We start from the raw sequence: 288,358 nt of genomic DNA, 5'->3' as shown, positions 1-288,358 counted from the left end.
GTAATTTTGAAAATGTTGAATTAGAGATAAAGTTCTGCCTATCAAGCACCATATCATGTTGCTATAAGTTATGATGTGAACCAAGAACCTACATATCCCTTTGCAATTCAATCTTGCATAAATATTATAAATCAAGCCACCTTTTGAAATTTTGTCATGTAGATCTTGTCAACCTGACGTATTCGAAAAAATTCAATTTCACAAACATACAAAATTCCCTTAGTATAGACTCAAGGAGGAAAGCATTAGGAAAAATATGAACCCTCTAGGGGCCCTTTGGGATTAAGGTTAATTAGAGGCCAGCCAATAGAAAGAGGATGCACTCTATACCCTCAAAAAAGTAGGGGAACAAGATAACCTTACACCTCTTAATGGCCTCTTACCTAGTGAAAAGGTAAGGGAGGTGGCTAAGGGAAAGGGATGGGGGGGGGGACCACTTTGACCTCTTTTCCCCCACTTTTTTGCCCGGATTTAAAAATACATTAAAATTTTTGAACTTTTAAAAATTTTCAAATTTCAAGTTTTCCCTCTTTAAAAGGTCCCCTAACCTATTTCATGGTCAAAAAAGTATTTTTGACCTCCAAAAGTAAAATACATGCACTAAAAAGTTTCAAAAAAATAATTTTTTTCAAAAAAATTCAAAACATCATTTTCCACCCTTCAAAGTCTTTCCAAACCTATTCTATAGCTAAAAAGTGATTAACCCTTTTTCAAGCTCTCCATGGCTGCAACAACCACATGCACCGGCCCCTATAGTCCAGCATTATCTCTCTGCTAGCTTTCTCCCATCTCCATTGTAGCACCAAGCAAGCTTCTCCCCCATCTCTTCCCCTTACCCACCACATAGTTTCACACCAAGCTAGCTCCTCTCCCTTCTCTCACCTCTATTACAGCATGAAACAAGATTCTGCTCCTTCTACTTTCATTCACTCGCACTACATGGAAACCTCTACTCCCGCAGGTGGAAAAAGCATGAGCTCACATGACTTGCATACCACAAAAACAGGAGGTGTGAATAGTGTGTAGGCTTGGCCATACATTAAAACAAAGCCCCTATTTGTCATTTTAAAGCCCTAGGGACCCTCAACAAGAGGGACCACAAGGGCGCGCAGAATGGCCATCCAGGGACAAATAGGGACCAAGATATTTCCAAGAACAAGGGATGGACACAAGGAAGTAAAAAATGGTTGATAATCATGATACAAGGTTTAGGTATTTGCCATTGGGGGTGGGGAGGAGTTTGCTATGAACACATTAAACTGCCCAGTTCTATCTCATGGCCATGCTTTAAAAAAAGCCTATACTTGCCATTTTAAGGCCCCAGGGACCCTCAACAAGAGGGGCCACAAGGGCACGCAAATTGGCCATCCAAATTTTTGGATGGCCAATTTGTTACCATATACATGTGGTAGTGATGTGTGTGAACACACTAGGACCGCCGGAGCATCTTTTCCCTCTTCAGGAGGTTTTCGTTTTCCAAGCATTGTATATACGCCCATCACTCTAGGGCTATCTATCTTTCCATTGCACACTCTCTGGTGTGTGCCTTGAGCTTCGTTTGTCTTCTCCAAGCTGTGTGCGTTTCTGTGCAACCCTAATTCCAACAATAAGTATCAGAGCAGGTTACGTCCTCCCGGGCTTAGTCGCCAACTGCTCCAGCATACGCCTGCTCACTTTCTCCAATTACAATGAGGTTTGGCGAGCGTTCGCAAGTCGATAAATATTTCGAGAGAACTGGTAAAGCTCAGTCTACTCAAATTTCTGATTTGGGCTCGTTTCGGCCTCCGTTTCCACTACAGGCAAGTCTGCACAGGCAATTTTTTCATTTTGTGCAAAATTTTTGTCAGTGTCGTTTTCTACATAACAAGTGCCTTACAGTCTTCTACGGTTTGTGCTATATAGCACGTGTTGTTCTCGCTCCGTTTCTCCTATTTTTGGGTAGTTTTCACATCAGGTGCAACATTTACCATGGTTGACAACAACACAGATGTCTTCAAGATGTTTGTTGCTGAGGACAGATTGGATGGGGACAATTACCCTATGTGGGCTTATATGATGCAACACGTTCTTGTGTCAAAGGGCATCTAGAATATTGTGCAGGGCATTGATGTACGTCCTGGCTCTAAGGATGTAGGCGATGTTGAGGATGTTGCAGGTCTTGCTGCAAGGATTGCTGCTATTAGAGTTGTTTTACCTACGGCAGAACAAGCTCGTTGGGATGTAAAGGGTGCGCAGGCTTATGCATTGATTGTGTTGTTTGTGAAGCGCACTATTGTTCCTCACATCCGTTCAGCAAAATCTGCAAAACAAGCTTGGGATATTCTAGCAGGTCTTTATGCAAGCCGCAATGAGACTAAAATTGCTTTGCTACGTAAAGAGCTGGAGTCGAAGATTATACATGAGGAAGATGAGATGGACACTTTTCTTGCTAGTGTCAAGGACATCAATGAGCAACTTATTTCTGCAGGTGAAGTCATTTCAGACAGTTCCCTTGTGCAGACTGTTCTTGATGCCTTACCAGATTCTTACCAGACTTTTGCTAGTACTTGGAGACTTATGACCCAAGGAAATCTAGAAGTTGTCAAGTTTGATGCATTATGCACATTGCTATTGAAAGAGTCACTTTCCAAAAAAAACAAGACTAGACCGCATGCAGTTGAACAAGCTTTTATTGCTTCTCAAAGACAGGGTGGTAATAGTGATGCAGCCACTTCTTATGGTTTTGCTATGAGTGGCAAAACTTCTGTTACTAATGCTTCTGGCAGCAATTTGTCTAGACATTCTGGTGATAAGGGAAAGCCATTATTTTAAAGCTAATGATCACTTGATCAAGCAGTTTCCTAAGTTGAAGGCCAAAGAGGCTAAGAATAAAGAGGGTGGTTCCACTGCAAATGCTAGTTCCACTACAAATGCATCCATTGTTTAGTCTTCTGTGAAAGGAGACTGTAATGCTGACGTTGATGCAGAATGGGCTTTTAGCGCAGAGTGCACTTACAATCCTGTTGTCCATGATGTATGCTTGTCAGTTGCTGCAGATTCACATGTGTGGTATTTCGACAGTGGTGCTACAAAACACATTACCGCACATCGTAAATTGTTCACCTCTCTCGAGTCTGTCCCTCATGGGAATTTAGTCACTTGTGCCAACAATGCCTCTTATCCGGTTCAAGGAGTTGGAAAGATTGTGCTTACTACTGCGAATGGCAGTTCCTTCACACTTGTTGATGCACTTTATGTACATGGGATCAAGAAGAATCTCTTATCTGTATCGGCACTTGCTAGACTTGGACTTGTAGTCAAATTTGTGGATGACAGATGTACAGTTCATGATCTCAGTTTTGGTGATGAAATTGTTGCATCTGGCCTTTTGTGTCGTGGGCTGTATACGCTCACTTTGTATGACAAGTGTGGACAAAATTTTACAAATTTTGTTGCAGATTCAAGGGATATTTCAGATGCAAAACTTTGGCATGCACGTTTTGGTCATCTGAATTTTTCCAGTTTGCTGCGTCTGTAGAAATTTGATATGGTTGCTTCTTTGCCGCCTCTTGGAGCATCTGTCAAACATGTTTGTGAAGGCTATATTTTGGGTAAGATATAGCATTCTAAGTTTCCAAAGGATGGTTCAGTTCGGGCCACATGCAGGTTGCAGCTTTTGTATAGTGATGTTTGTGGCCCCACACAAACTCCGTCCTTGGGAAAATACCTTTACTTTGTGACTTTCATTGATGATTACTCCATGCATGCATGGGTATTTCTGCTTAAAGCGAAGTCCGAAGTTTTTATGTGCTTCAAACAATTTATGGCTATGGCTGAAAATTTCTCAAAATGTACTATGGGTACCCTCCGTTCCGATCGAGGGGGGAGTATATGTCTCATGAATTCAATGCATTTTTGGCTAGTCGTGGGATAAAACACCAATGTACAGTGTCTTATACACCTCAGCAAAATGGTGTTGCTGAGAGGAAAAACAGGCCACTTACGAAAATGGCATGATGTATGGTCAAAAGCAAGGATTTAAAATTCACGTGATCACGTGCAATTTCTTGTGATCACAATAATTATTATCACATTTGCATAATTACAATTTACATGATCACAAAAAAGTTGATAAAGATTCTATGATGCGAATGGTCACCCATCTTGAACAATTATTTGCCATCAAGTTTCCAACCAAAAGTTCCCTACAGTCTTTTCTTATGAAGCAAAGGTTATTCATGATCAACTATCGGCTATGAAAAGTGCATTGATTAGTACTCAATTAGCTTCTTTGGTACTCAAGAAATTGCATGAGGAGTACAAACCAGTGTCTAGGACACTTTGGCTTTAAACCACAAAGGAAAAGCTAGAATTTGATGATCTCAGCTCTTTTCTCATTGAGGAGGAAGCCATGTTAATAAATCAAGGAAAATCAAAATTTTTGACAAAGGTAATGAAGCACTTTCTGCTTTGGATTCCCAGAAGAAGACCAATACCCATTGTTAAAACTATGGGAAGCATGGTCGAGATTGAAGATCCAAAGGCAAAGATAGAAGCTCTACAAAGGAAAAAGGAAAAGGCAAGCGTAATGAGGAAAGAAATGCTACTGACTTAGGGAAGAAAAATAAGGAGACTATTGGTATAGTACAGACTACATTGCAGACTTCTAGTCAAGATAGTGTTGCCGTCACTAGCTTCAAGCCAAACAGAGGCTTGTGAGTGGTAGAGAGGTGCAAAAGGAAACTTGCTATAAAAAAGTTGGACCCATATGTTGGAGTTCAAGTTATCAGTGTTTGAACCTGTGGGTCCAATTTCAATGCACATGCATCTGGCAAGGAGCCAATCAAATATATCTAAAACACTATGGACGTGCACGCCAATTCATTGTTGTTGTTTGTCTTATAGATAGGTTGTGTTTCAAATTTCATTGTCTAGGAGTGTTTGGACATGATGTGTTTGCACAGTGACTTCACAAATGGGGATTCTTGGATGTAGTGTGGTCTACAATTCAACTTACTACGAGGCAACAGGTGCTCAAGATAACACTCTTTTCAGGTGACATGTTGATACTAGCAAATCCAAGGGGCTTTGGACAGCTTACCATATAGTAAAAAATATAGGATTTCTAGATGATTCACTAGTTTCAATACACACATCTAGTAAGAGTGCAAACTAGTAAAAAAGAGACAACTCCTAGATGCTACATATAGTAATTTTGTTACTATATGGAGAGTTCAATAGCCATATGGCAATTCAAGTCTCAATATGGTAAAAAGATCACTAGTTCAATGTAGGAGTTGACTCAATTACTAGTTTGACCTTACATATCAGTGTTTTCAAACCAGTGAGTCAACTAGCAATTTTTGTTTATGACCTAGCAAGTCATCTAGTGATATATAAGGACGGTTTCTTGGAAACTAGTAGTTCATCTAGTAACTTTTCTATAAACAACCTAGTAGTTGTTGGGGTATAAAGCCCAATGTGGTCGCCCAGGTAAGTGGGCGGGCCGCCAGGTATGTACACATATTCTTTTGTAAAAACCTAATAAGAACTCACTATGCTCTACACATTACAGTAGAGCGAGTTCACCATATCATCGTGCTCTTCTTCTCGCACTCTCTCTCGCGTCGCACTTCCGCTCGTACTCCTTCAACTGGTATCAAAGCTCAGATCGAGGCTCCGGGCAGCACTGCAGGAGGCTGAGTCACCAGCTCAGATTGGAGTGAAATTCGACAGGCGAAGACACGGCCCCAAATCCTGAGGGTGAGCCCGAAGGACCTCGTGTTCTCATAATTTCATTCTGAGGTCATCTCGGCCACCGTTCGGCTTTGACAAAGGTCTGCGCAGGCCATTTTCGAGTACGTGGTCTCGGCGGGTGCAGATCCGACTCTGCAAATTTGGGGTTTTCGGCCTACGACTGCAGGTGCTGAGGATATCGACACTCCCAGAGTGTTGATTTGTGGTTGTCTACACATCGAAGGACGGATCACAATTCTTGGAGGCGTGTCACATACGACACGGGCGCATCTACACACAGACTGTAGGCGACATCCACTAGTTCATCAGGTAGCTTGTGTTTGCTGCTTGATATTCCAGATTTCATCCTGACATTGTAGGTACTTCCACATGGGATGTATTGTCAGAGATGATGTATGTCTGTTGAGGGTTTGCTGGCTGTGAGTCACGCAGCAAACAACCGCCGCAGCGGTTACAGCATACAGTGCGAAATTTGTGGATGTATGACTTTGTGGGAAGTATATGTACTGTCAGATTTACTGCAGCCTTTGTTGAGGGTCGAGTGAGGTTTTATTGAGCTGGGGGGTTCTCGAATGTTGAGATCCTTTCGGTGATACAGGTCTTGGAGCGATCCCTCGAGCACCCTTAGATAGGCAGCTAGGATGTATTGACTGTGAGTTAGACAGTTGGGATTGCATCTTTGCTTTATTGCCGTTGAGGCATTGTCGCAGTCTATGCTTACAAGACAGTGACAGGACAGTCAGAGACAGTATAGGTGCAGGACAGGTTTACCCACAGCTTACAGTGTTAGAGAGATAGTGGTTTTTTGAGCTGTTTTTGGTCTGTTTTTAGTACACCAGAGTCATTTTACAAAGGAGACTCTGCCAAAATTTCTGCAGAATCTGAAGCTTTCTTGGTTCATTTGACAGGTTCATATTGGTTCAGAGGTCAGTTTACAGGAGAAACTCTGCCGAATTTTTCCCAGGAAATTAAACTAATGTGAAGCGTAGCTATGGCTGGATCACAGGACACTGCTCTTTACAATATCAAGAAGTTGGATGGAACCAATTTCCCATTGTGGAAGAATCAAATTTGGCACGTGTTGGTACAAAAGAAGCAGATAAAACCTATAAAGCTCAAGGGGATAAAACCAGAAGATATGAACGAAGATGAATGGAGCGAAATGGATGAATTAGCACTTTCTACCATTATGCTGACTTTGGCAGAAAGCATTTACTTCAATGTAGCAGACGAGATGTCGGCTTATCAAGCATGGTTAAAGCTGAGTGATCTTTATGAGAAGCAGAGTGCAGCTTCACAGGTATATTGGCTTAAGAAGCTTGTTGACTTGAAGATGAAAGAAGGGACACCTATGTCCAATCATCTGAATGAATTCAACACAATCTATAGTCAATTGTCAGCTCAAGGTGTCAAGTTTGATGAACCTGTTAGAGCTATGTTCTTGTTGATCACATTGCCGGAAAGTTGGGACACTTTTCACACAGCTTTGAGTAATTCTGCACCTCCAGATGGTTTGAACATAGCATGTGTAGAAGGAAGTCTGCTTACTGAAGAAACCAATAGAAAGACAATGGACAAAGGCAAAGGAACAGCCTTAGTTGTCAGGGGAAGGACCAAAGAAAAGTACAAAGGTGGAAAGAGGAATCAGTCTCGTAGCAAGTCCTGCAGTGCTAAAGGCACGAGTGACATAGAATGCTACCATTGTGGCAAGAAGGGTCACATGAAAAGAGACTGCAGAGAATGGAAAGCAGAAAAAGGCAAAGAGAAAGTTGAAGACCATGGTGAGAAGAACAAGTCCTTCAATGAAGATTCAAGAAATAAATGTGACAAACACTGTTGCAGAGGATGACAGTCTAGTGTCAGGATACATCTACTTCTTGAAGAATACAATGGACTCAGCTCTTCTTACAGCATCTGATGGAAATGCACTGAGTGAGTGGATTATAGACTCAGGGGCATCACTTCATGTGTCTCCAAACAAGGAGTGGTTTACCTCTTATGTGACCACTAAAGATCATGTTCGGCTAGGCAATGGGCAGACATGTGAGATCTTAGGTGTTGGAGATGTTCAATTGAAGTTTCAAAATGGCTCTTCTTTCACGCTGAAGAATGTGAGACATGTTCCCGCAATTACAAAGAGCTTGATCAGCACAGGTTTACTTGATGATGCTGGCTACGTCACCACTTTTGGACAGAACATGTGGAAGATATCCAAGGGTTCTATGTCAGTAGCACATGGAGTAAAGTCTGGAGGACTTTACATGATTTATGTATCAAATGTCTCTAAAAATGTAATCAATGTAACCGAGCAGCCGAACGTTTCTTTGTGGCATAGCCGGTTAGGACATATGTCCAAGAAGGGAATGGAAATCTTGTCTCGTTCTGGTTATTTTCCTGGCTTTTCATTTAATGATTTTAAATTCTGTGAACATTGTCTGTATGGTAAGCAAACACAGCAACCACATAAGCATAGAAGCAGTAGAAGAGATACACAGTTGGCACTTGTTCATAGTGATTTGTGTGGACCTATGCCTAACCTATCTCTAGGGGGAGCTTCTTACTTTATGACATTTATAGATATTTACTCGAGGAAAGTATGGGTTTACTTTCTCAAGCACAAGGATGAAGCGTTTAGTGTTTTCAAAACGTTTGTGACACTTGTGGAGAACCAGAGTGGCAAGAAGCTTAAATGCTTACGCACTGACAATGGTGGAGAGTATGTTTCAAAGGCCTTTCGGGACTTTTGTGAGTCAAAAGGTATAAAAAGTTAACTTACTGCTCCTTACAATCCTCCTCAAAATGGTGTTGCTGAGAGGATGAATAGGACCATACAAGAGAAGGTCAGAAGTATGTTGTCTAATGCACAGCTGCCAAATGGGTTTTGGGCTGAAGCTGTATCAACAGCTGTTCATCTTGTAAATAGATCTCCTAGCAAGGTTTTGCAGAAGGATTCAGTGCCAGAGATGGTGTGGTCAGGCAAAATGCCCTCATACAAGCATCTCAGAGTCTTTGGCTGTGAGGCATATACTCACGTTCCAAAGGAATTTAGGAACAAACTTGAGCCAAAGAATAGAAAGTGCATCTTTCTAGGCTATGGTAATTCTGGTGCGATGGGGTACAGACTTTGGGATCCCGAATCCAGAAAGGTTGTCCGCAGCAATGATGTTCACTTTAATGAATCCAAATATCATTCTAAACCAGAGAGGGTTGAGGAGATTAGAAGAGTTTTCTTCCAAGAAGACGGACCTGCACGTGCAAGACAAAATGTCAGGGCTCAAGAGGAGCAAGGACAGGATAGAGTGGAACCACAGGTTGTGGCTGAGCCTGAGCCACCTATTGTGCGTAGATCTGGACGTGTCACGCGACCTCTTGATAGGTTTGTTCCATCTATGAACTATGTCATGTTGACTGATTGCAATGAGCCTTCATGTTACAAGGAAGCAGTGAAAATGAAGGACTCCGGGAATTGGGAATTGGCCATGCAGTCAGAGAAGACAGCTCTGCATAAAAACAAGACATGGAAGCTAGTTAAATTACCACAGGGCAAAAAGGCTCTACCTTGTAAATGGGTTTACAGGTATAAGATCACCGCTCATGATAGTCAGCCAAAGTACAAAGCAAGGCTTGTTGCCAAGGGCTTTAAGCAAGAACAAGGCATTGACTTTGAGGAAGTCTTCTCTCCGGTGGTCAAGATGACTACATTGAGATGCTTTCTTGCATTGGTTGCCATATTAGATTTGGTGTTGCACCAAATGGATGTCAAGACAGCGTTCTTGCATGGTGATTTAGATGTGGAAATTTACATGCAGCAGCCAGAAGGGTTTGTTAAGAAAGGCAAGGAAGATTGGGTATGCCAATTTTTAAAGAGTCTTTATGGCTTAAAACAATCACCGAGAACATGGTACCATAAATTCCACAAGTTTATGCTTTCTCAAGGCTACAAACGTAGTGAGTTCGATCACTGTCTATATACAAAGAAGGCTAAGGATGGTAGTTGGTTGATCCTTATTTTGTATGTGGATGACATGTTGATTGCTGGCAAGCACTTGGAAGAAATTTCAGCTTTGAAGTCAAAGATGGCAAAATCATTTGACATGAAAGACATGGGTGAGGCAAGTCATATACTTGGTATGCGCATTGAGAGAGACAGATCAAAGAAGTTGATTTGGTTATCTCAAACAGAGTATATTGACAAGGTTTTGCAACATTTCAATATGGAGAAGGGAAAGGCATTGAGTGTTCCATTTCCACCATATGTGAAACTTAGCAAACAAGATTGTCCTGTGTCTGAGGAAGAACAGGCTAAAATGGATAAGATTCCATATGCATCTGCAGTGGGTAGTTTGATGTATGCAATGATTGCTACTCGCCCAGACATCGCATTTGCAGTGGGAGTAGTAAGTCGATACATGTCAAACCCAGGCAAGAAACATTGGGAGGCAGTTAAAGGAATATTGAGATACCTGAAAGCTACAAAGAGTATGCGTATATTCTATGGGAGTCAGGAGCTAAGTGTATGTCTTTACATTGGCTGGTGGAGCAGTATCATGGCGTTCTAGATTACAACATTGTGTTACTCAGTCTACTGCAGAGGCTGAATATGTTGCAGCATCAGAGGCATGCAAAGAATCAATTTGGCTTAATCGACTAGTAACATATTTGGGAATCAAAGAAGAGATGCATGTGTTATATGGTGATAGTCAAAGTGCTATACAATTGGCTCGCAATCCAGTTTATCACTCAAAGACAAAGCATGTGGATGTGAAGTATCATTTCATCAAGGAAATGCTCCAGGATAAGCAACTTCAGCTTGTCAAAGTTCACACCACAGAAAATCCTGCTGATCTACTTACAAAAGGACTTCCCTCAGAGAGCTTTGCGCATTTTCGCAAGCAATTAGGTGTAGGGTAGTACATCACTTCTCTACATCTCTTGTATATTAGCTTGTATAGTAGCTTCTCTCACACTTAAAGTACCACATTGGACTTTAAGTGGGAGGTTGTTGGGGTATAAAGCCCAATGTGGTCGCCCAGGTAAGTGGGCGGGCCGCCAGGTATGTACACATATTCTTTTGTAAAAACCTAATAAGAACTCACTATGCTCTACACATTACAGTAGAGCGAGTTCACCATATAGTCGTGCTCTTCTTCTCGCACTCTCTCTCGCGTCGCACTTCCGCTCGTACTCCTTCAGTAGTTCACCTAATAATTTATTAAGGAACATGTAGACACAAAATAGAAATTAATCTAAAATTTTTCCACGAGCAAACAATTTAGGAGAGATTACTTCAACATTAGGAGACTAAAGTAGGCTTAATTCATAAAGATAGCTATGAGTATAACAAATGAAAGCTTACATAATGTGTGTTACATGCTACAGTTCTTAAATCATGTGGTTGGATTATAAAACTACTTGTCATTTGTTACAATGATATCCTTCATGGATAAAGAGCCAACTTTATCAAAATCAAAAATTATCAGGCCTTCTAACAAAAGCCATGTAACTAAATGTTCACACATAGTGGATTTATTAGTATCCTCATTTGCTCTCTTCTTGAGGAAACTATTCGATTTTTGCATAGCAAAATACGTTGGCTTGATCAAGTGGTACAAGTCTTGTACTTTCTTGAGATTTAGCCACTTCATTAATATAGTTTCTTTGTCATCCCTGGACAAATTTTGTGCCTACATAATTGTCATAACAAAATAACATGGTTTAAAAAGTGACGTATTATTTTTGTGAACATAAGTAAGGCAATGTTTTTAGCTCTTATTGCATACCTGAAATTCCAACACACATTGATTTTGATTCATTGAACATCCCCCATCAGATTTCTGCTCCTAAAACAATTAAAGTCCACTCTTTTATTTTGTAGCCACATGCAAAAATATTTAAAGAATCTTATTCTTGTGAAGAAAAAAACCTTTTTCTTTTTAAGCTTCAAAAACTTTGAAGCTTGATCTTTCTCCTTTAGTAGCTCTTCAATCTTAGAAGTAGCCTATAGAAGTGGGAAAACATGGCTTTTTTATAACATTAAAATTAAGTAGGGTAAGTATTTCATTAAATAAATATTCCATGTGAAGCATCTTTAAATAGTACCTTGCGCTTTCGTGTGCTTTTTCTTTTCTGTTCTTGGTTTGTACCACTTATAATTTGTGTCCTTCCATTGATTTTTTCCTTCACAAATTATTCAAGAAAAGAGTGCAATCAACAAAAAGTTTTAGAGTGAAAAAAATACATGAATTAGAATTGTACCAGTTTTGTGATATGGTCTTCACACTCATCTAATTCATTGTTTACCTTTTCTTGATAGCATTGGACAAACTCTTCATCTTGCATGTAGTTTCTATATGCCTGCGCATTAAGCAATTGAATTTGGATATCTCACACACACATACACACATGCACACAAAACTAGCTAAATTTACCTCAATTATTTCAATTGATATCTTTGTGTGTGTGTGTGTGTGCGCGCACATGCTTGTGTGTGTGTGTGTGTGACACACACACACACACACACACACACACAGAGAGAGAGAGAGAGAGAGAGAGAGAGAGAGAGAAGTAAACCACACATATCTCATAAGCATCACTTTGTAAATCATGATTTTCCCATGGCATCTTAGGAATGTATGCTTCCGTCTCTCTCTAAACACATAATAAAAAATTTTATCATGATAGGTCATACATTATTGTTATTTTAAGATAGAAGTGCTTACATGAGTAGCTTGTGGTTGCTGTTCTTCTTCTTCAATAGATATACAAGTGGTTTCTTGTGCACAAGCATCCTTTAGCTATTCAATAACAACAAAAGCATTACTTTCTTCATCATTAGTTTTCATATAAATTTCCAATATCTTAGAGATTTACTCACAAGTTTTGTGAGTGAACCATATTCTCCTAGCTCACTTTCTCCTCCATCATTCTCATGAAATTCTTGGTTATCATCATCATCATCTTTTTATTTTTCTATCTAATCTCATGAAAACATTTGGATTATACTTTGACATAATAGAAGTTCATTACTTAGAGAAAATCCTACAAAATGACACATACCATTGGGGTGCTAGAAGATAATTCGTTGTATGGTTTCTTTTTTCTCCATTTTCGTTTTGCCGCAAGAGACTTGATGGCCCATGTATAAACGTCCTCCTTCTTTCTAATGATAATTTTGTCCAGCTACTATTACAGGCTTAAGCTCACCTTTATTTTTTCTTATTACATCCAACACGGTATTCTTTCTCTCCATGTTATTTCTAAGGTCTCCAAATGGCTTGTGTTTGGAAAACCATCCTCTAACAAACCCATAGTTTGAATAAAGAACTCTATGTTGGTTATTGCCCTCTTCTAAGAGGAAATCCCTACCATAGAGTTTATTGGGTTCTCTAAGCTTAGGAGGTGGAGGCCTAAACACGTGTTCATATATGATTGGGTCATATTTCTCGTTGCTAGTAGTGTCAACACCTATAGAGATGCTAGATGGAGAAGAAACAACTCTCTTATTTCCAAGATGACTGGCCCTCCAAGAATCTAAAAATTTGAGGGCCTCTTCATTAGAGAAAGACATTAGTTGCTCCACAAAGGACTGTGGATAACTCATATCTGAAAAGACAAAGCATTGAACACACACATGAGCAGCAAGACATTTAAGTAACAAATTTTATCTCAAAAATTATACACACACTTGTCATTACTTTATGAGTAATGTTTTAGAAAGACATGTAAAGAAAACTGTGACAATGAATACAACAATTGTCATGTATAAAATAATATGCATTTTAAATTACTTCTACAAGTATACTAGCCATGCTTGCATACTAACAATAAGTACAATAATCTCCATCCATAAAGCAGGTCTCCTAGAAGCTCTAGCATACTCTATGATGAGGTTCTAAGAAAGATATGCAAAGAACATCGAAACAATGAAGCTAGCAATTGTCATCCATAAAGCAATAGTCATTCTAAACTACTTCCATAGGTATACTACTTGCATAACAATGAATACAAAAATTGTCATCCATGAAATAATAGTCATTCTAAACTACTTCCACAAATGTACTAGCCATGCTTGCATACCATATGAGTGAAGTTATACAGAAGATATGTAAAGAACACCATAACAATGAATACAACAATTGTCATCCATGAAGCAATAGTCTTTCTAAAATATTTCCACAAGATTACTAGCAGTGATTGAATAAAAGGGGCTACCACAATTATATGTCTATGGAGAATGCCAAACAATAGGTATCCATCTAGCTGCATGTCCAGGCTTTATAACCTTTTTTTGTTTTGTGACTGTCCAATCTTTAATTTGAATGGAACATGTATCCCAACTTCTCCATTGATGCTCCTCTCTGCAAACTTTATAAGTGTTTTGTTGATATGCATCATGCTCCAATAAAGCAAGCTTTGCCCTTTTCCTTTTGTAATCAGTCTCTCTAACAACAGCATGTTGAATCTGTATTGCATTCTCGCTATTCAAGCACACTTGAACTATATCATGGACCTCCACCCATAATGGAACATTTCCATTATGGGTGGAGATCTGTATTGCATTCTCGCTATTCAAGCGCACTTGAACTATATCATGGACCTCCTTCCATTAACAAGCTATCACGCTGCCTCAAATCCTTCACCTCATAAGCAATGAGCCTCTGCCTCCTTGGTATTGGCAATGGAATAAATTTGTGAAGTATAGAGTAGATGGGCCGAACACAATCCCATGTGAAAGGCAAAGGGGCCTTCTCAAGCACACTCATTTAAGTAACTAGATCCATTAAAAATTGTTCTGAGTCCCCGTTTCCCACAATGCATTGCTTGTAATATTGTCCACCAAAGAAAAGCATACACTTTCCATCAAACTGTGTTGAGAACAAGGATGTTATACAAGCCTTCCACTGACCTCTGTGTTCCACCGTTGCATCATCGGTATCCACCTTCACTATGACATTGGCACCCACATTAATTGTCCCCTTTAAAGAGGACCTTTTGGTATGTCTTTACTTCCAAACATTGGAAGTACTGCTCTGGAATGTTCCAAAAATTCTTTAGATAAGTTTTCTCTTCACTAGTAGGATCTCTATAAGTGCATCTCTTCTTTGATATTCCAATCCCCTTGAGAAGAAGATTTCTAGTGCATGGTGAATTGCTTCCATATTTTAATAGATCACTCCACATAGATTTAGCCTTTTCAATTGAAGACACAACCAATAGCCCATCCATATGTGACGGAGAGCAATCATGTGATGGAGCATCTACTAATAGCGAGCTACTAATAGCGAGCTGCTTTGAGAAAGAATCAATGCAAAATGTAGGTCCTTCAAAAACCTTTTAGAAGTTAAGAGATTGTCACTATCACCACGGATAGCCTGAAAAGCTCTTGTGAAGAACCTTCTCAAATAGAACTTTGCAAATGAAGCTTCATCCTCCATGTTATTTGTTTTGATGGAGCTGTATGCCTTTACAAGACGCTCAAATATGTAACACCAAAACTGGTCATGCAACCCATGGCGCAAGAAATCATCAAGCATCTCACCATTACCTATAAACAAGTTATCAAGAGATTATTCTCCTGAACAAATATATCAAACTTATTGTTAACTAATCAAGATATACATACCAGCTACATGTTCTAGAGGTAATGAGTTCGCACCAAAGATTTCTTCATTTTGAACTCTCCATGATTGTAGCAATGTCTTCACAACTTCTATGTCTTTCACAGACCATCCATGATCTCTACTATGGTTGTAGAAGCTGTGTGCAATGTCAATCAACAAAAATCCCAAAACATGCATTTCAGGAGGAATGCCACTAACAACTCTCAAAACATACGGTAGACACCACTGGATGAACTTTTGGTTCTCCTCTGCCTTGAAGATTGCAAAGTAGATGCTTGGGGAGTTAGGCCAACTACCATATCGAATGGAGGTAGGTGCTACCTTTTTAACAACACACATAGCAATATTGATTTCTTTCTTCAAAGGAGCCTCAACACTTTCAAATAAATGTGAGATATAATACATTCAATGATAAGATATGCATTGGGTCGTAGACTAAATCTAGAGAGAGATCAAATCCATATAGATCATATAATCTCCAGAGTATGGACTCTCCTGAGAGACCATCTTCTTTCCATGATGCTTCCTTTTCTTTGTCTGTGCAACACCGTTTAGCCTCATCAAGAGCTTTTGTCATCTCCTCAATGGTCCTCTTTGAAGGTGGATATCTAGCTTGTCGGTGATTTTCATTATAGACGTATCGCCCCTCTTTTAATCCTATACTAGGTCGTACTAGAGTTGCTTGAGGTTTATCACACCTGCAAAACTCTTGTCCTCCATTCTTGAAGAGGCCTATTTTGCATTGTGCCGGATGGTCGCCTGTAATCATCATGACCATAGCGCGTAGCGTACATAGCTTTCAAAGACCTTGTTGATTGGCACCAAAGATCTTCTCTATGGGATAGTCATACAACACCTCCACACCATTTAGATATAGGCTTTCTAGCTCATCTAGCAAAGGTTCCAAAAATGCCCCAAAAACTTCACCAGAAACCTTCATAATTTTCTTGCAACTTTGATGGATAAATAAAACTGGCAAGATATCAATGGAAGACTTGATTCCTGGATTCAAAACCATGACCTCTACTACCCCACAACTCTTTTGGGTTGTCTGTGATGTCTGAAATCCATCCCAATGTAGCAACAATGCTACATTTCGAGGATCACCCTATTCACATGGCCACCCAAAAAATAAGTTTGGTTTGAAATCATGAGATCTTTTTTTTTAAAAACGATGTGATGCTTTTATGTACCTTTTGTAGGCTCCTTTTACACACAATCTCCTCTTTACACTCGATGCAGACAAAGTTGTACTCTTCTCCCACAACATTTTGAAGAGCTTTATAACGTCTACTGGTAGGAAAAGTAGTGTAAGACTTCTTGCAAAGAGGATTAGAGCAGACAACCGGTAGCTCATAAGATGTTGATGGATCCCCAAAGTTCTTGACTTCTTGGAATTTTTGTCCATCCCAAAAATCAACAATGCTTCTTTGGTTGCTAATTGCATCTCCATTGAGCCATTTTTCTTTGTGCCTCCATAAACATAGTAGCTCGTGGCAATAAGTGCTACTCTTTGTCAATAGCTTTAGTTGAGGCCCGATGGGAATGTAGTCAAAGAAAAGCATTGATTTCCTTGCTTTGGCACAAACTGGACACTTCTCGCAGCATTCCAAGCAATCACGTTTAAGCCTCGATGATAATGATCCACCTTCACATGTGCACTTAAGAACCTCTCCTGTAAAGTTGTCCTCATTGCTTGGTTGAAGAAGCTTGGGTGGATGCTTGGCTACATCACTATCTGTGCAGATGTGATAGCGCAAGGAAGAAACTATGCCAAGACCTTTAAGCATGGTTTGCAATTGATCCCAACAAGCAGGAATTTGAAACCCTCCAAGGCACCTTCCCATGTAGGAGGAAGTTTAACTAATAGCCTAGCCATGCTTCTCTTGGAAGCATTTTTAATCACTGTAGCCCCCCCCCCCCCCCCCCCCAAGTCTCCAAATAGGATGCGAAGCATTCTATCTTGCACACCTCTTGGTAGTTTATGTTCATCCCATAAATTTTGGAGCTCTAGTATCCTCTCAACTAGCTCCAAGTATAGAGGAGAAGATTGATTTTCTTCATTCTCACTAATAGACATTGGCTCATCAATGATGTCATTTCCATCACCATCAAACTCAGAGACTTGAGCCTGATGTTCATCATTCTCTTCCATGTTTCCTTTTGAATCTAGTGGAGAAGATAAACCAAAACTATTTTTGAAGCTTTCAAAGTTATGTGCCAAAGCTTGATGGCGATAATAGGTTGATGCATGAACTTGTCTACCACCTGCACAATACGTGTTACATGTGCACCATGTATTTCTTTGAGAATTGTTGGGCTTCTTGCCTTGTCCCATGGCTCAGGTAGGTGTTGCATTATGGGGTCCATCAATGTGTTCGGCTAGATGGTTAATTGCTCTACTATCACTCAGGTCATTGGCAAGATCTAGTCTTTGTTCTAAATCCATTTTTTGTTTTTTGCTAATGGAAGGATGGAGATTCCCTAGAACATCTTGTTGTTTGTGGTGATAAAAGGTACGCTTGGTTACAAGGCACCAACCATTGTTGGAATGCTTGCAAAGATAATTGCAATCACACTTCCAAAACTGTGTTCTCTCCATACCTGTCAAAGAAGAATAACTAGCCATGTTTGTAATATTCATTAAGCTACAACACAACATGCTCTAAGAGAAATAAACTATGGCTTTCCAAGAGGTACTAGCCCATTCATCAAACACAAATTCTCTCTCCATTACAAAGTTAAGCACTTCAATGCTCTGAGAAATAAACAAACATGAAAATACATAAATTACTTTAACTTCACAAGAAGTAAATGATCTCATAAAAGCATTCTTCTATGTAACTTATTTTGAATCTACCAAGGCTTTTCATAAGTACAAAGTCGTTTTGCAAGAATGAGACGGATTATCATACTCATTCTATAGTGCATCAATGACAAAGGCATGTTACCACCTCCATAGTGGGTCACTTTGTAATATTTGATTAGGCCTAACTTTTCTTTTGCCAACACTAAGTTTAAATCTCCATCCCAATCAACCAAATTGTCAAGAAAAATCTTTCGTATATTCCAAACTTTCTTCCCGTTATAAAATAAGTTATATCTTATTTCTGGCCATAACACTTTTATCTCCGAGCGTTGCAAAAGATCTTGGCAATATTGTGATGCTAGATCTTCTCGTAGCTCACGAGAAAATGTTCGTAAAAAGAAAGCTCGTTCTCCATCATTTTGAAGCCCAGTGGACAAGTGATTTTGAAGAGACATTTTGAACTAGCAACCAAAGAACAATGAAAAGAATAGTACGGATTTAGAATATTAGCATCTTTACAATCAAAACATTAGCATCTTTAACACAAAGCCATTAGCATCTTTAACAGATTTGATATGTCCCGACATGGGGAAGGAATTGTTCGTTTATGGAGACCAAAGTTTCTCTCTCTCTCTCTCTCTCTCTCTCTCTCTCTCTCTCTCTCTCTCTCTCTCTCTCTCTCACACACACACACACACACACACACACACACACATCAGCTTCTCAAAACCGAGTTTTGGTGAGCCCCTTCATGCAAAATGGTGTGCTTATTACAAGCAACCCACTCACCGTCCTAATAAATTAACAAACACTTGGGCTATGTCTTCTACGGTTCTTTTCAATCTACAGCAAATGCCTATAAGTCTTCCCCCCGCCCATTTAAATAGTGGATGGTTTATATGTGGTCTATGTCTTACAATTAACAGACGTTTGGTCTATGTCTTCCATGGTTCTTTTGCATCCATAGCAAATACCTATGTCTACCAACAATTGGGCTTTAGCCTGTCCTGTCATTTTAAAGGCCAACGTCCCCACACCCCCCCCCCCGCGGTCATGGGGGTGGTGTATGTCTTCCTTAGTTGTGGATTATCTCGATCATAGTTCAAAGCCCAAGGGGAAGGGTTTGGGCTATGGCCATTATCGTTACCTTTATGTGAGGTCCCACTTGGAGCATGTATGCATGTATACCTATTTTGAGTCATGTATGCCAAAGTGTAGGCCCTCATGTTATGTGCTAGAGTCAAAAGAATATCCCTAGAAATGGATGAGTGTTCGTTTATGGGGACCAAAGTTTATCTCTCTCTCTCTCTCTCTCTCTCTCTCTCTCTCTCTCTCTCTCTCTCTCTCACACACACACACACACACACACACACACACACACCAAAGTTCTCTCTCTCTCTCTCTCTCTCTCTCTCTCTCTCTCTCTCTCTCTCTCTCTCTCTCTCTCTCTCTCTCATGCCAACATAATTTAGTGTAGAAACCTTCAAAGTAATTCATGATTAAAAAAAGCCGTTTAGTGTAATCCCACTTACAAATTTTGAGATTTACCTCTACATTTTAAATTGCCAACCCTAAACCAGCTGACATTGTCATTGCCGAGCATCTTAATACAAAGCCAAGTAGTGTTCGAAAACATTATTTTTCCAAACATACACAATTCCTTTCCTTGAATTTGCCAAGAGGAAATTCAAACAAAAAACGGCACGATATTAAGCTAAGACGCATTTTTACCAAACAATGAGAGCTTTCAAAGAATGCTTAAAAGAAGTTTTATTTTTTATTTTTTTGGGGTGGGGGGACATGGGCTCAAATTAAGACACATTTTAATTTGCCGGAATGAGGAACTCTGGTTTTTTCTTTTTTTTGCACGAAGCAGTTTTCAAGAACTTTAGTAGTTCATCATATTTATGTGAGGGGGACGGGGGGGAGGGTTAACAGAATTAACACTAGGTTGGTAACCTAACAGGACATAAAAGTGTCCTTTCAGGGTTTTGTAAAAAACCTCCAAAACCATAGTAGATCCACTCATTTTGTAAAATCCTTTCATGAGGTTATAGTTCAAGGCCTACTACACATGTAAAAATTAAGAAACTTGTAAAATTTCTCATCTTTTGGTCACACCAAGCCTCCAAAGTTGATGGACCAGTACATTTTCATCAAAACAGTCATTTCTTACGTTTTGCTGCATAAAAATAAGATTAGGGATTTTTATAGGACCTGAGATAAATTCCCTAGTTAACTTCAATGGGTTGTTGATCAGAACATATGATTGCTTCTCACTCACTATTTTTTGTTTTGCCAAAAGAAATAGGTACAAAAAAGTTGAATTTTTACCATTATGCAAACCTATCATCAAAGTTTCTATAGCCACGCTCAATACAAATAATATATGCATGTTTTCTTAGTTTCCTATTGTCCTTTAGGTTCATAAGGAGCCATGGAGCATGTCAAAATAATAATACATCTCTAACCAAGGGGAATCTTGGGGACAAAGATGAAGTGCTAAATATAGCAAACATGAAAAAACTGGGTTCAACATTATGAGTTGTAGAATCCCATAGAAACTATTCAATATCTAGGCAAATTTGATCCTTATGACTAGATATGGTTACTACCTACAAAATGCATGTAGTTGTCACAAGAAACTAACAATATTGAAAAAGCTATACTTGATATACTAGAATGTTTCATTTTCTTCTATAATTGAAAAAATCAACCATGGTTGTCTACTATGCAAAATAGGGTATTAGGTGCCCCAAAACTCAAGGAATATTAGCTTTATGTTACAATATGAGACATAGAAAATCAAAACTGCATTTGGATATCATGAAAGCCACCAAAAAAATAATAGAAGAGCTAAAATTGGCTAAAAAACAGGATTTAACAATTTTTGTAATTTGGTTATAACTTACAACTTTAACATTTATTTCTCCCTAGAAGCATCAGGACATGTTGATGACTACTAAAGATAGTTCTCTAGCATTATAGACCTCACAAACATGAATTCTAGAGTGGTATAGTTGCAAAAAGTTGAAAAAAGCCAAAAATAGGACCCGTTTTTTCACACAGTTTAGGTTGTGAAATGTTGTGCAAGGACAAGGTTAAAGATGGAATTGATATTCCAAAACAATGTCGAGTTTTTTTCAGCTCATGAGACAACTTTCTAGACAGATAGCACCTCAAAATCCATTTTGAAACTCTTGACATAATTCAAGAAAAATGGTCACTTAACAGGACATAAAAATGTCCCAGGACATAAAAGTGTCCCATTACCAACCTAGTGTTAAAGATTTATTACAAGAAAGTTACCTGCTCACTGCTCAGTAGGCGCACTCGGGCAGAAAATTCGTTGGCGGGCGGGCAGCAGATGACGCGCGCAGCAGCAATTAGATGACGTTTCGTGTAGCTTTAGGCAGCATCTGACGCGCGCAACATCAAGAGAGAGCAGCAAGACGTCTGGTTCAGCTTCAGGCGGATATTGCACAACTCTCTCTCTCTCTCTCTCTCTCTCTCTCTCTCTCTCTCTCTCTCTCTCTCTCTCTCTCTCTCTCTCTCTCTTCGTGCAGAAATCAGAGACTGCTTGGAAGCGGCTCACGCAGCACCTAAGCACTCTCTCTCGTTTTGGGTGGCGGGAGGCTTAGATTGAATTTCTTGGCCTTTCCCGTTTCGCTCCAAGCCTTAGTTTCCAAATTCCCTAAAGAAAAGCAAGAAGTTTTCGTCTCCCCCCATCTCTCTCTCTCTCTCTCTCTCTCTCTCTCTCTCTCTCTCTCTCTCTCTCTCATAACAAGTCTTGAGTTCAACTCTCCTCGTCGAATAGATCTTTAAGATCTCTTGGAATAAATGTGTTTGGCCACTATCGCAAGCTCTAAGTTGAAGTTGAACTGTGTCCGGCCAATGTCCTCCTACGCTCTAGGTTGAAGTTCCATGGCCTAGGATTAGTGTAATCCCACTATAAATTGTGAGATTGACCTCTAAATTTGAATTTGAAGGTGAGAACACCTTCAAATTTAGTCAACTTACCTCTATTGTTTCCCACCTATAGGTTTCCCTACCCACAAATAAGTACAATAAATCCCTAAAAGCCAAAATAAATAATGGGTTTTTATCGGGCAATTTACTTGATATGACATACCTCTAACACCCTCTTTGCAACTCATAGTGTAGAAATAGTGAGACCAAGTCGATGAAGAAGCTACCATGGACACCCCAGTAGCAATCAACTATTGGGTATACCCTGATTTTGCTACGAACCTGACTTGACCAACAACAATGGATTGGTGCACTCATGCATATTGTTTTAGATACAACTGAAAACTTGACCATCTTCTATTAATCCTTGATTAGCTGGTAATAGATCGCTCATATTCCTACCTCGTCATAGCATTTGTATCATTAGCAAATTGCTGCACCAGGGATGTGGGATACCTTTTATCTTGCCTGGCTCCAATTCTGCCTGCCACCAGCCATCCCAATGCATCATAGCAGACAGCATACAATAAGGGGCAACATGGCAGCCCTGTCTAATGGATTTTATCAGAGGAAAGACATCAATAAGATTACCATCTCTTTCTCTCTCTCTCTCTCTCTCTCTCTCTCTATCTCTCTCTCTCTCTCTCTCTCTCTCTCTCTCTCTCTCTCTCTCTCTCTCTCTCTCTCTCTCTCTCTCTCTCTCTCTCTCTCTCTCTCTCTCTCTCCTTCCTTTGTAGACCGCAAGACAGGACGACGGCGCTCTCTCTCTCTCTCTCTCTAAGGATACCACCCATCAACAGCTGTTGAAATACGAGGAGCATGATTTGACAAATCTCCCAGCTAGACACCAAGAGGACATGGATACAGCCAGCACAGGAGCTGGGCACAAAGATGGCTTTGTACAGAGAGCATCTCCTCCAAGTTACGATTGATGGTTTTGTGAGGAGGCCCAGATACATGGACACCCACTTGTCTCATGGGATACGATGTGCTATCGGCCAGATACGCACATCTTCACACCAACTGCGGATCCAGACTCGGAGATACAGCGGAGTACCAGCAGAGGCCAGGACATGCCCCCTGTGTGACATCGAGCCTGAGACAGAGTTGCACTACACATGCCGTTGCCCCATCTACTACGAGATACGAGGCCTCTTCCATTGCTTGTTCAAAGAGGGCTTTGGACCATTCTCTAGAGTCATGCAGTACAAGGATCAAAGATGCTTGGGTTTGTTTTTACTCGAGCTACACAGACATAGAGAGAGCCTGATGAGAGGAGAGGCTAGCCAGTCTCTGAGACAGACCACAGATTTCTTTAGAGCTGCCCACTGGACACCCGGAGGAGTTACACTGGACACCCGGAGTAGTTACTACCACAGTAGAGCTCATCGTCTCACACCAGAGGCACAGTGTTCGATCGAGCAACTAAGCTGGGGAGATCGAGACGCCCACGACTGTGGAGGACTACACAGCATCGGCGGAGGCTGCATCGGAGGATTCGGATCACTTTGGCTTGACATGCACGACGCCCGGTCAGACTACTGACCATGGAGGAGATTGATGAGATCCGCCAGCGACCGATGCTGGATCTCTTGTGATCTAGCTATCCCAGCTAGCTGCTTAGTTCACACCTAGTAGTTTAGGATTCCATAGTATTTTATTGTGACATTTCTCATTTCATTTTTGTCATCTTGTTACTCTAACTTTGTATCAGATCCTCCACATTGTAACTTTATGGTCTCATAGGTCACTTTGGCCTTTTGAAGACGTTAATATAACATTTCATTTTCATTTCATTTCATTTCTCTCTCTCTCTCTCTCTCTCTCTCTCTCTCTCTCTCTCTCTCTCTCTCTCTCTCTCTCTCTCTCTCTCACACACACACACACACACACACACACACACACACACACATGTGAGCAATGATCATACACCACTCATTGCTCTCTCTCATGTATGTGACAATACTCATTATACATTGAAATCTACAGCCACAACATTAAGTTGCATAATTTAATTCAAACTTTGCAAATTGTGTGGGCTTTTAAGGGTGCATGACACATAAGCATGGTGACTGCCACTTAATGGTGAAGAACAATCAACATGTAAGTCCCATCATAGGATATTTTCATGAATAGAAAAAGTTAACCTAGGCATCATAAGCTTTTGACATACTGATTGCTTTTGATATACTTCATGCATCAGGTCCTAGAATTGAGCTTTTAAGTGTGAAACAGTTGAAGAGAGGAGATGGAATTTGAAGAAGTGAAAGAATAAAAAAATAGCAACCAACAAACAAAATACAAGTAAACTTACATAAGGATATATTCTCATTTTGGTCAAGATGTATGCAAATAGGTGATTTTGTTGCATAAGATGAGTGTAATTTCCTACCCTCAAAATGCACATATGTAAGTATATGGTGTGAGGAATCAGGACATCAACCACACTTAGCTAGATATGTGGTGTCTCTTCTAGAAGCTCACTATGTTGTGGTAAAGTCATTATGCATGACATGCCAAGGAATTTCGTTGAAAGCTTCTATAAGAGAGAACATGCTATTGGAGATCGAGGTAGTTGATTGAAAAAGCTAGAATATTTGGTTCAAGAAAATCTACATCATTGAGCTCTAGCTTGTGTGGAAAGAGTACTATGGTGGAGTTTGTAATATAGTGAAGGATTGAAACAGGTAACAAAGCTAGTCCATCAAAAGAAGACAATTGCTAGAAATTTGAAAATAGTGTAAAACTTGAAACCAAAAGGGTTTTTTTGTTGACAATCACTCATGCTATTACTTAGGCTTGGATGAAGTTTATGCAAGACTCAAAGAAGAAGAAGTTGGCCTTGAGCTCGTTATTATACTTGCCAAACTTTGGCAAGTAGCTTTAACCAAGCGGTGTTGCCCAAAGAGTGCTAATATTTCTTGTAGCATAATATGGCACATGCGATTATGTTGAGGGTGATGGCATGTAGAGCTAGGGAAGGCATGACAAGTTGTTATATTTTACTCTAGAGCTCAATCCCTCTATCAACACCTTGGTCCCGCAAAAGCAATACAGTGTAACACAAATAAACACAAAAGAAGATAAAAGTTGATGTCAAAAGTTGAATTAACTCTTCAAAAATAAAGCAGTAATTGCTTGTGTTAGATCCTAGTCCAAAAATAGTTAAAAAGTGCTTGCAATATCATGAACAATTTTGAGTACATGGCAAGTGTAATGTAAATTATGGCTTGCAAGCAACCTTGCATCACAACACATGCAAATGGATGCCTTAAAGCTTCATAACCCGCTCATTGCACGTACTTGCTTTCTTCAGTACATTAAGCCAGAGTTTCAAGACATGGAGCCATACACTATCAAGCCACATTTGAGTTGCCTTAATACACTACTCTAAACATGCTTGAAGGGCCTATCTTTCCCCTTTCTGCAACTTCACCTAACTAGATATTTGTGCATGTTCACTAGAAGCTCATGATGTTTAGCACTCTATCAAATACAATGAGAAAGAATATAATTTCCTACATGATAAAATGTACAAAATGTTGTGATTTTGTTAACAAACAGACCATCAGAAGAAATGTATAGAAAACCAATTCTAATCTTAGATTTTCATTGTAAATGCTTAGCAGTAGATAGTTACCATGTTCTAAGTGTGAACTTGTATACTTGCTATTCAGTAATTGTGTTGGACCTAGGATTTGCTGGCTCTAACTAGTAACCACATAGCTACTATAACAAAACTCTAGAGGCACCTTGAGATTTCTTGTCCCATCGAGCAATTCTTAACTTACTATATAGAAACTCATAATTTTGCTCTTTGTAGCTAGCAACTCTACAAACTTACTATATAGGAAACCCAACGGAGCTTATAAATTGCTAGTTTCATCTAGCAATTACTAACTTACCATATAAAAAAATTGGAATTTCCTACTTGGATCTAGCAACTCCACATACTTACCATTTAGAAAATCTAGAGGCACTTTGAATTTGTTAGTTCCATGTAGCAAACTACAACTCTTCATATAGGAAATTCTGTAAAAAAATAATTTTGCTAGATCCATCTAGAAAAAAGCTCTAAAGTATCTAGTTCTATCTAGGAAGTACACAAAACTCAATGGGTGTTGCTATATGGTAACATGTCCAAAGTTCCTTGTGTAGGCACAGACGACGATCTTAATACGAAGCCTCACAGAAGTGCTGAAGAAAGAAAAGGAGATGCAGTTGTTGTGAGAGTAGAGGGGAGCTTAGGATTTTATCTTATTTTTCTTTAGCGCTGCCTTCTCAAGTTTCCAATTGTAAATTTTGATTAATGAAGTTGGTTTTTCAAACTGCCTACTTGGTGGTGTGTATTTTGCTGAAGCTCAATGTGTATAAATGGGGCATGTTTTTGTTTCAATGGCAAATTACATGGCCGTTTCTCTCATCTGTGTGTTTTCTATTTGTTTAGCTTTGCTTCTTTATGCATTTCGTGCACGGATTCATTCATTCGGCTCTCAACTATTTGGGTTACTTGCTTATCTTTAATTTTTTATACTTTGAAGTATGTGAGGGTTGTATCTATAGTAAGGACTAATACGGACAGCCGCCTTCGGTGGCCTCTCTCTCTCCCCCTCTCTCCCTCTTTATCGTGTGTAAAGGGGCTTTTTTTAGCTTTGGACTTTAGTCTTCAGGTTGCAGATTGCCGCACGTGTAAAGGGCTCCCCCTTCCAGCATATTATGTTATTAGTAGATGTTGGATCAACCCCCACTATCTTCATGGGTGTATTATGTAATCATGTTAATGTATCACATGCATTCAACAAGATGGAATTTTGAAATTCAAATCTTTTAAGGAAATTAATAGAGATAAACAAATAAGGGCGATTTTTTTATCATTTGCAATTAGCTCTAACAACCTCACATTCTCTCGTCATGCTGGATCTTCGCACACCTCGGTCTAAAGGTTCATGGAGATCGGGACCACCGAATAATAATCTCAGCTTTATTGATCAATGTCTATATATTAGAGTTTGAGTGAAATTTGCTTTTGTTTTTGAAGTTTATGTGCGCTATTGAAGTTTGAATGCATTATTTTATTTCGTTTGTCGAAGCTCGTTTGCATTTTTGAAGTACACAAGTCATCTCTAAAGACTATTGCATTTTTTAAATCGTTTGCAATTTTTTTACTATTTGTTGCATGCTCTAACAATCTCACATTCTCTAGCCACGCCCGATCTCCGCACACCTCAGTCTAAAGGTGCACGAAGATCAGGACCACTGGGTAATAACTTCGTCTTTATTGGTCAACGTCTATATATTAAGGTTTGACATAAATCTGTGTTTGAAATCTGTTTGCGTTTTTGAAGTCTGTGTGCGCTATTGAAAGTTGATTACGTTATTTTATTTTGTTTGTCGAAGTTCGTTTGCGGCTAACACTCAGTGTCTAGTCCTAAGCGTGTAGCAAGGCTAAAATACGGAGTAGTCCGGTCTGAGCGGTTAGCAACTAAATACCTAAGCGGTTACCTTTAAGTGGCAAACCCTAATAAACCATTTGAATATCGATTAAACCTACACGACTAGTCTTAAGCCGCTAGGTGACTAAATAACGAAACTATCCAAGATGTGTGTAGGACTAAGTGGGCTCGGCTAAACGATTTCAATACGTAAGCAGCTAAATCTAATTAAGTAGCTAACCTGTAATAATTTAAATTTATTTATACAAAAATAACAAACTGATTATAAAATATATAAATAAAAATAAATATTTTTTTTAATGATAAAATATGGATATCTTTCTTTGTTAATGATGGTTTTTTATTAATATTATTTATAAAATAACAAAAGTTATTTTTTAAAGTTTTCTTTTGTTTGAATTGAAAAATGTATGCGTGCGTCATATATAATGTGTTTACATTGTTTAGTGTGCATTTTTGTTTACTTGCGTGCATGTTTATGTGAATGTGTGTATGTGTGTATGCAACAAAAAAAAAATGATAGAACACTGACATATGGCCTATTTGAGCAAGAAACAATTGATACAAAAAAATTTAAAACTTAAAAAAAGAAAACACACACAAACACTATGTTATGCACACACACAAAAAAAAGTGAACAAATCTACTAGGAAACTTGAGTAGAAGCTTACCTTGTTGATGGGGAGCAGCACATGAGTGAAAATCTCAACTCCGGTAAGTCATGAGACAGCAGATCTGCAGCAAGTGAGGAGGAGGAGGGCAAGAGAGGAAGAGAAGAAAGGAGCGAAATGCACAGGAGAGAATTGCGGGTTTTGTTTTTGCGGAATCCATCAGTACATGCATTGATATGTACGCCGATACAGACGCTATAATAAGCCTCGGTATGCACATTGATTTGTGTGTCAATATTTGTACAGGTATAGGCGTTGAAAATTTAAAAATTAAAATTTTTTTAAAACCTTAATTTTCCTCTAGCTTTACCTACATATATACTTATGCCCGCCATTGACGTCAGTAATCTGACGTCAAAATTTAAGCGATCTCTTGTAGTGATTTATCTTATGCGAGCTGAACTCTTGCCCTTTCAACATACGAAACTTTTTCTAAAGTGACATCATTGTAAGTTGAAAGACACACTCTTTGCAAACTCTAATTGTATTCTTTTAACACCTCAGCTATCATCTTTTTTTATAGGAGGGGCTTGTGAGAAATTACAAAGATACCCCTCAAATTTTTGGCAATTTCTCAAGTACTTCTCAAATTTCAATTTTGGATGGATTGCTCCGGTTGTTGAGTACTTTATAATGTTTGGCTTTCTTAAAAATGGCATATTGAAGAAGGAACTTAGGGTTACATTTGAATATTTAATCACTTTTTATACTACTTTGCATGTGAATCCTGGCAACATCTTGTGTTTCTTTGTTTGCAAGTTGTCTTGTGAATTTCTTAGTTTGGGAAGGACTAGGTCTTTCATTCGACTCTTTTTTGGCTTCAAAAGGCCATAGGAGAGTGGGTGGAGAATGGGTGCACGTTTTTTACCTATGATTACATGGATTGGCCACACATGTCAAGTGATCTTCCATCATTGTAACTTGGTCCCTGCTTTTAATGCTCAATTGACTTCCTTGTTTTATAAAGGTTATATTTTTTTTTATAATGTAAATGGGTCTTTTCATCATTGTAATCTGGTTCCTTTATTTAACGCTCACTGACTTTTTTAAAAAACATCTGTGTTTAGTTCATAAGTTTTATAAAGGTTAGATTTTTTTTTTATAATGCGAGTCTCTCTTTTCATCATTGTAATTTGATCCCTTTATTTAATACTCACTTGAATTTTAAAAAAAATCTTTGTTTAGTTTATAAATGAGTCTCTTGATTTAAGAATGGAATGACTTTCTTGTCAACTTTTTGTTTTAGAACATACTTTTTTCCAAAAAAAACAACCCAACTTTTAGTTTTGATATGAAAATGTCACCTTATTACTTTAGTACATGTATTAATATTAGGAATTACCTTTAGAATTTTTTCAAAACTAATGTTTTTTCCTCCAACTTTTTGTTTTGATATGTAAATGTCACCTTGTTATTTTAATGCATGTATTATTATTGGGGATAGGTTTAGACATTTTCGATATTCATTTCTATCAAAAAGACATTATGGATTTCTTTCATTTAATAGCATGCATCATTTAATTGTATAGTTTGTTTTATTGATATATTATTTATACAAGATTTAGATCAATTCTAAAAATCTCAATAATATTTTATATGCTTTATATTTTCATGAGGTTAATTAATATAGCACTTATATGTAAGGCCATAAAGAAAAGCGAAGATTTTTGGTGCAATTTCTTTACCATTGAATTGAATTGTTGGATATTCTCCATGTGGGATTTGAACGTTTTTGGATTTTAATGTGTGCATATGGGAGTGCCCCCTCACTCTCTCACTTCCTTGGAGTCAAGAATGCTCTCTCTCTCTCTCTCTCTCTCTCTCTCTCTCTCTCTCTCTCTCTCTCCCCTTAAGGCCGCCGTAAATCTTTACCTTGTTTGAATGTGGGTTCCAACTTCTATCATAGTTATAAAAATACCTTGCTAGCTATGAGGCATCCTGAAGAGACTCTCTACCTCAGACAGTGTTCGTGAAAACTTTTATTCCAAACACACAAATCTCTTTTAACCAATCCTCAACCAACATTAATGTTGCAAATTAAATTATATCTTAAGATATATTTATAATATTTTCTTGCAAAATCCAACTGAAAATTTTATTTTTCACTCTCCTCTCAACCAGCTCTCTTGAATTTCTAACGATGGCTCAAGGCTCAAGGATAAGCTGAGACACACATTTCCCAAAAAGTAGGACTCCCTTCCCTTATATCACCTCTTTTTCCTCATTTTTAATATTTTTTCAATAGGTTGTCATTTCGTAGCCTTATATGATTGTTTTAGAACACCACTTGACTTTTCAGCATTTTGGATTTCAACATACATTTGATGTGAAATATTCATTTATAATTTTTTAATATTTTAATTTATAAAAGGGTTCTTTCATTTAACACAATAGAGATCTATCTTTAACATAACACTAGTTGTTAAATTGGACAATCAAGTCTAACTATACCTTTTTTTTCCCCAAAACTCACAAATTCTGTGTTAAATAAATTAAACTAAAAGATTTACATAGATAGCCATGCTCACACCGAGCCATGGCATCAACCATTTGATTTAGTCCACACCGAGCCATGGCATCAACCATAGTTTTGATTAAGTCACTAGTATGTTAAGATAAAAATAGAATTTTGAGGGTTGGCTGTAAGGTCCTAATGATGATGTGAAAAAATGTGGGGTTGTTTAGTGAATTCATGAATCTTGTATTCAGAGATTCATTAAAAAAATTTGAAGTTCAAAATCTTACTAAAATATCTAGTAGCTTCTTAAAGAAATTGTATTTTTTATGTATAAAACTCAATTTAATCATCACATTTAAAGAAAACATATTCTTATAAGCCTAATTTTAATGTCCAATAATAAGAAAAAGATTATAATTTTGAAAATGTTGAGTTAGAGATAAAGTTCTGCCTATCAAGCACCATATCATGTTGCTATAAGTTATGATGTGAACCAAGAACCTTCATATCCCTTTGCAATTCAATCTTGCATAAATATTTAAATCAAGCCACCTTTTGAAATTTTGTCATGTAGATCTTGTCAGCCTGACGTATTCGAAAAAATTCAATTTCACAAACATACAAAATTCCCTTAGTATAGACTCAAAGAGGAAAGCATCAGGAAAAATATGAACCCTCTAGGGGCCCTTTGGGATTAAGGTTAATTAGAGGCCAGTCAATAGAAAGAGGGTGCACTCTATACGCTCAAAAAAGTAGGAGGACAAGATATCCTTACACCTCTTAATGGCCTCTTACTTAGTGAGAAGGTAAGGGAGGTGCCTAAGGGAAAGGGATGGGAGGGGGGGAGGGACCACTTTGACCTCTTTTCCTTCACTTCTTGTCCCGGATTTAAAAATACATTAAAAAATTCAAATTTCATGTTTTCCCTCTTTAAAAGGTCCCCTAACCTATTTCATGGTCAAAAAAGTATTTTTGAGCTCCAAAAGTAAACAACGTACTCTAAAAAGTTTCAAAAAAATAATTTTTTTCAAAAAAATTCGAAACATCATTTTCCACCCTTCAAAGTCTTTCCAAACCTATTCTATAGCTAAAAAGTGATTAACCCTTTTCCAAGCTCTCCATGGCTGCAACAACCACATGCACCCCCTATAGTCCAGCATTATCTCTCTGCTAGCTTTCTCCCATCTCCATTGTAGCACCAAGCAAGCTTCTCCCCCATCTCTTCCCCTTACCCACCACATAGTTTCACACCAAGCTAGCTCCTCTCCCTTCTCTGACCTCTATTACAGCATGAAACAAGATTCTAGTCCTTCTACTTTCATTCACTCGCACTACATGGAAACCTCTACTCCCGCAGGTGGAAAAAGCATGAGCTCACATGACTTGCATACCACAAAAACAGGAGGTTTGAATAGTGTGTAGGCTTGGCCATACATTAAAACAAAGCCCCTATTTGTCATTTTAAAGCCCTAGGGACCCTCAACAAGAGGGACCACAAGGGCGCGCAGAATGGCCATCTAGGGACAAATAGGGACCAAGATATTTCCAAGAACAGGGGATAGACACAAGGAAGTAAAAAATGGTTGATAAGCATGATACAAGGTTTAGGTATTTTCCATTGGGGGGGGGGGGGGGTGGAGTTTGCTATGAACACTACAAGAGGTTGTGTGCTCTTGTGACGTTGTTAGCGACGGAAATACACTGGGTTTTTATAACCCCTGGAGTTGCTAAAACTGTCGCTAATAGCGTCGCTACGAGAGCGTCGCTATATGCGACGCTATAGGCATCGCTATATGCGACGCTATATAGAGACGCTCATAGCGACGTTTACACAGAAGTCTATAGCGACGCTCATAGCGACGCTACAGAGCCATAAATAGCGACGGTTATAGCGACGCCCGAGAGAAAAAAAAATTGGTGACAGGGCATTGAATGCCCTGCCATCCATCAAGAATATTGTACTTGATTCACTTTTTAAAAAAAGTGCAAGGGTAGATAATAGACCCAAAATATTCACCCACAAGACGCATTGTTTGCAAAATTGACAAGCGTAAAATTGACAATTGTACACATCATAGGCAAAATGAATTGATTGGCAAATGTAATAATGACAATTGTACAACATCATAGGCATAAAGAATTGATTGGCAAAATGAACTGCGGTGACAAATGTAATAATATACATGGTTCAAAAAGACGTATAAAATCCGTCTCATGATACATAAGCTATGAGAAACCCTAAACTAATGCTATCTAGCTACGGCTAAACTGGCGTCGTCTAGTCAGACGTCTCATCGCGTCCAAGCGGCGTATCTGTCGGATTTTGCAAAAAAAGACAATAAGACAGCTTTCAGTAAGTATAAACATATAACGACATTTATAAAACAATACAAAAAATAGAAAAGAGTAAACCCTAATACTAACCATGTCGCCGCGAGAACTGAGAATGTCCATCAGGGCGTTTAAGCCCTTCTTGCCTGCGTACTCGCGCTCGTACGGTGTGGGATCACGTCCTGTCATCGACCACTGTCAAAACATACAAAGATTTCATTATATTAGAATTAAAAAACTCATAAACCCTAAACTATCGAACATAAAGAGCAATGCGAAAACACTTACAAAATCGGCCTCAAATGATGCCCATCCACCGCTCCCCAAGTGGTGCGAGCTCCCTGCCTCTACTCGTGCTCTGGCTGCATCCTTTTGTTGCTTCCACTTGTCGGGATTCTCGCGCGCTGCTTTCTTCGCATTCTTCCAATCTTCTTTGGCCAGCCAATCTGGCCTATTCCACCCATGCTTGATTGCTTTTTGCACTTTGGAACGCTTGTGTTTGCAGTATTCGCGCATTCGAATCTTCATCAGGTCTTCATTGAAGCGCTGATCCCGTGTTGGAGCGGGAAACTCATCATAAAGTATGCTGATGACTCTGTTTTTTAAATCACTTGGTACTTCACTCCATTTTTTTAGTATGTAGTGTCTAAACAGCTGAGAGCAAAGACCACGCATGCGCGAGATCACCTTCTTGCCGTCATCATCCATGATGATGCCGCCGCTGAAGTCGACGGAGTAAGGCAAGCCCTCTGGCCGGTGACGTGTGAACCTGGGTGTCCCGGTAGGGGTCTCTAGCGGCGTGTCGATGGGGGTACAGACGTCAGGTGTCTCCACCGGCGTCTGGGCCTCGAAGCGAGGAGTGTTGAGTGGGGTGGCTCCTGGCGGAGTAGGTAGAGGTGTGTAGCTGCTAGGAACAGTCAGCCACGCAAAACCTGGCGTAGATGGCGATGTTGTGGCTGGTGTGGGGGCGGGCAAAGAAGGGGAGGGTAAAGAGCATGCATGGTCCACATTAGAATGCCTCTGATCAAAGCATTCCGTCGTCTTGTGTGTCGGCTCATATCCACCACCTCTATGCCAATCCACAATTGTTGTAGCTCTTCCAATAGTGGACGAAGATACACATCCATATTCTCCACTTTATATCGCCCTGGCACAATCAAGCTTAGCCATAGGTGCCCCTTCTTCGTAGTCAACCACGGGGGAATGTTGTAGTTGACGATGACAACGGGCCATACACTGTAAGATGTTGATCTTTGACCAAATGGATTTACGCCATCCATATCCAGGCCTAAGCACAAATTTCGAGCTTCCCTAGCAAAATCCGACCATGTTCCATCTATATGTTTCCAGGCTGCGCAATCTGCAGGAATTCGTAGCACACCATCCGAAGATTTATTCTCCTCATGCCATGATGCTAGGGCGGCCATGGACTTACATTCGAAGAAATGCTTGATGCGAGGAAGCAGAGGAAAATGTCGCAAAACCTTTTGTGGAATTTTTATCCCGTGGAGATCTACTCGATATCTTTCGGAATCACATTTCGGACACTTCTCCATGTCTATGTATTCCCCTCTGAAAAGAATGCAGTCATTAGGACAAGCGTGGATAGAATTGTAATCCATCCCCAAGTTTTGCAAAATCTTTCTTGCTTCATCTCGGGAATCTGGCATCACATTGTCAGCTGGTAGTATGTGCTCTTTAAGCAATCTACACAACATAAAAATACGATATAGTCGTGTAAAAATCTATCAGATCATTATACATTTAGAGTTTTATTAAAGTAAACTAATTGTAATAGATCACCTGAAAAGCGTTGTGACGCTAGTGTCACTCCATCCAAACTTTGCCTGCATGTTGAGAAGAACCAGGAGTGCTTTCAATCTAGACATACGTGCTCCATTATACAATGGCGTATCGGCTTCACTTTTCATATCATCATAGATAAGCCTTTCTGAATCCATGATCGTCTCGATCATTTCATCAATCTCGGGCTCAAACATTGCCTCATTGGAAATATTCTCTGCATGATCATCCCCCGAGCTGTCAGAGGCTACATCTTGTGGCCTCACATATGCTGCTTGACCAAAGCGCCTGCGAACACGTCTATTGGGTTGCAAGATTGCTGCTTGTTGGCCAGCGTCAGAGTCCGACGAGTTATAATTGGCAACAACTCGATCTATAATAGATGGATCGAACTCGCCAAATTCGCGAACGTGCTGCAAAGAAACACGTCTTGTCCGTCGCACAGCATGCTTGCATTGATTACAAGGACATAAGACCCTCGTTGAGAGATAGGTGTTTTGGTTGGACGGTCCCACATCCTCGTCACTACTCATAATGAGGATAAAAATCTTATAACCTCGACAACAAATTTAATATTCTATTGGCATTCTTCGTCTTATCTCTCTCTCTCTCTCTCTCTCTCTCTCTCTCTCTCTCTCTCTCTCTCTCTCTCTCTACCTCACATTCTCTAGTCATGTCCAATCCCCGCACACCTCGGTCTAGAGGTGCACGGAGATCAGAACCACCGGGTTATAATCTCGTCTTTATTGGTCAATACCTATATTTGTGGGTACAAGAAATCTACAGACCCACGTCTACATGATACTGCATGTAGTGGACAAAACCCCTTTGCCTCTTCTCTAGCTGTAGCACTTCACAGCATCTTAACATCTTTTCACAGTAGATCTTTTCACTGTTCGTCTAACTCTAAACCCTAAACCGTAAGTAATTCTTGCGTGGACTCTATCTAACGTAAATAAGCGTAAATCTAAATAAACGTAAATCTAACTAAAAATAAACCTAAATCTAATTTAACGTAAGTCTTTATCTAACCTAATCTTTAACGTCTTTTGGGATAGTTTCCTACGACGTTAAAACTCTCTTCTTCTTGTGTGTGTGGGTAAACCTAAATAAACCTAAGTCTAATCTAATATAACATAAATCTAAATCTAAACGTAAATTATGTTATATAAAAAACAAAGAACTAAACTAATAGGGATTATAAGAACCTTAAAAATGATTTAACACATAATTTTTCACATAACTCGGCAAGAGTTGGCATTCTCATCACTAAAGATGTGAGAGTTAACTTCCGGCGGTGACGCTGCCTCATCTCCATCCACATCTAACGACAGCAATTGGACCTTTGGATCGTTCTTGCTCTTGTTACTAACTTTGAAGTTGCTGTTGAATGACTAGAGGTTGTCTAGATGGTCATTGTCGGGGATGTAGTGACTCTTGCCGCCCTGAAGATCCACCTTCTTCCCTATCTTCTGAAGACATTTCACCAGTACTTTTGGATCGACGGAGCCCACCATGAGTGAAGGCAGCAATACCCTATATTCCATTGAGGGCTTTCTTCACCCGCTTCATGCAGGCATCGCAGTCTATGGAGACCTAAATATAATCTAATATAACGTAAATCTAAATCTAGCGTAAATAAACATAAATCTAACTAAAAATAAACCTAAATCTAATCTAATTTAACTTAAATAAACCTAAATCTAATTTAACGTAAGTCTACATCTAACCTAATCTTTAACGTCTTTTAGGATAGTTTCCTACAACGTTATAACTCTCTTCTTCTTGTGTGTGTGCGCGTGTGTGGATGTGTGTGCCAATAAAAAGAGATAAATGGTATAACCTTTCTATCACCCATGCCAAGTATGATAGATTGGTTATGCCATTTCCCTCTTGAATAATAGGTCTTGAGTTCAACTCCTCGTTGGCTAGATCTTTAGGTCTTTTAATTTTAATTAGTTTCCTACGACCTTAAATTAGTTTCTCTCTCAATGTGTGTGCGTTTTTTTGTTTATGCATGTTTTCTCTCTCTTTTCCTCTCTCAATGTGTGCGTTTTTTGTTTATGCATGTTCTCTCTCTCTTTTCCTCTCTCAATGTGTGCGTTTTTTGTTTATGCATGCTCTCTCTCTCTTTTCCTCTCTCAATGTGTGTGTGCATTCTTTGTTTATGTATATGGGTGTGCGTTTTTGTTTATGTTTGTACTCTCTCTCTCTCTCTCTCTCTCTCTCTCTCTCTCTCTCTCTCTCTCTCTCTCTCTCTCTCTCTCTCTCAAAAACACTATGTGTGTGTGTGTGTGTGTGTGTGTGAGTGTGAGAGAGAGAGAGAGAGGGAGAGAGAAAGAGGGGAAGGGAACATGAGAGTGAGGAGAGGGTAGGAGCATACCTGGCTCTCATTCCTCTCCTCGTGTGTGTGTGTGTGTGTGTGTGTGTGTGTGTGTGTGTGTGTGTGTGTGTGTGTGTGTGTGTGTGTGTGGAGAAGAAAGAGAGAGAGAGAGAGAGAGAGAGAGAGAGGGAGAGCATTACCTGCTCCTTGCTTGAGGACGCCGAAAAACTCAGATCTGAGATCTGAGTTTTTGGGCGCTCTCTGTTATTTTTTTAGCCCAGCCGGCATCGCTATGAGCGTCGCAAATTTACAAGTAAATTTGCGACGCTCATAGCGACGCCGGCAATTTTTCTTTTGAGCGTCGCTGTGTGAGCGTCGCTAATATGAATAACCTCTTGTAGTGGAACACATTAAACTCCCCAGTTCTATCTCATGGCCATGCATTAGAAAAAGCCTATAGTTGCCATTTTAAGGCCCCAGGGACCCTCAACAAGAGGGGCCACAAGGGCACGCAAATTGGCCATCCAAATTTTTGGATGGCCAATTTGTTACCATATACATGTGGTAGTGATGTGTGTGAACACGCTAGGACCGCCAGGGCATTTTTTCCCTCTTTAGGAGGTTTTGTTTCCCTAGCATTGTATATACGCCCATCACTCTAGGGCTATCTATCTTTACATTGCACACTCTTTGGTGTGTGCCTTGAGCTTCGTTTTTCTTCTCCAAGCTGTGTGCGTTTCTGTGCAGCCCTAATTCCAACAATCAGCATCAAAGCAGGTTACGTCCTCCCGGGCTTAGTCGCCAACTGCTCCAGCACACGCCTGCTCACTTTCTCCAATTACAGTGATAAATATCACGAGCGTTCGCAAGTCGATAAATATTTCGAGAGAACTGGTAGAGCTCAGTCTCCTCAGATATCTGATTTGGGCTCATTTCGGCCTCCGTTTCCACTACAGGCATGTCTGCACAGGCAATTTTGTCATTTTGTGCAAAATTTCTGTCATGCCGTTTTCTGCATAATAGGTGCCTTACAGTCTTCTACGGTTTGTGCTATATAGCACGTGTTGTTCTCGCTCCATTTCTCCTATTTTCGGGCAGTTTTCACATCAGGTGCAGCATTTACCATGGTTGACAACAACACAGATGTCTTCAAGATGTTTGTTGCTGAGGACAGGTTGGATGGGGACAATTACCCTATGTGGGCTTATATGATGCAACACGTTCTTGTGTCAAAGGGCATCTAGAATATTGTGCAGGGCATTGATGTACGTCCTGGTTCTGAGGATGTAGGCGATGTTGAGGATGTTGCAGGTCTTGCTGCAAGGATTGCTGCCGTTAGAGTTGTTTTGCCGATGGCAGAACAAGCTCGTTGGGATGTAAAGGGTGCGCAGGCTTATGCATTGATTGTGTTGTCTATAAAGCGCACTATTGTTCCTTACATCCGTTCAGCAAAATCTGCAAAATGGGCTTGGGATATTCTAGCAGGTCTTTATGCAAGCCGCAATGAGGCTAAAATTGCTTTGTTACGTAAAGAGTTGGAGTCGAAGATTATGCATGAGGAAGATGATATGGACACTTTTCTTGCTAGTGTCAAGGACATCAATGAGAAACTTATTTCTGCAGGTGAAGTCATTTCAGACAGTTCCCTTGTGCAGACTGTTCTTGATGCCTTACCAGATTCTTACCAGACTTTTGCTAGTACTTGGAGACTTATGACCCAAGGAAATCTAGAAGTTGTCAAGTTTGATGCATTATGCACATTGCTATTGCAAGAGTCACTTTCCAAAAAAAACAAGACTAGACTGAATGCAGTTGAACAAGCTTTTATATTTGCTTCTCAAAGACAGGGTGGTAATACTAATGCAGCCACTTCTTATGGTTTTGTTGTGAGTGGCAAAACTTCAGTTCCTAATGCTTCTGCTGGCAGCAATTCGTCTAGACATTCTGGTGATAAGGGCAAAAAGAAGATGCGTTGCCATTATTGTAAAGCTAATGATCACTTGATCAAGCAGTGTCCTAAGTTGAAGGCCAAAGAGGCTAAGAAGAAAGAGGGTGGTTCCACTGCAAATGTTAGTTCCACTACAAATGCATCTATTGTTTAGTCTTCTGTGAAAGGATACTGTGTTGCTGATGTTGATGCAGAATGGGCTTTTAGCGCAGAGTGCACTTACAATCATGTTGTCCATGATGCATGCTTGTTAGTTGCTGCAGATTCACATGTGTGGTATTTCGACAGTGGTGCTACAAAGCACATTACCGCACATCGTAAATTGTTCACCTCTCTCGAGTCTGTCCCTCATGGGAATTTAGTCACTTGTGCCAACAATGCCTCTTATCCGGTTCAGGGAGTTGGAAAGATTGTGCTTAGTACTGCAAATGGCAGTTCCTTCACACTTGTTGATGCACTTTATGTACATGGGATCAAGAAGAATCTCTTATGTGTATTCGCACTTGCTAGACTTGGACTTGTAGTCAAATTTGTGGATGACAGATATACAGTTCATGATCTCAATTTTGGTGATGAAATTGTTGCATCTGGCCTTTTGTGTCGTGGGCTGTATAAGCTCACTTTGTATGACAAGTGTGGACAAAAGTTTACAAATGTTGTTGCAGTTTCAAGGGCTATTTCAGATGCAAAACTTTGGCATGCACCTTTTGGTCATCTGAATTTTGCCAGTTTGCTGCGTTTGCAAAAATTTGATATAGTTGCTTCTTCGCCGCCTCTTGGAGCACTTGTCAAACATGTTTTTAAAGGCTATATTTTGGGTAAGATATAGCATTCTAAGTTTCCAAAGGATGGTTCAGTTCGGGGCACAAGCAGGTTGCAGCTTCTACATAGTGATGTTTGTGGGCCCACGCAAACTCCGTCCTTGGGAAAACACCTTTACTTTGTGACTTTCATTGATGATTACTCCATGCATGCATGGGTATTTCTGCTTAAAGAGAAGTCCGAAGTTTTTATGTGCTTCAAACAATTTATGGCTATGGCTGAAAATTTCTCAAAATGTACTATGGGTACCCTTCGTTCCGATCGAGGGGGGAGTATATGTCTCATGAATTCAATGCATTTCTGTCTAGTCGTGGGATAAAACACCAATGTACAGTGCCTTATACACCTCAGCAAAATGGTGTTGCTGAGAGTAAAAACGTGCCACTTACGAAAATGGCACGATGTATGGTCAAAATCAAGGATTTAATATTCACGTGACCACGTGCAATTTCTTGTGATCACAATAATTATTATCACATTTGCATAATTACAATTTACATGATCACAAAAAAGTTGATAAAGATTCTATGATGCGAATGGTCACCCGTCTTGAACAATTATTTGCCATCAAGTTTCCAATGAAAGTTCCTGCAGTCTTTTCTTATGAAGCAAAGGTTATTCATGATCAACTATCGCATTGATTAGTACTCAATTAGCTTCTTTGGTACTCAAGAAATTGCATGAGGAGTACAAACCAGTGTCTAGGACACTTTGGCTATAAACCACAAAGGAAAAGCTATAATTTGATGATCTCGGCTCTTTTCTCATTGAGGAGGAATCCATGTTAATAAATCAAGGAAAATCTAAATTTTTGACAAAGGTAATGAAGCACTTTCTGCTTTGGATTCCCAGAAGAAGACCAATACCCATTGTTACAACTATGGGAAGCATGGTCGAGATTGAAGATCCAAAGGCAAAGATAGAAGCTCTACGAAGGACAAAGGAAAAGGCAAGCGTAATAAGAAAAGAAATGCTACTGACTTAGGGAAGGAAAATAAGGAGACTATTGGTGTAGTAGAGACTACATTGCAGACTTCTATTCAAGATAGTGTTGCCGCCACTAGCTTCAAGCCAAAGAGAGGCTTGTGAGTGGTAGAGAGGGGCAAAAGGAAACTTGCTATAAAAAAGTTGGACCCATATGTTGGAGTTCAAGTTATCAGTGTTTGAACCTGTGGGTCCGAGTTCAATGCACATGCATCTGGCAAGGAGCCAATCACATATATCTAAAACACTATGGACGTGCATGCCAATTCATTGTTGTTGTTTGTCTTATAGATAGGTTGTGTTTCAAATTTCATTGTCTAGGAGTGTTTGGACGTGATGTGTTCGCACAGTGACTTCACAAATGGGGATTCTTGGATGTAGTGTGGTCTACAATTCAACTTACTATGAGGCAACTGGTGCTCAAGATAACACTCTTTTCAGGTGACATGTTGATACTAGCAAATCCAAGGTGTATCTAGCATGATAGTTGTTGTTGGGGTGTCCATGGTAACTTCTTCATCGACTTGGTATCACCATTTATGTCCAATATGAGCTACAAAGAGGGTATTAAATTTATGGCATGTCAAGTGAATAGCCCAATGTGATCCCAATATTTATTATGGCTTTCGGTATTTATTCTACTTATTTGTCAAATCTTGGGTAGGGCATTTTGCCTAGGTGACTATATAAGCAACCCACTGCCCCCATTATATATCATCTAGTTCAATGCCTAGGTTGATTGGTTTAAAATTATCTCTCTCTCTCTCTCTCTCTCTCTCTCTCTCTCTCTCTCTCTCTCTCTCTCTCTCTCTCTCTCTCTCTCTCTCTCTCTCTGGTGCTTCTCTCCTTAGTTCAATCGTCGCTTCCGCATTGTCAACTTTGATAACCTTGTATATGAAAGGGGCCAATCTTATAAAGAGAAGGGTTCCATGGAAATAGGAAATTTATAGAATTTTAAAGGAGAATAATGAGGTTTATTTTGGTTTTCATGTTGCTTCAAAGATCACTTTGCATAAATTCTTTTAGGAGGGATATTTAAATCTTCATCATTGCTAAAATGTTCACTTTCTACATTGTCAGCATCCAAGGCCTCAAGAGTTAGATACTCCTGAGTCCAGTTTTTCAACATGTGCGGCAAGAATCACTTTCAATGCTGGGACATACAAAATATACAAGACACATGAGAGAAGTTTGCAACAGAGTGCACACTTGTCACTCTTGGAGTATCCATTGACACAATGTAGTGATTGTGAGACTTCAACGTGATTGCAATTCCACTTCTTCTCCCTTGGCACTTCATTTACCTGGACCTCCCAAAAAATATGATCCATCCCTATGTGACCACTTTTATCATGAAATTTATGTTTCAAGAAGCCAATAACATCCTTGGCATAGTTCATGTGCCATTCATCAAGCTTCAACTGCTCACGTGTTACATCCCTCTTAAAAACTACCCATGCCCCATTATTCTCTGCTTTGTTTCTAAGATTTTTCCATGTGGTCAAATCTTAAGATCATTTTGAAAGTGGGAATTCGGAAACTTCCAAATTCACTAATATGGTGTTATAGAGCTAGAGATAAAAATGGAGGAGAAAATGAAAATTATATGGTTCAAGTGAGGTTCAAGTGCTAAATTTGTAGCCAGCTTATAACTATAGGAGAAGTGTATACACGTGCAATTGGGGTATGTCTATCTCCAAAGTACCTAGAGAACCCCTTTACTATCATGGACTACCTTTGAAAGGAGCTCTATGAGTTTTTTCTACCTCCAATGTACCTAGAGAACCCATTAGAACTCTATAGGTAGAAAAAAGTCTTAGAATATCTTGCAAAGGTAGTCCATGACTACCTTGGAGAGGTACTCCTTGAATTTTTTCTTTCTGCAAAGTACCTAGAGAACCCATTTCAACTCTCATGGTACCCGTAAGACTACTTTTGCGATGTATTCTAGGAATTTTGCAAAGATCATCTTGGTTGACTAGTGGTTGACCCAAAGATCTTGGTACTCCATGAATTCCTTTGAGATGTACTCTATGACTTTTTTCATCTCTAGAGTACCTAAAGATCCACTTTATAGTCATGGTACTTCCATGAATACCTTTGACAAGAACTTAATGATTTCTCTATCTCTAGAGTACCTACAAAATCCATTTTAATTATCATGGTACTTCCAAGAATACCTTTGCAAGGTGTAGGACTTCTCCAAAGATCTTTCTTGATTAATGGTTAATTCAAAGATCTTGGTACTCCCATGACTTATGAGAGATCTTTGACCTTTTTCTATCTCTAGGGTACCTAAAGAGACCCTTTATTGTTGTGGTACTTCCATGACTACCGTTCAAAGGAATCTATGAATATTTTCTACCTTCAAAGTACCTAGAGAACCCATTTAAACTCTTTGATACTTGTAGGACTACCTTTTCATGGTATTCTAAGATTGTTTCTCTCTCCAAGTACCTAAAGGACCTCTTCACTCCCATGGTGCGTCCACTACTACCTATGTTAGGTACTCTTAAGGCTATTTCCTATCATCAAAGTAGCTATAGTCTCAAGATTGGTGCCATAAGGTTCCTAAATAGTTATCTCTAAGGTCCAAGTGCCTAAAGGACCTCTTCATTCCCATGGTGCTTCCATTACTTCCTATGTTAGGTACTCTTAAGGCTATTTTCTATCTCCAAAGTAGCTATAGTCTCAAGATTGGTGCCATAAGGTTCCTAAATAGTTATCTCTAAGGTACTTTTAGGGATAATGGAACCTATTTGTTTTCATGCAAGCTAAACAAAAAAGTACATGTATATAATAGCGATGATTTTATATTGGTGGTTCTAAAGCACCAATACCTTTAACATGATAATTTTGTATCGACCAATAGTTTATTTAGTAGATCTATAAGGTTAAATCTACCTTCAAGGTACACTTAGCTAGAACAATGTTTTGTTCTCATGCTAGCTTATATCCCAAAGTATAAGTACTTTGATCCTTGAACCTAGCTTAAGAGTAGCTTTGATTATACATTGGGATATGCTAGGCAACAATTTCTAGCACAATGTAGTACCTCCAATATTGCATATGTAAGATAAAAACATGATTTTGGAACTTTAGGAGCATACATGTGATTCATCGGGCAAATGTACTAGATGCTTTATGTACGATCTTCTACACAATCATATTTGGCACACATCTTTTTTGTTTGGCAACACTCTTGTCTCTATCTATACTGAAGGAAAAAACAAGGTCTTTTTTCGCTTGTGTGATGGTAGGATTTTGAGGTTGTTGACGACTACATAATTACAAAAAAAAAAGTGCTAGCCGCAACCTATTTTAATCACAAACTGGCTGCTACAAAGTTCTTCCAATGCAATCTAATAAATCTAGCCAAATCCGAGTTACTAATAGACCTTGATGGGTCACTATTCCCCAACATCATGTAGATAGCTCTTTCAAGCTTCAACTCCTCTTTAGACATGTGTATGCTTTGACTTTAGTAAATGATGCCTCAATTATTGGATAGTATTGACTTCTCAGATGCACAATGCTAACATCTAAAAGCTAGCTATCCTAGAAGACATTGAAAGGAGGTTTTCTTAGCATCACAATTTATGCCTTTTTTGCTTCTATATGCACTTTGAGACTTTCAATCAAACCTCATTCACATCTTCTATTGTGCTTGAACATGATGCATCGATTTCTCTTTCTCTCCTACGATTCTCTCATTTCATCACCAACCAATATTGTCACATCCAATGGGTACCTTCATGGCAAATTGTGATTGAGTCTTCCCTACAGTACTTGTGAGGCATGTCATCATGGAGCTAAGTTGCATTATATGTTATACAAGAAACATATAATATGTCATATACAAGCATATTTTACATGACCTCATATTATACGGGTCACAAAAGTAGAATCCCATCTTTTTTTTTTATACAACCTTCCATCCAGCAATTGATATAGGGCAGATTTCCCCATCAATGGTGGTGTGATGAGAAATAGTATCTAAGAATCTACTTGAGCTATGATCATTAGAGATACAAGGTCCTCCAACCATCTAGGAATCATTTCCATGAAGAACAGATAGGCATCTGGAAAATCATCATCTACCCCTTTTAGTGCTTCCCTCGAAGTGATCCTTTACTAATGATCTACTCTTTGATTTGTGGTGCCCTTCTTGACTACCATTGTGAAATTAAACTTGAGTAGGATAATAAACCATCTTACTATTATTCCAGTATTGCATGGCTTATTCACCAAATAGAGTAAGGCTTGATAGTCCATGAAAAAGACAAACTTGTTATCTAACAAGTAGTGTCAAAATTTATTAACCGCATATACCATTCCAAGGCCTTCCCTTTTAGTGGTCCATGAAAAAGACAAACTTGTTAGCTAACAAGTAGTGTCAAAATTTATTAACCACAAATATCATTCAAAGGCCTTCCCTTTTAGTGGTTATTTAGTTTTATTTTGCTAAGTTTAGTTGTCTGCTGGTATAGGAGATAGAAAAATCCGTTGTCACCTCTCCTGGCTGATCTAATATGCAACCAATAGCAAAATCTGAAGCATCAATATGCACATGGAAAACTTTGTTCCTATTTGGAGTCTTTAGTATTGGTGCTGATGTCAAGGCTTGTTCAAGATTTTGGATTGACTTATCACATGCATCCATCCATTCAAAATGAGTAATAAGGCCATAAATGGGCTTTGCAATGACTACATACATGTAAATGAATCTATGATAGTAGCCACAATTCTCCATAAATGTGTGAACTTCCTTGATATTTATCAATCTAGACATCTAGGTAATTGCTGCTATTTTTTCATATATGTGGTAATACCATTTTTTAATACAATGTATCTGAGAATTTTTCCCTATAATCTAACCATAATACTCATTTCTCCACATTTAAACAAATCCTATATAGACGACATTTCTTAAAGACACATCGTAAGTGTTTGAAATGGCTCACTCTTTTTGTAGAAATGCACACAAAGATTGTCCATGTGAACTACTAGAAAATTTTGTAGATATTCCTTAAATGCATGGCTCATTAGTCGCTGGCTTTGAGTATTCTCTTGGCTCTACAAGGTCAATTCTTTTGGCATTTCCAGGTCTCTCATAGGATTTTACTGGTTCTTTTGGCTAGCACAATTGTTGCTCTACTATGATTTGTTGATCTTGCAAAATGTGTTTTTTGTAGTGAAAAGGAATATTGATTGCCCTGATTTGTTGCTGTCTGGCTCCATTTTAGTAGTCCGTACCTCTTTTAAGATCCATTTCAACTCTTCATACTTTGATTTGTGCTCGGTTGTAGTTATTGGAGATTCCTTTCCCTTGGTCTTGTCAATCTTGCTCAATTTTTGTTTTGTTTTGGTCCAGTGATTCGTGTTTTTCATGGCTAGATATCTCCCCGTTATTTTGTCCTTGATAAAATCTGTTGCATCTATCATCATCAAGAATTGATTTTTTCTCTCTATCGCTTGTTTTGATTGCTTTCTTTTCATTTTATTTTCTTGTTTTCTATAATATCTTTGTTGGCATCTACGATGCTGATTTGAAAAAAAAACTTTTCTTCTCCTCCCTTGAGTAGTTTGACCCTTACATGTTCTTTTTCAGAGTCTGGTTCCTCCGTTGTGAGTGTCTCTAATTTGTCTGTGGCATCATAGTAATGATCAGAGAAAACATGCTACTTCTCGATCAGTTCAATAGATACCATCCAAATAGGAGCTATGTTGTAACCCTCCTCATCACAAAAGTGGGTGGGTATGGATTTGTTAACACATACATCCATAGTAGCCAGAATTTGAGTCCACTCAAATGTTTCAAACAGATGTTCAGGAAAGGGATCAAGTATGTATCTTGCATCGTTTATCTCTCACTCTAAGATGCAATCTTCTCTTTGCTAACTACCACACTATGAATCTCCACACATCCAAATTGGATGTCTTTATGTATCCATGATGGCAATTTAGTTTCCATTGAGGTTTCCAAATCGAACTCTGGGATTGGTGTCCTCAGAACATCCTTACAAAAATGATTCTTCAAGTTTACTTGAGTAATTAATCGAACTTGTTTCAGGTAAAGATAATCGTTTCCCCAATCTTGGATCCATTTGATTTGTCTCATGAAAGGTCTTTCTAGGATAGTCAATTCCACAGGAGATGACTATCACATTTTTCAATAAGCCCATTGGTTTCTCAATATGTTCATTTTTTAGTTGTAATTTTGTTCTTTTTTATCTAATTGTTGGTTTTTCCCAGTCTTCCTAGATAGCTTTTATTGCTATGGCAATGTCTGCCACACTGTCTAAAATAATTGTGGTCATTACATCATTGTACTGTACCAGAAGGGTCATGTTTCTTTTATTTTCCTCATAGTAATTCCCAACTTTTTTCATGGGTACGGACTTGACAATTTTAGCCCGCAATTCCTCTTCTTGCAATAAAGGCTTACCCCTTTTAAGCCCATCTATTCCATCTATTTTTAGTTGTAATTTTGTTCTTTTTTATCTAATTGTTGGTTTTTCCCAATCTTCCTAGATAGCTTTTATTGCTATGGAAATGTCTGCCACACTGTCTAAAATAATTGTGGTCATTACATCATTGTACTGTACCAGAAGGGTCGTGTTTCTTTTATTTTCCTCATAGTAATTCCCAACTTTGTTCATGGGTACGGACTTGACAATTTTAGCCCACAATTCCTCTTCTTGCAATAAAGGCTTACCCCTTTTAATCCCATCTATTCCATGGTAAGTTGCGGATCCCTCCATAGATGTGGTCTTATCTTAAAGAGCTCACGCAATGTGATTGTGAATTGGATAGGAGTCGACATATTTGACTGCAAATTCATCACATCCAAATTTTTCTTTAATCTATTCAATATTGTCTTTTTATAGATCAATGATTTTTCTTTGTTTTCACCTAGGTATGAAGCTAGTGTTTGCAGTGTTTGAACTTTTGATAAGCTTGACTGCTCTGATTCCCAATCTCCATACAAATATTCTTCATCTAGTTCCATGGGTGGTTGATCTAGCCACACTTCTTTGATTGGAGCCAATTTCAGAGTCAGGCTCCCGTCTTTTCTCAAAGGTGGTTTGGCTGATCTTCCTCGACTAAGGGAACTTCATCTAGCGGTGTATCAGTGACTGCTAGAGTTTTGCTCAACTCCTTATCATTGTGTGTCTTTCCTTTGTTCAATCTGGTCTTAATTTTTGATAATTTTCCTATGAATTCTAGCTGAGGCTTTTGTTTCTCCAACATAGATTGCATGATTTGCAGTAAGTTTTTGTAAGCTTCTAGTTTGACGGCTTCCATGTCAAGTGTTGGGTAGTTCTTTCATTTTGTTTCTAATGTCTGACCCGCTTTCAACCCCACTTGGAAATCTTCCAGGGCTATGTTGATTGGTTTGTATATTTTATCTACTAATACGGATCCTACCAATCTTGGTTTTGATTCTTTAAAGTCCGATGAAAATGTGCATCATTTCCTCTATCTTCTTCTGAACTTTCTCTTCAATCTCTCTTTTTTGCTTTTGTCTTCTAGGATCATATCATTTGTGTGGTTACTTTTTGGAGTCTTTTGAAGGTTTGTTTTGGGTGTGTCTGACCCGCTTGTAGTTTTTTGTATATTCCTTTTAGCTGAGCGCTAGTGACTACTGGGATTGGAATTGTGGGTTCCCCCTCTGAGGTGCTACTTGGCATGAATTGAAGTACATTTATGGTTTCCTTCCCTTTGTTAGTTGGATTCCTTGGCTGGAAAATGTCCACCCTTGTGACCACACTAGAAGCAATATGCCTCAATTGGTCTAGCGTTCTTATCACCTTAGGAATCATTTTTTCAATGGTCATTTGATGGTTTGGGCATTGGTTATGTCATGGGTGGTCTAGCCCCTTGGATTGCAATGAAGTAAACCAGTGCTACATTTGGAGGTGCCTCTGATAAACTTGTTCTACTATGACAAGAGTTGACTAAGTGTACCACTCGTCATCTATTCCAATAGTTGTAGAGCTCACCTCGTTATACAGTGTGATTGGTACTAGAGCCAGCTCATCCATTTGCCCTTCATGTAGCATGTACTTGATTGGTACAGCATTGTTTCTTGGTAGTGATCATGGTGCATCCAAATTTGTTCAATGCTAGAAAGAGTGCAAAGCAGGGTTGTACCAGCTCTCAAGGGCTTGCCAAAGTGATAAGACAGTTAGAAAGGTGAAGAGCAAGGAAGCAGCAGCAAATATGTATTCCTTATGTGGTTTTCAGGGCCAAAAATCCATGTTATGGTGCCTACTAGAGGTGCATGGTCAGAGTGTGTAAAGTGTAATGATGAGGGTGACAAAGGTGTCCCTTAGTATGGTCTACAAGTTGGTCTAGATGGCTCCTCAAACAGAGCTAAGCTGTGAAAGTTATGTCAGTTCAAAGTTGGAGCGATTTACAGATTCCCAACGGATAGGGCAGGTGGAGACAGGTAGTCAATGTTGGTATGAGTGCATGGGCCTAAAGTGCTCATCATATGGTGTACGTTGGTCTTATCAGATTGGCAATCAAGGTCCTGGTTGCCAAAATATCGCCAATTGCAGTTTCATTGGTAAGGGCGAGTTTTGTGTCATTTTAGTCGTCTCGATCAGTGTGCCATTTGAAGTTTTTTGAGCCTCTTTAGGGTTTGTATGCAAAGTATGTGGTATATGAAGCCCAAAAAATTTGACGGCATGTCAAACAAAATTCGAATTGCCAAGATACAAGCGGTTGAAGTCGGCGGTGATTGCCAGTCGAGCGATGCCAGATGAATTTTTCCCATTTTTACGGCCTTGATTAGTGGGCCCAAAATGGTCAAAATGCGATAATGTCCATAGAAATTCAATTTGGGGACCCATTTTGCAAGTGGGATTTTACGGTTTGATCACAGGATGACTGAGCATCAAGTTGCAGGGCCTTGAAGCAGGAGGAAAAAATTTTGAGGTTTTTCTTGTGAAGTTGGGAAGCCCCCAAGGGGTGAGGCAAGGTGTGAATTCCATGTGGTGGGGGTTTCATCCCACATGTGATGAGGCTGGCCGTAATCCCACAGTACATATAGCAAAACGTGAGCCATTTGGAGGTCACAAGCGTGGACAGAGGAGCTCCATGCTCCTTAGCTATGGCAAGGGGACACCGAGCATTGCTTGTGGTGGCACACGGCCTTGCCGGGTGCAGTAAGCGGTGGTTTTGGGTGGTTGGTGACATTCGGTAGCACTGTTAGACAATGCTAACGTGGCAAGCCAGCTAGGAGGCATGTTCATATGCCCGTGGGACCAAATATTTTTAAGGAGCACATGGGGGAGCACCAATGGCGTTGTTAGGGCTCCCATAGGGGTAACTCACATGGTGACTTAGTTCCAAGCAAAGCCGGAGAAAAAGGGGTAGTTTATGAAAAAAAAAAGGCAAAAATGCCAAAATAAGTTGACAAAAATAGAAAAGAAGCACCATGCCCATATAGGGCACGTTTTTGGCCATTTTAGGGAGTTCTCGACAGGCTTTTGGGGAGAAGGAGAGCTTCAATGAGGGAAGCTCTTGGTGTACTTATGCAATGAGGTGTGAAGAAGGAGGACTCCAAGATGGAGAGGCGCCAACAATGGCTGCAAATGTTGAGGCTCGTTCTGATCATGTAGCATGAGCCAAGTTGTACGCTTATTGTAGATGATTTTTTTGTCATAATTGGAGCAAACCATAGCCAAATCTTGTGCCGTTTCTTCTCCCTTTCCCCCTTCTCATCTTTGTTATGTTCCAAGTTATTGGTGCCAGTTGTGTAAGTGTGTGTGCCGCCTGAGCCATATGTGTGTGAGAGAGGAAAGATAGAGTGGTATGTGGTCTGTGACTACTGTAAACGGGAAAAATTGGTGTGGTATGCTATTAATTAATGGTGAGAAGCGTGCGTGCATAGGTATGCATGCAAATGGTGGTGTTCTTGCCAAGAGGTGCGGTTTTGATTGTGATTTCTAGTGCACGAGGATGTTGTGAGTACCATGGGCTATAAAGAGGCATCTGTGTTGTGTTTTTGAGTGTGTTCCCATTCCCCCTCTCCATCTCCTGGTGGCCCCACAAAGGAGCATCTGATTGATCCTGATTGAAGCTTAAAGCAGGGTTTTGGTGAAGTCAGATGTGCAATTTTTCAAGAGCAAGTGTTGTGCAAGATTGCATGATTGGGTTTTCCAGTTTTCACTAGGGTTGAAGATGCAAAAACATGGTGGCAGGTTTACAATCTATTTGTGCTAGAGAGAAAACTGTCAAGAGAAGAAGGTGTGATTCAAGTTTTTCCACTCTTGCTTTGTGGCCAAGAGAAAAGATGGTATGACGGATTGCAAGATGAAGAAAAGGTGGATTGAAAGACTTTGGAAGAGACTTTTTGATGCCAATATGTGCCGTATGTGCAGTTGCATGAAGTAAAGCGGAAGTTGGACGGTCTAAAGCAAAGTTTGGACAAAGATTTTCAAGCTTTTGTGTGGGAATTTGAAGCCCTTTGGAGATAGCTAATGGAGGTAGTTTATTTGAAATTGAGCAAGTTTATGGATTTCCTACATAAGGTGGTTAGAGACAAGTTTGAAGAATATGGGCCCGTGACATATGCAAAAGCGGTAAATTTGGCAAGAGGCTAAACCAAAAATATTTTCAAGAAGCGTGAAGCTAAGCAAGGTTGGTCAAATGTTGTGGTGCCTAAGTAGGTTGAAGTGAAGCCAAGGGTGATTCAAAGGAAGTGCTAGTGGGAGAGGAACCAGGGGTTCTATGGTTTCAAAAGGGATGGAGTGGTTTCCATGCCAAAGATGCTAGTTAGGGAAGATCAAGCTATGGAAAAAAGTGCAAGCGATTCCAAATAGGGTAGAAGATGCACCGGTTAACTCATGTATGATTGGTCAAGCTCCATTGGTGGGTGCTAGGGATCAAAAGGTGCGGTTTGCAAATGAAGTTGAAGCACAAAAGGTATAGGAAATCCTTGATCTTGAGACAAAAGAATAAGTGGAAGCAGATGATAGTAGTTCTATGGATGCTGATACTATATGGGAAATCGATGAGGAGTTTGACCTTCTACATGTGGATAAAGATGTGAAAGATGCATTAAAGGAGTAGGATAAAGTGTCAACCGGTGTTCTTGATGAAGTCCAAGCGGTGGAATCCTAGCCTATAGAAGTGGACATGTAGGTAAAGATGTTATGTCGTGCCATGCTTATGGAAATGAAGGTTGCTATGGAGTGTGCTAGAGTGATGCAGCAAGTACATAATCTCTCCATGAAAGAGAAGGCAAGCTAAGCTATGAAAGGAGACCAAGGCAGTGCAATTGAGGATGATTCTCTATCTCTCTTGGCTGAGGATGAAATGGTAGGACCTGTGTACGAAGAGCAGGTAGATGAAGTTGAAAAGGTGGATGTCTTGATTGATCTTGAAGGGCTGATGGCTGAACAAGAAATGATTATGCTAGCATTTAGTTCAGAGAGGAGGTGAAGGAGAGCATGGAGCCAATGGTGGAACCAATGAATCAAGTGTGTGGGAGATGAAGGAGATTCTCAGGGTGAGTCCAGGATTTTCAAAGAGGTATGCAATTCATGGTTGAAAAGTATTCTTGTAAGTGCAATAGTGCAGTATGTTAACCACCAAATATAGGGTTCCCTCTAGAGGAGATCTACTTTACATGGATGGGAGGGAGGGTTAGACGTGTTTTTTGGATCAAATGATGTGATGGTAGAGCCAGGTATGTTAAAGAGGCACGTTGATGCTCGAAGAGGTGCAAAGGTGCTATGGGCCTATTGTGTGCATGGATGGCTATGTGCATGGTAAAGCACTATTGGAGGTTGGTACAGATGGATGGAAGAGAACAAAGCTAGGTATTTGATCCAGGAGGTCAGACTATGCAGGGGGTGAACCAACCCACTTGAAGATTGGCAACAGGAATAAGACATTGTACATATGGTAGAAATGTTTTTTGGTTTGCTCATGGTGTTTGCGAGTTTTGCAATTTTTAGACAAATAAGACAGTATTTTGGTTAGATGTGACTGTTCAACAAGGGGGTTGGGCAATGACGGTGCAGCCAAAGTTGGGTGGTGCTACAAAGAGTGCAAAGCAAGGTTGTATGGGCTCTCAGGCGCTTGCCAAAGTGATGGAGCATCTAGAAAGGTCAAGAGCAAGCGAAGAGCAGTGGCGGATATGTATGCCTTATGTGGTTTTCAAGGTCAAAATTCCATGTTATGGTACTACCAGAGGTGCATTCTTAGAGGGTGTAAACTGTAGAGATGAGGATGCAAAAGATAGCCCTCAGTATGATCTACAAGCCAGTCCAGACGACTTCTCAAATGGAGCTATGGTGTGAAAGTTATGTTAGTTCAAAGTTGGAGCGGTTTGTAGATTCCCGACAGACAAGGCAGGTGGTTGAAGTTGGTATGAGTGCATGGACCTTAAGTTGGTATCATATGGTGCGTGTGGGTCTTCTCGAGCTGGCAATCAGAGTCCTGGTTGCCAAGATATTGCTAGTTGAATTTTCATTGGGGGGCTAGTTTTGTGCCAGTTTGGTTGTCTCCATTAGTGTGCCATCTAAGCTTTTTAGAGCCTTGCTAGGGTTTGTATGAAAATTATGTGGTATACGAAGGCCAAAGGATTGGATGGCATGTCAAAAGAACACTAATGTTTTCCCAAGTGGCCCCTTCTTCAATTTGATCTTTCCACTTTACTAAAGCTTCTCGATGTACATGATGATGCGTATGTAAATCATGGTAGTCTAAGATTTTCTCATGCTCATGTGGCTGGGTAGGACATTCAACAAAATTAACCAAAATCTATTGGTCAATGACATTGTCGTCCCCATGCAAGTGTTTATGTAAACGACTTACATGAAATACCGGATGAATACAAGAGTGTGCAGGTAACAAGAATTTGTAGTCTTGGTCACCAACTTGATTGAGTATCTTGAATGGACCACAATATCTCAGAGATAATTTGGGTGTTGGCCCAATCTTCAAACTTTCTGAATGCTCTTGCACATGCAAAAACACCTCGTCCCCTTCTGTGAAAGTAACTTGCCGACGATTCTTATCAATGTACTTTTTTTACTGATCTTGCCCTTATCAAACATTTTGACAAGCCAATTTCCGCATATCCATATGGTCTTGGATAAAATCCTTGTTGGAGCTTTTTAGTTGCTAACCCCACCATAACTATTGATCTAGGTTGAAAAATGTACATTAACATGAAAGGACTAAATCCAGTCGTTACATACTTACCATTGTTGTAAGAAAACTCAAGGATAGGTAGATAATATTCCCAATCTAATTTCTTCTTGCTAATGTACGCTTGTAGCATATCCTCTAGCACTTGATTGCCTCTTTTAGTCTAGCCATCCATTTCAGGATTATTTGATGTGCTTAGGTTGAGTTGTATACCCAATCGTTTAAACACAGTCCTCCAAAAATGGTTGTTAAACTTGTGAACACAATCTCACAATGTTACTTGGAAATACATACAACCTATACAGATGTTTTGCAAGTGAACTGTGGAGTCTTGATCATTGATTTGGTTGGAATAAACTTACATAGTTTAGTCAATCAGTCTACAATCATTCATATCGAGTCATTACCTCGTACAATGATTGGTAAACCCACAATGAAATCCACAAAGATACTTTGCTATTTACCATTAGGAATCTCTAATGGATGCAAAAGACCTCCTGCCTTCAAGCACTCTGCTTTATTAACTTGAAATTTTTGGAAATGTGCGACATAGGCTCGGACATAGCTATGTAAACATGGCCAATAAAACTGTTGTCTTATGAGAGCATAAGTCTTCTTAATTTCTAGGTGCCGTGCACTTGGACTATCGTGACATTCATAAAGAATTTTGTGAAAACTCTCCCCTTGTGGAGTAGGTATCCATTATTGATGGAAAAAATATTCTAACTTTGTATTTTGTCACTCAATAGAGAAGAACTATGTGTGGAGGTTAAAGACACACTACCAACATTGGAGTGAGAAGGATCCCTCATTTTCACATGGCTCCACACTTTGGAGTATGCATCATCATGCTCATATTTTCCCTTAAGATATTTCAAAAACCCACTTTGAATTTTTGTGAAAGAAGAGAGTTGACTCAGGCATACAACTAAGAGTGTCAGCTACCACATTGTATTGTCCTTTACAATACCGGATCTTTGCATCATACTCCTGAAGAATCTCAGTCCACCTGGCCGTTTAACCCTTCAAATCATTTTGTTGTGTAAATCATTTTATGCTTTCATTGCTCAAACACAATCTAGAACTGATCTCCTAATAATTCCACCATGTCTTCAAAGTAAACACTATTGCATAGAGTTCTCGTTCATAAACAGAGTAATTCTGCTATGTTGAATCTAGCTTCTTGCTTTCAAATTCAATTGGTCTTCCCTCCTCAAAAGGACTACTCCAATAGTACAATTACTGGTATCCATTTCTAAAATAAATAGCTTCAAAGGATCCACAATAGCTAGAATAGTAATTGTAGCTAATGCATCCTTGAGAGCATCAAAACTTTAATCTTGAGCGGCACCCCACTGAAAGTTTTTTCCCTTGTCTTTCAGTTGGTATGTCATCAGCATAGCAATGTGAGCATATTTTTTAACGAACCTTCAATAAAAACCTGTGAATCCCAAGAAAACATGCAACTCTTTCACATTTTTGGGAGAAGGACACTTTCAAATGGCATCCACTTTCGATAGATCCATGTGCAGCCCATCAGCTGAGATGACATGTCCTAGGTAGTGAATTTCCTCCTTGAGAAAATCACACTTTGACTCTTTGGCATATAGCTTATTTGCTCTTAGCAAGTCAAACACCTACTTTAGATGTTTCAAATGCTCTTCTTTAGAGGCACTATACATGAGAAAGTCATCAAGAAAGACGATAATGAAATTTCCCAAATACGATCTCAAGACATTATCCATGAGCATCATGAAAGTTGCGGGCGCATTGGTTAACCCAAAGGGCATAACCAAAAACCTGTAATGTCCAAACTTGTTTGAAATGAAGTTTTGGGCATATCAGCAAGTTGAATGCGTACTTGGTGATATCCTGAGATTGCAAGTCGATCTTAGTAAAATTACAAGCGCGGGTGAGCTTGTCAAACAACTCATCCACTCATGGTAATGGGTACTTGTTCTTAACAGTTACCACATTCAAACCACTCTAGTCAACACACATGTGCAAGCTACCATCCTTTTTCTTCACCAATAGGATGGGAGAAGCCCATAGTGAAGAACTAGGTTGAATAAACCCTGTACCGAGGTAGTCAACAAGCTATCATTGCACCTCAGTAGCCTCAAAATGGCTCATTCTATAGGGTGGTTTATCAACCCGTTTACTGTCTACAACTACATCTATGCCATGTTACACAACCCATGTCAGTGATAACCCTGGTGGTAATTCATTGGGGAATACATCTTTATATTCCATTAGCAAAAAATTTAATTGACTAGCAGCCTTTGCTTGTTGAGGAGAGAGAGTAGGAACCATTGTTGGGAGAGAAGAGACAAAAACAAGCAACGTTGAGGAATTTTCAATGGAAACATAATCAACATTCAAAAGAAAATGACACAAGGAGTAACACAAGAAAACTTCTTCTATTTCGTTATCAGAAGTGAGCTTCATAAGATCTGTTTTACATATGAGTGGTGAGGAAGGCACATCCTTCTCTCCTAACAACAATACATGTGTGCCATGGGATTCAAACATCAGACTCTTGTGCTTGTAGCTACATTTAAGTGATGATCCTAGGCTATGTAACCATTCTCAACCAAGGACCATATCCACCTGCTCCAAATTCATGACGTGGAAATCCAAGGATGTGTTATACCCTTGAATTTCCAATGATACATCTCTCACTTGAGTGTCCCACAACTCGACGTCATGGCCGTTCATTATCGCTACCTTGTAAAGGTGGGAGCTTGGAGTCTAGGGCACCGTGAGCCATTTCACTAACCCATATTAAATTGTGTGAGGCATTTTCATCTACCAAGATACACACCATGTGCCCTTGAATAGACACATGCATATGCACTACCTCATGTGGACCGAAGGTCTGCTAAAACATGGAAGCCGTTATACAACATTCATGCACCACCTTAGTGTCTATCATCTCTGTTACCATATACATGTGGTAGTGATGTGTGTGAACACACTAGGACCACCGAGGCATTTTTTCCCTCTTGAGGAGGTTTTTTCCCTCGTGCATTGTATATACGCCCATCACTCTAGGGCTATCTATCTTTCCATTGCACACTAAGTAATACACTCTCTATTGTGTGCCTTGAGCTTCCTTCGTCTTCTCCAAGCTGTGTGTGTTTCTCTGCAACCCTAATTCCAACAATTGGTATCAGAGCAGGTCACGTCCTCCCGGGCTTAGTTGCCAGCTGCTCCAGCACACGCCTGCTCACTTTCTCCGATTTCAGTGAGCTTTGGCGAGCGTTCGCAGGTCGACAAAAAATTTTCAGCGGTCTACTCAGAATTTCGATTTGGGCTTATTTCGGCCTCCGTTTCCACTACAGGCAGTACTGCACAGGCTATTTCGTCATTTTGTGCAACATTTTTGTCAGTGTCGTTTTCTGCATAACATGTGCCTTATAGTCTTCTACGGTTTGTGCTATATAGCACAAGTTGTTCCCGCTCCGTTTCTCCTATTTTTGGGCAGTTTTCACATCAGGTGCAGCATTTACCATGGCTGACAACAACAACACAGATGTGTTCAAGATGTTTGCTATTGAGGACATGTTGGATGGGGACAACTACACTATGTGGGCTTATATGATGCAACATGTTCTTGTGTCAAAGGGTGTCTGGAACATTGTGCAGGGCATTGATGTACGTCCTGGTTCTGAGGATGTCGGTGATATTGAGGATGTTGCAGGTCTTGCTGCAAGGATTGCAGCCGTTAGAGTTGTTTTGCCTACGGCAGAACAAGCTCGTTGGGATGTTAAGGATGTGCAGGCTCATTCATTGATTGCGTTGTCTGTAAAGCGCACCATTGTTCCTCACATCCGTTCAGCAAAATCTGCAAAATAGGCTTGGGATATTTTAGCAGGTCTTTATGCAAGCCGCAATGAGGCTAAAATTGCTTTGCCGCGTAAAGAGTTGGAGTCAAAGATTATGCATGAGGAAGATGATATGGACACTTTCCTTCCTAGTGTCAAGGATATCAATGAGCAGCTTATTTCTGCAGGTGAAGTCATTTCAGATAGTTCCCTTGTGCAGACTGTTCTTGATGCCTTACCAGATTCCTACCAGACTTTTGCTAGTACTTGGAGACTTATGACCCAAGGAAATCCTGAAGTTGTCAAGTTTGATGCATTATGCACATTGCTGTTGCAAGAGTCACTTTCCAGAAAAAATAGGACTAGGCAGCGTGCAGTTGAACAGGCTTTTATTGCTTCTCAAAGAAAGGGTGGTAACAGTAATGCAGCCACTTCTTATGGTTCTGCTGCGAGTGGCAAAAATTTTGTTCATAATGCTTCTACTGGCAGCACTTCGTCTGGCAATTCTGGTGATAAGGGCAAAAAGAAGATGCGTTGCCATTATTGTAAAGCCAATGATCACTTGATCAAGTCGTGTCCTAAGTTGAAGGCCAAAGAGGCTAAGAAGAAAGAGGGCGGTTCCACTGCAAATGCTGGTTCCACTACAAATGCAGCCATTGTTGAGTCTTCTGTGAAAGGAGACTGTAATGCTGATGTTGATGCAAAATGGGCTTTTAGCGCAGAGTACACTTACAATCCTGTTGTCCATGATGCATGCTTGTCAGTTGCTGCAGATTCACATGTGTGGTATTTCGACAGTGGTGCTACAAAGCACATTACCTCACATCGTGAATTGTTTACCTCTCTTGAGTCTGTCCCTCATGGAAATTCAGTCACTTGTGCCAACAACGCCTCTTATCCACTTCAAGGAGCTGTAAATATTGTGCTCACTGCTGCTAATGGCAGTTCCTTCACACTTGTTGATGCAATTTATGTACCTGGGATCAAGAAGAATCTCTTGTCTGTATCCGCACTTGCTAGTCTTGGACTTGTAGTCAAATTTGTGGATGACAAATGTACAGTTCATGATCTCAGTTTTGGTGATGAAATTGTTGCATCTGGCCTTTTGTGCCGTGGGCTGTATAAGCTCACTTTGTATGACAAGTGTGGACAAAATTTTGCAAATGCTGTTGCAGATTCAAGGGCTATTTCAGATGCAAAACTTTGGCATGCACGTTTTGGCCATCTGAATTTTGCCAGTTTGCTGCGTTTGCAGAAATCTGATATGGTTGCTTCTTTGCCGCCTCTTGAAGCACCTGTCAAACATGTTTGTGAAGGTTGTATTTTGGGTAAGATGCAGCGTTCTAAATTTCCAAAGGATGGTTCAGTTCGGGCCACATGCAGGTTGCAGCTTGTGCATAGTGATGTTTGTTTGTGGGCCCATGAAAACTCCGTCCTTGGGCAATTACCTGTACTTCGTGACTTTCATTGATGATTACTCCAGGCATGCATGGGTATTTCGGCTTAAAGCGAAGTCCGAAGTTTTTATGCGCTTCAAACAATTTCTGGCTATGGCTGAAAATGTCTCGAAATGTACTATGGGCACCCTCCGTTCCGATCGAGGGGGGAGTATATGTCTCATGAATTTAATGCATTTCTGGCTAGTCACTGGGATAAAACACCAATGTACAGTGCCTTATACACCTCAGCAAAATGGTGTTACTGAGAGGAAAAACAGGTCACTGACGGAAATGGCACGATGTATGGTCAAAAGTCAAGCTTTGCCGCATTCTTTTTGGCTTGAGGCCATTATGTGTGCCACTTATGTACTTAACAGGTGTCCTACGAAAGCTTTGCAGTCTATTACTCCATATGAAGCATGGCATGATAGAAAACCTTCTATTGAGCACATGCGTGTTTTAGGATGTTTGGCATATGCTTTGGTGCCACAAGTGCAGTGCAGAAAATTGGATGATAAGGATGTCAAATGAAGTTTTGTTGGTTATAGTGCTCAAAGCAAAAATTACAGGTTATATCATCCACAAACAAAGCGTATTTTGGTTTCACAGGATGTAGTGTTTGTGGAAGATTCTGTTCAACCCTTGATGTCATGTACTAGAGACAGTAATGTAAGCTCTCACGACATTTATGACACTTTGTTGCCTCTTTTCAGTGGTGGAAATACGAATGTAAGTTCCAATGAGGCAAATGTACAGCCTATGGGGGTTTCTGAAAATGTTCTAGATCAGCCTATTACTAATGCAGATGTACATGATGTACTTGATGAGGAAAGGGCTGAAAATGAGCAGGCTAGAGGTACTGCAAAATGGCTGGTGCACACTTTGTGTGACAGTAAATTGGATGCACCTTTGTCTAGTCGTACTCCTTCAGGCTCTCGCCATGCATCTTATGCATCAGATTGTTATGCTTTGGCTGTGTCTAGCTTACATCATGTTCAAGAGCCTCTGTCTTTTGATGAAGCACAGAATTCAGAAAATTGGATGGCTGCCATGCAATCAGAATATGATGCACTTATAGAAAATGACACATGGACTTTATGTGATTTTCCTCCTGGCAAAAAGGCCATTGGTACAAAGTGGGTTTACAAGTTGAAACGCAAGCCGGATGGTGAGATCGATCGCCATAAGGTTCGACTTGTTGCAAAGGGTTATGCACAGCAAAAAGGTATAGATTATGAAGAGACTTTTGCTCCCACTTGTCGTATGACTACTGTGCATTTTCTATGTGCATTGGCAGCTCATTTTGGTTGGGATGTACATCAATCAGACATTGTTACTGCTTTCTTGAATGGTGACATATTTGAGGAAGTTTATGTAACGCAGCCTCGCGGTTTTGTCATAAAAGGACAAGAGGACAAAGTGTGCAGATGTAAGAAGGCTTTGTATGGGTTGAAGCAATCTCCTCGTGCTTGGTATGAGAAAGCTGACACTCATTTGGTCAAACAAGGCTTTCGTAACAGTCCAACAGAAAGCACATTGTATGTAAAGCATGAGGGGATGTACTTCTCATTGTGGTTCTTTATGTTGATGATTTGCTGATCACTGGACCAAATGAGAGACACATTGCTGAATTTAAGGCTGATTTGAATGCTACTTTCAAGATGAAAGATTTGGGGCTGTTGCATCATTATTTGGGTATACAGTTTAAGCAGTGTGATGGTGGTATTGCCTTGTGTCAGAAAAGCTACATAGAGACATTGCTATGTAAGTTTGGACTTGAGGATTGCAAACCTATTGCCACTCCCATGGAAACAGGTTTGAAGTTGAGTCTACATGATGCTGGTGATCCTGCTGATGTCACTCTTTTCCAAACTGCTATTGGCTGCCTCATTTATGTATGCAACACGAGGCCGGATATTCAGTTTGCAATCTCACACGTTAGCAGATTTATGCATAACCCAAGGTCTAAGCATTGGCAGGCTGTCAAGAGGATTTTCCGCTACCTTAGTGGCACTTCACATCTTGGCTTGTTTTATCCCAAGGGGGGATCATTGCCGCCAGACTTACATGCTTTTTCGGACTCAGATTGGGCTGGTTGTTTTGACACGCGAGTGTCCACAAGTGGTTTTTGTTTCATGCTTGGCAGTTTATGTATATCATGGTTGAGCAAGAAGCAGCCTACTGTGGCCACTTCGAGTTGTGAGGCTGAGTACAAGGCAGACTTCACAGCGACAGTCAGAGCGCATTGGCAGTTGCGAGGAAGCCAGTTTTTCATGCTCGCACAAAGCACATTGAGGTGCATTACCACTATGTCAAGGAGAGGCTCTCAGCAGGAGAGATCAACTTGGCTTATGTGCCAACACAGGACAACCTTGCAGATCTTTTCACAAAGGCATTGTCTCGTGAGAAGCTTGAAGCTTTCCGCAAAGCTTTGGGCTTACTCCCCTTTGTGGACTGATCCTGTCCTCAGGGCATGGCACTTCCCTTTACTCATGTGCCAGCTCTTGTTCACCGCATCACTCCAGAGGGGATTTATTACCATATACATGTGGTAGTGATGTGTGTGAACACACTAGGACCGCCGGGGCATATTTTCCATCTTTAGGAGGTTTTTTCCCCCATGCATTTTCTACCACTCGAAAACACAACATAGATGCCTCTCTATAGCTTAGGGTACTCACAACACCATCGTTCGCTAGAAATCACAATCAAAATTGCATTTCTCAGCAAGAACATGTTAGGCCAAGGGCAACCTTGCGGGGTTATGGACGCGAGCCAAGAGACGACTGCCAAGCTGGGTAGGAACCCTAGAACGCCGAGGGCTATAGAAAGGGTGGTAGGGAGAAGGGTCCTCCAAGGCAGCTCCCGGGGTCCTTTCACTAGTATTTAGAGCCTTAGGCTATTCTTGGAAAAGGAGGGTGTGGTCTTTCATTGCATGCTCATGAAATTCATGCACAAGTTGTGAAGCCGAGAAAATAGAAGTCGTGCAAGATGGGTGTAGGGCCACGAGTGCCGTGGAGGCGAGCGGGATCAAGGTGCTCAAAAGAGGATCAGACCAAGCTTGCTGAGGTCATGTGGGGGAGAGGAGCAACCTGCATCATTGCAATGCAAGTCAAGGAGGACCGTAGCGGGCAAGAAATCCCTCTCTCTCTCTCTCCCTTTTACAGTGTTGTCTGCTCATCGCCATTACTCTTTGGAGCTTTCCTTTCATACCCGTGTTGAAGGCCTTGTGTCCTTAGGGAAACTCAAATCATCCCAAGGGAGGGTGCCCACAATCCCCCCCCCCCCCCTTTTTGGCGGCTTACTGGCATACCTCTTGTGGTCGGTTCCGAAGGAAAAAATTACATCCAAGCATTTTGAAACCTCAAAACATACCGGGATTTCAAAATTTTTTCTTTGGGTTCTAGAGCAAGCAACCTATTGAACAACGGATTTTTTCCTACTGTTTCATGCATCAATACTCACATGAATTAGACAAGTATACAATACTAGATTAGGCACTAATCAAAGTGATTGTTGCAGAATGTACGTGATCATCCTTTACCATCTATTCCTGTTGATTTCTTGGAGCCAATCTAGTAAAGTGTCCTGTGTTTTTTGACATTAGCAACAAGCTCAAAGGAAAGTTTGACGGCGGTGGAGTTATGCAAGATTTCTTGGGTTTAAATGCTCGAAATTGACACGGTATTTTCCGACAAGCATTTAAGAATCAACAAAGTAATTAGCAAGGCTAATTACTGGTGACTACACGGATTTTAGCGGATACAACCGGCTTTCATTGGGCATCTTTGAGCCAAGGTATTCTTTTTTTCTTGCTAGCACATCACATAGTTGCCATGTCCAAATGAGACGTCAATATGAATGACACCTTTGATTTTGAGCAGAACACATCTAACCCCCTTGACGATGCCCCTTGGCTAGATACTCTCATGGAAGGTACACGCGCGGCTACAAGAGTGGATGATGGTTATGAATTGCTTGATATTCAAGAATTTAGAGCACTTCAATCATGCATGTATAGCATAGAGAATAATTTTGCACAATTGAATGCCAAAGTCAACAAATTGTCTGACATGTTTTTCCAATTTATGAAACACTCGGCCAAGGGCCCAAACCATGGACATGCTAGGGTTATTGCCACCCCTGTTGGTGGAGGTAGACCTAGTCTGTTGAAGCAAGGCTCCAATCTGGAGAGGGTACCCCTTCTTTCCCAAAAAAATGATGGATGATTTGATGAAAAATACTAAGCCATAAATTTCAAGGGAAGAGGAGAGGAGCGCAATAAAGATGCAATGAATATATTCCTCAATAAGTGGGATGGGATTCATGATCTTAAGCACATACTAGATGCAATCAAGGCATTGCAAACGAGTTTGACACTAGAGGGAAAGGCCTACAAGTGGTGGATGTCACTCAAGGAGAAGGGCACCATACCACACTCATGGGCAGCCTTCCAAGATGTGCTCAAAAGGAGTTTTTTCCCACTAATGAAAAGGACAAAAATTGGTGTGTTTGGGATAAGTGTTCTATGCGCCCGCACACTATCGAGATGTCATCCTCAAGCTAGATGGTCTAAATGATTTTCAGCAAGTGCGTGGGTTTATTTGTGGGCTGACACCTAAGCTTAAGAAGCATGTCAAAACCAAGGATCCCAAGACACTTGAGGAAGCCATAGTGCAAGATCATATCCACGAGGATCCTGATGATAAAACACAACACAATACTCACATGCCTGACACTACACATGCTAATACACACACACAACATGGGCACAATATAACAACGTTTATGGTAGACAATTCAGAGGCATCCAAGAAACCTAAGGGCTCTATAGGGTCTCTCTCTACATAAGAGTTTGAGAAAGCAGAAAAAGAAAAATGATGTTTTCAATGTTAAGAAAGTGGCCATGGAAAAAGGAATTGTCCCAAGGAGACATTTGTTTCCCAAGACAAAGAGAGAGATGTGCACATGGTGCAGCTATTACCTCTTGAGTCTTCCTCTTGTTTCTCTAATGTGGAGGTTGTTGGAATTAGGGTTGCAGAGAAACACACACAGCTTGGAGAAGACGAAGGAAGCTCAAGGCACACAATAGAGAGTGTATTACTTAGTGTGCAATGGAAAGATAGATAGCCCTAGAGTGATAAGCGTAACTCAAGTATGATTCAATCTCCATTGGTGGGTACTAGGGATCAAAATGTGCATTTTGCAGGTAAAGTTAAAGTGGTAAAGATAGAGGAAATCTCTAATCTTGGGATAAAAGAAGAAGTGGAAGCAGATGATAGCAGTTCTATGGATGCTAATACTACATGTGAAATCGATGAGGAGTTTGATCTTCTACATGTGGATAAAGATGTGAAAGATGTGTTACAAGAGCAGGAGAAAGTGCCAAACATTCTGCTTGCTGAAGTCCAAGTGGAGGAATCCAGGCCTATAGAAGTGGACATGTAGGTAAAGATGTTATGCTGTGCCATGCTTATGGCCATGCTGGTGAAGGTTGCTATGAAGTGAGCTACAGTGCTGCAGCAGGTACAAAATTATGCCACATGAAAGAGAAGGAAAAATTTTATATGGAAGGAGATCAGGGAAATACAATTGAGGATGATTCTCTATCTCTTTTGGCAGAGGATGAAGTGGTAGGACCGGTGCATGAAGAGCAAGCAGGTGAAGTTGACAAGGCAAAGGTGTTGATTGATCTTGAAGGGCTGATGGATGAAGAAGGGCTTGATGATGCTAGCATTTAGTTCAAAGAGGAGGTGAAGGAGAGCATGAAGCCAATGGTGGAACCAATGTGGCAGGTGTGCTCTATGGCAGATGAAGGAAATTCTCACGGTGAGTCCAAGTTATCAAAAGAGGTATGCATTTCATGGTTGTAAGTGCAGCAGTGTAGTATGTTATCTACCAGATACAGGATTCCCTTGAGAGGAGCTCTACTTAGATGGTTGAGAGGGAGGGTCAAACGTGTTTGTTGGATCAGAGATGTGCTGGTAGAGCCAAAAAATGGCATATGAAGGAAATTCTCACGATGAGTCCGTGTTATCAAAAGAGGTATGCAATTCATGGTTGAAAAGTATGCTTGTAAGTGCAGCAGTGCAGTATGTTATCTGCCAAATACGAGATTCCCTTGAGAGGATTTCTACTTTACATGGTTGAGAGGGAGGGTCAAACGTGTTTGTTGGATCAGACAATGTGTTGGAAGTGCCAGGTATGTTAAAGAGGCAAGTTGATACTCGAAGAGGTGAAGAGATGCTATGGGTCTCTTGTGTACATGGATGGTTGTGTGCATGGGTAAAGCATTATTGGAGGTTGGTACAGATGGATGGAAGTGAACAAAGCCAGCTATTTGATCCAAGAGGTCAGACTATGCAGGGGGTGGGGAAACCAACTTGAAAATTGGCAGCAAGAATAATACATTGTACATATGGTAGAAGTTTGTTTTTGTTTGCTTATGGTGTTTCCTAGTTTTGCAGTTTTTAGGCGAATAAGGCAAGTTTTTGGTTAAACATGAATGTTCAACAAGGGAGGTTGGGTAATGATGGTGCAGCTAAATATGGTCATTGCTACAAAGAGTGCAAAGCAGGGTTGTACGGGCTCTCAAGGGCTTGCCAAAGTGATAGAGCAGCTAGAAAGATCAAGAGCAGGCAAGGAGCAGCAAATATGTCTGCCTTATGTGGTTTTCAAAGCTAGAATGCCATGTTATGGTGCCTACCAAAGGTGCATGGTCAAAGGGTGTAAAGTGCAAAGATGAGGCTGGTGCCAAAGGTGACCATCAACATGGTCTACAAGCCAATCTAGATGGCTCCTCAAACGAAGCTGCAATGTGAAAGTTATGTCGGTTCAAATTTAAAGCGGTTTGCAGATGCTCGACGGGCAAGGTAGGTGGAGATAGGTGGTCAAATTTGGCATGAGTGCATGGGCCTAAAATTCTCATCATATAATGCATGTCAATATTCTTGGATCGACAATCCAAGTCTTGGTTGCCAAGATATTGCCAGTTGAAGTTTTATCGACGGGGGCCAGTTTTGTGCCAGTTTGTGGTTGTTTTGGTCAATGTGCCATCTGAGGTTTTGGAGCCTCTCTAGGGTTTTTATGCAACATACGTGGTATATTAAGGTCAAAGGATTTGGCAGCACGTCAAATGGAGTTTGGTTCGACAAGATACCAGCGGTGGAAGTCAGCTGTGATTGCCAGCCGAGCAGTGCCACATGATTTTTTTATTTTGACGGCCTCGGTTAGTGGGCCTCGAATGGTCGGAATGAGGTAATCTCCACAAGCATTGAAGTCAAGGATCTATTTTGCAAGTGGGATTTTACCGTTCAATCACCAGATGATTGAGCATCAAGTTGCAGGGCCTTGAAGCAGGAGGAAAAAAAAAGATTTTTTTTATTTTTCTTGTGAAGCTAGCAGGCCCCCAAGGGGTGAGGCAAGGTGTGAATGCCACATGGTGGGGGTTTCATCCCACATTTAATGAGGCGGGTCATAAGCCCACACTACATATAGCAAACGTGAGCCATTTGGAGGTCACGAGCATGGAGAGAGGAGCTCCGTGCTCCGTAGCTATGGTGGGGCGATGCTGAGTGCTGTTTGTAGTGGCGCGCGGCGGAGCCAAGCATTTTTGGGTGCAGGAAGTGGCGGTTTTGGGTGGTTGGTGTCATTTGGTGGCATCATGAGACAATGTTGATGTGGCAAGCCTACTAGGAGGCTGGTTCACATGCCCACAGGGCCAAATCATTTTTGAGGAGCACATGGGGGAGTACTAATGATACCCTCGGGGCTCCCATGGGGGTGGCTCACATGGTGACTTGAGTGCCAAGAAAAGCCGGAGAAAAAGGGGCAGTTCATGCAAAAAAAGATAGCCAAATATAGCAAAAGAAGTCGACAAAAATAGAAAAGAAGCACCACGCCCATATAGGGCCATATTTTTGCCATTTTAGGGAGTTCTCAATAGGTTTTTGGGGAGAAGGAGAGCTCCAACAAGGAAAGATCTTGATGTGCTTCTGCAACGAGGCAGAAGAAGGAGGACTCCAAGATTGAGAGGGCGCCAACTAGGGCTTCCATTATCAATTTTTGGGATTGCCATGATTGTGCAGGCGAAGCCAAGTTGTATGGTAGTTGAAGATGATTTTTTGGTCATAATTGGAGCAAACCATAACCAAATCTTGTATTGTATCTTCCCCCTTTTCCCCCTTCTTTTCTTTGCTCTATTCCGAGTACTTGGTGCGGATTGTGTGAGTGTGTGTGCCCACCGGGCCATCTATGTGTGTGACAGAGAAAGAGAGAGTGGTGCGTGATGTGTGATGGCTATAAACGGGCAAAATTGGTGTGTTATGTTGTCAATTGACGGTGAGAAGCATGTCAGTGTGATGGTATGCATGAAAATGTTGGTGTTCTTGCCAAGGTGTGGTTTTGATTGTGATTTCTAGTGGACATGGGTGTTGTAAGTACTTTGGGCTATAGAAAGGCATATGAGTTGTGTCTTTGGGTGTATTTTTTGGTGTGTTCCCATTCCCCCTCCAATGGCTGCTAGCCTAATACGGGTTGTGGTTTTGCCATAGCCATATGTGGTTTCTGAACCGGTGCCATGTTTGGTAGATGTTGAGGTATAGGCGTCTGTGCCTTGCCCGGCCGCCCAGAGTCTGGGCGCCCACTGACTTGTATACCTTATACATAGCATAAGTGTATAGGGGGTTGCTCACTCTTTGGAGTCTCCCCACCCATATCTGTGTTGTGTGTCTCCTTCTCTCTCTCGCTCACTCTCCGTTTGTGGTGCTCCCCGATCCCCTTCAATTGGTATCAGAGTGTAGGTGCGGAGGGAGCGCGTATGTGCACAGTCACGACGACAGTGGAGAGCCAGTTTCATTCCCGAAATCGCGTCCGCAAGCGCGCACTTTCAAGAGTGCAAACAGGGTTTTGACTTCGGCATCGGCAAATTCAGCTTTTCGAGAGCGTTTCCAGCAGGTGTCCTTGCGTTTTACCCCCCTTTCGAAGCCATTCGAGCCATCAGAAACCTCATTCGAGCTACGGTTGAGGAGCTGCATTTTCAGCCCTCTTTTGGCAGTTTATGATGTGTTTTTAGGTCAAAACGGAGGTTTTTTGGCATAGCTTTCACACCCGGACTCGGATACATGTGATCCATGAGTCTACCTTGGGGTTTTGGCATGCTCCGAACGCGCTCGTCATATCAGAATTTTAAAATTCTGAACACTGAATTTTCTGCTGCAGCAGTTGTTTATTGTGTGTCGAGGATTCCACACATGGTTTGCTCTCAGATGTGAGAGTGATATTTGCTGCAAGTTTCCTCACAGGTGGGAGGATACGATGTATGCCTTATGTGGTTTGATGATCAGGGAGACTAATGTGATTGCATTTTGAGCTCGGCAATGTATGCCTCGAGCATGTTTTTTGGCAGTCACAGGTAGAGAAGATATTTGTGTACTAGATTTGCAAGTGTTTGCAATGATGTATGCAAAGTGTGGAGATTGGTGCATGCATTTGGAGTGCGGTTTGATGCGCTTTGGTTGCTCATGGTTTTGAGTGTACAGTCAGTTTGGTTACTGGTTTTGTGGCCGTTTTACTGACAAAACTCTGGCGAAATTTTCCCAGGAGTTTTATGTGTATCATTTATGCGATCTAGGTAGAGATTGCGGGTTGCACTCAACATTTGCATGCGGTGTTCTCTGCAGGTGGGAGATTTGTGCGTGTGTATGCATCGAAACCGCACAATGTGGGCTTGGTGATTAGCTCACAGATGTATGCTTTATGATGGCGTGTGTGCAGGTGATCTTCAAACCGAACAGGTCATAACTTCTTGGAGAAGTTTTGGACTGATTCTTTATGCGCTACGGTTGGTAGTGTGGGGCTGAATTACGGACTGTTTTTGGCCATGCAAGAGGGCTGAGAATTTTGTAATTTTGGGCTGAATTTCAGGGCTGATTCGGTGAAGATTATGCACAAGGTTATGGTCGTCATGAATGCGTCTTGTAAGTAGTGCGTTTGATTGCAGTGTGATGCTAGAGCAGGCGAGGCTTGTATTGACATTGCGGAAGCTCTATTTTGGAGTGTGTCTCACAGGTTTTACATTGTGTTTCTGGCCATATTGGTAGATAGTTTCCAGGTGTTGTTGGTGAGGTGGTTTTGCTATCTAGCTTTCTACTTGTGCTCATGGCAGAGACAGGTGATCGATCAGATTGTGACCTCTCACAAATGCGCGTGTTTGATGGGTCAGACTTTGCGGCATGGAGAGAGTGTATGCTTGATGCATTGACACAGCAAGGGTTGCATCGACCATTGAGTGGTGATGTAGGTAGACCTTCAAACATGTCTGATGATCAGTGGAAGGAGCTAGAGGAGATGGCACTATCTACACTCTCTTTGCACCTTGTGGAATCTGTATATGCTCTTGTTATGTATGAGGCTACTTCGAGAGCACTTTGGCACAGATTACATGATATGTATGATAGATCTGAGTCATCACAGACTCGTGTGAGACATGTACATTCACGAGCACGCCGACATGTGACATGTTGGTATTGTGGTCATTCTGGACACGTTAGACGGCGTTGTTTTTGTCGTATGCGACATCGTAGGAGACATGGCAGTCTCAGAGATGTATGTAGTGATGCCATGGACTCGGTTGCTTTGACAGTTGAGGCACATGTAGTGTCAGAGTATACTACTGACGGGGATGTCACTTTTACCTCGAGCTATGCACGAGATGCTATACATGTGGATAGTGCACTCCCTTCGCAGTGGTTGCTAGACGCAGATGCTATGTTTCATGTTACGCCGCATAGTGCATGGTTTTGTAGCTATTCTAGCGAGATGCTTGGCAGTGTACGTTTGACCGATGGATCGGTGCATGCGATAGCAGGTGCAGGAGATGTGAGACTGTCATTACCGAGTGGTGCATCTTACTTGTTACGACATGTGCACTATGTACCAGATTTGATAGTGAGTTTGATCTCGATTGGTCAGCTTAGAGATTGTGGATGTCAGATTTCTCTACGAGAGCGAGATTTTGTGATGCATTTGGGTTCGCTAGTGATTGCGAGAAGTGCCAGGAGTGGTACAGGTTACCCATTGCATGTGGATCACGGGAGAGAGGGTGTTGTCTCTGTGATCACGCAGCCAGGTAGAGAGCGAGAGAGCAGGCGAGTCTCTTTTGCTCATGGGTTGCAGGATGCTTTGCATGGAGTGCAGAGTAGTGAGCTCGTTGTGCACACAGTTGGAGCACAACTTGAGCAGTCACACAGAGAGGTGACAGAGTCAGACATGCATGCTTTGCTAGTGACTGAGCAAAGCAGAGAGTCAGTTGTGCGAGATACTTCTATGCAGGATAGACAGGTAGAGCGGTCTTGCTCTAGTGAGTCACGACAGGAGGACGTTGTGCAAGAGTCTATGCATACGGAGTTAGAGCATGAGAGCTCTAGTGAGTCACAACAGATTGAGTGGTCATGTTTACAGTGGATGATTGCAGAGGAGGCTGAGACGTCAGCGATTATGCAATCATTCTTTTCTATGCTCAATAGTGAGCATGGGGATATAGTTGTGTAGGATATGTCTTCCAGCAGACATCTAGAGCAGTTGGTTTGCTCTGAGGTTGCACGACAGGGTGATGCGTCTTTTGCGGACAGTCGGGAGATGCATGTGGCTGACATGCCTTGTCCGTCAGAGATGCCTATTGCCAGGGATATATATGTTGATGCATGCTCCGTAGAGCTAGCAGGGCCCGCTAGCATTGCATCGGCATTCGGTAGTCTCATGTATGAGATGCTGATCTTGAGACCAGATATCGCAGCTGCAGTGGGAGCATTTGCAGTTGGGGTTGTCAGTCGTTTGTTGACTGATGATGGCATAGTGCACGAGGGAGATATGCAGGTATTGCGTACATACTTGCAGTACGTGTGTGGTACGTCTGGTGGTCTATGGACTTACACGGGAGAAGGACAGCTGGATGCACACGATCACAGCCAGCCAGTGGGCATCGGTTGAGAGCGGTTTTCTCTCGCCTTTTGTAGTCTTTAGACTAGGTTCTCTTGCTTAAAGGCACAGTCGCCTTTAAGTGGGAGGTTGTTGGGGTATAGGTGTCTGTGCCTTGCCTGGCCGCCCAGAGTCTGGGCGCCCACTGACTTGTATACCTTATACATAGCATAAGTGTACAGGGGGTTGCTCACTCTTTGGAGTCTCCCCACCCATATCTGTGTTGTGTGTCTCCTTTTCTCTCTTGCTCACTCTCCGTTTGTGGTGCTCCCCGATCCCCTTCAGTAGATACCTATACATGGGTTGTCCTTGTTGTCTCATTGGTACCTTCTGGAAATTTTCATCATATTTAGGCTTATAATAGCACTGTCATTTCGTGGTTTGTCCCTTTCCTTTGATGGCACACCAATTTAATGGTCTATGTTGTCCCATAGGTTGTCTTTGTGGTGAACCCTATCTTGGTCCTCTCATAAGCACCCTTTGCATGTTGTTCATCATGTCATTCATGCGCTTAACCATTTCCTCCATAGCATTGACAAGAGCTCACAGTTGGTCTTACTTGTGTTGGCACGATATGTGTGTTTTGCTCGCTCTATGCATCCTTAACAATGCTCTCTTCATTTAAAATCTCACAATTGTCAACCAAGTCAATTGCATCCAGGCTACATGTTTCCCAACTTGTATGAATTTTACTATACAAAATGGCATGCAAATCCTTGTTAAGTAATCCTTCTAAGAACGATGAGACAAGCCTCTCCTCGGTTGGAATTTCCAACTCCAGGCATCAATCAATGTCTTGCCTCATCCGCCGACTCACACAATCTCTTACGATTTCTCTTTGTTTTTGTTTGAAGCTGTAGATTTATGCCACGATGCTATGCTTGATTCCCATTTTTGTGCAAACAAAAACAAATCCTATAGCCAAAGTCGGTAGATCGGTTGATGATCCAGGAGGCGTGGTCTGTAACCAAGTAAATCTTTTCCTTCTAGAGTCATCCCAAACCCCTCAAATTGCATGTGGAAGTTTTTTATACGTTCATGTCTCTTAGAACTTGTTTGAAGCTGGATAAATGGTCATACGGATCCCTTGAGACCCGCTATATTTTTTGACCCATTTTTTGGAATCAGATGGTCTGACTCTATGGTGACCTCTTCTTGTCCTGGTGTCACTCATTCTTCTCCGCATCTCTTCCCCCATTTCCATCATTGAGGTGAGTGCCTCGAGCTGTACTTCCCTGTTGATTGGCAATGCTACCATAGGCTCTCTCATTTGGCCCCAAGTTCTATTATGTTTCAGGTATTGTTTCCATAATGACTTCTCATATTGAGTATCCCTAGTATTATGTATGTTCAATCTCCTTTGGAGTCAACACAATAAAATTATTGTTATAACAATCCCTAAAGAGGTGGAGATGAAGGTATGCTAAGCCATTCTCCCTTATCTTGATAATATACATGATTTTCAAGGATGTCAATTGCCCAGGTTCCGTATGAGCAATCTAGATCAAGTTCGTAACACTATTGTCGTCCCAACAATAGACTCCAAGCCTTGGGTTGTCAGTAGGTATGCGCTTTAGAGGTTTGGTGTCTATTAAGTCATATCCTTCTAACTCCAACACTAGTGGTCCTTCCTTCACAGTCATATTTGGAATCAGAGTGTCAAATTCCAATCCTCGTCTATCTAAAGTGTCAGGATTTTGTATTCTAAGGTATTGCACCCCATTTTGGTCCATGTAGAAGGTATCTTTCTTGTTTGCGCAAACCTCCTCTTCAAATCGACAGTATGGTCATCTACCCTTATGACATATTCCTTGTTAGGATCCAGAGAAATCTGGGTCCCATGCTTATTACTCTTATAAAAGGTCAAATTTTGCTTGAACTTGAATGAGATTCTAGTCTTCAATTGGGTTGAAAACAAAGACATCTCAGAACTTGAGTCAGAGTAAGTGCCTGGCACTTCTTCCACTATAGTCTCTAACAGTCTCTCTTGGTTTACGCTCTCTTTGGTGGATGTCATACTCAAATTTCTCCCAAAGTGCCGAGATTACCTAACACCCTACCAGATCTCAAGTTCATAAATGGACACAAGCAATTTAAAGATACTTCAAACTTGGGAAGATGCTCTTTCGTTTAGACACAGTGAATTTGAGTTGTGCCTTGCCCTTTTCTGCCAAGATGTGATTTCTTGAACACCAGCACTTCAAGCCATTTGTGATTTCATAATTGTGAATTTGAATTCATAAATCATCTGAAAATTCCTACCACTAATCATTGGATTCACTCAATGAGCCATAATATAGTTAATGTGTGCAAGCTATCTTGGGTGTGCCAAAGATGGCTATACCATTTCTTAGAGATGGAATTTGACTTTGACCACTTGAATGGGGTTCCTATGATGAGACAAAGCTAACCCTAGTGTCAAGATCAAAAATCACCTTTCTGGTAGAATTTCTATCGTAGGTGCATCGAAGATAAAATTCCACTATTTCAAGTGATTTTTGTCCAATATGACTTTCCTAGGGTTTTACATGTAATTTCAAGTCTCTCAACTGAGTTTCACAAAGTCCGGATTGTAGGTGAGTGTTTTATCACCTTTAAAATCTATCTTTAGCGCGCCAAAGATAAAATTCTCCAAAATTTTAGCTTTTTGAAAATTTTAATTCACAGTCTAATTTTCCCCAATGTTTAAAGCTTACTCATGCTCTGGTTTTAATGTTTGGCCAAAAAGTGACTTTACTTTCTCCAATTTCTCACAAATGGAAGGCTAGGAACATCAAATAATTACAACTCTAGAAGCTCTTGGCCCCTTTTACACTCTTGGCGAATAAATGTGATACAAAAAGTTTGGACTTTACGGGGTTTCAAATTAATAAATGGGGTTTTGATACAGTAAGTGGCTAGCAAGATAAAAGAATGATAGTGATGATCCTGTTAGCTCTCTCTCTCTCTCTCTCTCTCTCTCTCTCTCTCTCTCTCTCTCTCTCTCTCTCTCTCTCTCTCTCTCTCTCTCTCTCTCAAATCAAAGAACGCTTGAGTAAGCTTGAGGACACAAAGGCAAAGGAGAGTGAACTTTTTCTTGCAAAAACACACAAAGTCAAAGCTTTTCTCACGAAGACTGTTAAGATTGCTCAGAAAGAAGCCCACAAGGCAGTACATAAGAAGATTGATAGCAAAATACAAGCAGCCTTATAAGAATTTCGGCTACAGGAAGCCTTCGGTCTTAAGATTCAAATTAGAGGGCTTTGTTCCCCATGGTGCACTGTGGAGGACACCCTCAAAGAAGCCACCACCAAGCTCAACGACATTCTTCAACTAGTTAACATCGAGCCCAACATTGTCTCTTGGATCAACAATATGCATAGGCGTGTGTCACTTGGTCAAGGCATCCTCACTTTTAAAAACAAAGAACAACGGACGAGGATGCTATGTCAATCCTACCGCCTCAACGGCACAAATCTTTGGATTGCAGAGGAATTGCTGACCACAAATCAACTCAATCTTAAAGCAAGCAAGTTCAAGAAGATACATGAAGCTTGTAAACAAGGTAAATGGGCAGTCTATAGTGGCAGTAAAGCCATCATCCAGGAATTATGAAATCCCAATCTAGGTTTCCTCCTCCACCTGACCCTCCTTAGGTTTTTTTTGTGTTCTTTTCTTGTTTTCCTTCACCCCTTGATGGACACTCAGTCCCTAACTGATATGTATTTAATGTCGTCACCCCAAAAAACTAGATGTAATGCTTGTTTTGGTCCCATGGGTCATATTTGACCTCTGTGGATGATAATGAAATCTCTCTCTCTCTCTCTCTCTCTCTCTCTCTCTCTCTCTCTCTCTCTCTCTCTCTCTCTCTCTCTCTCTCTCTCTCTCTCTCTCTCTCTCTCCACAAATTCATCCATAGCTGATCATGAAGAGAGAGAATTGATGAGCCAGAGAAAACTTTCATTACAATCAAAAGCATGTTTACAACCACCTCAATAGGGAGGTGGATGTGGGTAAGGCAACAGTGGAAACATGTGTGATGAATTTCATATGGTCTTTGGTATGGGACAAAACCTTTATATCCATGCAAAAAAGTAAGGGGGGGCGCACCCATTGTTAGAGGTGGGAAGGGACGTCCAGCTATGTCGTGCTAAGATGCGAGTGTAGGATCCAATATGGAACACCAAGTGGCATGGTGGATGTGAAGTGTGTGAGACTCCTGACAAGACTTCTCATAGGAAATACGGTTGGATGGGTGGATGGAAGTATAGTTTTAGAACCCAATGTTGGCTACAATTTTGCAAAGTGGAAAGCCTCGCCAATATGAGACTATTGTCCAAATTAGGGTAGTACATGATGGGAGCAATGCATTTTTGAAAGCACCTCTCTTCCATCTCTATGATAATGCAATGTTGGTTGAGAGTTTTACACACCCTTGTCATAGTGTGCATATCCCAACAAAACAATAAAGCACTACATCTCCCTCCATAGTGAAAGTGCCAAGCATTCTTGTAGGCTAGGGAGTTATTTCATATCATGTTCTATCAAGCTAAAATTGGTTCTACATATTAGGGATAAATAAAGATGAGTGTTGAAGGCATCTGCTAACTTTGGTGGTGACATATATTGAACCAACTATGCATGCAGTGTATTATCAACACCCCATATGGGTTAAAAGTGTCAACCAAAGTCCACTAGAGGTGCCAAATCTCATGTGCCATTAGATGTATGTTTTAGAACTTTATGGCCTTGTGTTGTCCACCCTTTACAAACGTTAGCCTTACTATACGAGTTAACTGCCCTATTATGTATTTAGGAAAATCTCCCTGTCATAAAGGTAAAGGAAAAAATGTAACGACTCCAATGAATGGGCATGTGGAGGCATTTATAGTCATCAAAAAACTTTTGATTGTCATCAAGTGCTCAAAAGACGCTCTCTTATTTTGGAATGCAAACAAAATTGTTCATTAAAGACCATAGAAGAGTACATTGGAAAGATGATATAACCATATTGTCTGACAACACGGTATGCAATATGGGTAGACAACATTAGAAGAAGTAATAGTGATATCTACATCAATAGCAAAAACAACATCATTGATTGATTCCTAAATTCTTAGGGCTTCAAACCACTAGAAACCTATGATACTGCCTGTGGACTTGGTTTTCCCAGGAACAAGACTGGTATGCATCATGTAACATGTGTTAGATATCAACATGTGGGCTTTGTAAGTAAATAGCAATATGGTGGCCAAACCATTGTAATGATTTATTCTTCCTGTAGTAGTAATTATCGGTCAACTAATATAAAGTGTGTGTGTGTGTGTGTGTGTGTGTGTGTGTGTGTGTGTGTGTGTGTGTGTGTGTGTGTGTGTGTGTGTGTGTGTGCACGCGAGCATGCGCACACGAGCACGTGCACGCGCATGTGCACGCACGCGCACACACATGGATTTACATGTGTAGGAGATATATGTTATTTTTTTTACTTACGGATATGTTAAATGTAAATATAGAAGTATATTTGAGAAAATTTCTTAAAATGTTCTTCGTTTTATGTGTCGATAGATAGATAAATTGCTAAATTTTGAGACAAAATTGAACCCATGTCTTAAAGAGTTTTTGTTTCCTTAATTTTTTGTTTATTTAAAACCGTGGTGTTTCTTGATCCAAAATTTATCGTTCAGTGCATTTATTGTGTATTGGTAGGATTAAGAGCTAAGAGAAGGAAAAGATCCAAAGTGTGTGATTGGGAACATACATGCAAAAGAAGATCCTCCTAAATTTTTCGAAGGTTCCATAAGAAAAATATTGACTTCACCCAAGCCTGAAAGAGAGAGGTTTGAGCTAGAGGTTCAAAAGGGGTGGTGTATCTGGGTTCAATGAGAGAGACAACAAGCTGTCTTGATGCTGCCTGGCGTGACAAAGTTTAAAATTGGTGATAGATCATATATTTTCCTCCATGACATCAGAGTGTTTTCTATCTAAGGGAATACTTTACAATATTGTCCATTCAGAGTGTTTTCTATCTAAGGGAATTACTTTATACTAGCCATTATCTCAAAATTCCAAGAGGAGAGGAGCGGGTTTGTCTCCGATGACAATAGTAATGATGAGGCAATGGGAATCTTCAATAACCCTTTAAAGTGCCTCAAACTCTACTTTGAAAAGGCAAAAAAGTATAAAGGCTGCCTTTCAAGCAATTCAAAATAATCTCGGGCCCTCAACTAGCAATCAAGAACTTGAGAATTGGTATAGGTGCCTAGCACAAGGGTCAAGCGGGTCGGTGGACCTATGGAGGGATGAATTTTGGATGCAAGATTTAGGGCTTCATGTTAAGTCCCTCCCCCACACACCCCCGGGCTCTCTCTCTCTCTCTCTCTCTCTCTCTCTCTCTCTCTCTCTCTCTCTCTCTCTCTCTCTCTCTCTCTCTCCTTTGTGGCTAGAGTCCTAGATTTCTGAAAAGGATGACTTTCTTCATTGTTAGACCAAAGAGTATCGTGGAAGGGATGCAGCCCTAGCACAATATCTTGCCAAACTTTGTGGCACCCACCTTAGTCTTTCACAATGGAATGTTGCAAGAGGGGACTACTACATTGTTTGCCTTGAATACACTCTCACACTATCTAGGTGGACCAACGCTACCATAAAATGTGGAAAAAGTTATCCTCATCAACAAAGTTTTTGCAAGATAGTTTTTGCGATCGTCTAGCACATTACTACACATACACAACAATTGTGCTCTCATTAGGGAAATAAAACTCAAATTCTCTTAGAGTATGGAAAACACTTAATGATCTGACAAGGGAGATGTGCCAAATGATATATGCAAATCCTTGACAAGTTGAAACGCAACTTGTGACTTGTACATGTTGTGTTAAAAACAATAGCGTTTATGTAATATCTAGACGCAGAGTCTCTTGCTCTACCTATGGTTCAAATATTTCATTGTCTCCCTCGATTTTCATTGGCCTTCACGAGCACTAGAGTTGTTGAATGCCTTTAATCACTTCCTCTGTTTTTTTGTAAGTGTCTAATTGCTTGTGTTGTTGGTGAAGAGCTAATACTTGTTTTGTTGTTGCTGCGTCGAAGGATAGAACCATTGAAATAGCTCTTTCAAATCATTTGTCGTCTTAAGAGCCACCATGCTATGTGTGTCTAAAGTAGGCATTCCTGGCCATGTAATGAGGCTTTTTCAAACCTTGGGTATTCCATATACTTGGGTTTTCATACTTTTGAAGAAAATATGGTAAATGGGTTAAAATGATGTGATACAAATTAAACAGATAATTAAGGAAATAAAACCCTCACATAGTTCTTTTTAATTACAAGAGTGCTTAAAGAATACCGTTCAATGAGTAATTTGAGTGACATCCCATACTCTCTTGAATGATTTTTTTAGTAGTTGAAGGTTCTCCTTAAACTTGTTAAGATTGTGGATGAGACAACCTTGTGTGCCCATTTAGATGGTCTATTACTACCTCTATAAAGGTATTTGATAAGAGAGCAGGGTAGTTTCGCCTTCTTGTCATATAGTTTTTTCTCAGGGGTCCACTATATAAATTATGTTAATATATCCCATGAGTTCAATGAGAGGGGTTTTTTATTTTTGAAAAATTAAGCAATTTAATAGAGACACATTAACAAGAGGGGTTTTAATTTTTATCCATCTTGGAGAAAACTAGTTAATTTATCAAAAAAAAAGGGGTCAAGATATTCATTTCCACATTTTAAGAGGGGTTTTTAACTACCCTACAAACGTACGTTATATTAGGGGGATTTTAATAGTAAATCCCTTTAGACTTTTTTGCAGAGGTTCCCCATGTGAGATGGTGAGTTCTAATTGAAGGAAGGGTATGCACTCCCCTTCAATGTGTTTCTAAAATAAGTGATGTTGTATACATTTTTTTTATGTATATAACATTCTTTTGATGTAGTCATATTAATTTGAATGAAAATACAAATTCCACCATGGGGGGAGCATGCTAGCCCCTCATTGCATTGTCTATACATGAGACCTTGTTGTTGAACAACACCATATTAGAGATTTTGAGACTTTAGAGCCAATTTTGGAATCAATAATATCTTGAAGATTTGACCATATGGACAAATCTTGAACTATTTTTTAAGATCAAGGCCTTCCACACGGTAATACTTGAAAAGATCTTTTGAGCCATGCTCTCAAAACTTTGGCTAAGATTTGACCATGTGGTCAAATCTTAAACTCTTGTTGAAAGTAAGGATTGGGAAATTCCCAAATTCATTAATATGGTGTTGAACAAACATATTGTTGACCAGCCATGTATTCTCAACAAAATGACTTGACCATGTATGCTACAATCTTTGATCATTGAGCATTTAATTACAACAAGTAGATTGAACCAAGCTTCTAAAACTTTTGATTAGTGTGGTGTGCATAGCTTTTCGCTTTTTTTTTCCTTCCAAATTCCACATTCTTTCAATGCCAAAGGACATCTTCATAAGGTTCAACATCCAACTTTTCTATCCTCTATGTGCTACTATATATACTCACGGTATTCAAAAACAAGATAACAAACCTGAATTTCTTTGTGATAATTTGAATGGAAGTTGGTTAGCTTCCCATCTCTTAGGCAAACTCATTTTCTTTAGTCAATCGCCTAGAAAGGCCATTCTCATCCTCCTTTGTGGTGTTGATAATCCTAGAAAGCCCTTTGCAATTTGTTGAAGACTGGTTCATGTTGGAAAGATAAGATTGCTCATCCAAAGCGCTTCTTTTCATCAGTATAAGATCTTGCCCTATTGTTTGGTCCACATCCCTGATGAAAAGGCTAATTTCACCCCCAATTATGGAAAGAACCGTAACCTATACCTCTTGATCTCTTTTCACCACATTGTTTGCATTAGCAATCATAGGTGTTTCAATTTGCAAGCAATGCACAATCCCTTCCTTTCAATCACAAAATCCCGCACTTTGTTTAAAGAAACCATGATCCATGACACTTGAAAGTCTACATCCAAAGGTCTGACTGCCAAAAAAAGGCATTAGGTTTACTAAAAAATTGACCAACTCAAGTTCCTATGGTTAATGCCCTTTCAAAGAGCTAGGGTTTCTATCATCTTGATCCCTCCTACTCTAGTCTCTACGTTCATCATCGTCATAAATGCCATCATATCCATTGTATCTATCCTTACTATCATCATAGTTTTTGAGAGTGTATTAACCACCATCCATGTGGCTATGATCACTTCTATATTCATCCTTTATGGCATTTTGTCTCTTCGTCTTTCATATCTTCTCTTGTGTCAATCATGTCTACCATGATCTACATCACTGTGGCAATTGTATCTATTGTTTTGATCTCTATCATTATCTACTCTGCAACTATGGTGACTGTCTCGTCCACATCTGCTCTATCATGTATACCATCACAATGGCTTACGTGTTGTCCTCAATGGTGACAACCAGATCAACAAGTTCAGCATGCTCCTCGTGCAACTCCATGCGTCTTCTGAGGGTGCACTTGGAATTATGCCAATGAGGTGATGATGTATGCTTGAAAGGCACAATCACCCATTACATTGCATACAAAGTTGCGACCTTGTGGACAGAAAGCACCTATATGTGGAGGATTGTGCTTTCCATGTCTGTTATGCACAAGCTATCGTGCAATTTGCTGCCTATATTGTACTTGTTACTCCATGAGATTAAGACCTCCACATCCCACATCACTTAGTGAAATGGACTGCAATATGAGATAAACATAAATAGGAAATCCACTTACATAAGAGGTAACATTTTAATTTGACATGAAAAAACAAAAAATTTGCTACATAAGGAGTGCTTATATACCTCAAGAATATGTAGATTAGGGATCTTGCAATTACCCCTATATAGGGTATTATATAGGTCCTTGTAGTGATCCACCGGACCTTATTGAAGGAGGACACACTAGCTATAAGCCTGTAATTGAAACTGAAGGAACTAGTATGGGGCAGTTAGCTAATGGTTGAGTGTGAAGTGGTTGTGGAGGGTTAGATCTAACGTGAAAATGTATACATTTTTGCAATAGATTATGTCTATAATGTATTGTTTTGAATAAAATTTTCTAAAATCAACACTTTATGTTTATTAGAAGTATTTTGATGGTGTATCTTTAAGGAAGCTCTTGGAGTACGAGAGAGAGAGAGAGAGAGAGAGAGAGAGAGAGAGAGACTTGGAAAGAGATAACAACCCTTTAATTTAAATAAGATCTCTTTCTTTAGGTAATAGTATTTGTTAAAGAAGAAGGATTTTTGAAACAAACATTGTATCCATTTGGAGTAATTGATCTAAATTTCTTAATATAAAGTGTTTCTAAGTGGTTTGCTTTGTCCTTTATTAGACTCTATTAAAATATCAATTAGACTCTATTAAAATGATTTTGTATAAAGTTTTATGAGTTTTAGTATAAATATATATAAGGTATATAAAGTAAACAATGGATTCACATTTGGGTAGAGAGAGAGAGAGAGAGAGAGAGAGAGAGAGAGTTAAAGAGAGAAATGTAAGAATGTTAGGTGCAGCGGAATGAATGTTTGCGCTTTGCTCAAGATGACTGCTCCGAACTGTGCTCAAGGTTCCTTTTGTTCCTATGGAAGGTAGAGCCTTCCGTTCTTAATGAGAGATGCTATGATCACGAACAAAGTGAATGGACACTGTGCGTGCAAGTGTATGAGACTGAGAGATAGAGAGAGAAGAGAGATACGACACCAGAGATGTTGTAAAACCCTCCTCTGAAGGCCCCACTCTCGTCAGCAAGAGTAGTCTATTTATGATTGCATAAACTGGTACAAACTGAATGCATGTGACTGATGCAAGTCTAGGCTATGTCGACGATGACGACGGGGATGACGACACCGACACTAGGGCTGAAATCTACAATCTTTTATCTGCTGTCCAAAAACGCTATGGGCTGAAATTTGCGGCTAGTCCAAAAACGCTGATTTTGGGGTTGTTTTCTGATGATCTTTGTCGCTGAAAATCTGCACGTTTAGGGCTGAAAACTGAGGTTCTTAAGGGCTGAAAACTACTGGTCTTTCCGGGCTGAATCTGCTACTCTTTAGGGCTGAAGCTTGTTATGACCAAAAACGCTAGGCATGGGCTTGCTTGCAGTGAAGATCTGCTGATGCAAAAACGCTAAGGCAAGGGACTTGCTGGCAATGATGCAATGCTGAAAACGCAAGGCTGATGCAGATGAAGAAAATGCTAGGTTGAGTCTTGCTTGGAGGAGAAAACGCCACCAAGGGAGGTTCTTGCTGAGAAGTTGCCTATTGAGCACTAGTGCTCCTGCTGCCTCTTCTGCCAAATAGTGCTAGTCTAGGTTTGCTTATATATTTTCTTACCCAATTTGCCCTACCTACTTTCCAACAAAAGTCACTTAAATTAATAAGTGAAAAATGTCAAAAATAGGTAAAATAGGCTAAATGCACTGGAAAATTCCCCTGAAGGATTCTGATGGATTCTGATGGGAATGCTTATGATCATGTTGTGTGCAACCAGAGGATATGCATCTACACTAAGTGACTGGGCATGCATGGTCTACGAATAGACTCACAAAAAGTGCCAGATCACTTCTAAATCTAGACTGACTGAACCCTTGTCATGCTATAGCTTGTCCACGGACACATAGGGTTGGATGTGTCATGTGACAAAGAATGTATTATTTGTCTCAGTCGAAGTTGTCTGCACCGTGATCATCCTGTATGAAGTAGGGAAGCCAGACTGAGCAGTCTGCATTGTGAATAATCTCTAAGAAAAGGAAAGGCCAGACCAATCTTTTTGTGCCGTTTTTCATGCATCTCATGTGTTCAATATTATGTTGTCAACCAAAAAATAATTTCTGCCAACAACGCCATCAAACCGCATCTCAATGTGGCTCTCAATGTGAATGATCTAGGAGTGGCCTATTGCCGATGTCGGGGGATAAGTCTGTTGTAAGGTTATCCAGGGTGAGTGTAAGCAACTCTGAAGGTAGCAATCCAAAAAAATCCAAAGCGTAAAAGAGTTACTGCACTATCATCCAAGCCAAGCTCCGGGTGACTCCAGATGTAGTCGCAGGATGCTTGATTTCCTGCATCTCACGAGTAAACTCTCCAAGAGATTCCAAACCATGAACTTGTCTAGGAAGAGATCGAAGATCCTCTCTCTAAGTCCATGTAGATGATCCTATGTAAACAAGTGATCTGACGTGTCGAGGTCAAGTGGTAAGTGTCTGTCCACCCAAGATGGTGGTGTTGTCTCTATGAATGTCGGAATCCCATATGCTATGAGCATGGATATATCTCATGTGAACTCCTTTGATGAGTGCATACGTGTGTCCATAGCAAACCACAAGTCACCACCTCCTCTGGAGTGCGCAACCGCCGAATGATAGCTAGAATGAATGGATCTCCCAAGGATTGTACGCCCGTAGATGATCAAGCCAATGTCAAGGATACTGTGTACTGCAATAGTCACTAAGAGACTGAACAGACCACCACGAGATGGTGTCCTGGCAAGAGGTAACTTCATCTATGAGAAACACAAACCAAAAGGTTGTTGTCTACCCAAAAATGTGACTGCGAGTTGATAAAAACGCTTCTATCCATCGATTTTCAGTGTGCTCATATGCTCATGGCAGGGTCCGGAACAGTGCAAAGGGTGTAGGGAGGGTAGGGAATCAATGTCAGAGCCCCTGGAGGCCTGAAAACAGAGAAAACAGCAGTGGAAGTATGGCTAAAATCTTATGATCTGAAAAGGAATAGAATCGACAAGGCACCGGATGCCGAGTTGGTGTGGAAGGCAAGATTTAGGGTTGAAAAGTTGAGCGCTGCCTTCTTGTTACAAAAACGATACAGTTGTCAAAAAACGCAGCTCCCTAAGTCCATGTAGATCCTCTTGCATAAGCAAGTGATTTGACGTGTTGAGGTCAAGTGGTAAGTGTCTGTCCACCCAAGATGGTGGTGTTTTCTCTGGGAATGTCGGAATCCCATATGCCACGAGCATGTCCACATATCGTGTCAGGTGTGTCCATAGCAAACCACAAGTCACCACTTCCTCTGGAGTGCGCAACCATCGAATGATGGTTGGAATGAATGGATTTCCCAAGGACTCTACATCCGTAGATGATCAAGCCGATGTTGAACATACTGTGTACTGCAACAGTCACTAAGAAAACGCACGGACCACCACGAGATGGTGTCTTGGAAGGAGGTAACTTCATCCTTTTTGTAAGCAACTTTGAAGGTAGCAATCCAAATGATCAGGAGTGTAGAAGAGTAACTGCACTACCATCCAAGCCAAGCTCCGGGTGACTCCAGATGTAGTCATGGGATGCTTCATCTCCTATATCTCGCGGGTAAACTCTCCAAGAGGTTCCAAAGCACTGAAGTCCCACTCTAGTCTGTAGATCCAAGCAATGAATTTGTTTAGGAAGAGATCGAAGATCCTCTCCCTAAGTCCATGTAGATGCTCCTGTGTAAGCAAGTGATCTGACGTGTCGAGGTCAAGTGGTAAGTGTTTGTCCACCCAAGATGGTGATGTTTTCTTTGGGAATATCAAAATCCCATATGGCCTGAGCATGGCCATATTTCATGTGAACTCCTTTGATGAGTGCATAGGCGTGTCTATAGCAAACCACAAGTTACCACCTCCTCTGGAGTGCACAACCGCCAAATGATGGCTAGAATGAATGGATCTCCCAAGGATTGTACACCCGTAGGTGATGAAGCTGATGTCAAAGATATTGTGTACTGCAACAGTCACTGAGAGACGACATAAACCACCACGAGATGGTGTCCTGGTAGGAGGTAACTTCATCCTCTGTGAAAAACACAAGCCAAAAGGATGTTGTCCACCCAAAAATGCAACTACGAGGTGATGAAAATGCTACTGTCTAGCAATTTTCAGTGTGCTCGTACGCTCTCGGCAGGGTTTGTAATGATGTAGAGGATGTAGGGAGGGTGTGGAATCAATGTCGGAGCCCGTAGTGGGCTGAAAACAAAGAAACAACAGTGGAAGTATGGCTGAAATCTAATGATCTGAAGAGGAGAGGATGTGTAAGGCAAGATTTAGATTTGAAAAGGTGAGCCCTGCCCTCTTGCTACAAAAACGATACAGTTGTCCAAAAACGCAGCTCCCCAAAAAACGCTAAGGGTAGACAAAAATGCTAATGGAAGAGGGCATTTCCGGCGAGGAAAAGGCCTGTAGAGTCTAGTGCTGGCGGCCAGTAGCAAAAACGCATGCAAGGATGATGAGATCTTGCAAAAACACATGTGCAACAAGGTGCTCCGCAATGAAAATTCAGCTGTCCAATTGTTTGCCTAGTTGTTTGCAAAACACTGGCAGATCTACATAAAAATGCTGATGCTGGTTCTTCTTGGGAGGAGTACCTTCATTCGAGTGGTGTGCCCTCAACCCTTGTGACTGATACCATGTGAGAGTGTGCGTGTGCGGAAGCGTGATAGAGGAGAGGAGAGAGAGACATAGAATCACACATCTGATGTACAAACAGGTCTTGTGGTTGATGGTAGTCATGAGGGGCCGATTGTCCCCTCCTCTCATACCTTGCGTTTGTGGTTTATTGTCTCTCTCTTCTCTCCTCTATCACGTTTCCAGACACACGCGCTCTCATAATTGCTTCCATCCCCTCTCCCTCTCCGTCTCCCTCTCCCTGCATTTGTGATTGGCCAACTGACAATTGGCGCATCCCATTTATCGCATAAACAACACAACCACGCATCCATAGCCGCATCCAAAGATGCATAAAGGGAAGGTGAGGAATGACGAGTTGATGTCTTGTAACAGTTTCTTTGCTTGGCAAGACTACAATTAAAAAAGGAAGAGACGCTTATAAGATTTTGAATGAATTGCATACTCCATTTGCCGCTACACAAAAAACGCACGCAAGGATGATGAGATCTTGCAAAAACGCATGTGCAACAAGGTGCTCCGCAATGAAACAAGGTGCAACAAGGTGCTCCGCAATGAAAATTCAGCTGCCCAATCGTTTGCCTGGTTCTTTGCAAAACACTGGCAGATCTATATAAAAACGCTGATGCTGGTTCTTCTTGGAAGGAGTACCTTCATTCGAGTGGTGTGTCCCCAACGCTTGTGACTGATACCATGTGAGAGTGCACGTGTGCGGAAGCGTGATAGAGGAGAGGAGAGAGAGACATAGAATCACACATCTGATGTACAAACAGGTCTTGTGGTTGATGGTAGTCATGAGGGGCCGATTACCCCCTCCTCTCATACCTTGAATTTGTGGTTTATTGTCTCTCTCTTCTCTTCTCTATCACGTTTCCGGACACACGCGGTCTCATAGTTGCTTCCATCCCCTCTCCCTCTCCGTCTCCCTCTTCCTGCATTTGTGAATGCCCAACTAACAATTGGCGCATCCCATTTATCGCATAAACAACACAACCACGCATCCACAGCCGCATCCGAAGATGCATAAAGGGAAGGTGAGGAATTCCAAGTTGATGTCCTCTACTCGCTCATCCTCTACTCGCTCTCTTTTTAAAAAACCCAATAGTTTGGAGATACCCTCCTCAGATTCCCTTCCCCCCACCCAGCATGCCTTTGGCTCTCTACTGTTTGCAACCTTGCGTATGCCTTCCTAGCAACCTCTTCCTGTGGCTTGTGCACCTTCTCCCAAGCAGCCCCTCCTCAACTCCTTTGCGCCTTCTCCCTTGCGGTCAACTTCAGCACACACACACACACACACACACACACACACACACACACACAGAGTTGCAAGGCCATGTAAGTAGGGCTGCCTTGCGAGCAAGAGGTGATGCAGAGGCAAAGATGGCTCACAAGGTAGAGGCGAATGAAAAATCTCTCTCTCTCTCTCTCTCTCTCTCTCTCTCTCTCTCTCTCCAATATTCAGACAGTTTGCATGCCAGCCTTCTCCAACTTCTTCCACATATGCATGTGTTCAAGATTATCATGAGGACCCTTTCCATACACCCTTCTGGATCTCCCAAGATTCTTCAACTATTTCTTTTTCAAAATGTGTAAGACCTACTAACAATTTCTTTGCTTGGCAAGACTACAATTAAAAAAGGAAGAGACGGTGAGCTTATAAGATTTTGAATGAATTGCGTACTCCATTTTCCACTACGCATAGAGATGCAATGCAGCAACAAGCAATGGGACTAGACTTTCATAGGAATCAAAGAAAGATTACCTTGTTATTTCCACCTGAAGCACGTTGAGCAATGAGCGAGCTCAAGCATCTTATGTCGAATGCATCTGTACTTTATGTTATAGCTGCAAAGAATCATCTTTGCAGCGTACGCTCACACCCAACCCCTAAATTCAATCAAATGCGGGTAAACTCTCCAAGATATTTCAAGCAATGAACTTGTCTAGGAAGAGTTTCAAGATCCTCTCCTTGAGTCCAAGATCCTCTCCCTAAGTCCATGTAGATGCTCGTGTAAGCAAGTGATGCGACGTGTCAAGGTCAAGTGGTTAATGTTTGTCCACCCAAGATGGTGGTGTTTTCTCTAGAAATGTCGGAAACCCGTATGCCATGAGCATGGCCATATCTCGTGTGCACTTCTTTGATGAGTGCATAGGTGTGTCCATAGCAAACCACAAGTCATTAGCTCCTCTGGAGTGCGTAACCGCCAAATGATGACTGGAATGAATGGATGATGATCAAGCCCATGTCAAAGATACTGTGTACTTCAACAGTCATTGAGAGACTGCATGGACCACCACGAGATGGTGTCATGGGAGGAGGTAACTTCATCCTCTTTGAAAAACGCAAGCCAAAAGGCTGCTATCCACCCAAAAACGCAACTACAAGGAGATGAAAATGCTGTTGTCCAACAATTTTTAGCGTGCTCATACGCTCCCGACAGGGTCTGTAATGGTGTAGAGGATGTAGGGAGGGTGGGGAATCAATGTCAAAGCCCCAGGTGGGCTGCAAACAGAGAAAAAAGCAGTGGAAGTATGGCTGAAATCTGATAATCTGAAGAGGAACAGGATGTGAAAGGCAAGATTTAGGGCTGTAAAGGTGAGTGTTGCCCTCTTGCTACAAAACAAATAGTAGTTCAAAAACACAGCTCCCCAAAAAACGCTAGGGGCAGACAAAAATGCTAATTAAAGAGGGCATTTCCGGCGAGGAAAAGGCATGTAGAGTCTAGTGCTGGTAGCCAGTAGCAAAAACGCATGCAAGGATGATGAGATCTTGCAAAGATGCATGTGCAGCAAGGTGCTCCATGATGAAAATGCAACTGTCCGATCGTTTGCCTAGTTTTTTGCAAAATTCTAGCAGATCTACATAAAAACGTTGATGCTAGTTCTTCTTGGGAGGAGTACCTTCATTCGAGTGGTGCACCCTCAACACTGGTGACCGATACCATGTGAGAGTGCGTGTGTGCAGAAGCGTGATAGAGGAGAGGAGAGACATACATAGAATCACACATCTCATGCACAAACAGGCCTTGTGGTTGATGTTAGTCATGAGGGGTTGATTGCCCCCTCCTCTCATACCTTACGTTTGTGGTTTATTGTCTCTCTCTTCTCTCCTCTATCACGTTTCCAGACACACACACACACTCTCATAGTTGCTTACATCCCTCTCCGTCTCCCTCTTCTTGCATTTGTGAATACCCAACTAGCAATTGGTGTATCCCATTTATCGCATAAACAACACAACCACGCATCTGCATCCACATCCGCATCCGTAGCCGTAGCGCAAGATGCATGAAGGGTGATTGAGGAATGCCAAGTTGATGTCCTATGAACAATTGCTTTGCTTGGCAAGGCTACAATTAAAACAGGAAGAGACAGTGAGCTTATAAGATTCTGAATGAATTGTGTACTCCATTTGCCGCTATGCATAGAGATGCAATGCAACAGCAAGCAATGGGTTTGGACTTGCATAGGAATCAAAGAAAGATTACCTTGTTATTTCCACCTAAAGCACATTGAGCGGTGGGCAAGCTCAAGCATCTTATGCCAAATGCATATGTACTTAATGTTATAGCTGCAAAGAATCATCTTTGCAGCATACCTCACACCCAACCCCTCAATTCAATCTAATGCGGATAAACTTTTGCAGATATTCCAAGCAAAGAACTTGTCTAGGAAGAGATCGAAGATCCTCTCCCTAAGTCCATGTAGATGCTCGTGTAAGCAAGTGATCTGACGTGTCAAGGTCAAGTGGTAAATGTTTGTCCACCCAAGATGGTGGTGTTTTCTCTAGGAATGTCAGAATCCTGTATGCCATGAGCATGGCCATATCTCGTGTGAACTCCTTTGATGAGTGCATAGGTGTGTCCATAGCAAACCACAAGTCACCAGCTCATCTAGAGTGCACAACTGCCGAATGATGACTAGAATGAATGGATCTCCCAAGGACTGTACGCTTGTAGATGATCAAGCTGATGTCGAAGATACCATGTAGTACAACAGTTATTGAGAGACCATACGGACCACAACAAGATGGTGTTCTGGCAGGAGGTAACTTCATCCTCTGTGAAAAACAAAATCCAAGAGGCTGCTGCTTACCCAAAAACGCAACTGCGAGGTGATGCAAATGCTGCTATCCAGCAATTTTCAGTGTGCTCATACGCTCCCAGCAGAGTCCGAAACAGTGTACATGGTGTAGGGAGGGTGGGGAATCAATGTCAGAGCCCCTGGTGAGCTAAAAATAGAGAAAACAGTAGTGGAAGTATGGCTGAAATCTGATGATCTTAAGAGGAACAAGATCGGCAAGGCACCCGATGCAGAGTTGGTGTGGAAGGCAAGATCTAGGGTTGAAAAGCTGAGCGCTCTCCTCTTGCTACAAAAATAGTACAGTTGTCCAAAAACGCAGCTCCCCAAAAAATTTCCAAGGGCAGATGAAAAGGCTAATCGAAGAGGGGCATTTCCGGCGAGCACTCTCACAGTTTCTTCCATCCCCTCTCCCTTTCCATCTCCCTCTACCTACATTTGTGAACGCCCAACTAACAATTGGTGCATCCCACTTATCGCATAAACAACACAACCACGCATCCAAAGCTGCAACGCAAGATGCATGAAGAGTAGGTGAGCAATGCAACGCAAGATGCATGAAGAGTAGGTGAGCAATGCTGAGATGATGTCCTGTCAACGATTACTTTCCTTGGCAAGACTCCAATTGAAAAAGGAAGAGATAGTGAGCTTATAAGATTCTGAATGAATTGCGTACTCCATCTACCACTATGCATAGAGTAGCAAGCAACGGGGCTGGACTTGCATAGGAATCAAAGAAAGATTACCTTGTTATTTCCACCTGAAGCGCATTGAGCGGTGGGCAAGCTCAAGCATCTTATGTCGAATGCATCTGTACTTAATGTTATAGATGTAAAGAATGATCTTTGCAGCGTACGCTCACACCCAAACCCCTCAATTCAATCAAATGCAAGTAAACTCTCCAGGAGATTCCAAGCAACGAACTTGTCTAGAAAGAGATCGAAGATCCTCTCCCTAAGTCCATGTAGATGCTTGTGTAAGCTAGTGATCTAACGTGTCAAGGTCAAATGGTAAATGTTTGTCCACCCAAGATGGTGGTGTTTTCTCTAGAAATGTCAGAATCCTGTATGCCATGAGCATGGCCATATCTCATGTGAACTCCTTTGATGAGTGCATAGGTGTGTCCATAGCAAACCACAAGTCACCATCTCATTTGGAGTGCGCAACTGTCGAATGATGATTGGAATGAATGGATCTCCCAAGGACTGTACGCTTGTAGATGATCAAGCCGATGTCAAAGATACCGTGTACTACAACAGTCATTGAGAGACCATACGGACCACCACGAGATGGTGTTCTAGCAGGAGGTAGCTTCATCCTTTGCGAAAAACACAAGCCAAGAGGCTTCTGTTTACCAAAAAACGCAACTCAGGTGATGAAAATGCTGTTGTCCAGCGATTTTCAGCGTGCTCATACGCTCCCAGTCGAGTCCGGAACAGTCTACATGGTGTAGGGAGGGTGGGGAATCAATGTCAAAGCCCCTGGTGAGCTAAAAAAATGGAAAACAGCAGTGGAAGTATGGCTGAAATCTGATGATCTTAAGAGGAACAAGATCGGCAAGGCATCGGATGCAGAGTTGGTGTGGAAGGCAAGATTTAGGGTTGAAAAGTTGAGCGCTATCCTCGACCAAAATCGCATGGATGCCTCCTTGCTTCCAACTTCTCATACATCCTGATTACTTTGCACTTCGCTCTTACTATAGCCGCAATCCAAAACTAAGCCTCTTACCCGGGTCCCATACCAAGCAATGATGCCCATGGTTTTTTCCCGCATAGTTGTTCACTAAACACTACTGACTATCTCGGCACACCTCGACACCCGTTATTCCTGCAAAATTACCACAAACGACAGTGCTGGTGGACCCAAATTTTCACGTAATCTGCAAGCACCATGCATCATAACCGCCAGGCCATATCCCAAGCAACCTTCCGTTATCCTTTGTATTTTAATGACCGACCAATGCGAGGTTCCTAAAATCATCTTTGCTAATCCAAAGCATATTTCATGTGATCGTAACTGATCTTGCCGCCTATTCCAGTCACCCATCAAAACGAGCACTTTTTGGGTCAAAAAATCAAGCATCCTCATCCCCATTAGGCTTTCCATAGGGTCCTCATCGACCTTCATGCACCTTTGCGCAAACACAAGTGTCTGCTCTTTTTCACTACTCCCTATCCTCGTTCTAAACTCAGCACCAAACATCTTCCTCTGGCCATACCTTTTCTTTAACACCACCCATGACACATGTAGCCTCTCCTCCATAGCCGCACTCCGATTCCCTACCCAGCTTTCATCACAACTGTCATCAGCCAAAACGCAAACATCATCAGCTAACTGGATCATCATTGTCCTTGTTTTCTCACCTAGAAACTTCCTGTCCAAAATGCATGTGTCGAAAGGCCTTTGCTCGCCCATGTCCTAGATATCCAATACATTCTCTAACTCAATGGAATTTGTACAAATCTCCAGCTGAATATGGGGGTGCTTATCTCCAAGCTCTGGTGTGTTTTCATCGGATTATTCTTGGCAGTATAAGGCCATGATCTGGTGGAGAAAATGCAGTACTTGTGTGAAAATTGGTGGAGGCAAGGGAGCTATTAGTGAAGGATCTAACAGGAAGTTCTGGTCCTTATATCAAGCTCATCATTGGGTGGAAAAGAACAACCCAATGAAGGTGGTAGTTCCATGAGTAATTTGGCTCAGTCCGGAATGCATATGCCTTGCCAACAAGGGCTGCTATCTTTAACCAATTTGCACGTGGCAAATGTGAGGGAGCAAAGTGAAAAGAGTAAATGCCTGTAGCCTCTCCTCCATAGCCGCACTCCGATTCCCTACCCGGCTTTCATCACAACCGTCATCAGCCAAAACGCAAACATCATCAACTAACTGGATTATCATTGTACTTGTTTTCTCACCTAGAAACGTCCTGTCCAAAATGCATGTGTCGAAATGCCTTTGCTCGCCCATGTCCTAGATATCCAATACATTCTCTAACTCAATGGAATTTGTACAAATCTCCAGCTGAACATGGGGGCGCTTATCTCCAAGCTCTGGCGTGTTTTCATCGGATTATTCTTGTCAGTATAAGGCCATGATCTGGTGGAGAAAATGCAGTACTTGTGTGAAAATTGGTGGAGGCAAGGGGGCTATTAGTGAAGGATCTAACAAGAAGTTCTAGTCCTTATGTCAAGCTCATCATTGGGCGCAAAAGAACAACCCAATGAAGGTGGTAGTTCCATGAGGGATTTGGCTTAGTCGAGAATGCATATGCCTTGCCAACAAGGGCTACTATCTTTAACCAATTTATAGGTGGCAAATGTGAGGGAGCAAAGTGAAGAGAGTAAATGCATGTAGCCTCTCCTCCATAGCCGCACTCCGATTCTCTACCCAGCTTTCAACACAACCGTCATCAGCCAAAACACAAACATCATCAGCTAACTAGATTAGCATTGTACTCGTTTTCTCACCTAGAAACGTCCTGTCCAAAATGCATGTGTCGAAAGGCCTTTGCTGGCCCGTGTCCTAGGGTCCCATATTAGGCCTTTATGCCCATTGTCTTTCCCACATAACCCAGCTCGAGGAGTCACCGTCTCAACTCTAAGACTTTCACTGTCACACACCAGATCGTCGCGATTGTACATCGGACAAACCTCGTATACATCCACCATCATTAGGCCTCTCTCAGCCCTATTGCATGCCTATTTGGTGGGCTCATGAGCCGAAAGAAGAGCCAACCCTGGCCACCACTCGTAATCCCGATAGCACTCAATCTTTATACATGTCACAAACCCTCTATTCAGGGCTCAAAAAGGCGCTCATGGCCCATCAGAGTTCATAATCAAGTAGGTCCAAAACTCGGTTCTTCCATCCACGTGACTTCAACTTCACTTTAGTTTCGCTTCGAGAAAGCATCGGCTTCCAATACAACAAAACAAGCATACCCAAGGCTCTAGGTTCTATCGCCCAAAGCCGGCAAAACAATACATTTGCAAAAGAAAGTCAATTGCTTGCTGACCGACAAAAAGTTTCAGGTTCGATACTTTCAAACCGCATACGTGCATCCCTAACAAGAACCAACAGTTGTTGTCTAGCTCGGTGCACCTCGACACCTGTTGTACTTGCAAGTCTATTGCAAAAGGAAGTTTTGTTGGACCCAAAATCTAGTGCAATTCGCAAGCACCACGCATTGTAACTGCCAAATTGTACCCCAAGCAACCTTCAGTATTAATGACAGACCCATGCAAGGTTCCTAAAACCATCTTTGATAATCCAAAACATATCGCATCTGGTCGTAACTGACGTTGCAGCATATTCCAGTCACCCATCAAAATGAGCACCTTCAAGCTCAGAAAAACAAGTATCTTCAGCAACATCAGGCTTTCCATATGGTCCTCATCGACCATCGTACACCTTTGCGCATACACGAGTGTTTGCTCTTTTTGGCTACTCATATCGCCATTCCAAAAGACCTCGATGGTCGGCACAAAGCATCTTCCTCTGGCCATACATTTTCTTTAACGACACTCGTGACACCTATAGCCTCTTGAGTCTCTTCCATAGTCGCACTCCGATTCTCTATCCAACTCTCATCACAACAGTCACCAGCCAAATTGCAAACATCATCATCTAATGGGTTTAGTATTGCACCCTTTTCCCACCTAGAAACCTCTTGTCCAAAAAAGACGCGTTGAGAGGCCTTTGCTGGCCCATGTTCCACACATCCGATACATTTTCTAGCTCAATTGCATCAGCACAAAACTCAAATTGAACACGGGGGGCCTCTAGGGCTTCAACCTTATCACACATTAACTGGTGACTTAAATTCTTGCATTGGGATTTGAGATGTACAATGCCCTAGCAGAGAGAGGAGCATCTGCAATAGAAACAATCTAGAGCAGGCCAAGCTGTCCCTAGACATCTATCAGGAAACATTAACACTACAGTCCACAAGAAACTGGTGCCATCGCCTGCAAAGGGCTTATGTATGCGAAGTCACCCGGTCTCCGTAGAGCCAGGCGTGTTGTGCCATTGAAGAGTTTTGTAGGTCTTTTTTTCCATTCTAGGCAAGTACCAAGTTCGCGTAATTCGTAGGTGCTACACTATAACAAGCTTTTAGAATGCTGATGTATGTAAGTTGATCTAGCTCAATGCCAACCTGGTGCATTTGCTCAGGTTGGCAATGTGCAAGAGGAACAAATCTGCTTCAAGCCAACTCCCCTGCTGAGCATATGTTCCAATCATCATATTCTATAACACAACATTCCAAACCGGCACTCTTTTGAACACATTAAAGGCATCTGTAAGCTTTTGACATTGAACATACATCTCCACAAGACTGCACATCACAACAAATCTGCTTCAAGCCCACTCTTAGTAATATGCTTGTGAATGCATTTTCCTTTACTGAGAAATTGCAAACTTGCACAGGCTTCAAGTGCAACAACAAAGACTTGTCCGTCCATGTGCAAGCCCGACTTCCGCACCAAGTAATAATGTCTGATTGCCTCCTCACTATTCCCAGCTTTGCATGCGCAGATATAATTGCACTCCAAGAAAAAACATAGAATGTTGATGTATGTAAGTTGATCTGGCTCCATGCCAACCTGTTGCATTTGCTAAAATGCCTGAAGGGCCTCTTGCACATCGCCATGCTGAGCAAATCCAGCAATCACACCATTCCATGTTACATTATTCGGTTTTATGTCCATATCTTGCATCTGCTGTAGGACACAAATTGCCTCTTGCATTTTGTGCACAATCTCAAATTACAGCATTCTAAGTCTGAATGTTAGGTTGTAGACCCTTGCGCTTCATATTTTCAGTCAGTGCAATAACCCATGATGCTCCTTCAGATACAATACCATCTTTTTATTGCGATTTGGAGAAATTTACTTGTACTCCAAGCAAAAATATTCGGGTGTTGCAATTGAAAAACACTTTCTGAGATTCATGTGAGCTAGGTTGCCATGCCTAAATGATTCTTAACTGCCCTAACAAGCTCTTCCACAGATCCATTAAGTGACAGAATATCCCACTGCACAACACATGAAAGTTACCAAAACACACACAAGCCCTAAGCTTATGGTATACAAAAAAAGAAGAAAGTTATATTCAGTAAGAGGTTATGAAAAGCAGAAATGCAGTATGTAAGCATGTCCTAAGGTTGTATGACCCTTTTGAAGATGCCGCAGGTTGCTAGATATGTTAAAGAGGGTTCTTCAGTAAATATGTTATTTGAACATGCATTCTAAGACTACCATTATAGACCACCACAATATGCACTCTTGAAAAACCGTTTTACTTGCATCTTTGCGTCTATCAGGGTTGGATAGGAACTCAAACATGACATACGGTAGAGCAGGCAGCCAGAAGGATGATGTGGCACTAAGGATCATTCTGAAAGTGTTATAGGGGTTCATAAGAGGAGCATTTTCTCTCATCATTACTCTTTCCTCAGTTTTGCCTTTGAAATCTCCCATCAGAGTAACCCACCCCAATGAGGAGCTCACATTGCAGCAGAGTTGCTTTGTCATGCTCTGCCCCAACTTCAGGAGTGCTACTTTGCCTACTTCCTCACTTCCAAGCCCTGCACTCATATAAACACATTGTAAGCTGGGCTCCACACATCACACACATTATGTACACATACCATGCAGATGGCTGAATTGTTGCACCTCCTATTGAACCTTTTAGTGCTTCTCACCTCTGCTTGACAAGGTGTTGGCTATAAGAATAGCATGCCATGCACACTGCCTTTTCAAGGTTGCTAACCATCTTTGAGCACCGAAAGTTGTACCACTCATCACCAATGGCCTATAAGGATGCTGATGAATGCTATTATCAAATTCAAAGTGTTCTATCCAAGTTATCTGAGAAAATATTGTTACATTTTTTGCTTGGAATAGTACTTGGTTTGTACTGTTGCATTGTTACATTTCTAACATACATCAGAATTTTCCTTTGAGAGTGACTCACCTTTGACAATCCATTAGGTAGCAACTGGATCAGGCAACCCGCTGGCCTTTTCCGACATTTGTGTGCTATTGATGGTAAATCTCCTGGCAGGTTGTCGACAGAAACGTCGACCGCAGCCCACGTACCCTCACTTACCATCTTATAGGAGCTAAGGAAGTAGACTTGGTGAGTTGGTACAATTGGGGAAGGCACTTGGATATCAGCAAACATCTGCATGTTAAGATGCAAAGCAATATGAGTTATGTTTTTCCTGACGATTTGCGTCCACATAATTGCCTTTGCATATACACATTTTTGTAGTTTTTTTGCCATACACAACTCATGCTGTCAAGGTTAAGATATGCATAGATCGTTGCATACCAGGTGAAAGGCACCAACTTGGGTAATTGGGCTATTTCTCCCATATTAGCTTTGGTAACAATGCAAGGAAATAGCTCCATCCAACGTTTCTGAGACTTTGCCATGAAGATCACACTATCAAAGCAAATTCTTCTTGATTGCACAAAGCTTGTTTATCAGCAAGATAATTAGTTGAAACTTAACTTACCATATTTAGGAAAGACTCCCTCACAAAGTGTGCATTAGCAGTTTGAATAAAGCGAAGCAATTGAACGTCGCGTGCAGAGAAAAGTGGGAGAGAGAAAAGTCACGATGCCTCATCGCGCCTCTTCGCTGACGTTGCATAGCTGACCTTTGAGATTTTAAAAAATGATCATTGGGCTAACTGCCCTGAAAATGTTGCAATTAATGTACAAACGATGTGTTGAAGATTATCATTTCCTGTTTGTTTACATGGACAACATGGGCAGCATAGAGCAAATTACACGTGAACAAAGGTGGGCACACTATGAGTGGTGAACAGACGAGATATGGACAAAGCCAGGGGAGGGAGACAAGGAGTGTTGGTTACAAGGAGGGCGCGCAGTAGAGGTGACCTTCAGCAAGAGGGCGGTGCCCACAAAGAGCTCGCTAAGGTGGGGGCTGCTCTTCTTGGCACTCTCTAACATTTGCTCACAAGCAAGCCTCACTTTTGCACCAAAGCTAGGGTGCTCTAGAGAATTAGAAGCAGAAGAGTCGTTAGGAGAAGAAGCTCCTCCTTTTCTTTTTGTGGCCATCTTATCTGCAGAGAGGACGTTCCCCTTCTTACCTCCGTCATTGGTGCCATTGTCATCGCCCCCATTATCATTGTCGTCGTCGTCGTCTTCATTACCTTCCTCGGCAGAGCTGAGCTTGTTGTAGCCTACCTTATCCACCATGAGCACGCCATAGCTGGTTGGGCTGATGGGTCCATGAGCGGCTGTCCCTCCAAAGCATCTTGCGAATGAGGAACCCAAACTATAGGATCTTACAAGGCTTCTCCTCTTGGCAAGCGGCCCTTTGGAAGCATACATTCCGAGAGCGAAAAAGAGAGAGAGAGAGAGAGAGAGAGAGAGAGAGAGAAGCAAGTATATGTGTGCAAGTGCTAATTGAGAATGAGTGAACTAGCCCTGCAGCTGTAGAGATATGGAAGTGGGCGTTAGCGCATAGACTTTCTGCATGTATATTACTACACAGTACCGTTTTGCTACGCGTTGGGAGAGGAGCGCAAGTTAGCAGAGAGGAAGAACGGGCGGTGTGAAGTGGGTCATGAATAAAGACATGCTATTCTCTTGAGGGAGCGCTTCGATGCTGATGAACCGGGTGCTTGCTACTTGCGGCTCTCTTTAATGCTGCCATGTTGCTTGGGATTTCTTGCTTTCGACTTATCTAACCTCGTTCAAACGAAAGAACAAAGCAAGGTCGGTCATTCACAAAGAAAAAGCAAGCTCTCTATATTCACTACTACATAAAATCATAAACTCAATCGTGAAAAGGGAAGGGGAAGGGGTGATTTTTTTTTTTGGGAAAATTACCAAAATACCCCTCTAATTTGAGGAAATTCCCAAAATACCCTTCAAATTTCAAAAATTCTCAAAATACCCTTGTATCTATTTTAGTTGGATTGTTCAAGATTTTTTAATCTTCATTCGTATTTGACAATTGAGATCCGTTTTTGAGTGCTCAGCATGTAATTTGTCACCCGTTACCATCGCAAAAAAGGCAAGTATGTTAAAAAATAATGAAGCAATTCAACTCCAAAGCCTACTTAACCAACTCAAATTGTAGTTTTAGCATCTTGTACGATAGACAACCACTCTTCTTGTGAAGACCTACAAGAAAATTTATTTTTCGAGAAATTTACTCTCACAACTAGGGGTAATTTGAGAATTTTTGAAATTTGAGGGGTATTTTGGGAATTTCCTCAAATTAGAGGGATATTTTGGTAATTTTTCCTTTTATTATTTGTTTTTTGTTGTTGTTGGTGGTTTTTTTTTCGTGTGTGTGTGTGTGGGGGGGGGGGGGGGGGGGGGGAACACGGGGTGGGAGTCGTGGATCTACGATAGACGTCTTTTCGGCGGGGCGAGAGGCTTTGAACCGTCGGATCAACGCAATAGGGGGGGCAAAGATTTATAGCTTAAGAGTCGTAATGTTTTTAATGTTTCGTGATAGACAAGTTGGATACGGAGCACGAGTCCTGTGTGAGAGGTAAGGGGTTCGAGTCGCGACATGATTGACGAAGAGGTTGATTTTTTTGCATGACAGAGATGGGATCAACGATGGATTCAACGATGGATTGATTCTTCGTCGTGATCCCATGACTCTCACCCGTGGCCTTTATAGACGAGATTTTTTTTTTTTTGGGGGGGGGGGGGGGGGGGGGGGGGGGGGGGGGGGGTTTATAATTTTATATATATATGCACCTATCATGTGGTTCAAGAAAAATATATTTCAATTTCAAATATTGTTACATTCTTACTTGCATAGGGTAACATTTAGGGAACTTCAATATTAAATTTTATAGATTAAAAAAAAGTGTTATAATCATTAAAAATTCACTTTTAAAAACTCTTTAGACGAACCTAATCTAGCAGTTTTACATAGAACGAATGATTCGAGCATGAAAAGCAAGTTGGGTAGCCTTCTTGTGGAAAGCTGCTATTCAATAAACCATAAATTGACGTGAGAGGCGTGTCTTTTTTTTTTTTTAATGGAAGAAGATAAGGCCAATCAGAAAGTAAATAGGATGTCCAAGTTTTGTATGTCATTGTATATATGATAGCATATTGAAACGGTGTGTGTGTGTGTGTGTGTGTGTGTGTGTGAGAGAGAGAGAGAGAGAGAGAACACGCACAAGCGCTCAGTGTGAAAATAAAAGAAAATAAATTTACGTAAGCGTCGAAAGGACTTGCAGGCATAAGCCTCCCCCAAATGTTAATTGTAGAGGAACAGTGCCCTAATTCCTCTATTTTAGATAAATGCCTCTAGTGGTGGAGGAGGCCAATTGCCAATTACTAGGAATGTTAGCTAATATGCAACCCTCAATGTCAACAAGGGACGCTTAGTCCAAAGATTCCAAAAAACCAAAATTTTGAAAAGGCAAACATCAAAGATCCACTTGATAAATGGGTCTCTCTCTCTCTCTCTCTCTCTCTCTCTCTCTCTCTCTCTCTCCCCAAATATCAAGACCTAAGTTCAAGACTTATCCACTATGTGAGGCTCACTCTAGAACTAAGGAGGTTTATCGCCACATGGAAAGAAGAGAGAGAGGAGAGAGGTGAAGCAAAACAGAGAAAGAGAAAGGGTCTTTTGAAGCCATGCCCAATTATTGGTATATTCATGGGTATAGGTGGTATTGTGTGTGGGAAAGCTTGTGTACAAATATACCCACAACCATATGCTAGAGATTCAAAAAGACCCTACTTCAAATAGTGCATATTGTATGCCTTTACCACTTTTGGCTACCTCTCCATTTTGGAGCTCTCCATCATTCTCTATCAAGCTCAACCTCCACCGCCTTCTCAATCTTGCTAGCCTCCTCCTTCTTCACTGACCTCTATCTACATAACTTTTGTCACTCCTCACAGAAACCACCTTTCTCACTCCCTCAATCATGCCCTCTATGATTCCACCAATGCATGGGAAATATGCATCAACATGCCAACATAGGATGGGTACCATGCTACACTCAAAGATACAACATATTAAAATCATGCAATATTTTTACACCATGTAGTGCACACACACATGTATTATCCTAGTTGCTCCTGATCTTTTTAAAGAATGGCATGTACGATGAGGAATTATTAAGTTAGAATGAATCACGATGAGGAGTCTTGCTAGGGTTTGAACAGCGTTGTTACTGCCCTGATACATCAGTGTCAGTCTAATTACTTTTGTTTGTAAATAAGGATGGAACCTTTGAACCTTAAGGGTGTTTGTAACTAAGGATGGAACCTTTGAAACTTAAGGGTGTTTTACACCAGTGGTTGATGTTTTAAGGGGGTTAGTTTTAGGCGAGCAGTTAGTTTTTGACATTGTCTTGCAATTGGGCAGTTGGTCTTTCTCTTATGTAGTCGTATTGTTCTCGGTACTGCTTGTAAGCGCTTGTGTGTTGATGAACATTGAGTAATACAGTACCTTCTTCTCTCTATTCATGGTGTTCTTCTCAATATTCTCGTATGCAATAGTGTAGTGTAATATGCAGTTTTACTGTGTACCTATACCGAAATACTGTTAGGGTGGTTAGCCTCTAACACTTTGGCAATCATACCGAAATATTGTTAGGGTGGTTAGCCTCTAACACTTTGGCAATCATGCAATCGGTTCGAATTCAGCCTGAACCATATGGCAGTCAGGAATAAAGCAAGGAACTGATATGCAAGTAGACCACCTTAGGGAATTCTCCAATTGGGTAATCCTGCAGGAAGAGTCTGAGGAATATGCAACAAATTCTTGGAGGAGTTCTTCCCGAATCTGCCAGGGGAAATCAAAATTGCAATTGCTGACAAGGTAGTTACTTCATTTTTACCTTTTGGGGCATGCAATTACCTTCGTGTTACAAAAATGTGGTAGCTTTCAGGGTTCTAATAGGAGATATCAGGGACCTGCACCTCAAAGAAGGTTCCAGAATAGAAATCAAAAAAATATGCAACAGTCACCATGCAATTATTATGGGGTCATGAGACAGACAAGGACTTGATTGTGAACTCTGGTGTAGACATTGGAATGATAGGGGAATCCCTATTATCACGTACAACAATAACAATAATAATCGACCTCGAGAACAGAATTAGCCACTTCCACCACAACAACAATAAAGACCTCCAAGTCATGCTAATTTAGTGATTTTGGAGGAATGGACTAAAGAAGCATGGACTGAGGAAGAATGGATTGAGCAGAGTTCCCCAAAGACAAACAGAAAACTGATCAACAGGTGCAAGAGAGTAACCTTGCTCAGGAAACACCGAGGCATTATAATTGTGACTGCATGAATTGTATCCTAATTGAGGATATTCCAGAACCAGTGGATGTACTGATGCCACGTTGGTCACTAGGGCAAAGGCCAAGGTTGGAAAATCCACCTTGGAAGAAGTAGACAACTTGAACTGGAAAGATCAAAAGGTAGTAAGGACTGGGGCACTCAAGGAAGTGCACGGCTCTCAAAGAGGGGGTGTACCACCTGAGGATTGGAATTTTGTTATAAGATCATTGGATGACCAGGGAAGAAGAACTTCAAGATTGTACTGCAAGAATAGGTTGGTGGTGATGAATTTTATGAAGCTTTGTTGTCAGCTCCGATAACCATCATAGTAAAGCAAATGTTGAGGCTGGTACCTGCATTTTCACAACAATTGTTAAAGAGACTTACTAAGGAAGTAGTAGGAAAGAATCAGGAAACAGGAATGTATATTGAGGAAACTATTTGCATGGAAGCTTGTGAGGTTCTACCTTTGGATGTTGGTTACAAGGTACCAGTAGTTGGGGCTTCCATTGGAAAGGTGTTTTTTCCCGGTGTACTCTTGGATGGGGGGTCAAGAGTTAATATCCTCCCGGAGTCAACCTGCAAACTTTGAATCTCTTGAAGTGAGATCCAAGTCCTTTTCAAGTGAAAATGTCAAACCAAAGGCGGGTTCAACCTTTGGGAATTTTGAGGAATTTGTAGATCTCATTTGGGGGACTGCAGTTTGTAGCCAACTTTGTAGTACTTAGGTTGGAAGAATCTGTTTGTTCTTATTCAATAATGTTGGGAAAACCATGGTTAAGAGCAGTAAGAGTAAAGTAGTTATGGAGAGCAGACTCCATTGTGATCAAAAGAGAAAAGAAGAAAGTCAGAATGCAAATGGATACCACAAAGGTAATACCACCAGGTTTCACGGCACTGCATGCAAAAGGACTAAACATGGTAGAAGAAATTGGAGAGGATGTAGAAGAAGAATTTCTGAGAACCAATTCATTAGTGGTACCTATTTTTGAAGTGGATGTGCAAAAGATAGCAACTAAGTATGTTTTGTAGCATCAGGATGATGGGTTGAAGTCTTTGACTCAAAAAGCACTGATTGCTTGGGATAAGCACACTACCAAATTGGGTAATGAGTTGTTGAAAAATTTACAGATTGGAAACAGAGAAGTATTGGAAGCTATTGAAGCAGTAAAGCAAGCAGAAAGAGCTTTTGAACATCAGATGGAAAGAACTACTAGGGTTACTCAGGATGAACTACAGGAACTGAACCCAAACACTCATGAAGAACCACAAACAGTGAAGGTGTCAACTGAACTGGATGAGGAGTTTAGGCAGAAACTAAAGGAGTTGTTGCTAGAATTCAAAGATATTTTTGCACGGAAATATGAAGATATGAAGGGAGTATATGCTAGCTTTTGTCAACATAAAATTAACTTGAAAGCAAATGCAGTTCCAGTTGTACAATAAAGGTACAGGATGAATCTTAACTATGCCAAACAAGTTAAAGAGGAGATTGATAAACTGTTGGCTATGAGTTTCATTTACCCATTGGATGAGGTTACTTGGTTGTCACCAATTGTTGTAGTTCCCAAGAAGAATGGAAAGATCAGGGTGTATGTAGATTACAAGAAACTGAATGCTGCTACAGTAACTGATCCATTTCCATTACCTTTTTGTGATACACTATTAGATGTAGTAGCTAGACATGAGCTTTATAGTTTCCTGGATGGTTTTAGTGGATACAACCAGAACTCAATGGCACTTGAAGACAGAGATGTCACTAAGTGGGGAGTTTATGCTAGCAATGTGATGACATTTGGCTTAAAGAATCTCCACCAACATTTCAGAAGGTGGTACAACGTGTGTTTGTTGAATTCCTTACAACATTTATGAGGGTTTTTTTGGATGATTTTAGTGTTTTTGGAGAGAAGCAGAGCATCTTGAGCACTTGAGGTTGTGTTTTCAGAAATGCAGGGAATTCTGACTGTCACTGAACCCAACCAAGTGTGCATTTGCAATTAAGAGAGGAGTTCTCTTGGGACATGTAATTTTTGAAGAAGGAGTATCTATAAATCCAAGGAAGGTGGAAGCAATCTGTAAAGCACCAGAACCAAGGATAATTAAGCAATTGGCTAGATTTTTGGATCGAGTGAAGTGGCAAAACTAATTTTTGAGATATTTAGCACATGTTTGTACACCACTAACAAAGCTTACAAAGAAAGATGCAGTATTTGAATGGGGAGAAGAGCAGGGTAGAGCATCCAGGATTCTAAAGAATATTTTGATTGTAGCACCAATTTTAAATGTTCTTGATTGGAAATTACCATTCCATATTTTTTTGGATGCATCTCATGTGGCAGTGGGTGTAGCATTGATACAAGAAACTAGAAGAGGTTGGTTTAAACCAATTTACTATGCAAGTAGGGTACTAACACCTGCAAAGAAGAATTATACAGTGACAGAGAGAGAATGCTTGGGAATTATCTATACATTGAAAAAATTTAGACATTACCTTTTAGCCAATAGGGTAATCTTCCATGTAGATCATCACGCTCTTATCTATTTGGTGAACAAACCACATCTGTCAGGAAGGTTGGCCAGATGGATACTGCTCTTGCAAGAATTTGAATATGTGGTAATACGTACTCCTGGGAGACTTCATGTCGTGGCTAACTATCCTAGTAGATTGGAAATAAGTGAGGATGATTCCTCAAGAGTACCTGATGCAAAATTGTTTTTAGTTCAGGTGACGGACCAATCAAGGGATTGGTAAGATGACATGTTTCAGTTTTTGACTGAAGGGGTGTTACATGAAACAATGACCAAAGATCACAGGAAGAGAATGGCATTGAGGATTGAACCATTTACAATTATTGCAAGACTCTTATATAAGAGAGGAATTGATCAGGTGATAAGGAGATGTGTCCCTCAGTTTGAGCAGAAAGCAGTACTAGCAGAAGCTCATGCAGGTATTGCAAGAGGACATTTTTCAGGTCAGGTGAGGTAACTGCAAGGAAAGTATTCCAAGCAGGACTTTGGTGGCCAGCAATAATTAAAGATGTTGAGGAGTTTAGTAAGAACTGTTTTTTGTGCCAAAGAGATGGCAGGTCACTGAATGTGGATAGAATGCCATTGCAACCTATTTTGCCTTTAGAGCCATTCCATAAGTGGGGATTGGATTTTGTATGTCCAATCAAACCACCTGCAAGATTTACACATAACATGTATATATTGGTTGCAACTGACTACTGTACAAAGTGGGTAGAAGCAATGGCTTTAAGAGATAATAAAGCAAAAATTGTAGCCACTTTTTTGTACAGAAACATTATGACCAGGTTTGATCGTCCCATTGAGCTAGTTTCTAATCAGGGAGAACATTTCATTAATAAGGTGATCAGTAAACTGATTGAACTGCATATGATATTGCATAAGAAGTCCACAGTGTACTATCCCCAAACCAATGGACAAGCAAAACGTACAAATAAGATTTTGGTCAGGATTATCATGAAGCTGGTCAATCAAAGCAGGACAAACTGGGACAAGAAATTGGACTCAGCACTATGGGCTTTTAGGAGAGCATATAAAGTGACTACTGGCATGACACCATTTAAGTTGGTGTATGGGTTGGAAGCAGTGGTGCCCATGGAATCTATAGTCCCAAGCCTCAAGGTTGCAGGTCAAGAAAAATTATCCCCTGAAGGGCCCCAGTCAGTTACATGAAGGAGGCTTTATTGAGATTGGAAGAGGACAGAATCCATAGCCAGTATATTGCAAATATTATCCAGCAAAGAAGAAACTTGGATTTGTAGAAATATGAAGTTCAAATTTTTTTCTTCAGGTGATTGGGTGTTGGCCTATAACAGCAAATTGGGATTGAGGCCAGGCAAACTCAAACTTAGGTATGTGGGGCCATTTCAAATAGTCAGGCCAGTGGGACCAAATACTTTCATACTTGCCTGATTAGAAAAGGGATTCCCACTCAAACCATTTTTTGGGACAAATGTCCGGAATCAAGGGGGACATCCTATTAATGATGAATTTGGGATAGTGACTAGTTATGCATGCAGAGGGGCAACGCGTAATCACCACCTTAGGTACAACCAACCTCTGCATTTTACGACGGGGGTGAACATGTCAATAGTCTGTAAGTCATCTGCGAGTGTTGGTCCGGATACAAGAGAAGAGGATGAAATTACACCTACACTAATGTGTTCTACAAGGAAGACTCGCTATCAAGGTCCAATAATGCCAGACTCGAGTTTGGATGATGAGCCAAAAATGGTTACTCCTACCCGCATGGTATAGACTACAAGGGAGGAACTAATTTTTTATTACACTTTTCTCGACTTTAGGTATGATTTAGAGCATATTAAAGCAAACACTACATGGCTTAAAAGGATTGCCTTGCTTGATTTTTCAAAATTGCCTTGGGTAAGTTGGAGAAATAACTAGATGGCCATAGTCTACCTGAAGCACCTGCAAACAAATGATGGACAGGTTTTCAAAGAAGAGTACTTGACTGAAGAGTAAGTTGCCAAGGTGTTTGATCTTTCTATTGCAAATAACAATGAAGTAAGTAAGGCAACTGAAAAGGATATGACCAAGGCCTTTGGTCAGTCTGAGGGGGAAATGCATTATTATCAACTATCAGGCATGAAGAATTCAATCAAATTATAGCAGGTGAGGTGGTTTATAGAGAGAGTCTTTTTGCTGGTGAAATTAGAATACATCGGTAGAGAAAACTATGGCATTTTGTTGGCAGCTGAGAGTTGTAGAAAAATGGGATGGGCCAATATCTTATTTGATAGAATCAAGTTTGAGATCTATACAAAGCAGAGAAGGAAGGACAAGACTACTAAAGTTGGACCTTATCTAGATGCTATCTTTCAGTATGTCAATAACAAAAGTATTTTGCAAACAAATCCGCCCACATCGCTCAAGTGAAACAACGCAACTCGAGCCCACGACACACCACAACCACACTATTTCTAGTGTGACAAGGTAGACCAAGGGGCCCCAAGGGCTTGCGTGTGAGGATATGCGGGAAAAAAAAAAGATCTTATCATCGGCTCTACAGGGAGATGCACACACACAAAACTCGTCACACACACCTAAACATGATAATTAAATTGAATGGGCATATGGTATCGCAATGAGGCAATCAAGGGCTCTATGGAGAGATTGAGACAAGCACTTCAAGACTGTGTGACAATGCAACAAGAAAGCAAACTTGATAGAATTAATTGACGGTGCAAATTAGCAAAAATTGACACTAGGTGAAACCTAAATACGAATTCAATCATGCATGAATTAAATGCAAAGATCCTTCAACTCTTAATCGAGCTTGAACGAGCTATGGAGGGTAGTGGATCAATGGACTTTCACCATGAACTTGCCCACACATAGCCTAATCATGAATTTCTTAGAGGGAAGACGAGCCTAATGGAAACGATAATTATATTATCACATAAAAGCATAGTAATGAACCTAACTAGCAAACCATGGAGCTCTGATACCACTTGATGGGAATGGGATCATGCTAGCTATGGTGGATGAAACAGAAACATCGTGCACACAAGTGAGCGTGTGTTGTCTAGATTATCACTTAAGCGAATCAGGTTCCAAGATCAATTAACTTGGACTCATAACATGATCTTGAGTATTTGCTAAGCCAACACAAGCTCACCATAAACAAGGAAGATGTAATGCAAAATAGACTTGGTTTATTCATTCCTAAAATGAGCTTTAAGTAGCTCTACACCCTTGCACCATTGCATGTGAGATAAATCCACCTTTCCTCTCCTTGACTCATACTCTAGTACGCTAGGACAAATCTCACACCTTACAAGGGTTGCGGGGAGCTTCGATGTGTTTGTATGCAGCTTGCGAAGTGTGAAGAGGGTGGCTTGTAGTAGGGTGGGCTCGACACTTTTCTTTATGGATTTGGGGGAGTGTTGTGGAAAGGGGAGAAGCCCGAGGGGTTGGGATTGCCTACGAAGGAGTCCCCAATAGCCTTGCCCATGCACTTTGCCATAGCCCCTACCCCCTTCTTTTTGGCATGTCGAGAGAGATCGGCATCCCGCCCCTCTCTTGGGGGGGAGATTGGCACTCAGTCCTGTTCGTTGGAAGGGTGGATCTCGTCAGTTGTTGCAGCATGCTCTTGGTGGATGGCAGCCTTGGGTTGCATGATGGCATCGCAAAAACTTGATTTGTCCTAGTTTGTATCATCTTCTATTGGAGCTTGGATCTTCTATAATAGCCAAAAGGGGATTGTGGTTGAGTGATTCTTTCTTTGAGGTTCAATTTTTTGGCTTATCAGATGTGTTGTTCTAGGTTCTGGCTCGGGTTTGGGATCGAGACATCTTCAACTTGCTCTTGCAAGGTGATGGAGTCCATGGACTCCACTTTGTCGATGGCTTTAGCTCCTCTCTTAGGTTCTATTTAGTTTGCTGCTCTTTGTCTTGGTGGACAAGGTTGAGGATGTGTTAGATCTTCCTTCCTTGGTGGCATCTCCATGTCTTTTTTTGTTTGGGTGGCACCCATGTCAATCGTATCTTCCTCTCGGGGTGGCTCCCCTTCTTAACCATGGATGTTTTGGTTTGGTAATCTATGATTCCATTGTTTGTTCTAAGCATGGCTCTCTTTGTAAAATTTTCGTGATTAATTCAATTCACTCACATTTTGTGAGTATTGCAAAAACAAAAAACCTTTTTTGAGAACTTCTTAGGGACTTTACCCTTATCCATAACTTTGATTTGGATTTCTATTTTTACTCTTTACCCACTATGTTAACAAGCTCTATTTTATCAATAATTCCCATGTCCTACCTTTAGAGATAAAGCAACCTGATATTATCATTAAGCTTACTACTTGACTTTGATATTCCAGATTCAGAGAAACAAGACTCTCTTTCCAATCGATTCGGTATCCCTTCAGCATCTAAACCTAAAACTTTATATCTTATTTGTTTTTAGGAGTAGTCCCTTAACCCCCCTCCCCACCCACACACACACACACACACACACACACACACACCGGCACACACACAACAAAAAGGGTTGAATTGGACTCTATCCAACTTCACAATCAGCTTTGGAACTTTGAATTGATAAATAAATAGGCGCCTTCTACAATCAACTCTTTAGCAAGACTATGGCTTTACATTCCAAACATTTGTTCTGCAATGACCTCACTTTTGAGCTACAATAAATCTCAGTAGCAGTAGTGGATTCTGAAAAATGTTTCAATGCATCCCTCATAGCAAGAACCAAAGGATTATCTCTGACTAGTCAAACTAAAGACACAAAGAAGTTTCTCTAAAATTGTTGGAACACATATCGTCCCTTCGTGAAGTGTGCCTACAAGAAGCAGGATCCTGGTTCAGCATGTAATGTGCCCATTTTATGGGTAGGCTATTTACTTTGGTTTGTTTTTTAGAACTTTCTTCTAGAGTTGCATGGGTTTATGCATTCATAGCATGGGTGGCTTCAATACCTCTTGAGATCTACCATATACTTCTTGTCTATTATCCCTTTTAGAGTTTTCTTCTAGAGTTGCATGGGTTTATGCATTTATAGCATGGGTGGCTTCAATACCTCTTGAGATCTACCATAGATTTCTTGTCTATTATCAGTTCCATGAGCATAAGAAGCATCACAAGATTTGGTACTCTACTCTCCATGCACTCCAATGTTGACTTTTGCTAGTACTTGGAGACTTATGACCCAAGGAAATTCTGAAGTTGTCTCTCTCTATTAAAGCTCAGTGATTTTTGAAGTTTCTATTCGTGTGTTGCTATTGATTTCTTCCTTGGAGTATCCAAGCCTGTTACACATATTATGAGAAAAGGTCCATGTCTTTCCCAAGACAAGTTTCTTGGCACAAATAATCTCAATGAGATATGGAAATGCCAAGGAAATTTAACCACAATGATATTGTTAGTCAGAGGCTGATGAAAGAAAACCTGCATGAAATCACCTACGCTTTCATCTTGAAGGCATGTGACACTACAAAATACATTGATATGGGCTAGTAAAAGACAAGAACTTATGATGAGAACCATGCAGACTCTTAGAAGTGCACCATGTACAGCACACAAGAAATCTGAGCAATTAGAGGAGCATAAGAATTGGAGATACTTTCAAAGCTTTAGAATTCCATTCCAATTATGAACAAGTTTGGTTGACTTTACTAGAGTTAATTCACTTAAAACAAATGGTTTGATCTTGTAAATCCAAAGGTAGATATATAACTCTAGCATTTTGTAATAAATTTATGGATTTAATAGAGCTTGCTATTTTATACCAAGACTTATTGAATATTTAGTTATACCAAGAGCATTGTCATACTTCAATATCAAATGTGGTTGGAAGTACACAAGAAATATCAAATTTGGGTGGAAATACACTAGAAATGTTAAAGTGCCTTGTATGAATCTACAAAGTGCCATGTATACATCTTTTACTTCATTCTTTGAATCATTTTATGTATCAACCAAATGAAGATGTATGTCTCACGATAGAGTTTCTAGATTTCTTGAGAATATTGAGCCCTTTGGTATGCACATTCTCACTATAGTCACTACAATTGGTCGCCAATTTATGTTAAATGATTTTTTGCGTAAAGGTATAAACCGCATCCAATGTTACCTATTTAGCCCATCAAGGTATCCAAAGGATTGATAACGAGGTGGTCAAAACTCATTGGAATCAAAGAATCAATAGTACATCATACCAATAGTTCTAAAAATGTCAGTGAACTTTTAAAGTACAATTTTCCAAATCATAGAATGATCCAATTGTCGTGGTTTTTGGTTCCTGATTTAATGACATTTTATGCTTCAACATATATTTATCTATGGACGACGAGTTTTTCAACCCCTTGTGTTTATTTGCAAAGAACTTGCTAGAGTTTTAACCTGTAGTAGGCTATCATCGAATGAAACTCAAATGTGCCATGTGTTCAAGGAAGACATTGTTTCTTCAATCTCACAATTTTCGGTAAACAATGAAATTACATCACCTTCTAAAACTAACTTCCATATCTAATGGGTAATTACAAAGTTCATAAGCAAGATTTTAAATGGGTAGCCACAGCACATGATTGTGTGTTTTCCCCACTAGCTATCCTTTTGACTTTATTTCTTAAGGTATTAACTCTGGACTCTTTGAACACACAAAAAGTTCTCAAAAGACGCTAATGACATTTTACAAATTTTCTTGTGATAGCTATTGGATCATTAATAATCAATATGCTTTTTTTTTTAATAAACCTACTAGAATCATCAGTGCTACCTATACATACGATATTAAGGTATTAAGGTATGCTATGAAGCAATACCCCATTTTGGGACAAATGGTTTAGTTGACATTCTTGGACACATTATTATAAAACTAACTTCTAGAATGGGGTACAAAGGGTTTTAGAAATCTTGAAGAGTAATTACCCTTATCAAAGTTGAAAGAGAAATTTCTTGGTTATATGAGTTTTTTTCCAAATTAAACCAATTTACCTAGGATAATTGTGTCTCTAAACTTAGTTCTAGCATATTATATTACAAAAAAGGGATATCAATGGGATACTCATGCTCTCTATTATGGTTTAATCCCTCATTGGCATGGTTTGGGCTCGAGTATGTAAGAAAGTTATCAAGATTACAAAAATTTTGTGCATGGGTGGCTACCGTGTTCAACAAACAGTGTTCCTAGAGTGTCTTTGGAATACAACACTCTTCTACGTATTTTGGCATAATGGCATCAACATAGACTTCTCTAGTAGGTATCCACAATGGGGAATGTGTATTATTTAATCATTAATTGTCAATTTTCTCCAAATTTTGTATCATTAGGAGAAAGTTGGACTCACTTTTGGGCCCTGTAAGAAGTGTCACGTCGGCTTAGAGAGAGAAAATGAAAATGTTAAATTGTGCATTTTATGTGATACTTTTCTGCGCAACAAAAATCCATAATGACATTCTTTGGTAGGTAGCCGCCGTCTTTATCATTCTTATCCTTCGTTCTCTTGTCAGGAATCCAACTAACCATATGACTAATGATTTGAAATGCCAACTTATAAGCGTTCCCTCCAGAAACATAAGCCACACGAACTCTATCAACTCTAAACTTGAGAATATGGCCTTCCCTCCCAAAACCTAAGATATTTCTCCGTCTTCTTCTCTATCAACTCTAGGAATTGAGAACGCATCTTTTCCTGATGAAAACACTAATTTGAACTTACAATTCTCAGCCCCTTCATCTTTAACACTTACCCAAAGAAAGAACACACATCATCTTCATGTTGATGTATTGCAAGAGTACGCACCGTTGCAGAAACGTAGGAGGGAGTCTTTCTTATCTCAACGGGAGAAAGAACTTAAAAGGACAAACAAGGAAAATCATTTGGATTTGTGGACCGATGGGTCTATTTATCCAAAGGATCCTACGACAAATGCGCCACCTCCCTTTGCTAATATCACTAACCTCTTACATTTCACAGGTGATGGCAAGGATGGGCTATTGGGATACACCAAACATTTGGAAATGAGAGGACTGAATGCGGAAAGGCAAAGAAACTTCCTGGCAATGGAGAACATGCAGCTAAAGAAAATTAATGAAGCATGCTCTCAAAAGATTTCATCAAACAGAGAGACAATCCAAGGCCTTGAGAAGAAGATCACAAGTTTGCGAGAGAAAGACATCGTGCTTGGTAGTCGGAAAAGAAAACGAGATCTGTGTAACATTGAGAACATGAAGGTTGGTAGTGGGGGCCTGAAAAAATGATACGAGCTTTAAGGTAACTCGAAGTTTGTTTCTTCAATGTGCTTCATTAACACTAGGTTGGTAATGGGACACTTTTATGTCCTGTTAAGTGACCATTTTCCTTGAATTTTGTCAAGAGTTTCAAAATTGATTTTGAGGTGCTATCTATCTAAAAATTTGTCTCGTGAGCTGAAAAAAACTCGACATTTTTTTGGAATATCACTATCATCTTTAACCTTGTCCTTGCACAACATTTCACAACCTAAACTGTGTGAAAAAACGGGTCCTGTTTTTGGCTTTTTTCAACTTTTTGCAACTATACCACTCTAGAATTCATTTTTGTGAGGTATATAATGCTAAAGAACTATCTTTAGTAGTCCTCAACATGTCCCAATTCTTCCAGGGAGAAATAAATATTAAAGTTGTAAGTTATGACCAAATTACAAAAATTATCAAATCCTGTTTTTTTGCCAATTTTAGCTCTTCTATGATTTTTTTGGTGGATTTCATGATATCCAAATGCCTTTTTGATTTTCTATGTCGCATATTCTAACATAAAGCTAATATTCCTTGAGTTTTGGGGCACCTAATACCCTATTTTGCATAGTACACAATGATGGTTCATTTTTTCAATTATAGAAGAAAACGACACATTCTAGTATATCAAGTATAGCTTTTTCAATATTGTTAGTTTCTTGTGACAACTACATGCATTTTGTAGGTAGTAACCATATCTAGTCATAAGGATCAAATTTGGCTAGATATTGAATAGTTTCTATGGGATTCTACAACTCATAATGTTGAACCCAGTTTTTTCATGTTTGCTGTATTTAGCACTTCATCTTTGTCCCCAAGATTCCCCTTGGTAAGAGATGTATTATTCTTTTGACATGCTCCATGGCTCCTTATGAACATAAAGGACAATAGGGAACTAAGAAAACATGCATATATTATTTGTATTGAGTGTGGCTATAGAAACTTTGATGATAGGTTTGCAGAATGGTAAAAATTCAACTTTTGTGTACCTATTTATTTTGGCAACACAAAAAATAGTGAGTGAGAAGCAATCATATGTTCTGATCACCAACCCATTGAAGTTAACTAGGGAATTTATCTCAAGTCCTACAAAAATCCCTAATCTTATTTTTATGCAACAAAACGTAAGAAATGACTGTTTTGATGAAAATGCACTGGTCCATCAACTTTGGAGGCTTAGTGTGACCAAAAGATGAGAAATTTTAGAAGTTTCTTATTTTTTCCATGTGTAGTAGGCCTTGAACTATAACCTCATGAAAGGATTTTACAAAATGAGTGGATCTACTATGGTTTTGGAGGTTTTTTTCAAAACCCTGAAAGGACACTTTTATGTCCTGTTAGGTTACCAACCTAGTGTTAAGAAATGGATACACTTACTTTCCTATACATGATCATAACGCATTGTGCTTTTTTGGCAGGTCTTTACTGCATCCAAACTTGAACAGTGTAGGCTTCAATGTCAGAGTGCATTACAGCCATCTAGTTCCAAAAGAAGTAGTTGAAGAGATGATAACTCAGAAAAAATTTCATAAGTTGAAAGGGAGGCTACTTACCTCCTTCATGAACGAGAATCGGCTGGAACCAATGGAAGTGCAAGCAATACTTGATGAGAGTGGCATCTCGCAGATGGGATACAGGGCACTCTTCAAAGCATTAGCTAAAAAGTCTCAAAATAAACTACCGAGAGGATCATTGCTGCCAAAGCCATCACATGTAAAGGCTGCTCGCTGGCACGTAAACGATGAGGTGTTTGAGAAACTTGGGTCACCATTCCATATTGAAGCAACGTTCTTAGGCAAGGGCGACAGAGAGGTACAGTTTAACGAGCACAACAACCTCTTCATTGATCTTGAAGCATTGCAAAGGTATGCAGTTCACTTCTTTGACATCAGTCGAGACGAGTGCGGTGGGGTTCTCAAGTTTGTTTTGGCTCAACGAGTGCGAGGTCCTGAAGAACAAGAAGTTGGAGAGAATCACCATTACCCTCATGAACAGAGCTCTGGATCCATCAATAACGAAAGAGGATCCACGATACTTTAGCGTGCAATCAGAAAACAACATTCTAACTCTAGGATCATTTCAGGTATACTTCGTTCACTCTATGATAACAAAAATATTGATTATTTGGTTGTTGATTTTGTGTTTTCATTTTTCACTGCAGGTTGATAAGGAAATTTTGAAATCCTTGATTAGGTTTTTAGTCAAACCCAAATTCCTTCTATCATCAGTGAACAAAGAAACGGAGCCGTTCTTTACCTGTCTTGTACAAGCAGTGCATTGGAGGGACACTTTTCTAGACATCGATTCAGTCTCCTTGAAGCACTCTTGTCAGGGTCAAAGTCGGCTGGGTGCACATATCTCATGCCATCAACTGTGCATGGAATTGTCACAAGTGACTGCCTCATACTATTGCAAATGGGTTTGTAGGTACTCAAATGAGCAATCTATAATCCTCTGTATAGAAAACTTTGCATTGAACATTCCTAATAGTTCTGGTGCACGGTGATGAGCACGGGCGTTATAAGAACGTGAATAGTTTTTCTTCACATGTATCCTCGCTCACGTCTGTCTCCAGGACTATGATCCCCATGACTGAAAGAAAAAGCAAGCCAAAACTATTTGGTGTCATAACCAAGCGAATATTGAGCCTCAAGTACCCCTCAATGTCTCTTTTCGCATGGTTCTGTTCCGTGCGCTAATGTCATAAGAGGTGACGTTAGTTGAGTCAGAACCAAGCGAGTAGGGGGCCCAAGAATCTCCGAAGGGCCCTATTCACTTGGTTCTATCCCGTGCGCTAATGTCATAAGAGGTGACGTTAGTTGAGTCAGAACCAAGCGAGTAGGGGCCCGAAGAATCACCGAAGGGCCCTATTCGCTTGGTTCTGTCCCGTGCGCTAATGTCATAAGAGGTGACGTTAGTTGAGTTAGAACCAAGCGAGTAGGGGCTCCAAGAATCACCGAAGGGCCCTATTCGCTTGGTTCTATCCCGTGCGCTAATGTCATAAGAGGTGATGTTAGTTGAGTCAGAACCAAGCGAGTAGGGGCCCCAAGAATCTCCGAAGGGCCCTATTCGCTTGGTTCTGTCCTGTGACCCAAGCATTCAAAACAAGTGGATAAGAACAGAGCATTTAATGTTATCAGTGATAGATTTGTAGGCCTACTCACTCACTATGCCCAAACTCAGGCACGGTCACATAAGGAGTAATTATTCCAACCATGAATGCGGTATGGTCACATAAGGAGTAATTATTCCAACCATGCATGCATTTTGAGACTTTTAATTTTACCCTAACGCAGTGGCTTCGGTGCGCACACAGTTAGCAGCACACAGGAAGGGGAGAGGCAGGGAGAAAGAACCTGTCTCTGCAATCCAATGGCGTCGAGTTGGATGGTGATATCGCAGGCCACCAACAGCAAGAACCAGAGGGGGGCGATGGCGATGGCGATGGCGACGCGGCAGCAAAGGACTCGACCCAATGGAGGTCGCTCAATGCAGGATCACGAGAGGTAGCCAAGTGGAAGAGTGCAGAAAATGCAAAGGCAACGGCGATCTATTTGTTCTACTTGGACATGGAGATGGCGACTGCAAGGGCGATCGGCGTCTGACTCTCAACGCAGGATCACGAGAAGTGGCCAAGGGAAAGAGCGCAGAAAATGCAAAGGTGATGGCGATCTGTTTGTTCTAATTGGAGATGGAGATGGAAAATGCAAGGGCGATCGGCGTCTGACTCTAAACGGAGGATCACGAGAACTGGCCAAGGGGAAGAGCGCAGAAAAGGCAAAGGCAGCGACGATCTGTTTGTTCCACTTGGAGATGGAGATGGAGATGGAGATGGCGACTGCAAGGGCGATTGGCATCTGTCTGACCCTAAACGGTCACTCAAAAAGGCACGCGGGCTGCGCTCTCAAGGACAACCAATAATAAATGGTCTCGGATTTCCATGCAGTACGATTTACCAACCACAATCTCGCGCATAAGTGAAGTTGTCACCCTCCCCGAGGTAAGCATTCTAAGTTGAGGCATTACCCCAGCCAAACATCTCAAGTTTCAACTATTCTGCCTCTTTTCGCGTCCTCGACTACACACCATTCTAATTAACTCTACCCCCATCGACGCTACGCGGTAAGCAAACTCCATCACCTCTTACTCTCGCGCATCCTCCTTCTCTTACTCTTGTTCTGCAGTGCTTCAGTGACGCGGAACTCTACACACAGTGAAGAGGTATGCTACTTACTACCCTTCTGTGCACTTGTATTTTGTGTAGTCAGTACCAGGCGAATAAGAGAAGGTAAACCCTGTTTGCTGCACCTGTTCGCTTGGTACTGACCATCATCCTTGGTCAGTACCAAGCGAATAAGGTAAGGTCACTTGTCCGAAGAGCCCTATTCGCTTGGTACTGACCATAAGAATCTTGGAAACACCATCACACATTTGAAAGAAACATCTCTCGGTGCAAGAGACACAAGTGCACATATTCATCCACTGAAACACTTACACATGTGGGTGAAGCACACAAACAATGAGTGACAAACACAAGATGATTTGCTCTTCACTTGCAAGAGACGTTTCTACTTCACACTAATCACTAATATTTATCTTGTTGGTTGTTGGAAACTTTATTCAAGAGGCATGCGGTGGAACAAGCCAAGATGATTGAGTCAACCTTCTCACAATACCCATAATGTGATTTCTATCTTATATTCACCTAGGGGGAAGTGGATTAGTTATATAGTCACCAAGGAGCTTATGCATAAATTGACAAATGTGGTTAGTGAAGGTGATGTGCAACAAGCTTGTGATGAGGTTGGGATCGTCACTAAAGCATACAAAGCTAATTTTCAACTCCTAAAAGATATCTGCAAGATCATGGCATCATGGAGAACCTGAGAAAAGTTAAGTGATGTCTGCTAGTACAGTGGTCAATACTAAGCAAATAAGGGGAAGGTAAACCCTATTTGTTACGGATTTAGGGTTTTTTTTTTCCAAATACGCATTTTGATTTTATAAGAAAGAAACAAAATTACAACTGAACACCGGGTTTTGAGTTAGAAAACACTTCAGACTTTACAAAGAGTGGCCGACTAATTTCCAGAGGTTTAGGGTTTGCAATAACCATGTAGTCCTTTTCCTTCATAGCCAGACTATCTCTTCTTGAAGCCTGTTGGCAAAGTGAATGGCTTCCTCTTATTTACTGGCTAGCTCAAGCACTTCATCCTTCATTTCCTGAAGCCAGTTAATGATAGCCTCCATAGAGCCATTCTCGGTGAGCAATCGCTGCATGTCTTCAGGCCTTCTTGCTTCCAGAGAGTCTTTAAGGATTGAGACCCTCTGCTTGACGATCAGCATTTGCTGCAGCTTCAGGCTAGCATCCTACACAGAGCATTTAGCAAATAAGCTCTTCAAACTAGGAGCTTGGAAATTCGGAGCAGAAAGCAAAGAATTACCAGCGGCTTACCTCGAGAATTGACTCCCGTGTTGATAGCAGCCACTCCCGGGCTGTGTCGGTCGAAAACATTAAGGGTAACATTGGGGGAGGGCCAAGGGGGGACCTCATGAGGAGGGCCCAGATGCGGTACTGCTGGCGCTGCAGGAGTATACCTTGGAAAGGCATCACCACTATCCTAAGCTTCTTGTAGTTGTTCTATGAAACCGTGAGGGAGGTTCTGAAACAACTGCTGCTTAAATAGACTTTCAAACATGCCTAAAAAGCAGAGCATGGGTTCTGGCTTATGAGTGAGTGGTCTGTGAGGGGTGGTACCGCCATGCGGTTTCATGAGAGGTGGACGTGGGAGAGAGAATCAATGGTATCATCCCCCTGAGATTAGGGGAGGTGATGGGAGAGAACGACATGATAGTTAGGACCGCATGGATTTAAACATGTCCTTCACATTGGTATTTTGTTGCAACGGATGCAAACATGTTCGCTTGCTTGTACACTTTTCTGAGGTCACTACCCAACGAATAAGGTATTTTGTTGCAAGGGATGCAAACCTGGTCGCTTGGTAGTGACCTCAGAAAATGTAAGTGATGTCATAAAATCTAATATCTAACCAACCCAAATGATTTTCTCATATTAAATTGATCACTTAATGTGGGAGAATAAACGGGAACAAGTGTTAAGATATAGATATGTGCTTATAGATCTATCTCAACACGGGGCCAATAGTAAAGGGGCCCAAATGGGAGATGGTCTATCAAGAGCAAGGCTAACCAATGGAGCATAAGACCTTAGGGTTAGCTTCATTGAAGACCTCCAATAATGTGTGTAAAATTCCTTTGACCTTAGGCTTGAGGTGCTTGACTTGCCGCTTGATTAAGGTGCTTGAGGTGCCTTGACATGCTTGCCTGAGATGCTTGTGGGAATACCCTCTAGTCCAAGTGCTTTGTCATGCTTGATGACTAAGGTGCTTGAGCTCCTAAAGTCAAAAGCATCCCCACAAGAGGGGGGGAGAGCCCTTTTCCTAGGGATTAGAGAGAGAACACACACTCACACTCACAAGGGAAGCCCCAACTTGAAGAGGCAGCAAGGACACATGTCAGGTCCCTACCCATGTTACCTTCATGTGTTGCTTGAAGCCTATTGGCTAGGCTTCAAAGGGGTCCAATGATAAATTACTTGAATTATCTAATTGTTTTTGAATTTATCAAGTCCTCTCTCTCAAAGGGGAAAGGGGAACACTTGTCCCAAGGCTATCCCTGTTGCTTGTAATGGCTCCTGCTTGTGATTGGCTAGGCCTGGAGGGGTCCAATGAGCTTCAAGCATGAGCTACAAGGGGGGGTCGACCCAAGCAAGCTAGGGGGGTGCTTAGGGGGTATACTCACCCACACACACACACACAAACATTCTCATTGTGTACTATGCAAAGTGCAAGAGCTCCCTCTCCTTCTCCAAGCAAGTAGAGGTTGAGAGCCTACACCAACACTCTTGGCTATGGAGTGCAAATCCAACCAAGAGCCATGCTTCAATGCTTAAGCTTGCCATCTCCTTCTTCTTCATTACTATGCTATTATGTATGCTAGCAACAAGAGTATGATAAGTGAGGAACTAATTCTTTCTCCTACGAAATGTTTCTTCTTCCTCTTCCCTTCCCTCATTCCCTGCTAGCTCTCTCCACCTTCGAAGGTGTTTGAGGTCTTGGGACTGAGGCTTGGTATAGTTAAAGCTTTCTTCAAGTTTAGGTTATGCTATGATGGTGATGCATGAAGCTTTCCATCTTCATTGCTTCACCTAGGTCACAAGGAACACAAAGAATGTATTGTAACAAGTCTCTCTTTATGGGAGAAATCATAATACAAATGCCTATTGGAGGGGGGACCGGCTCCACATAAATCCAGTCTTCAACTGTTGTCATGTTCTCTAAATTCTCTCTCTTGCAAAAGTATTGTCTATGCCAAGTTAACTAATTGCTATGATTATGTTGCTATCTTCAATTATGTCAACCCGCTATGCTCACAAAATTATTTCTTGAAAGTACTCTCATTAAATTCCGCTACTCTCAAATTGAATAGGCAAATTCCATTACATTGGTATCAGAGCATTTGGTTTCTCTTTTCTTGCTTAAGAAGAGAGGTCCTTAAGTAGCCTATAAATGGTTGATGTTGTTAATTATAATAGAGTAAGTGGAACTGGGATCTAATATCGGTTTTGTTAAGCCCACTATGTGGGGGATGGTGCACACCTCGGGAACTTTGGACTTAATAATGGAGTCTTTTTAGACTTGCCTACGGCTTTACCATTATTGAGCCATAAGAAGTCCGAAAGGAGCTAGCCCTTGGCAACTCTGCTATGTTAGACCTACTCCTCTACTCTCTATAATTAACCACTTTGAGCCGTGGGTGTAGATACTTAAGAGCCGATTTTCAAAGGCTAAGAGGAGTGGCAACTAAGGTTTTGTATTGCCAAAGCATATACTAAGTATAAACATAAATTTTGTTAACATGGCTAACAATAATCAAGAGAGTAGAATGAACATTGATAGCTTTGATTTTGCACATGAAGGTGCTAATGATGATGCTCCCATGTTTGTGAATTATCTCATCACTAGGTTGCAACAAGCTATGGGCAACCCTGCTTTGCAAGCCGAAGTTATTCAACAACTTCGTGCTTATGGAATTTCCCTTCCTCTCCCAGAGGAGAGAGAGCTTAGGAGGCCTCTTGAAGAGACCCCCAAAAGAAGACTCTCTCCCATTCGAGAGGAGGAATCCAAAGAGATAGAAAGCAATGACAGTCTAAGTTCTTCTGAAGATGTGGCTCCACGAAGACAGCGGTCTAGACGATCGCCTACTCCTCCCAAGAGGAAAAGAGCAACCTATAGTCCTTCTCCTCATCACTCTGAAAGGCAAGAGAGGAAACAAAGGAAGAAAAGGGCTAGGAAGAGGTCACCCTCTTCTCCTTCTTCTTCACCTTCCTCCTCTTTCGATGAAAGTTATGGCTATTCTCCTAGAGAATACAAGAGGGGAGGACATCACAAATCATTTCCTGCATGGCGAAGGTCACAAAAGCTAAAGAAGTTCAAGGAGGGAGGAAAGAGTATCTCTTTTCTCACCTACGATGGCACCTTTGGTGCTACCGACAAAGTGTTGGCCTTCATCCAGCAATTTGATGCGGCCTTTGCAGACGAGGGCTTCACAGAGTCCTCCAAGCTACACCATGTAGCTATGCACTTCCAAAAATCAGCTCGTCAATGGTGGGCTAGCCTTCGTGGCAATGGAGAAGCCCCAAAGACATGGAAAACTCTACGAGTTTCCATCATGAAGCAATTTCTTCCAAGCGATACTAAAGATAAAGTTCTTACCGAATGGCGCGGCTTGAAGCATCTCTCTCATGAGTCTATCAACAAGTATGTAGACAAGTTTTGGGATTTACATCTCAAAGCTACTGTCTTTCAAAAGATAGACTTTGCCGAACAAAGACAACAATTCTGTGCGGGATTACCTGAAGAGATGGCCGAATACATCAACTCTCAACGGCCCGGTACTATTACCGAAGTAATCCACCACACCATGGTTGCTTCACGCATCAATTTCCATCAAGGGGCTAGACGTAATGTCAAGCCCATGGAAAACAAAGATAAAAATGATGCAAAGGGGAAATCCAATGCTCAAAATAATTCCCAAGGCACTTCCAACAACAACAACAATCGGTCCAAGGAGAAGGGAGTTTACAAAGGTAAAAACAAACTCTCTCCTGAAGAGCTTGAAGCTTTTCGCAAGGACCATAAATGTTTCAAGTGTGGGGAGCAAGGACATTGCTATCGTTCTTGCCCCAAGAAGAATACTCGCAATGAGACTCCTAGGGCTTCCACCATTGAAGCTCCAAAAGAGGATGCTCATTGCAAAGGATCATCACTCTCCTATGCTTGGGGAAAGGTAAGACAGCATGATGCCTTCATCTTGTTTGACCGTGGTTCTACTCTCAACTTCATATCAATAGAGTTGGCCACCAAGTTGGGCATTCAAGCTTTTGAGATGGGAGATATAGTAACAGTTGATGCAGCTTTCAAGGGACAACAAGCCTTCGTTACTCCCTTGATTGGGAAGTTGAGGCTTCATGTCCAAAGCTATGTCGACAAAGAAGACTTTTTCATCTCTCCTCTCCAACATCAGGATGTTATCCTAGGGGCACCATGGTTTGATCGCATGGCTGCCAACATGAAGTTCCCTGAAAGGAGAATTTACTTCACCTACAGGGGAAAGAACATGTATATAGATGCTAGTGAGCGTGGTCGTACTATTCCACTTGTAAATCCTCTTTCTTTTGATAAATCAATGAAGAGCTCAGTTTTTGCGTACATGATTTATGTCAAAGAGTCTCTAAAAGCTAATAATGTTTCATCAAATGAAAATGATAGGAATCAAGAAGAGTTAAACTTGTCTACGTTCCTAAAAGGATTCCAAGATGTATTCATCGATGATATTCCTATGGACCTACCTCCAAAACGAGGGAATGATGACCATCGTATTGACCTCCTTCCAAGAAGCTCACCGCCTCACAAACCTCCTTATCGAGTCTCACAAGCTCAACAAGAGGAGATAATGAGGCAAGTACAGGAATTGGTAGACAAAGGGATGGTGAGGCCTAGTTCCTCTCCCTTTTGTTCTCCAGTTCTTTTAGTGCAAAAGAAAGATGGTACATACCGTATGTGTGTGGACTATCGAGCACTAAACCATATCACTATCAAAAACAGATTTCCCGTACCTCGGGTAGAAGATCTGTTTGATAAGCTACAAGGCTCTACCTACTTCAGTAGGATTGACCTTAAGAGTGTCTATCATCAAATAAGGATAGTGGATGAAGATATCCTAAAGACCGCGTTTCGCACAACATTTGGTCTTTATGAATATCTAGTCATGCCTTTTGGCTTGACTAATGCACCAGCTACTTTCAACCGTCTCATGGAGAAAATTTTTAGACCATATCGTAAATTCACTGGAGTGTTCTTTGATGATATCATCATCTACTCCAAATCTTTGGAGGAACATAAGCAACATCTCCAAGTGATTTTTCAAGCCTTGAGGGAAAACAAACTTTTTCTCAACCAAAAGAAAAGTGAATTCTTCCTTCAAGAGATTCAATATCTAGGTCATATTATCTCTCACGATGGTATTCGTATGGATCCATCAAAGTTAGAGGTAATAAAATCATGGCCTAACCAAAGGAATCTACATGAGCTAAGAAGCTTTATTGGTATGTGTGCATACTATAGACGCTTCATAGCAAAATTCTCTCAAGTAGCAGGACCACTACACGACTTAACAAAGAAGAACGTTAAGTTTGTATGGACTGCTAACGAGCAAAATGCTTTTGAAAAACTCAAAGAGAAGCTTACTTCCCAACCAGTCCTCGTGCTTCCGGATCTCTCAAAACCATTTGAGGTCCAATGTGATGCTTGTGGTGATTGCCTTGGAGCGGTTTTGCTTCAAGAAGGGCATGCCATAGCATATGAGAGCCGAAGGCTCAATAGTGATGAACGAGTCTTGGGCATTTATGAGAAAGAGCTTTTAGCTGTTCTACATGCCCTAGACACATGGAAGCACTACCTATTGGGGACTCCATTTATCCTATGAACCGACCACCAAAGTCTCAAGTATTTCATGACGCAAACCAAGCTTTCCGACAAACAAATGAGGTGGGCAAATTTTCTTTCGCAATTTAATTTCCATATTGCTCACATAGCTGGTAAGCACAATCAAGTTGCCGATGCACTTTCACGACGACCAAAAGTTAATGTGGTGTCTATAGCTACTGACAATGATCTATCCTCTATGATAGATGAGTATGCTACTGACCCTGACTTTAGAGACATAATGTCAGCCCTTGCTTTGGGGAAGAAAGAGGAACCATTCACCTTGCAGGATGGTTATCTTCTCCACGGCAATAGGCTATGTGTTACCCATTCCTTTCGTGAGAAGGTTATGTATGAATCCCATGCTCCTCCATATGCCGGGCATAGAGGTATTCAACCTACTCTCCGAGGAGTAGAGACGTATTTCTATTGGCCTACCATGAAAATGGACATACAAGAGTATGTTTCAAAATGTGTAGTATGCCAAAAGACCAAGTATGATAGAGGGAAGCAACCTGGATTACTCCAGCCATTGCCTATTCCAAATTCACCATGGGAGAGTATATCCATGGATTTCATCTTTGGATTACCCAAGTCTATCCATGGGAATACAGGAATATGGACAATAGTCGACAGGTTTAGCAAGCAAGCACATTTTATTCCTGTCAAAAAGACTATTAAGGCACATCAAATGGCAACTCTCTTCATATCTCAGATTTTCAAGCACCATGGATTACCCACATCCATCGTGTCAGATAGAGATCCTAGAATGACCGGTAATTTCTAGAAAGGTCTCTTTGAAAATTTAGGAACAAGATTGAATTTCTCTTCGGCCTATCACCCACAAACGGATGGCCAAAGTGAGATAGCCAATCTTACGATACTCGATCTACTCAAGACTTATGTTACCGAAGTAGATCAACGCTCACAATGGGAAAAGTATTTACCTCTAGTAGAGTATGCCTACAATAATATTGTCCATACTTCTACGGGGAAAGCACCTTTCGAGATCATAGAGGGAAGACCTAAAAGTCCCTTGCTACTCAAAGTACATGGGAAGATCTTCGCCGCCGATGAGTATAGCCGTGACCTACAAGAATCTTTTCAAAAGATTAGGGAGGCTATAGCCATCTCTCAACAAAGGCAAAAAGCTGCTGCTGATAAGCACAGAAGAGCCTTAATGTTCGAAGAAAATGATTGGGTCTTACTCAAGTTTCCTAAGGCTCGATTAAGGTAAACGACGAGCAAAAATCTTACGGGCCATCAAAAGTATTATGCTAAACTAGCAAAAAGATACTATGGTCCTTTCCAAATCTTGAAGCCCATCAATGAGACGGCTTATCAACTCAAGTTGCCCAACCATTGGCTTATACACAATGCCTTTCATGTAAGCCTACTTAAGCCCTACAAAGGAGATCCACCAACTGAACCAATTATTGAAGACCCTCCCGAAGTTGAAGACCAAGAAGAGGTGCTACAACCCGAAGCTGTCCTTCGGCATGAAGACAAGGTACTACGACATGGTAAGATAATCCGACGGTATCTTATTAAGTTTTAAAATTATCCTTTGAAGATGCTAGATGGATGCAAGGAGTACAACTTAAGGATAGTATGAACCTTGTCAATGCTTACAATGCTACATTAGAGTAAGCAAATGTACAAATTTCTTTTAAATGAATCATGTTTTTGTCTTATATGACTAGTCCTCTTTTTAATTGTGCACAAATTTAACTAGTATGCATGCTTAGAATCATGTTTGTGATGACGACGTCTCTCAAACACCAAGTAGAATTTGTCACTCTACTTTGGGAGAATGAAATGGACTAAAGAGCAGACATGCTTGCGGCAGCTATGTCTCCCAAGCACCAAATGGATTAGTCATCCATCTTGGAAAGATGTCGTAGGGTAAAAAAGGGATCCTCTACCCGGTAAGTACGATTGACTAATGACTAAGCCTATATCTCTTCTACCTCATAGTCGAGGACGACTATGATTTCAAGAGAGAGGTAATGTCATAAAATCTAATATCTAACCAACCCAAATGATTTTCTCATATTAAATTGATCACTTAATGTGGGAGAATAAACAGGAACAAGTGTTAAGATATAGATATGTGCTTATAGATCTATCTCAACACAGGGCCAATAGTAAAGGGGCCCAAATGGGAGATGGTCTATCAAGAGCAAGGCTAACCAATGGAGCATAAGACCTTAGGGTTAGCTTCATTGAAGACCTCCAATAATGTGTGTAAAAGTCCTTTGACCTTAGGTAAGCTAGGGTTGAGCTTGAGGTGGGAACCCGGCCCAAGCTCGAGGTGCTTGACCTGCTTGAGGTGCTTGTCGTGCTTGAGGTGTTTGTCCTGCTTGAGGTGCTTGATTAAGGTGCTTGAGGTGCTTGACTTAATCCATGCTTGAGGTGCTTGACTTGCCGCTTGATTAAGGTGCTTGAGGTGCCTTGACATGCTTGCCTGAGATGCTTATGGGAATACCCTCTAGTCCAAGTGCTTTGTCATGCTTGATGACTAAGGTGCTTGAGCTCCTAAAGTCAAAAGCATCCCTACAAGAGGGGGGGCGAGCCCTTTTCCTAGGGATTAGAGAGAGAACACACACTCACACTCACAAGGGAAGCCCCAACTTGAAGAGGCAGCAAGGACACATGTCAGGTCCCTACCCATGTTACCTTCATGTGTTGCTTGAAGCCTATTGGCTAGGCTTCAAAGGGGTCCAATGATAAATTAATTGAATTATCTAATTGTTTTTGCATTTATCAAGTCCTCTCTCTCAAAGGGGAAAGGGGAACACTTGTCCCAAGGCTATCCCTGTTGCTTGTAATGGCTCCTGCTTGTGATTGGCTAGGCCTGGAGGGGTCCAATGAGCTTCAAGCATGAGCTACAAGGGGGGGTCGACCCAAGCAAGCTAGGGGGGTGCTTAGGGGGTATACTCACCCACACACACACACACAAACATTCTCATTGTGTACTATGCAAAGTGCAAGAGCTCCCTCTCCTTCTCCAAGCAAGTAGAGGTTGAGAGCCTACACCAACACTCTTGGCTATGGAGTGCAAATCCAACCAAGAGCCATGCTTCAATGCTTAAGCTTGCCATCTCCTTCTTCTTCATTACTATGCTATTATGTATGCTAGCAACAAGAGTATGATAAGTGAGGAACTAATTCTTTCTCCTACGAAATGTTTCTTCTTCCTCTTCCCTTCCCTCATTCCCTGCTAGCTCTCTCCACCTTCGAAGGTGTTTGAGGTCTTGGGACTGAGGCTTGGTATAGTTAAAGCTTTCTTCAAGTTTAGGTTATGCTATGATGGTGATGCATGAAGCTTTCCATCTTCATTGCTTCACCTAGGTCACAAGGAACACAAAGAATGTATTGTAACAAGTCTCTCTTTATGGGAGAAATCATAATACAAATGCCTATTGGAGGGGGGACCGGCTCCACATAAATCCAGTCTTCAACTGTTGTCATGTTCTCTAAATTCTCTCTCTTGCAAAAGTATTGTCTATGCCAAGTTAACTAATTGCTATGATTATGTTGCTATCTTCAATTATGTCAACCCGCTATGCTCACAAAATCATTTCTTGAAAGTACTCTCATTAAATTCCGCTACTCTCAAATTGAATAGGCAAATTCCATTACAAGTGATGTCTGCTATTACTATTTTTTGAGGTCACTACCGAGCGAATAAGGCAAGGCAAGCTCTTTCCTATGCACCTAATCACTCGGTAGTGACCTCAGAAAATGTAAGTTGTGTCTGCTATTACTATTTTCTGAGGTCACTACCGAGCGAATAATTCAAGGCAAACTCTTTCCTATGCACCTATTCGCTCGGTAGTGACCTCAAAAAATAGAATTCGTGTCTGCTATTACTATTTTCTGAGGTCACTATTGGTTATGTATGTAGTGCCGCGAGAAAACTTGTATGCTGTGTAGAGCATCTTTTGTTAGAACATGATCTAGGAAATGTAGTCCGGCACGAACGGGTAATTATGCCCACGCAGACTGATGACTATAGCTGTGGTTGGCAAACTTGTTTGAATGCCTTGTTGCTTATCAATCAAATTATGGATATATCGAACGTAAGTAATTTGCTGTTTTATTGTTTGCTGCAACGTATGTATGAAGCAACAAATGTCTGTATCATGCTTCTACAGGAACTTCGATTACATAACGACACCCCCAACGATGTGCAACATTTTTCTGTAATGGCCATCCAGCATATTATAATCTCGGTAAACAGACGCACAAGAGAGGAATCGGCGAGAGCTAAGGAGTTCGAAGAGGCTCGCATTAACGAAATGACGCAACGCCACAATCAAACTCAAGAAGAAGTTCGAAATATGCAAGAAGCAATAAACCAATATTATGCGGACGCCACAGAAGTAGAGGAATGGGCTACACGTCGACGGCAAGAGCAAGAACAGCGGGAAGGTTCACAGGTGCAAGAAGCATGAGAAGCCATGGAAGAGGCCCATGATTTCGAGCGACGCGAAAGGATGCCCGAGACCGGCGTCCCCAGAGGCAGAGGTAGCAGCAACCGGAGCAGAGGGCAGGGGAGCAATCGGAGCAGAGGGCAAGGGACAAGTGGCACAAACCGGGGGAGAGGACAGTAGCAGGGAAAGGGAGCAAATTACTTGTATAAATCTTGACAGAAACAACACAATATGTAAAGTTTTGAAACATTGAAAATGTACATTTTTGAAACATTGTTTGACCGCCAAAAAATGTCTCTGCATTAGTCATTTCGAAGAGTACATCATGGTTTGCCTGGCATCAAAGCTCTTTGCGTGCACAAGGTATGTGACCTAGCTTCCGGTGGAAGAAAATAAGTGAAGTGTATTTGTTAGTGACTCCTTGCACAATGTTGTTTTCTCCTTGCGCCTTGGAATCTGAAAAGAAGAAAAAGTTAGATTCTGTCATAGTGTATTAAAGACAATCAAAATTTATCGATTTAGTAAGCACCTTTCTATTGTTGAGGCTGAATGCATACAATTTCGGCAAAAGTGGAAGTTCTTCACATGTAAGATCTATCTTGATCTGTGCAAGAGTTGTGTTTGACATTGTCTCCATCACAGTAAGTAGGCTGTCTCGAAAGTAGAGCTCCATTGATAAAGGTTTGTTCTCGAGGCTGTTCTCTATATCTTGGTCGAGTGGAATAAGCTGCCCACTAAGAAGATGATATCTAATATAGTAAAACGATACTAAGAAATTTTGAGAGCTTATAATGAACTTGCAAATTATGGACTTCTTTTGCAAAATACAGATTTTGTTCTGTGATTGTTTCCTATCCCAGTTATCATCTAAAAAGTCCAAACAGCTCTCAGGCTTGCAAATGAACATTGTTGCGGTAGTTCTTATTTTCTCATCGAAGAAAAAATCTACAAACACTTCAAGAGGCATAAATAGTGCGAACCGAACTATTTTTGTGGCAATTGAATACTTGAGGGACTTTTGTATATCTTGAAACAACTTATTCTTGAAGCTTTCACTAGTTTGCGAAGCAGGCAAGGACCAATCCTTGCTGTCAAAGGATGGAAGTGACAAAGGAGCTACACGACCCCAACCAATGGAAGTTCTCGGTTCCACATATGACATATCATAAAAGAAAATTCCATTATCTGCAAGTTCCTTGTGTTGTCTTCCTCGGTACATATGCTCACCAATAAACGCATGGAAAGCATCAAAAATCTCAACTAAGCTCTCAACTGGTTGCCAATCTGTCCTATTCGATGGATAAATATCTGAAACATACCAAAGATGATATCCACTACTTAATATTCGAATATAATCATGCACTAAGCGAGATGATGAAATAACTTACAGTTGGGTCGATGCCTTGGAAAACTTGGAGGAGATATTTGCAACCTTAAGTCTGCATGCTGGAAGCATGTTGTATGAGGATCTCTTTTACCCGCTTGCTTTGTGCACACACTTTAAACTCTTTAACTTGACCCTTGAAAGCCTCCACAAAGTCATTGCATTGCCTCCTCTTCCTCCTCCTAGTTTGCAGTAGAACCCAACTTCCGATAGTTATTCGAGATGGAATCCATGCTTGATCATCTGTAGTATAATTGTTAAAAATGCTAACAGGGTCAATGGTAGTGCTAGGCCTTCGAGAAGTAGACATGGTGTGTAGTAGAATGAATACACAGAAAGGTTAGCGCAAATATGAAAAAGGGATGAAGTTTTGAGAGGGAAGTAGAGCTACTCAAAGTCATATGTGGACGGGAACAAAGATACTAGATAGAGTTTTCAATGAAAGTTCTGAAATTCCTCGGTACATAGTTAGTATGACTTACGGCATTTATGCCTTGAAAGCGTGAAATTGTGCAATTTGATGAACCAAAATAATATTTCCTCCCTTTTTTTTAAAGAGCTTGACTCCAAAATGTCGATTTTCAACGTAATGTTACCCTCTTCCTCATTGGTCGAGCGCCACTCTCTCTCTACAAAAGTGAGTCCAGCTTTTTCCTAATGCAAATATACTTCACAATAGGGCTAGATGTTGATGTAAATGATGAAGAAAACTTGGAATTCAATGCAAATTGGGTCACCAAGTGAGTCAAATGTGACTCTTCAATCTCCATCAATACGCTTTTGGGTGCAAAAGAATACTCACAAGTATCACACATTGGTGGCTAACGATATGCCCATATTGTTGCAATATCTCTCTTAAGTTTATGCATTGTCTTGAGTTGATTGAAAATGCTATAGGTAAGCTAGAAGAAGATCATAAATGTCTTTTCTAGCTCAATTTATAAGATTATGCTAAGAGCCATAGATTGGAAGTTGATCAGCCTAAAGAAGATGATGCTTTACATGCTTCTATCAATACAAAAGAGGCACTTTGTGTCTTTGCATGTTTTATAAACAAGCTTGCATCCTTTTCTTCACCAAAAGGTTGCCCTTCCCGCGTTCCTCATAGTTGCAATCACTTAATATTCTCCTTGACAAGGTCTTGTGGATAGAATTTTTGTAGGACTTGAGGAGTTTATGAAATGCTTTTGTGAATTATGCAAGCTCAAGAAACTATGTTGCAATGCATGTGTATTTTCTATGAGGAGAAGTTGGTGCAAATGGTTGCATCGCACCCTCTAGTTGAATTTAAACCAATCTTCAAGCAATAATGCTTAAGAGATACCCCTCCCCAAGGTTCTATGTGAAAATTATACAACTTACACTTTTATACTATTTCAATATACATCAAAATTGCGAAAGCGTTTTCATATGGGAGGACTTCTTAGCGCTTGACCTAGCATGGAGTTTAATCCATAAGCCAGATACAATCCAGAGGTACCTAGCAACTAGTGCTACCCCTGAATGAGTGGTATGAATGAAATTTTACTCAAGAAGATGACCAAGTGGAGGGTGAATATATGTGTACACCTCATTGCAAGGGGGGGGGGGGGGAGAGAGAGAGAGAGAGAGAGAGAGAGAGAGAGAGAGAGAGAGAGAAAGACAGAAGAGTGGATGTTGAAATAGAGTGCACAGAGACGCACGAGAATGACAAAAGAGAATCTTTAAATTCCCCATCTAAATGAAACAGGCAACCATGAATTGTTGCAAATATAAAATTTGAGTATATCAAAACTTCAAAAAATATAAATGTTTAGTAGAAGCATTGGACCTTGTATATGGATCAACGGGTCCACCCATCCATTTCCGCTCCTATTATAGACCGAAAGAATTTCAATTCACGGAGAGCGAGCCAAAACACCTCCAACTAACCTGAGTCAGACATAAGTTGAGGCCTCTTTGCCTTCCTCTATGAACCCGAGCTCTGAAAGGATTAGCACGTGGTAGGAAATCAACACCAACCGCACCAATTTAGGCGCCACGCCCTTTGATGCCCAACATTGGGTGTTTCAGCAAAGTCAAGACAAGATCCCCGACGCATTAGTTGTGTAGGTCGTTCAACCTCGCCATGGCACCAACCGTGTAGATGAGCCTAACAAAAAAGAATAAGATCTAGGCAACACCTTGAACCAGCAAAGCCCCAGGTCATCATCTCTTTCATCTAAGGCTAAATGATGTAGGTGATCCTAATCTTGTTGCGACGTTGTTGTGAGAAACAATACACATGAGTCCAATCAAAATAGTATCTTGCATATGCACAAACAATCATTTCTAAGCATTCGGACTATACAAAGTCTCTACCCTTACACGTCCACCATAAACCATCAAAACCAATTCATAATCCAATCCAAGACAATAAATCATAATCCAATCCCATCACATGGGTGAGCACTCTACCAAACTTAAGGAGATGCATATCCAACCTGCAAGACCACTTTAGCACATAACATGGCTTCAAAAAATTTGTAAGCATTTTGGAAACACAACCATAATCCAAAAAGAAGCTTGTTGTCTACTGCACAATCAATATTTTGGAACCCAAGTTCCTTGGAGAACCACTATATCGATTCATCGGATGAAGAAACCCACTTAGCCAAATCAAAAGCTTGATAAAACTTGTTGAGAAATATATTTAGATCATTGGTATCACTTCGTGAATACGAGTTATTAATCGTTCCTTGTACAAGGTTACTTACGCATGTAGTTAGGGGTGCTACCTAGGGGGAGTACCATATGATGTTGGTACAACCAAAAATGTTGATATCAAAAAGCATGGAAAGTGGTATCAAGGGTGATTACAGATGGGTGCCAAATTTTCAAAGCATGCGTGAAGACCGTGATGTGTATGACTTATGCAGTTATGTGGACCAAGGTAGGGATTCGATGTTTTAAAGAAGGTTCTTCATGTGAAATGCCTCTTCTACCATGCAAAGCAATTTGGGAAGTGAAGACCATGTGGTGAGTGGGGGAAAGGAAAGTGTATGTGTGGCTTAACTTGAATGCATGAGAAGGGCCAAAAAGTCCTATTCTGTAAAGTTTTTGAAGAACTCAATTTTTGTAAAAATTGGCTATTCAACACAAGGGAAAGGCCATTTTGGACATTTTTTGTGTTTCACACACGTAAGCTAATTCAGCACCAGTTAGAAGATATTTTAGTTTTTGTAACCTACTATTTTTTCAGGCTGCAGGCAGGACAAAGAAGGAGAGAGAGCTTTAAGAGAGCCTTTTTGTGTATGCTCCACCATAGCCAATCACTTGGGAAAGAAGCAAGTTTTGATTGCTACGTCTTTGGTGTTGTCTCCCCTATCCCTTCTTGTCTTCTCTTCTCTTTTGCAAGGGTGTCGGTGTGTGTAGGCTATGTGTGAGCCCCTCAAATATAAAAATCCTATTTAATCCCATTTCTTCATCGTATAGCCGTTTTTATTCCTGGCGGTGCGATTGAACTTACTATTTTAAGATTTATTTCATCCTAAAAAGCACATTGCTTTTTGAAAACACCAAAAAACACAAAAAGCTAAAAATAGCATAAAAAGTAAAAAAACAAAATTTTCTAAAATTGAACCACGAGTTTTCTTTGTCCACTCGAACAAGAAAACGAACTTGTTTTTCATTGAAAAGCATCAAAAATCATGAAAAGCTAAAAATAACGTGAAAAATACTCGAAAGGCAGATTTTCACAAAATTGAACCATAGCATCCCCGAGACTCATAGATTAAGGATCCGGCCCTGTTTTTTCCAAAAAAGCATGAAAAAGCTTTTGAAATGTAATTTTTAAAAAATTGAACCAAACGCCCGTCTAACCTAGTGGAATATGAAAATGACTTTGCTATTTATTTTAAAACTTTACAATACTGTCGAACAAGCATTCCATATCAAAAACCTAAGAAGTGGACATTGGAATCTATTTTTGAATTTTCAAAAGAGACCCCATAATCGGAAATCTTACATCCTCCATCACTTGAAAATTTTGAGGTGTCCTCGCCTCAATATGAAGCTACTTAATTAAGCCTCAATCTATCATCACATTTCCAAGTATCATCCTCCTCATAATATGTTGATCATTTGACAAGATGTTCAATGATGGTCCTCTTGTGTAGAGGTGTACTTTGAGAATAGCTTCATGGTGTACTTCAAAAGTTCCATCAATGGAAGTTGATAAAATTGAATCATCAAAAATGTGATTTGGATCAAGGATTTGGATGAGGTATATACCTTTCCAGCAAGCTGGGAACATCATTTACCTTGATATGCGATGCTAACAATAGTTGGTAAGCTTTGTCGTTGATTCTTTTTGTGATGACATAAGGGGCCACAACATCTACCATTTTATGAGCATGACAGCTAACAATTCCAATGCGTAGGGTAATTTAACTCATGAATGCATAACTTATGAGATTCATAAGCTACAGGTCTTCCCTCTTGAGATAGAACGCCACAAATTGCTTGTCCACTTATATCAATGAGGACAATGAATGTCTTTGTGAAGTCCAAAAGTTGTAAAATTGGAACATTCACCAAAGCTTGTTTGAGTTGCTCAAAACTAGCTTGAGCCCAATCATTCCAAGCAAACACTTTAGTCTTCTGAATGGTATTGGTCAATGAGCTATCTTACCATAGCCTTGAATAAAAGTACAATACCATCCTATTCCAAGCAAATACTTTAGTCTTCTAAATGGTATTGGTCAATGGAGAAGCTATCTTAGCATAGCCTTCAATAAAAGGACAATACCATCCTGTTAATCCAAGAAGTCTATGCACTTCTTTGAGAGATTTAGGTGTAGGCCAAGCTACAATGGCTTCAATATTACTTGTGTCAATGGAGATGCCATTCTTGGATACAATAAATCCCAAGTATTCCACTTTGTCTGTGAAGAAGGTACACTTGTCACACTTAGCATAAAGCTGGTTTTGCGGAAAAGTCCAAGTACTCGACGCACATGTTGTTCACGTTCTTTCTTACTCTTTGAGTAAATCAAAATATCATCAAAGAAGATAAGAACAAAACAATCAAGTTGTTCTCTAAACACATCAATCATAAGGTGGTTGAAACTTGCTAGAGCATTCGTAAGTCCAAAAGGCATAGTTGTAAAGTCGTAATGTCTAAATCAAGTGTTGAATCATTTCTTTGGTATATCTTCCTCGTTGATTCAGATTTGATAATACCCATAATAAAGATCATTTTTTGTGAAAATAGAAGCTCCATGTAACCGATCAAATCATCAATCTTGGTGTTGCATACTTATTCTTAGTTGTTACCTGATTTAATCCACAATAATCAACACAAAGGCATAGAGTATCATCCTTCTTCCGATTAAAAAGAACAGAAGTGCTCCAAGGAGAAACACTAGGTTGAATGAAGCCCTATTCAAGAAGTTGAGTAAGTTGCTCTTTGAGTTCTGCAAGCTCAGGTATCGACGTCTTGTATGGCCTATGAGCAACTAGTTGATCTCATGGAATAAGCTCTAATGCATGATCAACCTCATACTTGGGTGGTAACTGTCAAAGTTCTTCAAGAAACACATCATCAAATTTTGTTAGCCACTCAGGTTTAGGTGTTTCTGACTTCCCCGCTCGGTTAAGCTTTATGGTATAAATCATCTCATTTGTTCTATAGCTCTTCATCAATTTAGTGAAGTAACAAGTTTACAAGTTGAAGTTTAAGTTGTTGTCACTTTCTGGTTGACTTATGCTCATTTACCAAATTCAATGAAGGGTTTTTACAATGTAAGAGATCATCATTGGCCTTAAGCCAATCTATCCCTAAAAAAATTATCATAGAATCCTATGGGTAAGACTCTAAAATGATTGAAGTACTGTGGCCATCCAAAACCAAATTCCAGTCATCCACTGAAGTAAAAGATTTAACTTTCCTACCCGTACCTAATAGGGTCAGTATCAGGATGTTCACGCAGAATGAGATTTCTGATGCGTTTAGGAGAGATGAAAGAATGTGTACTCCCAAATTTAATCAATAAGGTAAAATGCTTACCTAAATACTCCACTGGGGTTTGAATTACTGAAAATTATTCATTAACTTCTTGATGTTTGATTGCAGCATGAACATACGTATTTACTTGATTTCCATCGTCTCTAGCACCCTAAGATCTCTCAACTTGAGGTCTTCCTTGATGTCTTTAATTTCCTCCTCCTTCTCTTCCTAGATGAGATTTTTTGTTCAAGCTATTTCCATTATTATTGTTGTCGTTGTTGGGTAGTCCATTCTTCACAAAAATTGGGTTTCTTGGTCTAAACTTTTCCTAATTTTGAGGAGGCCTTTGATTCTAATTTAAGTTTTTTTTAGAGTGAAGTTTTGTCGAGTTGCAGGTGGTCTAGGTCTAAAATTCTTGTTTTGGTTTGGATTCTGGTATGTGGACTCATAATTCTTTGATGGTCATGTATAGCTTGATTCATTAAATAGGCAATCTTCATATTGATGATCAGGGTCAAGGCACGTGTAACAAAGGTGGTCTCGCCTAGCCTTCATATGCGATAAATTCTCCCTTCTTTGTTGTGAGTTTCCAAATCTTTGTTCATCTTCAGGCCGAGGTCTTTTGATCTCATAAACAGGAGCAAGCCCTTGTTTTCATTTTCCACTATTAGATAATTTAGGTTTACCCACATCAAGAACATCTGCAAACTTTATCACATGAAGACTTTGAAATCTAGTCTTTATAGGGTTGTGTAAACCCAACACAAATTGTGTCAATTTGACCGCTTGAGTTGTTTCCACTGGATCATATTTGACAAGGGTCAAGAATGTTGATAGTATGATTCCAGAGCTTTGGTTCCCCAAGTATAATCAAGGAACTTGTTCATGCGATCGGAACGATATACCTTGTTTGATGGTATTTCTTTAGTTGTGTTTTAAGATAATTCCACGTTGTTGTATAATGTATTTGGGTCAACATTATTCTCATTACAATGATCTTTCCACCAACGCTTGGCCATCTTCTTTAATTTGGATTTGACAATAATGGTTGTTTATCTGCTTATGAATGAGCTAACTCAAAGTAATTGTCTATACAATCAATCTAATACTCAAGAACTTTTTCCACATCTTTGCCTTCCCCCAGCTGAAGTTCCTAGGCTGAGACTTTTGGAGTACAGCATCAATGTCTTGATCAATGATCATCGTTTGAGGTGCAATTGGGACATTGGTATTTGCAGCCACTCTATTTTTGCTAGGAAACATGATTAACTATTGCACCATATCAAGGCAAGATCTCTCTTAGTCCAAAACGCCCTAGTCTATCTTAAAGACTTAAATCCAACAAATTGAAAATATGAAATGCAAGGAAGAAACAAAATAAAAAAGAATGAATCAAATCAATTTCTACATCAAAAAGTTCTTGGTGTTCAAAAGTCTTCTAATACACTGTCTTGTGAAGGCTATCAATATTTTCTAATGGTTCTAATGTAATGCACTTTATGAAATTGGTTGTAGCATCCTTCAACCACTAGATCATAGTTGTCCTACTCTACAAGTATATTCTCCAAAGTATTACAATCGTATCTTTGAACTGAGGGTGTGAACATATCTTTGTATGCATGCAAATCATTCCATTTTTGTGAGAGTGAGCGATTCCTCACAAGCATCTGTATATCGCTATGGATTGTAGCATTTTTTAAGGAAAAATAATCAATGAGGAAAGCAAAATTCTTGTAATTCTTTTGGTGTCTCCCACCCATCTATACGGTGTATGCTAGCAAAGTCAGCTAGGCATTGAAGAGGTATGTTACTAGTTTGGTACATAAAGGACACTTTAATGTCCTTTTTTCGTGAATTTAAATAAAATGGTACATGAAATCTAGAGCACATCTCAAGAAATGCTTTTGCAAACTTATAAAATGTTATTCAAAGTACTTATAGAAATTATAATCCCTCACTTTTGATCATAACCTCAATGAAAAGAACCTATGCAAAATAGCACTCAATGTTTCATTAAAACTCTTACTCTAGTCTAAGGAAAAAATGAGCAGGGTGCATGCAATAATTCGTGAAAACTATTTATATATGTGTTTGATATTTTTTCAATTTTCATGCAAGAAAAAAATCCTTTGTGACTAAAATTAAATATAGAAAGTCGTGTGGGTCAAATATGCAACATTCACAAATTCAATTAAGGATCACACAAAACATTTAGTTCAACAAATTTTACAATGTCTTATGATGCATATATACTAGATCTATGATTCCATTCCATAAGGTGATAAATTTTTATGGTTATGCAAGCCACATTTGGTGATTTATGGCATATCCAAAATGTTGTAATTATGATTTTTTATTTATTAAAGATAAGCCTTAAAATAAAGTCCACTTTGGGTTTTTTCGTTCGTCTCACTTATTTGTATACAAATACCTCATATGGACACAATTGGGAGATTTATATACACACTTTCATTAGTTTTTCATAGCAATGTTTTTTCTTGCAAGAAATTACGCACTACAAATTTTTTTAATTGAGCTTAAATTACAAGATGCCTATGAGTTTCAAACCTTGAAAAATGCTTAGTTGATGGATATTGACCTATAGATATATTATATAGGTTTTGTCCCATAATCTCATCATGGTAATCAAAGAGGCCTTGAAAGGCCAAAATTTTCCTCTTTGTCAGCGTTTTCAAGATTTTGATCTTTGATTATAGCAAAAATCTAGTCCCATAACTAGGTTATAAGGCTCAATTTTTTGTTATAATAAGTTTTTTCCTATCCATACACCTTGAAATCTATGAAAAATATTATTTTGATCAAAAGTTATATTCAATTTATGAAAATTTTGTTAAAATTGCACTAAATTTCTATGATTTTTTCATCTTAAAACTTATCATCATAATATTAATTAGGTATTAATTTTGGCAAAAGTAAAACTTGGCTTTATTCTTGACCTCATAACTGACCTAAGATATGAACGTGACCTATGATTTTTTTTTTTCTAGATTCACCAAACAATTATGACAAGTTGCTAGAAAAACAGGACACTTTAGTGTCTTAGGACATTTGAGTGTCCGATTACAGAACTAGTATTATAGCCATTGAAGAGGATCCTTACGTTGTGTGGGTTATGGATAATGGACCTCTTAAATAGGTCAAAGAACAATCTGTGAGGCACTCGATTGAAGGAATGGGTGAAATTATTTATACATTTCCTTCCCCACACATTAAACATGACAATGTCGAAACACCCTGATGCCATAAGTAAAGGAAGTATAACTCTTGCTAACCAAGTCTCGTTTGTTGGTCTTAGGATAAGCTCGTGGGCGTTGATATACAATAGCTGGTTGATAACGATGAACTCTTTTTCCATTTTGGAATGTAGCCACTCAATACTCCCCACTGGTATTTCTTTGTGCTCAGGTGGTCTAAACTTTAGTACCATGCTCTAAAAGTATTCGAAACTACACAGTTTATGGATATGAGTCTCTTCTTCTCTGTCCCGTTCCATCCAGTAGTGACAAGACATTGTACCTCAACTCCCATTTGCAGACTTTCTTTCCCTATCAACCATGAGAGTATGTTTTTTCATATTCTATGAGGTGAAATGCCATTCATCTACGCACACACTCCCCATCACTCAATTTATTCAAGAATTGGTAAAACTTATGTTGCAACTCGATGATTATTATCTCAAAAAAACTCAAAATTAATTTTGTTTCAATAAGAAGTGATAAAAGGTTACATCATACTCTTGGGATGATAAATAAATATGAAAAGATCCAATAAACCAATTCTTAGATTCCATAATTGAGGTTCCACCCATTATTTACTCACATATTGGGTTTTAGAATTCAAAACTTCTACTTGAGCACTTAAGTTTACATCTTCTTCCTTACACCACTTTTTCCCACAAGAGATATTGATCGACACTAATGTACGAATGCAGTTTACATGAGTATGTTGTTCATTAACATCCTCCCTATAAAAATACTCACTACATCTTGGCTTCTCATAGTCATCAAAAGTGATATGACATTGTGAGGATTGTATTTTTTAAGGGTAAGGCCATAGATCTTACTAGACCGGTCTTGAGGTACATAGTAGGATCGATTCTCACTACTTGACTTCTTCTAGACCCTAAATATGACCTTTTCACAGAAGCCATATCTTTGGTAAGCATGAGTGCTTTTTTGACAAGAATGATGTCATGGATGGGCACTTTCAAAGGTGAACATAGGTTGATGTAAAGAACACATTTTTGTACTTGGATGTCGCCTTCCTACAACTTTTCCTTGACCCAAAGTTGTGGGTCGATCATATATCTGGCAAGTACTTGGGTTCGGTGTTCAAGATGGGTATCCACATACAATTCCCATGCTATGTAGGAATTTGGAAGTAGATAATCTCTAGTCCCCTTCAAAGTTCAAGTCACTTCAACTCCCCAACAAACATTGAACCCGACAGCATAGTTGAAAAATACATGTATTCTTGCAAAGTCACTTAGGAGTTCATCTAAACGATTAAGAAGATCCATCTAAAAACAAGACAAGGAGAGAAAAAAATTAGTACACATGGATACCAAAATTGATTCTACGCTCTTTATTCATCAAAATTTGATTTTCATGGATGTTTACAATATCACGCATGTTGTGGAGCTAACTCTCTAAATACCTTGAAATTCCCTTAGACCTCTCATACGACAGTGTGATCTATAGTCATCTTCTAACATTTCCCTCCCTCGGATGGAAGCAAGTGCTTCAAACTTCTTGGCAACTTCAACATTCTTAAGCATTTGTGAGTGCATTGCCAAGTAATGGTATATATCTAGACACATCCTAAGTTGGAGTAGCATGAAGTTGTCAAACCAATCCTGTGGGCAATTATCATTACAGATAAATAATGTTCTTGGTTACAAGTGAGGTAACTACGGTCAATACTCTTCCAACAAGTCATGGTTCCTAGCGTTGCGAACACTTTAATCTTGATCTCAAGGTAAAAGAGTTCCCTTGTATCCCTCGATAATCGTGTCTCCATGTTGTGGAATACTATGGACAAAACTTTTTTCCCCTTGCTAAAGCATTCTAATGTCACCTTAGGAGCGTGTACGCCGTGAAAAGAGAAGAGAATATAGTACGCAAGTAGAGAGAGAGAGTGTGTGTTCTTCTTCTTCCCACAAACGAGAGAGAAACTCTTATGGAGATGGTGATGGAGAGCTCGCATAATATGTATGTATAGTCATGCGATAGTAGACACAATTGTTTGCACTAAAAAATGGACACTGAGTGTGCTTTTATAGGTTTTCTGTCAATCTGGAGTGTCTCCAAGGCAAACAGGACATCCCCTCTTCTACTAGAAATAGATAGTGCTTTTTGGGAAAAGACTCGATTCTTTTCTAAAAACATGGCACAACTTTTGGTGATCAACTCTCACCCCTGTCCCTTCAATTTTTGTTTTAAACTCGTTAATTGGAATAGCATCCCAGCAACTAATGAGACTGTAATTGAATTATGTTGCAACGTGATATCCCATTGTCATTATGACTCTCTCATACTGTCTTGGCATATTTATGGTGTCGCTTTTTATAAAAATTATTTCTCGTAAAAAATCTTGTTTAATCCAATTTCTTCATTGTATGGCCGCTTTTATTTCTAACGGTGAAAAGCACAAAAAGTCAAAAATAGTATTTAAAAAAATTAACAAATAATTTTTAAAAAAATTGAACCATGAATTCCCCTTGTTCATCGGAACAAGAAAGCGGACTTGCTTTTCATTGAAGAACACCGAAAATCTTGAAAAGCTAAAAATAGCGTAAAAAGCGCCGAAAAGCAGATTTTCATAAAATTAAACCATAGCATTCTAGGACTTATAAATTGAGGATTCGGCCATGCTTTTTTCCAAAAGCGCCAAAAGCACAAAAAACATGAAAAAAAAACTAAAAAACCAAAGTTTTTCAAACCTGAACCAAACGTCTGTCTGTCTGTCTGACCTATTGGAACATGAAAACGACATTACTTTTCATTTTGAAACCTTACAATACATATGAAAGAGCATTCCGGATCAAAAATTTAAGAAATAGACATTGGAATCTATTTTTCTTATTTTTAAAAGAGACCCAAAAATCGACGATCTTACAATGTCCACATGGATAGAAGTGCCAATTTCCAAGTTGTGTTAGTAATTATTGCATCCAACTATGCAACACTTTAGCAAGGTGCTTGTGCCACCTTGCATGAGAATTATGGATAATAGATTATGCATCCTTTTGGTACCTTCCAAAACCAACTGGTTGACCATCAGACTTCAACTTAAGTGGGGTACTTTTCTCGTTCAATGCTTTGAATGTGGTGACTTGGATCACTTCCTTAGTTGTAGGTAAACAATTGAATGCTTATATTTCTAGGGATGTAACAACTCAAGATGGTCTTATGTCATGATAAATTCTTACTCACAATGACCTTCACATGCTTGCACAAAAAGATCACCCACCACTCAATAAAATTTCATGTGTCAATTATGCCAAGTAACAAAGGAAAGAACTAATGCAAGAAAAGAACCATGGCAAGAAGTGGTCTCTACAAGGGCCGCAAGCTAGATGTTAAATTGGGGCATGTAGGGACTTAGGCCTTGGTGTTCAACCCTCCCTAGGCATATGCATATACACATGCACATGCAGCGGTGATTGCAACATGGCCTCATCAAAATCTAGATATTCTTTTGACACCGTGAAGAGACAATAAATGTCACCCATTTAATTTAAGATCTCAATCAAGTCAGTTTAAACAACTATCTATTGCATTGCAAATTGATAAGAGGGGAAACATGGTTATGCCATGGGGATGCACATATAGAAGACACAGAGATTGTTCAAAGAACCTTCCACCTCATATATCCTTATTTGTGGAATTATTATTTTACTGTTTTGGGTGATGGCTAATCAAATGATAGTGAGATATCAACCCATCATTGATCCTTTGATTTCGTTTGGATTTTGGGATATTTGGGCCATTTTCTCTTGATGGAAACAATGTGAATTTTATGAGATGCTCTTGAGATGTTTTGTGTGTAGTGGAGCATAAGCATAGTAATGAAGAAAAACCTTCTTTTCATCATAAAGGCTATACATCTCTCTTTGAATTTTGCAAGCAAGGATGTGATTTTCTATACATCTCTCTTTTGAATTTTGCACGCAAGGATGTGATTTTGTTGATATGTATGTTCTTGAACCCTCTTTGCAAGTCATGTTAGTGCAAAATGATATAAATGGATGCTACATTATCTTGGATATTCAATATCGAGAGCAACTTCTCTAGCTTGTCAAGCTAGATGTGTGTAATGTTGCTTGTGATCAATCTATTACATAGGCTACTCTCACTAATGAATTGGGGAAAGCTAAAGATTTGGCGAGGGATTGTTATGGGTGACTTTTAGTTATGTACTCAATCCTTGCAATCTTTCAATACCTCTCCACATGTGATCATGGACACCCTTGAGCATATATCGTGTTCAACCTTCCAATGCTCTATGCTTTAGCAAGAACTTTGGTCTTTGCTACATCATCATGATTGAGGCTACACATTCCAATCATCCCAATATTCCATTACATGGAGTTGATTGGATAGGATGTATGCTATGCATGAGAATGGTTTATTATCTGAGGATAACACTATGATTGTGGTATACCGACATGCTCTCTAGGATCGTTTATTGTGGAGCTTCAAATGTTGCAACAACCTACGAACAACTTGTTGGTGAGTCTCCTCTTCAATTCAATAGCTCCTTTCTCAAGCCTTTGAACTTTATTGCCATATTGCCTAGGTCTTGGGATATATATATATATAATGCCGATGTGAAGAGGCTTGCACGGCAATATCATGCTCATAAGCATACGTGCATTGTCATCAACAATTGATGTTATTTGGGCTCTTTTCATGGTTCTAAACTATTATGCTGTATAAGTAGAGTTTAACTATATGGTTTTATTTAAGAGGGGATTCTCACTTTTACACACAAGTTACTTATGACCGAGCAACCCTATATAGTAAATTGAGGACAATCATTTACATGCACATCAATGTTATCGGCCTATATCCCTTGCATTTTTGTGTAAACATTATTGGGCTGCAAACTGATGGAAGACATGTTTTTATATCCTTCCACTTCGATTTTTTCGCGACTCGGGACACTCAGTGCCTTGATGTTTGTGTAAGTTGAATGTGATATTTTTTTCTCCTCTATTTGTCAACCCAAGTTTCCGGCTATAAGGTGAGATCATTTATGGTTGGTCAGTCAGTCAGGTGACTGTCAACTTGATGCTCATTCGTCGTTACTTTTCAAAGCCAATGCTACACCACCAAGGGCTCCCTCTTCGTAAGATCATGGAGAGACCAATGCACTGCCCTCCACACCGAATCCACTAGGTGGTGGCAATGGAGGGTTAAAATCCCTAAGTTCTGCTCAGACACAAGATTTAGAATGCTAAATGCTCTGTATATGATTTGGCCTTGTACACTGGGGCTGCCCTCCCCCTTTTTTTAATTTTCTTTTTACCCTGCAGTAATTCAATTTCTACTAAAAAAGAGGGGGCCTTCGAATACTGCATGTATGAATCTCTACATTGCCTCTCTGCAAATATATTTACCTTGTGTATGGATACCTCAATTTTTTTGGGAATGTAATCACGGTGAGCATTTAATCAATTTCACTTTGAAATTGGGTTGCCTTTGGACCAAAGGTGATAGCATGGTCCAATTATGCACACCCTAAAAAGACATGGCTTTCTCCTGTGACTCGAAATGGCATTGCCATAGCTCAAATCGCCCAGAAACAGAGTCACCAGCCCAAGTAGCCACAAATTAGGGAGATTAGGGAGGGCCCGGGCCGAGAGGGGGGGGGGGGGGGGGGGGGGGGGGGGGGGGTCCTATGACATTAAAAGAATATGCTATTAGATTGAGAAAACAGTGGAATTCCAAGTTCTTGAAATGCAACTCTATCTTTGTTGCAGCCGCCGAAGATACCTAGAATACATTTTCTTGACAACGCTCGTTCCTGATTACAGCATTTCCTGTACCACCAGATTGCCACCAACTTCTAAAAGAATCACCGGTGCCCCCAATTTGTATTGCTCTTGCTCAAACTTGTGAGAAGTGAACATTGGAAGGACCTCACAGATTATCTGGAACAAAATTTGTGGGGAATTCCATTGTACCATGTAGCCTTCTGACATTCAACATTTCCATGAGCTTTGCAAGCTTCTACAGCAATGAAAAATCCTCAACAGCATGGATCAATGGCTCTTAATCGCATTTAATATTCCGATAAATCCGCCTTACGAACATGGAAGAACCCAAGTAGCCAACAGCACCTACAATAGAACAACAATCCAAGAAACAATGCAGCATCAATACGCAACAAACATCTTCAGATGAGATAGATAACGAAGCTGTAGGAGTTACCACATAAGATTCCAAGTCCAAGGCAAAACATCAGGGTGTATCCAAAATAGAAACTCATTTGAAAGAACCCTGACATCTTGGTCTTCATGTAGTAATAATATATTGAGTACAGATACACATAAGCAGCAGTTGATGCTGCAGAAAAGAAGGATGTCCACTGCCAGTGATAATTTTCCGCATTAAGCAGAAAATAAGTTCCCACTATCGTGACACAAATGGTCACAATAAGGAGAATAACAAATACCAGTAGCATAAAACCATAGACATAATACACCTGCAAAATGATGAAAATTTATAATAGTAAGCAAACTTTCACAAGAAACAGACTATCCAGGGCTCATCCCAACAATAGGTGACCAGGAAATCCTAGGTGGTGCTTTGAGTGGAGCACTACCATAGAGCCTGAACTTTCCTTTATTTTAAAAGAGAAAAATTTAAGTAGCTTGCACACAAAAAGGTTCTAAATGAGCAACGTGCAAGCTTCTAAATGAGTACAGGTACCTTGTAGTTCCAAAACGAAGTGAATACGAAGTACATCTCTATGAAGATGCTTCCAAACGGTAGTAAACCTCCCATCAGTGAAATAATTGATGGCGTAAGATACCATTTCTTCTCGGGAATGGGACGAGGAATTGTCTTGACACGACATGGATTGTCTGGTGCACCACTCCAATTTCTACCAATTACCGTACCCAGTAGAGCTAATGGAAAAGAGATGAAGGCCCAAATGACAAAAACCACCACCTAAATAACAAAAATATTAGAAACGGATAAATAAAAAGTGCAGATACCATGGACCTAATGATAAAAGGAGAAATTACAGTGAGAAGAAATAAAGAGCGCACCATGGTGCCAAAGGGAATGGCTGCCAAAGAGCGATAAAAGATGGCTATTATGTTCAGTGCAAAACCAATGCTGAAGCACAAGAAAGGAAAGAGTGATGCCGTCAAAAGCATCGACTTGATCCAATACTTTCCTGTAAAATATCAGACGAAACGCTTGTTCAGCAAACAAGGAAAACGCTTGAGAAATGACTTGAGAAACCAAACGTGAGAGTTACCATCATTTCGGGAGTAAAGGCCGCCACTGACATATCCAGCAATGAATGATGTAAAAGCATAGCATATAATAAAAGCTGTGACAATTGCTCCACGTCTGCCAAAGGATACAAACAAAAATCATTTCTCAAAGTCAAATTGAGGTCGTATGCTTGGCCAGTGTCCCCTTCAGAGGCTGAACTTGTTCATGGACTAGCGAATATCCAAAAACTGTCCAGTAACTCAACCGAGGCAAGTTCCCCTCTAGAACAATGAATACACACACCAGAAAAAAGACCCATCTATCTTCTTAGCATTTTAGAGTATAGAGGGCTTCAAGTTACTGCTTGGAATGCAAGGTTAGACATAATTTACCATTCTTATTCGATTTCTTTTTAAAGGTGGTGCTTTCTGTCCCATTTTTGGGTGTTTGGAAATTGAGCCTTTTCAAATCCCTAAGTGATTTTTCTGCACAAGTCAGCACAGGTGTCTCCTACAGGCTACAGCCTCTTTATAGACTGTATTTTCACCACTCCAAAAAACAGGCAATTTCCCTTTCAACCTGGGTGACACCACATCAGCCTACTCTAAGCAGTCCTACTCTTAAGCAGTCTTTCTGTAACAATTTTAGCATAAGGCTATAAATTTATAAAAATTATTTTTGTACACAGAGATATGTTATGAATATAGTGGTACCAATTAAATTGATTTAAGACGAGTAAGTTTTTCCAGTGCAATGTGCCATCTAGGAAATGTAGCGGTATTTGGGTAGTATGATAAGTAGAGCAATAGCCAAATACAGTGCAGAAAGCATCAAAGCAAGCACACGTATCAGATGGTGTCCCTAGTTTTGTTCCGAAAGTCATGATTTAATAATTTTACTGTGGCCAGAGCAAGCAAACTACGTTTGGTGGAAGTAGCAAGGTCAAACGTGTTCCAGATTGCACTGAAACTCACCCTTTAATACTCATTTTTAAGCCAAAGGTTTAAAACGTTTTAAGAATAAGTGGCCAAGCCAGTATGAAAGGGGTCATATCTTACTAAACATTAAAATAAGCCAGAAAAAACTCAAAACCAGCGTGAAAAAAAATTGTTACGCTCAGATCAGTAACCAGCGCTACCCCTCCAGATGACAAACTTGCCACTTTTACACAACAAATTCTCTATGCCTTGCTATGAGGACTTTTGGCCCTATCTGTTGTGGGGGGCTCTGACAAAGCGCACACACGCACATAAGAACTCTCTCTCTCTCTCTCTCTCTCTCTCTCTCTCTCTCTCTCTCTCACTCAGTGCAGCCGTTTTTTGACCTAGTAGACAGCAGTCCACTCTTTTGATCATAACTTCTTCATCCGAACTCCGATTTGGGTGATCTATAGCCTCAATCGAAGAGCACGAAGTCCTCTACGCATTGATGTAAAGACAAAAAATTTCAGAGTTATGGAAGGCATTTCTATAGCAGCATTTCCGAAGTGAACAGGTTCAACAAAATTGATTCTCATCTCCTATTTTACATACAATGTCTTCCGGCACTCGCAAGGGTTCTTCTTCTTCAACAAGGTCCACAACCATTGTGGAAAATGATCCAAAATCTCCTGAGTGTGGAGATAGCAACACAACCACCCAACCAACGACATCGGAAACCATGATCATGACGTACTTGGTATCATTGCAGGAGACCGTAAACAAACAAGGCGAAGACTTACGAGCACTTGCAATGGAGAATGGCACACTCAGGGTACTTGTGGTTGAGAATGAGAATCTCAAGAGGACACTTGAGATGCAAACAACACGTTTGATGCAACTTGAAGAGGAAGTCAAGGAATGTAAATGCTCTCTTGTGGACTTGAATGCTTTGAAGGAGCGGATGAGTAAAGTAGAGCATGACCATGTATTGAAAGAGGAGAAATTTGACACTATGAGCCGGGATGTATGCGACATGAAAAATGTATGCACAAAGAAGTCTTGGGCTGATGTATGTGGTAGCAATGTGGTTTCTAATTCCTCACTCATGCAAGCTATGGTTCAAACAAAGAATGTTGAGAATGTGGATGTGGAGGAGTTGAAGGAACGGGAGCGACGTTCCAAGAACATTGTTATTCGTGGAATTCCCGAAGAGAAGTTAGAGACACCTCCTTCTCTTGCCATTGTTATTGAAGATTTCTTCAAAACCCACTTTGGCATGTCCGGAGTTATGGTCTATGGAGCACATAAAGTGGGGAAGCAAGGAGCTCCTCGCTCGGGAGAACGGCCAATTGTATGCACCATGCCAGATGAGACCAAGAGAAAGATTATCCTTGATAATAGTTGGATCTATTTGAGGGATACAAAATGTTTTGTATGTGAAGATCGCACTATTAAGCAACAAAATATGCGTCGCAAGGCATATGAGGAAAAGAATAATAAAAACAAGGAGATCTCTCATGAAAAAAATGTGTCCAAGGAGGAGGCAAGTCTCTCAAGCAAATAGGGATGCGTGACCTATGAGACCGAGTTACAATTGAAAATATGCTTTTGGAATTGTAATGGATACCCATGGAATGCGGGGGTTGGCATTGATGAACTAACAAGCAAAGCCGATATTGTACTTCTTGTTGAAACTTGGGAGCATGATACACAAAGGATTAACGGCTTGGAGGATTACAATGTACATTCATTGATGTGGTCAAAGAATCTCAAGCAACGAAGAGGACAAGGAGGGTTAGCATGTATGGTTAAGAAAGGATTAGAAGATTTTGTATCAATTGTGAAAGATGACAAGTACAAACGTTATGTATGGCTGAAAATTATGATACCAAAAAGAGCACCCATTTTTGTAGCCGGTTGCTACATTCCTCATCATGATTCTCCCTTTTATGCTTGCATGGATAGAGATCAACCATTTTCTGATTTGGAAGAGGACATTGCTTATTTCAAATGTGAAGGTGATGTTATTGTATTTGGGGATATGAATGCTCGCACAAAAACATTGCAACATGATACTCAACAATTTGATATGCCATACATTTCAAGGGAGTTGGAGGAAGTTCACTTGTATGATCGTACTTCAATGGATGAGAAAGAGCCGGATCACTATGGAAAGTTACTTTTACACATGTGTAATAGCACGGGTATGCTCATTGCCAATGGTGTATCTTTGTGGAGTGGAACCAATGGATTTACATGTAGAAGACATAATGGGGATAGTGTGATTGACTATATGCTACTCTCTGAAGCCATCATGTATTGCATAAAGAGTTTTATGTTTGGTCAATGGACCCCGGAATCCGACCATCGCACCTTATGTATTGACTTTTCATGTGGAGAAGCAACTAAGCATGATAATCTCAGCCAAAGGAAAGAGAAGTTATCACTATGTATGGATTTCAAACGGGCACCAATGTACATTGAAATGGTTGAGCAAAAATTATGGATGACAAAGCTTCAATGTGATGCACCATTGGAAACTAAATGGGAAGCTTTCAAAAAAGCTATTTGTTCTTGTGCGGAAGAATGCTTTGCCATAAAGCATCTCCATGGTATCAACAAAGATAGATCACGCAAAAGGTGGTTTGATAAAGAATGTCAAGATACTCAAAAGTCCTTGATAAAGCTTGATGCAACTATGGACAAAGACAACTATCAAAGTCATTTGCATACATACAAGGCATTGATTCAAAAGAAGAGAAGAAGATGGGAAGTAAAGCAACAAGAATTTCAAGTCCAAGAAAAGGCACATGCATGTGGAAGATTTTGGAGAAACTTGAGAGGCAAGCGGGTTGAGAATTTTGGTAACTTGAGTCTAGTGGATATGTACACACATTGTAGGCAATTATATGAGCAAGAAAATACTGAAAAAATGTCATTTTATGGTTCACTCCCATGTATGCCGTCTTTTTTTACTATTGAGGATGTATGCGGTGGGCTTCAAAAGTTGGCCACTCGCAAAGCGGGAGATCTTCAAGGTATCAAGCCGGAGATGATCAAATGGACAGGAGATTTTACCCATGAGTGGATGTGTGATATGTTCAACCTTGCACTTCAACATGGTATGCCTTATGATTGGAGTACTAATTGGGTTAAGCCTTTGCATAAAGGAGGGGATGTAAAGAATGTAAGCAACTACCGGACTATAATGATTGGGTCTCTTATGGCAAAGTTGTTTGGGTGCATAATGGAGATGAAATTGAGTGACTGGGCTGAAGAGAATGACAAGCGTGCAAAGGGACAAGCGGGTTTTCGTCGATGCCATAGCACCATTGATCATCTTGTCACTCTTCGTGTTCTCATGGAGGAAAGTCGGTTGAAAGGCAAGCGATTGTATTGTTGTTTTGTGGACTTTAAGAAAGCCTTTGATATGATTCCACGTAACAATTTGTGGAGAAGGATGGAAGAACTCCAAGTGCCAAGTGAGTTTATGCTTGCGGTTTCTCGAATCTATGAGAAGGTGATTTGTCAATTGCGCATGGGAAGAGAAATTTCAGAAATTTTTGTAAGCACTATTGGGGTTAAACAAGGATGTCCATTGTCACCAACTCTCTTTGGTCTATGCATCGATCAATTGGAACAAATGGTACTTGACTTTATGCAAGAAGAAGGCATTGAAGAGGTCACTATTTGCAATGCGGTAATCATGCTTTTGTTGTATGCAGATGATGTAGTGCTTCTAGCACACACTTTAGAAGATGCACAAAAGCTTATGGTTGTCCTTGAGAACTTTTGCTTGCATAGTGGGCTGATTGTAAATGAATCCAAAACAAAGGTTATGCTTGTGAAAACCAATTATAAGGAGAAGCCATGCATTGTGTACAACAACGAGACACTTGAAGTTGTTGAGAGCTTTAAGTACCTTGGCCTTGAGGTTCCATCCAATCACAAGTGGCATGAATGTGCTATGCGTCGTTTGGAAGCGGGAAAGAGAGCATATTATGCATTTGAGAACATGTGTAATGCGGGAAACATCAAGTGTTGGGTTCTCAAGAAGTATCTTTTTGATGCATTGGTGACACCGGTTCTTCTTTATGGAGTTGAAGTGTGGGGCGGGAGCATCTCAAAGTCTACTTGGAAAGAGTTTGAGAATGTCCAAAAGCATTTTCTTACAAACTTTCTCCAAGTTAAGACACAAAAACCATATATGCTTCTACTTCTTGAGTCGGGATCTCTTCCAATTGAGGTTATAGGCATGGAAAGGGTTGTGGAGTACATGATAAAGATGCGTCAAAACCCCTCACATCGACTTCCTACAATTGCATGGGAAGCAAGCAAAAAAGTTCAAAAGACGCATAAAAGCAAGATCTTGAGCACGGGATGGATGCAAGACATAAAGAAGTGGTTTGGGAGATGGGATGCATTACACTTGCTACATGATGCTTCAATTGACTCTCAAGTGAATGAAGCTTTTCTACAACGCCAATGTATTACGGCTTGGGAGAAATCCGATGGGTCACGCTTCATACATTACACCACCTATATTGCCCCCAACTACAAAACCATGTTCTTCGCTGAGAGAGGAAACCGTACTCACACTTACATGCTTGAGCCTATTCCCTTGTCCGCGATACGCACTATCGCAGCAATTCGGCTTAGCTCCCATTTCCTTCGATGCGAGATAGGGCGTTGAGGCAATGGAGAAGAGTCAAATCGATTGTGCACATTATGCTCACTGCAAGTTCGAGAGTCTGAGTACCACACACTACTAGAGTGCTCAGCTTTTGATCACATCCGAACTTGCTTCTCTCACATTTTCACCCATAACTTAGACCTACACACTTTCCTCTCCCAGCCAAAGTGTGGGCTCTCCATTGCGACTCTCATCACTACAATTTTGGAGCATCGAGAGTCACTCATCAGCCATACACATACTACATCACATGTAACTTTGGTCCCATAGGTCATATTTGACCTCCGAGCACGATAATAAAATCTATCTATCTATCTCTCTCTCTCTCACACATAACAGGTCGAGTTCAACTCTCCTCCTTGGCTAGATCTTTAAGGTCTCTTGGGATAGTTTCCTACGACTTTGAAACTCTCTTCTTCTCGGGTGTGTGTGTAGCTGTGGGTGTGGGTGTGGGTGTGGGTGTGGGTGTGGGTGTGCTAATACAAGAGGAAAATGGTATAACCTTTCTATCACCCAAGTGTGGTAGATTGGTTATGCCATTTCCCTCTTGAATAACAGGTCTTGAGTTCGACTCTCCTCGTCGGCTAGATCTTTAAGGTCTCTTGGGATAGTTTCCTACGACGTTAAAACTCTCTTCTTCTTGAGTGTGTGTGTGGGTGTGGGTGTGCTAATAAAAAGAGGAAATTGGTATAACCTTTCTATAACCCAAGTGTGGTAGATTGGTTATGCCATTTCCCTCTTGAATAACAGGTCTTGAGTTCAACTCTCCTCGTCGGCTAGATCTTTAAGGTCTCTTGGGATAGTTTCCTACGACATTAAAACTCTCTTCTTCCCCAATGTGGGTGTGGGTGTGTGTGCGCGCGCGCGCCCGCACCCTTAAAAAAAGAGGAAATTGGTATAACCTTTCTATCACCCAAGCGTGGTAGATTGGTTATGCCATTTCCCTCTTGAATAACAGGTCTTGAGTTCGACTCTCCTTGTCGGCTAGATCTTTAAGGTCTCTTGGGATAGTTTCCTACGACGTTAAAACTCTCTTCTTCTCTTCTCCTCCTCCTCCTCTCTCTCTCTCTCTCTCTCTCTCTCTCTCTCTCTCTCTCTCTCTCTCTCTCTCTCTCTCTCTCTCTCTCTCTCTCTCTCTCTCTCGTTGTGCAGAGACTAAGGAACGTACACGGAGGTGGAGGGCAACCAGCAAGTGCTTGTGCATGTCCCTCAGTAGATAGCAGTACTCATACAAGTGCTTTGTTGGCTGTTTAGACAGTTTTCAGCCCTCGAACAAGCTCCAAAAGACTAAATTTCAGCAAGAGAGACCTTGTTTTGGCACTCCTAGAAGAAGGTAGATACTAGAAGTAACCTCTCTCACACAAAGGACTACAACGCGCATCAAAGATAGCCACTACAGGTATCTTAAATTGTCACAAAGTGATGACGTGGCTACCGACAGCAAAAACCCTAATTTCTACCAAAAACCCTAAAAATCCTGCAAACCCTGAAATCTGCCAGAAGCCCTAATTTTCAGAAACCCTAATTTCTGGAAACCCTAATTTTGCAGAAACCCTAAGTGGCTGAAAAACCCTAAATCTGGAGCCAGTGCCACGTGGCAGCAGTGTACGGATTTCCGAGAATTGCGGCGCAGATTGCGGAGGTGAAAAGCAGCTGCATGAGCGATGCAATTTGAGAAGGATAGAGAGAGAGAGAGAGAGAGAGAGAGAGAGAGAGAGAGAGAGTTGATTGCTTTTATTTTACTTGCTCTCATTGGGAGGGAGAGAGAGAGAGAGAGAGAGAGAGAGAGAGAGAGAGAGAGAGAGAGAGAGAATCTGCTTTTGCTTTCAAGCTTTTGGTGCTCTACTTTTGGGCATCCCTTGTAACCTTTAAATTAGTGGTTTAGGGCTCACTTCTCAGAGCATCTAGACGCAGAGTCTGAGAGTGAAACCCTAACCGCTCTCTTGTACTTTGAAGATTGATTAATACAAAAAGAAATACCGAAAGGGACGCCAGTCTTTGGGCCAATATCTCTAGGCACGGAACTCCGTCGGGCCAATGCAAATCTATTGTGATCTGTGAATTGTTTTGAAGTGGTTATTTGGTGTTGTCACGATTGATTCTTGACTTGGAGTGTCCAAGTCTGTTACATAAATTCCAACCACGACGCATCAAAATAGCTTCAGAAGGGCCAGTTCATGTGCTTTGTAAGAATTAGTTAATCAGTAGACAGCAGATCCGCCCTAGCGTTAGCAGATCCCGCAAAAGACAGCAAATTCCCAAAGTTAGCAGATTTCCACCGTAGGAAGCAGAATTCAGCCTAGCGTTTTTGGTTTGCAGATCTTCCTCAACGCTTTGCAATTCAATCGCGACAAATTCAGCCCTAGGACCAGCGTTTTCAGTTTTCAGCACATAGACTCCGCAGAAGAAGTCCCGAACCTCGCAGATCTCACCTTCCCGTAGCAGATCCTTGCCGCACGTGCCACGGTCAGATCCCGCAAAGTTCGCAGTTTCAGCCCGGAAAACGCAGATTTCAGCATCTGCGTTTTCAGCGCCTCGTCGTCGCATCATCGCCATCGACATCGTCACCGACATAGAGTCAAAATTCAGCAGATAAAGATTTTCAGATTTCAGCATCTGCGTTTTCAGTGCCTCGTCGTCACGATCGACATCGTCACCGACATAGAGTCAGAATTCAGCAGATAAAGATCTGCAGATTTCAGCCCTTAGCATTTTCAGATTTCAGCCCGTCTCGTCGTCGTCCTCATCGTCGTCAACATCGTCCACAAGTCCAAGCATTGTAGAGATTTGTGCAATCATAAGTAGGTCCGCTCTCGCCATAGAGAGTGGGGCCTTCAGAGGAGGGTTTAACAACATTCTGGTGTCGTATTCTTCCCTCTCTATCTCTCAGTTTCAGCACCTTCAATCACAATGTTCTCCACTTTGTTTGTGTCCATTGCACTCTCTCACTAAAGGAACGGAAGGCTCTCCCTTCCGTAAGTAAAAGGAACCTTGAGCACAATTCAAAGCACTCATCTTGAGTAAAGTTCAACATTTACTTCCGTTGCACCTTACATTCGCAGGTTCTCGCAGGTCTCTCACAAGTTCTCGTGCATCTTTGGCGAGTTGATGCATGAAATAAAAAAACTCTCTCGTGATGTACGGGCATCAACATGTCGCACAAGGCCAACCCGTATTGGACACTTTATACTATTGTTCTCCAGGTGGTCAAAACACCAGGGCAAGCAAGGGCAAGAACACCGATGTGGACATGTAAATTCTGTATAGACTGTCATACAAGCACTGTGACTCGTGTCATACAAGTACTGTGACTTGTGTGGTTACGCATTGTACACAAACATTGTGGACATTGCAATAAAGTGCCATGGAAATTGAGGGACAACCTTATTTCCAACAATGGGTTCTACAAATGTGACAGTATCGCAGTGTGCACAAGATGCATTGTATGATGCTTTTGTGGATGGGTTAACTTGAACACATAAAGGAGAAGCATCGGTCCAACCCGCAAGTAGTAGGAAGAGGGCACATCTTGATGATGATGAGGTTGACGAGGAGACTCTCCCACATGCTTGGCAAACCACCTTGCCATTTGTTGTGAATGCGTACTCTTGGGTGAAAGAGCGGCAACGTCTTCCGGAGATGGAGACTGCTAGCACTCTAGTCTCTAATAGAGAGAAAAATCTCCTTCAATGTCTTACAGACTAACCAATGGACGAGAATGGTACGAGCGATTGCGTAGATTGGCATGACAGCCATGGACCAGTCTTGACTATACAAAGATACATACGACAATCCTAGATGAGCCATAGTTACCCGGAACGGGAACAGGAAACGGGAATGGGAGGGTCCGGAACGAGACGGGAACGGGAACGGGGCCAGAACGGTCGGCTAGAGCAAGGCTTGAGCTACCTCCATTCAGCTTAGTCCCAAATAAACTCCTAAACAACCCAAAAACTGCCCCCAAATCTGCCTTTAAACCTGCCCTCAAATTGCGCCAAATATGTTCCCCAAATCTGCCCCCAAATGCATACTTTTGCCCGTTCCACCCCGAGTTTCGTCGTTCCGTCTCATGTTCCCCCCATTCCGGAACACCATTCCGGTTACACTCCGTTCTGGAACGGTGTTCCATTCCCGACTCCGTTTTGGGAATGGGACTCGTCCGGAACACCGTTTCGGAACGTTTCGGTTGTGTTCCGCCGATTCCCTGTTACACTGAGATGAGCACAGGGCTTTGATTGGCAAAGCTTTGACTCCTGTCAAGGCTGTATGGCAAGAGTTTGGGTACACATTTATTTTTGACGGTGGAGTGACATAAGGAAGCGACACAAGATCAACATCCTCGTGTTGTCATGTTTGGGCACCTACTCTCGCGTGCAGTGGATGCAAGGGTGGCAAGTGAGAGGATTACAGGTGAGTTTATTTACGGCCATATCCGACATGCAATCATTGAGGTGGCACAGAGAATGTTGTACAAGTAGTCACAGATAATGCATCAAACTGCAAGGCCATGGAGAGATGGTGGAGGCAGAGTTCCAAACCGTTGTGGGGACCCCTTGTGCAACACATTGTTTGGATTTGCTTATGGAGGGCATAGGTAAATTCTCATGGGTGCAACCTACTATCTCTCATGCTGCAAAGATCACTACCTTCTTCCGCAAGAAGCATCAGGTTTTGTCCATATTCAAGAGCCATTCTACATTGGACATGACTAGACCCTCCAAGACTAGGTTTTCTTACGTGTACCTAGTGCTTCACATGCTCTATAAGGTGAGAGATGCACTATTTCCGGTTGTTGTGGATCAAAAGTGGAGCTTGCTACACCATGCTCAAGACGAGCGTATCCAATACATGCAGAGGAGAGTGCTTGATGAGACTAGTAGGAGAGGAGAGTGCTTGATGAGACTGGCAGAGGAGAGTACTATCTCTCATGCAGAGGAGAGTGCTTGATGAGACTGGCAGGAGGTGCACTGCCTCATAAGGCTCTTCAACCTATTTACATTCCCTTGCCGGTTACTTACATGGAGGGCTCGACATTGAGTCTAGTTTTTCATCTATTCACGTAGATGAAAAAACCAGATCTCCTCTTGCCGCATGCTTACACCGAAGCAATAAGATCTTAGCTACTTGCAACTCCTTCGCCTTTTAATCTTAGCTTTTGCAACTCCATTGCCTTTCTAACGTTTGTGTCTCCTTGGGAAGCGTTCTGAGATCTTTGCTATCGTAGAGAGTAGACGGACATTCATAATTGAATGGGAGGACTACATTGCTTTACCCTCTCTACAAGAAGCCTAGCTTGTTTCATGATACCACCTTGTCCACCTTACACTCGCACTACATCAACAAAATGTTCTCGCAAGATGAGCAGCTCATCATTGATTCTGAGTTCGTGAGCTGCATGAACAATGTTGGTCCGTCCTTTGTGAGAGTTGTAGGATTGAGAGAGAAGGCCTCCAAGTTTCCTTTCCCATGGTGACAAAGGAGTGGTTTGGTCTCATGTGTAGCAAGTGGTTACAAAGGTTATGTTCCATAAGTTACTAGTCCCCCTTCTTTATGCAGGAGATGCATGATAGAGTGATTGGCCTTGATGTTGCCTCTTGTCTTGGAGAGGATGGGTTGACTAGACAGTTCTTTTTGCAGTCTTGGGATGCTACCCCGCTAGGCTTTCTGGTTTTTCTCACATGCATCAACTGAGCAATTCTACAAGCCAAGTGGCAAACATTGACATACAAGAGTCGACACTTGTGACTTGATAGATCATGAATCTTATTAGCTTGAAAGAGGATACGGTGAGTGAGGCGACATAGCTTTGGAAGACCTATCCTTCCATGAAACTGACAAGCAAAATATAGCAAGCTAATCAGCCGTAAACAAATGCTCAAAATAATATGAAGCTATGTCAAGGACCTCATCAAGATCCGTATGTAACATGTCTGTTGAATCATGTAAGGCTCTAATGGAAGTCCCCTTGGGACGTTCTCGAGAGTGCGTAAAGGAATCCTTATTCATCCTTTCCACTTTGGATATCCATGTCCAGACCGAAGCATGATAGGCGAATTCCGATTTCTCACTCTGAATGTGACTAAGTGTCTCTTTGGTGTCAACCTCGCGCTCTCCCAATACCTCATCTCCTGGAAACTCCAAAAGTTACCAATGAATGCAACTCAAACGCTCACTCCCTACAGAACAGGCCTCCTTGTCCCTCTGCAACTGTCTATTTGCAAGCCTCAACACGAAGTCTCGTATGCGCGATCCTCATCTAGACATTGAGGAAATCTCAAACCTCACAAGCAAAGAAACTGAGGCATGATCAAAGAGCATTGTGCCACGCCAAATCGTAAATGTCCCACCATGAGATGCTCCTAAGGGTAATGAGCCATGCTCTCACCTTGCTCCATAGAGCTACGTCAAGTCACTGTGAGTTCCATCTGAAAGGCTTCAAAATATAGTTGCAATAGTTTAGTGAATCAACCAATTCACACTCATTTCCATCCATTTGGCATCCAACGATGGATAGTTCTTGAACTTCACCAAGTAGTGTCTTGCAACCTTTCCTCTAACCTCCCTTTCCTTATGTGCCAATATTTGTTCAGGAACAAGAATCTCACCAATTCTTCCACTTCGGGATGTTCCTTATCAAGCATATTCTCTGGCACATCACCAACAAAGGGCCTTAGAAGGCTGACATGAAAAGCATTATGTATTTTCAAGCCTTCTGGTAGCTTCAACCTATAGGCTACATCGCTGATCTAATCTGAAATCAGGAAAGGACCATAATATCGCATACTGAGCTTTAGAAACAATCGTTCTTTTTTTTTTCCTTTTCCTTAACCTGGCCTTTTCAAAGCGCAAAAGTACCCAATCACCAAGTGGAAATACAAGTTCACGACGGTGACAATCGGTAGCTTTCTTTTGCTTAGCCTGAGTCTTCTCGAGAGCAATCTTTATCTTCCTGTATGTTTCATCCATACCTTGCACATGTATGTATGCCTCAAATATATTGTACTTAGTTTTCAAAATGGGTGGGATTTTCTTCCCTCCTTCCTAGGTTACTTACTATATGTTCACATCCAGAGATCCACTTCTTGTAATTGCGTACTTTTTAACATAGGAACAAGAAATCTAGCATCTTGGACCGCAAAAAAATGTCATTTCGGCAAGCTTGAACCTAAAAGGGCATACAAAAATCCAACATGTTCCAGTTTGCAATTTAGTACTGCAAGAACATTTGTGGAAAAATTGAAGTATCCATTGTTGATAAGGAGAAATGGTAAAAGCGTCCATCTCAACAACTTACAACAGCATCTTTGAAACATCCCTAAAAACAAACACCAAGTAATGGTGTGGAGAAGACTTCTAATGAGCATTCCCTTCAACCCATGATGAAATTCTCCTCACTTCATAAGTTTCTTCCCTTACAAAAAGACATCTTTATTCCATGACTTACCACATGCATCCTCGTATGTGGTGGCTTCATCAATCTCCATAGTTGAGCTAAGAAGAGAAAACTCAAAATCCTCAAAGGTTGATGTACCTCTTTGGCAAACCCTTTTTTTGCGAATCAATATATTCTCCTTGCGAATGTTCTTTCTAGCATAGGCCATAGGCAAAGGGAACACATGGAACGAGGGCTCAAAACAAAGAAATGTCCATTCCTGAATAAGGAAACCTGTTTCCCAAAAAGAAAAATTCCAGTTATCATTGTTCTCATATGGATTTAGTGAGACAGTTTTAGACTCTTTGTCAGATGCAGCGGAATTGCAATGATGAAGATCTAGGTTTTACACTTCCACAAATCCTTTACTTTCTTTCCTTGCGTTAGTGATTCCTTTTAGCTTGAATGATGGTTCCTTTTCCTTTCCCTTGAAGAAAAGGAATGAGAATGCAATAGAGATGTGTAGAGAAGGGGGGAAGAGGGGGGGGGGGGGGGGGGGGGGGGGGGGGGGATGACACCCGATGGGGTCTCAACCAACCTTCTCAAGGCCCCCCCACACTGTTGCCGATGTGGTATTTGCTTTAGATTGCATAAATGAAATGTACACACATACAATACCTCAAGTGCAGACTCTACTGACCCGAATGATGATTGTCGCCACGGTCACTCCTCAAGATGAGGCACCTCCAGGGCTGATTTGATGCACCTTTGAATCCTTCTCGATGTGGGATTGCGGATGGCCACCAAGGGGAATATCAAGGGCTGAATTGCGCTCCCGACGTGAGAGGAATGAAGGGCCAAAAGCTGGCTGCAAAAATGCAGATCTGCGACGTAAAACGCACCAGATCTCTCACGTAAAGTAGGGGTGAAAACGCAGATATCGATGACGACGACTATGGACAGCAATGGAGCACTTGTGGCCAGCAAGGGAATGGCCAAGGGGAGGCTCGATGGCTACCAAGCTAGTGGACCGCAACGGGGAACATGCGAAGCTAGATCCAAGCCGCTTTCCGGCGAAGGAGATGGGCTGAAATCTGAAAACGCTGGCTGATCTGCTGGGAAGATGAGCACTAGGGCCGAAAACCATAGTTACAAGGGACGGAGGGGACGGACCCTAGGGACGGGGGACACCCGATTCCGGGACGGGGACAGGTGAGGATGGGTGGGGACGGGTGGGGACGAACGGCAAATGGGCTGCCAAGTGGGAACACAAGCAAAACATCCCGGGAACGGCAGGGCACTTTCTTTAAAATTTGAAAAACTGATCATTTCTAGTGGCTAGTTCCTCTCCAATAGCCATATGTTTGAACTTTGAATGCGTCTATATGACTCATGTTCTTTGGTCTATTTAGTGTAAATTTGTGGTCAAAGTAATGCTCTATGTGTGTGGCATGTGTGTAGGTCAAAAAATGCCAAAAAAACTCTTTTTTTCTTTGTCGTTCCGACCCCCGTCCCGTCCCGTCCCCGTCCTCGGCGACGTTGGCTGATGATGTCCAAAAACGCTAGCTTGCTTGTCACACGACGAGCACCACGTGCCAATGGAAAACAACTTACTAAACAGACTTTTAGCACTTCAACAACAACTGAACCGAGAGAGAGAGAGAGAGAGAGAGAGAGAGAGAGAGAGAGAGAGAGAGAGAGAGAGAGAGAGAGAGAGAGAGAGCACATGCGACACGGAGTGGCGGAATTCCACCCCAGAGAGAATTGGCCCCAATCTTGGCGCCCCTTTCCGTACTTCTTTATATTACTTGATCTCGGTACAATGCCGGTACTCACACTCTACACCTTCACCCAGAAGTGCGTCAGAGAATTGAGCCCTCTACACATTTAAAGGCCCTTGGCCTTGAAAAGCAATTACACGAAAAGCAGTCAAACTCAAAATCATATGGCCCCAAAAGCACTAGCGCCCAAAAGCTGCCAGTGTGTTTTGCAAAAATCTGTACAAGTGCCAAGTCATCACAGCCAACGCAAATTGCGGAAATCCGTACTGATCAGCCACGTCAGCAGCTCTCCACGTGTGTGTGTGTGTGGGCTTGCTTATTTTTTATGCCTTTATGTCACTTGGGCCCCATCAGCGAGCTCCCATAGGTTGGTGGGAGCTCTTCTTTAAAAAAGGCCACTCGATCAAACTTTCAAGTTGGTGAAACTCTTTTTGTTGCTTCTAGGGTTTAGGCTTCTCGGCCGAGAGCTACAGGTTGGCTCTATTCTTCCGTGGCTTGACACATCAGCAATTTGTGACATCCCTCTTCTTGATGAGACTCCTTATTGGATGGAACTCCTAATTTGTCCAGCCTCCCCTCGTTCCTCTTTCGCACTCATTGAGAGCGGACCTTGCACTTAGCGACAGGCCAATCGACGTGAGGTGGGAAAAAGCAACCTTGATGTGAGCACAAGGTCGCCAAGCGGTGCACCCACAAGGAGTTGAGCTTGGGTAAGAGAAAAGCCTTGTTAAACATAGATTGCAAGCGAAGAACCTCAAGACCTCACGACCCTCAAGAACCCCAAGTCCTTAAAAATTCAATGCATGGTCATCACCCGAAGCATCATGGATACTTTGCGTGAAGGTGATGAGAGTGGAGTTGGAGAAGAGAAGTTTCTACACAAGGAGGATTGTTCCACCAAACCCTATGGAGGCTTTGGTCAAGTCGATAATGGAAATGATGCTACAACAAGAGGCGCAATGCGCCGCCATGGAAGAAAGACGGGCAGCCATGGAGCTTGAGCGTGAGCAAGCACGCATGGCGGCCGAAAAACGAAGGGCCACTATGGAGCTCGAGGGTGAGAAAGTACGCAAGGCTCGACGCATAGCAGCCGAAGAAAAGCGAGCGGCTATAGATTTAGAGTAGGAGGTGCAGAGGAATCAACGCATGCAAGAGTTGATCCTCAACCCCAAGACCGAGCCACTCGAAGAAGCAAGTGAATCTTCTCGTAGCACACGTAGAGAAGGCTCCTCCAACCATCCAGTCATTGAGAAGTTGACGTTTAGTAAGTATGACGTTAAGATGGAAGCTTCTGTGATTCATTCGTGGTTGCATCAATTTAATGCTTACTTTGCGACTAACAGGAAACAAGTAACAGTAAAGTTTTGATAGCTACCATGTATCTAGCAGGGGATGCCGTTAATTGATATCAAGCTTGGCAGGAGTCACAGTTGGATGAGCACCTTGAGCATGCCGAGGAAGGCATTCTCCTCATTCTGAGTTAGAGCGACTTCCAAGACAAGCTCAAGGCTCGCTTCATATCGGTTTCGGGTCAAATAGAAACAACACCGAAGATTCAACCTCATTACGCCTTCATGCCACCACAATACCTAGATCGGTTCAAAGAAGATTAGCGTGGTCTCAAGCGAAATGGATCTCCAGTCATGTCTTTTTCTAACCGTATTTTGCAGCTTGGCGTCCAATTGCGAAAGTCAGATGCCAAAAGAAAGGAGGCTTTCCTTTTCGGATTAGCTGAGTACATTAAGTTGAATGTGCAAGTCTTTAGCCCTACGAACTACAACACGACAGTGGGGATTGCTCTCGCCCAAGAAATGAAGCACAACAAAGGCAAGCCCAAGGAAGCTAAGTCGTCTCAAAGTACTTGTCAGAACCCTCAGAACCCATTGAATGCAGTGTGACATAAAAACGCGTTTCATAGGTATGAAACCTCGAAACGGACGAAACGTTTCAGCGAAACTCACGAAACGGGAAATTGTCCGAAAAAAAAAAAAAGTCTATGTTTTGAACAAATTTAGCGATTTTTTTTTAAATTTCAATAGTTTAAAAAGATTTTTTTGTACTCTCTTTGCACTATTGCCTCTCTTTTATACACATTGTACATACATATACATACGTACATATATGTATATATGTACACACGTATATGTATGTATGTATGTCTATTATACACGTGTGCTTATACATATGCATATGTATGTGTATAAACACTAATAAGACTACATAATAAAACTAGTTTACTAGTCCGTATGTACACACACACACATGAATCTTTAATCTATCCATCCATCCATACATAGATACATACTTACATACATACATCCATACATGCATGCATGCATATATAAATAAATATATATTTTTATATCTTTATTTAAATGTATTTCTACAAAACCTGTTTCATAATTTTTGTGCCTTGAAACGAAACGTTTCAAAACCTCGAAACCCCGAAACGGGCGAAACCACGAAACGTTTCATGTCACACTGATTGAATGGTAGGAACGGTAAGACCAATGGTAAGCATAACGGTAACTCTTCTTCTCAATCTTCTTCCACACCTAGAGCACAGAACTCTCGCAATGAATCCAAGGGAAAGAACAAATCTCCAAATAAACCTACGTTAACACCTGATGAAAAGTCTGCTCAAGGAATTGTAGGAGGATGGTTAACTCCAGAAGAAAGAGCCGCTTATGGAAAAGAAGGAAGATGCTATAAATGCCACACTAAGGGTCATGTTAAGAAAGATTGTCCTAAGAAAGCACCACCAAAAGCATCCATAAAATCCACATCTTCTGTCAGCACTTTGATACACCAAGAAAGTACACAACATGTCTCTGATGAACACCTTGATGAGTTTCTCTTTAAGTGTTATGGGCATGTGAATAGTCAACGTGTTGTGGTCTTGTTTGACTCTAGCAGTATGCATGATGTGGTCAATGATTCTCTTGTAAAGAGGGCTCGCCTAGAAGCTCTTCCAGCATCACCTATCAGGGTGTCTAGATTCGCTCACGGCATGCACTCTTTTATCACGCATGAATGGACGTCCTAATGTGTTAGTCTCTAATCAGCAAGCATCTTTCCGTCAAAAATTTGTTGTTTCTCCTCTCTCACGATGTGATATGATTTTCGGCATCACGCATGAATGTCCTAGTGTGTTAGTCTCTATTAAGCAGGAATCTTTCAGTCGAAAATTTGTGGTTTCTCCTCTCTCAAGATGTGATATGATTTTCGGCATTAAATGGTTTCGTAAGCACGATCCTCATATTAATTGGAAAGAAAATACGCTCACTCTCTCATCGAAAGGTTCCTCTCCCATGGTTATCCGCGGTGAGCAGGGCCTCCATTCTTTACCTCTCATTTCTCATGTGCAGGCCAAGCGTGAGTTACGACGAGGCGCTCAAGCGGCATTCATCTATGCCACTCATGTGACGCAAGATCTCAAGACCCAGAACGATACTCAAGTTTGTTTGAGAAGTATGAGCATCTTTTCTTGCAGGATGATCTTCCACCGTGTCTCCCTCCCGAGCGTCCGAAGGATCATCCCATTGAACTCATGGAGGGGGCACAGTCCGTCAGTAAGGCTCCCTACCGTCTGAACAAGTCTCAAGAAGCAGAGTTAGAGCGACAACTCACCGAGTTAGTGACCAGGGGTTTCATACGCCCTAGTGTAAGTCCTTTTGCTGCTCCTATTTTGTTTGTTCGCAAGAAAGATGGGTTGTCTCATTTGTGTGTAGATTACAAGGCACTCAACAAGATGACCGTGAAGAACAAGTTTCCGATGCCTCGCATTGAGTATATCCTCAATAGGCTCAAAGGCGCGAAGGTGTTTAGCAAAGTCAATCTCAAAAGTGGGAACCATCAGGTAAGGGTATTCAAGGGCGACATCCACCAGACGACTTTCCACACAGAGCGAGGGCAATAAAAGTATGTTGTTATGCCCTTTGGATTGACAAGTGTCGTGGGTACGTTCAATCGTGTCACAAACTGGTGACGTGGCATGGCCTTGGACAAGTGGGCAAGCAAACCCGGACACTCGTTGGATGGACAGGCCCGAAAAATGCGATAGACATGCTGACGTGGCAGTCAAGAATTTCCGACACAAAAAGCGAAGGCAAGCTGACTGGCAGAGCGTACAGATTTTCGCTTGTTACGCTGATGTTGTACGGATTTCCTGTTTTAGCGCTGGCTGAGATTTATTGGTAGCTTTTGAGGATAAACTGCTTTATTTTCAGAAGCTTTTGGATTACTGCTTTTGGGGCTCTGCTTTTGGGGCTCTGCTTTTGGGCATCCCTTGTAACTTATAAATAAGTGGGCAGGGCCCTCACTTCTCAGAGCATCTGGACACAAAGCCTGAGAGTGAGAACCCTCTCACTCTCTTGTACTTTGAACACAGACTAATACAAATAGAAATTCTGAAAGGGGCGCCAATCTTTGGGGCCAATATCTCTAGGCACGGAACTCCGCCGGGCCATGTCGAATCAATTGTGAATTGTGAACTGTTTTGAAGAGAATCTTTGCTGTGTCGCGGTAGAATCTTGACTTGGAGTGTCCAAGTTTGTTACAATGGTATCAGAGCGCGGCCGCTTTCTCTTCTACTGGGAAATCCGATCCTTTTCGCGACACTATGGATTCCAACAAAGAACAGTCGACTTCCTCTGCATCTGGGGATGCGGGAAGAGAAGATTCTTGCGAAGAGTACGGCCCACCTCGGCCTACTCAAGCAGAGATTGACGAGATGGAAAGTCGACAATTGGTTAACGACGCGACAAAGATGATGATCAACCTTGCGAAGGATCCGAAATTTGCAAAAAAAATTACTCAGACATCGTTCGACGAGGTACACACACCTAGTGGCAAAAGGCAACATAGCCACCCCTCAAACCAACACTCAAGAAACCTCCTACTCCGAGGATGTTTACAGAGCAAGAATTGGCAGAGGTGGTTGATACACGGATTACTCAACTTTTTGACGCGAACAACAAAGCAAAAAGCACGACAAAAAGCAAAAGAAAGCAACTGATTTCCCGTGTTATTTGGATCGTCAATCTACTTTTGCCTTGGCAAGAAAGCAAAAGAAGAGTGTGCGATTTGACGCAGTATCCAGTTCTTCTTCTTCTTCTTCTTCTTCTTCTTCTTCTTCTTCTTCTTCGAGTTCTTCTAGCTCTTCTGACTCGAGCTAAGAAGACAGGAAAGGCAAAAAGCGAAGGTTCGAAAAGGGCAAGAAAAAGGGAAAGAAGCCTAAGTTTTGCCTAGTTTCTGACAGTTCCACAGAGGACTCGTCTTCAGATAGTTCGGGCTCCGACGAACACAGATTTTATGCAAAGAATAAGCATTTTTATAAAGCCAACCAGTATGACTTCCTCGAGAATAAAAGCAATAAAGTTTGAGAATTTAAAGAAGGTGGACAGTCAATTAAGTTTGACACTTTTTCTGGATTCCGAGAAGCTTCGAGGGCTTTGGCCTTCATATAGCAGTTTGATATAGCTTTCTCTGGAGGGCATCACTCATGTAAGGTGCAGCGGAAGTGATGTTTCAACTTTGCTCGAGATGAGTGCTCCGAACTAAGCTCAAGGTTCCTTTTACTTACGGAAGGGAGAGCCTTCCATTCCTTTAGTGAGAGAGTGCAATGGATACAAACAAAGTGGATGAACACTGTGAATGGAAGTGCATGAGACTGAGAGATAGAGAGAGAAGAGAATACGACATGAGAATGTTGTCAAGCCCTCCTCCGAAGGCCCCACTCTCTATGGCGAGAGTGGTCTCTACTTATGATTGCACAAATCTCTACAATGCTTGGACTTGCCGACGATGTCGACAACGATGAGGACGACGACGAGCCGGGCTGCAATCTGAAAATGCTAAGGGCTGAAATCTACAAATCTTGTATCTGCTGAATTCTGACTCTATGTCGATGACGACGATGCGACGACCACGCGCTGAAAACGCAGATGCTGAAATCTGCGTTTTCCGGGCTGAATCTGCAAACTTCGCGGGATCTGACCGTGCGGCGAGGATCTACTGCGGAAAGGTGAGATCTGCGAGGTTCGGGGGTTGTTCTGCGATGTCTAAGTGCTGAAAACTGAAAACCCTGGTGTTTCTCGATGTTCCGTCACGGTGAATCTGCAAAACACTAGGGCTGATCTGCAAACCAAAAACGCTAGGGCTGAAAATTGTTCTGCTGCTGCCGGTTGTCCTGCAAATGCAAAACGCTAGGCTTCTTGATCTGTCTTGCTGTTGCCAGGGCTGATCTACTGTGCACAAAAACGCCAAGCTGCCTGTAGATGAAAACGTTAGGTCCTTGCAGATGCAAAAACGCCAGCTTTGCTGATGTTGGGGGTCTTGCTGAGGAGTTGCCTATTGAGCAAGGTACTCCTGCTGCCTCTTCTGCCAGAAAGTACTAGCGCTAGGTTTCTATTTATAGAAACTTTGCCCTACCTACTTTCCAACAAAAGTCACTTAAAAAAATAAGTGAAAAATGTCAAAAATAGGGAAAATAGGTCTATGCACTGTAAAAATGCTCCTGATGAGTTTTGATGGAAATCTGATGATCATGCTATGTGCAACCAGAGGATATGCATCTTATCTAAGTGTCTGGACATGCACGGTCTGCGAACAGACTCACAAAGGTGCTAGATCACTTCCTATTCTAGAATGACTTGACTTAACTGAACCCTGATCATGCTGTAGCTTGTCCATGGACACATGGGGTTGGTTGCACGTGACAACTCAAAGCACTCCAAGATTTGGAGGGCTATGTAACAGACTTGGACACTCCAAGTCGAGAATCAATCGCGACAGCACCAAATAACCACTTCAAAACAGTTCACAGTTTACAATAGATTTACACTGGCCCGGCAGAGTTCCGTGCCTAGAGATATTGGCCCCAAAGACTGGCGCCCCTTTCGGTATTTCTTTTTGTATTAATCAAAGTTCAAAGTACAAGAGTGGTTGAGTCTCACTCTCAAACTCTGCGTCCAGATGCTCTGCATAGTGGGAGCCCAATCCACTTATTTATTTTATAAGGGTTGCCAAAAGCAAAGCCTCAAAAGCCTAAAAATAAAGCAGTGGCTCTTTCTCTCTCACGAGCTCTCTTGAGCTTCTAAATAAAGCAAATGATTCTCTCTCTCTTTTCGCTTAGAAAAAGTATTTCCAACGTAAATCACGGCACAAATCACGGAATTCTGTCGTACGGTGCCACGTCATCATGTCTCCGCAAATTCCGAAATCTCCCTTGCTGCCATTAGGGTTAGGGTTAGGGTTTCTACTGTTTTAGGGTTTTTGAAAGATTTTAGGGTTTGCAAGTTTTAGGGTTAGGGTTTTCAGAATTAGGGTTTCAACAACAGTTAGGGTTAGGGTTTCGACTCTCGAGCAGCCACATCATCACTTTGTGACATACCCCCCTCTTGAAAGCATTGTAATCGCCCTTGATTACGTCTACAAAAGAGACAGAGGCCATAAACCGTCTTAGCAGACACTAAATGTTAGTACCTATGTACTAGGAACACACATCTAGCATGTACCAATCGACAGTCACATCGCAGGACATCACTAGACATCACATGGCATTCAACATTCATTCGCATCTTAGACCATGATTTATCGGCAATGTAGCTCGCAATCGCATCTAGATCTAGTCGGGACCTCATCGATGTCCGATTGACTAACCGCTATTGCCACCATGTCTATTCGAGATCAAGTAGACCAAAATGTTGCAGTCATTTTGCCTATTAGTTCCTGCACTTAAAAAGAAGTCAAGAACAAATCAGTATCATATTCAAGAATTCCATTTCATAAAGTCATACAGTAGAATACTGTCAGCTCTCAGTATCCCTGAAGCTCAAGAGACATCAGTGACTCTAGTATCAAAATCGAGGCATTTGTTGACAAAGGAGCGGAGTCACTCCCCTCTTGCGCATCCCACTGCACCATATCTCCGGCCAAGCTGAATTCTGAGTTCCATTTGGAGTAGAATATGCTAAACAAAAGCATCGAGGTAAAGTTTCACAATCTGAGGAGTATCTGCTAGGTCCTCCTCCTCCATCCACTTCGCATCCAATGTAGGATAGGTCTTGAACTTAACCAAGAACTGGCTTCGGACTTTATGTGCCAAAATCTTTTCAGGAACAAGGATCTCCTCATTTTCTTCCACGTCGGGTTGCTCATCAGGCTCCCCATCATCAGACACATCACCTTTAAAAGGTTTCAAGAGACTCACATGGAATGCATTGTGAATCCTCCAAGTGTTAGGCAGTTTCAATGGGAAGGAAACATCATTTATCTTTTCAGAGATCTGGAAAGGTCCGTAGTTTCGCATATGAAGCTTTGGAAAAAGCCTCTCCTTTCCCTTTTTCTTTCTCAGGCGTGCCTTCTCAAAACGTAAAGAGCACCCAATCATCCTCCTTCAGTTTCAAATCGCGACGATGGCGATCCGCTGCCTTTTTGTGTCGTTCTTGAGATTTCTGCAAAGCCTCGCGGACCTTGGCAAAAGCCGTGTCTAAGTCGCGCGTATACTCATCAGCTTCAAAAATCTTATCTTTCGTGCTTAGGAAGGGTGGAACCTTCGCAGCACCTTCAATAATCTCAAATGGCGCCTTCCCCGTCGAAGAGTGTATCGTGTTGTTGTAGGCAAATTCCACCAAGGGTAAGTACTTTTCCCAATGAGTCTTCTGATCCGAGATGTAAGACTTCAATAAATCTAGAATCGCTAAATTGGAAATCTCAGATTGCCCGTTAGTATGCGGGTGAAACGATGACAAGAACTGCAACCGCGTGCCAATGTTCTCCCAAATTGCCTTCCAAGACAAACTCGTAAATCTGGGGTCTATCTCGGAGACAATCGTCTCAGGCATGCCATGTAATCTGAAAATCTGGGCCACAAACAGTCTCGCTAAGTGATCCGGCTTGACTGTTTTCTTCACTAGAATGAAATGAGTCTGTTTGCTAAATCTGTTAATAACAGTCCAGATACCATCGTGACCACTCTGTGTTCTCGGGAGATCAAAAATAAAATCCATTGCAATACTTTCCCAGGGGCGGGTGGGTATGGGCAAAGGCTGTAACAATCCCTGTGCTTTATGCCTGTCAAACTTGACCTTCTGGCATACCAAGCAACTGCGCACAAACTCTTCCACATCCTTCTTGAGTCTCGGCCAAAAGAAGTATCTCTCTACCCCTTTCATGGTGGTAGCAATGCCGCGGTGACCCGTAAAAGGTGGACAGTGGCATTCAGTCATAACCTTTTCCCTCAACGGTTGTGTAACGCACAACATGGTTTTTCTCATCAAGTAGCTATCCCGAATGGAATATCCTGCTACTGTCTCCCCATCCCGTATCTGTGTGAAAACGTCTGCAAAATCTGTATCTGTGGCATACTCATCAACCATATCCTCGAAGCTTCTATGATGTATCGCGGAAATAGCCAGAACCAACGGCTTCCGAGACAAAACATCTGCCACCACATTCTTCTGTCCCTGCACATGGACAATCTGGAAGTGAAACTATGAAAAGATGTTCGCCCACTGCATCTGCTTTTCCGATAGCTGCTTCTGTGACAAGAAGAAGCACAAACTCCGATGGTCTGTAAAGACAATAAAATCCGCTCCGAGTAGGTAATGCCGCCACTGAGTAAGAGCATGGATAACCGCCAAACGCTCTTTCTCATAAATCTGTGTTGTCATCTCCGGCCTTGAGAACAATCAGCTCTCGTAAGCAATGACATGGCCTTCTTGCATTAAGACTGCACCCAGACTACGACCACAAGCATCACAATATACTTCAAATGACTTCTGCAAGTCCGACAAAGTCAAAACTGGTCCCCTAGTCAATTTCTCTTTCAATGTCTGAAAGGCAGTCACCTATGTGGGTCCCCACGAGAAAGGGACTCCTTTCTGTGTCAAGATATGCAAAGGGGAAACAACCTCTGCAAACTTTCTAATGAACCACCTGTAGTACGAACACAGTCCCAAGAAGCTTCTAACTTCATGGACATTCCTCAAATCGGTCCAATCACAGATAGTTTCTATCTTGGTCGGATACATTTGCACTTTTGCTGACACAATGTGCATTGTATCCCAAAAAGTGTATCTCGGGTAGGAAAATTTCACTTTTCTTTGCATTAATCACTAACTTGTGATCTCGTAACGCCTGAAAGACCTGAAGCAAAGGATATCTATGTTCTGCCTCATTCTTGGAGAAAACAATGATATCGTCAAAGAAAGTGCCAACAAATAGCATGTGCTCTCGAAAAATCTTGTCCATCATCTGGTTAAATGTCGCAGGAGCATTGGTTAAGCCAAAAGGCATCACCAAAAACTCAAATAACCCAAAAGTCGTCTGAAAAGTTGTCTTGTAGACGTCTCCCGGAGCGATTCTGATATGATGATATCCACTCTTCAAATCAATCCTGCTAAAGCACGAGGATCCCTGTAATCTGTCGAATATATCATCGATCCTAGGAGTCGAAAATCTGGTCTTGATGGTGATTTTGTTGAGAGCTCTATAATCGATGCACATTCTCCAAGATCCGTCTTTCTTCAAAACCAACAACACTGGAGAGCAATACAATGAAGTACTAGGCTGGACAAGACCCTTTTCCAAAAGGTCTTTCACTTGGTTCATAATCTTTTCATTTTGTGCTCGGCTCACACGGTAAGGTGGCCGGCTCGGTGGTGTGCTTCCAGGTACCAGATCAATGGTGTGATCTTCAGGACGAGCAAGTGGTAACTCTCCTGGCAGGCCTTCTGAGAAGCAATAGACGTGAGACTGTAGAAAATCTTGGCGTTCTTTATCAAGTTTAGACATATTTGTTTTATCCTCATCACTCAATTCTTTCATAAAGATCGAGTAAACAAACAGACTGGATTTCATTAATTAAGAAATGGCCGAAGCCGATACAATAGGGACAGACTCGCCCTTCAATTTAATATCTAGTACAATGGTTCTGTCCTTCTTTGTAGTCAATGTCGCTTTCCTCGCCCGATAATCGACCACGGCGTTGTTCTTGTGGTACCAGGAAATCCCTAAGAGAACATCACAACCTTCCAAAGGCATTATGAAGAAGTCCTCATGCCCAAATATCCCTGGAAATGCAACCGAAGTTTGCCAATGATAGGTGTAATGGCCACGTCCTTGCCTGGTGCCGCTAGAACTGCCTCTGCAAGTGGTCCCATCCGATCGGGAGTGATCTCGAGCCGCACCGCCAATTCCGGTGAAATGAAGTTGGCCTTGGCTCTTCCATCAAAGAAGATCGGGGCCTCTTGATCTTTCACTTTGCCCCAAGCTCGGCAAAGTTCTGTACTTTCGTCCATGGTGTTGGATCGATACCCACACAATCTGAAACCAGTCCTGTTTTCATCTTGCCTTTTCTTACACGTTCTCAGTTGCTCTCGAACTCTCAGGCCTTTCGTTGTCCTTGTCGTTTCGTTCTTTATGTGCCTTTTTAGGGCACTTCACGAAGATATGTCCAAGTTCCCCGCATCCAAAGCACTTCCCCTCCCTGATGAAGCGAGCTCTCTCCTGAGGAGTAAGCTAGGGTCGTGCATCCTTTTTCTCTGGGTTGCTCTTTCTCTTTCTACTTTCATTCGTTGAAGTCTGTTTGGCTTGTTGTGTCATGACCTCATCTGTGGGGTAGGTCAGACTGCCAGAGTAAATGGCAAAGCCCCGCTTTGCATGACTCATCAACTCCTGAATAGAAGCTGACTTCTGTTCCAAGCAGTGATCTCGGATCTCTGTAGGTAGACCCAAGGTGAACCGCTCAATCTGTTCTCTGAACGAGATCTTCTTGAATGAAGAGGCGGGTAGAAAAGAGCTCCAAAATCTTTCACAGTAGGTATTCATTGTATCTCTCTTAGTCATCCGAAGATGGTTCCAAGCAGCTCGTATATCTCGTTCAAACTCTTGCGTCAACAAGAAGAAATAAAAAGCCTCTTGAATTTCAGCCATGTAACTGGCACAGTCTTGTTTAAAAGAAGCGTGGACCACCAAGTTCGAGCATTCCCCTTAAAATAAGAGGCAGCTCTCCGAATCTTGGAGTGCTCCGAGTAGCGTCCTCCTGCGAAAGCGATGTCAACTGCTATATAAAAGACGAAGCCTTCGAAGCATCTTTATATCCCGAAAACGGCATGAGGCAAGGACATGGCCATTACACCTGTCATTGGCAAACTTCGGTTGCATTGCCAGGGGTATTTGGGGCTTGAGGACTTCTTCATAATGCCTTTGGAAGGTTGTGATGTTCTCTTAGGGATTCCCTGGTACCACAAGAACAACGCCGTGGTCGATTATTGGGCGAGGAAAGCGACATTGACTACACAGAAGGGCAGAACCATTGTACTAGATATTAAATTGAAGGGCGAGTCTGTCCCTATTGTATCGGCTTCGGCCATTTCTTAATTAATGAAATCTAGTCTGTTTGTTTACTTATCTTTATGACAGAATTGAGTGATGAGGATAAAACAAATATGTCTAAACTTGAGAAAAGAACGCCAAGATTTTCTACACTCACGCCGATTGCTTCTCAGAAGGCATGCCAGGAGAGTTATCACCTTATCACCTGCTCGTCCTGAAGACCATACCATTGATCTGATACCTGGAAGCACACCACCGAACCGGCCACCTTACCGTGTGAGCCGAGCACAGAATGAAGAGATTATGAACCAAGTGAAAGACCTCTTGGAAAAGGGTCTTGTCCAGCCTAGTACTTCACCATATTGCTCTCCAATGTTGTTGGTTTTGAAGAAAGACAGATCTTGGAGAATGTGCATCGATTATAGAGCTCTCAACAAAATCACCATCAAGAACAGATTTCCGATTCCTAGGATCGATGATATATTCGACAAATTACAAGGATCCTCGTGCTTTAGCAGGATTGATTTGAAGAGTGGATATCATCATATCAGAATCGCTCAGGGAGACGTCTACAAGACAACTTTTCGGACGACTTTTGGGTTATTTGAGTTTTTGGTGATGCCTTTTGGCTTAACCAGTGCTCCTACGACATTTAACAAGATGATGGACAGGATTTTTCGAGAGCACATGCTATTTGTAGGCACTTTCTTTGACGATATCATTGTTTTCTCCAAGAATGAGGCAGAACATAGAGATCATTTGCTTCAGGTCTTTGTACATGTGCTAGATGTGTGTTCCTAGTACGTAGGTACTAACAATCAGTGTCTGCTAAGATGGTTTATGGCTTCTGTCGGTTTTGCAGAAGTAATCGCGGTCGATTACAATGCTTTCAAGAGGGGGGTATGTCACAAAGTGATGACGTGGCTACAGACAGCAAAAACCCTAATTTCTGCCAAAAACCCTAAAATTCATGCAAAACCTAATTTCTGCCAAAAACCCTAATTTTCAGCAAACCCTAATTTCTGGAAACCCTAACCCTAACTGATGGCTGAAACCCTAAGTGGCTGGAAACCCTAAAACCTGGAGCTAGTGCCACGTGGCAGCAGTGTACAAAACTTCCGAAATTTGCGGGATTAGACCAAAAAAAAAAAAGCAAGTGATGCAATTCTGGCCTGCTTTTGGCTACGCAAGTGAAATTGAGAGAGAGTTAAATTGCTTTTATTCTGGCCTCTCTTGAGATAGAGAGAGAGAGAAACTGCTTTTGATTTTGAAAGCTTTTGGGGCTCTGCTTTTGGGCATCCCTTGTAATCTTTATATACGCGGTTTAGGGCTCACTTCTCAGGGCATCTGGACGCAGAGTCTGAGAGTGAAACCCTAACCGCTCTCTTGTACTTTGAAGATTGATTAATACAAAAAGAAATACCGAAAGGGGCGCCAGTCTTTGGGGCCAACATCTCTAGGCACGGAACTCCGCCAGGCTAGTACAAATCTACTGTGATCTGTGAATTGTTTTGAAGTGGTTATTTGGTGCTGTCGCAATTGATTCTTGACTTGGGAGTGTCCAAGTCTGTTACACTACCCATGACTGATGTTTTGAAAGGGGTGAAAACTCGCCGACAACGCATTGTTTTGCCCGAGGCAGCCATTGAAGCTTTTGAAGCTCTCAAGGTTGTGGTGACCGAAGCTCCGTGTCTCAACCTTGCCTCTTGGGATGACCCCTTTGAGGTATGGACGGATGCGAGCAGCGTCGCCATAGGAGTTGTGATCCAACAGCATGGCCGCCCAGTTGCATTTCTCAGTAGTAGGAAGTTGAGCAGTGCTGAAAAGAATTATTATGTGTATGATAAGGAACTTCTCTCTATCATTCACTCTCTCAAGCATTGGACGCATTTTTTGTACGGTTGAGAGTTTATGGTGCGTATTGATCATCAAGCCCTCAAATGGCTTCAGTCGATGCCTAGTGCACATTGGAGTGACTGCCAAGCACAGTGGTCACAATTTTTTTAGCAATCTGGAGGCTTGATTGAGTATGTTCTAGGTAAAGGTAACCCTGTTGCAAATGTGTTAAGTAGCAAAGGACAGGTTTTGGCTCTAAAGACAAGTTTAACTGTCTCTATTTAGGGAGTCTCTTTTGACAGCATGAAGAACAAGTATGCAAATTCCGACTTTGGTAAGCAATGGTTGCAAGCTCTTGCTTCCCAAGGGCCTAGCAACTATCTCATTCGTGAGGGTCTCTTGTATTTTCGCCATCGTCTATGTGTGTTGCCTCCTCTTAGGCAAGTCATATTGCACAATGCACATGACGCACTCACGAGTAGGTACAGAGGCATGAATACCACTTTAGAAAAGGTAGATTCATTCTTTTTTTTGGCCTAAAATGTGAAAAGATGGGTTTAAGTATGTCACACAGTGTTCCATTTGTCAAAAGTAAAAGCTCCTTGAGATAAGCAGCAAGCATAGTTACAGGGGACGGAGGGGACGGGGCCTAGGAACGCCTAACGGCCGTAATCGGGCTGGGGACAGAGGGGAACAACAAGGAACGGTTGGAAATTCATCCGACTGGCGGGGTCGCAGGCTGCCAGTGGACCAGGGACGGCAAGGAACAGACAGAAATTAGAAACTTGAAACAAATGACCGTTTTTTACGAACGCTTGCAGCCAACGTCTAGTTTTTTGGGGGGGCTTTGGCCCTTGGGAGGCTATAAAAGCACCCTTGGGCCTCATCTTCTCTCAAGTTCAATGAAGGCTCTCCTCTCTATCGTCTACTATCTAGACTCTACGCCGTCTATGGTCTACCTATGGGCGCTCAAGGCTCAAGCTCTACCCTTGAGTCTCTCTACCCACTCTCTTTTTCTTCTATCCTCTCAACTTTGAAGCTCTCCTCTACTCTCTCTTCACACAAGCTCTCCTCTTAGCTCTACTCTCTCTCCACCATCATGTCATCTCAAGCTAACTCCACTTCTCAAGCCGGCTCTTCTCGAAGGAGGCCTGCCGTGCAAACATGGTCGTGGTGGGATGAAGTCGACTCTATCACGCGTGGTAAAGGTGGTGGTGCAAGATCATGGACGTCCTAAGTCCTTTTTGAGCCCTTGTGGCATGCACTTTTCATTTTGTATCATCGATGTTTTATTAGCACATTTGCGCCTATATGACTCGTGCTCTTTGGTCTACTTAGTGTAAATTTGTGGTCAAATTGATGCTCTATGTGTGTGGCATGTGTGTAGGTCAAAAAATGCCAAAAAAACTCTCTTTTTTTTTCGTCGTTCCGACCCTCATCCCCGTTTCCTGACTTTTGACGTCCCGTCCCCGTTCCCGACCTCGACCCGCAATCCCATGTAACTATGGCAGCAAGGCCTCTTCCTATCGCTGCCTATTTCCAAAGACCATTCCAGGACGTTTCCATGAGGCCACAGTGACAGCACAAGATGTACCACATCTGTTCATTAAGCATTGGTATCCCCTTTGTGGTTTGCCAAAGTCGATTGTTTCAGATAAGGATGTCAAGTTCACGTCAAATTTTTGGAAAGCACTTTTTGAAAATTTTAACACCGAGCTGAATTTTCCATCCGCATTTCACCCATAGTCCAATGGTCAAATTGAGATCTACAATCAGTTTGCTTTCGATGTTTTGAAGTCTTATGAGCATGAAGAGCAGACGCATTGGGTGTCACAAAATGTTGACGTGGCAATGCCACCCAGACACACACGCGAGCAAAAACTATACGACAGACGATGATGTGGTTGACAATACGGCTCTCCGCATATCGCGCTGACAGGTAGCTCACGTGGCAGTATGGACTTTCGCAAAACGCATTGCTGATGTGGCACATTGTACTGATTTTTGTAATTTGCGTTGACTGCTTTTTTGACAATTTTTGGGATTAGTTGCTTTTGGAACTGTTTGCTTTTGAGTTTATAAGCTTTTGGGGCTCTGCTTTTGGCCTCCCTTGTAAGAATAAAAGGAGCCCAAGGGGCCTCACTCTTTAGAGCAACTGGACGCAAAGTCTGAGAGCAAAGGACCCCCTCGAGAGTTGTACTCTGCTCAAGCATTAATATAAAAGAAATACCAAAAGGGGCGCCAGTCTTTGGGGCCAATCTCTCTGGGCACAAAACTACGCCGGGCCGTGTCGACCAAAATTGAACTGTGATTTTAAATTTTGAAGTATTTTAAGTGATTCTCTCGTGTGTCGTGCCAGATTTCTGACTTGGTGTGCCCAAGCTTGTGACATTGAGAGTAGTATCTCCCGTTAGTTCAAGCAATTTTGAATGACTCGTATTCCAGTGCCATTGGTAGAACTCCGTATGAGGCAACATTTGGCCGTCCATTTCAGTCTTTGTTGACTCGATCGATCGATCGGTTGCATGATGCCAATGTTGAGAGCCAGTCCTTGGATGAGATTACTGAGAGAGTGAAGCTTCCGCTAAGCAAGGCTCGAGAGTCTTATTCTCGTTAGGCTAACAAGCATCATCAGGATGTTACTATCAAGAAAGGGGATTGGGTCTATCTTAGGATCATGAAGCAACGTGTCTCAAGCAAGTAGAAAAGAAGTGTCCAAAGTTGTCTTTTTGTATGTATAGTCTATTTCCAGTCATATTTAAAGGCCCTTGGCCTTGAAAAGCAGTTACACGAAAAGCAGTCAAACTCAAAATTATCTGGCCCCAAAAGCACTAGCGCCCAAAAGCTGCCAGCAAGTTTTTCGAAAATCAGTACAAGTGCCATGTCAACACAGCCAACGCAAATTGTGAAAATTCGTACTGCTGCCACGTCATCACAACCAACACAAATTGCGAAAATCCATACATCTACCACGTCAACAGCTCTCGACGTGTGTGTGTGTGTGGGCTTGCTTTATTTTTTATGCCTTTATGTCGAGCCCCATCGGATGGGGTCCCATAAGTTGGTGGGAACTCTACTTTAAAAAAGGGCCACTCAGCCAAACTTTGCAAGTTGGTGAAACTCTTTCTGCTGCTCCTAGGGTTTAGGCTTCTCAACCAGGATCTAAAGGTTGGCTCCATTCTTCAATAGCTTGACCCATCAACAATTTGTGACATTGCTTGAAAGGCTAATAACGCTAGTGTCACAAAATGATGACGTGGTATGCCCAATTGGAAGAGAAATGGCCAAGTAGACAAGAGACTGAACCAACCAACTGAAAGAACTTATGAAGCACCAGCCGTGGGACCCAAAACCCTAAAAGACACGAGCTTGGACTCTGGGAGAGATTTCTGTAAATGGCGCTGACATGATGACATGGAAAGCCATACAGATTTCCACGTTTTGCGTTGCTAGTGCCTTGGCATGCTATACGGATTTTCGCAAATTATGCTAGTTGCTTTTGGAGTATCCAACACTAGCTTTTGAGAAAAAGATGCTTTTGGGGGAAATTGCTTTTGAGCCTGATGCTTTTGGGGCTCTGCTTTTGGGCATCCCTTGTAAGTTTAAAAGACCCTTGGGTCTCTCACTCTGCAAAGCATATGGACGCAGAGTTTGAGAGCAGAGAAGAGTTATACTTTCGTGTAAGCAATAATAAAGAAATACCGAAAGGGGCGCCGATCTTTGGGACCTACGCATCTGGGCGAGGAACTCCATTGTGCCGTGTCGACTCTCTCTGTCTCTCTCTATAGTAAAGTTTAGTGATTTTGAAGTTTTATTCTTGTGTTGCTATTGATTTCTCGCTTGGAGTGTCCAAGCCTGTAAAGCTAGGGCTGAGATTTGCAAAAACGCCAAGCTGCCTGCTCATTCAGCTAGCACTCTGCAATCTACTCCAAAGCTTGGCTGCCCGGTTCCCTTTATAGGGCTGAAATTGGATTTATAAATTTATTTAGGCTTAGGTAGGGCAAGTTGTCCACCAGACCCAACAAAATAAATCATAAAAATGATTTATTAATAAGTTTGGCGAGGGGGTCAATTTCCGGGTGAAATTGTCGCACATCTGTCCACCCGAGAATCCGATCGACGCGGGGATTGGCTCGTTGGATTCCTCTAGCCTAACACTACATGCAAGTCGTGCCACATGTCCACTGTAGTGTAATAACATCTGTCAAAACGCTTGTACAACCCATTTATGCAAGAGGGTTCCAAAACTGGAAAACCTAATCTAATGAACTCGTCTAGACATGAAAGTCCTACGAGCAGGCTCACAAAATTGCCGATACTAATTCTCATAGGATTCTAGACACTCGTATCTAGGAAGAATTAGAAAACTGGCTCTGGAAGTTGATGAAGCATGTCCATGTGGCACACAAAGCCATGTGCACATGACACTTTTCTTTATCTTCCATACACACATCTACCATCTGTATACTCTCTCTCAAGATAATACATGCACAAACGCATGTGCCTTGTGAAGAGTGCTATTCCTTGTTTAGATAATGTAAAGTCATAGTCGTTAGGCACTTTAATGATAGTAAGTCCACTCCCTGAGTGTTTGCTCCCCTTCTCAACCAACTTCCCCAAAATGAAGTGTAAGATACCCAGTGTGAAAATTAGATCTAAAAGACCCCTGAATTGCACCCAAGCCTTAATCACAAAATTTTGCCCTTTGCAAGGGTTCAACAATATAATACAGCAAGAGTGCTCAGCTTCTGAGCAAGAGCAAAAGAGAAGCTTTGTGAGTATAGCTATGGGGGGAACTACACAAATGTAAGAATAGCTACCTCTTTATGTGGATAAAAACGGTATCATGCATGCAAGATCAATTATTTGGGGTGAGAGGAAAAGTTTACCCCACGTAAAGCATCCCAACAATGGCAAGAAGGATGACGACAAGAATCAGTGCTGCCAACTGAGCGCCTGTCCCAACCAGAGCCGACAAAAGAACCAAGCTTCGAGGAGATCGAAAAACATCTCCATGCACCAGCTTCCATCCAGATTCTTCACTCACATCTCTTTCCTGAATGTAAAAAACAAACCAAACTATCCTAAATCAAACCTGTTTTGTAACAAAAAAATATGACTGACTCATTTTATAGTCTCTAGCAAATATCAAAAAGACATGCTAGCAGAATCACTCTTCACTCATAATTTAAAGTCTAAAGCAAAGTAGCTCACCAATGTCTCTAGATCATCCTCTTCCCTTGCATACTTTGCGTAATCATTGCGGAGTGTCCTCATTAAGATCATTGATACCAGGCCGGTGAGAAAGATAACCATCATAAAGGAGTTGAAGATTGAAAACCAGTGAATCTGACAAAAACCATCATTGTCAGTAAATGTAGCACCTTCAGACCATACAAGAGGCAGGCCCTTTTCATAAAATACACTCCAAAATGGAAGCAAAGACAAAGAACTTAACGCCTAACTGCCAAACTAGAAATGAAAAATCAAAAAAATAGGCATTGATGAACAAGATTTTCCAAGCCAAAGAGCAACTCAAAACACAGAATGAAGGAAAACTACTTAGTCAAAGCACTCAACTATGATACAAAATACACAGAGACAGAAGACTTTAGACCACAAGAGTAAGAAGACTGACAAAAAATGACGTCAGCTAGCTCTTGAACTACAAACTTTAGTATCTTAAAAATAAACCACTAAACAACAAATAAAAGACTACAACTAAAATCACAACACCATGCTCTCAAACTACAATGTTATAAATCCATACCAGAACAAAGATTGTTAATCTATGAACTAAAACCATAAAGGATCCCAACAAAAGGTAAATAAACTCCAATTTGACCATCGTCACAAAAGCATCCCTACAACACAGTAAGTAGAGCTAATGCATTTAAATTGTTTCAATTGTATGAAACGTCTCCATGAAGACACAGAAGAGGGTGCCTGGGGGTAGCTGGGAGACCAAGTAAACCATGGACTGCCATCAGCTGGCAACATATTCACTGCCTTGGGTTGCACTAAATACCTCAATAAACATGTGAACTTGACACTAGAAGCTCCCATCAGAACAGCTCTAGGAACAATGATTGAAAGCATTTACAGCTGAACAGTAAACCAAAGTGAAGCTGTTGAAGCTCTGTTGTGGCTGAGTGGGCCGGCTCTGTTGGTGCCGATAACACCAACATGAGACCTTGAAAGCCTTGAGGGCTTTTTTCACAAGCACCCCTTTGAGGGCTTTTCTATGCCAGGTAGAGCCATCGAGTGATTTTAGGAGACTTGAGACAACTGAAGCCTTATGGCTTTCCAAGCCCCCCCAACCTCACGACCTTATGACTTCTTATAAAATTCTGAGTTTAGTAAGGTTTCACTACCCTCAAGTACAAAAATTAGTTGCCTTACAGAAGATTTTTTTATTTTTAATCAATCAGGAGCAACTATAGGCTGCTTCCTTCTTTGGCCTTTCATCAAATAGAAGGTATTTAGCCTGTAAGTATCCCCAAAGCCCCTACTTGTGACAGCATTGGAAAATTTGTATTAGGTAAAATCTTATGCTTCTAGGTCTCCCACTTGGGTTTTGTTAACCCCATATTTTGGATAGATCCTCATCTAAATATCCTATTACCACAATTGAAAGAAATCAACGTTGAGTCTTGACTACCTAAGGACTTCACTTGTTGCAAAAAACAATTGAAACATGCCATGCATAATCAATCCACGGTTGATCTTCATATTAACTCTCTCGTGTCTTGATTTTATGGACAGCATAGCACCCGCTGTTGGCCATCATGATCTGACACAATGCATGTTTGTATGACCATGAGTAACCATCTGATTCATCAGTTGAACCCTTCATTTTTCAAACCTGCACGCTTGCCAGAATCCACTGTTCTTTTCACCTTGCACTTGTTCTTTATGAAGCATATTGCTAGACCACACTTTCCTTGGGAGACATTATCAATTCACTCACAAAAACGAACTAAAAGATAGAGAAGGCCAGTGGCCACTCTGTCAACTCAACCAGACAATGATTCGCCCTCAAAGAGCTGTGGGCCAGCTCATCAGCAAGAAAGCATTGCCTGCAACTGCTTCAAAGACGTGAATGTGACTTAGCTTATACTTGTGCCCGTATGGCATACTGCCTTAAGTCCAGTACAGATTTTTCCAATCAAAGATCAAACCACAAACATATCTCATATAGTTTAGCGTAATGCAATAACATATTCAGTCTGCAGCGCACAACAAAACAAAACAGACCAACCATCAGGAACATGATAGAAAAACGAGCTATACCTGGTGCTCAAAAAAGGGATAATCAAGGTAAGCATCAAATCTCCTGGCGAAAGGGATATCAGTCTCTGACCAGCTGACTGAGTAGGTCAAATCCACTGACTTCCCAGGTACCAATCTCTGAGGATTGTCTTGTGTAAGGTTTACTTGAATTATCTATTTTACCAACAGAGCTGTCAGAACATCAATCATGCAACATGTAATTCTTTTATTTGAAAACTGTGGCCACAATAGAGCCTCCTTCTGTCTGTACCTGATTATTGTTGTACTTAATATGAAGACCCTTATGAGCATAGAGTAGGTGCACTGAATCATCCTCCTTCTTTCCAGGATGAAACTCCCCAACAAAACCTGTATACGCTGTCAACAATCAGTACACTCCATTTCCATTGCATAAATATATATATCTGATATGGACTAGCACATACCCCACAAAGGTAAATCGTCTGGATTGACATTTGCACGCGGCATAAACCCAAGGCCATTGCACAAAGAGCAAGTTTATCATTAAATACTCAAAATTGCCTTTGAAGCACTTAAAACTTCGTACTGTGAAGCGCCAAAAATAGTCAGTTACTGACCCATAAAAAACTCAAACCAGTATGTGTTCTCAATAGCGTCCTTAAACTCCTGTACTTTGCTTTCATCCAAGTTGAGCTTACAGATAGTGCTACGCTGTACATCTTCTGCAGTGCAGTGAATCAGTTTCGGATAAAACATATGAGACAGTATTCAAATGGACGTCTGTTAAAGAAAATGAACAATGGGTGCTGGAAGTGTAAAAGATTACTCTTGAATTTGATGTCAATCTGGCTGTCAATCAGTTCATTCCCCTCTAACACCTCACCAAGACCACCCCATTTATGTGCAGGAATTTCATTGCTAGGTGAGCAAAAAGGTAAGCTGAAGTAGTTGTACGTTTCCTGAGGATTGTAGTATGGCCCAACTTTGTTCACCCAAAGTACCACTTTCTCGTCATCCGCATACTGCACACACAAGATCACCAATAATTACATTGGCCCTCTGGAAACCAGCCAAATGAACGTGATTCTAGGTCTAATTGTAGGTTCCAAGATGCAGCAAGGAAGTTGTAAGAAAACTAGCACGGCAAAAAAATAACTGATGCCCATGACAAATCTGCACGGCTACTGTTTGTTAAGTATCCATAAGAAAAACGCCGGCTTGCTTTGCGAAGAAGATCTGGCACACTTCACTTAACACAAAATCGTGACTTTCATTAAGTGGAATTGACGATTTGTAACAATGAGTTGGAGATGTAAGTGTAAGCCGGGACGAGGAGAGCTGCGTTACACTGACAGTTGCCAGAGTAAAGAAACGAGATCTAAGCTATAGTGAGCGCTAACGAGGCGAAACAAGCGCGGATCTTGACGGCTACAAAGTCGGAACAAAAACAGATAGAAGGACGGGCATACCTTATGATCGTATTCAGACGCAAGAGCTGAGCGGAGGAAGAACAGGAAGACGGCGATCAGGAGGGGGGAGGGCCATCGCGATTGAAGCATGGCGATGTCTGCGAGGATTACTCAGCCCTCTGGGCGGAAGACAATGCACAGAAGTCCAATGAATTACTTCTGAGAAATGGTGAAAGAAGAGTTCATTAACCCAATAGCCTTTTAGTGACGGCCCATTCTTTTTGGCACGGGTCAAAATGCACTTCAAGGATGTGCACACTTCCTTCGAGACGTGATCGCACTCCTTTTGAACGACCTAGCAATTAATAATAAGGGGAAATTACCAAAATACCCCTCTAATTTGAGGAAATTCCCAAAATACCCCTCAAATTTCAAAAATTCCCAAAATGCCCCCGATGTTTTGTCATAAATTCCCAAAATGCCCTTCAAATTTTCCAAAAATCCCAAAATACCCCTGGTTGTGAGACTAAATTTCTAGAAAAATAAATTTTTCTGTAGGTCTTCACAAGAAGAGTGATTGTCTATCGTACAAGATGCTAAAACTACAATTTGAATTGGTTACGTAGGCTTTGGAGATGAATTGCTTCATTATTTTTAGACATAATTGCCTTTTTTGCGATGGTAACCGGTGACAAATTACATGTTGAGCACTCAAAAACGGATCTCAATTGTCAAAAACGAATGAAGATTAGAAAATCTTGAACATTCCAACCAAAATAGATACAAGGGTATTTTGGGAATTTTTGAAATTTGAGGGGTATTTTGGGAATTTCCTCAAATTAGAGGGGTATTTTGGTAATTTTCCCTAATAATAATTCCACAGGTTGTTCCATATTCGACCCTAAGAGCGTAGCATAGTTGATTGAGCCTTCGTAATGTAACCCAAAGGTTGAGGATTCATGGCTCACGAGATGTGCTTGATGGGTGTTACCCTCGTTGTGATGTGTAAGCAAGTCCATTTTTAAATACACATATATGTGATGGTTACTAATAAAAAGCAGTTCCATATGTGCATAGGATAAAAGGCCCAGATTAAGGACGTTGAGAGTGTCGATCTTGGACCTTGACATATTGTACAAGATTATGAGCGCAAATTAGCACATGTGTTAGCTACAGAGGTCATCTACATAAGCATTGAGTTGTATAGTGCGTACAACATGATAATCGTAATAGCATTTCGTACTCTCTTGTGTTTTTAAAAAAATGGGCTCTGATTGTAGGATGCACCATGGGCCAAAAGAAGTCCGTTGCAGCAAGGAGGTTTGAACCTGTAGCAAACTAATCGCCACAATGAACCCATCAATTGCTTAAAGTCATTTACTCCATCAATGGCATCTTATTATAAGTGTAGCCACAAGTTAAGTTATAGACACAGGGTGGGGTCTTCTACATGAAGTTGTCCCATATTGGGGCATTTACCCTATATGCAAGACTTCAAGACACAGTTGGTGCAATCTCCACTAACGTAAACATAACACAATTTGTCCTTTTATGATTTGATATGTGTGTGGCAAGTAAAGTTTTTTCAACAAACAACAAGCTATCATGTGCATAGATCCAAGCTATTCAAACCAATGAGAAATGAGTCTTAGGTACCCCCCACACGAGAGGGGGTAATCATAAGCAAAAGTGGATTTGACTAGTAAGTGTCTCATCAAACACACTCGCACACGAATGAGATATTGGAGAACGCTTGTAGTATGTAACTACACCTCAAAGAGGTGGAGTTGGTAGTGGTAGGGGATAGCTCAAAAATAGTTATCCCTTCTCATGTGCCCCCTTACAAGGATAAAGTGTATTAAGACTATGCGATTGATCATCTACATGTTCCTTACAATGTAAGCGATCTATACCAACAGTTTTGACCATATTTTAGAGACGTGAATAGCTTAGCCCATTTACTCCTCATGGTCATACTAGGAATCCGTGAAGCATCGACCTTAGGGAAATGGTTTGTTTACCTTGTATGGTTCATGGTCTTGCATGTTACCCAAAATTGTATGGTCCAAATTTCAAAATCAACCCCTACTTTGATGAATCTACCCCAAATGAGCTCCAATATTGTAGCCTATTCTTGGATACAATCAAGTTATTTATTTTATCTTGAGTGGCACAATTTCTCTTCCCCTTTAAGTGGCTTCAAAGCCAAGAATTGGTATCAAAGCCCATGGAATCTACCCTTTAGGCCAATTATATCACCCGTCTTAGTTTATTATTAAAACCTTTTGATATATAAAAACTAGCCATATACTGATTATTGCACTTTAGACATCATCTGCTCTAGTATGTTGATTACACACACCTCCTGCTTGTTTGCAATTTGCTCAAGTCAAAGTAGCTCCATCTATCAACTAGTGAAACCCTCATTTGTTCTTGGCAAGTCCCTTTGTACCTTCAATTTGATCCGTTAGCTTGCATTATTGTCTACGTGATCCAATAATGCTCACGTATGTTGCTTAACACCAACAACCATGTCATAAGATCATATTAGGTATCATGGTGAAAATCTCCCACTATGGAAATCTCCAAATCAAGCATATTCATGTAATTTGAGAATTTTCCACTTAAAGTGGGAAAATTTGAGATAGTTGTATTCAGCTACGGTTGGTAGTTATAGATGATAATCTTCTAAACTGTGGTGTTAATGAACACCAAAATTTAATAGAATATGTAGGGTGGAATTAGAAGAATACCATGAATTAATTAAAACAAGAAAGTTACAACCATCGATCTTGTTTATGAAATTGAGTAGCACAATGACAATATAAACTCCGATAAATCTATTCATTGATGCCATATCAACCCTTTCATTCAAACATGGTTGATGTGTACGGGTCAGCCCTACTTTGGCTTTTAGAGCATGCCTTTCGGGAATCTTAATTCTAAAAAATATCCTTTTGTTTGTTTAGTCTCCAAAACCAAACAATTGCATCAATATTTTCCAACACCTACGTGTCCTTCTAGTTTATAGACCAAAAACCCTTCCACCAACAATTAGTGTAAGCTTAAGAATCTATCAAACCACTATTTCTAGCATAAGGTGCCAAACGTTGAATCAAAAGCTTTCTATATTTTGGTGATGTAGGCTCTTTGTCAATGTTTGTGACAAAGCCATGGCAAGCCAAACGGGATATATTTATGTGACACTTGGTAGAAGCATGACGAAGTCACCCTGGTATGTCAGTCATGGGATCAAATTATTCCCTTGGTCTATCTCATTGAGGTCCACAAAAATGATCATTCAACTCTTCCACGCCTAAGAACCTTTCCCTTGTTGGAAATTCATCACACTACTTTGTAAGTGATGATATTCCTGAGGTTTTGGCCAAAAATTTTCATACAAGAGTGCTTTTGATCTTATTTTTCTTCCAATGCACCTCAGCACACTTGTATCACTTTCTAAATTTTGCCAAAACCTTATGTAATTCTTTAGTCCTAGAATCACTTCCTCACGGGCCTTAACATATGTGCCATTGGTACCAAAGGACCTTGTGGTAACATTTCAATGTTTCTTTTCCAAAGACGAATAATTCCACTCTAGTTCAAAACACCTACATGTGCCTTATATTGTATCATTGGTGTTTGCTCTTGCATAACCAACAAGTATGTCATGTCCATCATAAAGGTAGCCATCACAATATTTTTTTAAATCAAGAACCTTTGCAAGCAAGAATGGAGCTGATTTTGAAGATCGAATGGTTCTTAATGTATCCATCCATCAAAGGTGGCAAAGTATAGGTCTGTGTAACTCTCAACTTCTCTGAAAACCTACTAACTTAGCACCTATGTCCTCATGTGTATGTCCAGCTGTCAAAATCCTAGTTGGATGGTTTTGAAACCCCCCCTTGCAACAACAAGCAATGACAAATAAGCAAACAAATATCGGTTTTTATTTTTCCCCAACACAATTTTCTGGTTATAGCAACAATAAGTTCTCTAGAAACTTACAGAATGTTGATTGCAAATCCACTTCTGCAATTTCAGGTGATCCAACAATGGGCTCTTTGTCGTCACTTGTGTTGTGGAAGTTTAAAGCATCCCTTGTAGTTGTGAAGCAATGCTCCTTGGAAGCCCATTTGTTACTAGAACACCAAGAGGATGCTTATCCATCCTTTCTAAGGTGTGTAAACAAGTAGCAATTAAGCCAACTGTAAGGTTTGGATCAACTGGCTACAAACCATTTGGGGATGGGAACCGAGAGAGCTTTTGGAGGGAGCTTTTCCAAAGCCTCTTCATGGAGCAATATTTTTTATGAAAATGCTTTTCTCACCTCAGACGGATAGAGTTTTTTGGAGGGACCATTTTTCCTCTCACAAACTATTTGAACCTTCAAAACAATGTACATTCTCATCAAAAACTATTCGAACCTTCAAAACCTTGTACATTCTCATAAAAAACTAGAATGCTTTGAACATATTGGAGGCACTGGTTCACACAAGCAGCCTTTGCAGATCATGGAATTCTCCATTAAAAATGACACACAATTTAGCATATAACTTTTCATTGCACATAGCACAAGACCAGAAAGATGCAATCCACTTTCTTAATTGATAAACTCCAAGAAAACAATTTACAATATAAAAGGAGTTACCACTTGTGCCGCAATTGCATATTGGCATCAAGGGTTGTTATCGAAACAATTTAATTATAGTTATGTACTATGCTGCTCGACGACAGTCTAAGACACGAAGCAAATCCTCACTCGTCAGCTTGATTTGATGGATAAACATATTCTGGTTTAAATCCATGCCAAAATAGCGAAGGAATGTGTAGTAAATATGCTTGCAAGCCATATATGGCTTGTTTTGTGCCACTCATTTTGCAAAGTCTCCACATGTACACATCGGGCTACTTGCAATATGTACTTCATACCTCGTGCTTATGAAGTAGATGTCTCCACCATGAATTTTTTATGCATGCTATCCTTAATGACAGTGTGTTGCACAATACGAGCTTACATGGTTACTGTCAACTCAATTCTCTTGGAGGCCTGAATCCATACTCCTGTTTGATAACATACATTGTTGGCTTCCTTCACTTCAGTCTTTTCTATGGTGAAGCCTCCTATTTCCAAATCCAACAACTCAAAAACATTCATGTTTGTTCCTTTTTCCGTTGTCCATATACTTGGGATCCTTGTAGGGCATTGAGTGATAGTGTTACATATTTGCCATGTGTGATCTACACTATCATTGCAAAACCACATGAATTGTGCATTTGAACCGTTTGAGTGACCACTATCATCTCCTCTCTCCCATGTACAAATACCCCAGAAGCACGGCGCAACAGCACCCGCTCTCGTGTTCTTTATTTTTATTTTTACATTTTTCGGCTCTGGACCCTAACCACCCTTGACATTGAACCTTGCTACCCTTGGGTATTCTATGGATTTTCCACATTGCCTTATGGACATCAATTCCACAACCACCATTCCATCCTCGTGTTTCTTGACCACGTGACCGACCTCTCCAGTACTTGTGTGGAGACCTCTACAATTTCGAGGAATGTTTTTTGTGAGATACTCTGGTTGATAAGGAGCATTTTCCTCTTTAACTTTTGCTTTCTGGCATTTTTAACATTATCTCCCACTATAGCAGGTTGTTGATAGAGTGGTGTATTGCCGATCACATCCTCAATCTCTCTAGCAACAGTTGTCGGGCTTGGTGCTCGACCCTGTTGTGCTCAACGAGCAAGTCTTTTTTGCAGATGGCCCAGCTCCACGATACCTACCCTCGACAAAAGCTAGCATCTTGACAGCAAAGCGTTTGATAAATCAGACATGCATGCATCGTACAAGCTAAGCATTTCTTTGTCTCCCTTGCTGGCTAGCCAGCTCGTGTACTTTGTTTCCGCCAAGTTTGTAGTTGGAATGAACAAAATATCACCCATCTCCTACAATTCAATATTGTGCTCGCACTTCAAAAACCTTCAAAAATGATTTACAATATTTACCCCAACAAAGTGTTTTCTCCATCGATGGTAGCGCACATGCCACCAACTCAACCAACAATCCATTTGTGACAAGTTACAGTTTGACACTTTTCCAGAAGCCCACCAAACCTCATATAGTCATGTACGAGCTTGTTGCCTCTTATTCGCTCCTTGAGCAATGCCATATTTCACACAATCGCTTGTGTTCATCCTGGAAATTTTTATGCACGTATTGCATGGTGTGAATATGCAAGCTCTGCTCCCAATGAAACAAGCAAGAGCGTTCCCTTCCTTTCGTAACATTGTTAGGTCCTCCATTGAATAGAGTTCAAACAGCTTTCCAGTTTGCACCAGCCTCATCTGCCATGAATCCTCTAAAATTAGATAGATGTTTTTCGCTTTCTAACAACACCGAATTCATCATTTCCTAGACATGATTTGTGCTTGAGTTTTCTCTTCCTTCATTTTGTAGATTGCAATTGTTTGCATTTCTTGAATCCTGCACAGATCATTGACAAATCAAATCCACAATAGAACATAGCAGTATCATCAAGACATTTAAGCTAGCCTTATGCAGGATCGTAAACACGAGCTGCCATTATTGTCCACCCCACTACAACGTGATCAAAGCAAACTCATCTTCTTTGCAAGTCTCCATTCCCATCTTGTTGCATTCTATTTACCAACTCGACAACAGATCCAGGCCCATCAATCGACATCTTCAAGACATGACATCCTTTATTGCGGTCTGTGGATTACCCAGGAAAAAGCATACCGTGAAAAAACCCGTAGCCGCAATTTTTTCTCAATCAAATCAGTTGGGACTCTGCATCGATTCCAATCCATGCAATAGTCGCTTCCCTCATCCAGTGCTTAAACCTACGATTTATTTTACCAAAAAGTAGGTGAACCAGGCTATAGAGACGATTCATCTAAAGAGAAGGAAAAAAATAGCACATTTGCGTATGATCAATGGTCGCATCTCCTTTAGTACAGAGAGGAGCTCTTTTCTATTTAGTTGCTCCCCATTTTCTCGAACAACCGCACCCATTACCATCTGCTTGGCAAGACTCGATTGTAAATGCCTAGGTCCAACTGTTGTTGACTCACACAACAAACGAGACACAAGCTCTCTTGTATGCTAAAATGCATGGCACAAAACTCCCTTTGCGACTGGATGATTGTGGCTTCCAATGTGGATAACTAGCTGAGTCTAGTTATAAACAGCGAGTAAGAAATAGACAACACATGACACTCTCGTAGTAGAACTGGGCTCTGACCACAGTGGAAGCATTTCAGTGTCCCACTGCTAAAGCTTAACATACCACTTGATGCAATTGAAGTTAGCAACTTCCTTGTCCAAGCAGCCTCATTCGGACTTCCGGTCATGGCATTGATCGCGCAAGAGCTATTTTTGCAGATAAGATGTCCTACACATTTACTTCTCTTGATCATATCTAGATACCTCATTTTGGAAAGAGCTGGTTTAACCCAACAATGGCCATCATACTTTTAATCCATCCCTAATGTAATGGAAATGGCTTTTGAACTTTGAGAATAACGGAATTAGGAGAATTAGAGTGAGCATTTTTGTGAGACTACTTTGAGAACATAGAGGGTGAACTTAATTAGAGATAGCAAAATAACCATAATACTTAATTAACTTGGCATGAACAATACTTTTGCAAGAGAGAGAGTTAGAGAACTTGACAACAGCAACATCTAAGGACTGGATTTATGCGGAGCCGGGCCCCCCTCCAATAGGCTTTTTTATTATAGATTCTCCCATCAAGAGAGACTCGGTACAATACAATGTTTGTGTTCCTTGTGACCTAGGTGATGCAATGAAGATGGAAAGCTTTGTGCATCATGAGCATAACATAAAATTTGTAAAAGCATTTAACCATCCCGAGCCTCACTTCCAAGGCCTCAAACACCTTCAAAGATGGAGAGTGCTAGCGGAGAATGAGGGTAGGGAAGAGGAAGAAGAAACATTCATAGGACAAAGAAATAGTTCCTCACTTATCATCACTCTTCTTGCTTAGCATATATAATAGCATAGTAATGAAGATGGAGAAGATGGCAAGCTTAAGCATTGGAGCATGGCTCTTGGTTGGATTTTCATTCCATGGCCAAGAGTGTTGGTGTAGGCTCTCAACTTCTCATCAAGCTTGGAGAAGGAGATGGGCTCTTGCACTTTGCACTTCACACAATGAGTGTTTGTATGTGTGTGTGTGTGTGTGTGTGTGTGTGTGTGTGTGTGTGTGTGTGTGTGAGAGAGAGAGAGAGAGAGAGAGAGAGAGAGAGAGAGTATACTCCCCAAGCTAGTCCCCTTCCTTGCTTTGGTCGACCCCCTCTTCTAGCTCATGGTGGAAGCTCATTGGACCCCTCAAGTCTGGCCAATCACGTGCAGCAGAGTGCATATCAAGCAAGCATGCTAGCCTTGGGACAAGTGTCCTCCTTTCCCCTTTGAGAGAGAGGGCTTGAAAATTCTTTAAACAATTAATTAAATAAGTAAATCCTCATCGGACCCCTCTTTAGCCTAGCCAATAGGATTCAGGCACCCCATGTGGCTAAGCATAGGGAGAGCTTGACATGTGTCCTTGTTCCCCTTGAGGAAGGGGTGTCCTTTGGGTGAGTGGGGGTTGGTCAAATCATTCCCCTAGCTTTGGGGATCACCCCCTCCTTTGTAGGGCACTTTTTGACTCAAGCTCATCAAGCACCTTACCCCCTCCAAGCATGGAAAGCTTCTCAAGCACCTTAGTCATCAAGTGCAAGCTTAGCAAGAGTATGGGCTCTCTCTCACTCATGCCCCTAGCTTCAAGGGCTCGCCCCCTCCTGATAGGAATTGATTTGGACCTTCAAGCACATGCCTAGCTTAAGTTGCACCTTAGCTATGAAGCATCTCATGCACTTTTGGTTATCAAGCACCTCATGCATAGGCCTAGCTTTAACCTAAGGTCTAAGGACTTTACACAAACCTTTGGAAGTCTTTAATGAAGCTAACCCCAAGGTTTTTAAGCTCCATTAGCTAGCCTTGCTCTTTGACATACCATCTCTCATTTGGATCCCTTTAACCTTGGCCCCATGTTGAGACAGATCCATAAGCACATGCCTATATTCTAACCCTTGTTCCTGTCTATTCTCCCACATTAAATGATCAGTTTAATATGAGAAAATCATTTGTGTTGGTTAAATATTAGATTTTATGACATTACCTCTCTCTTGAAATCGTAGTCGTCCTCGACTATGAGGTAGAAGAGATAAGGCCTTAGCCATTAGTCGATGTTTCTTAGCGGGTAGAGGATTCCTCTTTACCCTACGACATCATTCCAAGATGGATGACTAATCCATTTGGTGGTTGGGAGACGTAGCTGCCGCAAGCATGTCTGCTCTTTAGTCCATTTCATTCTCCCAAAATAGAGTGATAAATTCTACTTGGTGTTTGAGAGATGTCGTCATCGCAAACATGATTCTAAGCATTCATACTACTTAAATTTGTGCACAATAAAAAGAGAATTCATCTTATGAGACAAAAACATTGGTTATTTAGAAGAAACGTGTACATTTGCTTACTCTAATATAGCATTGTAAGCATTGACAAGGTTCATACTATCCTTAAGCTGTATTCCTTGCATCCATCTAGCATCTTCAAAAGGATAATTTTTGAACTTAATGAGATACCGTCGGATAATCTTACCATGTCATAGTACCTTGTCTTCATGCCGAAGGATAGCTTCGGGTTGTAGCACCTCTTCTTAGTCTTCGATTTCTGGGTTCAATAATTGGTTCGCTTGGGGGCTCTCCTTTGTAGGGCTTAAGTAGACTTATGTGAAAAGCATTGTGTATGAGACAATGGTTAGTCTTCAACTTATTATTTTCTATGTTAAGAATATATCAATGCTTTCAAAAAGGTATTCCTAACGGCTTGAAAAAAATTAAAAGGTATTCCTGATTCAAAGATAACCTCAACAACCAAAACGATGTGCTAGTCTATAGCACTTAGAAACGCGCAATGATGAAGCACATATATTTGCAATAGTATTAGCTAGAATTGATAGATAGAACATTGAGAGAGAGAGAGAGAGAGAGAGGACACTTTAAAGAGAAGAAAACGCTAAAGAAAAAACAAAGAAAAAGAGAAACACCTCTCATATGGACACAAAAGCATGCCTTTTAAACTTTCCACCTTCATTTGTCTTTTCATTTCCTAAACTCACCCTTCACTTATGCACTTAATATCTTTTGAAAGAATTTTTATTTTTTTAAGATTGGGAGACCTAATGACATTGAAATATTCTTTTGTTCTAGGTTAATTAGTGGGTCCTTGTAACTCTTTTCATTTCGTTTAGAGTCTCGAGGAGCTTTCTTCGGGTGATTGTGTTAGAATGCCAATGTAACCTTTTACCTTGTTGATTTAATGGGTGGCTAATGTTGTTAGATTTTAGTATGCAAAACTCATACTTGCTATTCATATGTGCCAATGCATCTGTATAATTGCAACCACTATTCGAGTGAAATCATTTTTAGAGGCCTACACAATTCCTTTTAGTGACTCGAGAGTGTTCCAAAAGGAAAATTTGAAAAATTGAGCTAATTTCTAACATTCATACACTATTTTTCTCAATATCTAAGCTAGGTTTTTCCTTTTTCTCCTTTAAACAAGGCGAGGAGTCACGAAGGCCTTTAAACATGGTGAGGACCCACAAAGGCTCAACTTAGATTTTCCTCAAAATAAACAAGGTAAGGAGTCACAAAGGCATGCTCAAGTTAAGGGGCAATGAGAGTGTAGACGGGCGTAATTTTTTGTGGCGAGCATTTTTCGACGAGCGCTTTTTTGAAATCCCATAAGAAAATTCCAAAAAGGTTCTCTCTCTCTCTCTCTCTCTCTCTCTTTTAATAGTTTCCTACAATGTTTGATCAATCTGCTTCTTCTTCATCATCATGTGCTTCTCTCTCTCTCTCTCACACACACACACACTCACACACCCACCCACCCACACACACACACACACATTGAAAAACACTCCTCGATCAAACATTCATCATTTATAAATCTCTCCCTCTCTCTTGCCTCTTTCATGTACACTCATACAAGCACATAAATGCACCCAAATCATTGCACACATAGTCTTCTCAAATGTAGTGATATATGTTGTGGGCAGCAACCTTTTTGTTACACTTATGTTCACTCTTACACATGCACATTTGTATACAAACACAAGAAATTATACCCATAGCAGAGCACACACACTCTTTTTAAACATCATGATATACACCGTGCAACATGATTATCCATCAACCACACAATGATACATGCAAAAAAAACGTTTGCAACAAGCCAATTTCAACGATTAACACTCCATAATAATCAAATATAATTTTGAAAGACATTGAACAACATTTAAAGATTACAATAACAAAACCACAAACTAACATTAAAAGGATGTAAAGTAAACAACTTAAAACAACAACTACAATAAGACAAATATGGATCAAAACAAAATACTACAATATGCTAATATAGTGTCAAGGGCTTATTTCTCTAACATTAGCAAGAAAATGTGAAATCTAGTTGTCCTCATCACTAGTGTCATTCAATGTCATTGTTGGCTTTGTTGTTGTTGTTGGTTCCATTGGCTTGTCCCTTGTCCTTGCGCAGCAATGTATGTCACCCACACTTATACCCAAGCTTCCACATGTCGTTTGAAGGCTGCACACTCCTGTGGGGTGCGAAAACCATGTTCCCTCCAAATCATGATTGCATTGTTGGCTAGAGTGGCAACTTACTCGATATCCCCTTTGATTGGATGTGCATTGAAATCAGGTCTTGCATGGCATTGAATATGTCCCTTGTGGCCTCGTTGACTGACAAAGAGCGTCTGTGTAGTTGTGTGAACTCTGTGTTATGCATACAACATTCATAGCATATACATTGTTGAGAATGTAATTAGCGTGCACATTGTCGATGGGATCGACACCGGGGGGGGTCGTTGAACACGCTGATCAAGTTGTCTGCGATTTCTCTTAGGCATGGTAAATATGTGAATGAGAGAAAACTAAAGGAACAACTTTTGAAAATAGATACTTAGAGAAACTTGTGAATGAATGAATGAATGAAAATAGTATTTTTTGGCTATTTATAAAGAACCCCCCATGCATTTTTATTTCAAAGGTCATTTGCACCATGTGCTCCGTATATTTTCACATAAATAAAGCGGATAATTTTTTTTCACTAAAAGATTAACCACCTTTGATTGACTTACCTTCAACAATTAAACATAGTTATAAAAAACAAAACATAGTGGCAAGCACATAGCACATGGTGCTCATCGAAAATTAAAACATAGTATGATTAACCAGTAAGTTTTGGTGTACCATTACATAGAGAATAAGTTCATATGGGTAATTAATACAAATTGGGACCCAGTCGCTGCAAATCTTGTGGCGGTTGCACTACTAGGGACGTGTGTATGTGGGGGCCCCATGGGTAGTGTGGGAAATATTGTCAATAGAGCGGTTTGGTCAACCTGGAACAATAGCTAGAGGTCTACTTGGAGGAGGAGAAAATGGCACAATTGACTCCTGGTAACATCATAAAGGAGATGGAGGTGACTGTGATTGTGCTGAATGTGATACCTCATCCATATGCAGAGTTGATCCTAGACCATTGATCCTAGACCAATAGGAAGCTGCTGCTGCGGTTGAACACGTGCCAAAAACAATTTGTGATCCTGATCAATGCTGACGTAATGTTGTTGTAGACGCTCGCACTCCTCCATTGCCAAGCCACCACAACCTGCAAGACAATCCAAAACTGCATCCCCAAACTTTGTGAAGGTACCCAACAACCACTTGTTTATGATAACACAAACATTAGGAAACATTTCAATGGCATAGTAGCGGACTTTTCTCAATGGCAAAAATCGAGCATGGAAGTGCCCTCCTCAACTTACCGAGCAAAGTACTCGCTCTTCTCCACTCCATATCAAAATGGTGCTCCAAGAGCATTTAGAGTCCATGGCAAGTCCCTAAGTGGCTCTCGGATCATGTCACTTTATCAAACTCAAACCTATTGTTGTCAACTGCCATATCTCTTGCCTGACGATCATATAGTGGAATCACTAGAAGGCCTTCAATTTTATGTGTGAACATGACCAGGAACAAGGTCTCGACCTACAATATGGTTATCGTTTAAAACAAAAAAACACCAATATCTAGCAATCATGAAATTTGTGGAGAAATGGTTCTCAACTTACTGGACTGTGAAGTCATCTATCACAGCGTATGTGCATGACATCATTTGAAGAAAAATGGTGCGAAGATGGAAAAATTGCACAAGCGGGCCTCCTCAGTGATGAGTGCCGAGTGGTCTGCTCGAAACGCCACGACTATTGCGCCATTCGGTAGTAAAAACTTTTTAGCTGAGGTGAACACATTGGCAATGAACTCGGCAGAGAATACATTCCATCAAGGTATGCCACCAATGCTGACATCAAGTTTGCAATGTGTAGGTCGCACCCCTCTAAGCCACTAATTAGGCTCCATTTTGAGGGAGTGTGAGGGAGAACCAATCAAACTTGGGATCCCTTGAAGGCTCCTGAAGTACAAAATACCATGTAAAAGAAGATTGTTTGAGTGCTTATCACTTCAAAATTGAAATTAGATGCCAGAGTGTCATAAACTGACTCAAAAGAGTTTTTTGGATCCATGAGAGCCTTTCGTAGATAGTATAATCAACAAGTACTGTGAGATGTACTGGGACTACTCCAACGCCTCTAATTTTTTCCATTTCTGCATCAGAGTGAGATGAAACTATGCTAAACACAAAATTTACTCAAATGTTAGGTATGACCGAACCTTTAAAAAAAGCATTGATTTGTGGTGGTGTTTCTTACCTAGTGGAGGCAAGTGGTTTGAGTGGCCGAACCAATACTGGGTGGCTGCCCTCGCTTTGCCCGGTAGCAATGGATATGGTTCTCTCGCGACCCCGAGATCTCAAAGCATGGGAAGGACTAGATCTTCGTGAATCCAAGTGACGTTCGGAGTCACCTTGCTCATAAGTGATCTTGATGTTCCCTCCTTTCACTCAAAAACTCCTCCAAGAACTCCAAAAAAGTGCTGATGACTGGTCGTCCTCTCTTCTTACCTTGTTAAGGCCTGTTCACTGCAATTTTTGGGCTTTGACATCCCTTGGTCATGCTAGGGGAAATGACATCGATGGGAGGTTGATTGATGGTGACATTTTTACTTTTGTCCTTTCCTTTAACCTTCTTATGCAATTTTGTAAGTCTAAAAAAAATGAGGACACTATAGCAAACCAAATACATTAGTTAAACAAGAAAAACATTACTTATTGTTGTATGCTTCAGCTTCGTCTTTGGGAAACTCGCCATCCACATAGTCTAAAAACCATGGATAGTCTCTCCACATTTCTTTACCATGGAGCTTCTCTATCCAATCGTAGGGATAGACGTTCTCCTCTCTCTCAGACTCCACCCACGTGTTGCTAGGATGCTTGGGTATGGAATGTTAAAACTTATCTTAAGGACGCCTAACCACCATCTATAAATAACACGAGGAATAACTCCATCATTCAAAACACACGATTGTAATATTACATTCTAATAAAATTGTATAGTTCAATACTCGTATAGCAAGTGTTAGACAATACATGCAAAATGCGGTTGCTCCTCTGCACTGTGTGTGGCTTGTATGGCTTGCTTCCACCACACAAAAGCCTTGCCAAAGTGCTTTTGTTGACAATCCTATAGTGCCTCGCCAAGCGACATGCCGCAATCGTGTGTGGTGCGTGCATGTAGCTTTTTCAACATGGAATTCTCAGTCTCCATCTTCTCTGTCACACTAAATATACCCATGTACTCTAAGTATTAGTAATGTTGCAATACTAGATTAGACCTCGTACTCTAATGATACTATGCTCACCTTTGAAGCTACCACCAATATACGTGCATTCTCAACCATTGCAAAAATGGTTTCTCCTGCGTCAAAATAGATGCCTCCATCAACGACACATTGCACTTGGCCAATATATTGATCAACCAACATTTTCTACAATTTACCATTGGTTAAAATTTTAATAGATTAAGGAGAACAAAGAGTGCTTTCCAAAGCAGATAATACTTACTCCGCATGACTAATGCGTGCTTATGCAACCTGGAAGACTCTGGAGGGGATCAATTTTTAGCCCCTCTCTCCCCAATCCACAAAAGAGATGCATTTTTGAAAAAAATTCGTGTCATTCTTAGGACTGGCTATGACCGCTATCTCTAATCTCTTATGCACAAAAAAATTCTTGGTCTCTTTCACAGCCAAATCATAGCTTGCCTTGTAATCATCTTCGTGTATGTGGTACTCTCTACTCCCCTTGATTAGAAAATTATGTGCTTTTTGCCGATACATTGCACTGAACTCTTCCTGCAATACCAAATGCCAAAACAAAGTGATTTCCAAGAAAAAAGATCCATGTACTTACCTAATGTGTGCGTATTATAAAATTAGAAATACCTTCCACAATAGTTGCGCTAGCAAAGACATAGGTAGTCTAAAACTTTTTGAACGGTTCATTGCCGTCCCACAAAGTATCCTCTCAAATTTTGCCCTATCTTCTTCATTGAATTTGTCCAATAAGGACTATGGGTCGACAAGTGCTAATTTTTGCATCATAAATATGTAGTGGATAGTGGTGTGAGGCACATGGACTCATGTCACCCTATTTTTGAATGTAAAATTATATTAGCAATTAATAACCCAAGTGCACAAATAGAAGTGTGAAGAAACTCACTTATTAATCATGCCGAGCTCCAACAAATTTTTTGCCATCTTTACAGGGCTACACTTCACAAGCGTGCAGTCAACCTTTAGTGTAGAGAATTCATACAATCGCTCCCGCAATGCCCAATCTTTCCACACATGGAGATGATGGTTGCCTTCCTATACAATGAACATTTTCTCCTCCATGTGAGAGAGCTTGAGTATGTCTCTAATTTGGTCATCAAATGTGGCCGACATCACTAACTCTCTCCTATAAGTGCCACGTCTATCGAATGGTATAGGATCTTATTTGAGAAAAGCTTTGAATACAATGAAACGAGTCATCATGGGATGGTAACCTCTTTCGGCTATAGAGGTCGTTAGTTCTACCACACAATAATCATTTTTTCTAATGGCCGGATTGACCAAAAGGCCACATAGAGGGATGCATGGCAATAGGTGATTGTATGGCACAACACGTGCATCAATCATCCTGATGAGGTGTGGCTATCAACGATAGATCCAATGAGATTGATAAGAGGTTCATTACCCGTGTTTTTGGCTTCTATGGTCGTCGACGTGACTGACTTGTCAAAGGAGGTACATGCACTACCATCAATACGAATGCTCTAATCGCAAATATTGTTGCGAGAGAGAAACCACTCTCTTGAGTGGTGTGCAGAGGTGGATTGTCATCTCCTCTTAGCGGTCCATTCGTTTGGACTGTTTTCTTGTTAGTATTAGCATTTTCTTTATGATTGGGGTGCTTGTGGCTTTCAAAAAAAGGTGGAGAGTGAGAGCGAGAGAAGAGAGAATAGAAAATTTAAGGGTGGGGGAAGAAGGTTTGAGAGAAATTTGAAGGAAAAAGGGATCGAAAGGAAGGGCACTATTTATGCAAAGAGATAAGAAAGGGGTAAAGAAATGAGAAAGGTGTGCTTTTGTGGAGGTAACTAAGGCTTGAGAGAAAGGTAGTATGTAGAGAGTGGAAGTGAGAAAGAAAAAAAAGGAGGAGGGGTCCCTTCTATAAGCAAAGGAGAGGGCCGCAGGGGGGGGGGGGGGGGGGGGGGGCGGGACCTGAGAGAGGGGGCACATGGTCAAAGGGGGCGGGCAGCCACATGTGAAGGAGTACGAGCGGAAGTGCGACGCGAGAGAGAGTGTGAGAAGAAGAGCACAACGATATGGTGAACTCGCTCTTTTTGTAATGTGTAGAGCATAGTGAGTTCTTATTAGGTTTTTACAAAAGAATATGTGTACATACCTGGCGGCCTGCCCACTTACCTGGGCGACCACATTGGGCTTTATACCCCAACAACCTCCCACTTAAAGTCCAATGTGGTACTTTAAGTGTGAGAGAAGCTACTATACAAGCTAATATACAAGAGATGTAGAGAAGTGATGTACTACCCTACACCTAACTGCTTGCGAAAATGCGCAAAGCTCTCTGAGGGAAGTCATTTTGTAAGTAGATCAGCAAGATTTTCTGTGGTGTGAACTTTGACAAGCTGAAGTTGCTTATCCTCGAGCATTTCCCTAATGAAATGATACTTCACATCCACATGCTTTGTCTTTGAGTGATAAACTGGATTGCAAGCCAATTGTATAGCACTTTGACTATCACAATATAACATAGGCATCTCTTCTTTGATTCCCAAATCTGTTACTAGTCGATTAAGCCAAATTGATTCTTTGCATGCCTCTGATGCTGCAACATATTCAGCCTCTGTAGTAGACTGAGTAACACAATCTTGTAATCTAGAACGCCATGATACTGCTCCACCAGCCAATGTAAAGACATACCCTGACGTAGACCTTCGGTTGTCTAAGTCACCTGCATAATCTGAGTCTGTAAAACCCTTTACACTTAGCTCCTGACTCCCATAGCATATACGCATACTCTTTGTAGCTTTCAGGTATCTCAATATTCCTTTCACTGCTTCCCAATGTTTCTTGCCTGGGTTTGACATGTATCGACTTACTACTCCCACTGCAAATGCAATGTCTGGGCGAGTAGCAATCATTGCATACATCAAACTACCCACTGCAGACGCATATGGAATCTTATCCATTTCAGCCTGTTCTTCTTCAGACACAGGACAATCTTGTTTGCTAAGTTTCACATATGGTGGCAATGGAACACTCAGTGCCTTTCCCTTCTCCATATTGAAACGTTGCAAAACCTTGTCAATATACTCTGTTTGAGATAACCAAATCAACTTCTTTGATCTGTCTCTCTCAATGCGCATACCAAGTATATGAATTGCCTCACCCATGTCTTTCATGTCAAACGATTTTGCCATCTTTGACTTCAAAGCTGAAATTTCTTCCAAGTGCTTGCCAGCAATCAACATGTCATCCACATACAAAATAAGGATCAGCCAACTGCCATCCTTAGCCTTCTTTGTATATAGACAGTGATCGAACTCACTACGTTTGTAGCCTTGAGAAAGCATAAACTTGTGGAATTTATGGTACCATGCCCTCGGTGATTGTTTTAAGCCATAAAGACTCTTTAACAACTGGCATACCCAATCTTCCTTGCCTTTCTCAACAAACCCTTCTGGCTGCTGCATGTAAATTTCCACATCTAAATCACCATGCAAGAACGTTGTCTTGACATCCATTTGGTGCAACACCAAATCTAATATGGCAACCAATGCAAGAAAGCATCTCAATGTAGTCATCTTGACCACCGGAGAGAAGACTTTCTCAAAGTCAATGCCTTGTTCTTGCTTAAAGCCCTTGGCAACAAGCCTTGCTTTGTACTTTGGCTGACTATCATGAGCGGTGATCTTATACCTGTAAACCCATTTACAGGGTAGAGCCTTTTTGCCCCGTGGTAATTTAACTAGCTTCCATGTCTGGTTTTTATGCAGAGATGTCATCTCTGACTGCATGGCCAATTGCCAATTCCCGGAGTCCTTCATTTGCACTGCTTCCTTGTAACATGAAGGCTCATTGCAATCAGTCAACATGACATAGTTCATAGATGGAACAAACCTATCAGGAGGTCGCGTGACACGTCCAGATCTACGCACAATAGGTGGCTCGGGCTCAGCCACAACCTGTGGTTCCACTCTATCCTGTCCGTGCTCCTCTTGAGCCCTGACATTTTGTCTTGCACGTGCAGGTCCATCTTCTTGGAAGACAACTCTTCTAATCTCCTCAACTCTCTCTGGTTTAGAATGATATTTGGATTCATTAAAGTGAACATCATTGCTGCGGACAACCTTTCTGGATTCGGGATCCCAAAGTCTGTACCCCATCTCACCAGAATTACCATAGCCTAGAAAGATGAACTTTCTACTTTTTGGCTCAAGTTTGTTCCTAAATTCCTTTGGAACGTGAGTATATGCCTCACAACCAAAGACTCTGAGATACTTGTATGAGGGCACCTTGCCTGACCATACCATCTTTGGCACTGAATCCTTCTGCAAAACCTTGCTAGCAGATCTATTTACAAGATGAACAGCTGTTGATACAGCTTCAGCCCAAAACCCATTCGGCAGCTGTGCATTAGACAACATACTTCTGACCTTCTCTTGTATGGTCCTATTCATCCTCTCAGCAACACCATTTTGAGGAGGATTGTAAGGAGCAGTAAGTTCACGTTTTATACCTTTTGACTCACAAAAGTCCTGAAAGGCCTTTGAAACATACTCTCCACCATTGTCAGTGTGTAAGCATTTAAGCTTCTTGCCACTCTGATTCTCCACAAGTGTCACAAACGTTTTGAAAACACTAAACGCTTCATCCTTGTGCTTGAGAAAGTAAACCTATACTTTCCTCGAGTAATCATCGATAAATGTCATAAAGTAAGAAGCTCCCCCTAGAGATAGGTTAGGCATAGGTCCACACAAATCACTATGAACAAGTGCCAACTGTGTATCTCTTCTACTGCTTCTATGCTTATGTGGCTGCTGTGTTTGCTTACCATACAGACAATGTTCACAGAATTCAAAATCATTAAATGAAAAGCCAGGCAAATAACCAGAACGAGACAAGATTTCCATTCCCTTCTTGGACATATGTCCTAACCGGCTATGCCACAAAGAAACGTTCGGCTGCTCGGTTACATTGATTACATTTTTAGAGACATTTGATACATAAATCATGTAAAGTCCTCCAGACTTTACTCCATGTGCTACTGTCATAGAACCCTTGGATATCTTCCACATGTTCTGTCCAAAAGTGATGACGTAGCCAGCATCATCAAGTAAACCTGTGCTGATCAAGCTCTTTGTAATTGCGGGAACATGTCTCACATTCTTCAGCGTGAAAGAAGAGCCATTCTGAAACTTCAATTGAACATCTCCAACACCTAAGATCTCACATGTCTGCCCATTGCCTAGCTGAACATGATCTTTAGTGGGCACATAAGAGGTAAACCACTCCTTGTTTGGAGACACATGAAGTGATGCCCCTGAGTCTATAATCCAATCACTTAGTGCATTTCCAACAGATGCTGTAAGAAGAGCTGAGTCCATTGTATTCTTCAAGAAGTAGCTGTCTCCTGACACTAGACTGTCATCCTCTGCAACTGTGTTTGTCACATTTATTTCTTGAATCTTCACTGAGGACTTGTTCTTCTCACCATGGTCTTCAGCTTTCTCTTTGCCTTTTTCTGCTTTCCATTCTCTGCAGTCTCTTTTCATGTGACCCTTCTTGCCACAATGGTAGCATTCTATGTCACTCTTTCCTTTAGCACTGCGGGACTTGCTACGAGACTGATTCCTCTTTCCACCTTTGTACTTTTCTTTGGTCCTTCCCCTGACAACTAAGGCTGTTCCTTTGCCTTTGTCCATTGTATTTCTATTGGTTTCTTCAGTAAGCAGACTTCCTTCTACACCTGCTATGTTCAAACCATCTGGAGGTGCAAAATTACTCAAAATTGTGCGAAAAGTGTCCCAACTTTCCGGCAATGTGATCAATAGGAACATAGCTCTAACAGGTTCATCAAACTTGACACCTTGAGCTGACAACTGACTATAGATTGTGTTGAATTCATTCAGATGATTGGACATAGGTGTCCCTTCTTTCATCTTCACGTCAACAAGCTTCTTAAGCCAGTATACCTGTGAAGCTGCACTCTGCTTCTCATAAAGATCACTCATCTTTAACCATGCTTGATAAGCCGACATCTCGTCTGCTACATTGAAGTAAACGCTTTTTCTGCCAAAGTCAGCATAATGGTAGAAAGTGCCAATTCATCCATTTCGCTCCATTCATCTTCGTCCATATCTTCTGGTTTTATCCCCTTGAGCTTTATAGGTTTTATCTGCTTCTTTTGTACCAACACGTGCCAAATCTGCTTCTTCCACAATGGGAAATTGGTTCCATCCAGCTTCTTGATATTGTAAAGAGCAGTGTCCTGTGATCCAGCCATAGATACGCTTCACAGTAGTTTACTTTCCCGGGAAAAATTCGGCAGAGTTTCCCCTGTAAACTAACCTCTGAACCAATATCAACCTGTCAAATGAACCAAGAAAGCTTCAGATTCTGCTGAAATTTTGGCAGAGTCTCCTCTGTAAAATGGCTCTGGTGTACTAAAAACAGACCAAAAACAGCTCAAAAAAACCACTGTCTCTCTGACACTGTAAGCTGTGGGTAAACCTGTCCTGCACCTGTACTGTCTCTGACTGTCCTATCACTGTCCTGTAAGCATAGACTGCGACAATGCCTCAACGGCAGTAAAGCAAAGATGCAATCCCAACTGTCTAACTCAAAGTCAATACATCCTAGCTGCCTATCTAAGGGTGCTCGAGGGATCGCTCCAAAACCTGTATCACCGGAAGGATCTCAACATTCGAGAATCCCCCAGCTCAATAAAACCTCACTCGACCCTCAACAAAGGCTGCAGTAAATTTGACAGTACATAGACTTCCCACAAAGTCATACATCCACAAATTTCCCACTGTATGCTGTTATCGCTGCGGCGGTTGTTTGCTGCGTGACTCACAGCCAACAAACCCTCAACATACATACATCATCTCTGACAATACATCCCATGTGGAAGTACCTGCAATGTCAGGATGAAATCTGGAATATCAAGCAGCAAACACAAGCTACCTGATGAACTAGTGGATGTCGCCTACAGACTGTGTGTAGATGCGCCCGTGTCGTATGTGACATGCCTCCAAGAACTGTGAGCCGTCCTTCGATGTGTAGACAGCCACAAATCAACACTCTGGGAGTGTCGATATCCTCAGCACCTACAGTCGTACGCCGAAAACCCCAAATTTGCAGAGTCGGATCTGCACCCGTCGAGACCACGTAGTCGAAAATGACCTGCGCAGACCTTTGTCGAAGCCGAACGGTGGCCGAGATGACCTCAGAATGAAATTCTGACAACACCGAGCCCTTCGGGCTCGCCCACGAGATTTGGGGCCGTGCCTTCGCTTGTCGAATTTCACTCCAATATGAGCTGGTGACGCTAGCCTCCTACAGTGCTGCCCCGAGCCTCGATCTGAGCTCTGATACCAGTTGAAGGAGTACGAGCGAAAGTGCGACGCGAGAGAGAGTGCGAGAAGAAGAGCACAACGATATGGTGAACTCGCTCTTTTTGTAATGTGTAGAGCATAGTGAGTTCTTATTAGGTTTTTACAAAAGAATATGTGTACATACTTGGCGGCCCGCCCACTTACCTGGGCGACCACATTGGGCTTTATACCCCAACAACATGGTCAAAAAGGGAAGGAGGGGCCACGTGGGTCCACACAGGCTATCGCTTGTGTGGACTGCGGACGACTCACAGTCCAAGCAGAGAGCCACACAAACGAGGGCGTGTCCCATGTCCATGTGGCATGCCATATGACCCATGATGGTCCATTTGGCATGCCCCATAGGCACTGCGATTACGTGGCACCTACATGGCATGGCATGTGGACCACTATGGGCCATGTTGGTGCAACCAAATTTGGTCCGTGCTGGGAAGTGTGCTATACAATGCTGAAGTTGGGATGCTAGAGCATGTATGAAGGCCTTGTGCAGGCAGGTGGCAATGAAAATATATGCTTTTGAAAGCAGTTTTTTAGGCCAGGAAGCCCTCCAAAGTGGGCTCATTGTGATGGTAGTCAAAGTGCCCGAGATGCCAAGTAGGTGCTCTAGAATGTGGTTTTTAAGATTCTCTAGGAGCCCGTCTAGATGGCTCGTCAAACAGAGCCCCGATTTGAAAGATATTAAAGTTCTAATTTAAAAGCCTTTGCAGATCCCCGATGGACAGGGAAGATGGGGACATATGGTCAGAGTTGATGTCAGTGTATAGGCACATGAAGCTCGAGTTGTGGAGCATGCCGATCCTTTTGATTCGTCGATCAGAGTCCGGATGGGAAGGTTATGGCTATTTAAAATTTTGCCGAGGGCCGGGTGTATGCCACATTATCCGCATTAAAAGGCGTGCCATCGTGTGTTTTTTTTGGCCTTGACTAAGTTTGGCAAGGTAGCAGACACTATGTGGAGTCAGTAGAAATTGATAGCTTGCAGATCAAAATCATGAGCGATTGGATACACCAAGGTGAATGTGATGCGATCACAAATATTTTGTCATTTTTTTGGCGGTTTCGATTGATGAGCTCGAAAAATTGGAGTGATATTTTTTTTTTCCACGGTTGCAAACCGGCAAGACGGAGTTCTAGTGCATTGACGTGTTGGGTGTTTGGCAGTTTTGGCATGGGGGAGCACCGATAGCACGGAAACCATATGTTCAAGTGCCTAATTTTGTGAATACCAAAGTAAAGGTTGGTTGGGGGCGCAAAAAATGGATTTTCTTAATATGAAAAGCAGAGTCCCAACGTGGACTTATGGGACAAGGGCAAAAGAGATTATATGTGGATAGTATAAGGTTTTTCCTTGGGGAATTAAAAAAGAGGAAAAGGAAGCAACGATGGCGCCACAATTGCTCCTTCGGTGGAAAAAAAAAGGAGGGAGAGGGTTTTTTTTTTTTTTTGGGTGTGTTTTTCAAAGGAGGAAAGAGACGAGGGCTCCCCAATCTTCTTGGGTAGCTCCATTGTGAAGGTAGAGAGGAGGCAAGGCGAGGGATTCTTGTGCTTGGTCCTTCGAGCTCTGTTGTGTGTGGGGTGAGGAGTCAAAGAGGAGACATTGTTGTCTCGCTGCCTCAGAGGTGTGTTCTTGAGTGCGGGGAAGCTATAGGGAAAGGTTGGCGAGCCAGTTTTTGTGGCAAGCCAAGGTGCGGCTACGGTGCTGTAAAGAAGATCGTACCAATTTTTTGTGGATGAATGGAAAACTCCCTTGTCATTTCTGTGGTGTCGATTCCTTCCCCCCTGTAATGAAATTGGCCTATTTAACTTGAGAGTAGCGGAAATTAATGAGAGTACTTTTGAGAAATAACTTTGTGAGCATAACGGGTGAACATAATTGAAGATAGCAACATAATCATAGCAATTAGTTAACTTGGCATGAACAATACTTTTGCAAGAGAGAGAAGTTAGAGAACACGACAACAGTTGAGGACCGGATTTATGTGGAGCCGGTCCCCCCTCCAATAGGCATTTGTATTATGATTTTCCCCATTAAGAGAGACTTGTTACAATACAGTCTTTGTGTTCCTTGTGACCTAGGTGATGCAATGAACATGGAAAGCTTCATGCATCACAAACATAACATAAACTTGAAGAAAGCTTTAGCTATCCCAAGCCTCAGTCCCAAGACGTCAAACACCTTCGGAGGTGGAGAGAGCTAGCAGGGAATGAGTGTAGGGAAGAGGAAGTAGAAACATTTCGTAGGAGAAAGAATTAGTTCCTCACTTATCATAACTCTTGTTGCTAGCATACATAATAGCATAGTAATGAAGAAGAAGGAGATGGCAAGCTTAAGCATTGAAGCATGGCTCTTGGTTGGATTTGCACTCCATAGCCAAGAGTGTTGGTGTAGGCTCTCAACCTCTACTTGCTTGGAGAGGGAGCTCTTGCCCTTTGCAAAGCACACAATGAGAGTGTTTTGTGAGTGTGTGTGGGTGAGTATACCCCCTAAGCAACCCCCTAGCTTGCTTGGGTCGATCCCCCCTTGTAGCTCATGCTTGAAGCTCATTGGACCCCTCCAGGCCTAGCCAATCATAAGCAGGAGGCATTACAAGCAATAGGGGTAGCCTTGAGACAAGTGTCCCCCTTTCCCCTTTGAGAGAGAGGGCTAGATAAATACTAAATCAATTAATTAAATCCCCTAAATTACTATTGGACCCCTTGGGTGGCCAACCAATAGGCTTCAGGCATCTCATGAAGGTAACATAGGTAGGGGCCTGACATGTGTCCCTGCTGCCTCTTCAAGCTTGGGCCTTCCTTGTGTGTGTGAGTGTGTGTTCTCTCTCTATCCCCTAGGAAAAGGGCTCGCCCCTCCTCTTGTAGGGATACTTTTGACTTTTGGTGCTCAAGCACCTTAGTCATCAAGCATGACAATGCACTTGAACTAGGGGTGTTCCCACAAGCATCTCATGCAAGCATGTCAAAGCACCTCGAGCACCTCAAGCATGTAGCAAGTTAAGCACCTCAAGCATGTAGCAGGTCAAGCACCTCAAGCACCTTAATCAAGCACCTCAAGCACGACAAGCACCTCGGGGTTCCTGCCTCAAGCTCAGCCCTAGCTTACCTAAGGTCAAAGGACTTTTACACACATTATTGGAGGTCTTCAATGAAGCTAACCCTAAGGTCTTATGCTCCATTGGTTAGCCTTGCTCTTTGATAGACCATCTCTCATTTGGGCCCCTTTACCATTGGCCCCGTGTTGAGATAGATCTATAAGCACATATCTATATTTTAACACTTGTTCCCGTTTATTCTCCCACATTAAGTGATCAATTTAATATGAGAAAATCATTTGGGTTGGTTAGATATTAGATTTTATGACATTACCTCTCTCTTGAAATCATAGTCGTCCTCGACTATGAGGTAGAAGAGATAAAGCCTTAGTCATTAGTCAATCTTACTTAGCGGGTAGAGGATCCCTTTTTACCCTACGACATCTTTCCAAGATGGATGACTAATCCATTTGGTGCTTGGGAGACATAGCTGCCGCAAGCATGTCTGCTCTTTAATCCATTTCATTCTCCCCAAGTAGAGTGACAAATTCTACTTGGTGTTTGAGAGACGTCGTCATCACAAACATGATTCTAAGCATGCATACTAGTTAAATTTGTGCACAATTAAAAAGAGGACTAGTCTTATAAGACAAAAACATGAGTCATTTAAAAGAAATTTGTACATTTGCTTACTCTAATGTAGCATTGTAAGCATTGACAAGGTTCATACTACTATCCTTAAGCTGTACTCCTTGCATCCATCTAGCATCTTCAAAAGGATAATTTTTGAACTTAATAAGATACCGTCGGATAATCTTACCATGTCGTAGTACCTTGTCTTCATGCCGAAGGATAGCTTCGGGTTGTAGCACCTCTTCTTGGTCTTCAACTTCGGGAGGGTCTTCAATGATTGGTTCAGTTGGTGGCTCTCCTTTGTAGGGATTAAGTAGGCTTACATGAAAGGCATTGTGTATGAGCCAATGGTTGGGCAACTTGAGTTGATATGCCGTCTCATTGATGGGCTTCAAGATTTGGAAAGGACCATAGTATCTTTTTGCTAGTTTAGGATAATACTTTTGATGGCCCGTAGGATTTTTGCCCGTCGTTTGCCTTAATCGAGCCTTAGGAAACTTGAGTAAGACCCAATCATTTTCTTTGAACATTAAGTCTCTTCTGTGCTTATCAACAACAGCTTTTTGCCTTTGTTGAGAGATGGATATAGCCTCCCTAATCTTTTGAAAAGATTCTTGTAAGTCACGGCTATACTCATCGGCGGCGAAGATCTTCCCATGGACTTTGAGTAGCAAGGGACTTTTAGGTCTTCCCTCAATGATCTCAAAAGGTGCTTTTCCCGTAGAAGCATGTACAATATTATTGTAGGCATACTCTACAAGAGGTAAGTACTTTTCCCACTGTGAGCATTGATCTACTTTGGTAACATAAGTCTTGAGTAGATCAAGTATCGTGAGATTGGCTATCTCACTAATTTGTCCATCCGTTTGTGGGTGGTAGGCCGAAGAGAAATTCAATCTTGTTCCTAGATTTTCAAAGAGACCTTTCCAGAAATTACTGGTCATTCTAGGATCTCTATCTGACACGATGGATGTGGGTAATCCATGGTGCTTGAAAATCTGAGATATGAAGAGAGTTGCCATTTGATGTGCCTTAATAGTCTTTTTGACAGGAATAAAATGTGCTTGATTGCTAAACCTGTCGACTATTGTCCATATTCCTGTATTCCCATGGATAGACTTGGGTAATCCAAAGATGAAATCCATGGATATACTCTCCCATGGTGAATTTGGAATAGGCAATGGCTGGAGTAATCCAGGTGGCTTCCCTCTATCATACTTGGTCTTTCGGCATACTACACATTTTGATACATACTCTTGTATGTCCACTTTCATGGTAGGCCAATAGAAGTACGTCTCTACTCCTCGGAGAGTAGGTTGAATACCTCTATGCCCCGCATATGGAGGAGCATGGGATTCATACATAACTTTCTCACGAAGGGAATGGGTAACACATAGCCTATTGGCGTGGAGAAGATAACCATCCTGCAAGGTGAATGGTTCCTCTTTCTTCCCCAAAGCAAGGGCTGACATTATGTCTCTAAAGTCAAGGTCAATAGCATACTCATCTATCATAGAGGATAAATCATTGTGAGTAGCTATAGACACCGCATTAACTTTTGGTCGTCGTGAAAGTGCATCGGCAACTTGATTGTGCTTACCAGCTATGTGAGCAATATGGAAATTAATTTGCGAAAGAAAATTTGCCCACCTCATTTGTTTGTCGGAAAGCTTGGTTTGCGTCATGAAATACTTGAGACTTTGGTGGTCGGTTCGTAGGATAAATGGAGTCCCCAATAGGTAGTGCTTCCATGTGTCTAGGGCATGTAGAACAACTAAAAGCTCTTTCTCATAAATGCCCAAGACTCGTTCATCAATATTGAGCCTTCGGCTCTCATATGCTATGCCATGCCCTTCTTGAAGCAAAACTGCTCCAAGGCAATCACCACAATGGACCTCAAATGGCTTTGAGAGATCCGAAAGCACGAGGACTGGTTGGGAAGTAAGTTTCTCTTTGAGCTTTTCAAAAGCATTTTGCTCTTAGCAGTCCATACAAACTTAACGTTTTTCTTAGTTAAGTCGTGTAGTGGTCCTGCTACTTGAGAGAATTTTGCTATGAAGCGTATATAGTATGCGTACATACCAACAAAGCTTCTTAGCTCATGTAGGTTACTTGGGTTAGGCCATGCTTTTATTACCTCTAACTTTGATGGATCCATTTGGATACCATCTTTAGAGATAATATGACCTAGGTATTGAATCTCTTAAAGGAAGAATTCGCTTTTTTTTTGGTTGAGATAAAGCTTGTTCTCCCTCAATGCTTGAAAAATCACTTGGAGATGTTGCTTATGTTCCTCCAAAGACTTGGAGTAGATGATGATATCATCAAAGAACACTCCAGTGAATTTACGATATGGTCTAAAAATTTTCTCCATCAAACGATTGAACGTAGCTGGTGCATTAGTCAAGCCAAAAGGCATGACTAGATATTCATAAAAACCAAACATTGTGCGAAACGCGGTCTTTAAGATATCTTCATCCACTATCCTTATTTGATGATAGCCACTCTTAAGGTCAATCCTACTGAGGTAGGTAGAGCCTTGTAGCTTATCAAACAGATCTTCTACCCGAGGTATGGGAAATCTGTTTTTGATGGTGATATGGTTTAGTGCTCGATAGTCCACACACATACGGTATGTACCATCTTTCTTTTGCACTAAAAGGACTGGAGAACAAAAGGGAGAGGAACTAGGCCTCACCATCCCTTTGTCTACCAGTTCTTAAACAAGTGCCTCATGATCTCCTCTTGTTGAGCTTGTGAGACTCGATAAGGAGGCTTGTTAGGTGGTGAGATTCCAGGAAGGAGCTCAATGCGATGGTCATCATCCCCTCGTTTTGGAGGTAAGTCCATAGGGATATCATCGATGAACACATCTTGGAATCCTTTTAGAAAATTAGACAAGTCTAACTCTTCTTGATTCCCATTATTTACATTTGATGAAACATTAGTATCTTTTAGAGACTCTTTGACAAAAATCATGTACGCAGAAACTGAGCTCTTCATTGACTTATCAAAAGCAAGAGGATTTACAAGTGAAATAGTGCGACCACGCTCACTAGCATCTATATACATGCTCTTTCCCCTGTAGGTGAAGTAGATTTTCCTTTCAGGGAACTTCATGTTGGTAGCCATGCGATCAAACCATGGTGCCCCTAGGATAACATCCTCATGTTGGAGAGGAGAGATGAAGAAGTCTTCTTTGTCGACATAGCTTTGGACATGAAGCCTCAACTTCCCAATCAAGGGAGTAACGGAGGCTTGTTGTCCCTTGAAAGCTGCATCAGCCACTACTATATCTCCTATCTCAAAAGCTTAAATGCCCAACTTGGTGGCCAACTCTATTGATATGAAGTTGAGAGTAGAGCCAGGGTCAAACAAGATAAAGGCATCATGCTCTCTTACCTTTCCCCAAGCATAGGAAAGTGATGATCCTTTGCAATGAGCATCCTCTTTTGGAGCTTCGATGGCAGAAGCCCTAGGAGTCTCATTGCGAGCATTCTTCTTGGGGCAAGAACGATAGCCATGTCCTTGCTCCCCACACTTGAAACACTTATGGTCCTTGCGAAAAGGTTCAAGCTCTTCAGGAGAGAGTTTTTTTGTACCTTTGTAAACTCCCTTCTCCTTGGACCGATTGTTGTTGTTGTTGGAATTGGCTTGGGAAGTATTTTGAACATTGGTTTTTCCCTTTGCATCATTTTTATCTTTCTTTTCCATGGGCTTGACATTACGTCTAGCCCCTTGATGGAAATTGATGCGTGAAGCAACCATAGTGTGATGGATTACTTCGCTAATAGTACCAGGCCGTTGAGAGTTGATGTATTCGGCCATCTCTTCAGGTAATCCCGCATAGAATTGCTGCCTTTGTTCGGCAAAGTCTATCTTTTGAAAGACAGTAGCCTTGAGATGTAAATCCCAAAACTTGTCTACATATTTGTGGATAGACTCATGGGAGAGGAGCTTCAAGCTGCGTTATTCGGTAAGCACTTTGTCCTTTGCATCGCTTGCAAGGAATTGCTTCATGATGGAAACTCGTAGAGTTTTCCATGCTTTGGGGCTTCACCATTTCCACGAAGGCTAGCCCACCATTGACGAGCTGATTTTTGGAAGTGCATAGCTACATGGCGTAGCATGGAGGACTCTGTGAAGACTTCATCTCCAAAGGCCGCATCAAATTGCTAGATGAAGGCCAACACTTTGTCGGTAGCACCGAAGGTGCCATCATAGGTGAGAAAAGAGATACTCTTTCCTCCCTCCTTGAACTTCTTTAGCTTTTGTGACCTTCACCATGCAGGAAATGATTTGCGATGTCCTCCCCTCTTGTATTCTCTAGGAGAATAGCCATAACTTTCATCGGAAGAGGAGGAAGGTGAAGAAGAAGGAGAAGAGGGTGACCTCTTCGTAGCCCTTTTCTTCCTTTTTTTCGTCTCTTGCCTTTCAGAGTGATGAGGAGAAGGACTATGTGTTGATATTTTCCTCTTGGGAGGAGTAGGCGATCGTCTAGACCGCCGTCTTCGTGGAGCCACATCTTCAGAGGAACTTAAACTTTCCTTGCTTTCTTGCTCTTTGGATTCCTCCTCTCGAATGGGAGAGAGTCTTCTTTTGGGGGTCTCATCAAGAGGCCTCCTAAGCTCTCTCTCTTCTTGGAGAGGAAAGGAAATTCCGTACGCACGAAGTTGTTGAGTAACTTCGGCTTGCAAAGCAGGGTTGCCCATAGCTTGCTGCAACCTAGTAACGAGATAATTCACAAACATGGGAGCATCATCATTAGCACCTTCATGTGCAAAATCAAAGCTATCAATGTTCATTCTACTCTCTTGATTATTGTCAGCCATGTTAACAAAATTTATGTATGTACTTAGTATATGCTTTGGCAATTCAAAACCTTAGTTGCCACTCCTCTTAGCCTTTAAAAATTGGCTCTTAAGTATCTACACCCACTGCTCGAAGTGGTTAATTATAGAGAGTAGAGGAGTAGGTCTAACATAGCAGAGTTGCCAAGGGCTAGCTCCTTTCAGACTTCTTATGGCTCAATAATGGTAAAGACGTAGGCAAGTCTAAAAAGACTCCATTATTAAGTCCAAAGCTCCCGAGGTGTGCACCATCCCCCACATAGTGGGCTCAATAAAACCGATAATAGATCCCAGTTCCACTTACCCTATTATAATTAACAACATCAACCATTTATAGGCTACTTAAGGACCTCTCTTCTTAAGAAAGAAAAGAGAAACCAAATGCTCTGATACCAATGTAATGAAATTGGCCTATTTAACTTGAGAGTAGCGGAAATTAATGAGAGTACTTTTGAGAAATAACTTTGTGAGCATAACGGGTGAACATAATTGAAGATAGCAACATAATCATAGCAATTAGTTAACTTGGCATGAACAATACTTTTTCAAGAGAGAGAATTTAGAGAACACGACAACAATTGAGGACCGGATTTATGTGGAGCCGGTCCCCCCTCCAATAGGCATTTGTATTATGATTTCCCCCATTAAGAGAGACTTGTTACAATAAAGTCTTTGTGTTCCTTGTGACCTAGGTCATGCAATGAAGATGGAAAGCTTCATGCATCACAAACATAACATAAACTTGAAGAAAGCTTTAGCTATCCCAAGCCTCAGTCGGGTGCACACATGTCTCCAACAGTGTATTACCCACCAGAAGAACCCAAACAACCAGAACCATGGGGCATGATGGGGAATGTTGGAACACCAACAGTTACAAGTGCTTCTGATGAAGAGAGATACAATTTGGACGCAAGAACCTTGATGTTCATAGCTCATGGAGGGTTAACAGGACAAAGACCATCATATCCACAAAGGACGAATCAAATGGGACCAAGACCAGCACTAGGACCTTGTTACAAGTGTGGAGGTGACCATCTGATGAATGTTTGCCCACATACGGAAATCATTAGAATTAACGCGTATTGCACTGAGTGTGGGGTTACTCACTTCATTGAGGATTGTTCAAAGAATCCAAACAAAGTGCAAAAGACGACATTGAATATGCTAGAAACTATTCCTACCAGCAGTGGGTCTGAAAATGAAACTCTGATACCAACGCAAGTTGTTACTAGAGCTCAAGCTAAGAAAACCACTGGAGAACTTGAGAATGGAAAGTTAGCGACTGACGTAGTTAGTCAAGGACCGCGGAGTCAGAAAAACACATGGAAAGCTAGAAAAGCACGCATGAAGTTGAGAAAAGAACGTGAAGACGCTATTCTAGCTGAGGAACTAAAGCAAACTAAAGCTAGATTAGAAAAACTTGAGAGTCAAAACGGGAAACGAGAGATGAGCCCGGAAAGAACGAAACAAAAGAGTATCAAAGAAACAACGAGCTTAAGCTCCGGGGGATCAGTGCTAGTCGACAAGGTACACGAACCATTGGACGCACTGATGAGAGCTTACGAAGCTAGGTTAAAGAACAACCAAACACAAGAACAGAGGTGGATGACATACCCAAACGCGGAATTGGAAAAGCAGAGACTTGAAATGTGCCTGAGAATGATCGAGACTGCACAAGCCTTATTAGAACCACCAAAAGAAACAATGACTTGTGGAAAGGAAAACCCAATTTAGCAAGAGACTATCGTTTCACGGGTAGCTGAAAAGACTCCTAGTGCACAAAAGCCTGAAAATACACAAAAGGATGACCGCATAGTATTGAACACAACCGATCAGGAGATAGAGAGTTTTCACCCAGTCATACAGAGGATTTACGGAAAAGATGAGGATTACAATGAATTTTGGAAACAAGTGAGAGAGGCAAACTTTGCAAACGAGCTAAGTTGCCAAGCTAATCAGACAAATTGGGAAAAGGACATCAGGAATCCTCCCATAGTGGAATTTGAGGCAGGATCTCAAGTGGACTTGGATCTGCAATCTTACTGGGGAGATGGGGGCTCTGTTAGAACAATGGAGAGCAAACCTCATTCACTGAAAACCTTACCTTCATACTTAGGAGAGTATGAAGCAAAATCCGAGATTAGAGCACTTCCCTCACGAAAAATCTCATCAGACAAAGTCATGGACTCGCAAGGATTGATAGAGATTTGGTCAACACCAGTGACATGCACTATCACTCTAGCTGAGCTTTTGAGGCTAAGACCACATATGTGGACCACTGTAGGAAAATGCTTGGAGAAATTCGGGATAAAAGATCCAACATCGAGATTGCAAGAGAGCATTGAGGAGCTGAGCAAGCCACAAAAGAACGCTAAGCCTGTACCCTTAAACAAGGTCGGAGAGTATTGCGAAGGTGAAGAGGGGAATACAACCTTACCAGTTGAATTCCAAGGAGTGAACACAATGGCAATACTAGACAGCGGAGCTGGGGTAGCCATAGCTACAAAAGAAATCTGGAAAAAATGGGGGAAACCAGCAATAAGGAAGACTAGGTTGAAACTCCAATTAGCAGATGGACACATGGAGAAACCTATGGGGTTATTAGAGAAAGTTGTAGTGACTTCTTGCGGCATTGAATACGAACATACTTTTGCTATTGTCGATTTTGGCAAGGAGAATAACTATGATATCATACTGGGAAGACCATTCATGAGACAATTGAAAATGGTCCAAGATTGGGGCTACGATCACATATACTTGAGAAATATGGAAACCACTACACGTGTGAACCTGAAAGACCATAGCTACAAAGAGGTGAACCGAACACCGGTAGAGGAGTTTGATTCAGCTACTTTGGCAAGATCCGAATTTCCAGCTTGGTTAGGTAAACCCAAGGAGTTATGGATGTGTGGAGCTTCGAAATGTGGAAGTCTGAAACGAGAAGAATGTGTTTTAGAAAGGGCTATCGAAGACGAAACTTATGTAGGAGAACCCTTTCCAGAGGACACGTTTGAACCATTAGAATGGACACACATTCTAGCAACCCTAGATGTTTGCGCAATTCCGGATGGTCCCACAACGAAATTTTGCGACAAGGACGGGTACGACGTGGTTCCGTATTTCATGTTGAGAACTGTGCTCGAAAAAGAAACTAAAAAGAACGATACACTGGAAAAGAAGGATGAAGAAGAGGTGTTTCACGACATTCCCAATCATCCAGAGTGGGGAAATGAAGCAGACAACGAGTCAACGGACAATTCAAGCGAAAACGAAGAAACTATAACGGATGTCCGATTTTATGATTCTCCGAACCAAACTAAACAACGCCAGAAACACTATAGAGCAAAGAAAAAAACAAAAGGGGTTAGAACCAATCCGATGCCTAGAATAAGAGGAAAAAATCAATTCCTAATGCTGGTAAAGGCTGAAGATTGTGTTAAGGATAAGATTTCTGGAAGAATGAGAGGCAGTGATCAAAAGAGCTTACGAAAAGACAAAAGAGGCTCAAGAAATCAAGTTCAAAATAATGGAACGAGAACTGAAACAGAAAAATCAGAAAAGAACAAGCGCAACAGAGAATACACGGAGTCCAAGTTAGAACGTAGAAACAAATACAGAGAGCTCAAGAAAACTCTGAAAGAAGTTTGGACGACAGAAATTGAGAGTGGAGAGGACGAAAACGTCAAAATCAAGGAAAACATGGATGTTCCCTCTCACTATAGGAAATTCACAATAGAGGATAGGAAGGTGATATTAACCCCACCTATTCGAGAGAGGAAGGAGAACGAATCTTATGACGGACCGGAGGATGCAAAAAAAGTTGATTTAGCAGCTCCAGGTGAGACGCCTAGACCGGTGTACATAGCCACAGATTTGTCTCCAAGCGAGGAAGAGAGACTTTTGAGTCTTCTCAGAGAGTATAGGGATGTGTTTGCATGGTCTTATAAGGACTTAAAGGGAGTTGACCCATCAATATGCCAACACTCAATCCCACTGAAACAAGACGCAAAGCCTAGCAGACAGAGACCATACACATATAATGATACTTTTGCTAAGCGAATCAAGGAAGAGATAGATAAGCTAATGGAAGCTGAATTCATATACGAGATTGAACACACTGATTGGGTATCTCTGATTGTGGTAGTACCTAAGAAGAACGGAAAACTCCGAGTGTGTGTCAACTTAAAGAAAGTGAATGCTGCAACAATCAGGGACAATTATCCCCTGCCGATAACTGATCATGTTCTAGAGCGTGTATCAGGGAAAACAGCATACTCCTTTCTTGATGGTTTTTCAGGATATAACCAGCTAGCCATAGCACTGGAAGATCAACATAAAACAGCTTTTGCAACGGAGTGGGGAATTTATGCTTATCGAGTTATGCCTTTTGGTCTAACCAATGCTCCCGCAACCTTCCAGAGGCTGATGACGCATGCTTTCAAAGAATACTTAAGGCTGTTTCTCGAAATATACATGGATGACTTATGTGTACATTCTCTACTGAGAGATGAGCATCTAGAACACCTAAGAAAAGTATTTGAGAAATGTAGGACATATCGCATTTGTCTCAATCCTGAGAAATGTGTGTTTATGGTCCGACAGGGCAGAATTCTGGGACATATTGTCTCACAAAACGGAATATCCACGGATTTAGAGAAGATAAAAGTTATAGTGGATATGCCTAGACCAACCAATGCGAAACAAGTACAGAGCTTTATGGGACATTGTGGATATTATAGACGATTCATTTACATGTACGCTATAATAGGCCAACCACTTTACAGGCTAATAGTGAACTTTGAATGGACAAAGGAGTGTGAGGAATCGTTCAAGAAATTGAAAGAGGCACTCATTACTGCTCCAGTCTTGAAATCACCAGATTGGGAGAAGATATTCCATGTGCACATAGATGCTTCTGCATATGCAATAGGATGCATTCTGGCTCAGCCAGAAGAAGGAAACATGGATTTTCCTATCTGTTACGCCAGTCGACAGCTCAACCATGCAGAGAAGAATTACACCACAACAGAGCAAGAGGGATTAGGAATGATATATGCTGTAAAGAAATTTCGGCATTATCTTCTATCCAACAAGTTTGTGTTTTTTACGGATCACCAAGCCTTGCTCTACCTAGTGAATAAACCATGCAATACCGGGAGAATAGTGAGATGGTTCATTATCTTACTGGAATTCGACTTCACCGTAGTAGTGAAGAAAGGAAAAACACATCTTAGAGCTGACCATCTTTCGCGATTAACGAATGGAGAAGACCCTATAGGAGTAGATGACGACATGCCAGACGCGTACTTGTTCAACATAGAAATGATACCTAAGTGGTCTCAAAATGTCGTTGACCTATTAACCTATGGAGGAGAGTTTGATAGAAGAGAATACAACCTGAAACATATTGCTATTCAGCAATCCAAGAATCTTCAATTGATTGCAGGAAGGTTGTATCAATTGGGAGATGATCATGTTTTACGACTATGCATCAATCCTGAGGAATATAGTATATATCTGCGCGAAGCACATGTTCAGGAATGTGCATTTCATTGTTCAAGAAGGAACACATATAGGAATTTGTTACAATTGGGAGTCTATTGGCCAGGAATGAAAGAAAGCGTACATGAATATGTCACTGTATGTATTGTATGTTCATCAAAACCGCCAGTCGAGTATTCGACATTATATCAGATAATGATCGCTCCAGAATGGAGTCAGTATATTGTTGAATATCTCACAAATAGAACTTTCCCAGAAGGAACGTCAAAAGCTCGTCAGAAATCTGTAGAGACAGAAGCTAGAGATTACGCTTTAATAGGAGATCAACTCTATAAGAGAGGTAAAGACAACCAGCTTAGGATTTGCGCATCAGAGTCTGAGTATGTGATAATCCTGGAGAAAGCTCATGGAGGAGTAGGTGGAGGCCATTTCTCAGGTGATAAGACAACAAAACTTGTCTTAGCCGCAGGAATATGGTGGCCAACATTACATATGGACGCTGAGGAATACGTTAAACGGTGTGATGACTGTCAGCGGACCAAAGTACCACTTAAAAGAGATGATATGCCGCTTAGACCAATGATGGGGGCAAGAGCTTTTGCAAAATGGGGGATTGATTATGTCGGACCCATTTCACCTCCTGCATATAAGACTCATGCACAATACATTATTGTGGCTACAGACTATCTAACAAAGTGGGTCGAAGCAAAGGCAACTCAAAAAGCAGATGCCAGGACCACGACACAATTTCTATATGAATACGTCTTTGTACGATATGGATTGCCAATAGAAATTGTGAGTGATCGAGGCACACATTTCATAAATGAAGTGATAAAGATCCTTCTAGATGAATTCATGGTAATCCATAGGAAATCAGCCCCGTATCATCCACAAGCAAACGGACAAGCTGAAGCAACAAACAAAACCATATGCACGGTCCTTACGAAGATTGTATCTAAGTCGAGAACTGACTGGGACCAGAAGTTGCATTCAACATTATGGGCATATAGGGTAGCATATAAAACATCAATAGGAATGACCCCATATAACATGGTTTTTGGGCTAAATGCTATCTTGCCAATAGAATTCTTGATTTCAACCTTAAGGGTGGCTAAGGATCTAGAATGGACAGGGCACGAGCTCTCTGATAGATTAGATGACCTGGAAAAGAGCAGTAGCTTCCATCTACGCTCAAAAAAGGCGACAAAAGGAATTTTTTGATAAGCATGTGCAGACTAAAGAGTTTAAAGTTGGGGACTATGTCCTAGTTTACACTCTGAAACAGCATGCTAAAAAGCTTAAAAAGCGAGGGATGGGACCTCTGGTGATTAAAGATCTATCACCAAGTGGAGCCGTCAAGCTTGCTACATTAGACGGAGAAGAAATGCCCAATTGGATTAGTGGATGCAGAGTGAAAAAGTATCTTTTGCCGCTAACACAAGACATGCTTCTCAAAATACATAAAGAAAAGCTGCGTGTCCAGAAAAAGAAAAAGATTGAGGAGGAAGCGCAAGCCGAGGCGAAGGAAAGAATGGAGAAAAGAAGACTACTGCGTCAGAAACAGCGCAATGAAGGAGCAATACGAATAAACGCAGTTAGTATAACAGAAATGGGGAATGACAAAGAAGAACCCATTATTGAATGCAAAGTAGGAACCAACCAAATCAAAGCCAGAGCACTATTGGATTCAGGAGCTCAAGCTAACCTACTGTCACTCAGTTTGTATAGACAATTGACAAATGACACTAAACTACAAACTGCCAAGCAAGAGTTAAAAAATTACTCTGAGAATTCAATCAAAACTGTCGGATGCACAGTTTTACATATACAGATTAACCAATATGTGTATCCTCATATGTTTTACGTGGTTGAAGACCAAGCTACACAACATCCATTATTGCTAGGACAACCATGGCAGAAGCAATACAATGCAATGATTGACTGGAGTTCTAAATCAGTGCTTATCAAATACGAAGGTGAAAGTCAATCAGTTAAGTTCACCAAAGGAACAGAGCCAACTCCAAAGGAAGAATCCATGGACAAGGGCAAACAACAAACAGAGAAAAAGAAGAAGCAATGGCAACCAAAAGTTTCTATACAACCGGATTACTCTTCGACGAGGAATTCTCAACAGTGGATAAGGAAGACAAGCAATATTATAACAGCTCAACCTTGGAAAAAAGCGGAGTCAAAGATGGTATGGAGACCAAAAAAGGTGGTGCCAGAAAAAACAAACAGAGTCTTCAATACCAGACAACAGAGTGATCCCCGACAATCAAGGACAGTGAAACAGATCTGGATTCCAAAGAAGTTCATGACGGCACAAAGCTATAGCAAGCAAATTTGGATCCCAAAGATTTGTAAAAAGGAACTCCCTTCAATACAATCAACGGAAACTCCTAGGTACTTCAAGGCGAGGGAATCAACACACAGAACAAAGCAGGTTTGGGTCGCAAAGAGTTTGTGGCAAGCACAAGCAAAGCGAAAGCAGATTTGGATTGTAAAAAAAGACAACAAGGTAACGAAGAATCCATCTACTGATTCTACTACTGAAGTGCCAAAACCAACCCAAAACCCGACCACCAATCCTTCAATCAAACAAAGAGCAGCTTTATTGGAGAGACTGTTGTATCATCGCTCTACAATTGCATCGGGAACTGATGACCAAAACAACTACAATGCTTCACCCACAGACACTTCATAGTCGTCCGGGAGGACTCAGACTAGGAGGGGGGGAGGTATACAGGAGCTACAAAGCAGCTACAAGCGGAAAAAACAAAGAAAAACAAAAATTATATTACAAGGGCAGTGTCTTACATGATTTTGCAATTTTTTATGTTTGATTGCGGATATTGATAATATTTATGCCCTTATATACCTTGTTTTGCAACAAAGAAGAGATCAGATGATGAATTTGGGTCTCTAGATGTGTAAATATCACTAAATAAGAGTGTTTTTGGAGCTAAAAAGTGAAAAAAAGTGGTAATCCAAGTCCAAAAATCACGAAGAAGTGTATATTCATATACACAGGGTTACCAGCTATTTATCGTGTATGTTTGGTATTTTTTTGGCTTCAATTTACTATTTTCCTTTATTTTTTATGATTTCTTAATAAAAGTAAAAGAAAAATAAAAAAAGCAGGTGAAATGAGATCGGAAAAAAGAAAAGAATAGACGACGATGATCCTAATGACAAGGGCAACCCATGGTAAAAATGGGGTACAATTCTGAAAAAGTTGCGGAAAGCCCGAAATGACAGAATTTTGGCAAAGTGGACAAATTTCTCAGAAACAGGTCAAACGGAGTCCAAATTGAGAAATTTCAAATCCTAAAGTGCATTTCACGACGAGATAGGAGCACATGTCAAAGTTGGTAACAAGTGATCCGGGAAGCCCGAAGTTAAGTATTTTTCACTTCACTATCAAGCTCATTTCCACTATTACCTTCTTGGAGAGAGCAAAGAGCACACAGGAGCATCCGACCTTCTACCGCCTTCTACGACTGCTACGAGAGCTCAGAGGACACCAGACATGAGAGGTAGACTCGTTGCCATAAGCTTTTGATGCTTATCGTTAACTTTTGTCGCGAAAACTCACCAAAACCAAGAAACAAGAGCAGACGGGGAATGGGGAAGAACGCTAGGTAGGGGCACGACCGCCTAACCAAACTTTGCAAGAACTTAGAGGTGGGTTACCCTAGTATAGGAGATGAGTTTCTAGCACTCAAAGCTCGAGAAAGAACGACTGGAAAAACCCTAGGTCAACAGAGCCTGCAAGAGGCAATCAGAAAAAAGTTGTCGGAACGACACAAAACTTCTCAAGAAGCTTAACAACATCGAGGGCAATGCAACCATGGAGTATCTCCAGGTTTGGACCACCAAAAGTAGGTTGGAACAACCGATTCGGCTGTGGACACACAAAGCGTCATTTTGGCATAACGGCTAAAATTGACGACCAAATGACATGAAACTTCACAAGCAGCATGAAATATACATGGATGACTTATGTTTGCAAGCAAAACCCAAAAGAAAGCTGATTCACTTACCGATGGTGAAAAAGACGCTTTCGGGCAACCAAATGGAGAAAGATGGAGAACGGGGAGCCAAAGTCAAGTTCAACCGAATAGGTGGCTTCACAACATATCCAATGAGCTGGAAATGCAACTCTCAAGAAGAAAAGTGAAGAAATTCAACTCCAAGGCAAAAAGACGACTTCGGAGACTGAAATGCCTATAAGGGGGCTTTTTAGCTAAACTGATGACTTTTTAAGTTGAAAACTAGTTAGCAGGGCTTAGGGCACTAGCACAAAGCATTCTTTGCACAAAAAGACCAACATTTCAAGAAAAGACATCATACGCGTATGATGTCTCACAGCATGATTTTCACATCCATTTCAACATTTGAGTGCATAGCCTCATTCCACATGTTAATCACATCCTATGAACCAAGTATCATGAGAATTGGAGTTAGAAAACCCAAGGAAAACCAAAAAGACGCAAAGTAGGCCATAAAATTGATTTTTGGTCCTAATTTTGTCAAAATAACTCCAAACTCATTGAAACTTTGTAGGATTGTTGATTAACACCTCTACAAGCTATCTGGAACCAAAAAGCACCATTTTGACACAAAAGACATCATACGCGTATGATGTCTATTTGCACTTACAGAGCCAAAAATGCTCATTTGTCATCATACAACCATTATATATATCTAATACATGCTACATATGAAGTTTGGAACCATTTGGTCAAGTGGATCACCCCATTAGCCCAATTAAGAGAAAATCCTTCATACAAAGCCTATTTTTGTCCCAAATCCAACATATTCAAGTCCAAACCAAGATTTGAGTATAAACAGTCCTTCACTAGCACATGGAGAGTCCACAGAACCAATCCCATGAAAAATTGATGAAAAAGACATCATACGCGTATGATGTCTCCAGAGCCATTTTTAGCCCAAAATCTATCCAAACTTCATAAATCCACTGAATAAGCCTATCTAAAGCCAAAACCAAGCTTATAGAGAAAATTGGTCCAAAAATGCACTAAAAAACATCATACGCGTATGATGTCTCACTATGTGATTTTGGCACCTCAGGGCTTCAACCACCAAACAGAAGTGTTCTACATGCCATTTGAAAGTAATCCACCAAGTTTTATCCAATTTGGATCATAAAATCCATTTCCCTTTCAAAATTTTGCCAAGAGCCTGAATTGGACTAAACTGGCTAAAACTTGACCAAATGGGATCCAAACTCAAATCCAAGCATATGATACTCATGTATACACTATCAGCTACAAGCACAACCAATATGAAGTCATTCTGACACAAAAGACATCATACGCGTATAATGTCTCAAGCATGTTTTTGAGCCCAGTTTGCATATTTTTTCACCTACATTGCATCCTTAGGCCCTGAATAGCTCATGTTTCAATTTTCAAGTCATTTGAATAGTTAAAAGCTTCATTTCGGCTTTCAGTACTAAAAAGACGCTAACTTCTGAAATTGGAGTTACAGGATCCATGGATTCCGCTAAGTCATCGGCAACTAAGAGAAAAAGACCAACCATCAAGGACGCTCTTGCAGAAGCAGAACCTTTTGATATTCCAACAGAAACCCTAAAGCCAACCAAGACTTGGGTGGAGGAAGCAGTACTAGAAAAAGAGGGAATAAAGATCTACCAGGGGACTTTCAGAGATCCTCAAGGGCAATCGGTCGATGTGCCTATGATCCCACGAGAATTAGTGGATTATAGCAGATCAGAGAACATCAGCAGATACCTGGAAAAGGCTGACTTACACAGGTTCTTCACCTCGAGACCATCAGGTGTAGACACAAGAAGAGTGTATGAGTTAGCAACATCCATTCAGAAGGATGGGAAAGCCACGTTGACAGCCATGGATGGAGAAACAATTGAAGTACAGATCACTCCACAGCTCATTGCAGATGCATTGAAGCTGCACAACAAAGGGAGTTCTGTCAGAGAAAGAAGGGAGGCCATAGAGGTCTATGGATCAAAGAAACAAAATACAACCTACGGAGATATGGCAGATCAACGAGCGGCAACCCTTTGCCGATTATACAACCAGTTTTTCCATGTGTGCAGTAAAAGACCGCAGAAGTATACTACACCACCCCATGCCATTGCGACAACCATCACATGGGCACTGAAGAGCAACGTGCCAAAGGAGGTGAATTATGCTCAATACATCCACGAGCAAGTAATCACCATGCACAACCAGAAGCCAAAGTACATAGGAGGAGGAGAAATCCTAATAAGAATAGCTTATGAAGCTATTGGAGCTAGGGATCAAGGGCCACAGATTCCCTCCCAGAATGAGTGGCTTAGAGAAGCCGATGAGGAGGAAGAACAGCAAGAAGTATCCAAGAGGGCGTCCACAAGAGCACGCCGAAAACTAGAAATAGTTTCAGAACCTGAGGAGGCCGTGGACGAGCCGCTCAAGAAGAAAGTGAAGAAGAAGGCCGATCCCAAGCAAACCAAAAGTCAAAAAGCCGCAAGAATGGAAAGGCTGGTGGAGCAGTTTAGAGCGGAAAGAGCTCTAAAGGGGGACTTCGAAGAAATGTGGGTGCCAGACCCCAGTAAAGTCGGAACCAGCTCAGCCAGGCCACATGTTGATCAATATGATCAATATATTAGAGCTTATGAGGAGTCGGAGGCCATACTGGAGCAGCAACCTGTCGAGCCTTATACTGAAGAGGAAGTACAGCTTTTAAAAGCTGAGCTGCAAAAGGACGACAAGGGGAAGAAGAAAGTAGATGAGTCTACTGAACCTCAAGAGAAAGACGGGCAAGCAAACAAGGGGAAAGCCAAGATGACTGAGGACAATCAGCCCTCTTCTACTGTTGTACCAAGCCCGAAGAAGATGGAAATTATTGTGGAGGAAACCACAATAGAAATAGAAACAGAAATTATGGAAAAGCCGGAGGCCGGGACCAAGGAAAAGAAGATAGATCCAGTTCAGCAAAAGAAAGATGATTATGAGGATCTAGTAGCGATCGGATACAGTGAAGAAGAGGCCCTGGAGGCAGTTTATGGGATATCCCTACGGAAACAAGATGATTGGAAAGGGACGAAGGAAAAGACAAAGGGTACAATGGAGAGTAAAGAGAAAATGGACGAGCCGAAGCCATTGGAGGTGGTGGCAGAAAGAGCTGTCAAGTTGACAGATGAAGATGAAAAAGACATGCACATGGTGCATGAACTGCTCAGCAAGATTAAAGAAAGATCCAGAGCAAAGGAAGTAGCACTTGAGATAGCAAAACAAAAGGAAGCAGAGTTGCAGAAGAAGTTAGAGAATGCTATGACTGAATCTGAAAGTCATAAAGCATCACTCTTCGACGCAGAAAACAAGAGAGACGGCTTGATACTCCAACTAGCCGAAGCTTCAAGAGAGGTAACAAGTTCACAGGAAGCAAAGGAGCGAATAGAAGATGAGCTGGAGGCAGCCAAGGATGAGCTCATTGAGCTGAGGGAAAGAGTCGAACTTCAAGAAAGGACAATCACGAGACTCAGGACCACCCCTAGAGCTAGCAGAGCAGGAACAGAACAAGAGGGAGCCCTCGTACCAGCTCTGGAAGATCAGGTCAGAAGTTTGCAAAGAGAGCTGAGGTTAGAGCAAGTGCAAAGATTGCACATGGCGGAGGGATCATTGGCTGCAGAGGAGAGGCTCACATCAGAAAACCAAACACTAAGGACAGAAAATGAGGCCCTCCGCAAACAGCTCCAAGACCTCCAAGAGCAACAAAGAAGAGAAACAGAGACACCACAAGAAGAAGCAGGGGGAGCAGCCATAGAGCTACCAGAAACTGGAGAGGCAACCACAATCGAAGATCCAGCCCCAGTTCACGAAGTGGCCTCGACTTCAGGAATCTCTGAAGAAGAAGAACAAAGGCTCCAGGACCAAATAGAAAAGTCAACAGAGGAAAGTGCCAAGGCGGAAATGGAATGGGAAAGGAGACTCCTCATCTCCATTAGACTTCAAGGTTTAGACACAAAAGTGCTCCATGAAGAGTGGATGCAACCCAGCCTGCCTTTCCCTCTGATGAAATTTGAAGTGATAAAGACGAAAAAGAGAATAGAGGAGGAGCAGTATGTCGCTCTTTACGAAGGCGACATCACAAAGGATGAACAATCAAAGAAGATTGTAGATTCTCAACCTAGATGGAGGAAAGGTTGGCTGAACAAATACCCAGCCTACCTCATCTACTTGGTAGAGGCTCCAAAGGAGATTCGGGAGGATGCAACCTTCTGCCCGGTGCCAAGAGTCAGAAGCTGGAAAGAGCATGGCAGGATTGCAGAAAAGAAGCCAAATTGGCTTAATTACCCAAGGATGCCAGGACCAAAGGAAGGAGAGAGAATAGGTAAAGCCTACATGGTGAAAACCCTAACGGGCACCATCAAACTCTTTACTGGCTCTCCTGACCTTTCGTGTCAGATGCTAAAGAAAATCTGCAGGACTCTATTAGCATGCATTGAAGTGTTCGCGCCAGATAAAGCCACGACCTCGAGTCTACTATCGACGGCCGACACAGTGACGGATATGATGTATGATCTTTCATTGCAGCCATCACCAAAGGTGTTACATCTCTTATACCAAAGAATTATGTTTTTGCCTAGCTTCCACATGCAAACATTCGAAGAAGCTTTCTACACCGGCTTTTTCACTCACGAAAGCAAAATATTCGGCCCAACCTTGACCATCGGCAACCTACGCTACGAATCACATTTGCAGATGCTCAAGACGACAGGACTCTATTGATCAAGCCTAAAAGTCATGTTGGGGACGACATGAACGCGGAGGGGGGGAGTGTTGAGCCAGCAGAGGATCACACCCGCATTTTTGCTCACACCCATCATTTTGTAACCATTGATTGTAATAAATGTCTTTCCGACATTAATTTTGATTTGAGCCATTCATTAAGTAACGGGACTCAATTGAGTTTCCAGCTTGTAATCCCGAAGTAATTTCACCTGTTAATGTAAATAATTAGAGATGTTCTCACCTCCAAGGCTGAGGTATATAAGCCAAAGTTTTGTAACCTAAAGAGGATTCAATTTCATCAAAGTGAGTTTTTGAGCGCCGTGACTGTGTCTGAGAGAGAGAGAGAGAGAGAGAGAGAGAGAGAGAGAGAGAGAGAGAGAGAGAGAGAGAGAGAGAGAGAGAGAGGGTCTTATCTCCTTGCTACGCGAGCTACGGGACCGCCATTGGAGAAGCGACACCGCCATTGTGTTAGCAACGGTGAGAGCTACGCACAGATACCAAGAGTGCGCGCTATCGACTTCTACGTGTGGTAAGTTCCTACGAGCTTCGGTGTGAGTTTTCTTCCAACTCGTGTGTCGGAATAGGGCGTGCAGCATATCTATAGAACCACAACGAGTAGAGCTACACATTAGACTCATCGGGGTCAAGTTTCGGTCACCTGTATTTTTCGGCCTGTCTTCATACGCGTTTACCGCACGGAGTGGTTATAGGTTGATTTTGCAGTTCAAGTCTTTAGGGTGTTGTTCTTACCTAGTGTATAGACTTCCCCTTGAGTTTGAGATCGATTCAATGATTCTAGATCCTGTTTCGTATAGCATTCGTTCGTAGTACGGATTTCAGTCACTTGCGTATTTTAGAACTTAGATTTGATTTCCTTAGTAGTGATTGTCATTAGAAGGTCGAGTAGGTGATTTGACACCCACCTAGTTGTTTCCATGCGCCTGCGGGTCAAGCTTCGTCCTCGTCTGACAAATTCTGTTGTTGGTTGAGTTCTCGCTGTTTAGCTTCCGCTAGCGGCGTAACCGCCTTAACAGTAGCTCATAAAATTCATTCAACCTGGGTAGGCTCATCAAGTCAAAAATTCTATGACCTTCATGATTTAGGAAAGCTTGATCCATGCTTCCATCTGCTATTGGAAGATATTGCAAATAGTTTACCACATAAGTAGATAATAGACGAAGGTTTCTATTACTTCCAACACATTGGAAGAGAATATATTTTGGTAGTGATTGATGAAATATCCACATGTAGCAATCAACAAGTTTTTCATCTATGATGAAGACCAGAAGCATCACAATGTGTGACCTCCATATACCAAAGAACCAAATGAAGAAGGTTTGGAAACATCCGTTCATCACCAAGTATTCATGTCCTCTTCCACTTAAGAAGATATGGTGCCCCCGATGAAAGGTATATGTGAAGAGAGGAGAAGTTGACTTTGAAGAGGTGAAACCCAATGTGAAGCTGATTGGGGCTTCAAAAGCTTGGATTTTCTTGCTAAGAGATTGTCCCATGAATGAAAAGCCACCCACTAAAACACCATTGGAGAGAATGATACCCTTCTAACAGTTTCCTTTTATGATTTTATTTTTGACTACTCTCCCATGTTCTTCATCCCCTTCTAAGCCCCCCCTTTGGCAAGGTTGTAACTCGTCACATTGTACCACCTCAAAGGTTGATGGATTACTTTTTGATTTTGTGAAAACTTTGGCTTCTTGCATGATAGGTTCCTCCATGCTTAACATACATGGGTCATACCAATGCTTTTTAACATCCTCAAACACTTCTTGAAGATTATCTTCACATGGATTCAACTCACACTCTTCTACTTTGTTTTGGAGTTGACATTCCATGTACACAATCATCTCTTTATGATCAATGTGGTCTATGATCTCCCCACCTATGATTTCATCTTCTTCTTCACTCTCTTCTTTTAGAAAAGACACACTCTCAAAACATTCCATAAGATCAAGGTTACCTTCAAGGTCTTCATTCTCCATAGAGTCATGTTGCACAAAAGCTTCTTCAGCTCTGACTAGAATTTGGCCCTCCAAAAGGTTGGATGTATCCACTATTGAATCATCAATGCCATTTGAGATATCTTGTGTCGATTTTTGCATGTTTGTGATAAAGGTAGAAGAAAGGTAGAAGAAAGAGATGCCACATTTGGATGTATCCACTATTGAATCATCAATGCCATTTGAGATATCTTGTGTCGATTTTTGCATGTTTGTGATAAAGGTAGAAGAAAGAGATGCCACATTTGAATCTCGGCCACACACTCTAGCACTTGAATAATCAGTTGGCATGTAAATATCTTCTTCAACATTTGTTGGAGTAGAAGGAGACAAGTATGGCAAAGGAGACGACTCCTTGATAGAAACACTTTCATGATGGTTGGTTCTTTCAGCATGATGGAAACCATTTTTTAGGTAGAAGTACTTGTTCCAAACAATAATTTTTTCTCATGAAATCAACTAACCACACAAAGTCTTGAAAGGCCTTTCAACATGAATTCTCGATTCTTATGTGAAAATGTTTCTCCTTTCTTATGTTATGCTAATCCAAACCATATTCTAGATCAATTTTTGTTGCCTTGAAATTAAATTGGGTCATACAAGTTTTCATGATTCATATAATCTACTTGATTATGCTAAAATTCAAGCATTCATGCAATATAACAACAATAAGCACAAAGTCATTCCTCAGTGGGGGCACCAAAATTGAGGCGGTCCTGGGCGGGCAATAAGAGAGGCCAAAGGTTCGAGATCATGTGAAGACCATAAGGGCTGAGCATGGTGAAGATTGGGAAGCTTTCAAGGTTTCTCTAAAGGATAAATACTTCATGGAGGATGATGAGATGGTTACAAAAAGGACATTTCTAGAGTGGGTTGCAAAGCCAAAAGAAGGGACTTTCATCATTGAATTATTAAGGGAGTTTGAGCATCACTATGCACAATTATCAACAACAGAAAGACATACCTTGGATAGAGAAAATACAGAACTATTCCTGCAAGCTATAGGGCTAGAGGTTCAAGAGAATCTTGAACTACTCTTAGAAGACAAGAGTACAAATCAAGGATGAAGACAAAATAAAAAGAAGTCAAAGATGCAGTCTCACTACTTGCCTAGAGACAACAACGAGACAAAATGGTGGTTTCTAATGGTAGTGCTCTCTCTATCACACCAGAAAGGCCGTCAAAGCCAATTAATCCAACTCCAAAAATGGAAGAATCCACACTAAATGAGTTGGTAAAGGGCATGCGAGATTTGAAGTTGAAACTGGCAAGGCCAGAAGAAAAAGGGTGAGGGCAACTATCAGGGCAAAGAACATCAAACAAGCAAGGCTTTGGCACATATGGCGTGGTAGCATTGATCATACCAGGAGTGATTGTGATATCTTCAAGGATTCTTTGATCAAAGACTTTGTGTTTTTCAAGGATGGAAAGATTCATCGCATAGAAATAGGGATGATTTTGGGGACCAGCTTTAAAAAAGGTGGAATGCAAAAGTTAGTTGAAGACATGGTTACAAGCGAGGCTATTGCCATGGTTGAGGTAGCTTCCTATGGGATGAAGATTGAACATGTGACAAGTAAGAATCTAAGCAATGATGATCACATATCAGATGAGTTATGGCCATATGATCTGGAGTCTATCATAAAGGGAAAGGTAACTACAAAAATATTGCATAAAATTTGAGATTATGTTCGTGAAACAATAGGGTGGAATGATCCAATGGATGCTTTGTCTTGATTCATTCATATATTGAAAAATGTCAAAATCATGAAGTTTTTGTAGAAGGAATGAGCAAACGTGAAAATGGAGATGAAGGAACCTCAAAAAGGGCTACCAAAAGTGGAGGAAATAGAGTTACTATTCCTCCAAGGGAAGCTTCACCACAGCAAGTTCCACTGCCAGAATTACCCATGGACGGTACATCACCCAAGAGGAAGCAGACAAAGAGCAAAGAAAAGATTCCAGCATGTAAATTGCAAGCAGATATAGAGGTTGCTACAAATGTGAAGAAGGTATTGGAAGAAAGAATTTTAAGTATTAAAGTTAGGTTTACATTGGGTGAGGTACTTGGGATTGAATAGCGGTAGTTCCATGAAGAAATCATAGATATAATCAAGAGAAAGATATAGGCATTGGGTGAAGGGGATATTTCAAAGGTACAAGGAATACATGTATACAAAAATGACCATGATGAAAGCATGACAAGGTGCTACCATTCCACTGGGATCCACTAGGAGCACAAAGCACATTTGCTTTATGGATGCTAAGGGTGATGATGCTATTTACAGGAGTCATTATGCAAGGAGACATTGGGGGCAAGAGACACCACAAAAACCTTGTTCAAGGTGGGGGATTTAGATGAGCCATATGTAGCCTTAATTGATCATGGCTCTGATATGAACCTCATGTCCAAAAGTCTCTACATGAAGGGAAAGTGGCCAATTGACATAGATCATGGATGGATGATAAGAGCTACAAATAACTCCTCAAGGGATCTATATGGAGCTTGCCCTAATGTCAAAGTGACTATAGGAGATGTAAAGGATGAGAAAAAAATTCTTTGTGCAAGAGATGTCTATCTACCCACTCATCTTAGGGAAACCATTCATCACAAGTGTACATATGGAAACAAAAGTGATGGACGATGGATCAGCTTACGCGAGGATTAAAAACCATGAAAGAAATTGTGAAAGTGTGTATGAGAATCCTCTTGCAAAGGCAGTTAGGGAATTTAAAGATCACAAGGAAATGAGGGGTTTTGGCCAAGTACGTTGTAAAGCGAGAGTGCAGTGGTACAAAGAATAACAGGCTCTCGCCTGATCCAACTATGCATGAAAATTTTTCCACAGGTTTTCATGGGTTGACAGGGAATGGATTAGTATGCTTCACAAAACTTGAAATGAAGAGAAGTGCTCAACAATATGTACCAAGCACAATGTACATATTGCACAAGCAGGCTTTAAGTATATTGGGTTGTTAGAGATAGTGAATACATTACACGTGTCTTTGAACATCTTTCGTTTGCAGATACAATGGGTGAGCTTAAATCCATAATGGTCTCTAGTGACTAGGAGAAACTATAGGTTATTAAAGTTTGTACTTTCGATATGTATAAGGTGATCAAGGCTTTTATAGACAACTGCCAAGCACCCAAAGTGCATGTGGAGACAAAATACAAGACTGTGGCAAAGAAGGTTTAACCAATGTCCTTACCTCTACCTTTAGATTGCAAGGAAAAGATAGCGCATGCTTCATTGTAGCCAAACCTTACGGACTGGACACAAGTTTACACAAGAATCTTTAAAAGAGCTTCAAATTGGATGTGGTGAGTTTTTAATTGAGAAGAAGTTCTTTGAAGAGATGCTTTCCAGACATGGTAAGGCTTTTTCATTTAAGACAAGTGAGATAGGATGTGTAGACCCAAGCATTGTTTCAAGTATGGTAATTTTCCCTATACCTCATGCTCCTTGGAAATTTGACCGATTCTACTTCCTAAATCTCACCTGCCAAAGTTGATTGATCTGCTTAATGAAAAGATTAAAATGGGCATCTTGGAGCCTTCTTGCCTTCCATATTCAAAATAGATGGTTCAATGTGCCAAAGAAGAATGGGGCCATATGCTTCATCCAAGACATGCAGCTAGTAAACAAGGTTACAATAAAAAATTTAGGTACATGGCCAATTGTGGATGAATTTGTAGAAACATTTGCAGGAAGAGAAATATACTCTATGGGAGATCTATACTGAGGGTATGATCAGTTCCAACTAGCAATGGAAAGTAGAGACATGACCACCATGAAAACACCCTTGGGTTTGGTAAGGATGTGTACCTTACCACAAGGAGCAACCAACTCGATTGCACATATGATGAATGGCATGAGCAAAGTCTTACGCGACTTCATTCGCCAAATTCCTATGCCCTTTCTAGATGATGTGCCAACTAAAGGATGAAACATAAAAGAAAAAGACGAGGCTTTGGATTCCAAGGGGTACCGAAGGTTTGTGGAAAACCATATAGATGACTGTGAAAGGTTACTATCTAGGTTAGAAGAAGTAAACCTTACCTTGTCGAGAACAAAGTCTGTGTTTTGAGTGAACCAACAAGTACAGATTGTAGGGCATTTGTGTGGGCCCTATGGGAGAAGACCTTGTCCCGCAAAGGGTGACACAATTTAAACAATGAAGGAGACATGTTAGGTATCATTAAGGTATGGATATTCTTAGGTGTGTCTTCTATGTCATATAGCTGCCACATCATGCATATGTAGTTGATCCTCTTTATCAATTGCTAAGAAAGAACCACAAATTTGAATGGGGAGATGTACATGTAAAAGCTATGAGATAAATAAAGGAGTTATTACAATGTGCACCAACCTTGAGAAAGGTGAATTATCCATGTGGAAGGCCTATCATTGTGATAGTAGTAGATATAAGCCCTACAGGGATTTATGCCAAGATGATGACAAGGGGCACATGTATGTGGTGAGGTTTGGAGCTAAATTCCTAAGTACTCTCCAAAGAAATTACACGGGTGAAGAGGGAACTGTGGGGCATAGTTACAGCCTTGAAAGATGATAAGGAATATTTGGTTGGAGCAAGTGTAATTGTGGAAATAGATTTCTTTCCTCTTCTTGGAATGATCACAAGCTGTTCAGCTCTTGATTTTGTTATGCTACATTGGATTGCATACATCAAGTCCTTGAATCCAGAATTCAAGCATATTGTAGGGAAAGATAATCCACTTGTGGATATGCTCTCTAGGGCAAGGTATGAAGATGAGGAAGAGATGATGGATGATATTGATGATGCAGGGATAAATTTATACACCACATCTCATACTAAAGGCAACTGTGTATGCTGTGCAAGTTCACTCCAAAGGTTTGAAGAGGATATGAATGAAGGAGAATGGTTTCTCACAGGCTGATGTTTGAGTACCTTGACAAAGCAGGATGATTGGACCAAACAAGAATACAAGAGGATATGCAAAAAAACATATGGATACTTCTTGCAGGATGGCTACTTGTGGAAGCACCCCAAACAAAGGAATGGAATTCCAATGAGGGCTATTTGTGATAAAGATACGCAACAAAAGCTCATTAAGGATTTTCTTGAAAGTCTATGGACAAAAGATCATGGCGTATGGGCTACTTTTGTCAGGAGTTTTTTTGGAGCAAGGGATTGCGCATATGTACATATACATGCATGGTGCATCAAATAAAGAATTGCCCATTTTTCAGAGCCAGGTGGTTATGTGGGGCCCACATGTGTACAGGTAGGACAGGGTGTACATAATGCATCGATTTTCAATATTACCAGTACCAGTGTGTTTTTTCTATAATAAGGAGGAGTTGGTAGTGCGTAAAAATTCTCGAGGAAGCTATCTGGGGGCCGACGACATGAGGTAAGCAGGTGCGTCAGATGACATCTAGTGGCGTCAGGAGGCTGAACGGGGTCAATACTTGCACGTGGATGAGTACGGACACAACGTGGATGTTTCTTGTGATAATTATGCAGAAATGTCATCATGAGGACCATACTTTGGGACCACTTCACGTGGTGGCAGGATGTATTATTGAAAAAAGCTGAGTGCCAGGTGTGCGGATGATGCAAAAAGGTGACAACTATGCACTGCGAGGTCAGTTTTTGGCCTGTTCGAGGTCTGTTTGAGGTCAACTAAAAGGCCAAGGGTGCCCAAGTGATAAAGCTAAGTGTGGGAACTAAAAAAATAGAGAGAAGACCAGAAACAACATGGAGAGAAGAGGAGGAACAGCCGCAGGTGTGTTTTTGCTCATTTTGGAGCTTGTTTTGGCCGTAAACTACTCATCCGAGGTCGGATTTGAGCACTTTGACATTGTAGACTGGGGTTTTGGGCCATTCCGGACGCGATGGCACTGTCCATTTTGCCAAATTTCTCACTCTTTTTCTGCTATTTTTATGTGTAAGTTTCTCCTATGAGCGAAGTTTCAGCTCCAGTTTGTGATTGTATCTGGATTATTTTACCCATAATGTGTGAGCTATTTGCCCCATTGGTGTTGGCCCAAGCTCTATTGTATCTAAACATCAGAAATTCTCCTCTTTTGAGTTGATTTTTGTGTGTGTGTGTGTGTGTGTGTGTGTGCGTGTGTCTCTGTGTGGAGTGGGCAAGTGGATAGTCTCTCTCCTCTCACTCCATAGGTGTGTTCCCTGTCTCGGCCAGGGGTGTTGTGTAAGCCGAGTGGTGCCCCCTAGTGTGTGTGTGTATCTTCCCAAGAGTGTGTGTCAGGTCATTATAGAGGCGTTCTGTGTGTTTCCATCCCGCTCACATTCTTTTGGGGCCTCCACGGAGGATCTTCTTCGAGTACCTTCTGCTTCGAGCTTCAAGCTTCGAGATTCGGGATTACAGGTTGCAGGTTGCAGCTTACAGCTTACATCTTACATCTTACAGGTTACAGGTTACAGGTTACAGGTTACAGGGATAGGTACAGGTATAGGTGATTCACACAGGTACAGGTAGCTGGAGTACAGTGATATACTAGCATTGGTGTCACTTGTAGTTGTTGTGGGTATGCATCACTTGGCGCCTGTTTGAGCGCATTGTCTGTTGGATTGTACATTACTTGTGGAAACTGCCAATTGTACGCCTTTGTGGAGCCATACTTGGTTTTATTTGGCAGTCCCAACCATTTTTGAGACTTGGTCTGGAAGATAGTCATTTCCGAGACTTGACTATACGAGATTTGCATAAGCCTTCGTGTGAGGGTCGATAGCGTGAGGTTTTATTGAGCCGGGGGATTCTCAAATGTGGAGATCCTTTCGGTGATACAGGTAGCTGGAGCACCCTTTTCATGACCTTGCCATAGGCTATGTACTAGTGAGTCCTATTTGATGCTCGGGTTCTATTGTTGACAGTTAAGGCATACATATATAGTCTATATTTTGGGTTCCTACTGCTCTACTTCTGGGGAAACTCTGCCAAAATTTTTCTGAGTTGTGATGGCTGGTTTTTTGGTCTTTTGAGCCATTTATGCTGTGATGCTGCTGAAATTTTGGCAAAATCAGAGGATAAGTCAGTGTGCCTTCTTGGGAGCTGCATGGTTGGCTTTAATGGATCATCAAAATGGCCCTCAATTCACTTCATTTCATTTAACTCAAAGAATCCAGATAAATGTTCATGTGTCCAGGAAGATCTTTTTCCAGCAGCGCCTAGTCTTTATGTTCGGGCCAAGAAGATTAAGAGAGATACTGGAATGTCCTTTGCATGTTGTAATTCCGATGATCAACTATGAAAACTCATTTGATGTGCATGTGTTTGTCCTTATCTAAAGCTCAGCTCCATTGAAGTTTTTGGGGATTGGGTAGTGAAAAGTTTTGGGTTCTTGCACGTGTGTTCAAAGAGGTTCTTAAAGCATTAAACTTGGGTAGCCATGGCTTTCTCTTATCCGGAGTTTCATGGAAGAAGTGATGAAGATGTGGAAGATTTTTTGGAAAAGATGGAGGTTGCCTACATTAGCAACCAGATTCATGACCCTGCGCAGATGTTACGTCTTCTCCAAATTTGTTTGAAGAGTGATGCATGAGTCTGGTCCAAAACATTTGAAGAGGAGTCGCGTGCAGCGGATCCACGTGTAAGATTGAGTTGGGACAATCTAAGGCATGGGTTGGAAGTGGAGTTTGTGAAGATAGAAGATCCTCACAAAGTGTGGCAAGAAGTACAAGGTTTGGTGCAAAAGGAAGGTGAGCCAGTAGATGCGTACATACGTAAGTTCTCATTGGCATGGGAGCGGATGTGCAAGGACTTAGCACCACAGGTACCCCTGCCTGACATGATGAAGAAGGACAGGTTCTTGGTTGGTCTTTGGGAGAATATACATTGGAGAGTGGAGCTAAAGAAGCCTAGGACATATGAAGATGCACTAGAGGTAGCAAGGAACAAAGAGTGGAAGTTGAGGAAAATGAGCCAGTTAGGGGTGGAGTCTTTGCCCATGAGGTCTGAATTTCAGCCTATAGAGTCTTTACAAGGTTGCATGCAAGGGGTTCATCATGAACCAGTGGTTTCTGTTACTCCTTAGGTTATGCCAGCAGTGGTCACTACAACAGTGCAAGATGATGGGCTAAGGCAAGACATGAGGCAAGTGGTAGATTTAATGAAGAATCTCAGCCTAAACATGCTAGGTCAAGTGGAAAATAATCGAGGTCGAGGGAGGTTTGCAAATCAGCCAGGAGGTGAAGAAAAGCCTAGGAATGGTGTTGGACAAAGCAATGGTAGGTTTTGGAGGTAGACACCCACATGTTACAATTGTGGAGAGTTGGGTCACATCAGCCCGCAATGTGATAAGCCACCAAGTATGGGGGGAGACATGTATCCATTGCCAAGACAGGTGCTAACTAGGTCAAATGATTATGGAACCGAAATTAAGGGAGATGAAGGAACCAGTGGACTGACCCAGGAGGAAAAGGGAAAGACAAAAGTGCTAAGTGTAGTCACCTTGGAGAAGGCATCAAAGCTAGAGGATACATTAGTGATGCCTATTGGGAAGAGGACCACAGAGGAAAAGGAAGGAATAAGTGCCCCAGGTCCTAGTAAGAAGAAAGAAAAGAGCCATGAAGGCGAGGATGTCAAGGCCAAGAGGAAAAGGAGAGCTCGTCGAAAGTTTCATGTTTCAGATTTTCCACTAGGGGATGGGCAATTAAGCTATGACTTGAAGGAGGATCTGACGAGTAGGAAGACAGATGTTACTTTTGGGCAGCTTATAGAGATGGTGCCTAAGTTAAAGCGATAGTGGAAGAGGATGGTTAACCCAATGGAGAAAGAGCCAGAGAGAGGTTCAGTAAAGGTGTTGGCAATGGATGAGCTACCAGACATTTGTCCAATAGTAGATGTGTGGCATAAAAGGAAAAATTTGGGACAAGGTTATGTGGATGGCGGAGCCCAAATATGCGTCATAACACACTCATGCGTTGAGAAGATGGGTCTCATAGTGGCTGGGGTGTCAGGTTTTCGGATAAGATTGGCAAACCATCAAAAAGTAAAATGGTTGGGTGTTGTAAAGAGCTTAGAAGTGGAGGCATATGATGCAAAGGTAGTGATTGATTTTCATGTGATGCCAGCAGGGTTGGGAGCATATCCTATTATACTGGGCAGACCATGGTTACATGCAGTGGGAGCTGTTCAAGATTGGCGACATGGTACGATTAGCCTCTATGGAAAGATAGGTGCCAAGAAGCTATACAATATGGACACAAGGAAACGATTAGAGGAGCTTTATGAAGATGAGGATGGGTCTAGTGATGAAGACTCTTCCACGGTGACAGATGAGGACAGTGATAGCACTACCAGCAGTGATGAGGATGCTGATGTTGCATTTCTTTTGATGGATAAAGAAATCCAGGAGTCTGGTTTAATCGCATTTGCGAATGAAGTTGAAGATGAAAGTGAAGGGCCTTATGAAGTGATTGAAGGGCTGATGCAAACCAAGGTTGAATCATCAAAGAAGCAGGAATTGATGACACAAATGATCAGTGGAGACCTCTCAACTATGGAGAAGGAGATATATTTGCAAATGCTGGCTAGTTTTCCTGATTTGTTCATTACTTCATATGAAGAGATCAGAGGGTTCAAGGGCAAAGAGATGCATATAGAGCTGAAAGAAGGTGCTAAGCCAGTACGGCAAAGGCTAAGAGGGATGGGTCAAGAGCAAATGGAAGCCTTGCGGGTAGAGGTGGACAAGTTATTGAAGGCAGGGTTCATAGTTCCAGTAGAGACCACAGAATGGGTGAGTCCAGTAGTAGTCAGTCCAAAGAAGGATGGGAAGTGGAGGATTTGTGTAGATTTTAAGCCCTTAAATGCAACCACTAAGAAGAGCCCATATCCTCTTCCATTCATCGATCAGATCTTGGATTCAGTGGCTGGTTATGAGAGGTACAGTGTGTGTGATGGTTTTTCAGGCTATTTTCAATTGAAGATTGCTCTTAAAGACCGCACAAAGACAACTTTTATTACGCCATGGGGCTGCTATTGCTGTGTACACAGTATTGCCATTTGGGTTGTCAAATGGACCATCTTTCTATCAAGAGAGAGCAAATTGGGTATTGGAACCATTCATTGGTAGTTGTGTTAAAGCTTTCATGGATGACTTCTGTGTCTACAGCAGTAGGGTTGAACATCATGAGAAGCTGCAGATGGTATTGGCTCGATATGATGAATGTGGAGGACAACTTAATCCAAAGAAATGTCATCTAGCACAGCCAAGGGTGAAACTATTGGGCCATATGGTGTCAGAAAATGGCATTGAGGCTGATCTTGATAAGGTTAAGTCTATTATTCTTCTTCCATCACCTACGAATACAAAGCAATTGGCAACCTTTATACACAAAGTGAAGTACATGGCACGGTTTATTCCATTGTCTTCGCAGCTTCTTTATCCATTACAGCAAGTGGCAAAGCATGATCCATTGCAATGGGATGACAAGTGTGAAGAAGTGTTTCAAGAGGTGAAAGAGGTGTTAGGGGGGTTCTCAGCCATGCAGGTTCCTGATTGGGAAAAAGTGTTTTATGTAAATCCATCAGTAGGGGATGATGCCATTGGAGCCATGCTATTGCAAAAGGGGAAGGGCAGCCATTATATGAGGCCAGTGTATTGTGCAAGCCGTGTGAAGCTGGTAGCAGAGAGAAAATTCTCGGAAGTAGAGCTAGTGATGGCCAGTGTAATATTTGCTTGTCGACTATTTCGTCATTACTTGCTACCACGACCTTTTGTTTTCTTGACGAGTTATGCCTTTTTGCCACAGTTAATTAATGGCACTAACATGTCAAATGTGGTCAAGAAATGGGTAATTGAGCTACAAGAATTTGAGGTCTCTTTTCTAGTGGAAGATAGTACAAGGGCTACCCTAGCTGATTTGTTGACCTACAAGGAGAATCCCCTTATTGTTAAGGAAGAGGTGGTGAGAAAGGTAGTTGAAGAAGTGCCACAGATCAGCAATGCACATGTGTTGTTCTTTGATGGTTCATACAGAAACAGCCATGATGCAGCTTCAGGGGGTATAGCACTTTATGATCCAGAGGGGAAGCTAGTATGCAAGAGAGGGTTCAAATTGGATGCTCATAGTAACAATGAGGCTGAATATGCTACTCTGGAAGCCGGATTACACATTTGTTTGAAGCATGGGGTTAGAAGGTCGAGCATAAAAGGTGATGCCTTGTTAGTTGTGAAGTAAGTGCTGGGTGTGTGGAAGAGCAAGAACACCTCATTGAAGGAAATGTGCTTCAGAATTAAAGGCCTGTTAAAAAAGTTCGAAGCATGGAGCATCAGACACATTGAACGTGTTCTAAATGGAGAGGCACATGAAGCAGCTCAAGGCATGATTGGGGAGCTATTTGTGTTGAGGACCACTTTACCTCTTTATCATGGCCGGGAAAGTTTGGCTGAAGAAGAGGAGTTTTTGCTAATAGGAATCATTCCAAAGGAGATTCAGAAGTCTAAGAAGTATGGCTTTGTGCGTAGAGCATACAGGTACAAATTGATTGGTTATGTCTTATACATGAAAGGGGCTGATCTCGTGTTGAGACGTGTACCTTGGAGGGAGGAGCTTTACAGAGTGTTGGAAGAGAATCATGAAGGCGCATGTGGTGGCCATTTTGGTTTTAATTTCACCTTGCATAAGATTTTTCAAGAGGGGTATGTATGGCCTAGTTTGCACAAGGATGTTCACCATTGGTGTAGGTCTTGCAATAGGTGTCAAGCATTTGGGAAGAGAGTGTTGAAGCCAGAGCTACGAAAAACCATTATGGCGTTTAATGTGTTTGAAAAGTGGGGGATTGATGCAATAGGCCCGTTACCTATCACAAGAAGGGGCAAAAGCTATATCTTGACGGCAGTGGACTATCTCTCTAGATGGGCAGAGGCTATAGCAGTAAAACAGATCACTGCAAAGGATGTGGCAAAATTTGTGTACGATGAAATATGTTGCAAGTTTGGGGTGCCATTGGAGCTACTTTCGGATAAGGGGCCAGGATTTAGAGCTAAACTGCTAGACTTTTTATGCGCGAAGATGAAGATTAGGCACCAACATACCACTCCTTATTACCCGCAGTGTAATGGCTTAAATGAAAGATTCAATGGTGAGTTGGTACAAATTCTTTCTAAAGTGACAGAGCACCAAGGAAAGAATTCGGATTTGGAATTGCCTAGTGCATTATGGGCTTATCGTACTTCGGTGAAGACAGGTACAAGGTTTACTCCATTTCATTTGGTGTATGGAAAGGAAGCACTATTGCCTGTGGAGGTAGAGTTGCCTGCGGTTCTGCGGTCAAGATGTTAGAGAAGTTGCTTGGGCCGCCTAGTGATGCATTCAAAGAGAGGCTCTTGCGGTTACAAGAGGTTCAGTTGGATAGGATGAGCGCATTGGAGCATTATGGGCAGATGCAGGATAAGGCTTTGGCAAAGATAAATGAAAAGGTCAAAAGTAAGGGTATCAAGAAACATGACTTGGTTTTGCGCTACAACAGTAAGCTAGACAACACCTTCCAAAAGAAGTTTCAAATTAAGTGGGAAGGCCCTTTCAAGGTAGTGGAGTGTTTTCCAAATGGCACATATCAGCTGGCTAACCTGGATGGTGTTCTACATAAGTCAAGGGTAAATGGATTGCGTCTTAAATTGTATCATGCTAGATTGATGATGGTGGAGCAAGATGAGCTGTCTGTGGATCAAGCAGTGTTGGTGAGGGATGAGGAGACCTGTGATGCGGCGAGTCTCATATCTCTCTTTGCTGCTGCTGATCATGAATGATCTAGCAGGCTAGGGGATGGGTAAATTATGTATGGAGTTTTTTGGAGCAAGGGATTGCGCATATGTACATATACATGCATGGTGCATCAAATAAAGAATTGCCTATTTTTCAGAGCCAGGTGGTTATGTGGGGCCCACATGTGTACAGGTAGGACAAGGTGTACATAATGCATCGATTTTCAATATTACTAGTACCAGTGTGTTTTTTCTACAATAAGGAGGAGTTGGTAGCGCATAAAAATTCTCGAGGAAGCTATCCGCGGGCCGACGACATGAGATAAGCAAGTGCGTCAGATGACATCTAGTGGCGTCAGGAGGCTGAACGGGGTCAATACTTGCATGTGGATGAGTACGGACACAACGTGGATGTTTTCTTGTGATAATTATGCAGAAAGGTCATCATTAGGACCATACTTTGGGACCACTTCATGTGGTGGCGGGATGCATTATTGAAAAAAGCTGAGTGCCAGGTGTGCGGATGATGCAAAAAGGTGACAACTATGCATTGCGAGGTCAGTTTTTGGCATGTTCGGGGTCCGTTTGAGGTCAACTAAAAGGCCAAGGGTGCCCAAGTGATAAAGCTAAGTGTGGGAACTAAAAAAATAGAGAGAAGACTAGAAAAAACGTGGAGAGAAGAGGAGGAACAGCCGCAGGTGTGTTTTTGCTCATTTTGGAGCTTGTTTTGGCCGTAAATTGCTCATCCGAGGTCGAAGTTGAGCACTTTGACATTGTAGACTGGGGTTTTGGGCCGTTCCGAACGCGATGGCACTGTCCATTTTGCCAAATTCCTCACTCTTTTTTTGCTATTTTTCTGTGTAAGTTTCTCCTATGAGCGAAGTTTCAGCTCCAGTTTGTGATTGTATCTGGCTTATTTTACCCATACTGTGTGAGCTATTTGCCCCATTGGTGTTGGCCCAAGCTCTATTGTATCTAAACATCAGAAATTCTCATCTTTTGAGCTGAGTTTTATGTGTGTATGTGTGTGTGTGTCTGTGCGTGGAGTGGGCAAGTGGATAGTCTCTCTCCTCTCACTCCATAGGTGTGTTCCCTGTCTCGGCCAGGGGTGTTGTGTAAGCCGAGTGGTGCCCCCTAATGTGTGTGTGTATCTTCCCAAGAGTGTGTGTCGGGTCATTATAGAGGCGTTCTGTGTGTTTCCATCCCGCTCACAGTGGAAAGTTATGTATAGGGATGTATCCTTGTTTGTAGAATCATTGTGTTACATGCCAAATGTACTCAAATGTATTTCATCGAGATGGGTTACATCCTACTTATCCCTTGGCCGTGCATTACAAGTGGGTGGTGGACTTGGTCACAGTGACTTTGGGGATTTGGCAAATGAGACAATTGGTGCTTGCACGGGAGGACTTGTCTAATCAAGTTGAAGGAAGGGCATTAAGAACTAAAACTACAGAAGCAGTATGCACTTTCCTCTTAGAAAATGTAATTTGGAGATATGGATGTGTTGGAAAGATAATTGCAGATAGGGGTGAGCTAGATACTGATGAAGCAAGGAGTTTCCTCAAAAGGTTGGGCATTAGACTTTCTCTCATGTCTACTTACAACCTGAATGGAATGGGGAAAGTGAACGGGTTATCCCCCGATCATCAAGGCATTAGAAAATTCTTGCAATGGCAGAGCTCATGAATGGTCAAGGCTATTACCATATGCTTTGTGGGCCGATCATACAACACATAGTTTAGTCATAAGTTACATGCCTACTGAATTTATGTACGGTCAAAAACTTGTGATGCCCATAGAGGATGTGGTTCCCACATGGAATGTGTTACCTTGGGAAGAAAACATGACTAGATAAGATCTGACAACTTGAAAGAAGATGAGAGGACATTGAAACATCATTAAGATTGAAGAGCAAAGACATTGTTGGACGTATACGCCGCGACGGACGTTAGCATAGCGAGAACTCACCTAACATATAATGTCAGCTAAGGACAAAGCTCGACCCACAGGCGCGTGGAAGCAAGCATAAGGTGTCAACCTACACTCGACCGACTCCTAACTAATTCCTACAGAGGTCTCTACCAATTGTCTAAGTCACAGCCTTCAAGAGTGCATAAGAGGAAACTTCCTACAACACTTTCTAGAGCCGAACACCCATCAAACAATCTCGAAACACCATAGAATTTGAAGGAGACCCTACTAATACCAATAGGTCGCTCTCCCTAAGGTCTATGAATCAAAACCCCAACCCAAAACACCCGGTGCAAAATCACGTAGGATGTCTAGCTGAAATTTACAGGTCTTCGTTTCCAAAATCTAAAGTGCCTAATGTGTAGTTCTACTCAATGTGAACGCGTGGATATGCTGCAATGCAAAATCGGACAACGTATGCTCACCCAATCACCCGATGAAGCTCGTAGAAGGAGCTCACAGAACCGGACCGTACGTGCACAATGTAGGTATCGGCGCGTAGCTCTCGTCGGGGGCAACACACTGCACTTCTCCGCACTCGATTCCGACCACCGGTGCACAAGTAGCGTCAAGATGAAGCTCACACTCTCTCTCGTACACAGTACGCTCACTCACAGACTTCAAAACTTGTTTTAAAAATGACAAAAGGTTTTTTCATTAAGCTCAAAAAGTGGTATATATACCTTACAATTCTCAAACCCTAAAGTTCCAAAATCAACCAACTACTCAATCTAACTATCAAAACTGGGATACAATCTGGAAACTTCTGTAAGTCCCAATATTTACAAGGTGAAAAATCAGGTTTTCCTTAATGAATGAATAATTACAAAAATAATAATCTTCCGAGTAGTTAGTTGCCGTGGGGTGTGTCCAGCTTCTAACAGACATGTTTGATAGGAAACACAAGCTCTGGCCAAAACACATTGAAGAAGGTAATTGGGTGATAATGTATGTAGTAGTCTAGATAATCAACATACTGTCATGAGAAAGCTTGTGATGAGATGTTTTGGCCCATATATAATCAATTATGTGCACAACGATAGTGCCACTTACACCTTAAGTGAGCTTGATGGGACACAAATAAAGGTTCCTGTTGCTGGAAAGAGGATCAAAGTGTTCAAAAGAAGGCATGACAATGCAACATTTGATGAAGATAAAAACTTAAACTCACCACAAGAAGGAGAAGTTGAAGATAAGAAAGAAGCAGACAATGAACCTTCATGAGGATTGAACCACCAAACTTCAAGTATGGTACATACCAAATGATGTGCAAGTTTAAAGGGATGATGTTGTGCAATAGCACTGAGGGCCGCTTTTTAAATTTTGGACCACCTCTCTCTTGGTATGCACTTGATGGCAAAGCTTCAAGGCTTCACAGAGGAGGAGGGACCCGATGCATGAAAATCACAAAAAAATATATGTGTATTTTGTACATAGCTATGGTTTTGATACATTTGGATCTCGAAAATAAGGAGAGGTAGAAACAAACCATATGAAAACGAAAATTCATTGGATGCTAATTCTACTTGACGATCACTATAGGTGAAGAATGAGAGTCAATAGTGAAAGGGAAGAGAGTTTTATGCATTATAGAGTTGGACTCAACAAAATATTATCAAATTCAAACATAATTCACTGGTGGACTCAAGGATTGCACTGTTGCACATGAACTCAATAGGGGACCACCTAGAAGACTTTTGGAAGGGAAAAGACAGACACATATTTTTGTGGGATTTCTCTCTATTTTTTCATTCCAAATTGGAAAAAGTTTTCAACAAAAAAGTTGTAGGCGTTGAGCTAATTTTTTGATCCCTATTTTTTTAAATGATTTTTGGAGATACAGTTTGGGAGATATAGCCAAAATGGTGGAGCCTATCTGTCCACTTGGGAAGAAGTCATGGTTATCCAACTCCACACACACAATTTCTTATAGGTTTCTCTCCATTATTGCTATATTTTCTCTTATTTTGTCAAGATTATCTCAAATATTTTATGGAAGCTCTTGGTCTCAAGTTATGGAAGGTGGCATGGAGACAAGGATCACCATGATGAAGGCGATTAGGAGAAAATTGGTCAATAAGCAAAGCACATGGAGCTCTCTCATTGGTGGGATGCCTCTAACTGAGGTTACTTTGTAATAAGTCCTCTTGCTCACAATCTCTTCCCTTAACACTCTCTTGGCCTATAAATGGAGGCCTTCTCTTTTGTAAACCACACACACACACACACACACACACACTCTACCCCATATGCACACTATACATACCCACACACCTACAAATACACATCCTTGTGCTACATGCTAGTAGCATGAACCCTAATCACATAATCACAACACTATCACCATCACCATGCACAAAATGAGGACCATATCTCCACACATTTGTAATGAAGGATTGAAGGCATGATTTCAAGAAGAAGAATGATGGCTACACTCATGATATTCCTCGCTATCAACTCCCATCCCTCCATTATGCTTTCTACGGTCTTGTCCCCTTCTCATCTTCTTTCCTTGTGCTACCTACTGTATTCATCTTTTGCAAGTAATCAACACACTCCATCTTGGTGTCATACCTTGTGTCATTTGAGATACACTTCATTGTGAGTATGGTTTATGCCATTTCTTTCCATTTTGCTTATGTTAAGGTATGCGGATTTGCCACCATACACACACTCTCTCTCCCTCTCATATTTCTATCATCTTGCTACTTGCACCTTGAGGTGCGTGGATTTGCCACCTCTCGTATGAGAAGTGAGCATACTTGCATGATTCCCTGACCTCATTATCTTCCTTACTACATGCATGCGTAGCAAACCCATTCTCACTCACTCACCATTCCTCTCCTCTCATCTTGTTTTCCGACCACCCCATCTCACACTTGGACGTGGATCTTGAAATTGTTTTCCATGGCATGTTTGATTGTGTATATGTATGTGTCCTAGCCACATATCTTGCTAGGTGGTGCCCCTTTTGTGTACCTCCCATGATGAGGCCATCATGCATAGTCTTGGTATAGAGGCCATCGGATCTGTTTTTTGCACTTCCACCTCTCATTTGGTGGCCCCCCATTGAGGAGGGCTTCGCAAAGACCTTCAGCCAACAAAGAGTAGCCATGCATGCCATCAATCATGGACGAGTGGCTACAAGATTTTTCAAATTGGAGGATTGAAGAAGAGGAGACTGTAGAAGCACTCAAGGCCTTCATTGAAGTGCTACTACCAGGTTGTAGCATCATCGATATCCTAGAGGTAAGCTCTCTATCTCGCATTGCTTGTGTTAATAGCAAATCAAGAGCATCAAGTGGGAGAGCTACAAAATGTCATCACTGTTGTCAACCAAAGCATTCTGTCAATGAGTTCCAATAGAGGAGCTGAAGAAAGAACGATGAGTTTTGCTTTTAAGAACCATATCAACACTCTCACATCAGTCAGATTTTGTGTAGCACCAAGTATTTTCTCTCCAACGTTCAGAGAAGAGTCGTCAACTACATCAACCACAAAGTACAAGCCACAAAGCCTAAAGCATTTGGTGGAAGCAAGTAGGCCTACGCTCTCTCTAGGCCTAGAGAGTTCAAGTCGAGTATGACCACCCAAGCACCGCCACCGCATGCAAAATGGAAAGCTGATTGAGGTAGACTCTTCTTGCTCAGTCTGTTTTTGGAGGATTATGTGGACTTCAACAAGAGGTAGAGAACCTATGGTGAAGGTGTCACCTTGTCAAAACTTAAGGTATACAACTCTAGTGGTCAATCCTACACCTAACATGGATAACAACAATAGGCCAGAAGTCTTTCCTTTCCATTTCTTGCAACACATGCATGTAAACATGTACATTGATAGGAAGATATTCTACTAGCAAAAGATTGTTTTCCTATTTGGAACAGAGATGCTTGATGAAATCCTTAGATCCCCACATCTCGTCATCTTGCCCATTCTTGATTACTACCACTCTTTTGATGTAAGCATCTTTATTCTATTCTAGCCTTGCGCTCTTCTTAGCTCTTGCTCAAGTTTTCCACCCATGTATAAACCTCTATGATTCACTAAGTCATTTCAAAAATAAAAGAAAAAGTTTATAATTGTCTGCTCATTGATTTACTACCATGGGAAGTGTCTCTTTTTCCACATTCAGTGGGGCAAGAAGGGATAAGACATCACCACTGATTTTCTGGGTAACTTTGATGTTGCTTGTGTGGTTTCCAACAAGGATGTAGACGCCTCATGGCTACGAATCTTTCCTCTACTGATGAAAGTAGAGGCCAAATCTTGGTACAATGCTTTGCCCCAAGCTACCAAGGATGCATGGGACTTACTACACGCTACCTTTGTAAAGGGGTTTGGTGGAGACACAACTTCAGAAAAGTTATGGCAGTTTGCTGATAGAGTTAAAGCAGGGAAGTCTGCTAGAGTATGCCACTTACAAATCCAAGTTTGTGGATTTGTGGGAGCAATGGGTTGCCTCACTAAAGAAGGTGAAGGAGCACCTAATTTCTTGAAGAAGGATTGTTTCATTTGCTGGCATATGGCCGCCGCTTAAAGAGAAGGTGAAGGGGAGATTCCCTGCAAGGTATGAGTTGGCAGTGGAAGTAGCCCGCCTCAAAGATAGGAAGTTGTGTATGTAAGCAAGAGTCAACAAGTCAGAGGAATAAAGTTCAGTTCGACTAACCCTAGATTATTGCTGTATTTTCTCTCATTTTGTCAAGATTATATCAAATATTATAATGAAGCTCTTGGATTCAAGCTATGGAAGGTGGCATGGAAACAAAGCTCACCATGATAAAGGCGATTAGGAGGAAATTGGTCAATAAGCAGGGCACACAAAGCTCTCTCATTGGTGGGATGCCTCTAACTGAGGTTACTTTGTAATAAGTCCTCTTTCTCATAATCTTTTCCTTAATCACTCTCTTGGCCTATAAAAGGATGCCTTCTCTTTTATAAACCACACACACACACACTACCCCATGTGCACACTATATGTACCCACACATCTACACATACACACCCGTGTGCTACATGCTAGTAGCATGAACCCTAATAACATAATCATAGCACCATCACCATGCACAAAATGAGGACCAAATCTCCACACACTTGTAATGAAGGATTGAAGGCACGATTTCAAGAAGAAGAATGATGGATACACTCATGATATTCCTTGCCATCAACTCCCATCCCTCCATTATGCTTCCTATGGTCTTGTCCCCTTCTCATCTTCTTTCCCTATGCTACCTATTGTATTCATCTTTTGCAAGCAATCAACACACTCAATCTTGGTGCCATACCTTGTGTTGTTTGGGATACACTTCATTGTGAGTATGGTTTATGCTTGTTCTTTCCATTTTGCTTATGTTAAGGTGTGCGGATTTGCCACCATACACACACACACTCTCTCCCTCTCATATTCCTATCATCTTGCTACTTGTATCTTAAGGTGTGCGGATTCGCCACCTCTGGTTTGAGAAGTGAGCATACTTGCATGTTTCCCTCACCTCATTATCTTCCTTACTATATGCATGTGTAGCAAACCCATTTTCACTCACTCACCATTCCTCTCATCTTGTTTTCCAACCACCCCATCTCACACTTGGACGTGGATCTTGAAATTGTTTTCCATGGCATGTTTGATTGTGTATATGTATGCATCCTAGCCGCATATCTTGCTAGGTGGTGCCCCTATATTGTGTACCTCCCATGATGAGGTCATCATGCATAGTCTTGGTGTAGAGGTCATCGGGCCTATTTTGCACTTGCGCCTCTTAGCACGTCCATAATAGGAACGGGTAATGAATACGACGATGCATGTATTTGCATGTATTTGGATGCGTGGGAGCATTCTCTATAAATGTAACATATACATGCAAAAGATATAAGGTAAAATTATATACCTTATCTAATAGATTATTTTGAGAATCATTTTTCTACCCCACCTAAATTTCTTAATGATAATTAGCGCTTGCCAACTAGGGAGCATGAGGTGCTTGTGGGAACACTACCTAGGCTTGATGTGCTTTGTCATACTTGCTGACTAATGTGCTTGGCGGTAAGGTGTCCAAAAAGTAAAATCCTATCTCTACAAGAGAGGGGGCGAGCCCTAAAGCTAGGGGGATGAGAGAGAACACACACACCCTCACACAAGGCAAGCTTGGTACAAAGAAAGAAAAAGAGATACTTGTCAAACTCCTCATCATGTTGCCCTCATGGTGTGCCTAAAGCCTATTGGTTGGCCTCCGAAGGGGTTCAATGATAAATTATCTAATTTAATTAATTATTTTGCATTTATCAAGTCCTCTCTCTCAAAGGGGAAAGGGGGACACTTGTCCCAAGATTAGCATGCTTACTTGATATGCCTCTTGCTTGTGATTGGCTAGGCCTGAAGGGGTCCAATGAGCCTCAAGCATCAGCTACAAGGGGGGGTCGACCAGAGCAAGCTAGAGGGCTGCTTGAGGGGTATACTCTTCCACACACACTCTCATTGTGTGAAGTGCACATTGCAAGAGCTCCATCTTCCTCCCCAAGCAAGTAGAGAAGTTGAGAGCCTACACCAACACTCTTGGCTATGGAATGCAAACCCAACCAAGAGCCATGCTTCAATGCTTAAGCTATCCATCTTCTCCATCTTCATTACTATGCTATTATGTATGCTAGCAACAAGAGTGATGATAAGTGAGGAACTAATTCTTTCTCCTATGAAATGTTTTTTCTTCCTCTTCCCTATCTTCATTCCCCACTAGCTCTCTCCATCTTCGAAGGTGTTTGAGACCTTGGGACTGAGGCTTGAAATAGTTAATGCTTTCCACCAAGTTTATGTTATACTTGTAAGGTCTCCACCTTTCTAGCTGTAGAGGGATGAACTCAAAGTTTTAGGGGAAAGCATTGGACTTACAATAGGCAAAGCACTATCTCAAAAGCAATTAAAAATGGTATTTTTGGAATCTTAAGCACAACAAACCCCGGGCTAGAAATTTTCAGATTTAAATTCGGATAAAAACTAGACTCGCTAGTCCTTCCGAAAGATTCAATGTAAATAAAATTATTAAGAAAAATTAAATGGTTACAGTAATCATTTAAGCATAGACTTTACTAAAGGCCTCCCAGATATTTACCAATTAAGCAATAATAGGACAAAATATGCAGAATTGATATTTTAAAGCTGACAGGTATTGGGAGGGGTCATCACTGACCTGCCAGGTACACAATTAGCAACAGGGGGCGCCATCTTGAGATGTAGGGCTGCTTGAGCTGCAAGAAACTGCCATTTTCAGCCTATGAGAGCTTATGAGTGCCCAGAAACCTATAAATAAGACCCTTTGCTTCACATTTTGGATAGACTCGGAGTCCTAACCATTTCTCTCTCACCTAGAAAGAACTCTACTAAAAAATCACTAGAGAGCGAAACTCTAGTTGATTAGTCCACAGTAATTAGCATTAAACCTTTTTAATTAGTAAAATTATGCTAATTTACTTATATTTTCTTAATTAATCAAATTAATTGAGAAGATTAAGCTTACTTACACTCTAAATTACTCTAAGTTTTAATTCTCTGCTGATTATTTAGATTAAGCTTAGGGGTATTATTCTAATTAATTATTAAGCTATATTAGGACTGAAATTAATCATTTTAATCATAAATTAATAATAATTATACTAATTAAACTTAGATTGATATAAGATAATTATCAGAGCTATATTAGACTATCAAGGTGCTAGGAAAATTATCTCTTAATTTTTTGATTAGTTTTTATAATTATTAAAGCAAAATTTAGCTATTTTTAATCAAAGAACTGATGGGAAATCTATTTAATTAGCTCAAAAACCTTAAGATAAGTATCTTAGTTAAAAATAACTATTAGTTATACAAGGTAAATTACTCATTGATAGATAATTAATCTAAGTATTTAATTAAGCTAAAATTAATTATTTTTATCCATAAATAAAAGGAAAAAATTTAAAAAACATGTTAGATAGCTATATATTATTTATCGGACTTAGTTTATGTGTTAAAGAACTTGTGACAATTAGCTTAACCACAGATAATTAGTTTAGCTAATTATCTTTGCAAAAAAACACTGTTTTTAAGGGTAAATTAGCAAATTAGATTAAACAGCTTTGTGATAATTTTTAGAGTTAAAATACATCTTTAGAAACCCATGATAATTAGCTTAATTACAGATAATTAGTTTAGCTAATTATCTTAGTAGAAAAACACTATTTTTGAGGATAAATTAAAGAGGGAAATTAGTCAATTAGATTAAATAGCTGTGAGATGATTTTTAGAGTTAAAATACATCATTAGAAACATGTCATAATTAGCTTAACCATAGAAAGTTAATCTAGCTAATTATCTTACTTAAAAGATCCTATTTTTGAAGATAAATTAAAGAAGGAAATTAGTAAATTAGGTTAGATAGCTTTGGGATAATTTTTAGAGCTAGAATACATCATTATAAACCCGTGATACTTAGCTTAGGCATAGAGAGTTAATGTAGCTAATTATCTTAGTTAAAAAACCCTGTTTTTTAGATAGATTTAAGGGGGAAAATAGTAAATTAGATTAGATAGCTTTGGGATAATTTTTAGAGAGCCACAAAATTATCTTACGCATAGAAAATTATCTTAGCCACAAAAAAATAGATTTAGCCACATAAAATTATCTTAACTTGTGATAATTATCTTAGACACAAAAAATTGATTTAGCTAATTATTTTAGTCAAAATACATTTTTTTGAGGAAAAAGTAAAGGGGGAAATTAGTAAATCATGTTATATGGTTACATGCTATTTATCAGAGTTAGATTACATGATAAAAGGGAATGATAATTATGTCAAGGTTAGAAACTTAGTATAGATATTTATTTAAGTCAAATTATATTAATTCTAGCTGAAAATTAAAGGAGAAAATTAGTAAATCATGTTATATGATTACATTCAATTTAACAAAGTTAGATTACATGATAAAAAGACCGTGATAATTATGTCAAGGTTAGAAAATTAGTATAGATATTTATCTAAGTTAAATTATACTAATTTTAGCAAAAAATTAAATATGGAAATTAGATAATTTAGTTGGAAAATTAAAAGATAATTACTAAAGGCAAAAAATATCCTTATCTACTTGTGACAATTATACCATAGTTAATTAGTGAGTTTAGGAAATTATAATTGACGAAAAGTCCTATTTTTAACAAAAAATTAAGTAAAATAAACAGACATTGCGGTCAAATATATTTAGGAAAATTATTATAAGTGTAAACTTGTGATATAAAGTTCAAGAAATAAAATCTTTAAGATAAAATAAATAGAATAAATATTAAGCTCAAAATAAGCAGATTCCAAGCTCAAAATTCGATGGGGAAATTAGGAAAAAGATATAGAAAATTATAAGGAAATTAGGAGATCTTAGAAAACCCTTAGGGAAGCTTTGGAAAAAGTTATCATATTTATATAGGCAAATAAGAAATTACTGGGTCAAGAATTCACCAATTAAAACTACAAATTTCACCTTGGATGGGTTACTGCTGAATACAAAGGTTAAATCTAGCTTTTGAATAATTTACCTAATGATTAGACGTTTAAAAAAAAACCAAAGTTTTGGCACCTTAAAGGACCCAAGAAAATCCTACATCTGATGATGAGGACGGAGCTCCAAAAAGAACTAGAACGTCGCACGACGAAGAAGCCGTACCTAGTATTAGGCCTACTAATGAGAGTGTATAGGCCCTGGTGATACAACAAGTGCTAGATCAGTCCCAAGTGGATCTCCATTATAATTAAGTTTAAATAATTCAAGTTTTTCTTAAGTATTAACATTGCATACGAAAAAAGCGAGTAAGAAATTAGGAAAGGTGAAACTGGCTTAAAAATGGAAGGTAATTTTCCAAGACACCAACGTGCATTTGTTTATAAAGTAGGAAAGAATTGTTTGGATTAAGGCTGGTTGAGTTCAGAAAGATATGATTGATCATTCTTAAGATAGCTTGTCTCACAACACCTCCGACTCCTTGGTATATTTTGATGAATAATGATGGCTTTCCAGCCACGGATAAGTCGACTACCCCCATGAACGATGAGTTTCTACTCCGTGTCATGTCTTGATGTTTCTACATAAGTTAGGATACGGTTTTTATCCTAGGGGAGCTGTCTGGTTGTATGGGTAACTGGTTTGGTGTATGGGCATCCGAAACCTGGGGTGGGGGTTTATCCACTCCGGATTGTGAATAAGGAATGGGTGCCGTTTTTTCACCCTTAGGTGGTCTTGAGACAAGAAGAGTACTAGTCATGGTTATTATGGATAATGTTTTGATTGACAATACCCTGTCTTAAGTTTAAAGATGTCTATTTGCTAAAGGAATGCTTTACAATGCTGTCTTTAATACTTGATTGAAGGAATTATTGTGATGGAAAGTTAAAAGAAACCATTGATTTAAGTGTTAAAACAGTGTAATAGTAAATAGAAAACAAAAGAATCACGTGTGAGTGCGGGGTGGTAAGTGGGGATTGACTAAGATTGTCAATCATGGACGGGTGGACCTGATTAGTCAGGTAACTATCCATCCTTGCGCACTAAAACATTTAGAAAACTTCTTCACTTGGAAGAGGAGTCCACCAGCGTCTGTGCCCTCACATCTGTTAGGGGAAAAAAGCGTTGGTTGAGGATACCATAGCCCAAACTTGTGGAAGTTATAGGGCCAAAATAATTTTTGGACTTTTAAAACGTTGTCCCGTTTTTGCTGCGAGACAGGACTAGGTCTTCTTCTAGGGCTATAGATCCAATCCATTGTCAATGGTAAAGGTCTATTCCTTGGATTTTTCTGGTTTAGAGACTGATTTTTATTAGGCCTAGAGACCTGTCAAGGACCCCATCCCGGTCTTGATATTGGTGGGATGGGGATCTCACAATGCTCATGATGCACAAAGCTTTCCATCTTCATTTCATCACCTAGGTCACAAAGAACACAAAGATTGCATTGTACCAGGTGATGGGAGAAACTATAATACAAATGCCTATTGGAGGGGGGACCGGCTCCACATAAATCTGATCCTCAACTATTGTCATGTTCTCTAAACTCTCTCTCTTGCAAAAGTATTGTTTATGCCAAGTTAACTAAATTCTATGTTTATGTTGCTACCATCATTGAATTCACCCTCTATGTTCACAAAGTAATTCCACAAAAGTGCTTTTCTAATTTTCACTACTCTCAAAATTCATAGGCCATTTCCATTACATTGGTATCAAAGCATTTGGTTTCTCTTTTCTTGCTTAAGAAGAGAGGTCCTTAAGTATCCTATAAACGGTTGATTTTGTTAATTATATTAGGGTAAGTGGGACTGGGATCTATTATTGGTTTTGTTAAGTCCACTATGTGGGATATGGTCCACACCTCGGGAGCTTTGGACTATATAATGGGGTCTTTTTAGACTTGCCTATAGCTTTACCATTATTGAGCCATAGGAAGTCCAAAAGGAGCTAGCCCCGGCTCGTCAATGGTTGGCTAGCCTTCGTGGTAATGACGAAGCCCCAAAGACATGGAAAACTCTACAATTTTCCATCATAAACCAATTCCTTGCAAGTGATGCAAAGGACAAAGTGCTTACCAAATATGGCACAATTTGAATCTTCTCTCTCATGAGTTTATCCACAAGTATGTAGACAAGTTTTGGGACTTATATCTCAAGGCTACTGTCTTCCAAAAGATAGACTTTGTTGAGAAACAGCAATAGTTTTGTGCAGGATTCCCTGAAGAGATGGCCGAGTATGTCAACTCCCAACGACCTGGTTCTATTATCAAAGTAATCCACCACACCACGGTTTCTTTGCACATCAATTTCCAACAAGGGCTAGACGGAATGTCAAGCCTATGGAAAATAAAGACAAAAGTGACGCCAAGGGAAAAACCAATGCCCAAAATTCTTCCCAAGGCAATTCCAACAACAACAACAACAACAATCGGTCCAAGGAGAAGGGAGTTTACAAAGGTAAAAACAAACTCTCTCCTGAAGAGCTTGAAGCTTTTTGCAAGGACTATAAATGTTTTAAGTGTGGGGAGCAAGGACATGGCTATCATTCTTGCCCGAAGAGAAATGCTCATAACGAGACTCCTAGAGCTTCCACCATCAAAGCTCCAAAATAGGATCCTTATTTTGCAAAGGTGCACCTCTCTCCTATGCTTGGGGAAAGGTAAGGGAGCATGATTCCTTCATCTTGTTTGACCCTGGATCTACTAACAACTTGTCATAAAAACTAATATCTAGTTCTCCCAAATGATTTTCTCATGCTAAATTGATCATTTAATATGGGGAGGTACCAGGGGAGTAAAAGCTAGAATATTGGTAAGACTACCACACTGATCTCAGCAAGGATCCAAAGAAGGGATAATAGGGATCCAAAGGGGGACAATTTTCAAAAGAGCAATGTGCATCAATGGAGCTTAAAAGACCTAAGGTTCAACTCCATTAAGACTTCCATAGGCTAAGGTTCCAAAATTAAAATAAAAAGTCCAATGGCCAAAAGTGGAGGAAATTGGATGGTTATGGAAAACTAAAAAATTCTTCCCACATCCCTAGGAAGGAGGGGGCGAGCCCTAAAGACAAGGGAAAAGAGAAAAACACACACACACATGTACTCCCAAGATCTCCCTTTACACAAAGGGAATTATGGACACATGGTAGGCCCCTAGCCCATTTGCCCCCAATCTTCTCTCAAATCCTATTGGATGGCCATAGAGGTGGACCAATGAGAATGAGGCTAGAGTAAAATTAGTCTAATCAATTTCAAAATGCTTGATAAAAGAACCAATAGAAATTAAGCTCCCTAGAAGACTGTTGGATAGTCTACCCAAGGGGTCCAATGAGCATCAAGCAGCCCAATGGCTTGCTTGATTCCTATTGGCCAGAAGACTAAAATGTCCAATGAGATTTTAAATAAATTATTTTAATTATCTAAAGCTCTCACAAAAGGGGAAAGGAGGACACTTGTCACAAGAATGTCAAATATGCCTTTTAATTGCTATTGGTTAAGCTCTGCAGGAGCCCGTGGGAAGCCAGTAAGAGTAAATGGGAAGGGGGGTCGACCAACAAGAGAGAGAGTTGACATTTTACAGTCTAACTCATTGGGTACACACACACACACACACATACACACACACACACACACACACACACACAACTCATGTGTTTGTGTTGGAATTAAGGTTGCAGAGAAACACACACAGCTTGCAGAAGATGAAAGAAGCTCAAGGTACACAATTTAGAGTGTATTACTTAGTGTACAATGGAAAGATAGATAGCCATAGAGTGATGGGCGTATATGCAATGCACGGGGGAAAAAAACCTCCTAAAAAGGGAAAAATTGCCCCAACATTCCTAGTGCGTTCACACACATCACTACCACATGTATATGGTAACAAATCCCCCCTGGAGTGATGTGGTGAAGGAGAGCTGGCACATGAGTAAAGGGAAGTGCCATGCCATCAGAACATGATCAGTCCACAAAGAGGAGTAAGCCCAAAGCTTTGTGGAAAGCTTTGAACTTCTCACGAGACAATGCCTTTGTGAAAAGATTTGCAAGGTTGTCCTGTGTTGGCACATTATCCAAGCTGATCTCTCCTACTGAGAGCCTCTCCCTGACATAGTGGTAATGCACCTCGATGTGCTTTGTGCGAGCATGAAAAACTAGGTTCCTCGCAATTGCCAATGCGCTCTGACTGTCAGTGTAGATAGTGTTGGCAGTGTCATGTCCAACACCCAAATCATCCATAAGGCGTCTGAGCCATACATACTCAACCGTAGCTATAAAGACTGCCCTGTACTCAATCTCACAACTTGAAGTGGCCACAATTAGTTGCTTCTTGCTCAACCATGATATACATGAATTGCCAAGCGTGAAACAACAACCACTTGTGGACACTCACTTGTCAAAACAACCAGCCCAATCTGTGTCCAAAAAAGCATGTAAGTCTGGCGGTAATGATCTCTGCTTGGGAGAAAACAAGCCAAGATGTAAAGTGCCACTCAAGTAGTGAAAATACTCTTGATGGACTACCAATGCTTAGACCCTGGGCTATGCATAAACTTGCTCACCTGTGAGACTGCAAACTGAAATCTGGCCTCGTGTTGCATACATAATTGAGGCAGCCAACATCAGTTTGATAAAGAGTGACATCAGCAGGATCACCAGCATCATGTAGACTTAACTTCAAACCAGTTTCCATGGGAGTGGCAAAGGTTTGCAATCCTCAAGTCCAAACTCACATTGCAATGTCTCTATGTAACTTTTCTGACACAAGGCAATACCACCATCACACTGCTTAAATTGTATGCCCAAGTCATGATTGCAACAACCCCAAATCTTTCATCTTGAAAGTAGCATTCAAATTATCCTTAAATTCAGCAATATGTGCCTCATTAAGACCATTGATCAGCAAATCATCCACATAAAGAACAACAATGAGAAGTACATCTCCCTCACACTTTACATACAATGTGCTTTATGTTGAACTGTTGCAAAAGCCTCATTTGACCAAATGCGTGTCATCTTTCTCATACCAAGTATGAGGAGATTGCTTCAACCCATACAAAGCCTTCTTACATCTGCACACTTTGTCCTCTTGTTCTTTCTTGTTGACAAAACCACTAGGCTGTGTTACATAAACTTCCTCAAATATGTCACCATTCAAGAAAGCAGTACCAATGTCTAATTGATGTACATCCCAACCACAATGAGCTGCCAATGCACATAGAAAACAAACAATAGTCATACAACAAGTGGAGCAAAAGTTTCTTCATAATCTATGCCTTTTTGTTGTGCATAACCCTTTGCAACAAGACGAGCCTTATGGCGATGGATCTCACCATCCGGTTGTGTCTCAACTTGTAAACCCACTTCATACCAATGGCCTTTTTGCCAGGAGGCAAATTACATAAATTCCATGTGTCATTTTCTATAAGTGCATCATTTTTTGATTGCATGGCAACTATCCAATTTTTTGAATTCTGTGCTTCATCTAAAGAGAGAGGTTCCTCAACATCATGTAAGCTAGACACAACCAAAGCATAACAATCTAATGCATAAGATGCATGGTGAGAACGTGAACGAGTACACTAGACAAAGGTGCATCCAATTTTCTGTCACGCAAAGTATGCACCATCCATTTTGGCATACCTCTAGCCTGCTCATTTTCAGCCCTTTCCTCATCAAGTACATCATGTACATCTGAATCAATAATAGGCTGATCTATAAAATTCTCAAAAATCCTTATAGGCTGTACATTTGCCTCATTGGAATTTACATTTGTATTTCCACCACTGAAAAGAGGCAACAAAGTGTGATAAATGTCATGTGAGTTTACATTACTATCTCTAGGACATGACAGAAGGGTTGAACAGAATCTTCTACAAACACTACATCCCGTGAAACCAAAATATGCTTTAGCATCTGTGTTTGAGAACCCTTCCAAAGCTTCGTCCAATAAGCACTTAAGGTCTAGGTCCACCAATTCAAAAGGTTCCTCCATCTTGCACATCTCAGGTTGCTGTAAACTAAGATTTTCACGTATGACATGCATACTAAACGAATCTGCTGTAAACTGCTCTTCAAGTCTTGCACCCTCATCCATATATCTTTGCACTTCTGTAGCACAAAGTTCGGCATGCACATTGAAAATTTCATCTACTGCCCTGTCTGTATCATCGGCACAATGAAACCAATCATATTCATCAACAAGAGATTACACTTCACTATGCACCCCCTCTGAATCATCATCAATTTCATGATCATTCTGCCATAGTGTGAGCCCTGTGTCACGAATATCCATCAAAGAGTCGTCTCTTGTCAAATGCTGCATCTAAAGTTGCATTCAAAGCTTCATCAATTTGATTTTTCTTCTTTACGGTCTCTATTTCAAGCAGAGCTCCTTGAACCAATTGAAGCATCTTCGAAAAATCTGGAACTGTTGACTTATCATCAAAACCGTTTGCACTTAATTCTGCAATCATCTTCATCATCTGCTCTAAATTCTCCATCTTTACCTCTCACCCCGGCTCGTTTCGCGTCAGGTTCACCAAAGATGTCGGGGGATATGTGTTCAAAACGTGAGCCGGCGGGCAGGCGCCGGGCCTCTGGCTGTGGGAGGTGTGAAAGAGAGAGAACAAGAGACACTGACAACTCTGGCAATCATCGCAATCATCAATTAATTGAATATTACTTTGATTACAACTTAATCTTTAGCCAAGGGGGGCTATTAACAGCATCGTCACTTGGATCATCTGCTAACTAGGAGTTTAAGCTCCCTCTTTATAGAATTAACCGGGCCATTAACGACACTGGGCTTAACAGAATGATTAATCAAACGTTAATTGATGACGACGACAAAAAAAAATCCCTCCTGTCGTTTTATCTACTTCAACTGCCCTTGGATTCTGCAATCTTAAATTCTGCTCACTGCTTCAATTACCATCAGTAAGTTCCAGACTTCTGCTTCATCTTTGCCTAGACTCTAGCTACTACGACTTCTACTCCAACTCCTCCTTGAATTGCCTGTTGTGCCGTCAAAGAGAGATGTTTCTCTTCTTGCTTGATGTCGAGAGTGAGAGAGATAGCCTTTGCCTTGCCTCTCGATGCTTTGTAGTAGCCAACGATGAGCCGAGAGCGAGAGACCTCTTCTTTTTCCTCTTCCCTCTTCTTTTTCCTTTTTCTGCTTCCCTCTTCTCCCTTCCTCCTTTGTTAGCCAAGAATGAGAGCGAGAGAGAGCAAGCTTTGCTTGTTTGCTAGCCCATGACAAGAGCGAAGAGAGTGAGAGCCAAGCTCTCCGGTTCCCCTGCCTTCTCTCTCCTTCCTTCGTCACGCCTTGTCCCTTTGTTCTCTCCCTTCCTTCGTCACGCCTTCTCCCTTCGTTCTTTCCCTTCCTTTGTCACGCCTTCTCAAGCTTGCTTCCCTTGGAGACCTGTCCTCATGCTCCTTTTTTCCTAAAATAGCCCATTTTTTTATACCTAAGCAGTGGCGCCGCTGTCATTGCGTAGGACGCGTGTTGATGATGTGGCAAGCCACGGGGTTGAGCAGCGCCAAATGCAACAGGATCGATCCCGAAAATCTACACACTAGGAGCTCTACCTGTTTCCCTTCTTGCCCGACATCGCCCAGTGCCCCCTGTGCCAGGCGCGAGTCTCCCTCTCCCCCCTGCGCTCTGCTCGTCTTCTTTCCACTCCATCCCCCTTTTTCTCTTCCTCTTTCCCCACTTAAAGTCACAATGGGCGGCCTTTAATTTGTTTAATTGGGTGGGCGGCCTTTGGCTTTGTAAGGGCGCCATTTTAGGCATTCACATCGGCCAAAGCTTGCCAAGCTTCTCCATTGGGCGGCCATAATCACTGTAAGGGCACAACATTTGGCATAAATGCGGACCAATGCAATGCCAAGCAGTATATCTATTGGGCGGCCATAGCCCCCTTGGCTTCTTTTCGGCTCTTGAAGGGAACCCCGTTTGGCATACATATCGGTTAAGGCATTGTCAAACATAGCAACTCCACTCTTCCATCAGCTCTTGACTAACAATATCATTGTGAATTCCAATGCTCATATCAACTTCTTAGTGCCATACGCCTTCAAGATGCAAGTATAAGTGGATGCATTTAGAGAGTTTTCCTCTCTTTGCATCTGCTCCAAATAGCCAGCTTCCTGGTCCTGCCTTATTGGGTATATCCCGCGACCATTGCATTCCAAGATCCGGTCAAGAGCCAAAACTCTGAGATGGCACTCCAACCGAGTGCTAGTGCAGAACCGGCCCCCTGTAAATCTTTAACAATCAATAACTTGGCAGCCGTAAATCCGATCACCGATCTGAAAAGATCGACATGCTCGAGAAGTTGAGCACTTCATCCCGATGCATTCATTTGAGTTTTGTCCCCTCAGCCGCAGTTGCCCAATCCCGTACAGATCTGCAATCGACTTAGACTTCAAACTGCCATAACTTCTTCAACGTAGCTCCAATCGACGAGCCGTAAAGACAGGCTGGTAGAGCAGTTCAAGCACGACAGTTCTAGATCATAATATCCCATTTGTACTCACTTCAAGAATAGTCCCTTTTAGCATCATTAAGGCATCAGTTGGCCCTTTTAAGCCGCATCTGGCATACATTAATCATAAAAATAGCTTGTTACCAAGACCCGAACACTGATCGTTAATCAAATAAGCTTCAAATAAACTAGATGTGCATTTTTTTGGCATCTTTCTTAGCATGGGAGCGGAGCTGCACGACAACGCTCATTTGGATTATAGCGATAATTCAAATGCTTCAAGCGACTAATAAAGTCTCTCACTGATTCACCTTCCTCCCACTGGGCTTTCTGGAGCTAAGATGCTACAATGCAAAGCACTCCCTCTCGTATTACTCTTTCAAGAACAATCTCCTAAGAGTAGAATAATGAGTGTGCTCTTCATTCCTTAGAGTTCCTTTACCAATCTCCCGCCTTCCCACTTAGATTCAAGCTTAAAGCCTTGTAGTTATGTGGTTCAGTATGCTCCTCCAGGGAAACACATACATGTTCAAATACCTCAATATGCTTTCTAACATCTCTGTCTCCATTGAATTTTTGTGTGAGCTTGGCCACTTGTATTGCCTTCCTTCTAGGATTTCTATCTAGCATTCTATGCATATTTTTAGCAATAAATCGACCAATAGCTTGAGAAAATGGTGCACCCAAGTGAGTAGGTATATGGGCAATCCTTGGGTTCCAAGCTTGGTGTGATGTTGCGCCATGTGGTGGCCCAAAGTTCATATGTGTGGCCTTGGGCATAGCAGATGCAGGATGTGACATGTTAATGCTAGTTGGTATGGCTCCACTAGAATAGGGGCTTGGATAGGTGGTCGTGGAGTGTAAGCTGTCAAAATCATTGGGGGTGTAGGAGCTACATGGGCATGAGGGCCAACATGTATATATGATTGATATACACATGTAGGTATTTCTATAGGTACTGTGATACTATAGGTAGCAATACTTTACTAACGAATGAGGTCCAAGGTGTACTTTTCTCCATGCTCATTACTGGGATAGGCATAGTAGTCGTAGTTTCTTCGAGGGAAAGATGAGCTAAATTTGGAAAGGTAAAACTATTGCTTGTGGGCTCATACTGTATCGAGACTCCAGGAAAAACAACATATGAAGGATCCATGGGACTTACTAAGGGAGTCTCCATTTGTGACAGGGTCAGTTGTTTTGCCTTCCTCGTATCCAAGAATCTCATAGGACCCATCGAAGGAATGTTAATTTCCTTGTTTTGCCTCTTTGATTGAACAACCCCATGGATGACATCACTGACCATCCGTTGCCGCTCCTCTAGACTTGTGGCACTAGATGTGGATTGTAGTACCTCTAACCATCCCACATGGTATGTGTAGCCCATGTACAAGTCGGTCAAAGTCTTGGTTTGCAAGTCATACTCCCCATTTTTATTGACAAATACCCCCTCTAAGTCTAGAGTGCTTGACTCTTAACCTTGAAGTGGAGGCATTATGGTTCCCTATGGTTATACCCTTAGTAATTGTTGATTCAGGAGCACTTGGTTGCTTGTCTAGCATAATTGTTTCCATAGGGGTATTTTCATTCATGGATTGACATTGCTCTATTATACGTAGGATCTTAGTTTCCCTTTCCCTAGCTGCTTGCATATATTGTTTGCCCTTTTGTACTTCGACAAGACTCCTACCATCGGGTAGTAGAACTTCAGAGGGTGATGGCTTGATAGGTTCTTTAGTAAATGCAGGGGGTAGATATTGACACGGATAATCTTGGGGAGTATAGGGTCTACATGATAAGTGAAAAGAAAATCTACCTCCCCATCACCTTTGTATACTTCACTAGTTGTATGCTCCAAACGAGTGGCTCGACTAATGGTTTCCATTCGGCAACTAACCAAACTAGCACTTGGTTGTGTGGTCAAGACATGTACGTTTGTTTTTCTAGCTATTGGGAAGGGTCTGCCTCCATCATGTCAGTATCAAAGGAAGAGTCACTAGCCACCGCGATGTGTGGGTCTTGGGTTGCACTACATTGAGTCCCAGCCAAAGGCCCGGAACCTAATGTGGGTGGATAATGGGTTCTTGTGTAATTGAGGCACTATGTAATTGCTTAGACTTTAGAACTCAACCAGAGCGTAAATACAAATGATGTTCATATCTCAAAAGTGTTGACAAGTACCCTAAGAGGCCTCGCCACTAGCGATTTTTGTCGTTTTTACTTGCCTTTTCTTGTTTCTTAAACCTCTTTTTATGTGTGTGATGTGGAATGAGTCATGTGATAGCTCAAAACAAGCATATTGATTTGAGGGATGTGGTGTGCTTTTCAACACACAATTTGGATATCGAAAACTCTCATGACCCTCAAAATAATCGATTACTACTTGGGTGTGTAGGCACAAGAGAGAAAGTCTAAAGGAAGCTAGTGCAAGGAAAAGGTGAAGTCTAGATCCCACATGTTTCTTTGCCCTTGAGAAGTGGGGTATATATATAGCATGAGACCCACTATTCCTTCATTTGGAAGGAAGGTATGGAGGACCCTACTTCTTTTATGTATAAACCAAGACCAAAGCCGCGGCCAGGGCCAGGGTCAATGGGGCTCTTTCTTTACATAGCATGGGTGGATAATATTGCCAATGACCTTGAGCAGCATGCAGTGAAGGCAGAAGAGAAGGTGAAGTCTGTCCATTGGCTATGATAGTTCACTCTCCCTCCTCGTGTGGGCACTGGTCAGGTGTCTCTTGAGGGCCTTTGGCGTGTGTGGCCATGATGGGTGGTGCAAGTGGTGTCGACCAGTGGTTGGTAGTTCTATCTAGCGGTGCCAAGATGAGACCCATTTGTCAATTCCTCACATGAATGCCCAAAGGAATGCCTCCTTTTTATGAGAAGAACCATCCCACCGACTAGAAATGTCGCTAGTGCTAGTGTGTGTGTGTGTGTCTTTGGGGGGGGGGGGGGGGGGGGGGGGGGGGGGGGGGGGTGTTAATGTAAGATGAAGCGAGGAAGCTCCAAGGAGACAACTTGCTCCATAAGTGAAAGCTCCCGTGACATACCCATGCAAAAGTCACTAAAGGGAGTCGAAAAAGTGATGGTAGAGAAATGGTTACTAAATATGTAAACTCCCTTTGACATAGGGTTTTTGGGACAGAAAGGGGGATTTGTTTTGAGATCCAAGGAAGAGAAGACCCCTTTTTTGGGGGCAAAATGCCTCAAGCTGCCTTTAGCATGGCCAATTTTGGTAGAAAATTTTGACATTTGAGATAGGGTTGGAGGTGACATGGGGGTGGGAGATTTTTGGCCCGCCGCAAAGGGATGAGGCCCTAGTGATGCCTCCCCTTTTTGCTAATGAAAAATGAGAGTTCTTTTTTTGAAATTTAGAATTTTTTGATTGGTAGATAGGTTAGTGGACACTCATTGCTGGGATATATACTAAGCAATGAGTGCCCAGTGCCCACTAAGGGCATGCTCACGCGAGGCTTAGTTATCGGTCAGCCTCAATGAGAGTTCTTTTTTTGAAATTCAGAATTTTTTGATTGGTAGATAGGTCAGTGGACACTCATTGTTTGGATACATACTAAGCAATGAGTGCCCAATGCTGCCCACTAAAGGCATGCTCACGCGAGGCTTAGGTATATTTGTAAGCCTCGATGAGAGTTCTTTTTTTGAAATTCAAATTTTTTTGATTGGTAGATAGGTTAGTGGACACTCATTGTTGGGATACATACTAAGCAATGAGTGCCCAATGCCCACTAACAGCATGCTCACGAGAGGCTTAGTTAATAGTAAGCCTTGATTGGGTCTGATCATGGTTGGCAGGTACGGCGCTCAAAATATGACAGGCAACAGCGAGTAGAGAGAGAGCGAGGGAATGAGGCGCAACAGGTGAGTGAATGCTTGAGCTGACCGGCAGCGCACCGGCATAGTTTGAAAATTGTGCCACTTTTGGCATAGTGACACAACTTTGCCGATGGAACCAGCACCGTCGTGAGAGGTGGTCAAGCGTTTCAACTGAAAACTAAGCCTCGCGTGACCATAGCCTAGTGACCATAGCCTAACTTATCTCACTTATAAATATGTATACCTACTAACAAAGTACCTACTCTCTCTACTGCTCCCATGGGGTATACATCAGTGATCTCCACCTCTGTGCCTCTGTGTCACCCCTCTCTTGTCCTACTCAGTTTGCAACGATGAGCACCGTCGTGAGAGGTGGTCGAGCGTTTCAACTGAAAACTAAGCCTCGCGTGACCATAGCCTAACTTATCTCACTTATAAATATGTATGTCTACTAACAAAGTACCTACTCTCTCTACTGCTCCCATGGGGTGTACATCAGTGATATCCACCTCTGTGCCTCTGTGTCACCCCTGTCTTGCCCTACTCAGTTTGCAACGATGAGCATCTCAGAGAATGAGACATCTCTACCTCTGCCACTCATCTAACGCTCAAGCCTGGAGGAGTTCCCCTACTTGAAAGCATTCACTACACAAGAAGTTTTGGACAAATTCTCACAGTAATTCCCACATTGTGACTTACCTCAACATCATGAGCTTTTGTGAGGGAGGCACCGCATATCTAGCTAGGTACGATTGGGGGCAGGGGACCGCTGGCTCGGTGGGGGGGCCGGAGGTCTCTTGCCCCCAATTGTGCCTAGCTAGGTATGCGGTGCCTCTCAAGCAGAAGCTCATGATGTTATTCATTGTATGAAAAACACTCGAAAAGACTGCGTTTTCCTACATGAGAAAATTTCTAAATCTTCTTGTGCTAGTTTGGGCACCCAGCATCTGCGTCAGCTCAGGTAGATATCCATCTAGGCACATCATCGTCTAATAAGGGTAATGTATATGTTATTGTAGCCTAGTCCGTAAATGCTTTTGCATTGTGGCCTCTCTCTCTCTCTCTCTCTCTCTCTCTCTCTCTCTCTCCGGCCAGCGGGGCTGGGCTCTCCTCAGCACAAACTTTCATGAGCATGTGAACGGTCAAAAATAATATGGGGATGATTTTGTTCTTTTTCTTTATTCCCAATCGATATGGGGATGTTTTGTGCATTTCCTTGCCCTTAATAATCTCCAGCTTTTCTTGCTTTTTTGTGCTTCTAGATCCTTTGATGGACAAATAACGCTCACATAATCTCCTTCTCTTCCCTTTGCTCTTCTATCTTGGTATGCTTATGATTTCTTAGTGGTACAATTGTCATTAGGCATAATATATAGATGGTCGAATGGAACATGTTTGATTTGATGCCTATTGTTGTAGCCTCTTACAAAACATTGTATGATGTACAAGGTGTAATTCTTCTAAGATTGTACAAAATATACTCTTAAGATCATAAGGTGCTCATATGGTATGGCTACCTATAAGAAAAGTTGGAGGAGTTCTACTATATCCTCGAGATGATGCGAGGAAGCTAAGGTTGTTGGTCCAATGGGGAGGTTGTAATTGTGTACTTGCAACCGAGCTTGCAGCATTTGCATGGATTGGACATCATTCATGTTGATCTTTGAGGTATGAGTTGTTAAGGAGATTGATGACATTAATTTCCGATGCTCTCCTATCAAAAATTCATAGCACCAACAACATTTTTTGGTGAGTTTCCAACAATTTAAAGTGCTTTGTGTCTTGACTGTGTTGTGATGTAAATTGTTAAATTTGGAGTAATTATGCATTCATGGTCTATGAAGAAAGTGACACTCTTATTCACAAACATTATGTTTTGTAGTTCTTGAAATCACATTTTGCTAGGTAGGCCTCATGATTTTATCACTTATTTGAATGCCATGTGTTGATCTTTTTGTAGCAGTTTGAGCATTCTCGCTCGTGTTGATACAAAGGACATGCGTGAGCAACTACCAAGCTCACTTGGCTGTCTTCAAGCCCGTGACTCGGGCCACGGAGGACAAAGACTCGACCAATCAAGCTAGCTCCCTTGGACTGCTATGTGTTGATCTTATATAAGAGTTGAAACTTGCACATATTAAGCATTAATTCAAATTGAATAATGTATCAATATATCGAGGGCATTGTTACAATTTTTTTTTTTTTTAAATGGAGTTATTTCTCACGTTTGACACGTAAATATTAATAATGAACTTTAGCATCATTCACGTTAGAGAAAACTCAAAATGTTTCTACAAATAATATTTTTTCCCATTGATTGAAATAAAAATTTCTTTTCCGTAAAGAAAAGTTTTTCGCACATTGAAATGAAGAGTTGGACTATAATCCAATACAAGAATTTCAAACCTAATCATCGGATTGTGATTGAATGCATATTTGGTCTATACACCCAATCTTAGTTAGGGATGAGGATTTTGCACACATAATTGATAGTCACTCACAAAGAAACCATGAAGGCCAAAAGGTACACGTATTGGGATTTGTACAGAGGCAATGACCTCAAGAGATGAGGATAAGGCATTCATGACCAGTAGCTCAGAGCATTGAATGTTATTGTTGTGGACAAAGCATAGCAAATACCCATCATCCTCTTCTAACTTCATGGTTTCATTGCCCAAATGAAGGGAGGAGCCCTTTGCCCATTGGTGACGCGACACAAAACAAGGTTCACCACATGTGCATCCTGCTTCAAATGTCCTTCGTGCTACAACACATCCAGATTGCACGTCTAATTTCACCACTGCAATGACTCCATGTGGAAAGCTACTTCCCTCAGCGAAGTATGCATATCGAGACTTGCATCCGACGTACCTACCAAAACCAACAATTAAGTGTCTCTCGCGGTCCAATGTCTCACAGCAATTGCCTCAAGTGAAAATGCATGTAGCACTTGCAAGTGAAGGTGCTCTCTCTCTCTCTCTCTCTCTCTCTCTCTCTCTCACACACACACACACACACACACACACACACACACACATGCACGCACATACATGTGTATGTATATGTTATATGTATGTGCACATACAAGTGTATGGGTAGATCCACACGGGTAGGGGTAGAACCCCAACCCGCGTTTGCCAACAAACGTTTCCCATGAGCATTAAAAAAAATGTGTCTTCTACCCCGCTTAGATGAACAAGCTACCATTTTGTGCTAGCTTGTGAGTTAACAGACGCAAAAAATTTGATGATCAGTGGTAAGGGTTCTAGCCCTGCCTACGAGGATCCACCCTATGTATATCTTGTTTCCATGTATGTATGTCATGTTTTTCTTTGGAATATGTTATTTTGTATGATATGTGCCTTCCTGCTCACTCAAGCATGCAAGGAGATGGGATCTTTGGCAAAATGATTGAGCACCATAGATCTCAGGCAGACTTGGCAAAGTAAACTTGAGTACCTGAGTTTACTTTGCCTGCCTTGGCCCCTCCCTCCTACCTCAAAGGATTGAACCCACAATGCTAGGGATGAGAGACATGTGCCTTAACCACATCGCTAGTGCACGCCACTTGTGGAATGGAAATGTTTTTGTTGAGTTTTGACGTGCAAATATATTGGGGTGGGAGAAAGTAAACTCGAATATTTTTGTAAACTCAGATATTAGAGTTCACAAAAATATCGAAGCTTACTTTTGCGACAAGATCTACAACACCTGCTTACTACCGGGGTCCTAAATTGATGGGAGCCTTTGATCCCATCTCTCATGCCCGTGTTGGATATTAATCTCCCCCCCCCCCCTGGGCGCAAAAGGATGGAGCGCAAGGGAAACTAGTTGCCAATTTATTTTTCTCAAAATTGGCTCAATGAAAAAATTGGTTTCCTCAAAGCTACCAAATAGAATTGAAAACTTGTTGCATAACACCTACGGATGTGAAAGGGCTCCAACTAGCTCATGCTAGACTATTTATTCCTCAATTAGTGCACCAATATACGTGCATCTAACTAAAAAAGGTAGCTTTGGAGGGGATTTTGTTGTTCAATCAAAATCTGGCATTTGAAGATATATTTGGATTGTACAGCAGGGCGAGCTTGGGATCCTTAACCCTAGAATTCACGCGGAGGCTCAATGTGCCAAGTTTGTGGTAGCCCTCACTAAGCAAGACTAGGCTTAGTCTATTATGGCCAAGGATATGATGAACACCTCCGGAATACGCTTGCAAGGTGGTCATTGGAAAGGACTTGAGGTGGATGATAAGTTGATGGCCCTGCAATGGGATGTTGTAAAACTTGGGGGTATGGTAGGCGAGCTTATTTGGAAATGCAATAGAGTAGCAATGACTCTGGAATGGGGAGAGCTCTTGAGATACTTCCACAACTCTATATCTCAATGGTCCCCTTGGCTATATAAGGCAATTGAAAATCAAGACTAGCCAATTAAACTTCTTTATACTATCCACTCACAATTGTGAGCCAGTTGAAAATCAAGACTAGCCAATTGTAAACCACGATAAAGACAAGAAAAACGATGAAATATATGAGAAAATAATTCAAAAATTTTATAAAATTTAAATTTATGCTAGTATTTTTAGTTTGCTTCCTTGTGAGGAGAAAACTCGGCCAACGACCACTTAATAAAAGAGACTTTCTCGAATATTGACTAGAGTTAATTCATAGAATACAAGAAAAGTCAAGCCATGTGAAGGTGTGCAATAAAAAGAACTTATCAATGTGTGTGTGTGAGAGAGAGAGATTGTATTTATAGAATTTACTAAAACTATACAAGGTGAAGCTTCACTTTAACATTCTAAAACAATAGAATGCAAGAAAAGTCAAGACATATCACGATGTGAAATGAAAGGTGAAATAACAAGGTAAAGATTTACAATAGCTTACATAAGCGCGAGAGAGAGAGAGAGAGAGAGAGAGAGAGAGAGAGAGAGAGCTACCTCAACTCCAACGAAGTGAGAGAGTGAGGGGGCACTCCCATATGCACATATTAAAATCTAAAAATGTTCAAATGTCACATGGAGAACATCCAACAATTCAATTCAATGGTAAAGGAGTTGCACCAAAATCTTCGCTTTTTCTTATGTCCTTATGTATGACTCTTATATTAATTGACATCATGAAAACATAAAGCATATATTTAAATTTTTTTAATGCAAATTGGTATTTCAAAATTTTGAAAACTGGCTCTAAGAAGAAGGCCCAAAAGGGGCCTTCACAAGAGGATATAATCCATGATTTAACAAGGTGAAAGTTTACTATGGCCTATATAATGTTGTTGAAAGGAATTTAATAATAAGAGGGTTCTTTATTAGAGGAAAAATGAGACAGTGACACTAACATCTTTATAAAAAGTCACAACAGAGGATTATATTTTTTGCAAACGAGTGAACAATGACCTATTTAGATTACAATATATTCCAAAAACATAAAAAATAATGACTAAACCAATATTAAATGACTCTCTTCAAAGAGAGAGGTGCAACAAATCTCAACACCTCTCTCAAAGACTTTAAAGAAAAATTGAAAAAAAAAATATTTACCATGTAGCACTAATATGCAAGCTTTATCCAATGGTTCACAATTGCACCAAAAATCCAAGGTTTTACTAAGGACTCTTTATGTACAAAAAATATTACCTTTTTCTCATCATGTTCATGCATGATGGGAGGGGATAAACGTTGAGGCCGATGGGAGGGGGGATCGTTGTCCTCTGGTTGTGAGGAGGCATCACATGCTTTGGGATTCTTGAAATCCTCTAATGTCATGATAGACCCATATTTTCACTTTCTTGGAAGCATAATACCCCTTTTTTTTTTTTGCAAAACTCACAATTGTGAGTGGATAGTATAAAGAACATAAGAAATATACACCAGCCTTGAGCTCAAGCCAAGCCTTGAGTGTCAAAGGATTACAAGTTTTCAGCTTGACAGAGAAACCACAACTACTCCTAGGCTTTACTTATTACAAGATGTCATCATGACATGTATTGTTCTAGACCAGTCCTCTGAGGCTTGTTTGCCTCCGATCATGTGAATCGTCACTTTGCTCTCTTGTATGATTTCACAAAAGCTTACCACAACTAGATCCCCCTCAAACACGCGGTGGTTCCTTGCTTGCCAAATATGGTAAAAGTAGTACTTGATTATTTGAGTGCAGACAAGAAGAGCAGGACTTCCCAACCTGTTACTACCAAAGAACAGATCAGACTTGAAGAACTTAATTTGCCATGTCCTTTGAATCCACTTGCATATTTTCCCAACCATGGCACTGATTGCGTGGCATCCCATGAAAAGGTGGGCTAGGTCTTCACTAGCTATTTTGCACCCCAAGAAACGATCTGACCCGATTCTCTTTCTTGTATCTTTACGTCCGTTGGTAGAGCACCCCCACATCACTTTCCACAGAAATATCTTCATATACTACGGCCACCTTGGCTTCCAGATGTTCTCCATGACCCCCTCCCACCGTTTTTCCTTCCAGTGCCTCTTCCATAATTTGTTAAGGGGGCTACACCAATTAGCCTCTTGCATTAATGCCTGGTAAATGCCTTTAAAATGTGGGTTCCAAAAGAGGCTACTCCCGGGCCATCTCCAAGCGTCCCATTCAAAGTTGGATTCACAAATTGGCCACATTATCAAGATCTTTCATCACCCTGTAGACAAGTAAGATCTCAAAGCCATTTAGTTGAAATTGGATGGCTAAAGAGTCAGCATTTTTCCAGCACTTCTTGTTGCCATCCCAGAATTTCTCTAATCGAACGAGCCCCTTGTTATTCACATTCCTGGCCATTTCTATCCAATAGGGGCTTTGCGATGGCCCCAATATTTTGGAGAGCCAAGGGGACAAATGCAAAATCGAGTTCTTAAAGTATCTGGTTGCTTCCCCCCATTCCAAAACCTCAGCTACTCTTTTGCACTTCCTCATCAGCTCCCCTGAGAGTCCACCAGATCTAAGATAAGACGACTTCGGGGCGAGAAGTTTGTCATGTATCACAACCCCCTTCCACTTTCCCCCTTTCGATCGCAGTTTTACTGCATCCAGTATTTCCTTGGTCATGATAGCCCAAGCTTGGTCCTGTTTAGCCAATGAGACCATAAATTGGCACAAAGGGCCTCGGCATGGGATACAGGGTTAAGAATGCCGAGCCCTCCTTGGTCTATCGATCAAACAACTACCTCCCATGTAGCCCACTGCCATGGCCGGGAGGTTTTCATGTTGTTCTTCCAAAGAAACCTTTTCACTGGAAGCAAAATACTACATTTTAATCAAAAGTATCTTTTCCATATTTAATAGGGGACATGGATTTTGGCAACGTTACTCTGCACTTTTTGAAGATATGAAAATTTCTACTATTTAGGGAAAATTACCAAAATACCCCTCCGACTTCAAAAGTTACCAAAATACCCTTGTATCTATTTTGATTGGTTTGTTCAAGATTTTCTAATCTTTATCCCTTTGTGACAATTAAGCATGTAATTTGTCACAAATTACCTTGCGAAAGAGGGCATTTATGTCTATCAATAATGAAGAAATTCATCTCCAAAACCTACGTAACACACCCCAAATTTTAGATTTAGCATCTTGTATTGATAGACAATCAGGCTTCTTATGAAAAGCTACAACTTTCTTTTGTCTTTCAAGACATTTAATCTAATGATCGAGGGTATTTTGGAAATTTTTGAAAAATTCAAGGGCATTTTGGGAATTTGCGACAAAATATTTTAGAGAATTTTCACAAATTTGAGGGGTATTTTGGTAGTTTTTCCTATTATTTATTGTATATTATGGACAATTAGAGGCTACATGGGGCGGTGTTGAAAATTTCAATGTGGGTGTTTTTTTTATTCAAGGCCAATTGGAGAGGGGTGGGGGTACCCTAAAGAGGCAATTTTGTTCCAAAAGAATGTCACAAAAAATGGGCTCTCATCAAAGGGTGCGCAAATGTATTGTGAGCCCCTGAGGTTTTCTAACTTCCGCTTAATCCGGATGAAGCCGTTGGATATGTTCTGCACACATATGTGTGTTGGTTTTCTGCCTTCCATCTGAAGCCCATGGGCCCTATTTGCGAAGCAAGTTTTCCAACTACAATCGTGCACCCGCAATAGGCGACTAAGTTGGAAGTCCTACTACTGTTGGGGCCGCTACGGCTGGAATCTTTAAGCCACGTCATCAATTGCAACCGTTGCGACTAGTGATATGTTGCCTGTGCGAACCCTTTCAACGAATCACCTTCAAGGATTTTACACTTTTATTGAACAAGGAGTGTTTCACACACTTCACCATGATTCATGTATTTGGCTTGCTAAAGGCCTTAGCACCCAAAGGGTGAAGGCCAAAGGGTGAAGGCCGTTCAAATTTCTATGGGTCTAAAAAGTTTTGTGAATAGTAAGCTAAAACTTTTGAATAGAGAGGTATTGTCCAAAATTGCATTTACTCTTTTTGCATGCTTCAAAAAGGCTTCAAAGATCAAAAGATTAAACAATATGTTCATAGGAGTTTGATTTATGACATTGTGAAGACTAATGTTCGAGAAAGGTGTGCTTGAGCTTAGCCTTGAGCCGGTTGAAACTCAAGATTAGCCAATTGCTGCAAGGGGGAGTGACGGAGAAAAAAATCAATAAAATATACTAGAAAATAGTTCAAACATTGCAAATTTGAAAATCTCTACTAGTATTTCGAGTTCGCATCTCTATAAGCAAGAAACTCACCGCTTATGCAAAAAGACTTTCTGAACACTGTGTGGGATATTGATAAATGGTCCTTTCATTTAAGGATTTCAAAATAATTTACTAAATTGCCTTATTATTTTCTATGCTTATTAAATCTATCTTTTATTATGTTAAGCATTAAAATATTTTTTATTTTAATTTTTATTGTATCGTTTTATTTTACTCCCTTTTTATTTATTTTGTTTCAAAATGATGAGGCACAATGTGCACCATTTATCTGATTATTTAAGTGGGGCCCTTTGTAATACATAAGCCATTCGAGTAGGGGGTACCCAATTCATATAAAATGCAAACAAAATGCAAATCTAACTTGATGCGGCAACATGGCGGGAGCCTGCGAAGCCAGTTTGTCCTCTCAAGGTGACGGCTTAAGGAGTGGCACAAAGGCGAAGGCAGGCAGGTGCAGCAAGGCAACGGACAGAGGAAGCGCCACGAAAAAAGAGGAGGAAACACTGAGACGAAGGCAGATTTTAGTTATTTTTTTATTAAAAGATCGCTCACTAGAGCAGTGTGACGTGCTTGGTGGAGTGGTTATGGGAGCAACACGAAAGTGGAAGTAAGTGAAGGCGGAGCTTCGAATCTTAGGTCTCGTTTTGCAAGGGACGTGATGAATCTTCCAGAGGGCATGAAGCTCTCTCTCTTTGCCGCAGAGCATAGATAGGGATGCTTCATAAGGCATGTGCGGATCTCTCTCTCTCTCTCTCTCTCTCTCTCTCTCTCTCTCTCTCTTCACAGAGCAAAGGTAGAGACGCTTCATAAGGCATAGGCGAATAAAATTTATTCTTCTCTTCTCTCTCTCTCTCTCTCTCCAGCTCGTGTCCTTTTTCGTCATAGCTATAATGGAGATGACTTGGGGGGGCGGCTCTTTAGGTACAAGTCCATGAATGGCGGGGGAAGCTTAGGTCCAAGCTCACATGAAAGGCAAATTTGCAGGCTTGCAGGGACGTGTCAAAGAGGTAGGAAAGTGCAACACACAGAGGGGAGAAGGTTTTGGCGATAGGAGCAGAAAGTGAAGGCTAGGTGATGAGGGTAGAGGAAATCTTGAAGGCATCTTTCAGTTAATGTATTTTATTTTTAGAGAATCAATAAGAGCCACTTTTTAAAAATGTACTTTAATATACTACAACTCTATATTAAAACACAAGAAAAATTTCATATGATTGTAGGCACTTATTTGAACTTACTCTCCTTTGTCTCCCCTTAACTTAGAAGGCCTTCGTCCCTCTTCACCTTGTTGCACTTCTATGTACAAGCAAGGCTTACTTACTAATGGGCTTCACACATCTCGCCATTTATGCAGACCTCCTTAGTGGCTCGCCATTTATGCAGACCTCCCTCCTTCTCCCCAATGCTCCTTTCTACCAGTCACCACTTGTAGGGAATATGGAACCTCAACCTTTTATATCTTCCTCAGACCCGCTTATTCGTAAAATTATCCTGCCTGAACTGGCTTACAAGCTTCTCCAAGCCATTGCAGCGCGGCAACAACTCATCGCCAGCCAAGCACAAAATCAGCATGGCCCTAGCTTGGTCTTACCAGCGACAAGCTCAGGTCCTGCAGCTGCTGCAGGAGCTACCAGAGGAAGCTTATGTCTCCCCGCCCTCAACTTTCAGCAAGGCCATGGCTCGAAAACTACTCATGCAAGCAACGGTCAACCTCCATATGGTAGGCCTTCGATCATGTTACCCTCTGCACAAATCAAAAATGTAGAAAGGGATCTAGAGAGTAGGGCGTTAGTAGGGTTGCTTGCTGGGCCTCGCCCTCTGGTTGACATTTTGAAGACCTAGCTTAAGCACCAATGGGCCTCTAGAGGTATAGAGGTGGAGTCGATACAATGCCTACTGTGTAATCACTTTCTTTTCGTGTTTAGAGAGCCTGCCATGGCTTTCCAAGCTTTGAGCTCAGGACAATGGGTCATAAGAAACTCCCCATTGTGCATGTTCCGATGGAGCAAGGCATTTAACCCTAAAGATTTTGCGGCCAGAGGATACCTGGTATGGGTGGAGTTCCCTAACTTACCTCTACACCTCTATCAACACTTGGGGCCTATATCCAGCAAGCTAGATAGGGTATTGGGGGATAGACAGAGGCAGGACTTTTACAACCCTGCTTGGCACCCACAGGTGTTGGTATAAATGGATATCTCTCACCCCGATAACCTCCTCTCCTCCATAGAAATTAATATAGATGATGGAGAAGTCTTAAACCAGGCTATTGAATACAAGTATCTTCGAGATACTTGTTTCTTATGCGGCAAGAAGGGGCACTATGTGAGAGAGTGCCCCCTTAAACCTTCTGCCAAATTAGCTCAAGCAACCCATCAGCCCACTCAACCTGTCCCCAGGACACAAGAAGAAAGCTCTCCTTCTAATGACAGAGGGAAAGGCCCTATCAAGCCCAACCATACTCAAGCTAAACCGGCTCACCCCAAAAAACATGAACCCAAAGGCAAGTCCCTACAACACAACCGTTTCTCCGTCTTGGCCCGTATTCAGGAGTATGTTGACTCTGATTCGGATGAATCAGTTGATTGTATTCCCCTTACCCAAGCTCAAGTAAGCCCTCAGTCAACAAACATGGATGTCCAGACCTCTAGGCTAGAGGAGGAAGTCAATGCCCTTGGACAATGAAGTCCTTCCTGATCTAAACAAGGAAAATATCCCATTGAAAGATCAACCTCCAGTCCAATTAACAACCGGTCCTTCCCCATGGAGGTCCTTCGAGATAATAAACGGAATCATGCTAGTGTGGCCCAAACCCCACCTAGACAATTAGGTAACAAAAAAGACAAAAAGGTTCTCGAATAAGCTTCTCTCTTGGAATGTAAAGGGCCTCATCGACCCTATCAAAGTCAGGAAAGTTGCTAGTTGGCTCAAGAACAACCGGTTTGACTTGCTTATGCTCAGGAGGTAAAGACTTATGGTCATGATCTCACTAAGGCACAAGTGGGTGGTTGACTCCCATACTCACAGGTCCGGGGGATGCACCATTGGTGTTCCAAAAGAGTTCAACATCATTGATTTTTTTGTTCAATTTGGGCACAATTGGTGCTCGGTTGCTCTCCCCTCACCTCTAAGTGACATGTTGGTTTGTTGCTATGTAGGAGGTTCGGTGTCTGACAGAACCAAGCTATGGACCGAATTAGCTATCCTTCAAGGACCCACTATCTTAGTGGGTGATTTTAATATGGTTGAGATCTTGGATGACCGTTTCTTGGCCCTAGGTCAAATCATTCGAGGGGCTGAGCTTCTAGAATGGGAATCCCTCAAACAAAAGCTCCAGCTCTGGGATGTGGGAACCCTAGGCAACTTTACTTGGCAAAATTGTGCTTCAGGCAAATTAGCAAGGAAGCTCGGCTTGATCGGTGCCACATGGATATCTCACTTGTCAATTCTTTTACTAGGGTTAAAGCTAAACCCAGGTATAACACCTGTATCTGTGATCACTATCCCTTGGTAGTCACCATCGATGACAAAGATTCCAAAGTTGGAAATCATTGGTTCCACAAAGACCCTGGTCTTTTCAAGCTACCTTCAATCCAAGAAGACATCGTCAAATTTGGTCCCATGCTTTCCATAATTTTTCAAAGCCTGCTCAAGCCTGGAGTAAAGCAGTAAAGGACACTCAAAGTTAATACATGTTAGAAAGGAAGTAGCTCTAATCAGAAGAAAGCATAGGGACTTGCTTTATGAATAACTTTCTATTCTTGAAGCCACCCCCCATATGAGGACACTCAGAGTCTCCTAGCTACTACCCGCCAAAAACTTTGAAACGAAGAGGATGTGATTCAAACACTCAACAACCTTCTTCAAGCAATGGTGGGCTAGGAAAGTGGATCAGCCTACCAAAGAAATGTTTAAATCCCTGCGAAGGAAGAATGCCTGAGAAAGAGTCCCTTTCTTCTATGCCCCCATCCCTATAACCTCTGACGCTCAAAACCTGGAATTAGTAAGGAGTCACTATGCTACTCTTTTCAACACTCTCGAGAAGCTCCCTCTAGAAGCACTGGAAGCCCGAATTGAAACACTCTGATGCAGAGCTAAAGTTATCCCTGAGCAAGATGCTTCCTCAGCAGAGTCTCCTCTATCTATCTTGGACATATACTTGGCCATCGAGGGGTTAAAGCTACACAAGACTCCAAGGTTGGATGGGCTTCCTGCAAAATTCTATCAACAGTTCAAAGAAGTGCTCTCTCCTTTCCTTCTCTTGATATGGGAGGAATCACTTGTCCATAAAGCTCTCCCTTGTTCTATCAACACTAGGGCCATCGAATTGTTGCACAAGAGAGGAGCCAAGGAAGGTCTCTCTAATTGGAGACTGTTAACCATGCTCAATATTGCCTACAATATATTTGCCAAGGCTGTGGATAATCGAATAAGTGTCCTCTTGATGAAATGGATCTCAGCTTAGAAAAAAGGGTTCATCAAAGGCAGGAAACTTATGGAGGCTGTTGTTGCATTATGGGAGGGCTTTGAACATGCTACAGAGTCGGGGCAAGACTTCATTTTTGTCAAAATCAACTTTGACAAAGCTTATGACCGCTTGGAGTGGTCCTTTATTTTAAGGTGCTTGGAAGCAATGGGGTTTGGTAATATGATGGTCCTCTTCGTTCAAACCTTGCTTGGGAATGCAAGAGCTAGAGTGTCTCTCAATGGGAGTCTGTCGAGAGCATTTGATATGGCTAGATCAGTCCGGCATGGCTGCCCTCTAGCTCCTTTCTTATTTTCTAATGCTGCAAATTCTTTAAACTGCTTGGTCAAAGATAGGATTTCCAGGGGGCTCATTAAAGGTATCATTGTCCCCGGTACTCAGTACCAACAATGCTTGTCTCAATTTGTCGATGACACGAATGCATTGCTGGCTAATGATGGGTTCTCACTTGCTAAATTTTGGGATGCTATGAGGATCTTGTGTTTGGCTTCAGGTTCTCAGGTTAATCACAACAAGACATGAGTCTTCTCAACTCAATCTCTACCAGATTGGCTGGATAATATAGGGTGTAAAATATTGAAAGAGGGGGAGATATTCAAGCTCCTTGGAGTCCCTATGGGATTTGGTGTCTCACTCAAAACCAGGTGGGATTGGGTTTGCAACAAGTTCCAAGCCAAATTGAATAGATGGATAGGATTCCAACATTTGTTGGCTGGAAGGGTGGTTATCATCAACCGCTTTCTCAACGCCTATGTCCTGTTCTTCTTCAGTTGTTGAAGGCCTGCCGACTGTCATCTGCTAAGGATATCCAAAATATGTAGAATTGTTTTATGGGCTGGTGACCCCTTTGTTCGCAAGTGTGCCAAGGTTGCATGGGATGTTTGCACTCTCCCTAAGCACAAAGGAGGGTTGTGCATCCAAGATCTCAATCTAATATCAGATAAGATGGGGGTCAAATTGTTGGTGGCAACTCTCCAGCAACCGAAGGAAGAATGGGCAAGATTTTACTCAGGAAGTCTTAACACTTTAGGTTGGCGGACGCCAAGGGATGGTCCCATCTCCCCCTCTCAGTTATATTTTTTGGAAAAAGCAGAGTCCTCTCAACTGGTTCAGATCTGCTCAGAACTATATTCCATGCTTGGAACGGGCATAGGAGCAAGGTTGCTCTTAACTCTCTTTCCAAACATAGGTACTCGCTTCCTCCCCATGATTCTATCTGGTGGCCATGCATGGAACTTCCCTCTGTCAATTACTAGGAAAAGAGGAAAGCTCTTACCTTTCACAAAAAAAGGTTTAAAGACTTGGTCCCAACTATGGGATCCTAGGACTCTGGATTGGCTTTCAAACACTACCTTGTCTCTCAAGTACAAAGTCCAACCGTGGGATTTCCAATTAACCATAACCAAGATTAACTTATTCCCAGTAGAGCTCACTTGGACCCTTCAAACGCCTTCTCCCCTGGATCTTAGAGCTTTCATCTGGCCGGGCAGGTTCAAGTTATAGAATCCCTCTTGGAATGCTTCCCCTCTGAATCCTTCTCTTCATCTAACTCTTAACAAGCGGTGGAAGGTCAATTACTCTCCCAAACAATGGGATTTCAAGTTCACCAACATTTAGTCTCCTGCTATAGAACCTAAGAAATATGTTCTTCTCTCGCTTCTGCTTCATAAGGCTATATGGACTGGGAAGAGAATGCTCCAAGCTAATCTAGGAACATGTCTTTATTGTAGATGTAATAGATATGTGGAGGACACGGGCCATCTGTTTTTAGCATGTCCCTCCAATAAAAGGTTACTTGCCCCGCTGGCCAAGTCTCTAGGTTTTGCTCCATCATGGAAACAATTGATACTAGGTGATTATGTTGGGATTATTAGTGTATGTTGGAATAAAGCAAGGGCATAACTTCTCTGGATGATCTAGAGACTGCGTAATTGTACTTTGTTTGAAGAATCCTACCAGACTCCTAGTCTGAATACCCTTTTCCTTTTCTCATCTCTTAATGTGCAAGACATGAAGATTGCAAATGATCAAGTGACCCTCTATTGAATGAAAAAGGATATTTTGAAGGATTCCCAATACTTGTATAACCAGCTCAAGGCAAGTACCTCAAGTGGAATCTAATTTTTTGAAGACAAAAAGCTCACCAGGGACGAGTGGGAGAAGAAACTGGACATCGAGATAGCCCATTTGGAGTCACGGATCCGGGATGGTGACTTTTACTTGGAAAGGCTTCAAGCATAGATTGAAGGGGTGTATACTCTCTTTTTGTTAAAGAGTAGTCTCCTTATGGTTAATTGTAATCTAGTTCTAAAGGACCTAAAGACTCCAATGATGTATGATGTATATGTGCTATGCCTGCCAGGATGGCTGTCTGTAACTTTTTTGCTTATCTGATACAATCTCTTTGCGCTTATTGTATATATATATATATATATATATATATATATATATATATATATATATATATATAGAGAGAGAGAGAGAGAGAGAGAGAGAGAAAGAACTAGAACTGTGAGTTGTGTGTGTGTGTGTGTCCCCTTAAGAGAGAGAGAGAGAGAGAGAACTGTGAGTTGTGTGTGTGTGGGTGAGAGAGAGAGAAAAAACTGAGAGTTGTATGTGTGTGTGTGTGTGTGTGTGTGTGTGTGTGTGAGAGAGAGAGAGAGAGAGAGAGAGACCTTGGATTCATTGTCCCCAGGTCGCAGTTACGACCAGTGCAGAGCTTTCGAGTGCAGACGGTTCCTGTGTGTAGGTTAAGCCGAATCTCAGTTACCGTGGTGGAAATACCCGTCAAGCTTAGAACGTTGTCCAGTGGGGCGATGATGGGCGCTATGAGCACGACCTCCTGCGACTCCTCATCATCCCAAGCATTGATGAAGTGCAGGCAGTTGCAGGCCGGGGCATCGAACCAGCGCACCTCGTGGGCGGCCTCATGTGGGCGATCAAAGATATCGCGCGGCAGCACGCAGAACCTGGCCACTTTCCTCTTATCTCTCACTGCCAGAGCTTCTCCTCGCAGAAATGGGAGCGCCCTCACCACCAGCTCAGAATCCGGAAAGACAATGTATTTTCTGGTTATGGCGAAATCATGAACGATCGGCAGGTCGAACAGCCCCGGCACCACCACGACCACTGCGTCATCAATATCGTCTGCTGATTTCTCAGCATTTTCAGCAGCAGCTCGAGCGCTCGCCTTGAAAATGCTGTAGCGAGGCAGGCTTAGCTGAGGGTAGCTGAAGCCGTACATGTCACCTGTCTCTGGGTCGATCTTGGGGTGCGCGCACATGCTTCCCTTAATGCCGCCCAGCTGCAGCCTTCCCTGCGTCTCAAGATCGGCCGCCTCTGTGAGCTTGATGACATAGGGCATGTCCTCCTCAGACATGGAGAGCAGCTTCCCCTTGAAGAACCCCACGCTTGTGTTGGAGAGCCCCACACCTTGCGACAAGTCCAGCAGCCCGAGACTCGCCCTCAGCAGCATCACCGCGGTGCGCGCCATGCCCAGCGCGCCCGTCAGAGACCCGAAAAGCTTGGGAAAGAGGGGCCGACCTGCTGCCTCCTCCTGCAGGAAGCGTGACGTCTTGACGAAGCGCGCGCAGTAAGTGGGCGCGCTTCCATGGCGGATTTTGACAGAGTGGAGCATCCCGTCCCCGTCGAAGAAGTGGCAGCCTTCTCCGCTGTGCAGGTAGGCGGGGTTGGGGCCGTTGCGGATGTAAGCGCCATTAAGATCGGAAGGGAGGGTGCCCACGACAGAGCAGGCAGTGGGAGGGGTCTCTAGCACGGGAAAGGCGTTTCCCAGCAGTTGAATTCGTGGGTCTACAGCGGGCTGGAGCTGAAGAGGAGAGAGCAAGCAGGTTATGAGAGTATCAGCTGCATTGCAAATGGCTGCGCGTGCCGATATCGATGGGGATGGGGCGATGCCGGTGTGCCACATTTGGTCGAACTCGCGGTGCAGAAGGCGAGCAAGGTTGAGCCGAGAGGGGTGCGGTGCAGACATGAGGGCTAATTGAGAGGCTGCGGCATGTTTAAGGTCAAGGATCGGCAGATCCTTGCTGCCGGGTTCTGGCAGTTGGCCGGCCAGCAGCGCCTGCTGCTTCAGGGACGGCATATTTGTCCTGGGAAAACAGCTACGAGCAGCAGCCTTGATATCTAGCCGTCGGAAAGCAAGGTCACTAATTCACACCGATTTACGCAATAAATATACCCCTCAGGCTTTTGTTTCCACACGGCATCTCTTCCATTGCCCCATTGGACTAATTCAACTGAGCTTTCAGAGTTTCTCGTTGCGTTTCCACTACATTTCTAACAAATTTCAACGTTGCATTCAATGTTTCAAAAGTGTCTATTTCAACGTAGAGAATTTTTATTTTTATGAGATTGGGGACCTAGGCCTAATTCGACGCTGGCCATATTCGACGCAATTCAAGGTACTAGTCTTTTACTCGATAACTAAACCTCTCTTTTTGCTTTCTAAAAGAAACCTTAGCGTTGTGTTGGGTTTGGGAGACTTTCATTGTTTTCATTTTAAGTGCACGAGCGCCCGATGGAGACTTACTTTAAATGATTATTTCACCTTCATTGGTTTAAGAAGGTTTAAGAAGATCATAGAGGAGTGGTGGAGAAAACTTGCAAATCTCTCACCATGAAAAGTTTCACTATCACATTAAATATAATGTAATCTTTGTTTGCACTTTAATCTTTTCATCACCATTTCATTACATACAATATGTTTTTTGTTTCTTTTAGTGTTTTTAAAAGGTGTCTCTATATTAGTATTGATGCGAGGCATAAAAAATGTATAAAAAAGATCCTCTAGAGCCCTCTCCATAAGCGATGAAAATAAGGGTGAGCTTGAAATTCTTTTGATTTTTAGGTCAAAATTTGAAGCTTTTGTTGGTAATAACACTAAAACTTTTGTAAATTTTTCAATTTTTTAAAAGGCAAGCTCATAATATAACTAATATTTTACAATTTTAGTCGATTAAAATACATTGGACCTCGGTTTTTTTCCAAGATGACGCGCGCGCACGCACACACACAATTTATTACAGCTAAAAATATTGCCTTCTTGAGGCCACCGTAAAAAGTTTACCTTGTTTCATATACTGTCAGTCTTGACTTTTTTGCATTCTATAGTTTTAGAATGTTAAAGTGAAATTTCACTTGCATAATTCTAATAAATTCTGTGGATACACACATATATATTAATGAGTTTTTTTAATTTCACAGCTTCACATGGCTTGACTTTTCTTACATTCTATAACTTAATTATTAAGGAAAGTCTCTTTAATTAAGCGATCGTCGACTGAGTTTCCTTCGCACAAAGAAGCGAAACGGAAATACTAGCATAAATTTAAATTTGTAAATTTTTGAATTTTTTTCTCACATATTTCATCAGTTTTTTTTCCCTTTACCATGGTTTGCAACCAGGTAGTCTCCGTTTTCAACCGGCTGAAGGCTAAGCTGAGGCAATCCTTTCTTGAACACTCAACCTAATAATTTTATCACATTCTAATTATTTTTAGAAAGTCATCGTGATTCTTTCACTTGTTTTAAAACCATACAAGCAAGCTTATAAAGGGAAAAGATGACTGAAAAGTCTGAAATACAAGGTGCAATGGCCCAAGAAATTAGGGTCACTAAATACAAGGGGACATCCTAAATGCCACTTCTTTAAAGGTCTTGGACTCTCCATTGTCCCTTTGGAGAGTCTCAAGTGCTTGGCACGACCACCACTCTACAATCGTACATGCAAGAGAAAAAGGAAAGGGCAGGAAAAGGCATTTTGATATAAGGTGTTGTTCTTTAGAGAAAATTACCAAAATATTCCTCTAATTTAAAGAATTCCCAAAACACCCCTCAAATTTTAAAATTTCGCAAAATACTCCCCATATTTTGTCATACATTCCCAAAATACCCTTCAAATTTTCCAAAATATCCCTCGTTGTGAGATTAAATTTCTCCAAAGATTATTATTTTTTAAGCTTTTCGTAAGAAAATTGATTGTCTAGTTATGTAGGCTTTGGAGATGGATTTTTTCATTATTTTTAGACATAATTGCTTTTTTTTCGCGAGGTAATTTGTGACAAATTACATGTTAAGCACTCAAAAACGAGCCTCAATTGTCGAAAAGGAGTAAAGGCTAGAAAATATTGAACAATCCAACCAAAATAGATACATGGGTATTTTGGGAATTTTTGAAATTTGAGAGGTATTTTGGGAATTTCGACAAGTTAGAGAGGTATCTATACTATAATAAAAGGGGAAGGGACCCCCTCCCCCCGGCCCCCCCTCGACAAGTGGCAAAAGCAGCATGAACCAGCCTGTTACCCTACACCTCTCGACTGCAGAGAGAGAGAGAGAGAGAGAGAGAGAGAGAAGCGATCGAAGGCTGTCGACCAACCTAGTTTTGATCATTTTCCCTTCTTTCTATTATAATTCAAATGCTCTGTTCTAGGTACCCCTCTAGAGTTCTTTGTTATAATTCAAATTCTTTGATATCTCTCTTCACTTCAGTCACGAGGGTGTATTTTTCCAAAAGTGTCACGTCCATCTTTTCCTACAATTAACCCCTCCCATGTGGGAGATGTCTAAGAGTGCCCCACACGAGGACTTTGGAGTAAGGAACTTTAAAAAAAAAGTGTGTCCTAACTTACAACCATGCCACTTTGAAATTCAAGAATGCCAATTAAGAGAAGGAGCAAAAGGAAAAATCTTGCTTAGGCTATGGTCATGCGAGGCTTAGTTTCGTTGATTAGTTTTGATATGTTGCAGCTTTTGATCGGCTTCGTAACATAACTATGCCTAAAAAGGCATAGTTACAAAACCATGCCCGGTCTCCTCGGTCATTCTCTCTCTTGCTTTTGTCGTGCTCTCCCTCTCTCTACTTGCTGCTCTAGGTCTCGGCTCTGAGCTTCTGTTAGAAGGTCGCCAGGCTTACAGATAACTGAGTCACGTGTGACCATGCCCTTAGGCTTCGAGGAAATTAGTGTAAATGTTACAGCTCAAATTTTCAAAGTTTCCTCTTGTAAAATCCATCTAAAATTATTGTGGATGGTTCCAAAAATGAATTTTCTTGAACACTATGGCAAGATATGAAACCATCCTTATAAGAGGTGAAAGGGGGTTGAATTCAGATCTATGGGTGTGTTCTCGCATAGATGGAATGCACGCATTTCCGATCTCGCTTATGGTTGGGTGATGGAGCCACACGCAAGAGAAGAACAATTTAGTTATCGAGGTTGTTTTACTGCTGCCGAGAGAATTTAAATGCTACCGAGGCCACTACTATCATGCATCTTTGCTCCCAAAAATGTGCACATTTACTCAGCACGACAAGAGACCCCATGTGACTGAAGCATAGGGAAAAGACGTTTAGTGTCAATGCTTGAAAAGAAACTAGGTTTAGTGTAATCCCACCTACAAATTTTGAAATTCACCTCTAAATTTTTTTTGAAGGTAAGAAAACCTACAAAATTTTGAAAAAATTAGTGTAGTTTGGTGTAAAAACCTTCGAATATTGTCAATTTACCTCTGTTGTTTCACATATGTAGGTTTGCCAGGTTTTTTTTTTGAAGGGAAGTGGAAGTAAATTAATACAAAAACTTAACAAGTACAAGATCACACAGGTAAGGGGTGGAATAGCCCTGTAGGGGCAAATTACAACATGAGATTATCTTTCATCTTGAGCCTAGGAGCATTGTAATGACAACGGATCTTTGATCTCCACTG

General features: G+C 41.3%; 3 protein-coding genes and 1 pseudogene across 9 annotated transcripts; all 4 read right to left on the bottom strand.

Annotated features, from left to right (window-relative positions):
• Positions 1-13,960: 13,960 nt before the first annotated feature.
• On the bottom strand, positions 13,961-15,170 carry LOC147461572 (uncharacterized; annotated as a pseudogene).
• A 77,675-nt stretch (positions 15,171-92,845) lies between these two features.
• On the bottom strand, positions 92,846-98,510 carry LOC147461571 (uncharacterized). The gene is made up of 4 exons (XM_086509082.1): positions 97,669-98,510; positions 97,165-97,195; positions 96,805-97,014; positions 92,846-96,415 (listed from the first exon to the last, which is right to left on the bottom strand). Exons 1-4 carry the CDS (start codon positions 98,193-98,195, stop codon positions 96,395-96,397), a joined length of 789 nt encoding a protein of 262 aa, XP_086365208.1. The 5' UTR covers positions 98,196-98,510; the 3' UTR covers positions 92,846-96,394.
• A 46,195-nt stretch (positions 98,511-144,705) lies between these two features.
• LOC147461570 (transmembrane 9 superfamily member 1-like) lies at positions 144,706-184,115 on the bottom strand. The gene is made up of 13 exons (XM_086509081.1): positions 183,917-184,115; positions 183,274-183,469; positions 183,065-183,169; positions 182,912-182,929; positions 182,737-182,834; positions 182,487-182,639; positions 180,408-180,542; positions 180,083-180,249; positions 146,293-146,387; positions 146,078-146,208; positions 145,734-145,976; positions 145,233-145,506; positions 144,706-145,141 (listed from the first exon to the last, which is right to left on the bottom strand). The coding sequence occupies exons 1-13, from the start codon at positions 184,004-184,006 to the stop codon at positions 145,074-145,076; spliced, it is 1,773 nt and encodes a 590-aa protein (XP_086365207.1). The 5' UTR covers positions 184,007-184,115; the 3' UTR covers positions 144,706-145,073.
• Positions 184,116-196,182: 12,067 nt separating this feature from the next.
• On the bottom strand, positions 196,183-284,906 carry LOC147461569 (zeaxanthin 7,8(7',8')-cleavage dioxygenase, chromoplastic-like). Of its 7 annotated transcripts, XR_015187618.1 has the most exons (5): positions 283,309-284,904; positions 197,537-199,285; positions 197,107-197,447; positions 196,804-197,023; positions 196,183-196,664 (listed from the first exon to the last, which is right to left on the bottom strand). XR_015187618.1 is itself a non-coding variant. In XM_086509078.1 (2 exons), the coding sequence occupies exons 1-2, from the start codon at positions 284,733-284,735 to the stop codon at positions 196,586-196,588; spliced, it is 1,506 nt and encodes a 501-aa protein (XP_086365204.1). In that variant the 5' UTR covers positions 284,736-284,905; the 3' UTR covers positions 196,187-196,585. The 7 variants fall into 7 exon arrangements, 4 of the variants coding, with proteins under 4 accessions (XP_086365204.1, XP_086365206.1, XP_086365205.1 ...); XR_015187617.1 differs by having other exon boundaries at positions 197,107-199,285; XR_015187619.1 differs by lacking the exon at positions 196,183-196,664 and having other exon boundaries at positions 196,694-197,023; positions 197,107-199,285.
• Between the last annotated feature and the right edge of the window lie 3,452 nt (positions 284,907-288,358).

The sequence above is a fragment of the Adiantum capillus-veneris genome, chromosome 3, assembly GCF_014529385.1.
Source record: "Adiantum capillus-veneris isolate H3 chromosome 3, ASM1452938v2, whole genome shotgun sequence".
In the NCBI taxonomy this organism is placed as follows: Eukaryota; Viridiplantae; Streptophyta; class Polypodiopsida; order Polypodiales; family Pteridaceae; genus Adiantum; species Adiantum capillus-veneris.
This window is presented reverse-complemented; position numbering and strand designations above follow the sequence as displayed.

Coding starts and splice junctions, on each gene's coding strand:
- LOC147461571 (XM_086509082.1), bottom strand. CDS start 98,195: ATGTATGCTTCCAAAGGGCCGCTTGCCAAGAGGAGAAGCCTTGTAAGA. Junction 97,196..97,668: donor CCTGGCTTTGTCCATATCTC/GTCTGTTCACCA, acceptor TGGGAGAAATAG/CCCAATTACCCAAGTTGGTG. Junction 97,015..97,164: donor AAGTTGGTGCCTTTCACCTG/GTATGCAACGAT, acceptor CTTAACATGCAG/ATGTTTGCTGATATCCAAGT.
- LOC147461570 (XM_086509081.1), bottom strand. CDS start 184,006: ATGCTTCAATCGCGATGGCCCTCCCCCCTCCTGATCGCCGTCTTCCTG. Junction 183,170..183,273: donor GATTGACATCAAATTCAAGA/GTAATCTTTTAC, acceptor ACTGCACTGCAG/AAGATGTACAGCGTAGCACT. Junction 146,388..180,082: donor GTTGGGATGCTTTACGTGGG/GTAAACTTTTCC, acceptor ATCCTTTGGCAG/ACGTGGAGCAATTGTCACAG.
- LOC147461569 (XM_086509077.1), bottom strand. CDS start 284,735: ATGCCGTCCCTGAAGCAGCAGGCGCTGCTGGCCGGCCAACTGCCAGAA. Junction 270,336..283,308: donor CTGGGGACAATGAATCCAAG/GTCTCTCTCTCT, acceptor TGGTTTTGGTAG/GTACGTCGGATGCAAGTCTC.